General features: G+C 44.9%; 6 protein-coding genes across 14 annotated transcripts; 3 read left to right on the top strand and 3 right to left on the bottom strand.

Moving 5' to 3' along the window:
• The first annotated feature begins 3,370 nt into the window (after window positions 1–3,370).
• DENND2A (DENN domain containing 2A) lies at window positions 3,371–69,115 on the top strand. 5 transcript variants are annotated; one of them, XM_053405013.1, is made up of 20 exons: window positions 3,371–3,735; window positions 31,972–32,066; window positions 33,545–34,738; window positions 36,851–36,978; window positions 37,900–38,021; window positions 42,002–42,199; window positions 42,720–42,816; window positions 43,674–43,724; window positions 44,838–45,034; window positions 46,001–46,110; window positions 47,247–47,316; window positions 49,550–49,627; window positions 50,537–50,677; window positions 50,984–51,132; window positions 61,681–61,858; window positions 63,088–63,129; window positions 64,874–64,991; window positions 66,086–66,325; window positions 67,396–67,482; window positions 68,386–69,115. In XM_053405013.1, exons 2-20 carry the CDS (start codon window positions 31,981–31,983, stop codon window positions 68,415–68,417), a joined length of 3,318 nt encoding a protein of 1,105 aa, XP_053260988.1. In that variant the 5' UTR covers window positions 3,371–3,735; window positions 31,972–31,980; the 3' UTR covers window positions 68,418–69,115. The 5 variants fall into 5 exon arrangements, with proteins under 5 accessions (XP_053260988.1, XP_053260986.1, XP_053260987.1 ...); XM_053405011.1 differs by having other exon boundaries at window positions 31,972–32,067; window positions 33,540–34,738; XM_053405012.1 differs by having other exon boundaries at window positions 3,372–3,735; window positions 31,972–32,067; window positions 33,540–34,738; window positions 42,723–42,816.
• Window positions 69,116–71,939: 2,824 nt separating this feature from the next.
• Window positions 71,940–74,703, bottom strand: LOC128422209 (uncharacterized). The gene is made up of 3 exons (XM_053405922.1): window positions 74,176–74,703; window positions 73,505–73,631; window positions 71,940–72,028 (listed from the first exon to the last, which is right to left on the bottom strand). The coding sequence occupies exons 1-3, from the start codon at window positions 74,644–74,646 to the stop codon at window positions 71,997–71,999; spliced, it is 630 nt and encodes a 209-aa protein (XP_053261897.1). The 5' UTR covers window positions 74,647–74,703; the 3' UTR covers window positions 71,940–71,996.
• Window positions 74,704–76,443: 1,740 nt separating this feature from the next.
• On the bottom strand, window positions 76,444–102,797 carry LOC128422208 (uncharacterized). Of its 2 annotated transcripts, XM_053405920.1 has the most exons (19): window positions 101,948–102,793; window positions 100,760–100,899; window positions 99,056–99,170; window positions 97,420–97,594; window positions 96,745–96,856; window positions 94,529–94,635; window positions 93,151–93,277; window positions 92,078–92,198; window positions 91,605–91,690; window positions 91,228–91,358; window positions 89,164–89,223; window positions 86,563–86,629; window positions 85,683–85,777; window positions 84,124–84,252; window positions 82,105–82,219; window positions 81,191–81,328; window positions 80,043–80,209; window positions 77,420–77,511; window positions 76,444–76,836 (listed from the first exon to the last, which is right to left on the bottom strand). In XM_053405920.1, exons 2-19 carry the CDS (start codon window positions 100,842–100,844, stop codon window positions 76,641–76,643), a joined length of 2,118 nt encoding a protein of 705 aa, XP_053261895.1. In that variant the 5' UTR covers window positions 100,845–100,899; window positions 101,948–102,793; the 3' UTR covers window positions 76,444–76,640. The 2 variants fall into 2 exon arrangements, with proteins under 2 accessions (XP_053261895.1, XP_053261896.1); XM_053405921.1 differs by lacking the exon at window positions 99,056–99,170 and having other exon boundaries at window positions 101,948–102,797.
• A 3,132-nt stretch (window positions 102,798–105,929) lies between these two features.
• MKRN1 (makorin ring finger protein 1) lies at window positions 105,930–128,751 on the top strand. 4 transcript variants are annotated; one of them, XM_053407300.1, is made up of 8 exons: window positions 105,930–106,014; window positions 117,663–117,791; window positions 120,188–120,414; window positions 122,833–123,059; window positions 124,096–124,310; window positions 125,028–125,138; window positions 125,633–125,771; window positions 127,727–128,751. In XM_053407300.1, exons 2-8 carry the CDS (start codon window positions 117,670–117,672, stop codon window positions 127,937–127,939), a joined length of 1,254 nt encoding a protein of 417 aa, XP_053263275.1. In that variant the 5' UTR covers window positions 105,930–106,014; window positions 117,663–117,669; the 3' UTR covers window positions 127,940–128,751. The 4 variants fall into 4 exon arrangements, with proteins under 4 accessions (XP_053263275.1, XP_053263274.1, XP_053263273.1 ...); XM_053407296.1 differs by lacking the exon at window positions 105,930–106,014 and adding an exon at window positions 106,057–106,393; XM_053407299.1 differs by lacking the exons at window positions 105,930–106,014; window positions 117,663–117,791 and adding an exon at window positions 106,048–106,393.
• A 3,278-nt stretch (window positions 128,752–132,029) lies between these two features.
• Window positions 132,030–149,780, bottom strand: RAB19 (RAB19, member RAS oncogene family). Its single transcript, XM_053407301.1, is given in 5 exon segments — window positions 132,030–132,988; window positions 135,160–135,343; window positions 135,913–136,136; window positions 149,680–149,719; window positions 149,721–149,780. Coding segments are annotated over 5 exon segments (777 nt in total). The 3' UTR covers window positions 132,030–132,719.
• On the top strand, window positions 141,023–170,064 carry SLC37A3 (solute carrier family 37 member 3). Its single transcript, XM_053407295.1, has 15 exons — window positions 141,023–141,129; window positions 146,198–146,380; window positions 146,945–147,059; window positions 149,847–149,939; window positions 150,508–150,591; window positions 151,494–151,639; window positions 152,784–152,880; window positions 153,988–154,072; window positions 155,973–156,178; window positions 156,961–157,102; window positions 157,688–157,789; window positions 161,471–161,518; window positions 162,190–162,341; window positions 165,233–165,298; window positions 166,910–170,064. The coding sequence occupies exons 2-15, from the start codon at window positions 146,286–146,288 to the stop codon at window positions 167,000–167,002; spliced, it is 1,524 nt and encodes a 507-aa protein (XP_053263270.1). The 5' UTR covers window positions 141,023–141,129; window positions 146,198–146,285; the 3' UTR covers window positions 167,003–170,064.
• The last annotated feature ends 47,634 nt before the right edge of the window (window positions 170,065–217,698 follow it).

Raw genomic sequence — 217,698 nt, 5'->3', positions numbered from 1 at the left:
CTAAACCACAGAGCCTAGGGCTTGTCGTTCAGAAGGTTGGCAGTTGGACGGGGTGAGTTCCCGTTGCTCGGTCCCAGCTCCTGCCAACCTAGCAGTTCAAAAGTACACCAAGTGTAAGTAGATAAATAGGTAGATAAATAGGCTTCCGGCAGGAAGGTAAACGGCATTTCCATGCGCTGCTCTGGTTTGCCAGAAGCGGCTTAATCATGCTGGCCATATGACCCGGAAGCTGTACGCTGGCTCCCTCAGCCAGTAAAGCGAGATGAGCGCCGCAACCCCAGAGTCGTTCGCGACTAGACCTAACGGTCCGGGGTCCCTTTACCTTTACATAAAAACAAGTTGCAGAACTAATCAAATGCCAAAAAAATTAAGAAGTGTCTAAATTTGAGGCCCAGGATCCAAATTGCCCTTCTGCCATTGACCCTGCCCCCCCCCAACTGTTACACATTGTCATTGAAAGCTCTGTTCTGCCTTTCTTCTGTAATACTTCTGTCCTCCACTGATTGAAAAACCAGGAAGGTTTTCTTTTGAAGTATGCTAGAAAAGGAGAATAATCTTACCACTGGTTATCAATGGGGTAGAAAATACCCGGCAGCTGTGTTTACAATGGCATACTATGCATTGTGCAATGCCTATGTGCTTGTGTGTTTGGAGACAATATATATATATTCCTTCCCTACTCAGTTGCAATCCTGAACACATTTAACCAGGAATAATTTAGCCACGGCGAAGACAAATGCATAGGAGAGTGAGATCAAAACAGGCATGATGTTAAATCCCAAAGTATGCAGTGTCCAACATTCTTAAAACGAAATGCAGTCTTAGGCTGAAATCTTGTTCCCACTTACATTGTCTTAAATACTTCCAAGTCACTTCTGAGTAGACATGTATAGGATGGTGTTAGATTCTGCCAGATGCAAAGCCGATTTCAGGTTACACTGAGGTCTGGTGTTCCCCTATTTTTAAATCTGGACAGGGATGACGGGAGTGTGTTCAGCAACGACTGGAGGGTCAAAGGCTCCCCATAGCTGTGTAAGGGCGAAAAAGCCCATTAAACTACTTTAATAGCATAAGCCTAAAGTTCTATTATAAGCTAGAATCTCTCCTGCAGAAGAGTGATAGGCTGAAAGCACCCTGTACAGTATCCTGGAGTTGTGACTAGTTCCAGTAGATGGCGATCATAGAACCTTATGTAGGGTTTGATATGTTATTAAGCCCCAGCAGAAGTATAGTAACAGCATTGGTGCTTTATCTTCATTTTGTGAAGATCAGTTTAGGACAGAGACACTCCTAGCCAATTGTTTCCATACCAGAAGCCTTGATGTAGGGAAGGGAGGAATGCAGAAGAAATGCAGAAGAGCCCGATGCCTTTAACATTGCTAAAATTAGTTAATTGTTTAATTAATTCAATTTAATCAATGAGGCAGGAAACAGTACAATTCAAGCCACAGGTTTCAGAATTGAATTTACTGATAAGCTGTAATTTGGCATTTTCATATTGGAGTCTCCCTTTTTATTTTTTTGAAATAATTTTTATTAAAAGATTTTCATGAACTACAAAGAACGTGCCATCTCTCTCTCTCTCTCTCTCTCTCTCTCTCTTGGTCAGATTATAAAGTCTTTTGGTTACGTTCAATAAAAAATGTAAAACAATATGATATCCAACGGTAGGGGAAGAGGGCAGAGGGCAAAGGGCGGGTGGTCAACTTGCACACTATCTTGTCGTTTTGTCAGCTTGGTATATACAGTATGTGCGGGTTTTATGTCAGTGCCAATCCCTTTTGAAGTTCAGTTGTTCAGGTTGGCAACAGAGGGTGATTGGAGGTGAAAAAGTTACCCTATTGGTTCTTGAATAATTTCATATCCTGAAAAGTTGTGCCATAATAAATTTAAGACTTCAAGGTACTACAACACACTCCCCCCCCCCACTTTTTTACTGCAATAGGAACCTAGGAAGCTGTCATTGGCCCATTGAACTTAGTATTGTTGACACGGGCTGGCAGTGGTTGTTTCAAGCAGGAGTCTCTCTCAGCCCTACCTGCAGACACCTGGGACCTTTTGCATCTGCTCTATCCCCAGGTTAGGCCAAGATGGCTGCCCATTACAATGTTAGTTTTTATGACGTTGTACAGTTGCCTTAGGTAGGCTGTAACCCCAAAGGTGGCATGTAAATGATTTTATAGATGAATACCCTAGTGGAAATTACAATCAGAGAGATGGAGTATGCGAGAGAGGTGCTGTGTATTTAACCCCCCCCCCATCCTTAGAACTGTAGTTTATCCTGCACAGAGCTACTAGCTACAGTTGCCAGGATTCTTTGCGGGTTGGGTGGCAAATGTGTTTTAAATGCATGATGTCTGCGCCGCCAGAGACAGTGAGAGAACCACTTAACTCATTTTGTAACGGAACCACATTAATTGTAGCGTTTTCTAACTGCCTGTATTCACCTAATCAAAAATATGGGGATGCCGTCTCACTGCTTGGCAGGATATCACCACCAGCTTTCCAAATGGTTATATGTACCTTGTGATAAATTACAGCTTGGCAAATGGCAATCTGATATGTTTATCCAGGAAGGGACCTGGAATATATCAAGAGTGCACCGCTTTTAAGATCTCTTCCTAGTAAACCACCGGCGCAATTCCCCAATATCTCCAGGGCGAGGTGCCCCTCATCTCCCCACCCCCACCCCAAGAAATCTGGGCATGCTTCCATTTCTGTGGAGCCACAGTCCTTATGCCATACATAAACAGTTCCTGAAGAAATGAATTATTTCACTCCTCTTATGCTCGTGTGCGTATATATATACGGCTATATATGTGGCTACATCATTTTCAAGGCAAATAATCTGAGAATAAGTGTTCTCGTGCACGGATCTTTAGCAGGAGGAGAAACATTAATTTTGATAAAAGTCCTCTGAGCAACTTTGCAAAGCAACTTTGGCTTGGGATGCAATTGAAACGTGATGATAATAATAATAATAATAATAGTAAATTGTTTTTTTATGATTGTTTTTTTATGGCAGAAGTGGAGGAACTGAAACGGATAGCCCCCTTCCGTAGTTCCCCACCACACCCTCACCCCCAAATGTTGTCCCCAAGCAGGTCCTGTTTGCGGCCCTCCCCACCCCGTAAATCCTCGAGTATTTTGGGTTGCCATGGCAATGCGGCCTGCTCTTCAGCCAGCTGCAGATTAGCTCACTGGGAAAGAGTCAGGATGGGTCAGGCTAGGGAAGGGTGGGAAGAAAGACACAGGAGGAGGAGAAAAGAAAAGAGGGGGAGGGGGAAAAGAAAGGGGGTGGTATTAGGCTTTGGAGGGGGAAGGAAGAGAGAGAGCGCCATAAAGTCAGGAAAAGAAGCGGTCGGGATGGGGGGCGGGGAGAAAAGCAGCTGATGGGGTTTTTTTGTGGGGGGAGAGAATTGCAGCAGCGACAGCAAGAGGAGGGAAAGGGAAACTTGGGAAGATTTCGCCGTGGAAGAAGCTGATCCTTTCTAATGGAGCAGACGGGGTTGCAAAGAGAGAGGGAAATCCTTTGAAAATCCGTGAGGGGGCTCTGTTAACAAAAGGGAGGAACTACGGCGGGGGCGAGCAGAGCAGAGCAAAGGGAACTATGCAAGCAGAGGCTGCTTCGGTCGCTGCTGCTGTTGCTGCTGGAGTCGCCAGGCTGGAGTTTCCCAAGATGAGAACAGAAGGCAGATGGGGGGACAGGCCGGCTACTGCCATTGAGCAAGGTAGGTAGGCGAGGGGGGCCGGTTCATGCCTCTGCCGCGCTGGGGGTTTCTTATTTTTTTGGGGGGTGGTCTGGCTTCATGTGCCAAATCCTACAGCTTGTGGTGGGAGGGGGAGGTTGGGGAAGGCTCTGTCTTGGGATCCCTTCAAAGTTTGCGGGGGGGGGGAAGGGATCTGCTTGTGCAAAATGACCGGGTCGCTTTTGGCTGCGGTGGGGAGGTGACCAGCAGGAAGCCACTGTTCCCCACTCTCCGTAGCTGGGCTGGCGGACCGCATGGGGAACTACAGTACAGTACGTGAAGAAATGCATGTGAGCATCTGACGAACACCCCTTTTTGCGAATATTCTTAAAGCCAGAGTTTTGGGGGTTTTTTTTTAAGTAGTGCCTAACTGCACCGCTGCTGCCCGTAGTTGACTAATGGTCTCTCGGCTTTTGGCTTAGAAGAGGAGGATCGAAAAGGAGGAGAGCAGGTCGGGTTGCCCTATGGAAATCTGTGCGTGAATTCCTAGTGGCGGGATCGTCTGGAACTGATCTGCAGGGTTATCCATTGGGATTTCTGGAGATCTGGGGGTATTCTGACTCGCTTGAAGGCGGGAGACGTTTCCACAGTGGAGAAAGGGTGACTTATTGAGAAAAGCTGTGAATCGTCATGGAAATGGCTACCTCAAAAGCACGGGTTTCAAAATGCCACAGAATCTTGTTGGATTCCCACCCGCCATCAAAGAAGGGAAAGTCTGCTTACCAAATCCACAAGCTTGGCAAAGAGGAATTGTGTGGGTCACACCAGTGGGCGTGGGGAACCCTCCTCCCTTTTCGCCCACATTTTCGGTGCTCTTAGGAATGCAGATAAAACTTTCTGGCATAAAAGCTGCTGAGTTTGCCTTTCCGTTTTCAGGAGCAGCAGATAAAAGGGGTTCAGCCTAGCTGATTCCAGGTCTGTTCAATCTTACTGCAGTGTGCTTTAGTTTTATTAACTTTTAAACCCTATTTAGAGAACTGAGTCCAATTAGGTGTTTCATATCACACTGTTCTGTAAGATTTTTTTCTCTTTCGATGGAAGGTAAACTGAAGTGATGAGTAAATCCTTGCATGGAAATAATCCATCTTCTCTCCCTTCATCTTGCTAAAAAGAGAGAGGCTTGGCGAAGGTCTTCACAAGCCTGCTATAAAAATAGAGATAACTTCTTGTTTTTGAAAAAATTGTAAAAAAAATGGGGGCACCACAGGGAAAAAACCTCAAATGGAATTCACTAGGTTTTAAAAAATGGAATGGTTGTGTAATAACCCCCAAATTTCTCAATTCACTTGGAAAGCAAAGTTACACCCTGGGATTGATGTACAATGCCATTTTAACTTCCTTACGTAGGGCCCATCCATCCAATCTCTTCCCCCCCATTCCCCCCCCCAAATACACCCGTTTCTTCTCACAACGTCACCAGAACCTGCTGTAGTTCAGTGGACAGTGCTCTAATTTTACACAAATGGATTGTTTAGTCTCCAAGTTCATCCATGGCCATTCCTACCATTGGACAATGTGAGGTGACCTGCCTCAAGCAGGTTTTGTGCTGTATTGTTTTAAAGGGCAGCAAAACATCATGTTGTTAATTTTTTAAATAAATTATACAATTGCCACCATGGAGGTATACCTTGGATCTTCTGCCCCCAAGTGACTCGGTGTTTAGAGTAATCTCTGGCCTTTAGATCCAACCATAGTATGGGATCAATTGACTACCATGGAGGGGAGTGGGATTGTATGGCTGTAAAGTATTTTACCCACTCCAGAATTTAAAAAAAAATAAATACGCATGTATATAGTAGCAAATGGCACATTTCCATTGTCTAGAAAATTGCGACGGTGGTGCTTGCATCACAGCAGAGCTTCGTCTTGGATGTAGCTATGAAATGTTCCATATTTTTTTGAGAAGCTTTAAATTTCCAGCACCAGATTCCAAAGTGGAACAACTGAGACAGACACATTTTTTTCTGCCCAAATTATAGAGAGGGAAAGTAGTAATAATTTTGTTTTGGGGTGGGGCAGGGGGTCTCTCGGAGCTGAGGGCTGTAGTAGTGGCTGATTTTCATCCTTCTCATAGTATAAACTTCAATCCAAAGTCAACACAATATCATATTCCCTTAATCTTAACATACATGCTTGGTGCTTTTTGGCAAGCTGGAAATGAACATTGCTTCTCATTGGTGGCACTAGATAATTGATGGGTGTGACTGAACTTAGTTACTATTACTTTTTAAAATATCCATGTGCTGTACAAATTAAAGGAAAAAGCAGAAACTCCTCTGTGTGCGCGTTCTGAATAACCTGCAATAGTTGTTTCAACATGGGGTATATACTATGAAATACTTTCTGTGGCACTTGGAATTTGGTTGCAGCTGGTAAGCCCAATAACCTTCCCAGCTAATGGTGCCCTTTAAATGATGGCCATTAACTAGCTACCTTGCCCTTGCATTGGCTTGGGTGGATTAAGAACCCAGGAGAGTTGCTGTTGTCATGCTTTTGACACTGATGTGTTGGTCCACTATCAACTCCTTGCTTGTAACCCTGGTGAAACTGCCCACATATTAGTAGGCCTAGGGAAGACAGGTGCCAGGATAAAGTTGGGTGTGCTTCCAGCCATCGTTGAGCCTTTATTTTATGTGGTGCAATGGATAGTCAGAAACATTCTTTTATGTAGCATCACTAGTTTGCTGCAATGCTTTTGCAGCAGGAGGGTGGCCGCTATTACATTCTCCAGGTGTTGTGGGGCTGCAGCTCTCATGAATCTTGTCCTCTATATATTTCTACCTTTGGCCATGCTGGTTGGGGATGTTGGTAGTTGAAGTCCAACAGCATCTGGAAGACATCACATTGGCATTGCTTGTTTTAGAAACTCCATGGTGAGGAAGGACTGCCTCCTGTCTAGGCACTTACCAGGATAAAATCTGCTTTTCTTTAATGGCATCACAGACGCTTAAACCATTCCCTGTACTTTTTCTGTGGATATTAAGAGTTAAACAAGATACGACTGGGCAGAGCCATGCTCCTTTTATTAATATGTCTTTCCCATTCACATATAAACTGTGGAGGCATCTACAACAAAAGGAGCGAACTGATTATGGTAGCCGAACCCTCACCGCACCTTGCCTCCCTTGCAATCTGTTGCAGAAAGTGCGCCGTGGAAGCGATTGATTGAACAAACCTTCTGTGATGCTTCCTTGGTGGCTTAAGATCTGGCACTGTATTTTTCAGAGACCAAAGCTTTTATTCATGGTTGCCTGTTCCCTTGTTTGGCAAGGTCCGTTGAAGGAGCACACTGCCCTGGGCAAGACCCAGCCGCTTGCGGCGATGTAGCAATTCCTCTCTGCCAATTTGTGGGTGGCGTTTTGGCTTTTCCAGTGTGACATCTAGACCACTTTGCTAAGAAAAAATGGAGAGGGCAGTGATTTTTCCCAGTCAGTATTAGTGCAAAATACCTAACAAGTTTTTGTCTTGGTTCAATGTGTGATCTCTGTAAGTAAGAGAAAATTAACTTTAAAGCAAATGGCATTATACTTTCAGGATGCGCTCCAGCCAAGTCCCAAAGCATTTGCAGGTGCAGAGCAGGGCCAGCGGGTGGTCTGGCCTTCAGGCAGCCTGTAGAGATTCCCGAGGGTGAGATAGAGGCCTGGAAGCTGCATTTGGCCCCTGGGACTGAGATGCCTCACCCCTGATTTACAGGATGGAATGGTGGTGAATAGGTTTGCTAAGACATTGGAGAGAGAGAGAAAGAGAGAGTTTCCCTCCCCAGTAATCCTGGTTCTTATTTGGTGAGCATGCTGAAACTTTCTGTTAGAGATCAACAGAATTCCAGTTCCCAGGGTTCCCTTGGGAAACAGATTGACTCTTTGAACCAGTTTAAGCCTCTAGTGTGCTATAGATATACCTTGAAAGTTTCTGTGCCAGGGTGATAAACCACAAAAAAGTGCTACACTTTGGTACTGGCCAATGACAGGTTAACAAATCTTTGTTTATACTCCTGCGGTAAGTCCATGTGGCTCTTTTGCTGTGTGAGGGTTACTGAGTGTGCTTGGGACGGGTTTTGTTTTTATTGTCCTAGTAAAACTTTGTGGCTGCTTTCCTTGAACCGCCAAGGAATTTAGCAACTGATGGAGTAACACAATTGCAAGTTGGCGTGGAACCGGCTACTTTTTCAGGACCTGCCAATCCTTATTGCTTATTTATTATTTTGTGTTTATTACTTGAGCTTTTGTTTAAAACCTTTGGCTATTGATGACAAAAACACACAGAAGATGCATACATTGTATTCCATTTCTGTGCTGGTTTCAAAGGAAGGAAGATAGTTTTATTAGTTATAAAGACTTTAATAGATTCTACTTAGGTGACTGCAAAAGTATGCAATTTTCAGTTTCAAAGACTGCATTGTGAAATAGATGTAAGCTCCATCAAATACAATTAAGCTTACTTCTAAGGAAATACACATTGGATTGTGCTGTATAGGTCTGAAAGCTGGCATATTCCTGCACCTTTATTGGCACTCATTTATTCTATTTGTATCTCCTGGACGGAAGTTTTGTAGTGTGTTACATTACTTTGTGAGTTGTTCCCAAGTAAGTGTTCACAGGATTGCAGCCTTACAGCAGAATCTTGCGCATGTTTACTCAGAAGTAGGATTCTTTCTCATTGGTGGTTCCCCATTTGTTGCAGAGTTCCTTCCTCAATAACATTCATCTGGCACCTGTGCTGTTCTGTTGTCTTTGGGTGCCAAGCTTAGACATGTCGTGATTTTAAATGAAATGAATTTCTACCACTGAGTCATGGCCCTTCTATGTTCCTCCTTCTCTGGTGTAGTGGAGTACAGTTTTGTGCTTTGTAATAATAATATTATAATAATTTATCATTTGTACCCCGCCTATCTGGCTGGGCCTCCCCAGCCACTCTGGGCAGCTTCCAACAGAGATTAAAAATACATTAAAACATCATTCCTTAAAAACTTCCCTAAACAGGGCCGCCTTCAGATGTCTTCTAAAGGTCAGGTAGTTGTTTATCTCTTTAGATTTTCAAAAACAAGAAACAATATTACGATATCTTTATTGTCATTGTCCCATGCAGAACAATGAAATTGAAAAACCCCTAAAAACTCTGAAACCCCATTTTAAAATACACTATACTATAGAGACCCCCTTATGCTGCGTTTAGAACCAGAACTGCATTTGTGTAGAAACTGTTTCTCAGGCGGCTAGTCCTGGCCTTTATAACCCTATACCTTCTTCCAGAAGGCAGAAGCTAAAAGAGATTATTTCCGGGGTGCGTACTATCCTGTGCTATCTCTGCCACTTTCTTATGGCACCTGACAGCATAGATTTGATCTAAGGTGGGAAGAGTGCACCCAATTATTAGATAGCAGCCTTCCCCCATTTCAGCTTCAGACCAAGATACAGGTGTGAAGATCAATGTCATAGCAAGAAAAACTAGTATTTCCTGATTAAGTTCCCTGTGTATACTCACTTGAGTGAAAAACGTTCCATCTCCTATTGCCTGGATTTCCACTGACTGATCAGAATCTAAGAGGAGCAACTGGTTCCAAAGAGTGCTAAAGGTAGGAGGAAATTGTGTGTTAGACTATTACTCCTCTGAATGGAATTTTTCCTTGCACACGCTACATCTCTCCCCATCGATTTACTTTGAGAGCTGAGTTTCCGCCTCTCCGAAGCCTCACCCACCCAGCATGTGGGAGCTTGCCAAAATGCATGTAGACAACCACTTCAGCCGCTAGCAATGAAATTTTCCTATTGGGAAATGTGGTTGTGAACAAAGGCTAAGCAGAGGGAGACTGAGCGACTGATTAGTCACCTACAAACACTGATCTGGCTCCCACCCTCTTTCCCCTTTATTAGTTTCCATTGTAGAGTTACACCAGCAAGGTACTTACCTCAAAAAGGATATTGTAAGGTCAGAAAAGGGCAACACATGCAATCAAGGGGATGGAGCAATGAAAAAAGGTTACAGCGCTTGCGACTTTTTAGTTTAGAGAAAAGCTAAGTAAAAGAAGTGATAGAAGTTTACCAAATTTTGCATGGCATGGAGAAAGTGGGTAGAGAAAAGTTTTTCTCCATCTCTCATGGAACTCACGGGCATGCAGTGAAGCTGAATGTTGGAACAACCAGGACAGAAAAAACCAAGTCCAACCTCTTGCAGCACGTAGTTAAACTATGGAACTTGCTAAGAAAGTAAAATACCTGGGGGTTAATATGACTGCTAAGAATGTGAATTTATTTAAAGACAACTATGAAAAATGTTGGTCAGAGGTGAAAAAGGACTTAGAAATATGGTCAAACCTGAAGCTTTCCTTGCTAGGCCGTATTGCCGCTATAAAAATGAATGTATTGCCAAGAATGTTGTTTCTGTTTCAATCATTGCAAATTTTGGACAAAATGGACTGTTTCAAGAAGTGGCAGAGAGATATTTCTAGATTTGTCTGGCAGGGCAAGAAGCCCAGAATAAAATTTAAAATACTAACTGATGCAAAGGAAAGGGGTGGATTTGCCCTGCCAGACCTTAAGCTTTACTATGAGTCAGCCGCATTTTGCTGGCTGAAAGAATGGCTGCTTCTTGAGAACACAGACATTTTGGATCTAGAAGGTTTTAATAATGTATTTGGGTGGCATGCATATTTGTGGTACGATAAGGTCAAAGCACATAAAGCATTTAAAAACCATATTGTCAGGAAAGTGTTGTTTAATGTCTGGATAAGATATAAAGATCTACTTGAAAGTAAAACCCCAAGGTGGTTGTCACAGATGGAAGCAAAGGCTCAGAAAAAGCTCAATATGGAGGCCAAATGGCCGAAATATTGGGAGATTTTGGAACAAGAAGGAGATAAATTGAAATTGCAGAGCTTTGAGAAACTAAAAGATAAAGTGCGAGATTGGCTTCATTATTATCAAATAAGGGAGGCTTACAATCTAGATAAGAAAGTTGGCTTCCAGGTGGAAAAATCAAAATTGGAAACAGAACTGTTAGATCCCAAAACTAAGATACTATCAAGAATGTATAACTTGCTGTTGAAATGGAATACCCAGGATGAAATAGTGAAATCTGTTATGACAAAATGGGCACAAGATGTTGGACATAACATTATGTTCGCTGACTGGGAAAAGTTATGGACCACAGGTATGAAATTTACGGCATGTAATGCCTTAAGAGAGAATATTATGAAAATGATATACAGGTGGTACATGACACCAGTCAAGCTTGCAAAAATATACCATTTGCCCAATAATAAGTGTTGGAAATGTAAAGAAAATGAAGGTACATTCTTTCACCTTTGGTGGACGTGCCCAAGGATTAAGGCTTTCTGGGAGATGATCTATAATGAAATGAAAAAGGTACTTAAATATACATTCCTGAAGAAACCAGAGGCCTTTCTCCTGGGCATGGTCGGCCAATTGGTGCCAAAGAAGGATAGAACTTTATGTATGCAACAACAGCAGCAAGAATACTCATCGCAAAGTATTGGAAGACACAAGATCTACCCACCCGGGAAGAATGGCAGATGAAAGTGATGGACTACATGGAACTGGTGGAAATGACTGGCAGAATCCGAGACCAGGGAGAAGAGTCGGTAGAAGAAGATTGGAAGAAATTTAAAGACTATTTACAGAAACACTGCAAAATTAAGGAATGTTAGAGGGATGGTGGAATGAAGTTATGTGGTTTTAGCAATAATGTTATAAAGGGGTATGTAAAAATGGATTGATAACAGGTGAAAATGTAAAGTTATAATATATTAAGATAAAATATTAAGATAAAAGTAAAAAGGGTAAGGACTTGCTGAAACAACTATTAACTAGAATACAAAAAAGGGAGGTATGAGGAGGTCAAGGAAACAAGCAAATGAAAGATAAGACATGGAAAGACTGATTTGTTTTTAATTGTTTTTTATTGTTCTGTATTTTGTATTTTTTGTTTCTTTTTATTTGTTCTTTTTCTTTTTTCTATTTTTGTAATCTCTTTGAAACTTTAATAAAGATTATTCCAAAAAAAAAATGAAAACTATGGAACTTGCTCCTCCGTGAGGCAGTGATAACCCTCAACCTAAGAAGATGGCTTTAAAAGAGGGTTAGACAAATTTCTGGAGGAGAGGGCTATCAAAGGCTACTAGCCATGATGGCTGCTCCCTGCCTCCACAGTTGGAGGCAGTAATGCATCTGAATACCAGTTGCTGGAAACAGAGGAGAGAGTGTTCTTGTACAGCGGTACCTCAGGTTACATACGCTTCAGATTACAGACTCGGTTAACCCAGAAATAGTACCTCTGGTTAAGAACTTTGCTTCAGCATGAGAACAGAAATTGTGCTCCGGCGGCAGCAGGAGGCCCCATTAGCTAAAGTGGTGCTTCAGGTTAAGAACAGTTTCAGGTTAAGAACAGACCTCCGGAACGAATTAAGTACTTAACCCGAGGTACCACTGTACTCAGGTCCTGCTTGCAGGTTTCCCACAGGCAGCTGGTTGGCCACTCTGAGAACAGGGTGCTGAAAAGAACAGGGTTATGCCTTAACCATTACGACTATCCCATTGTCCTTGGCTCAGATAAGAAGGAACCAAGGAGAGCAAATAAATCAAAATAAACTCTCTTCTTCCTTTTGCTTGCTCATGCAAGTTTCATGCTAAAGCGAACTACGGTGAACTTAATTAAGTAAACTTAACTTAGGTGTCCCTGTCACTTGAAGTACGAACTCAAGTGGTTTTTTAGAAGCACTATTTCATAAATGATGCCGAGAGCTAGACCGCGGACGTTCATAGAATAAGCTTCAAAAAGCCTCTTGACGTAGCTCAAGACACAGGTTAGGTTATTCTCTCTCTGAAAAAGAGACAGCGATTGTGAATGTTCTTCAACACTTTTTTTAGAAAAGTGAAAAATAAGGAATGAAAATGACAACCTTTCCTCCATTTGTGCGCACGCGCGCGCGCACACACACACACACACACACACATACTGATAGCTCGGTTGCGGCTTAGAATTATAAGAGAGTGAAGTGTAGCCAGCTGCAGTTGACTCCTCTGCAAATGTATTTGTGAATTTAAGCGTTGGATTGATTTGGAGATATGTGTGGTGCTCAGTGCATAGGCTGTTTATTTTCTGTGGAAGAGCTTCTGGAGCGGGGAAGATGGTTCATGTGATATGTGTCCTGATAATGGTGAACAATATCATGCCAACGGAGATCTTCATAGACAATAGATGCAACTTTCTGATGGCAACTCCAGTGATTGCAGTCTTTCAGCCACTGCGATGGCACAGTCCCAGGAAATCCTGTTCAGCTGCAGTTGTATCAATGGGCGACTTGATTGACAAGTGACTGTTCTTCATGCAGCTTAGTCTTAGAATAAGGACAGTCAGGGTCGTAGTGTGGAAGATTCCTGGAAGGTGTGCAGATTCTGCTGAGGCCCAGTAAGGTGAAATGTGGCCACAGTGGAGCGTTGTGCCATCTCTACTTGTGGGTGCATAAGGCAGGAGTGGGGTTGATGTGAACAGATGCATGAGATTTGTGCGCCACTGTGGGGGAACGACTTGGGACTGATTGGATAGGCCTGAGAAAAGGAAGTGGTGATGCAGCGAACATGTTGCTTTGTTCACCAGACACTGAAGGGCTGAGCTCGCTGCTGCTTTGCTTGGAGCAAGAGATTTCCAGGCTATCCAAACAGCTGTAAAAGTTCTTGCTCTGCAGTAGTCTTGCAAGCTGGGGAGAGGGGAGGGGGTGACGTTTATGTGATGGAAAGGAGCAGAAAATTGCTTTTCCCGAATGATTTCTTCTCTCTTCTTGTGCATTGGCTACCGGCCAACCATGCTGGAAACTCTGCTCACATGACAGGAGGAGAGTGGGTGTGAGGAAAGAGGCCCACAACAAGAGAAAATGGGGATGAGGCGGTGGAAAAACAAAAAGCAAGTGAATATCTGGCCAGGCTGAGCTTTGAATCTGTACTGTAGTTCATGCTGGGAATGCTCTAGGTCCTAGAGCACTCAGACGTGGGTAATTCTAAGTGGGCTACTTTTGGAAGATGGAGCATTAATCCTTCCAAACCCAGAATCTAATTGAGGGAGCAGGAAACATATGCAGCTCCTATGACTGTGTTCATAAGTCATGATTCAGCCATGGTTTATTGCAATGGGAACAAGCCCAGCCAGCCTCAATTCCCCAGGCCTGCACATTTCCGCCCCCCTTCCACTTCCAGCATGGCTGAGAGGAGCAGTTCAAAAGGTTTGCTTCCTTTTTTGTTTGACTGCAGCTTCTCATATTTGTATGAGCTCCCCAAAATGTGGATAATGTTAACTATGGTTTGTTTGAAACAAGTCAACTTCAATATGTGATTGATGAAGCTGGCTTGTTTCAGCAAACAGTGGTTAGGATTTCATCACAGTTTAGGGCTCCGATGTATCACTAAACTGTGTTTAATCAAAATGGGAAGCAAAGGCTCCTGGTCACCTCATCACAGTCACACCAGAGGAGAAAAGAGGGGGAGGCTAGGCTAGTTCCCATCATGATGAATGGTTTATTTACTCTTCAAGTGATAAGCTATGACAGTGCCCGTTTTTTTGGTTAGACACATATACCATGGGTAGGCAAACTAAGGCCCAGGGGCTGGATCTGGCCCAATCGCCTTCTAAATCTGGCCCGTGGACGGCCCGGGAATCAGCATGTTTATACATGAGTAGAATGTATGCTTTTATTTAAAATGCATCTCTGTTTTATTTGTGGGGCATAGGAATTCATTCATTCCACCCCCCAGAAAAAATATAGTTCAGCCCCCCACAAGGTTTGAGGGACAGTGGACTGGCCCCCTGCTGAAAAAGTTTGCTGACCTCTGACATATACAGTCTTACCTTGGTTCTCGAACGCCTTGCGACTCGAACGTTTTGGCTCCTGAACACTGCAAACCTGGAAGTGAGTGTTCTGGTTTGTGAATGTTCTTTGGAACCCGAACGTCCAACATGGCTTTCACAGCTTCTGACTGAGTGCAGGAAGCTCCTGCAGCCAACCGGAAACTGCGCCTTGGTTTTCAAACATTTTCGGAAGTGGAATGGACTTCCGGAACGGATTCCATTTGACAACCAAGGTATGACTGTAATAGGAAAGCATAATTGCCTTTGCCTAACAGTTCACGGGTGGCGCTGTGGGTTAAACCACAGAGCCTAGGACTTGCCGATCAGAAGGTCGGTGGTTCGAATCCCCGTGACGGGGTGAGCTCCCGTTGCTCGGTCCCTGCTCCTGCCAACCTAGCAGTTTGAAAGCACGTCAAAGTGCAAGTAGATAAATAGGTACCGCTCCGGCGGGAAGGTAAACGGCGTTTCCGTGCGCTGCTCTGGTTCGCCAGAAGCGGCTTAGTCATGCTGGCCACATGACCCGGAAGCTGTACGCCGGCTCCCTTGGCCAGTAAAGTGAGATGAGCGCCGCAACCCCAGAGTCGGCCACGACTGGACCTAATGGTCAGGGGTCCCTTTACCTTTAACAGTTCAAGATGATCTTTGTTGCCATGTGAAATCGCAGGCTGTGCACTACATGGTGCCTTAGCATAGATGTGCATGTATCTGCAGGTATGCACACTAGGGATAAGGTGGATCTGGGTCCAAGATTTCTCTTCAGGAGCTGGACCTCTAAGGAATGATAAATCTAGCTCAACTAACAGAATTTTAACATGCCCCTCCAAAGGCAAAAATTGGGACAGATTTAGCAGGTACAAGATCCAGGATGTTGTGACTGCTTTTGGTAAATAGGGGCAACTGGAGCATACATGTCTGTGAATCAGCCCTCCATCTGTCAAAGATTTGGTGAGTTCCATGAGATCATTCTTTCCTGCAACTAATGCATGTCTGAAGCCAAGGTTAGTTAGGATTGATAGCACTGGGCCAGATGAAGTATTGGCCTGGCTTAGGCGTATATTCCTTATCTTCTCAGTTGTGTGCCTTTTTAATGAACTGCATTTACAAAGCCATGAAATCATCAGAGTTAACCTCCCCGTTTCCTTCCTACAATCTTGGCTGACAAACTGCATTACTGCAAGCAGCTCAGGCAAGAGCGATAATTGCGCTGCTCCTCTGCCAGGACTGAGGATGAATAGGCTTGCATATAGCAATGATTACATCAGCCTGATAGCATGTTGGAATAAGAGAGGGCTGGCAGGTCCATAGCACCTCTTTAGGAGGGAAGTTGCTCCTATTAGGGCTCATCCACTTCTGGTTTTGAGCAGCAGCATCCTCTTTTCTTTTTCTTTTTGGTGGTATCATCTAAAGTTATTGTTTAGCAAGCAGCAGCGGCATTGTGGATGTTGAAATTCCCAGCCAGTGCCTCCGTTTTGACCAGTGCAGGTGCACCCACCTGCGCACGTCTGTTTGAGCAGCCTATTGTAATTATTTATGTGCATCGTCCGCACAGGGCAAACACCACCTTGTCCTTTTTCAGGTGTCACTTGGCAGCTGTGGTCAGTAAGGACATGAATAGTGGCCTGTTCCTTACTCCCCTGGCCCTGGCTAGCAGTTGAGGGATGTTGCTGGGAGCTACAGGGTGCCTGTGCAGATGCAGCTGTTGGTTACACTCCCTAAGCAATAATGTTTGCAATTAGGACAAGCTTTGCAAAAATTGAGCTGCTAGATCAAAGCCCGGAGGCCTGGCGAGAGTTCAGGTGTTAGTTGTAACTGACTTGTTGAGTAGCCTTTGAACTCTGCAAGAGGCACCCAACTAACAATTAAGATTAAAATTTAAAGGGAAAAGAACACATCTCTTGAAAAGAAAACCATTTAAAATCTGCTGATTATCCTTAATGTATCACAATAACACACGTCTGTGATATTGTGGGTTTTTTTAAAAAAGAGAGAGATGCTTTTTTCATTTTCATCCAAGGTGTCTGTCTTTCCCTGATAGGCTTGATGTTGCCTGATGGGGCAAAAGTGCCATAAACTGTTTCAAACATTTGTAGTCTACATGCAAAGCCAGTCTGGAGTTTGGCTTAAGGGGAAATAATGAGTGCCAAGAGAGGTGGAAAGGGCACCAGTTGCGGTTTTGAGCTAGCTTGAAAGACATTTCTAAGGACCTAACAAAACATTTAACACACAAAGACATGTTGCATGCTTCTAACAAACCCCTGACAAAGACTGTTATTTTTGTTTAGAGTAAGCAGATGTCTAAAAACCCAGGGGGTGGGGGTTGGCAAGTAGGAGCATAATTTGGGGGTACAGAAACCAATGGGCAGTGAAAAGGATTAGACCCTGACGACCCACTTAAAGTGGTTTTCCTTTCCTTTCCCTTTCTTTATTTTCCTTTGGGGGGGGAGGGAGAGTAATCAGAATGTTGTGTTCATGTTTAGTAGTGTTTAGTGGGACACACAAAATAGGTAAGCTGTGATGTTATTATCCAAATGGTACCACCCAACTAAGAAAATCTAGTCCATTAATAAATCAGATTGGCACATGAATGCAATTTCTGACGAAGAAGTAAAATGCATAGGGCAGGAGGAATACTTAATACCATTAATATGTGATGATGGCGCTTTGCAAAGTTCCATGCCCTGAGCTGTATACCATTTCAAATTCAACATACAGGAGTCAACAGAGGATGGAGTAGGGTAAACAGAACGCTGGATTGAGGTGAGACAATGGAAGAGGAGGCTATTCTAGTCCAGGTGAGAGGCGATCAGGGTGTGAACTTGGTTTTTTGCCAAGAGTGTTCATATTTTTGTAAAGAGAGGGTAATATGACTTGGCAGCAGACTTGATATGGTGAGTGAGGAGTCAAAGTTGAAGACAAGTCTTTGTTACATGTTCAGCAGGGTGGATGAAGACTAAACACCCAGCCTTAATAAGTGAAATGGTTGCAATTACATTCTGATAACTTGAAAAGGCTTTCAGCTGGGCAGGAATTGTGGGTGGTGAGGATGAGCATAATAGGATGGTTGCGTAGGCCTAGGGTGTGGCTTCTGCGTTAGGGGGATACGAAGCTCGTACCAAGGTATAAGCGCTAAAGTTGTTCTGGAAGAGAAGAGGAGGGTAGACCCTCTCCTTTGCAGATGTTCAGCCGGTTTTTCGCCAAGCAATAGTTTTGTAGCAGCCAAGAGAGGAGTATGCAGTGCACGCCTCTGTGTATACACAATATAACAAAGCAGGAAGGGTGGAAGTCCTCTGGGCAATCAACCTTTTGGGATTCCTCCTCCTTTTTTTAAAAAAAGGGAACAAAATCCAGGTTGTTGTTTTTTCATTTATGGAGCAGAATGATGCAAACTTCATGGGACAATACCGGTGTTTCTTAGCAGGTACTTTAATAGCCAGCCTCAGCCAGACATTACTTTATAAGGTGCTAGAAAGCCCTAAACGGCCTCGGTCCTGTATACCTGAAGGAGCGTCTCCACCCCCATCGTTCAGCCTGGACACTGAGATCCAGCGCCGAGGGCCTTCTGGCGGTTCCCTCATTGCGAGAAGTGAAGTTACAGGGAACCAGGCAGAGGGCCTTCTCGGTAGTGGCACCTGCCCTGTGGAACGCCCTCCCAGAAGATGTCAAGGCAATAAACAACTATTTTACTTTTAAAAGACAACTGAAGGCAGCCCTCTTTAGGGAAGTTTTTAATGTCTAATGCTGTATTGTTTTTGATATTCAGTTGGAAGCTGCCCAGAGTGGCTGGGGAAACCCAGCCAGATGGGCGGGGTATAAATAATAAATAGTAATAATAAATTATTATTATTATTATTATTATTATTATTATTATTATTATTTATTATTATAGAAATGTTCCAGTTCCTAGCCAGAGGAATTCCTGGTCATTTGTTGGAATTTTCCTTTCTTTGGCGGGTGGGGTATCCTGAAAGGGAACCATCATCTTAAAATCGAGGTGAATCCACTCACATAGTCAATGATCATTATAAACCAATGAAAGCCTGCATCTTTCCCCCCTAAATGGAGAGGATGACTTAAATCGGGGGAAATAGCATGAGACTGATGGTGGACACACATATATAATACTTTTAAGCAAGAGTCCACATTTCCTCTTGGGTATAGGGCTGTGTGCTGATGGGACCTGTCACAGCCTCTTGGCAAAATGGCAGATCACCTCCTGAAATATCATTGAGATGTGGCCTTAGCTACCTATTTGGTTTTGTGGTTCAGGTGTTGAACTAAGGCCAGGGAGACCTGGACTTGGCCATGAAGCTTGCCAAGTGTTGTTGGGACAGTCACTGTCTCAACCTACCTTACCGCGCAGGGCTGTGTGAGGATAAAATTGGAGCAAGGGACTATGTGCACTAACTTGAATAGCTCCCTGGAGAAAAGGTTGGGCATAAATTTAGTAAAATGACTGAGTGAGTGAATGGATAAGTCTGTGTGCCTTAAGTATTATCTGACCTTTAATCTGTCCACGGATGGGGGCAGGGGGAATCACCAGTGAGGAAGAGAAAACCTTTGTTCTCTTTTCTATTCCCGAGCATATTCAGCTGGCTTGGTTGCTCATAAGATACTTGGGCTATTGAAATAAATTTGTTGATTTTATTTGTTTGCATTTTAAAACACTTTAGTAATGTTTTTTAAAAATAAAATAATAATAAAAATGTTGCATGTGATAGCAAAGCGGTTCATTTTTTGGTTTTCTTTCCTGGTTTCTATTTGTTTTCATGGATGTGTTTTTTTTCTGTATTATTGGCTGGAGGGAATGTTCTGCTTTGGAATGGGAGACCAGCAGCAGTTTCCTAAATAGATAGGTGTTAGTTATTCTCTCTGACATATGCTCAGTTCCATTTTTAAGTGTCTGTAGATATTTGGGGAAGTTAATATTTGTGGGATTCTAAATTCTTTACATTCCTGGATGTAGAGGCTCTGTTTTGCATATTGTGCTTAAAAAAATAACAGTCTAAATGCACCAACATATCGGACCACCCCAGGTGTTAAGATCAGCAGAGGGGACCCTCTTGGTAGTTCCACCTCCCTCAGAAGTTCAGCGGTGGTGGTGGAGGAATTCTCTGTGTCAGTCCCTAAGTTGTGGAATTCCCTCCCCATAGAGGGGTGTCTGGCTTCTTCAACATAGAGCTTTTGGCTCTTTACCATGGGCTTTGGCACCTGAGATATTGTGTTTTCAGGACCCACCCTAATCTCATGGATATAAAACATTAAAACTGTTTTTAATTCTGAATTTGAAATTGTTATAACTTGCCCTGATACCAGCTGGTGAAGGATGGATGATGACGAAATACTGTATTCATTGTATTGTATTGTATTGTATTGTCACTATAATATAACTATGACACCCATCGGCAAGTAATAATTCATTTAAAACAGATCGAAGAAAATTATTGGGAATAAAGCTTGCCAATAGTTCAGTTAATATCCCTAAGTAAAGCTAATGTCAATGGTTAACTAACAATGCACACACATCCTTTTATCTAAACTCAGAAGTGAAGAACTGCCTTGCAATTCTTCCATTGGCAATTCCCTTATGAAGCCTCCTGGAATTTGTTGGGTGGGGTATGGCAGATACAAGCAGCCATGCCCTAATGGCAAAACATTGGCCACGTTAATGACTTCACACTCATAGCAGTAAGCCAAAGAATGACTTGCTGGAGCCATGCAAATGTTCTACAGCTCCCAGAGAGGAGCTCACACACCCCTTTGTTCCTTCCCCATTCCTTTAAAGCACAGTGCAGCTTGGCTTCACTTGCTGTCCAAAGCTGCAATTGTGGTTAAGGTCTCCTCCTAAACTCTAATCTGTGGCCAAGGTTTGTCCTGTGGTTACAGATCCTTGTAAAGGAGGAGGGATGCTGTTAAATCGTGATTCCGGCTTCAAACATGATCCCAAGCCTCATCTTAGCAGCTGCGCCGCTCTGAGTGAAAAGGTCCAGGGAGGAGTAGAGTGGATGTGGACTCCTCTCTGGAAGCCAGCAGGCTTGTAAGCCATAGTTTGATAGATCCATGTCATGTGAAATAGACCTCAGTCCTGATCATCATGGGATGGTCAAAGCACTGCTGCGATGTCTTGGAAGTACAGAAATATCCCTGCAGTTCTGCAAAGGTGGAAAATAAGAGGCTTCTGAAAAATAGCATACCAGATGTAGGACCTTCCTGTTCCCCTCACTGTGGTGTTTTAAATACATTTCAGAGGCTTAAAGAAAACTAAAAACCTCTTTTCCTCCGGGCCATACCGTTCTTTGCTTCCAAAAGTTGCATTTGCAAATTTCAAGGGCTTTGCCTCTTCAGTTCCTTATATTGGTTTGGTTTTGGAGAATAGCACTGTGAATCTATCACCCTGTGTGCATATGCATGGGGGAGGCTAAAAGAGAGAGATGCGTGAAAGGAGGAGGAAAGACCTCTCTCGCTCTTGCTTTCCTCCTCTAGCACGCTCTTTTTAGGCTGCTGTGTTTTGCTTTTGTCTTATTGGCCATCAGTACAATGACCCAGTTAACTGCGGCATCACAGTGTGCTCCCTCCCCCACACTTCCTTTCCCCTGGCAGGACTCGGCACTCTCAAATTTCCCTCCCTAGTTCAGGAGGAATGGTGCTTCTCAGAGCTACATTCCTTTGGAAAAGCAAAGCGGGAACGTGCTCCCTTTGGCCGTAGTAGCAGATGGCCGACTGTGACTAGAGGCAGCTATAGCACAATGCCGACACACTCGGTATCTGAATGCATGCGCATGCACCAGTGCTGCTTCTCATTTTCCAAAGCGGCCTCGGTTCAGCTGTGATGTTGCAGGGGTGAACAAAAAAGGCAGACCTTTAAAAGTGCCCCTTTGCCTTCTGATAACGACGTTAGCTTTTTCGTTTTGTCTTAAAATCATGAGCTCTCTCACCTCTGTCTTCACGTTATAAAAAAGTGCAGCAAGAGATGGCAAACCTAGATCTAGCTTATTCCTGACTTTCTCCATTATCTTTTAGATATCTCTAGTAATGGAGTTTGAATTTATAATTGCAGGCTCTTACTATGCCAGCAGGTAGATTTCCCAGTTGGTTCTTGCTGTGTGACGGTTAAATTCTCAAACCATACTCTCAAATGTCTCTACATACCCACATAGGAATAAAGTTTTGTATGAAGTGCTCCTTTCTTACAGTTTTCTCCTTTGACCACACTGTCATATTGATTTGGGGTTTTTGTGTGTGAACATACAAAGCTACCGTATGCCGAATCTGACTATTGGTCTTAGCATGAAAGCATCTTCTAGGATGAGCAGGGCAGATTACAAATATCTCAGGCAGACGTCTTTTCCTAAACTGCTTTTTAAGTGAGGATGCTGGGGACTGAGCAGGAAACTCCCCATTTGCACAGGGGTTACGTTCCAAGGCACCACAAGTTTACGTACAATCTCGCATATTTGAAACACCATTGGAAAAGCCTGCAAACACCCTCTAAACCTCCTGAAACCCTTAAAAAAACCCTTTTAAAACCAGCAGCACTTACCAGATGCCAAACTCCACCACAGCCACTCCCTCCAAACCTCCTTGCTCAAACTCCCAATTCTCCACAGGCCTCAGTGGTCAGTACAAGGGCTCCTGGGATTGCATTTCCAAAGGCTTGTAGGATTGTTAGGTGCTGCTTTTGTGTCTTTTTTGCCCTTTCTGGACTCTCTTAGGGCTGTTTTTGCCATTTTTAAAGTCACTTCTAGTTTTGGCATGATCGCCGCATGCGCAGTCTTGCTTCAGTTGGACGCGTATCAATTGGTTGTTGCCTGTATATACAAATATGTGCTGTACAACAGAGTTATGGGCGCTGCATTTGTCTATCTAGTTCCATCAGTACATTGGTACCTTATAAGAGTAGCAAAAGACAACCCACTGCCCTGAGGATCTATCTTACAATCTAAATTTCAACAGAGAAAGAGAGGTTTGAGGAGGGGAAAGTAGGAAGGGGGGCAAGACCAGGTTAACAAAGCAGCAGAGAGTGGGCAAGAATGGACAAGATAACCAGGATTAGAGATTAATGTGCCGCAAATGCAGCTCTGTGCTTAGCTTTGTTTACCATGGGATGTGAACTAAGACCAAGTCAAAGACCTCATGGAAGAGGTGGGTTTCAGGGAGGCTGATGTTCCTACCTGAAAGAATTCTATGTTCGTGTTCTGGAGATTTTGCCTGGATTCAGGGAATTGGATGGCTTTCGAGTTCCCACTACACTGATTTATATGGTGCGATCCATTCTTCACTAGGCTTTGTATTTAGTTCATAAAGAAATGGGAGTCATATATGCACTGCATTCACATGTTGTACCCTTTTGAAATACAGTGGTACCTCGGGTTACATACGCTTCAGTTTACCTACGCTTCAGGTTACAGACTCTGCTAACCGAGAAATAGTACCTCAGGTTAAGAACTTTGCTTCAGGATGAGAACAGAAATCGTGCTCCGGCGGTGCAGCGGCAGCTGGAAGCCCCATTAGCTAAAGTGGTGCTTCAGGTTAAGAACAGTTTCAGGTTAAGAACAGACCTCCGGAACGAATTAAGTACTTAATCCGAGGTACCACTGTATTATATTTGACTGTGATATATGTCACTCACCCTTTACAGAGCATCACCTTAATAGAACTGGATAAATAAGGGTTTGGGTATTTCTCTCTCCTCCATATGTACAGTGGTACCTCAGGTTACATACGCTTCAGGTTACAGACTCCGCTAACCCAGAAATAATACCTCGGGTTAAGAACTTTGCTTCAGGATGAGAACAGAAATCGTGCTCCGGCAGCGGGAGGCCCCATTAGCTAAAGTGGTGCTTCAGGTTAAGAACAGTTTCAGGTTAAGAACGGACCTCCGGAACGAATTAAGTACTTAACCCGAGGTACCACTGTACTTGGCTATCCCTGCTGCCAACATGGTGCCCTCCAGATGCCACAGACTCCCAGCTCCCTTCATCTCTGACTATTGCCCATTCTTGTTGGGTCCGATGTGAATTGGAACCCAGAAACTTTGGGACTTTTATGTAGCACCTCATCAGCAAGTTCCGACCTTTACACACATACGTTAGTTGAACAGATGCTGTGTATTTTCTTTCGCCCCCAACCCTAAATCCTGCCACTAGTTTGCTAGAACATTATTTGCTTATTTGGGGAACTTCCTCTCCATCTTTTCTGATTCTATACAATGTAGGTCAAGCTTCTTTTTTGCTGAGATCCCGGAGGAAATGAATCTTTCTGACCTGTGTGGAAGAATGGGGGACCCAGCTTCTGCACACAGGCCATAGCAGGGCTTTTGTGTCCCTGCTTCCTTGTCACAGGAAATGCTGTAAATAGAGAAAAGGATGGGGTGGAAGGAGTTTAGGGCTACCAGATGAGAGCTGAGCACCACTCCTGGTTTTCCTGTTAGCGTTTTGTCTTCTGCACATCCGTCTTCTACATATAAACTTATTGTTGTCTCGAATGTCACTTTTTGTGTTTTGCGTAGTCTGATAACCTTGAAACTTTGTTTTGTTTTGCTTTGTTTAAATTCCCTCTAGGAATCCTAAACGGTGACACAGTGTGTCTTTCTTTAAGCATTTTGAAGTGGCTCAAACCTAAATAATGTATTATCTAAGCCCATGGCTGTGGTTAGATATCTAAACACACATCCACTTATGACTGAGGAAGAGGATGCCATTTTCTTAACAAGTGAGTGGCATCAATTTGATACTTAACAAGGAGTAAAACTAGGAATGATGCCATCTTTTTGAAGGTGTGTGGGGTCTTCTGTGTTGGCTTTTGAAAATTCCCAAATAAATGGCTCTAATGTAATCCAAAGGTGAATAAATTGGTTATATTTCACACAAAAGAGTTCTTGGAAGGTTTAATTGAGAGGCTGCATAGTGCAGCTGTAAAACAGGAAAAATTCAAACAAGGAATTGGGTAAGAGAATAAGGATAAACCTTAATGCCATTATACAATCTCTGTTGCATCATGGCTTTATCTAACATGCTAAGTATGGCTGTAGCTGCTCCCGCTCCATCCAAAAAATGCATGATTGTGGGGAGATACAGAAATAGTGGTTTGGAGCATTTATTTTTTGGGTGGGGGGGACAGCTGGGGAAATGGACATAGTTTTATAAAATGTTGCAGAGATAGCGCCTAATGGAAGGACATGATTCTACCATTAATGAAAACAAACTATTTCTAACCAAGACCTTAAAAAGGTAAAGGTACCCCTGCCCGTCCGGGCCAGTCTTGACAGACTCTAGGGTTGTGCGCTCATCTCACTCTAGAGGCCGGGAGCCAGCGCTGTCCGCAGACACTTCCGGGTCACGTGGCCAGCGTGACGAAGCAGCTCTGGTGAGCCAGAGCAGCACACGGAAACGCCGTTTACCTTCCCGCTAGTAAGCGGTCCCTATTTATCTACTTGCACTTTTGACGTGCTTTCGAACTGCTAGGTTGGCAGGCGCTGGGACCGAGCAACGGGAGCGCACCCCGCCGCGGGGATTCGAACCACCGACCATGTGATCGGCAAGTCCTAGGCGCTGAGGTTTTACCCACAGCGCCACCCGCGTCCCATCAACCAAGACCTTACCTGGATATTAATTTTAATGGCAATGCTTGAAAATAGTTAATGGTGCAGCGAAGGAACTGCTAGGAGGATGCTCTCTGTGAACACCAAGGCATGTCTACAATAGCATCCCTACACTGAATCAGGCCACCAATCTAACCGTTTTTACAAGAGCAATCAAACTGCAAAACAATCTTTTGCATATTTACTTAGAAGCAGGTCCTGCTGTGTTCAGTGGTTTTATTCCCAAGGAAAACATGCACACCTTTAACAGAGGTACTGAATGACACACACATGAATAGCAGAATGCTCCATTCATATAATTCACATTCAGTTTCAGTAACATTTTGGTTATACTTTGAAGATATGTACCCTAACATCTTGGTATTCTTACCTCTCTATTTGTTGAGTAAAACTATTTGCATTCCCAACTAACCGTCAGTGTGCTGTGCTGCTGTAACTATGACACCAGTAAAAACCTCTGTTTTGTAAGATGGGGAAAACTTAAAACCTGCAATCTTTGTTTCTCCAGGTGTCTTTACTACTATTTATCTAGTGACTCATTTCTTTCTTTAGCTCAGTCACACACTACTGGCTTGTCTAACTGATCATTTTTTATAAGGATTATTGTGTGTATGTGAAATGCATGACCACGTATGGAGAACAGTATTTATTAGTATAAATATAGAGGAGGAGAGGAAGATTTCTGCAGTGAATACTGTGTTGACCATTTAGATCAGACCATCTAGAATAAAAGAATAAGCTGCTGTAATTTGAGGTTGGAAGACGTGCAGCTTGTAAGAGTGTGGTTTCATTTCTGAAAATCTGCTTCATATTTGGACTTTTGCATATTATGCGGGTGTGTTACTTTCATTATGACTTTCTGCCCCTACTTCCCTGTCCTATTAACTTTGGGGTGGGGAATCCTTATATGAACTTAAGTTCAGAAAATGTAACTGCACTGGCTTGATTGAAAATTTAAGTGCAGAATCCATACAGAATTTTCTTTGAATTGTTGCCAGCGTTACTTTGGATTTGGATTACTTTGCACAAATAGAAGAAGAGAGAGCTGCTTCCCCCAGTATCGAGCCACATTTGATTTCTGAGAAACTTGGTGCAATTTGATGTACACAGATTCCTGCCTAATGAAGTGCAGGCATTCACTTGGCCTGTCCTGGTTCCCCAAAAGTCCAGTTGTCCATCTTGATAGCAACCTGTTGCAAGTGTTTCTGGTTCAGATCTAGCCTTGGAGTCTTAGAGCTTCTTTTTGACATAGCCTCCCGATTAGGGGAAAACCCTGTGTGGTTTGACTTTCTTTTTTCAGTGGCTCCTGTGGATTGCGGGGGTGGTGTGTGTGTGTGTTGCGTATGTCGGGATAGGAAGAAAGGAAGGAAGGGGGAACTGAAATTAGAAAAGGAGCCAAAGAGCGGCTGCTGGTGAAAGATGATTACAGCTCATTTCAAGGCCACTTCCTGCATGCCTATGATAGGACAGTAAACAAACGCCTCTTCGGAAGCACAGAAACGGGCAGGAACTAATGTGTGGAAGAGAAGGGTCACAGCAGGGTCTAACTTGGCCTGGCAAGAGGAAGCTCCAGATCACATGGCCCTGGGAATCTGTAGCCTTGTGTGCATGTGAGAGAGAGTTGAGCCGATTTTTTCTTCTTCATCCTTTCTACCATCCACCCTATAGATAAGCGATCTCATTTCTTCTCCTGCCCTCTTCCTCCCATCCCCTTCTGGACAGTTGTGTGACAGTATCAGATGGCTGCTTTGTCCCCTTCCACACCCCTCCCAAGAATGCTTTGGGCATTCCTAAGGTCATTGTAATGGTGAGGGGCCTCCAGCCGGGACTTGACATCCTGCCCTCTCCCATTGCCAATTTATGGCCCATGAAAGTTAACCACAAGGCCAAACTCCACTCCTGCTGTTTCTAGATCTCCCCAGGATGATGGGTGTCTCTGCCTTTCTCCTTCTGCCCTGGCCAGAGTTCTCCTTCTTTCCCCGCCCTGCCAAACCCTCAGTCTCCTTCGGAAGATTTGTTACTTGAAGGCCCTTGGTCTTGTTTCGGAGCTTATACTCTTTCCAAAAACACCAGATGCACATGCGCTCTCAAAATGGTGCTAGGTCCAGTGCTAAAGAGCTGGTGGAAATTATGCCTTGTGCATAGCAAATACCTTATCTCATTGGTTAAGGTTTTAGAGCTGCCTTCCCCAACCTGGTGCCCTCTGGATGCTTTGGACCACAATTCCCAGCCTGGCAGGTAGTTAAGGATGAGTGGTAGTCCAAAACATCTGGAGGACATCCTGTTGGAGAAGCTTGTTTTACAGATGGCAGAGATGGAGAAGTTAATGAAGAGTATCTAGTGGGGGAATGGGCAGTCACTCCCCATTACAATGATGGAACGTGAAGTCCCATCACACTTCATACTAACAAGAAACGTTTTCTCATAATTTTCCTTGCATTTCTAAAACGTAATGTTAAAACGCTCCATCCCATTGATGATCCCTTTTCACACATTGGAACAAAGCAGTTTGGGAGCTGCTACCCTGTAGTGTGCTCTCATACTGTTGGAGAGTATCCTGGCTTTCTCCCAGCTGACTGTCAACTGTTTGAAGATGGGTCAGATGGTGGTGGGGAGAGAACCATGTCATCGGTCCCTCAGGTGTAGTAGCTTCATTCTTATAGCCTCTCCAACTGGGTTCACTCCACAAGGAAGTGAATCATACACCACTTACATGCACAGAGGAGTTTCTGGGGCATCATGGCAGAAATTGAACAAAACTGAAAGCTTCCTCTTTCAGTTTGGAGATTGTGTGTCCCTGACGTGGTCATTCATTGTTTGCAGACTGCTCCATGGGTGTTGCTTTGTCCCAGGTGCTTGTTGTACCTTATGTAGAATCATAGAATTGTAGAGTTGGAATGTATCCCAAGAGCCATCTGGACCAGCCCCCTGCAATGCAGAAACTACAGCTGAAGAACCCCTGACGGATGGCCGTCCAACCTCTGTTTAAAAGCCTCCCATGAAGGAGAGTCCACCATCTTCCAAAGTAGTCTGTTCCATGGTCAAAGAGCTCTTACCGTCAGACAGTTCTTCCTCTCCTCTTCCCAACTTCCCTTTCTTTCAGTGCATCTAGGCAGCAGAGGTTCCAAGTAGACTGGGCCTTTGAATGGGTGAGAATAATCTGCTCTGATCCTCCTTTGCTTGATGGGGCTAATATGGTGGCCGGAGAAACTGAGCTGTAAATTAGGAAGTCCCTGATTCAGAGCTCATCTCTAGTGTGTGATCCCTAGGTGGCTTTAGGCATACCGTTCCCCTCTCAGCCTTAGCCACCTCCATTTGTTACACTGGGAGATAATAATATTAACTTGCCTTGCAGGGTTGTTGTAAAGATTACATCAAGACAACGCACGTGAAACATGCTGAATGCTTGAAAATACACCACACAAGTATTAAGTTATTGTTAAGTTGATCTGGTGCTCAGTGTCATAGCCCAGTGGTAGAGTACCTGCTTTGCATTGAGGAGTCCCAGATTCAATCCCTGGCCTTTCCAGGTAGGGTTGGGAATGTCTGCTGCGTGAAACCTAGAGAACTGCTGACAGTCAGTGTAAAGGTAAATGACCCCTGGACGGTTAAGTGCAGTCAAAGGCGACTATGGGGTTGCAGTGCTCAGTGGCGAAGCACTGGGAATGGTGTACATCCGGGGGCATGGCTGGCACACATCCCAAGGGGTGGGGCGTGCCACCTGCAGGGGGGGGCATGGCGCGTGTCAAGCGGCGAGCGTCCTGGGGTGTGAGTGGCGAGCGTCCCAGCGGCAAGTGTCCCAGGGCTACGCGGCGTGCACCAAGCGTCCCGGGGGCGGCCGTGATGTCACCCCCGGATGGCACCCAGGGTGGACCGCCCCCCCACCCCCACCTTCGTCTGCCAGTGGCAGTGCTCATCTCGCTTTCAGGCCAAGGGAGCCGGCGCTTGTCCACAGACAGCTTTCCGGGTCATGTGTCCAGCATGACTAAACTGCTTCTGGCGCAACGGAACACAATGATGAAACGTCATTTATCTTCCCGCCACAGCAGTACCTATTTATCTATTTGCACTGGTGTGCTTTCAAACTGCTAGGGTGGGCAGAAGCTGAGACAGAGCCAACAGGAGCTCACCCCGTTGCGGGGATTCGAACCACCAACCTTCTGATAGCTCAAGAGGCTCAGTGGTTTAGACCGCATAATCAACCAAGCTACATCCCATAAATTTCATTTTCTTCTTATCCTCTTCCCCAACCCCCATCCCAAATCTTGGACTCCCATAAATGAAGCTGCTATTTCTGTTGTATACACGTAAGTGAGAAGAACTGCTAACTATACTTCTTTTTTTCCTGCCAGGCTCTGTCCATGGCACGGTTGCTTCTAACAAATTTCCCAAGTGGACAGACTCTAGAGGCTTTGGGTTATTTTTTTCTTTCTTTCTCTTCTTCAACAAGTATTGTGTAAGAGACAATGCGCTCCCCCCCCCCCCCTGGAAAACTTTTTTTCTTTTTTCTTTAGTTCACTGGCTTTGTATAATGCTGCCTTCAGAAGTAATGAGAGAACAGGGGGTGGGAGAGAGGAGAGGGGCTTCTTAAAGGCCCAGAGCTACTTTTGAAAGCAAGTAAATTCTCCTTTCCCCACAATTGCATTGAATATAGTACAGAAGCACACTCACCTGAAGGACAGCCCCCCCCCTAAAAAAAAACCTTCTCTGAAATTGCTTTGGAAAGAAAAATGAACAGTGACCTGAGCAGCCCTTCATTAGAAGATCCTTCTTAGAGGCAATATTCATTCTTGGCCTGAACAGCCCTGTGAATGATGCTCTGTTGCCCTGGGAATGTGTTTGGCTCATTAGGAGCCTTTCTGCCTGATCAGTCTGCTGTGTGATTAAATGTGTGTTAATTCCTTCTAGTTGGCAGCAGGTCACCAGAGGGCTGTCCTCCCACTTGTGGTGCTGCACTTCCAAAGCACAATCTTTTTGTATACCTGGAGTGGGGTGGGGTAGAGAATTGGTTTGCTTCAGCTCTATGGAGTGGAGCGCATTTGCACCAAAGCCTTGAGCAACAAATGGTTACGGTTTGCGTTGCAATTAGAGGCAGGCAATGCTGCAGCTACCCCTGCTGTTTTCAGAGTTTTTAAATGTTACTTTCAATGGCTTGGGGGCCTGTGCCTTCCTCTTATGGTGTCCATATGAGCAAGTGTTGCATAATGGTTAGAGGGTTGCACCAGGATGGGAGAGACCCGGATTCAAAACCTTTGCCATTAAGCCCGCTATGTTGTTATCGGGCCAGCCACTCGCTCTCAGCCAAACCTCCCTTGCAGGGTTGTTGTGGCGATAAAGTGGGTGAGAGGAAGAGAACCATGTGTGTCATCTTGAGCGCCTTGGAGGAAAGACGAATAGAAATGTAACCAATTATTTCACAGTGGTACCTCTGGATGCGAACAGGATCCATTCCGGAGCCCCGTTTGCATCCAGAAGCGAACGCAACCCGTGTCCGCAGGTCGCGATTCGCCGCTTCCACGCATGCGCGTGACGTCGTTTTGACCGACTGTGCATGCGTGAGCGGCGAAACCCAAAAATAACGTGCTCCGTTACTTCTGGGTCGTCGCAGCACGCAACCCGAAAATACTTATCCCGAAGCTAATTCAACCCGAGGTATGACTGTACTTCTCCTGCTTATGATTTCTAAGTGGAAGCAAGCATCTGGACTTTTATTTTGCTTCCCTGGCCCTAATCCAACAGTGCTCATAGCATTTTGTATGAATTTTTAAAAAAAGGGCATTTTAAAAATTCGGTGGGTTTTTAAATCGGCGTGCTCACTCTCTGCACTACTTCCAATCAAAGAAAAACGTGGGGCAACCGACTAAAGTTAAATGTGAGCCCTGCAGCTTTTCCCATCCCCTCCTGACTCAGTCACTAAAATGCACTTGTGTCCCATTTTCAGCTATCAAAGCAGAAAGGCTTCAGGAGCTATATTTATGCTGAGAGCGACATTTGGATGTTGAAGGATGTCAAAGCATTGCTGTGGTTTGAATGCATACTACCTCTTGGACAGATAGTATTCCTTGAGTCTACGGTATTTTAATGGGTTTACTTGGCAAGGCAAGCTGTGCAAATGTTGGCAGCATGTGAAGAATATGTAGACTCCTCCGGGTAAGGAGTTCTGGATTTATCCCTGGAAGAATCGCATTGTTGCTTTAGTGCTACAACTACTTCTATCTTTTAAATTTAGCTTATTTTAAAGTTCTTCAACAAAAGCTTGTTCATTTAGTGGCTTTGTCTGGGATCATCATCTGGCTTTCCATTTACTGAAATATTTGCTTCCCTTTGTCCAAGCAAGCTAAAAGCACTGAAATAAAAAATAAAAGCTAAACCATTAATTGGCCACTTGTTCATTGCAGCCAGACTGACATTGCCCAAACACTGGAGAGACTTATAATGTGTGCTATTGGACTACAGGTGTGATATTTAGCTCTTGTGGAAATAGTGACCCAAAATGATATTTCTTCATGGTATTAAAAAAATCAAATAAATTTGTTTTGACTTGGCACTCAAGTATTTTTTATGTTAGCAATAAGGACCAGAGTAAGAACCCATTGTCCTATTATGCTGGAATTTGGAATGCATGGCGCTGTATTTTTTTTTTTAAACAAACACACACACACACACACACACACACACACACACACACACACACACAAAACTTTAGTGCGGTCCATAGACCCATTATGACTGTACTTGATGTGTTTTTCTGATTCCCCCCCCCCCAGGTAGACTGCAGTCATGCCATGTGCTGACACAATGACAGCGAACACAGTCGCCAGCGTGAGCATCAAGCCTAAGACCAGTGTTTGCAACGCTATTGAGAGGTGGGTAATTTTTAACGTCCCTTTCAAAGTGACTTCTAAGGAGTGTAAGGAAAGAAATGATGACGTCTCATTGGTCCTAAATTGCACCTTCTGAAATGAGAACAGTTTGAGTAGTTGCCCCTCACTTCCCATTTTCTGAACTAGAGGCAAGCACTGTGAGCCTAAATACATGTAGCTGGGAGTAAGACCTCTGCACTCTGTGTCCTGCCACAGAGCTTTGGCCCTTCTGGTTTGCTGCATCCCTCCTTCGTAGGTGTGCTAGATGTCAAATGTTTTGTTTTGGTTTTTTTAATTACATGCACTTTTCGGTGACATGTTCCGTTGACTTGACTTCTGTTTATAAAGTGGGTGGTGGTTAATTTTAGTATCTGTCAGTGATGGTAGCTGCTTCCCATGTTTATTGTCTTATTGCCACTGTAAATAGCCCTGGAGATACCACTATGGAGGTGAAAAGTTGGGTAGAAAGGTTTTTTATAATTAAAATACGTGGCAGGAATAGCTGGGAGAGAGGAAGCAGCTGGTTCATAATGTGTATATGGCCTGCTGTACCCCTTAAGCTAGGGACGCGGGTGGCGCTGTGGGTTAAACCACAGAGCCTAGGACTTGCCGATCAGAAGGTCAGTGGTTTGAATCCCCACAACGGGGTGAGCTCCTGTTGTTCAGTCCCAGCTCCTGCCAACCTAGCAGTTCGAAAGCACGTCAAAGTGCAAGTAGATAAATAGGTACTGTGCTGGCGGGAAGGTAAACGGCGTTTCTGTGCGCTGCTCTGGTTTGCCAGAAGCGGCTTAGTCATGCTGGCCACATGACCCGGAAGCTGTACGCCGGCTCCCTTGGCCAGTAAAGCGAGATGAGGGCCGCAACCTCAGAGTCGGCCACAACTGGACCTAATGGTCAGGGGTCCCTTTACCGTTACCCCTTAAGCTAGCTGCACACAGTGTACTGCTATAGCAATACCTTTTTTTTTAGCAAGCTTGTGGAAAGGTTTTGAACATGCGCTACACAAAATGGGATTCTGTTGATCTGAAGAACCCACTTAAAGTCTCAAAACACAGGCTCACATTAGTGCAGAGATAAGGGGAGGGAGATGCAGAATAAAATTGGATGATTAAGATCTTTAGATGAGTGAGGTAAAGATGCAGCTGGGTTTACTGCAGCCTGGCACTCTCCAGATGTTTTGTACTTTTGCAACCCTCATCAGCTTCAGGCAGCACAGCTGTGCTGGCTTGGGCTAATGGGAGTTGTTGTCCAAAACATTTGGAGGATGCCAGGTCGACAAAGGTTGTTTTAGTGAGGAAAGGGGGTGGGGACACAAGTACACCTCTTTCAAGGGAAAAGTAAAGGCAGGGGGAGGTGAGCAAACCTATGAAGATTTCAGGAAGTTTAAGAGTTATGCTATAAGCTCATGACCAAACAGAGAGCGAGGAATGTGGAGGTAAAGTTCCTCTGCCAATTTTTCTACCTTCATTTCATTGGAGCAGGTTTAAAAGTCTAAATAATACAACCACAAAGGCAGAACTTTGGTGCAGGCCTTCAAAGAGGAAGTGCTCAGAGACTGTTACCATCACGCCCAAACTGGTACAGAAAGCAGAGCCATCTCCTGTGGTAGAGAGCACACTGAAGGCACTGGAGAACTTGATGTTGGATCCGAGGATAGACTGCATTCAGCAGAACATGCTCAGTCCCAAGATGATCATTGGCGACCCTTCTGTAGAACTAAACATCCGAGAAAGCAGCAAGATTATAAGGAAGCAACTGGGAGGTGCTCCAAGCCTGCGGGCTGTTGGGAAAGCAAGTTTGAAAAGCAAGCCTTCGAGCATCAAGGACAAGATTTCGGAGTGGGAAGGCAAGAAGGAAGCTCTGTCTCCTGCGTTGGCGTGGAAGGAGGAAGAGCAAGGAGTTAAAGAGGAGCTCAGTTCGTTTTTGGGCGCGGTGGAGAAGATGACCAGGGAAAATGCAGCGGTGAGGGACGTGGACGCCAAGAGGCTTGTAAACTGGCAGCTGGAATGCAAAGGCGCGAGCAAAGAGAACGAGAGGAGAATCGGGGTGCTGAAATGTGTTGGAGAGAGGAAAGCAGACATGAAGCTGAAGGAAGATGAACCCGCATCCAACACTGGCAGGAGCACCGAGTTGAAGGAAGGGAAGAAAGAGGTCCAGAAGGAGAATGTGTCTGTCCTGAGTCAGGTCAAGAAGCTGGAGCAGGCCTTGAAGGGAGGAGCATCGGCAGAGCTGCAGCCCCAGTTGCCAGGTACTTACTATTCCCCGCACTGCCTGCAAGAGAAGGCGGACGAGGGGCAGAGTCCCTCTGAAGGCCAGGAAAGCCGGACGGAGCTTGGGAAACGGCTTCTCAGCTGGGACTCCGAAGCTGGTGAGCCTATCTTTGGGACTCTGGAAGAGGTGAAAGCGTCCCGTGCAAAATGCAAGCCCGGGAATGAGGAAAATGTCTACACAGAGCCAGGATTGCTTGATAAGAAGCCTTTTATCAATCCGCTGCCCAAGCCTCGGCGGACTTTCAAGCACGAGGGCGAAGAGGGATGGATTCCGCCAGTTAGGAATAAGCGAAATTTGCCCCCTCTGCCTTCTATTCCACCTCCTCCCCTCCCTTCTTCACCCCCTCCTTCGGCCGTCAGCAGAAGACTGAGGAATGGGAAGCATAAGGCGAACACAGATCACAGGTATCATTCCTACTTTTTGTTTTAAACTGCTGAATATGGAATTCTTCGTTTAACTCCTACATCCAATATGTGTTGATTCCTTTCAAACTGTTGGCCAGGTATGTGTGGATCGTGTTTTCCTGATTTGATAACGGCCAGCATTTTGATGTGGCTCGATGCAGCCAAAAAGCTTGGGGTTCAGTTCTGATCAGAATTGGCTTGCTATGTGCCAAGACTGATTTTCTGCTAGACTTCACTGTGTGCAAGAAAACTTACATGGGAGAGAGAGGGGGAGGGAAATAGAGCATAAATTGGAGAACCAGTTTATATGGTGAATCGCTAGTTTGCTTTGAGGGAGAGTTTGGCAAGGGACTGAGTGGCACACACTCTGCTTTTGTTTGTAAACTCATGGAAAGAGAGGACTCAGTGCGTTTTCCCCTCTTTGAAGTTTCATGCATATGAACTTCTCAAGCAGCAGTGGTTGATCTGTGACCCTCCAGATGTTGTTGGACTCCCAGCTTCCACCAGCCCCAATAGTCAGCAACAATAGGAGTTTCATTCCAACAAGATCTGGAGGGCAACAGGGTTAGTCCAATGCCCCCAAACCCAAGGTGACTATCTAGCCTGGCATTGTATATCTTGACTGGCAGAGCCTGCCCAAAGATTTAGGCCAGGTGTGGGAAACCTTTGCTCATCTAGAGGTTGCTGAGCTGCAGCTGTGATCTTCCCTGGCCCTTGGCCACGCTTGCTGGGGCTGATGGGAGCTGTAGTTCAGCAACATCTAGGACCAAAAGAATCCTACACCTGTCTTAGCAGAACTGTGCAGAGGCCTCTCTCTGCCTATCTGAGATCCAGCCTATATGTGAACTTAACCCCCTTAAGTGCTGGAGATGTGTTGCATAACCCTTCCTTTTCTAGCTGCTCCCTCCTTGCTCCCACCACCAAAACCCCAGATCTCAGTGTAACTTGCAGACACAGATCCTGCTGAAACCAGTTCATTGGGGGAGAGGGTGATTTCCAGCGTGAGATGGGAGAGGGAAGTTGGCAAGGGAAGGGCTATTTATAGTGGGTAACTCAGTCAGTCGAGCCTGAGACTTAATCTCAGGGCCCTGGATTTGAGCCCCACATTGGGCATTGCAAGGGGTTGAACTAGATGATCCTTGAGGTCCTTTCAAATTCTATGATTATATTCTATTACCTATTATGTGCAACAAAAGGGCTATAGTTAACATGATGGTCGATGTTGGAATCTGTAATTTTGCCTTCAGCCCAGAAGGGTTAAGGGCCTCTAAATTAGGCCACTCCCAGAAGTAAGGAACCATTTAACTCCATGGCTCTCCAACAGTTAAGCAGGTTTTTGTAAAGAGATGCAAGCTCCTCCCTGACCTTTCCTGATCCAGTATTGGCCTGCATCACGACTAAAGCACGGAGCAGACTCAAGTGCATCAAATTGACCTATGTTCATTTTATGTTAGCTTGCCCATCAACATACATGGTATTTCACTAAAGTACCAAGTGGATGGGTCCCTTCCCTGAGGAGTTAGCAGTCTAAATGTTGGCGCCTAGGAGGCAACAGAGAGGGAAGAAATGGAGGCAGAGTAAATAGACAAACCAAGTGGATGTATTTCAGTGAGTATGCAGACTAATGTACCAAAGGCTTCAAGGCACGTTTAGATTTGGGGAAGTGACTTGAAGGAATGGAAAGAGGTGGCATCATGCAGGTGTTCTGAGAGGCAGTTCCAAGTGCATAGAAGAGCAAGGGAGAAGGGGCAGAATCTTTTGGGTGAACAAGAGATCTTTGAGTGGTGGAGCTCAAGGAGGAAAGATGTGCCAGGATATAAGAATGGAGAGATGTGGGGATCATGGGTGGCTCATAATTATCAACCCACCCTTCATCCTAGGACAGGTTACAACAGTTAAAACACAATGTTGAAAACAGTTTATAACAATTTAAGATCACAGAAATGAGATCTACAGTATCTGGGGGGGGGGGAACCCTTTACAGTCGTGGTTTAACATGAGACAAATGTGTGAAGATGCAGTTCCTACCCTGCTGACTACACCTGTAAATAGTATTTCATATGTCAACTTATTAAAAGCTGTGCTTCTCTCTCTACCCCACAAATGCCACAGGAAGTCCTATGAGTTTGAAGATTTGTTGCAGTCCTCTTCCGAGAATGGCCGGGTAGATTGGTATGCCCAGACCAAGCTGGCCCTAACACGCACTTTATCAGAGGAAAATGTCTATGAAGATATTTTAGGTAGGCATTTGGGTAGCAGAGGAAGGTGATGGCCAACTTTGAGTGACGGGCAGCCTGATAGTTAAGACCTAAGTAGTTAAATCTCAGTTCATTTGATCTCCTAACTTTATGTTAAAGTCTATTTTAGAGCAGCCAGAATTTAGGGCACTGTTCTGTTAGAAGTAGTTGCTATGTGTGTTACGAGTGGGGGTGGGGGTTGGGGGGCAGGGGGACGAGATGGGGTTCCTGTTGATGCTCAGACTTGCCTTGCCAGCAGAAATAATGTACATTACAAGATTACGGGCACTATATTTCGACTACTAACAGAAAAGTAGTAAGAGCAGAAGAATATATACTGACAATTATAACATTGTGTGTACATAACATATCTAAAAGGGCACATGCACGCGCACACACGGCATAAATTAAGTTGGGTGTTTATGTTACTCCTCAGCTAAAAGATTATCCAAAAGTGATTCACTAGATCTGTTGGGGAATAGTTAATGGGGTTTGAGTGAACTGTTAATGTTTGTCTTGCATTTGAAGTACAGGTCACAATCCAAGGCAGAGGAGTGGAGATTAATAGACTTAAGCACACTTGACTCTGTGTGTTGGATTGTGGCCATAGTATATTGAAGCACTGGACTTCAGTGCTTCCAGGATATTTGTACAGTTGCTCAACATACACAAATTCAGCAGGTGAAGATTTTCCATGCATAGTGTTTAAGCAATGGCGGGGGAGAAGCTTCACATACTTTGCAACATGCTAAACCGTCCAATGATAAATCTTCCGGTTGCCCGTAGTGGGTGGGAAAAGACTAGCTGGACCTCGATCTTAAAACCGCTGATCTGGTAAAGGCAGCACCCAAGTTCTCCTTGAGCTGCTGAAAGGCTCACAGTGTTGTGTGCTGATTATCTGCTGCCTCTGACTTCCTATTCCAGATCCACCAGCAAAAGAGAACCCCTATGAAGATATTGAGACAAATAGCCGCTGCTTGGGGAAGAAATGTGTCCTGAACTTCCAAGCGTCTCCTTCATCTTCGGTCCCTGGCACACCCACAAAGGTATCCTGGTTTAACCAGTGTGACTTGAAAACCCAGTGCCCCAAAGTTATATGTTTTGGCTGGCATTGTGAAGGCAGAGTGGTGAGAAAATGGATGCCCTGCAGGGAACAAGATTACTGATTCACCCTCTGATGTGGTTTCCTGTCTTGGATTAACTCCATGGTGTAGTTTACTTCATGCCCAATGAGTTCTGTGATGTTAAGAGAGAGAGAATTCCATGTCTCTTGAATCCTGATGGGTTCTGGGATGGTGCATTCTGGATTCCATCTCACTGTGGGGTTTAATTGGCAGCCCTTAGCAGCCCACAGCCAAAGGCATGCAAGAACACTACAAGATCATATAAGAGACTGTGTTAATGTGGTTGGGAAGGAATGGTGCTAGGAAAATGGGACACAACACCCCTCCTTTTTTTAAACCTGTCGGCATTTCTCTTTGGCTACAAGCTGCCTAGCATCCATCTGAGATCTCTAGGCTTCTAAGCACTTTGTTACAAAGCTGTGGGTTGTTTGCTCCTTTTTTGTCCCTTTTGGTGGGTATCATCCTATTTCTGCATTCTAATTCTACTGCTGTCTCAATTCTTACTCCTGTGACATTGCCATCTTTAATTTTTCTACCCTGCTTCACCAACAGCCTGGGGTTGTTATTGGCGGTGGTTGCTTTCTCTCTCTTTTTTAACTATTGGCAAAATATTGTTGTTGTTTAGTCGTTTAGTCATGTCCGACTCTTCGTGACCCCATGGACCAGAGCACGCCAGGCACTCCTGTCTTCCACTGCCTCCCGCAGTTTGGTCAAACTCATGCTGGTAGCTTCGAGAACACTGTCCAACCATCTCGTCCTCTGTCGTCCCCTTCTCCTTGTGCCCTCAGTCTTTCCCAACATCAGGGTCTTTTCCAGGGAGTCTTCTCTTCTCATGAGGTGGCCAAAGTATTGGAGCCTCAGCTTCAGGATCTGTCCTTCCAGTGAGCACTCAGGGCTGATTTCCTTAAGAATGGAGAGGTTTGATCTTCTTGCAGTCCATGGGACTTTCAAGAGTCTCCTCCAGCACCGTAATTCAAAAGCATCAATTCTTCGGCGATCAGCCTTCTTTATGGTCCAGCTCTCACTTCCATACATCACTTCTGGGAAAACATCACTACTGGGGAAACAATTGGCAAAATAGTGGTGTCAGAGGCTCAGGAGCAGAAGAGCAGGGGAGAGAGCAAATAGAGAGCGGAGGAGAGGAATCAGAGGGGAGCGTAGGGGAATATAACAGTGGACCGAGAGATTCCATGAGCTTCTCCAGCGAATCAGAAGATTCCCAGGAGGGGGTGCCTATGGTAAGGGCGAGGCGAGTCCCAGGGGGGACGATCCATAAACAAGGAACCAGAGGGGAGTCCCAAAGGAGTAGCGGAGGATTAGGACCAGTTCCCCCACCAGAGCACAGTGGGGGGGAAGAGTCACGTGAGTCAGGACCAGCTTCTCCTCCATCGGGGAGTGGGGAAACGGAGGGAAGGCCAGGTCCAGCTAGCCTCCCCGAAAGGGGGAGCAGTGACACAAGTGTAACGGTCAGAAGGAAAGTGGGAGGCTGCGCGCGCGCGCCAAGTTCAAATGTGGAGGAGCGCGGGACAGCAGAAAACCCGGATTGGGAGCCAGGTCCTAAAGCCCGAAGGAGGGGGGGAGAAGAGTCGGCAGAATCAGCGTCAGAAGAATCTAGGAGGGCTGAGACTCCGACTAGCAGGAGGACCCAGAGAAAGAAGGAACAGAGGAAGAGGTGGAGTAAGGCTAGAATCTTAAGCTGGTGTCAGGGGGGAGGAGATTCAGATGGGACTTCTACGGTCTGATGCATAGACGTAGCGTTGCGCGCTGCGCGTCTGGAAATGAAACTGAACTTCAATAAAGACTTTTTAACTTGAGGAAGAAGCAGCGTTGGTCTTGTGTGAGCTGGGACCTTGGGCAGCGCTGACAAGTGGGCATAAAAGAGGAGTGGGCAGAAGGTGATTTGGGTTCTACTGGTAGATACCAGGGTGTGACTTACAGCAGATAAGCGAGAATTTCTGCAACCTCATTGTTTAACCATAGCAATGACACAAATTACCCCTTCCTTTATCATGCTGAAATACCAAAAGGGAGGGTCATCAGTTTTGTGTGGAAGGACTGTGAGCAAAGGTCACTTCTGGGACTCAGGGCAAATTCCCGAGCTCATAATTTCAAAATTTTATGCGCCTGTGTTTTGCTCCTGGCTCTGGTTGGCAGATCTCCGGCTTCTTATAAAAACAAAAGCAGAAGTAGTTTTCACAAAGCTGAAGCCTGGCCGCCCTTGCCATAAAGTAGTAAAATGAATGACCAACAGTAGAGCAAAAATGTGGGAAACTTTCCTTTGGTACAGACAGCATAAGGGCACTTGGGAGGTGCCCTTGAACTGTTAAGTAGCAAGAGAGTCATGCTCTGCTGCAGCTGTGCTATTGCACTGACTTTTCTGGGAGTCCAGGAAATATGGGCACACAGGACACACCTGGGTGGAGTGTCTTGGAGCACATCGTAATAAGTTGTTGTCATCTAGGGAGCAAACTCTGTGTTGGGACGTGTCCTAATTCCTACCTGTTCTGTGGGTGATATATAGGAGTTGAACAGGGAAATGCAGACCTTCCTAGCTGCATGAGGAGAGGCAATCTGTTTCTCTTTGGGAATAAGCTGGCAATCACAGTCTCTGGTTTTGTTAAGTCTGGAGAAGAGACTCTGTTGAGCTCACTGCCAATTGCAGGCTTGGGGTGGGGGGTGAGCTGCTGAGGAAACTGACCATGGCATCTAGCTCAGTGTCATTAACTCAAGGAGCTCCAGACCCCAGTCACATGGATCAGATTTAGAAACTGTACCCTGGATGAGTCAAAATAGAGAGGTGCGGGTTGCCGGATGCCTTGCAACATGACTGGACCTACTGGTCAGGGGTCCCTTTACCTTTGCTATATGGATATGCGTTTCAAATGAGTGGGAAGAGATGATTCTATACAAAAGGTTTTCGAAGAACTGCCTTTCTTTAGTCTGGAAATGTCACCCGCTGGATTGCAAAAAGGTATTGCTATTTCCCAAAAATGTTGAAAAAGTAGTCTATTTTTTGTTTGTTTGCATTAACAAAGAAACCAAACTAAGTACCCATCACATTCATTGAGGGTGTTTTCCAGTTTGACTGTCATCTTATAATAATTCTTCCCCGCTGCTGTTCCCCAGATTAAGATGAGGCTGGCTGTTCCCTCGGGGTTTGGGGTTTTGAGAATGGAAAGGAATAATTTCTGGAGCAGTTACCAGTACACAGAGAGCTTATTTATGCTCACACCAACCTTTCAACAGTTCCAAAGGTCGCTGAGTAAGTTTCATGGCTAAGCCAGGATTCCCATTTGGGTTTCCCATGTCGAAACCCAGGACTTGAACATCAGAAGCCCCACGAACAGGTGCCAGACCACTCTATTATTACTGGGTAGAATCAATCGCTAAATGACAGGGTTAGGGAATGTAGCAATCCCTAAATATGCAACTTCAGGGCTGCTTAAACTTTTCTCTGAAGCAATTGTTAAACGGCCACAGCCTGACAGACTACTGGCCCGTGTTACTTTTGGTCCAATGTGGTACAGTAGCTCTTTCATTCTCCCATACAAATGACTTTGGTTGCTTGGTTTTGCTGGCTTTTTTGTTGCTGCTGCTACAAGGCTTGCCAGTCTGCGTTGCACAAGCAAAAAGAGTTCTTTCTCCTATGAGGACGAGGCTCCGCTGTGAGTTTGTCACGATGCGGAATCAGAGTCTCTCCTATTATCTTGCTAGGCCTTCCTGTGAAAATCAAAGTAACTGCTGAAATTTATTAGGCCAGAGATAATCTGCCAAGAAGTATTGTAACTAACGTTTCTGCTTTGCCTGCTTGGGGTGGGAGTTACTTTTGCCGTGGAGAAATGCAACATCTCCGATTAAATGCTGCCGCCTGTTTTTCCCCTGTTCCTGTCTGGCCTCTGCAGCTGCTCTCCAAGCCCATCTTCTTTCGGCAGAATTCAGAACGGCGGAGTTTCAAGCTATTAGACATACGGAAATCAAACCGAGACGGGACATGTTCTCCTTCCAGAATCAGTCCCCCTTCCACCCCTAGTAGCCCTGACGATACTTTCTTCTCCTTGGGTGATACTCAAAATGGCAAGAGGAGGAGAAAAATTCCTAAGGTAACCCACACAGATATTCTCTCTCTCAGTTGTTGTTTTTTTAGGGGAGGGGCAGGCAGATAGTGAAGACTGAGAATAAGCATATGGATATGATGTCATCAATCTTAACGGGATATGCTGAAGGGCTTGGAATTTTAATTTCTGTTCACTCCGTACCGGCCCGGCCAAAAACTTTATGGATTATTGTGAGATGAAGTTGTAAATTTAAGTTGCCTGCTATTGAAATAACCACCTATTGTGGATGTAAAATGGATCACATGTTCCCCCTCCCCGCTTTGGGTTGAGCCAGTCTTGTGAAAGGATGTATGACTGATGTACCTAAGCCAGAAGGTGGAGAACTGGTGGCTCTCCAGATGTTGGTGGGCTCCAATTCATATCAACTCACCAAGAGAAAGAATACGTGGAGCAGAAGGATAGAAAGGGCCAAAGGAAAATAACTGCGAGGAAAGAAGCAGGGAGGATTTTCAGTTATCTTGACTTGTGGATGGAGAAAACGCTGACTTTTCTTCTCTATGTTAAGCAGCTGGTGTTAAAAATCAATGCCATCTATGAAGCGCGAAGAGGGAAGAAGCGAGTCAAGAGGTTGTCACAGTCCACAGAGAGCAGCTCAGGAAGAGGTAAAGAGGAAGTTTGTAGGGAAGGGACCTTTGGGGACCTTTGGGGTGTTTGCCTGAACTGTGTTTGGGGGTTCATAGTGGTTTTGTTCTTCTTCCCCGCCCACCCACCCACCCACCCACCCACCATCACACTTTCTAATATTAAATAGCTGAAAGGGCTGAACAAATCTGTCTTATTTCTCAAGGTGCATTCATGCACTGAGCCCGCCAACTCTGTATCTGTGGACGGGGGCAGCCTGCACATAAGTGCCCATGTGCATTGGGGATAAACAAAGGTCGTGAGTGCTCAAGGTGTTGGCATGTGTTCAAGTGAATGCAAGTGGAAGCTCCCTGCGGATCTTCTCTGCTCATCACTGGGATGATCGGGAACTAATAAGGGGTGTGATGCATGTGAGGGTGTTGGAGTGTCTCAGCCCTGCCCGCCTCCCCGCCCCCATCCACACTTTGAGTTTATGCCCGTTCTGGCAAACACTCAAACACACCTTCAGTTTCTCAGTTTTCTAATCATAACTTCAGGTCTGCACTTTTCTGCATCAGTTTTTGATTTATTTGTTTTAAGGAAGTCCTTCTCAATATATACATTTTTGTGTGCAATTACTGCCTAGCATACACCTTTTTTTGTGAGCCATTTCTCCTAATGTGCTTTTCTGTATGTTATTTTCACTTCTATGTGCATCTTTATGCACACTTTAATATTACACAGTTTTGTACACATTATTTGGTTGGAGGGCTGCACCACAAAATTCAGGGAAATGAGTGACTTGAAGGACATCTGCATTTTGATTTAGGAGGCAGTTACTATTTTTGTTTGTAAAGTGTAGAAGATCTTTATTCTCTTCCTCTCTATTTTCTGCTAGTTACAGATGAGAATAGCGAATCGGACAGCGACACTGAAGAGAAGCTTAAAGGTAAGAAAACAGGAGTGTGAACAAAAGAGAGAGAGATTTTTGAAATGGAAGTTATGGGTTTGAGGAATGATTTATACCCAAGACTCTTTCTTTCCCAAAGGCACCAAGATTTCTTTTTGTACTTGCAAAGACATTCAGATACTGTAAAAATGAACATGCTCTGAGAGCTACACAACTGATGCTGCTCTCCAGAATCACAGTTTGCAGAGAAGCTCATTATCTTTGCAACTCATGTGTAGTGCATCCCTGTGCAGGTCTACTGAGAAATAAGTTTTAGAATGATCCCTGGATTCTACTCCCTCCTGAGTGCATGCATTCAGGTTTACAACCTTGATAAGGTGGAAATAAGGTTCTACCTTAATATTTTGGATTTGGACTTAATTTTCTTTTCTGTGTGCACGCGCACATGTAATGAAGTGGGGGAGGGGCCTGCCAAAGGATCAGAGTGGGGGGAAATCACATTTGGGTAGGGGTGTTTAATATGCCTGTTTTATTTAATAATTTGTAGACTTAATGGGTTGGGTCAGGCTAAGTGACTTGCATGTAGCTCCCACTGAAATCAATGTGAAAAGTAAGTTGTAATTAAGGCCCATTGATTGCAATATTAACAACTAACTGCAAAGAACATAGTTTGGATCCAACCAATTTTTTAAAAAATTAATGGTACCATTAAACCAACACAGAAAATATTTCTAGCCTTTTATATTTTTCTTTTCAGAAAATGATATTGAATTATGCAGTTAAATATATACATGCTCAACTCCTGACATGCTTTGACTCATCTGACTGTATGTCACTTTGCGCTCTCTCTCTCTCTCTCTCTCTCTCTCTCTCTCTCTCTCTCTCTCTCTCTCCGTTGTACCACAAAGGTCATGGTACAATGACTTCTAATGTTACATTTCATCTTTGCCCGCCATATAATGTCGCTTTACAGTTCTGTGACATAGTTTGGACATTTTTGTGTCCTCATCATGGCATGAAGTAATACCAAACCCTTTAGATCATGGAGAATACATTGAGAAAAGGGGTGGAGGGGACTGCAAAGCATTATGGGAATACTAAGTATGCAAAACAGCGACACAAACCTGACTTCCTTTGCCTGTCTTTGTATAGCTCACAGCCAGCGCCTGGTTCATGTGAAGTCTCGCCTGAAACAAGCCCCCAGATACCAAACCTTGGAGCGGGATCTCATCGAGTACCAAGAAAGGCAACTCTTTGAGTACTTCGTAGTGGTCTCGTTGCACAAGAAGCAGGCTTGTGCCCCGTATGTCCCTGAAGTCACCCAGCAGTTTCCATTAAAGGTGGGCCATGTGAGTGAAGGTGCTCTTGCAGACTTTGGCCACCTCAAGTTGGTAGCTGGACAGAGAAACTAGAAGGATTTTCTTTTTCCTGGGGTGAGAAGTACTTGCTTCAGAGATATGGTTGGAAATATCCAAGGAGGGGATGATCCAATAGAGTCATACATATTTCGCATGTAAGGGGTCCTTGCAGGCCAAGCTATATAAGCTAAACAAGCTATACAGTAGCTTAGGGCCCCACTCTCTTGGGGCCCCCAAAAAAATTTAAAGGAAAGAAACTGGATGTACATTTCCAAAATAAAAGATTAATTCAGCAATTACTTTGATACAATACATATTTTGTTATGTGCAAATGGCTTTACATACCTATTACGTCCATAAATTACCATATAGCATATATTCGACACAAAAAAGTAGCAATTTGTTGTTGACAAAGGACACCTGAACATATAAAAGGCCTCATTACCTTCAGTAGCTTAGGGCCCCATCAAACCTAAATCCGGTCCTGGGTCCTTGTTTCAATCCTTTGTCTCCAGTTAAAGAGAACGAGGTAGCAGGTGATGGGAAAGTCCTCTGACTGAGGCCTTTAGAAAGCTGGTACTCCTTAGAGAAAACAGCACTGGACACAGAGGACCAACAGTCTTTACCTGGTGTAATGCAGGTCCCTCTGTTCTTAGATCACCAAGCACCCTAACTGAAGGTATGGCTTTTAAAATGTTAGCATTACCTCTGATGGTGTGGTAGGGATGGCGCCAAGGAACTTGATGCATTTTGAAGCTGACTGCATAAGCTTTGGTTGGCAGCTGGAGGGGAAAATACGCAAAGGTCAGGTACACTAGACAAGCAGCTGTCCAGGCAGAAGCTCAGTCTCTGCCATCACCTCTTTGTTTTATCTCAGAGCTGGGCAGAGAGGACAGTCCTTCAAGCTGTTTCACTCTCTTCTTCACTAATCTTAAACTAATCTCCTTTTTCCGCTAGCTTGAACGTTCCTTCAAATTCATGAGGGAAGCAGAGGACCAGCTAAAAGCCATCCCTCAGTTTTGCTTCCCTGATGCTAAAGACTGGACACCCGTCTGCCAGTTTAGCAGGCAAGTTGCATCATAGGTTTTTCTTTCTTCTGCTCTCTCTCTCTCTCTCTCTCTCTCTCTCTCACCCACCAATAGCACCTTCCCTTCATCCAAAATAGTGCTGCCCAGTGGGGAACAGTGAGGCTCAAACAGAAGATACCAGCTGGAGAAGCGAGCTCACTTCATGTAAGGCCAAGGAGAGAAAACCAAAACAATTGTCTTGTCCCAGATTGAGGTTAGAAGACCACCTAATCTAGCACAACCAAGTGGCCAAACTCTAGGAAGCTTGCAGGTGGGCGTGGTAGAGATGGCCAACCTGGAACCTTTATCCCCTGAGTTGTGTAGTGGTTAGAGCAGGGATGGGGAACCTGTGGCCCTCTAGATGTTGCCACCAGACCACAACTCCCATCATCTCTTGCTATTGGCCATGCTGGCTGGGGGTTGATGGGAGGTGGAGACCAATAACCTCTGGATGGCCATGAGTTCCCCATCTCAGAGTGACAGTTTCAGGCTTGGAGATCCAGACTAAAATCCCCCTGATGATTGCTGGGTGTCTATGAGCCAGTCTCGATCTTTCAGCCTCACCTACTTCATAGGGTTGTTGTGAAGATAAGCTGGGTCCCATTTATGTTGCTCTAACCAACTTGTAAGAAAGACAAGATCCCCAAGTACACTCCCTCTACCGACCTAGCATTCAAACATAGAGCTCCCTTCTTGCAATCTGAAGGGCAATTTCAGAAATTCCCATAACTCCCATCAGCCCCAGCAAGCAGGGCTAAGGACGATGGGAGTTGTAGTTTGGCAACATCTGGAGGGCCAAAGGTTTCCCAACTCTCCTACTAAAGTACAGTGGTACCTCGGGTTGAGTACTTAATTCGTTCCGGAGGTCCGTACTTAACCTGAAATTGTTCTTAACCTGAAGCACCACTTTAGCTAATGGGGCCTCCCGCTGCTGCCGCACTGCCGGAGCCCGATTTCTGTTCTCATCCTGAAGCAAAGTTCTTAACCTGAAGCACTATTTCTGGGTTAGCGGAGTCTGTAACTTGAAGCGTATGTAACCTGAAGCGTATGTAACCCGAGGTACCACTGTATGTGTAAAAGAAAGCCTTGTCAAGGCAGAAGTCATTTTTATCTTCTATTTATCTCTGTCCTTTCAGTGAGACTTTCTCATTTGTCTTGACTAGTGAAGATGGCAGTCGAAGGTTCGGATACTGCAGAAGGCTACTGGTAACTATCTTTAAGAATAATAAAAAGAAAACCCTTCTAAAAACAGCATGGTATCAAAAAAGGTAGCAACCCTTCTGTGCTGTCAACACTCACCTCTTTTCCAAAGTGAAAAAGGTAACTGAACAAATCTGCCCACAGAATGGCTGTGTTTAGATGTAAAAATAGGCCAAAGTTTATTTTGATGGGGACAAGCCCCACCTTCCCTCAGGTTAGCGCTAGGGACACAGGTGGCGCTGTGGTCTAAACCACTGAGCCTCTTGGGCTTGCCGATTAGAAGGTTGGAGGTTTGAATCTCCGTGATGGGCTGAGCTCCTGTTGCTCTGTCCTAGCTTCTGTCAACCTAGCAGTTTGAAAACACACCAGTGCAAGTAGATAAATAGATTCCGCTGCAGCGGGAAGGTAAACGGCGTTTCCGTGCACTCTGGCTTTTGTCATGGTGTTATGTTGCACCAGAAGCCGTTTAGTGATGCTGGCCACACTGGAAATCTGTCTGTGGACAAACGCCAGCTCCTTTGGCCTGAAGCGAGATGAGTGCCGCACCCCATAGTCGCCTTTGACTGGACTTTATCATCTAGGGGTCCTTTACCTTTTTACTTTATTCCCCCCGCCCTCTCCTTTTCTGGTGCAGCAAGGAGGAGTTGGGAAGCTCTTGTTTCTACTTTTGGTTAGCCACAGCTCATCATGGCATCCAAACCCAAACAAACCTGGCAGTGTTTAGTTTGAAACAAGCCAATGTTACTTCACTGACTGCATTTTCAAGGACTCTCAAGAGAAATCCTTCTGGATCACACAGAAGTTTACACCCAGTAACATCCTTTATTAAAATTACCATAGTTTAAAAAAAACTTTCTATAAGTTTACACTACTACCAAGTGTACCTGGAATCTGCCTCCTTTTTAATCTAAAATGAAATTGATCAGCTACATATTTTAGGGTGTAATCCTTTTTGAGAAAACAGAAACCATTTTTCCAGATCTATCAGGGGTGCATGGAATATAAGTTATTTTTTTATTTCTTGGAATCAGCTTCCAAGGTTCAATCCTCGCCTCAACCTCTGCCCAATGGCCTCAATGGAGCAGCAGGGCAACACTCGCACCCATGCCCCTGCCATGCACACCAGCCAGATTAGAAGGCAAGAGGAGGAAGCAGATTGCTGTACAGTGGTGCCTCGCAAGACGAAAAGAATCCGTTCTGTGAGTCTCTTCATCTAGCGGTTTTTTCGTCTTGCGAAGCAAGCCCATTGACGGATTAGCGGATTAGCGGCTTTTAGCGGCTTTTAGCGGCTTATCGGATAAGCGGCTTAGCGGCTTAGAAAAAGGGGGGGAGGGGAAAAGACCCGCAGGAACTCGCAAGACATTTTCGTCTTGCGAAGCAAGCCCATAGGAAATTCGTTTTGCGAAGCACCTCCAAAACGGAAAACTCTTTCGTCTAGCGAGTTTTCCGTCTTGCGAGGCATTCGTCTTGCGGGGCACCACTGTACCAGCCTTCAGTTGCTGCTGCTGCAGTCCAGCCCGACACAATCATATCACAGCTTCTCCCCACCCCCAGAACTGCTGTGAAACCTGATGCAAAAAGAGTTTGAATTGCACCCTAATTTTGGATTATTGGGGGGGGGGTGAGCAAAGCCATCAGATTCCTTGAACCTATTAAACACAGGGTCCTATTCATTGTTAGTCATACTCTTGAGTCCAGCCATTGGCACTAATAGACATGACTAATTTAGGTCCATTAAATTCAGTGAGTCAGCTCTTGAGAAGAACTTGGTTGGCTACAACCCATTGTAATTGTTCCGTCCTAGGTTAAGCTAGACACACTATGTTCCAGCCAAGTATCAAAACCACCAATTGCTCCTGCTGCTTGATACTGTGCTATAAATCTAGTGTTGGTGATGATAAGGAAATGTCCAGAACAAACTGTTCATCTCACACTTTTATTATTGTTATTATTATAGCTTTCAGTATTTCATCACAGTACCACAATTTCCTTTTTGCAACCAGACCCAAGTAACCACATATCTTTAAGATGCTATGAACTCTCAATATTGAGTATCATTTAGTTGGAGAAGTAACGAGATTTCTAGAAAACGTGAATGATGTTTCTTTCATACTTTCAAGCTTTCGGAAGGGGAATTAGTTTGGGGGAAGCTGACTTCTGTGCTGAACACCGGCTTGTTTCTCCTTGTTAACTACTGTGCATCTGTGTGGGTGTGTTTTTTTTCTGTCTCTCTTGAAAGCCCAGTGGGAAAGGGAAGAGACTTCCTGAAGTTTACTGCATTGTGAGCCGTCTTGGATGTTTCAACCTCTTTTCTAAGGTAGATTGAGAAGGAGATGGACGATGTGGGCTATACATAAAGGGGGCACTGGATGAAGACGATGGTTTATGCTTGTGGGACATCATTTAGAGCAGGGTGGAGAATAGAGACTTGCCCTCACCTGTGTTCTGATTCCATGAGAACGTTTATCTAGATTATCTCTCTTGATAGCCCAGTGGTCCTGGACTTCAATTCGCAAAGAAACAAGTACAGTGGTACCTTGGTTCTCAAACTTAATCCATTCCGGAAATCCGTTCCAAAACCAAGGCATTACTTTCCCATAGAAAGTAATGCAAAATGGATTAATCCGTTCCAGACTTTTAAAAACAACCCCTAAAATAAATAGCAAACACAGACAGACCTCAGTGTTGCACTCGGAAAGGAAGTGTGGCACTCAAATCCGAACTGTAACACTTCGGCTTCCGAAAAAAGTTTACAAACTGGAACACTTACTTCCAGGTTTGCAGCGTTTGGGTTCCAAGTTGTTCGACAACTAAGCCATTCGAGAACCAAGGTACCACTGTACGTCTGTTAAGTCTTATGTGGATAACCTTGCTGTAGTTATTAGCAGGTATGAAGTAAGGACTTTTCCCAAAGTTCTTAAGATCCACCAGCTTTTTTGTGGTTTAATTCTTAAGTATATCTAAGAGACAGCTCTTGAAATATGTTATGAATCCTCTCCCCTCTATTCCCCTTTAAAAAAACAAACAAAAAACAAACAAGAAATCATTGGATTAGAATCTCCCAAAGTTAGATTTTTTTTTAAAAAAAGAATGTCTTGTTGGATCCTAAAGAGAGAGGAAAAACTGGAAGAGAGGTGAGAACTCAGTAAGAGGAGAGGACAAACTTATGAAACGGACATGTCTTTTGTAGAAGATGTTATACTTACCAGCTTTTCTGCCTTTTTAGATCTTGGATGAGGTTGAGAAAAGGCGTGGGATTTCGCCTGCTTTGGTACAGCCCCTTATGAGAAGCGTGATGGAGGCTCCTTTTCCAGCTCTGGGCCGAACCATCAGCATCAAGAACTTCCTGCCTGGCTCCGGGACAGAAGTAAGCTCAAAACCAGAGTGAGGCAGCAAGTAGAGTGGTAGTCCAAAGAGAAGTCAATGTTAACAGGCAGAGATGGCTCCTTAAGTACCTCGGGTGAGATTTTAGGCACCAGACTTTTGCCATCATAGGAAGCTGCCTTTATACCAGGCCAGACCATTGGTCCACCAAAGCTCAGTGTGGTTTGCACTGATTGGCAGCAGACCTCCAGTGTTTCAGAGAGAGGACCTGGAGATGTTGGGGGTTGAACCTGGGACTATTTATGCACAAAACAGACTCTGCATTAGCTGCATTCTTTATCCTTTTCAGGTGATAGAGCTGCGCCGACCACTTGACTCGAGGCTCGAGCACGTTGACTTTGAGTCCCTGTTCTCCTCGCTCAGCATCCGGCACTTAAGCAAAGTCTTTGCTTCCCTGCTGCTAGAGAGGAGGGTGATATTTATAGCAGACAAACTCAGGTAACAGGCTTTTGCTGCTTTTTTCTGTGCCTCACATTGTATAGAAAATTTACTATCTGTTCTGCTTGGGTTCCCCCTTTCTGATGCCCATTCATTCATTCATTCATTCATTCTCACATCTCCGTTCTTGAACCCAGTATTCCAATGTGGCCTAGATATCAAGAGTGCCAGCTTACTCCCATCTTTCTGGACATAAGAGGGAGAAATGAAGCTGCAAAACAATACCTTTGCAGCTCAGATTTCCGGAGTGCATATTTCCTTTCTGTCGGCTCCAACTCAAGCTGGACTGCTCTCCACTACCAACCACTGCTTCCTTATTTCAGGCGGCCTTTCTGTACAACCAGATATTTCCACACCACCTCCACTAAGTGTGCTCATTGCAGGAGTAGGAAACCTCAGGATTGGGGGCCAGCTGGGGCCCTCTCCCTCCAGGCTCCACCTTTTATCAGCCTTTACCCCGCGCCTTTCTTTGAGTGCCTTTGCTTGTCAGGAATGTGTCCTTGAACTGTGATGCTGCCAATCGCTTGCCTGGTGTTATGGGCTGGTTGGATGCGGAGGAATGGTGGGAGGAACCGGCTGGGGAACCACCCGGAAAAGGCGGCTCAGAGGCAGGGGAGTGGTGGTAGGACAACAGTGAGTGGTCAGAAGGAGAAGACTGGGAAAAGGAGGTGTTGGAAGCTGGAGGGGCAGTGAGCTGGAAGAGTGTGTGTCAGAAAGAAGTCCAGAATCAGAGGCTGAAGCTGAAGCAGGAGGGAGGCCAAGAAGCAGAGATGAGTCAGGCTGGGGAAGAGTCACGGATGTCTCCCCCTCCTGCTGCAACAAGCTCCCCTCCCTGCTGATGTCCCAGAACCAGAAGAGGCATGAAAAGGAAGGAGGAGAGGGGGCACATGGATGCAGTCTCCGATTGCTTGGAGAAACCCCTGGAGAGGAGGAGACTTAGGCAGCTGTGGGGAGACGGGGACCTTCAGCCTCGGCAACTGCTTCTTGGAGGCAAGACGTACTGGGGATGAGCTGTTGTGTTCATGATTCTCAGCCACGTCTGTGCAGATACTGTTTTTGCTAATCACCTCAACTGGCCAGGCAAAAACGTTCCTCTTTAACCAGGCCTTTGGTTGACTGACATTCAGTGCCCTTTTAAAATGAGTGTGTGTGGAGGGGGTTATTGGGTTGTTCTTGTTTTTATTTTGATTATGTATTTTGCGATTTTATATTGTGGTTTTATCCTGTGAACTGCCCTGATACCTGCAGGTATAGGGCGGTATACAGTGGTACCTCTGGTTAAGAACTTAATTTGTTCTGGAGGTCCGTTCTTAACCTGAAACTGTTCCTAACCTGAGGTACCACTTTAGCTAATAGGGCCTCCCGCCACCACCACGCCTCCGGAGCACAATTACTGTTCTCATCCTGAAGCAAAGTTCTTAACCTGAGGTACTATTTCTGGGTTAGCGGAGTCTGTAACCTGAAGCATCTGTAACCCGAGATACCACTGTACAGTTGCTATTGTTGTTGTTAATAACTGGCACGGTGTCATTTACTGCCGGCTCGCTCCTAGAGAGAGATGTGTGTAGGAACCTGTAGCTTCTTGCGTGGCTGGAACATACCCTACCTTAGAAAGGTTAGGTGTTATAGCTGTTGCTCCGCCCACTTTAACCTCAGGTCCCACCCACCACGGATGTCCTCTCCATCCACCCCCACCCCGGTCGGTTGCCTATGAGGTAATGGAGACCTTAGGCAGAAAAAGGTTTCCACCCCCCGACTTACTGGTTTCTAGTCCATTTCAGGGACTATCTCAGGGATTTTGCTTTTCTGGTTGTTCAAAGGGCAATACGTTGCACAAATATTTTTCTTTTTTAATTGTTGGGAAGCCTTTCAGTTCACCCACAGCGGTGCATAACCTGCATGGGTGTGTGGGACATCTTGGCCGAGCTTTCTGTGGATGGGTGTGGAGCAAGATTGCTTTCTCCTTGCAGGCAGACACATCCCCAACCCTTATTTATCACTGAAATGTCATCTTAGTGGTGTCTGTACTGTATCATGGTTGAGAGATAATTGAGATTACACTGTCAGTGGTTATGTGTGAAGGCTTATGTGGCTTTAATTAAAATTAAATGTGTGGGGTTTTTTTTAAAGTATTAAGACAGATTTGAGGAGAATAGGAATGTCAGCAGCTATTCAACATAACAACTAACAGAAAATTTCATATTTTAAAAGTCTCCAGTGTAACACCCCTAAGTACCAGAACCTGGGGATATGTAGCATCTGATACTCACGCCTTTCACGCCATATTTGTGAGCTTTTCAAAGTTAGCCACTGCTTGAGAAGGTTCACTAAATTTGATGGACCTTCGTTTAATGTGGCAATGCAATTCTTAGCATTCTTACCACTAGCTTAGGTGGCTGTTAGTTTATTGTCCGCAAGCAATCCAAGCAAAACTTTTTCCACCCACACGTTACAGGGGGGAGAAAGGGGGGCCAGATTTCTTTAAGATTTTCTTCAGCTGGTGCTTGGCACACGGCCATTTCTTAAACACTTGAGGATGGAGGGAGTTGAGTTCTCTCTTCCAGCCAGCAAGGCAAAACTTAACAGATGAGTAATGACGCTTATAAGCTCAAGATCAGCTTTCAACAGCCTGTCTGTTTTCACAATTCCCAGAAAGTCCTGCTGCATCCATGGGGCTGAGAGAAGGAAGGGAAAAGCTGTAGAGGTCTCTGCCATAAGGGGAGCCAAAAATTCATTCATCCGTCAGGTTTGGGTGGGTTGTTTTTAAGGTGGACAAGAACAATATTCAGGCAAGCTATGGGAAAATAGAGCAGAGAATGAGAGAGTGCAGTGGTACCTCGGGTTACAGACAGTAAAATTATATATTATATAGGTAAACAATATTAACACAAGGATCAGAATAGGAAAAGAATATATGCAAGCATTAAACAAAATAAGTAGTAAAACTAATAGATCTCCTAAGACCATGGCTGAAAAAACAGATTTTCACCTGGTTGGAGCCAAAAAGGAAGCCAGGACATTGGCCTCTGAACCTCCCTGGGCAATGAATTCTAAATGCAAGGTGCCACCACTGAGAAGGCCCTTTTGTGGTCACCACCTACCTGCCTTACTTCCAGAGGCAGGAAGGCTTGAATAAAGTCCTAAGACTAGGAGTTTAATGACTAGGCAGCTTTCTGAGAGATGACGGCCAAGATAGCGAAGACTTTAAAAAGTTGAAATTGGCACTTTCAGTTATGCTCAGAAATTCACCAGAAACCATCTAGAGGTTATCCATTCACTCAATTTACTGTTGTATCATTGAACTACCTGACCCTCAGTCTAATTTCATGCAGGTGTGGAGAGTTTGGAGGGAGAGAAGTTGAGCAGGCTGGCAGCAGGGGTGTGGGGCACAGAAATGAAAACAATATAAAACAGAGTGATGGAAAGGAGGGGCAGAAAAAAATTCCAGGAGGCTTTTGCTCTGGGAAGCAGATGCTGTTTCCATGTTTTGTTTTACCTGAAGTTTGTCTTCATTGTGTTTTGCTTGACATTGTGGTATGACGATGTGAATTTAATTATTGCAAGCCACCTTGAGTGATGTGTTTGTATTAGAGGGACAGGGTATATTTATATATATACTCATATAAAATAAAGATATCAAGTAGTAAACCTGGCTTTGATTTGGGAGAATTAAAGACATAAAATGGAAGATAGTTAAAGCATTACAATGTAAGCTTCCCTGAAACAAGCTTCTAGCCTTGAGAGTCAGAGGGGAAACTTGCAAAGTTTTCTGTGTTGGCAGCATCTAGCAGGAACACTCAGGGCTGACAGGAGTGGGCTGGTTTTCATTTGAGGTCTTGCAGACTGGTGCAGTTCATTTTGAATTTAAAAGAGGAGCTTGAGGAGCTTCATGAACCACATTATGCAACAATGCAGATCATTGAAGTGGTGGACATCAGAATTAGTGTGGTCTAGTAGGGATGCGGGTGGCGCTGTGGGTTAAACCACAGAGCCTAGGACTTGCCGATCAGAAGGTCTGTGGTTCAAATCCCCGTGATGGGGTGAGCTCCCGTTGCTCGGTCCCTGCTCCTCCCAGTTCGAAAGCACGTCAAAGTGCAAGTAGATAAATAGGTACCACTCCGGTGGGAAGGTAAACGGCGTTTCCGTGTGCTGCTCTGGTTCGCCAGAAGCGGCTTAGTCATGCTGGCCACATGACCTGGAAGCTGTACGCTGGCTCCCTCGGCCAATAAAGCGAGATGAGCACCGCAACCCCAGAGTCGGTCATGACTGGACCTAATGGTCAGGGGTCCCTTTACCTTTACTTAGTAGGAAAGTGTCATCAGAGTCACCACTTTCTACAGCCAGAAGTACAATCTCATCTGAAATTTGTTTGCTCCCATAAGGAGAACATCACATCCTTTTCAGCCCTGCTGTTTTTCTACCAATGTAATGTATGTTTGTTCTGGAGTCAGGCTTGTAAGGTGTGAAATGATTCTTGATCATCCAAGGACCTTCTTCAAATATGCCCCACCATCTCAGGTGTGGTGATAGTGATTATTGGAGTCATTACGTATTTAGTAGTGGGACTCCAGCTTTGAAATGCTCTTCCCAGAGTGGAGGGGATGGACAGTCTTGTGGCTTGTTGTTGTTGTTGCAATAGTTTTATTATTATTTGTAAACACACACACCCCTCATCTGACTGGGTTGCCCCAGCCACTCTGGATGGCTTCCAAGAAATATAAAAGCATAATAAAACATCAAACATTAACAACTTCCCTATACAGGGCTGCCTTCAGGTGTCTTCCAAAGATGCCTTAAAGGCTAACATCTTTATTATGGAATAAGCTTCCACTGACTGCAGCCCACTTAATCTCAGTCGCTAGAAAGGTTTGACTGATTTCTGGCACCAGCCAAAATCAATGCCCCCCCCCATTAACTTTTTTTAAAGATGATCTATTTTATTCTGCCGTGTATATTAATTTTGTTTTTATAGATTTGCTGCATTCAGCTTATTTTTATGTACTTGTTTTATTGTGTTTAAAACTGTATAGTTTATTGAGGGCCCTGATAATTTGATAGAAGGATGGCACATAAGTAACAAATTCGCAGATAATGATGATTTGGGAAAGAGGGGATTGTTTTACATTTCTGAAGAAAGAAATTTAAGATCTCTGTGCAGCAAGTTTCTTGTTTTACTTTTCTCTCCGTCTCTCTCTCTTTAAGCTAAGGCAGCTGCTTGAAGTTGCTCAGAGGTTTGGAATGCTAGATGTAATTCAGCAGAGGTTATTTAATGAGCCTGTGCAGGTGAAGAAAGGCATATGATAGATCGTATTTATCACGCTCCTCCGCAGTTGATCATACAGATGCCCTCAGTGCGTGAATCATTTGTGTATCTGCACACATCTCATGTGTGGACAATGCAAAGGGGTGTGTGCGCTTGTGTGATTTGTTACATCTCTCCACTGCTGCAAAAATTGGCTGTCTGAGGGCCTCCTGCCAAACGCTGTTTTTCTTTCCCCCTTTTCTATCCTTTTCTGTAAAGATCTGTCACTCCAGAAACCTTGCCAGCAGAAAAGGAAAGAAAGTCTTGATCCTTTGCCCCTCCCCCCTCTCCCTTACCATAGTAACTATAGTAAACATCCCCTTTCAACTCGGGAAAATAACTTAATTTTGTAAAAAGCCAATTCAGTCTATTAAATTAATCTTTCTGTTAGACTTGCAAATGATGCACAAGCTCTGAGCAGGGAAAGATTCCAATAATTTGTGACTGAAATAAATTGTGGAGGCCAAGGTAGTTCTTTTTTTCTTTCTTCTCTTTGGCTGCAACCCTGTATCCACTTCCCTGGAAGTAAGCCCCACTGAATTCAGTGGGACTTCCTTCTTAGAAGACACGAATAGGATGGTGCAGATCACACAGCCAACAGGGGGGACCCTAATGGTCATCTAGTCCAACCCCCTGCAATGCAGGAATCTCAGCTCATGCATCCAGGAGAGATGGCTGTCCAACCTCTGCTTGAAAACCTCCAAGGAAGGAGAGCCCACAAGATGATATCAAATAATCAGTAAAGGCGTCAGAGTGGCAAGCGGGGCGATGTCCTCAGTGAATCTTACTTTGAGGCTGAAAGAAAAAGCCAAGTGAACCTGTTTGGTTTTAATTTAAAAAATTGTGTCCTGTTTCAGTGGTCAGCTCAGCTAACATCTTTGCAAAATACAGGGGATTATAAAAGTACAGTCGCACCTTGGAGCCTGAGTATCTTGCAAGTTGAATGTTTTGGCTCCCGAATGCCGCAAACACGGAAGTGACTATTTCGGTTTGCAAACATTCTTTGGAACCCAAACATCGGACACGGGTTCCACAGGTTCTGATTGGCTGCAGGAGCTTCTTTAATTTGCTGTACTTTTATTTATTTATTTTTTAAAGGTTTCAAATGCAACTGCTATGTTCAAACGTTTTTACTGCTTTGTTTTGTTTCCTTTTAACTTGGTCCGTACAGTGGGTTGTACCTGTCCCACTCATGTAACAGATTTCGGTTTGCACAGGGGGACCTTCCTCATCTCCCCTCCTGCCTCATGCAGCAACCAGAACATCCTCTGGAGCAGATCCTCAGGGGCTGGAGAGGAGAGGAAGGGAAAGTTATTCGGGATACAGGCCAATGCCTACTGCCAGACCCCCGGAAAAGGTTTCCTAGTGAGCAAGTGGGCACCTGCAAAAATAAAACGAAACGAAAGCCATTTGAGTGGAGAGAGTAAGCCTCTTCTTCTCCCTCCCCAATCCCTCCTTAATTGCCATGGTGGTTTGAAGAAAACTGGTTCTGCCTGGCCTCTCACTATCTCTGTAGGATTCAGTGGTGCAGAATGGTACTCAGAAGTGCCCTGAGGGACTCATTCTGTCAAAGCGCTATTTCTCCTTCATCCCCAAGGCTGAGTTTAGCAGCAAGTAGCCCAGACAACCATCAAGGGCAGGAGTGGAGAACCATGGACCAAATATGGCCCAAGAGACTCTTCAGTCCAGGCCACACTCTTCACAGTCTGTTCGGGTGTTTGCCTTATCTGGAATGTGTCCTCAAACTCTGATGAAATTTGCTGGCCTGGATTCAGGATAAGAGTAGGTTGCATGTGGGTGTGCCTACTGCAGAAAGAAACAATTTGCATTTATTGCTCCATCCAGCCCTTGGGGCCGGAAAGGATTTCCCACCTAGGGAAGCCAGGCTCAGGGGCGACAGGTCAAGCATTCCCTTACTGCTGTCTGTTTCCCTATGTGTAAAAAGGTAAAGGTAACCCTGCCCGTACGGGCCAGTCGTGTCCGACTCTAGGGTTGTGTGCCCATCTCACTTAAGAGGCCGGGAGCCAGCACTGTCTGGAGACACTTCCGGGTCACGTGGCCAGCGTGACGAAGCTGCTCTGGCGAGCCAGCACCAGCGCAGCACACGGAAACGCCGTTTACCTTCCCACTATAAAGCGGTACCTATTTATCTACTTGCACTTAGGGGTGCTTTCGAACTGCTAGTGGGCAGGAGCTGGGACCGAAGACGGGAGCTCACCCCGCCGCAGGGATTCGAACCGCCGACCATACGATCGGCAGGTCCTAGGCACTGAGGTTTTACCCACAGCACCACCCGCATCCCTTTCCCTATGTGTGGAGTACAAATTATGCCAGTGTGATTACAAAACCCTTGAGTGCCTGCAGTGTCTTCTCAACAATTTAATTTTCAGCCATGAGGACTAGAAACCTCCTTTAAAAAACAAAAGCAAGAGAACTTGAAAGATTCCTGGGAAGCCAGAATTTCTTGCAACTCAGCATGTGTACTAAATATAAACAGTCCTGTTTTGGTTTTTTTAAAATAAGTTCATACTCAGCAAGCATCCTTTCCATTTCCCTTGTAAAATTGCAGAAGCTGTTGCCAGGCCTGGGGTATTTTTACACACACACACACACACACACACACACACACTTCCACTTCTCCTTCTCCTCTTGCTCAGTGTATATTCCCTCATGGTGCTTAACTCAAGCCAGCTGTGAGTGGTTTCCTGGCCATATGATTCCTTCAGGCTGCACGGTCTCCCTCCCTCCCTCCCTCCCTCTCTCCCATTCAAGATTTGGCTCATAAAACTCAATGACGTGATGTGCATGGCTTAGTAACATACCAGCCCTCCCCCAGATGCTCAAAGGAGTTTGCAGTCCTACATAGCTGATGAGTTACCAGTGGCCTTTACCTGCCTCTGAGGGTGGTGTGTGCTGCTTGGCTTTTGTTTTCGTGTGAAAACAGCGTTGCTTGATTCTACTTAATGCCGCAGAAGTGAAAGCTCCGTGGCAGAATCTTCCTTGAAAATCTACATCTGCCAGCGAGGCATCCGTTTCTCGTTATTGGAAAGCAACATCGTCCTTTGCCCAAATTCCACGCATGCACACATACACATGCATTTACATCATTTTATTTTCCCTCCATTTCCCAATCGTTTGTTAGGAGCCGCCGGTATCTCCCTCTTGGTAGAAAGGCAAGAAGCGTGAGAGAGCCTGAAAGGGAGGGGGAGTGCAGTCCAAAGGGAAAGCGCACACATGTGGGCACATGCCCACACCGGCCCACATGGCTGAGTTTCGCCTAAGCCACGGGGAGATTGGTCACACATCTCCTGCAGTCTTGCCTAGTCAGGTGGCTGTCAGTTCTTCAGAGGCCTCTTTCAAAGCATTGGGCAAAATAGCACTCTGAAAAGGATGTCTGATGTCATTATGAAGAACTTTGTCTGGGTGTGGGGCGATGAGTCTGGCCCCCTGGCTTAGAGAACCACATTTTACCTACACTTGAGCTTCAGATCTCCAGGCCTGTGGCTCCTCACCCATGTTCTAGCTCATAGGACCACAGTGACATCTTTTCTTCCAGACTTGAGCTTCCCAAATGCCTGGGCATTCCAAGCCAATGAATGAAACAGCAAGCTCCCCCATGTTTGTTGCTCTCTAAGGCAGCCTTTCTCAACCTTGGGTTCCTACACGTTGTTGGGACTACAACTCCCATCATTCCTAGCAAGCATGGCCTATGCCTTAGGAATCATTGGGAGTTGTAGTTCAAGAACACCTGGGGAGCCAAGGTTGAGAAAGGCTGATCTAAGGGACGGGGGACCTGTGGTCCTCCAGAATTTTGTTGGACTCCAATTGGCCTGGCCAGCACAGCCAATGACCAGGGATGATGGGAGTTGTAGTCCAATAATATCTGGAGGGCCGCAAGTCCCCCAAGCCTGTTTTACCCCACAACTGCTGTAATGCCTGTGCTGATCCTGCTTTTCCATGTGAACTAGCGATTATCACTTGATGGGAGTGGCAGAGTCCTCATGTAGGTGCAGGTAATGGACTGATTGAATTTTCAGGTCCTTCACTCATAAAGGCATGAGGGTAGCTGAGAAGAGCCTGCTGTCTGACTATGCCCTGAGCCATATGTCTGCTCCTTGGTTTCCTCTCTCTTTTTGTTCCTTTCTGGTGCCGTCTTCCCATGCAGAGATGACCTCAGCAGAGGTATATGCTTGGCTTTTCTAGCAGATTGCTTAGCTAGCAGGAAAAAAGGAAGAATTCTGGGACTGTTCCACGCCTTCCCATATTTAAGAGACCACAGTGTGAAAAGAGAGACTCTCCATTAATCCCATGACTCCAGGAGTCCATTCGCTGGCTGTGCCTGTATGGAGGGAAGCATGTGCAAAAACTATGCGAGCCCCACAACACGCTTTTGAGAGAGAGCTCCAGGCTAAACTCTGGCCACTCAAACTGAAGGAAGCAGCTCACATTATATCTTTGACAGGGTTGGGGATGTTCCGTGTGGCAAACTGTACTGCAGATGCAATCTGCACAATCTAAAGAGAAGGGCAGTCTCTTGAGTTCAAAAGAAACCATGCGAGGTAAATTTGCATGCACAAAAATACTGGTTTACCAAAAATATTCCTGCAAATTTGTGTGCCTCCTGAAGTAAGGGGGAGAAGACCTGTGGGTGATGGAGGAGGAATCATCAGATCTAAAAACTTGGATGGAGATGGTAGGGGGGAGAAGAATGACCTCAACATTTAGTAGATGGTTGGCCTCCATCTGTCTCTGGAGACAGTGTAGGAGTGCACCTTTAGGGGTGAGGTCAAACTGTTGGAAGGTTTCAGCGCCAGCTGTGGCTGTAGAGACTGATGCAGGTGCGACATGTTTTGTTGCAGCTGGGGCAGAGGCAGGAGTCCCGTTGTGCTGTTGCAGATGTACCATGGCGTTTCTTCTGTCTGTGCTTCTCCCAGCAGTTATTCCTCCTCTGGTCACTGCTGTGGATACACAACCTGACTGACTGTCTCTAGGCACTTTGATTATCTGCAGGGGACAGATTCCAGTTCGCCTCTTTGCAGTTGTGAGGACTATTAATTTGATTTCTCCTTTTAACCTTAGGTTCTTGGAAGCCTGGCATGGTCCCAGGATAAAACCTGGCCAGGTGTCAATGTGTGCGGCCAGCTGTCTTCCCCACCCCCCAGTTACCATCTATTAATTTATGTCTCTTATCTCAAAGAGGCCCTGAGAGTTTCAGACTGACCCTTGCGTCTGTTTCCTCCTCCTAGCACCTTGTCGAAATGCTGCCATGCCATGGTGGCCCTTCTCTATCCCTTCACGTGGCAGCACACCTACATCCCTGTGCTTCCCCCTTCGATGATTGACATCGTGTGCTCGCCAACCCCCTTTCTGATCGGCCTGCTCTCCAGTTCGCTGTCCCGCCTCAAGGAGCTGCCCGTGGAAGAGGTGAGGCCAGTGTATGAGAAAGGGAGGGCGGCAGAATGGATATTGTTTGATACAACAGTGCTGGGTTCAAGAGAGCACCGTCCTCACAGGACACAGGTTTTGGGGGTGTGAGGAGGACAAGCTTTGGGGCCAGGATTTATTCATGGCAGATCCTGCTAGGCTGGAGAAAGAGGCAACTGGCTGTGATGTGAAACATTTGCTGGCATCTTTCCTCAGCAGTTGCTTATTAACAGCACATGGCATTGAGAGTGCCCCTGTGACTTCTGTTTTAATCATGGTACGTCCACCTGGAAGATGATCCGGGGCAGGTGGGCTTAGGGATGATATGATATCTAGAATTCATCACCTCTAACTTAGATGTAGAGAGCATCTGAGCTGGAGATTGGGTGTGTGGGACAGAAGAGAAGAGGCCCTATTCTCCTTCACCATCCCCATGGCTTTTGGTGATGGCAAACACAAGGACTGGATGGAGCAGCCCCCAGCAGCCAGTGGGAAGAGACTGGGGTGGGACACTTCAGCCACAGTATTGGGTTCAAGCCCCACATGGGCAGGGCAATAATGCTAACCTATACAAAGGCAGCCCTACAATGAGATCCACAAAGAAGAGTTGCCAGAATAAGACCAGGAATTCTGCAAACCCAGTAACACTTGGATCTATTTTGGCTTAATTGTCTCATCCTTAGCATTTGGGGTTGTTTCTTTACCTCCAAGCACCAAAATATCTTTGTTTTAAAGTCTAAGGGGTGCTCCTCCAGGCTATAAGTTGCCGGTACCATACTTGCATTGAATATCTCTTTTTTAAAACCTGCTAGATAAGAGCATGCTCCTATCTCTGTTTCCCCACCCAATTATTGCTTCTTCCCTGTTGTGTGGAATAACTTGTGTGGTTTAGGGAAAGGAGGGGAAAGTGTGTGTAAGAGACTCGAGAGGAACAGCTTCCCTATGTTTAAAGTTGTCATTCTGTGGTTTGTGGTAAAAGTCATAAAAACCACCCTGGGATTGGGCTGGTTTTCATATCTCTTTGAGGCTCGGTGGAATTGGGGTAGGGCAAGGCCTTTGGGAGCCTTTCTGGGCCGAAGAGAAGAGTAAAAACGCTTCAGATAAATAAGGCAGGGCCTTCCCCCCCAAAAAAGCTGTATACAAGGCCGCCATTTTCCCAAGGAGGCTGATGACCATTCCCAGTAATGTTCTTCTCCCCTTTTTCTTTCTGTGTATTTCTGTCCGAGCAGGTCCTTGTGGTTGACCTTGTGAATAACCGGTTTCTCAGGCAGGTAAGAACAACTTGCTTCCAGTCATGTCCATTTAATCTCTGGTGTGGGGGACCTTTGGCCCTCTAGATGTTGCTAAACTACGCTCCCATCAGCCCTAGCAAGCATGCTCATTGGCCTGAGTGCAACTTCTGGCGAGCCAAATGTTCCCCACACTGGTTCTGTCTGCGGGAGGGAGGAACAGGAAAGATTAAGAACAAGGAAGTCTGCTTTGTTTCGTTGCTGGATGCTCAGCAGTGCTTTTTTCAGCCATAACTCACCGGAACTCAGTTCTGGCACTGAGACGGGCGCCATTGCCATTATAAGAGAACAAGGGAGGCACTCATGGTGAGTTCCAGCACCTATTTTTCTAGAAAAGTAGTACTGAAGAGGGTGATGGCAAATGGAGCCTGAAGACAAATGGTCATTGAGAGAGTTGGAAATCATTTGCAAGAGGTTTTGATTTCCATGGTGTTTGTGCATATGTTTCTTCACGTCTTCCTCCATCCTCTAGTCAAAGGGTTCTGCAGGTTTTTGAAACTTCTAAAACCTGCCAGACTATTAACCAGGGGTCAAAGGAGGGTAAGTGGCTATATCATAAGCAGCAAAAAAAATGCATGAATGTATTAGTACAAAAGTGAAGATACAGGAAAGGTGACTGCGATGAGGGAATGCTGTGGATGAGGAGAACTCCAACTCTCTGCAAAACCGAAAGGAGATGGTGGTTGTGCCAGTGGGCATCCCACCTTGAATTCAGGCAAAACACACTTTTGCTTCCTAAGTCCAATGCTTTGGGACGTTCATGCCTACATCATTCTTTAGGGGTGGTACATACCTCAGAGGCGAAGAGCACGCTTTGCACGCATACCGTCTCTGTTTCAAAGACACACAGCAGCAAGATATGCTCAGCATGCAGACCATGAGCTATAGTTAATGCATTGAGTGCAAGAGCAGTCTCTTGCAAGGCCCAACATCTGCACTTTTTGGTGCCACTTTCTGTTGTCTCCCCGTGTGGAGGTGCTTCTCCTCCTTCCAGTATCTGTGGCTGCCAGGTGACCATCGCAAAAGGCTCACCTCAGTCATTGCTCCATGCCAAGACTGTACTGTGTGCTAGTTCTCTGCTCAGCTTTGGCCGATTTGACGGCACCATTGCAAAGTTTCTGCTACAGCCCTCTGAAGCAGCTGCCACACCGCTGCAAGGGTTTAAAAGTGGATCCTTTAGAGGGGTCTAGCCTTTTACCCTCCAGGTGCTGGTGTGCTACCTTGACTATTGGCCATGCTGTCTTGGGAGTTGAGGTCTAATAACATCTGGAGGGTCACCGGCTGGCCAAGCTTGCTTTTAGAGTGTTTATCCCAGAGTGTGGGAAGTGGGTTAAACCACAGAGTCTAGGGCTTGCCGATCAGAAGGTTGGTGGTTCGAATCTTCGCGACGGGGTGAGCCCCCGTTGCTCAGTTCCTGCTCCTGCCAACCTAGCAGTTTGAAAGCATGCCAGTGCGAGTAGATAAATAGGTACCACTCCGGTGGGAAGGTAAACGGTGTTTCCGTGCGCTGCTCTGGTTCATCAGAAGTGGCTTAGTCATGCTGGCCACATGACCCGGAAGCTGTATGCCGGCTCCGTTGGCCAGTAAAGCGAGATGAACGCCGCAACCCCAGAGTCGTCTGTGACTGGACCTAACAGTTAGGGGTCCCTTTACCTTTACCTTTTATCCCAGAGTGTGCAGTTTGGTCTCACCCTATGCCTAAGAACATGCCCTCTCTCTTTTTAAGATGGAAGATGAGGACTCTATTTTACCTCGGAAGTTGCAAGCAGCGCTCGAACACATCCTGGAGCAAAGGAACGAGCTGGCAAGTGACAAGGAAGAGGGCGCTCCCAACGGCAAGCAAGGTAAGGTTTAAAACCTCTCACCTTTTTATTTTTTGCTGGGGAAAATCGCACTGAGCTTTTATAAACCTCTACTGTGTCATTCCCTTCCAAAAATTAAAAAGGCAAAAAATTTAGCCTTTCCTTGGAGCAAAGGTGCTTCAGCACGTGAGTTGCCCTTTCCCAACTCTCAGTATCCTCCTTTTTTAAAAAAATAGCTTTTATTTAAGATTTTCTTGTGTTACAAAACAAACAAATAAACAAGGCATCTCCATATTTGATTCATAGTCATTTTCACAGTTTGTTTACATACTGTATGAGACATTATCGTCATTGACACCATGCAGTTGGGGGTAAAGAGAGAGGAGAGAGATGGGAGGGTAGCCTTCCTTTGTTCTATATTCTGCATAGTGTTTGTGTAGTGTATGGTGTCAGCATCACTTGGGTAGGTCCTTCATTTGTATATTTATTTATTTCTATTGTCATTGTGAGAGATTGGACGGATCAGAGCCTGGTATCCTTTTTTTATATGAGATGACTGGAATATACCAAATATTTCATGATGTCCACTTCATAGCCCCTGTGAGTGGGTGTGGAGATGCCACAAGGATGGGCTTAACCATGTGGCTGGACCTGTGTATGAAACCTTCCTTATGTCAAGTCGGAAAATTTGTTCACCTGGCTCAGTGTTGGGGAAGATCCACAGCTCTGGGAGAGCACCTGCCTTAGGTTCAATCCCCAGCAACTCTAGGTAGGGCTGGGAGAGGCCCTGTCCGGAATCCCAAAGAGGTGCTGCCAGTTGGGGTGGACAGTACTAATCTAGATGGAACAATGGTCTGACTCGAGATATAGCAGCTTCCAAGTGTCTGTGTCCACAACACTGGCTGCAACTTTGTAGGGTTCCAGGCTGAAGCCTTTCCCAAGCCTTCCTGGAGATGCCAGGAATTGAACTCGGGACTTTCTGTGTGCAGAGCAGGTGTTCTGCTACTGAGCTACGATCCTCCCATCCCAAATCTACACCCCGGCGAGTTCTAAGGATGAGACTGGAAGAGAACAGGATAAGGCCAGGTCTCCCGCTAACCAATGTTTTCCCTTCTCCTTTTGCCTCCCCCATCCAGAGTCCAGCCCCTTGAACGAAGTGGTGTCAGAAGCGTTTGTCCGCTTCTTTGTGGAGATTGTGGGGCACTACTCCCTCTTCCTGACTCCCTCCGAGAGGGAAGAGAGGACCCTGCAGCGGGAGGCCTTCCGAAAGTCGGTCTCTTCCAAGAGCCTCCGGCGTTTCTTGGAGGTCTTCATGGAGACGCAAATGTTTGGAGGCTTCATTCAGGAGCGAGAGTTGCGGAAACAGGGTGCTAAAGGTGAGAGAGCAGGAGGATGGTGAAAGGGGCATGCGATTAATTAAGCGTGTTTTTCATCAGGTGTTTTTCTACTTTGGCCCTTTCATCATGTAAGAGCTGTTCAGGTGGCATCTGTGGGAATGTTGAGGATAGTATAAAGGTAAAGGACCCCTGACTGTTAAGTCCAGTCGTGGCCGACTCTGGGGTTGTGGCGCTCATCTCGCTTTATTGACCGAGGGAGCCAGCGTACAGCTTCCGGATCACATGGCCAGCATGACCAAGCTGCTTCTGGCGAACCAGAGCAGCACACGGAAACGCCGTTTACCTTCCCACCGGAGTGGTACCTATTTATCCACTTGCACTTTGAGGTGCTTTTGAACTGCTAGGTTGGCAGGAGCAGGGACCGAGCAATGGGAGCTCACCCTGTCGCGGGGATTCGAACCGGAGAGGATATATTGATTAAATATTATCCTTCCTCACTCACGCTAGTGAGCTAGTAGCAACGCACATCCCTTGCATATAGCAGAAAGCTAGTTGATAGATTCGTTAGAACCATTTGAGTTAAGCAATCCAGTCTGGCTTGTCCAGATTGGATTGTTCCTGGCAAATCCCCTTTTGTTCCCTTTTAAAAACAACAATGACACAGCAGTCTTCTTTTAGAAAGTAATGATAAGGTTTACTTACATTCAGTTCACAGTAAGATCCTGAAGGCAGGCTTTACCTTTTAGTTACAGAGAAAAGTGTGGCTTCATCTTCTTGTGAGGGATGAGCCCATGTGCTGCTGGCTGAGAGCCAGCAGACAGCAAAAGAGAGTGGGATAGAGAAGAGGAAAATGGCTGCATGACTGGCCCCTTTATAGGGTCTGCCAGGGTCACGCCCATCTACCTGGTCACATACAGGGGGAGGATGCTCCAGACCAGGTGTGACAGAAAGTCCTCCTGGCTGGAGCAACATTCCTCTGTGTGTCCACTCTGAGCAAACAGGAAATGTTGTATTCGACTGCTTTTGTGATGTTACATCCCACAGCACCTGCAACTGGAACTCACCAGGTTTTTCTTCCTTTCTGCGTTCTGTTTTCCACCCCTTTGTAGGTTTGTTTGAGGTACGTGCCCAAGAGTACCTAGAAACCCTTCCCAGCGGAGAGCAGAGTGGAGTCAATAAATTCCTGAAAGGGTTAGGTAAGAGATCCTGGCTGCTGCTTTGGGTTGCAGTGTCCTTTTATATCCCATCGCGTGTCCTAAAGTCAAATCACAATGCGTGTGGGTTTATTTGCAATATAAGCACCATGACTGCTGTATTTATGTTATGCACAGTAATAAAAGAAAAAGGGCAGATCCTTAGCCCAAGGACACTGCATTCTAAATGTAATTTCTGATGGGTGAGGACAGGTTTACTGTGGATGGGAGTGATAACGGGGGATGAACGTGAGGAAATGTGTTTTGGGTATGTTTTAACTAAGAATGAGGGATTACAGGTATTAGATGTAAATCAGGGATGGCTATCCTTCCAGTTTGAAGGCTATTGCCTCTTTTATAGTTCTGTAGAAGAGGGGGCTGCTTCTTCTCATACGGCAGTGTTGCAAAGACTTGAAAGGGTCTCTTCCCGTGCCTGGCAAAATCTCCTTGTTTTGCAGGTATAATTGAGAGCTTCTTGTGTCAGGTATTGCTTCCATTGCTGGGAATATTGGGCTTTTTAAAGCAAAATCCCCAGCTGCTGGGGAAATGCAGTTAACTTGTAAGCAAAGCATGCTGCTACTTTTCGTATGTTTTACCATCTGCGTTGTGGCTCCATAAATGTCATCAGCCGTCTTTGGATGGGATTTATGTCATTGCTATGTTGTGTAAACTTTGCAACGTGCCATTTTGCAAACTTTATGGTGTGTATAGTGAGGAGCCTGGGTATTGCACTTGTTTATAAATACTGGGCCGTGTAGAATGCAGGTGGGGAAATGTGGTGAGGTTGGGTTTTATCTGTTTTCTGGAGATGGGGGGACTTTAACCCAATCCCATTGTGCCAAAATCACATGGTTTCTATATCTTTCTTTCTTTGTTTTTTGCCTCCCACCCATCAATCCCTTCCAGGTAGCAGAATGAAATTTCTCCACAAGAAATGAGACCTTAGAGTGCCACTGTTGCAGGGAGAAGTGATTTCTTTCACAGTTCAGCAGACGGAAAATGGACCCATTTTTCCCCCATTCCCATTTTGCCTGCTCCCAAGGAGGGGAAAGCCCAACCCAGGAAGCAGGGTGTCCGGGAGTTGTGCTTAGATGAAGAGCTGGCCTCTGGTCTCCTAGAATGGCGCTAAGGGGGACACAGCGAAGAGGCTGCTGGGGGGACGGGACTCTCAGCTTCGACCAAGAACATGCACTGGACAAAGCATTCTCGAGACTCTCTCCATTGGCGCTTTGCAGATTTCATGGTGGTTTGGGATTTGTTTTTTTCCCTATTTCTTAGCTATTAAACATTTTGAAATGTTGTTTTTTATTTATATTGAGGTTAAGAAGAGTATTAGCCAATGACACTTGCCCCGGGCTCCTCTCTCAAATGGCAGCAAGGAGGTTGCTGGATGGAAGCTGCATTAACCTGGACTCTCAGATACTGACGGGGACCATATGATGAAAAGGGGGCGAAGCAGGAGGCCGTTAGAGGGAAGGTGAGGCAGGGGAACCACTGAGTCTGCTGAGAATTTGATACCCACTCCAGCAACCACTATGGGATGGAAGATTTGCCGTCCCTCCTAGTGGGCATCCTTTCTCGGAGTAAGCTGAGAGGCTGATGCGATGTAATTAAAAGTGAGTGATGTTAAAGAAAATGTGTCAAGTCGTTCTTACCATTCACAAGTGGCTTTGACCTGACTTTGTTCTTTTCCTCTTTCGTTTCTCTCTGCTCCAAACAGTTTTGCATGAAAGGGAGAGCCTCCAGATGTCCTTTTCATTGTGCGTTCAGGACTATTTGGGCTTGTGATGGTACTTGGGGTTGTTTTACACAATCCTGCTTTCAGTTCAGTTTGCCCCTGCAAACGTTTCAGGACAGAGCTTGTTGTTGTTCTTATCTATTAAATATGCATACCGCCCTTTCTTTGCAGATCTCAGGACAGTTCCACAGAGCTCGTGTTCCATAGTTGCCTGCTGAAATGCAACTCTTCATATCACAAATGTTCTGCAGTTTTCTTTGTATGGCAAAAGTGGCCCCTCCAGGTGGAAATAATGTGGGAACAGTGAGGGAAGCATCATAAGTGAAGTGATGTGTAGACAGTTCTGTATAAAGCCATTAATGCATTATGATTACATCAATGGCAATGTTCTGCAACATCCATATATAAAAACAACAACAGCCCGGGCTGGTCCAAAGAGATAACGTTGGGAGCTGTTATCAGAATAATATTGATGATGTTGTTATGGGGTCTTAGGCCCCCTGGTGGCCAAAGAAGTGTAAATCAGTTGCTTTCTCATGTGGATCTTGCAACACAGGCTTACACATCACTGGGTTTCTCTAAGCTTGCCAATGCTTAGTGCAGAGCTTTCCAAACTGTGTGTCATGACACATTAGTGTGTCAGCTGCAGTGTGTAGGTGTGTCACATGAATGCTCCTTCTGGGGGGGCTGGAAAGGGGTTAGTTTAACCTCCATTTTGCTAGTAAAACTGAATTACCATGTCACGAAATGTTGCTTTCTAAAAAGTGTGACACCCGTATGAAAAGTTTGGAAAGCTCTGGCTTAGTGACTGCTGAGTGTGTGAAGCCACTCTGCTGAAAAGTACTGCATTTGTGGTGGCACAAAAATTGCATCGATGATTTGAAACCTGTGGTGATTTGTTCATGCACTAACCGAGCGATGAACCTTTTCCATTATGTCTTCTACTTTCATGGACAGCCCCAGTTAAGAGGCCCCTCCAGTTACTCTGTTGGGTGGAAGATGTCATGCTGAAAACTCATCAGTAGGCCAGAACCTTATATCACACCTGTGCTTAACAATGGGGATGGGGGAGTACTGGCCGTGGAAATAGTAATGGTACCCTAGGAGGGAAACCTGTAGCTCAGTTCCTTTGCCCACAGAGGGCTTCAGGTTCAATTCCTCCTGCATGGAGAGCTGCTACCAATCAATGTAGACCATACTGAGCTAGATGGACCAATGGTCCAACTTTATATAAAGCAGCTTTCTACAACAGTAAAATTTGGGACCTAAAATCTGACTCAAGGTGCTTGAGGAGCTACCTCTGCTGTTTTGTGTTGGCAGAGGTTTTGCCAAAAATTCAACGAAAGGCTCCATTTTTGTTAGCTTCCATTTTTACTTAAGACTCCTTCTCCCCACCCCACCTTATTCTTGTGTTTCTCACACAAATAAGATGTGGCGGAGGTTTGCTTCCTGACGTCTCCACCAGAGCACATCTCGACTTTGTATCAAAAGGAAGCTCCTATTTTATCCTCCTGCTCATGGCGGATTCAAAACGGAAGGTCGTGTTTCCCCCAGCCCTTCTGTCTGTTGTCAGTGCTGAGAATGAAAGTTGGCCATAGGAACACTGGGAGTTTGCCTTCTGCCAGGTCAGACTACTTGCCCATCTAGCCCTGTACTGTTTACTGTGACTGGCAGAAGCTCTCCATTATCTCAGCCAGCAAAAGGTCTCCCCTATTAAAGGTAAAGGTACCCCTGCCCGTACGGGCCAGTCTTGCCAGACTCTAGGGTTGTGCGCTCATCTCACTCTATAGGCCGGGAGCCAGCGCTGTCCGCAGACACTTCCGGGTCACGTGGCCAGCGTGACAAGCTGCATCTGGCGAGCCAGCGCAGCACACGGAACGCCGTTTACCTTCCCGCTGGTAAGCGGTCCCTATTTATCTACTTGCACCCGGGGGTGCTTTCGAACTGCTAGGTTGGCAGGCGCTGGGACCGAACGACGGGAGCGCACCCCGCCGCGGGGATTCGAATCGCCGACCTTTTTTTTAATCCTTTTAAGTAGATATACCAGGGAATGACTCTGGGACCTGCTGCATTCAGGTGACTCTTATCAGTGAGCGATGGTCCCTCCCTAGGGACACACCGTGTCAGTAGGGAAACCTGTATGTTTTGCAAGCTGTTTGTCTTCTCAGGGTCCATTCCCCAGGACTTTTTTAAAGCTTGCATAGGTCCATGCACACCTTGTGCCTTTTCCTTTTACACCTGGGCTCTGGGGCAGAGGCCAGTGCTAACTTACATGTTGTAGCCTAAACTTCGGATCCTGCACCCTGTTGCCAAAGTTTGAACATATCAAGGTTTTCTGCCCAGCTGCAAGATCACAACTGGTGCCCTTGTGCCAGAGTAGACCTGGACCCTGAGACAAGTTGCTGCTGCAGCAGCAGAAGCCGCAGCAGCAGCCATGGTTCTTGGGTTTATCCAGGAAATGAGAAGACAAAAAAGCTCCTATCTTTTTGCTCATTCATCTTCAAGCTGAGAAGGGATCCCTGTTGAAGGTACCTCCTCATAGGAGGTGCAGATGGGGTAACCGAAATCAAAACAGTCAAAATAAACTGAAAGTCCTTCTTTATTAAGAGATTGTATCAGTTTAGATAATGTGAGCAAACATAACTTGCAACGTTTGAACAGAATGCCACTTAAAATCAGGTTTTTTTAATTCTCTCTCTCCCTCCCCCAAATTGTACAGCTTTGTTGGGGTTTGTTGCCAGCTCCTTTTTTAAAAGTCTGACAGGAACTCAGTGTCTTTTTATCTGTTCTGGATATTCTGGAAGAAACCACCTGCGGGAAAGAGCAAACAGACAAATCATCAGGGGAACTCTCCTTGATGAGACGCCAACCTCAATATCTTCCTACAAGCAGACATCGATTATCTGAGGTATCCATTAAATAAAATATCCATTTATCAATGTACTACTACCTTATGGTTTTTTTAAAAAAGCACACACAGATGAGCCGAAAGGTTAGACCTGTTATCAAAGAGCACAGAGGACGTTTGGTAAGTGAGGTATCTGAATGCATTCAGTAGGAAATCACAACTGGCTTAATACTTGAATCTTGGTGGTGGAGATATTAAGTGCAATGACAGATCCAAAGTTTGCCTCCTTAAGATTCAGGTTACATCTGCATAGTAGGTAGCCAGCACAATCCATTTTGTAGCTGAGTGTGACTTGAGCGGAGTAACCTGTAAGGATTCTACTGCCCTACGTTCCAATACCTGTGCCCAGTGCTACCTTTCAGTATGGCTCAGTAATGCTACCTTGTCATTTCCCGTTTCATTCCTTTCTAGTATAACAGGGTCCGATGCCAGACCTTGTGGCAACAATGTCAATGCTGCGGTTTAAAAGGTTTGTGTGGCATGGAGGGAGATGTGCAGATTGTGGGTGGGAACACCCTAAATCTGTTCTTTCCTTATTTTGTGGCTGCAGTGCCTCCTGCTGGCTAACAGTGGATGATGCCACATGGTGTCCTTGTTTCAAAAACATCATTTGAGAACCGCATCTCTTCCTGTGACTGATAAGCTAGTTTCTAGACTCTTATCACCACAGGTAGGCTTAGATGCTGAAATGCTCCTCTGTATATTTAAAACATCTGTACCCTCTGCATATAAAGGTAAAGGGACCCCTGACCATTAGGTCCAGTCGTGACAGACTCTGGGGTTGCGGCGCTCATCTCGCTTTATTGGCTGAGGGAGCCGGCGTACAGCTTCCAGGTCATGTGGCCAGCATGACTAAGCCGCTTCTGGCAAACCAGAGCAGCGCACGGAAACGCCGTTTACCTTCCCGCCGGAGTGGTACCTATTTATCTACTTGCACTTTGACATGCTTTCAAACTGCTAGGTTGGCAGGAGCAGGGACCGAGCAATGGGAGCTCACCCCGTCGCGGGGATTCGAACCGCCAACCTTCTGATCAGCAAGCCCTAGGCTCTGTGGTTTAACCAACAGCGCCACCCGCATCCCCTCCGCATATAGAAAGCAACATTTTAAGGAGGCGAATGCTTGGCTAGAACCCTTCCCCCTGCTATTTAATTTTCTATTTTATTTTTGCAGGGAGGATTCAAAATATATGACACACTTCCCTTGCACACAGAAACACTTAAAGTGGTGCAGCCCCAGATACAGAATTAGCTCCACAATAAGAGCTTGACCTTTTATTGGGAACTTTCACACAAAGGAGATTTATTTCAGTATGTCCAACAGAAGCCAGCCCCTCCCTTTCACCTGTGTCTTAGGCTTTCTGCTGTGTTTTATGTATTACCTGTTTCACGGGAAACTGCTTTCAGGTCACACTTCCCTCTCGGCAGCTTGCAGGTGTAGAGGCCCAGACAGCCATCACAGTCTGAGGGTTTTCTGCAGGCCTTTGACTGAATCCCAGGGCAGGAATACTGAGAAGGAAAGGAAAGGAGAATATCTTTAGGCACCAGTGCTAAAGGCATTAAGAAGAGCTTGGCCTGCTGCATCCAGCACTATCTTCTCACATTGCAGCAGCACACCATCTGCCTGTGATTCCCAAAAATTTAGATACAGACTGTCTCTGATCCTGGAGATGTCTGTCTGTCTGTTTAAAAGTCTTTATGAACCACTTAATGGTTCAAAAGCCTCTGGGTGGTGCAGAGTGCAAAAACCAACAATATATTTATTCATTTATTATCTGCATATAGAAGGCCTCAAGTTCAGTCCCTGGCATCTCAAGACAGAACTGGAAACCACTTCCCGTCAGACGGACCCAGTGCTCTGATTTTGTTGAAGGCTGCTTTCTCTGTACCTCTAAGGCAGGGTTGGAGAACGTGTGGCTCTCTAGCTCTTGTTGGACTACAGTGCCCACCATCCCTGACCATCCACCATGCTTGCTTGCCCTGATGGAAGTTGTAGTTCAGCAACATCTGGAGGGCCCTAGCCCCCACTGCCATAAGGAGGGCTTTTACTCACCGTATCCGTGTTAAATTTCCCATGTCCTTTCAAGTAGTTCTGAAGTCCTGGGCTCATACTTCTCGGAGGGGACAGCTGGGGAACCTGCTTCTTGCCGCTGGCCTTCTGTTTGACATGTCCCGGTTGGGGTTTGCTTGCCGCTCTGCTGTGGGCTCTGCCACCTGCTCCAGCTCCTGCCTCCATCTTCCGCAACCTGGCAGAAGGCAGCCTTTGGGCTTCCGCCTCTCTGTCTCCTTCACGGGGTGTGTGGAGAGGCTTCTTGGCCCCTCCAGCCCCTGCTGGGTCCACCAGCCCTTTCCCAGCCCATTTCCCACGGACTTGAGCCAGGGTGCAAAACTGAACGGAAAGCACCGCAAAGGTAGCCACTGCAGAAACCCTCATCCTCTCTTCCTGCCTGGGTTTTCTCTCTGGGCAAAGGGCTGCTGTTGCCTTGGAGCTTGCCGGAGAGATTAAAACCAGCCACAGATGCATGTGGGTGATGTCTCTGCGTGAAGAGTGGGAGCCCTTTTATGCATCTGGATTCCCAGCTTAACCCCCACCCCACCCCCACCCCACTCCCTTTTTCCCCTTTTTGTGATACTGAAATTCTAGCTCGCGCCTCCTGCTTGGAAAATCCTCCCTCCCTCTTTCCTTTACGCCCCCACCCCTCAGCAGCAACACCCAACTCCTTTGTAAAATGCAAGCATGTCCTTCCCGCTCAATGCCACCTTTCCCCATTGTGGTCATGGAACAATTTGATTTTTATTATTTTAGCTAAGCAGGTGCTGCAAGGTACTGAGTGAGCTGTGCTGGTTAAAAAAAAAAGCTTTCCTAGGCTGGGCAAAAGTGTGTCACCTGTGTGCACAGATTAAAGCTGTCTGTGGACAAACTCCAGTTCCCTTGGCCTGAAAGTCGCCTTTGACTGGACTTAACCGTCCAGGGGTCCTTTACCTTTTTTACCCTTACCTTACAGATTAAAGGTACTTTCTTGCACTCAATGCCTTATTTTAGATGTATTGATCAGTCCTGTTTATCACCCCTCCTTGGCATTTTCAACTCGTTTTGTTCTACTGGATAGGAATGTCGGCTGTGAAGCATCTTCAGATTACAGGCACTACCCTAAACCGAGCTCTGATCTAAGCTTGGTGGCAGAAAGTGTTTCAGCCCCCCTGAAGGAGGCTGGCCTGGAGTTTTAGCCTACCACTGGGCCTGGTGCAATATCTTGGAGAGGAAAACCACAACTGCCCTTTTGTCAGACGTTTCCTTTGAGCCATCTTGTGTGCTGCTGAAGAAATCCTTCCCCCACCTGCAAGCATTGGAGCAGAGACACTACATGCCTATTGCTCTCTTGAGTCACCACCGTGACATGTAACTTGGGGCAATGCCCACACTAGGGTCCATTTTGCCACACTGCTGTTCCCATCAGCCTCTGTGACACTACAAGAGCTCCTAGTCCGGGAATGCATTTGGTTGGCACACCCCACCTTTGAGAAAATTGGTTCAAACCATCACTTGCAGAAAACAGCCTAAGGCAGGGGTGGCCAATGTGGTATGTTCCAAATGTTGTGGACTGCATCCCCCACCATCCTTGACTGATGGCCACACTGCCTAGGGCGGATGGGAGTCATAGGACAAAACAAAATGCTGCATATCTGTGATAAAGTACAGAGTTGGAGGGCAACCGATTAGGTCGCCACATTGGGTGCCGCACACCACAGGGGTCTCCACAACGATGCTGTAGAACGGAGCATGAGAGATGGGGGGATTTTGGCGTCACACAGGGCGCTGCTGAAATTTGGGAGCCCAAAGTCCACCACCGCTTAATTGAGTTAAAACACATTTGAGCCCACCTCCCACATACATAAATCAGAGTCACGTAACATGATAGAGGTAGCAGTGTCTCGACTGTGTAACCAGGCTAAATGCCGCCTTTTGGCTTGAAGGTAAAATTAAAATTAAAATAAAATTAAAATCGTTACATTCAGTTTCAAAATGAGCTTCTTGCATCTTCTACTACTAACATTGCACCATCTGTTAAATTTTTTTTTTTATTTCTAATAGTTCTTAATGGGGGACAGGTTGCATAATTCAACTTTTCTTGGTGCAGGGTTTCCATTTTTAAAATTTTTAGGTCATAGGCCTAGCCAGTGCTTTTTTTCTGGGGGTACACATACCCCTAAACATTTTGTGAATTTTTGTAGTTTTGTCCACATTATTTTTCCCAATTTGAACTATAAAATGGTGATTTTCTTGAGTCAAAATGAGAGTACCCCTAAACATATTTTAAGGGAAAAAAAGCACTGGGCCTAGCAATAAAGAATGGTGAAGGGGTAAAGGGAAGATGGCGAGACCCAGCCAGCCTCCCTTCCTCTTCTCCTGATGCAATCACGGAGCCCACCTGATTCAGTTCAAAAGCAGGCCCAGGTAGGAGAGAGAGATGTTGGTGCATCTGCCCATTTCAGGGTGCAGAAGGGGCTGCCCGACTCTTAAGTCAACTTCCAGCGCTTTGCCACAGGCCACTGCTGAGCCTTGAGCCTTGCCACATTCACGCTGATGGCACTGATGTCTGGAGAAACTGGCTCATAAGAACGGAGGGAGAAGCTGGCGGACAAGAGGCCCATCCGGACACAATCATCCATGTCTTCTCCAGCAAGGAGCCCAGCAAGGATTCCAGCCATTAAGCTGAAGAGAGAAGAGGCCAACTCAGCTTCCCAAAGGAAAAAGACTAAGCTCTTCAGCAACTGAATTTCACCGTTTATGGTGGTTTTATTTTAGTGTTCTCATCCTGCACCCCAGTATAAACCCCTTGTCCCTCTCCCAGACCCACATTTCCCTGGCATCAGAGGATGACTGTGGTGCTGGCACCACCATGAGTAGTTGATGGAGAACCTTTTGAGACCTCAAGGTCTTGAAGGCTCCCATTTCAGCAAAGCCCGGCTGCCCCACTAAGAGGCTCCAGGTGCTTTTTACAATTGCGGCGTCTGGAGGCACGTGGAGCAAAGATGTCAATGTCTTGTTGAGACTTAATTGCCTCCATTTCTCTCTCTTTCATATAAAGGCTCAGGAAAATGACAGCTCACAATAAACCTTCCCGTTTCTCTCACCACCTCTGGATAAATATTTGGACTAGCGATTCCTTAGCAATGCCGCGTACATGCAGGCACTGTTATGTTGTCACAGCAACCAGGGGGGCAGGGGCCAAGGAGAGGAAGGTGGAGGAGCCTGATGCTGTGGCAGGAACCTCTCTGGGCAGCTGGCAACATACCTGTCACCTGCTCCAGAGACATTGACTATCTCCTCCGCGGGGACAGGGATCGCTGGGTAGTGAACAGCACACAGCTCTTCTGCAGCAGTGGCCTGCAAGGTGAGATAGGAGAGAGAACGGGGGAGACACCCTGAACCTGGAGAAGTGTAAGACAAATGCCAGCTCCTTTTATACACTGTCAGGTGAATGCTAGAGGTAGAAAAGACCCTAGAGCTGGGGAGCCAGAGACCCAATTGAACTACGCATGGAGTTGGCACGAGAAGGGAACTTCTCATTCATTTCAGGAGAAGCCAGTGCGGGGAAGAGGTTAGCATGCGGGACCAGGACATGGAAGTCCAGGGTTCAAATCCCCACCTGGGTCACGAAGCTCACTGGCTGGCCTTGAGCCATTCATGGTTGCTCAGCCTATGCAACCTCACAGGGTTTTGATCATAGCTGTCAACCTTCCCTTCTTTTGCAGGAAATTCCCTTACTCCAGCGCCGTTTCCCACTGCTATCCCGGATTGTTAGATATTCTGTAGACTGTCCCCGGGACAGGTGAGGCTGCTGATCCCTTATTTTCAAATCTGAAAGTTGACAGCTATGGTTTTCATGGTAAAATGGAGATGAGAACTAAGTTCAGTCATACCTTGGTTTTCGAACAGCTTAGTTCTCGAAGTTTTGGCTCCTGAACGCCGCAAACCAGGAAGTGACTGTTCCGGTTTGTGAACCATTTTTGGAAGCCAAATGTCCGATGGGGCTTCCACGGCTTCCGATTGGCTGCAGGAAGCTCTTGCAGACAATCAGAAGCCGCGCTTTGGTTTCGGAACATTTTGGAAGTCGAAAGGATTTCCGGAACGGATTCCGTTCAGCTTCCAAGGTACAAATGTACACTTCCTAGAGCTACTTGGAATAAAGATGAGATAGAAATGTAACAGTGGTAGAGCGGGTAATAAGCTCTGCTTGATAAAGGGTTGTGTCATACTAGTAAGCAGTTATTACCCCAGGGATCAGGTCAGGAATACCTCCACAGGTGAAGCTGATTTCTATTTTAGGAGTGATAACCCAAGAAAATTCATTCTCAAATGCCATACTTGCAAATGGACATCCAGAAATCTATTTGCAAATATGGCTAAGTTCCGCCCCCCCCCCAACACATTTTGATGGTTACCACACAATAACAAAAGTTCTCCGGGGGTTTGCAAGTCAACAATTAAAACCATAAAACAAAGATTAAATCTTGTCCAGAATAAAATCATCAACTTGACAGCAGAGTCAGTACAACAGATCTAAAAAGTACGGAAATAACAAGATTGAAAAGTTCCCTTCACCAAATAGCTGAAAAGTGGGATTTCTGGATTTATTTGTTTTTTAAGGGGTATACACATGTACTCTGCTTCATGAATGCTTTCTTGGACTGAAACTGGTCCATAACAGCAATATTGACTACTCTGAAAATCTCAGGTTATCATTTTTTTCTGAGAAAAGTTACTGGTCCTCATGTTCGCAAAGGTTGAGTCCTGCCAGATCAGACCAATGGTCCTTCTAATCCAGAATCCTGTTCTCACAGCAACCAGGCAAGATGCCTGTGGGAAGACTGAGAGGAGGACCCAAGTCCAGCAGCGCTCTTTCCAACTTGTGACTCCCAGCAGCTGGCATTCAGAGGCATACTCTGACCAGCAGTGGAGGCACAGCATTGCGGTGGGTTGGTAGCTGGTGATAGCCTTTGTCTTATTCTCCTCCCTTAAAGCCATCCAAGTTGGTGGCCATCGTTGCCTTGTCTGGAAGCAAACTCCATAGATTTAACTATGCACTGTGGGAAGAAGTCCATTCTTTTATCCGTCCTGAATTTTCCCACATTCAGCTTCATGGGACGTCCATGAGTTCTAGTGTTATGAAAGACGGAGAAAAACTTCCCTTTGCCTACACAATCTACTGAAAACTCAAAAACCAAAGTGAGGATGGGACAACATTTTTAATAGCTTCCATTTTTCTGCAATATTTGAATTCTGTCTCCCAGGGTCAAATTTCTGCCTACACTGACATTATCCCCAGATAGATAGATAGATAGATAGATAGATAGATAGATAGATAGATAGATAGACAGACAGACAGACAGATAGATTTCTTATTAAATTTTCTCTGTTACAATTTAGAATACTCATTTAATCATCCTTAAAATATCAATGACTTCCCTTCTTCTCCTTCCATGGTTCATTTTGCCGATCATAAATCCCTGAATATTTTACATATACTAAACCATTCAGTACTCCATTATTACATCGCATCAAAACTTATTTACACTGCTGAATTTATCTTAATGCTGCCAACCCTTTCAAGTGTACACAATTTCCCCCCATATATTCAATAAACATTTTCCAATCTTCTCTAAACGTATGTTCTTCTTGTTCTCTTATTCTGTATATTAAATCTGCAAGCTAAACATCAGCTTAGGTTGCCACAATATCCCTAGATTTTTAATGCTTAACTGTCAAAGATTTCCTCCCAAGGAACTCTGGGAAATTGTGCTTGACGTAGAATTTTGCGTCAGACTTCCCTGCCTGTCAAGCACCTTTTACCTGTAGCTCACGCCTCCTGCCTTCACTGTTTTTATCCCTTCAAGTTTGCTGCCTCGTGCTCCTACCTTGTTGAAAGTTCCAGGGCGAAGAGAGAGCCTCCCATCCATGTTCCGGCCACAAACCAGGACACCATGTTGGCCAAGTGTCACAACTACGCAATGCAACTCTCCCAGCAAGGGCCGGGCCAGGGTCAGAGAGGTTTTGACAGCATCTTCCAATGTAGATGGCATATCTTTAAGAATGAAGGAAAATTACTCACAGAGCATCAGTGCCACCCATAGGGTTGGGACCCCTAGAGTCATCTAGTCCTGCAGTGCAGGAATCCTGCCCACAGCTATCCCTGGCTGGGCTCAAATCACCAACCTCCTGGTTAACAGCCAGACACGCTGAGCCATTGTGTCACAGAGTTTTGTTGTAAACAGCTTTGATATATTTTACGGAATGGCGGCAAACAAGTATTTTTATACATAAAATTGTCATTGTCTTGTCATTCTGGGCTACAAGTGGGGAACCTTTTTCCTAGGTGGGGTCATGGTAGGAAAAGTCAGCTGGAAGGGACTAATGGTGGTGGTGGACAGATGGTGATCCAGTGACAAATGTGTTTGTAAGACTGCATGGTTCTACATCAATAATGGGGAACCTGTGGCCCTCCAGGTGTTAAAGGTAAAGGGACCCCTGACCATTAGGTCCAGTCATGGCCGACTCGGGTTGCGGCGCTCATCTTGCTTTACTGGCCGAGGGAGCCGGTGTACAGCTTCCGGGTTGTGTGGCCAGCATGACTAAGCTGCTTCTGGCGAACCAGAGCAGTGCACGGAAACGCCGTTTACCTTCCCGCCAGAGTGGTACCTATTTATCTACTTGTACTTTGACATGCTTTCGAACAGCTAGGTTGGCAGGAGCAGGGACCGAGCAATTGTAGCTCATCCCGTCGCGGGGATTCGAACAGCCAACCTTCTGATCAGCAAGCCCTAGGCTCTGTGGTTTAACCCATAGTGCTACTGGACTACAATTCCCATCATCCCCAGCCAGCATGGCCAATGATCAGGGCTGATGGCAGGTGTGGCCTGGAGCACACAGGTTCCCAACCTGGGACAAACAATACTAAGATAGTTTGGCCACAGTCTGACTCAGTATATAAAGCAAATGCAGTATATTCCTAGCTTTGATGGAGGGGACAAAAGATTCCTAGCCTCCACTCTCAACAGTGCCTCACCTGCCGAAACAGGATGTCCCAGGGTCCGGTTGATTGCTCTTAGTTCCCGTAGATTGGGAGATATGCAAGCCAGGGCTCTCCAGCTTTCTGAAAGGAATGGCTTAGAAGCCTTGTCCACATCTGTCGGCTCGTAACACACTTCAGAAGAGCATCAAATGGGGTTACTCGATCTGACCCGACAAATGTGAATCATACATATTCAATGATGCATCTGTCTAGTTTACAAACATTGCCTTTCTATTAAAATGTCCAGGGCACTACCAATGCTATAAATCTGGTTGGCTGCTGAGAAAAGCACCAGGGCACACACAAAAAACCAGCTTGGACATGGAGCTTTAAAGTCCAGACCTGTGCCTAGAAACACAGCACAAAAGGACACCCAGATGAGCCCTCCACTGACATTCAAAGATGTCACTATTCAAATACAATGGTTAATTCCCTGTTCATAGTCACTTGAGATTTCATCACATTGCATTCTTAAAATGTTGATTTACTGTACAAGAGCTAAATGCAAAGAAAAAATATATATCCTTGTCATCAAGATTCTATTTATATGCCACCCTCTCTCAGAACACAGGGTGCTGAGCGTAATAGTTTTTCTGCGGTTTGGAAATAAGCAGCAAAATAAGCCAGAGTGAGATGATGCCGGGAACATTCCCTTACTAGGAGAAGGTGGAAAGGGATGTAGCTCAGTGACAGAGCAGCTGCTTTGCATGCAGAAGGTCACAGGTAATATCCATGATGTTGCCACATAGGGCTGAGAGAGGCCCCTGCTTGAAACTCGAGAGCACTGCCAGTCAGTGTGGACAATACTGAGGTAGATAGACAAAAGGTCTGATTCTGTATAAGGCCACTTCCTATGTTTTGTTAACACAATGCATTTTAGGCTGTGCTTTGTGAGTGTCCCTTCTTACCTGCTAGGTGACGTTCCCTGGCAATCTGACAGACATACTGAATAGTGGACACGGGCACATTCCCATCAATGCACACAAGTGGGGCTGAGCAGAGAGTCTCCTTGAACGTGGACACCTGAAGGAAATTGCATGAGAGACAGACAATATTGGCAATTGGAAATCCATGTTTATTCCAGGAATGAGATGTTCCTCTTTTCCTAAAGTAAAAGAAGGAAATTCTGTGGTTGGGCATATGCCACTTGGCCAGGGTCTTCTGGCTGCTCCCAGTGACATCACTCTGCTGCAGATCCACCATCAGCAACAGACCCAGGTCCCTTGCAGAAGCATGAAGCTCCAAGTGCACCAAACTCAAAGGAAAGTGAGTCCCACAAGTGAGTGTTGCCACGACTCAGCTTCAAATTCTGGTGGGATGGGTGGGACCAGCTGCTGAATCATCTCCATAGCTTTTGTCCTGGTCTCAAGAACCCTGATGTCATTCTTGAACTCTACAGCTGTGCCTTAAGATGATCTGTACCTGTAGCCTGAGTTATGCCATTGTAAGCCTTGAAAAAAAGCTTGCATTCTTACTCACACTGGGACTGGAGCTAGGACAAAAATGAACTTTTGTGGATAGGAAAGTGGTAGGGAAACACTATAAAAATGTGGGATGGTGATGAGACGGCATATAGCCAACCTGCAAACACATCAGGATGCTTAGTAAGGAGCAGATATTGAGCCATCTTTGCACAAGCAATTCAGGATGCTCCATGACCAGGTCATCTGGCAGAGCCTCAGAAGGAGGTCTCCAAGGTCTAGGCCAGGCTTCCTCAACCTCGGCCCTCCAGATGTTTTTGGCCTACAACTCCCATGATCCCTAGCTAGCAGGACCAGTGGTCAGGGATGATATGAACTGTAGTCTCAAAACATCTGGAGGGCCGAGGCTGAGGAAGCCTGGTCTAGGCAGATGCCTTCCCCACTGAAACCAAGGGGGCTTAGTTCTCAACAAACATGAACAGGATCCAACAAATCCAAGGCATTCACATTATTTTAAAACAAGCAGTAGAATCATATGGTTACTTAGAAGTAAGGCCTGTTGGTTTCAATGGGATATGCCCCCTGGTAAGTAGGCATAGGATTGCAGTCCCAACCCTGCTATACGAGTTAACTAGTGTAGACCTAGCCTAACGTTTTGCCCAGCATCCTAGTCAGGGGTGGGAAACCTCTGATCAAACAGAGGTTGCTGGACTGCCATTCCTATCATCCCTGGCCACACTGGCTCAGGCTGATGGGATTTGTAGTCCAGCAGGCTCCCCACTCCTGCTCCATCAGCCTCTTGCATTCACTGAAGGCGACATTGCAATCAGCATCCATCAACAGGTAGAAGCCGGGAGAAATTCTGAGGCGCTTTTGTTGCTGTGTTATTGTGTGGGAATCCAAGGGAATCATATATCGTTTAATAGCTGTGCCTCCTTTTTTCCTTCTTTTAATAATGAAATGGGGATCGGAAAAAGGTGGAGAGAGGGGGGGAACAATGACCACTTTTTTCTTTCCAGGAGCTAAGCTCCAGTCTTTTAAGGGTCTTGTTGATAAGTGGATTACTGGTAGGCATTCATACCTTCTTAACCAAACAGTATCAGCTGTTAAGTGCAGACTTGAGTTTTTTCCTCCAACAAGCTTTTTTTTATTAATGGGGGAAAGGGTGGGGTTGCACCTGAATCACTCCTAATCACCCCTTCCATTAAGTGTCCCAAAAATACGCCTCAGCCACCAAGGAGGCTGTGTTTATCTGTGTTTCTACAGCTCGGCACGTCCTAAAAACACAGAGTCTGGAAGGAGTTGTGGGTGGAGGCGGCAGTGGCAGAAAGGTGGCTTTCAGCACTCCATCACAGTGCCGCCTTCCAGAATTACCCAGTTCCGGATTTCCCCTTGTTTCCCTCCTAGGTACCCTGAGAAAATATCCTCTGCCCCTTAGGAAAGCAGAGGGCACCATAAGCAGAAAGGAGGCACTGAGATTTCACGCCGTACGCAGAAGGGTCTTACGTATTGCTCTGTGATCTGCTGGTGGATGTCCATGTCTCCCAAGCCCAGGGAGAGCTCTCCGCTGCCTGTGAACACGGAACAATAGGTGGCTGTGTTGTGCCCTTCCAGTCGCAAGACACCTCTCATGTCCTCAAGGTAAGGGGAGAAAGACAAATTTAGTGTTCTGTTCTCTGCAGCTCATTCAGAGCAAAATGCACCGGCGCCTGCCCAGCTAGTGAATGTGCTTCCTCATCTGCATGATGAATCTGGCCTCCAGTTCAAGGACACCTGGAATAACACCATGAAGCAAATGTTAATCCAGGAAGCGTCAGCAGACTGGGACAGGTAGGCACATCCCAGATGCACCTGGGTCTCACTGATATCCCTGGCCCTGGAGCATGCAGGCCTCTCAACTTTTCCCAGCTCATTTCTGCTGCCTTCTAAATCTGCTGCCTCAATTCCACATTCTCTTTAGCTTAAAAGAGGGGCGATAAATCATTCTAGGCCAGAGAGCCTCATTCCCTTCTGGACATCCTTCTGAGGGTCCCGTTCCAGTGGTGGGTGGAGACTGATACAACAGTGGGCAGAAAAAGGAATGTAAAATTTACACCTTTTGTACAGTAGGCTGCTTTCTGTGTACAAGCCCCTCTTGGTCCTCCGTCCAGACAAGGAAGAGCCATTATCAGAGTTCAAAGACACATTCCAGCCAGGCCTTGCTTACTCAGGGCTGTGACCTGGAGCGAGGCAGATGTAGTCTGGGGAGAGTTTGGAGGGTCAGGTGGATCTGAGATTCCCCTCCTCTAATTTCCCTGCTATGGAAAGGCTGTAGCTCAGTGGCAGAGCATCTGATTTGCCTGCAGAAGGTCCCTGCTTCAATCCCTGGCATCTCTAGTTATATAATAATAATAATAATAATAATAATAATAATAATTATTATTATTATTATTATTATTATTATTATTATTATTATTATTATTAATTCATACCCCGCCCATCTGGCTGAGTTTCCCCAGCCACTGGGCGGCTCCCAATCAAGTGTTAAAAACAATACAGCATTAAATATTAAAAACTTCCCTAAACAGGGCTGCCTTCAGATGTCTTTTAAAAATAAGATAGCTGCTTATTTCCTTGACATCTGATGGGAGGGCGTTCCACAGGGCGGGCGCCACCACCAAGAAGGCCCTCTGGGTGCCTGTAACTTTACTTCTCACAATGAGGGAACCGCCAGAAGGCCCTCGGTGCTGGATCTCAGTGTCCGGGCTGAACGATGGGGGTGGCAACGCCCCTTCAGGTATACAGGACCATGGCAATACTGAGCAGCACAGAGTGGCTATGGAAATCCAGCCAGATGGGTGGGGTATAATTAATAACATTATTATTATTATTATATATGGACCTCACCTCTGACTAGTTATGAGGCAGCTTCCTGTGTCCCTAAAATGAAGAGCTCCCACAAGGAATCTCATAGTAAGCAGAGAGTGGGTATCTGGGACTGGAATGATGAAATTTTGTGATCTGCAGTATGAAAAACAGCCACCCTGCTACAGATTAGTTTAGAATAACCATAAGCTGTGAGCTACCATATGCTTGCAGTAGCGTAGGACGGACTCTGAATGCTCATCCTTCCCCATGACAGAGATAAAGAACGGGGTCTTCCCAAGACGACTTAAGCAATCTGAAAATGAAAGAGAAATGGAACAAAGCTGGATTATCTGCCAACAACCCTAGAATCTGAAAGTCAAGGTAGAAGCATTCTGGGGTCATCAGTCAGTGAAATATCTACTGCACTCTTTTTAATTTATATAGGAAAGTGCCTTTTACCAGGCCAAACTATCCATCTAGCTCAGGATCAATAATCAGTCTTTTGAACAGCTAGGAAATACCTGAGAGATGCCCTTTCCCCACTCCTTACTGAGGATGATGCAATCTAGGTCTGCATGTGAGGAGAGGTTGCAGTTTGAGAGGGAGACTAAGAGAGACGTAACACTCTCAGAATCATGTTCTGGCAGGATTCAAGCGCATACTGACAAATTCAAGTTGCACAAATGTTGTTGGTTGGGAGGTCTTGCGCAACAAATCCACATCCCCAAAAGATTGGACCTTTTGCAATAAAGAACACATTGTCTAATCTCCCTGCAAACAAATGAGGACGAATGTTCAATAAACAGGTCATGTGGAAGTGCCAGAAGAGAGTGTTTTGGGGTGCTGGCTGTCTCCCTAGAGATCTGGGAGCAATGGACTGGCCCCACATTAGATCTCCAACTATGCTCAACCTGTCTATTTGTAAATAAAAAGCAAATATCGAAAAGCACCAAACAAGACCATCCAATGACCTCCTTCCCAACAAACCTGGGGAGAGCTGAGACCCTGGAACTTTCTAGCTCAGTGATGTGGGGGCAGAGCATAGCAATATGCTGGACCCAGTATCTCCCTGCAGAGAGCAAAATTAGAATGAATTACCTGCTAGATTTCTCCCCACACCACCAAACGACTGTCTCACTATTGATGGATTTGTCTGTCCTCCACCCTGCAAATGCAGAGAAATCAACAGAACAGGGCAAAAATGAGATATGCCTTGATTTTCTCAGATGGTACCGTAATGCTACTGATGTCAACACTGGCTCAAGTTAAACCCAAGTTCTCCGGAAACTATTCCATTTTATGTGATCTCATGGGACTGGAACACAGGAAGCTGCCAAGTTTAGACTATTGATCCATCTAGTTAGCATTGTCTACTCTGACTGGCAGCAGCTCTTAAGGATTTCGGAAAGGAGCTTTTTCCAGCCCGATAAGAAGAGACTAGGGATTGAGCTCAAAACTTCTGCATGCAAGGCAGGTGCTCTGACAATCACCTATGGTCCTTCCCCATCCAAAATGAGCTAGGCTACAGCCATTCCTTACACTAAACTTATTTCTGTCATCTGCTGAGGTTCCCATATTTCTTCTAGAAATGGAAAATCTATAAAATCCAATTGTCTACTAGGCCAACATTCATCATGGTTTGTACTTTTTTCTTCTCTGTCTTCAAGGATTAAGAAGTGTTTTCTTAGTTAATTGTTAATTAAACAACCATCACACTCTTCCATTTCTGTCTTCATCCACTTGTCAGCTAATCAGAAAAGTGGCCAGACATTTGGCTAGGGAACTCTGCTCACTTTTACCAAAGAGGTGTGTCGCATCACTTGGCATCAAATGTTCCACTAGATGACATAGGGCGAACAACTCTATTTATCAGCTTTAAACCCTCTTCTTTTTCCGCACTCCGCAGAGTTTTCATCACTTATTATGGAACGTTTTTATTTCTCTTAGCTCATGGGTCCATGTGTACAATAATGAAAACCATCATTTTTATCATAGCAACACCTGTGACCCATAAGAAGTGGCTGGGAGGCAAGTTGTACCACACCTAGGCACCATAAGGCAGTGTTAAGCTGCTGCTGCTGCTACCTGCCTATGGAAGAATGCTCCCTTCTTTTCTCCTGTAGGGCGCTGGCATCTCTGGCAGCAGGAAACAAGTAGCTTACTCTCTGCACCACTGTGGTAAATTGCCAGACAAACTACTGCATTACAGTGATACTGCTACATGTGGCCAAAGGGTGGTATTGCAGCTTAGCACAAATCAGGTGGGAAAAAGGGACCAATAGGCTTTTGCCTGATCCTGTAAACCTTTTGTTTCTGAACCAGTTTCTCAGTCTAATCCAGCCTTCACCAATCTGGTGCCCTCCAGATGTTTTGGACTACAATTCCCATCAGTCCTCACCAACATGGCCATGTAGTCCAAAACATCTGGAGGGCACCAGATTGGTGAAGGCTAGTCTAAGTAACGTTTCACTCAAGTACATATTCCCAAACACCAACTTATTAGGCATGTGTTCCAAAACTGCTGGTTTTACTTACCGTATTTTTCGCCCTATAGGACACACTTTTCCCCCTCCAAAAATGAAGGGGAAATGTGTGTGCGTCCTATGGGGCGAATGCAGGCTTTCGCTGAAGCCCGGAGAGCGAGAGGGGTCGGTGCTCACCGACCCCTCTCGCTCTCCAGGCTTCGCGGACCTCTCCGCAAGCTGCGGGAGCCCGGCGCTGGGCTCCCGTGGCTTGCAGAGAGTTGCCTGAATGCTGAAGCCTGCACGCCCTGAGCTCAGCGCGTCCAGGCTTCGCGGACCTCTCCGCAAGCAGCGGGAGCCCGGCGCTGGGCTCCCACGGCTTGCAGAGAGCTGCCTGTTTGGGGGCTGGGGTCGGGGGAAGCTCGGGCTTCCCCTGCCCCAGCCCCGCGCCTGGGGGGGGAAAATAATTCCCCCCCCCTTTATTTCCCCCCCCAAAAACTAGGTGCGCCTTATGGGACGGTGCGTCCTATAGGGCAAAAAATTTGGTATATTTCAATAAATCTTAGATCTACCTTTCTAAAGCTATATTTTAATGGTATGCTTCTTATGGATATTTCATATTGTTTTATGTAAACCACTTAGAGGTTTTTGTTGATTAGGTGGGTTATAAATCTTGTTAAATAAATGAATTATTGAGCTGCTCTCATGGGGCAGACAGACATACCTGGAAAAAGTAGTGAGCTAGGGCTTTTCTATTGCACCCTGAAGACTGCTTTCCCCCGCCTTCATTTCTCTGATGACACAAATTCAGCCTTCACATCAACATCATCAACATCTGTTTAAATCAGGCATAGGCAAACTCAGCCCTCCAGATGTTTTGGGACTACAACTCCCATCATCCCTAGCTAACGGGACCAGTGGTCAGGGATGATGGGAATTGTAGTCTCAAAACATCTGGAGGGCTGAGTTTGCCTATGCCTGGTATAAATCCTCAGATGGCCCATTTCTATCTGCCCAGATCAGCCCATTTCTAACCACCTATACACCTGTTTGCTTGCCTAACACCTTTTAGGCTTGGTTACCTGCCTGGGTAGTACCTGCCTGCCTCCAGACTGCCAGCCCTTATACTTCCTAATAGTCTGGAAAGATGACATGTGAGCTCCTTGCATCCGATGAGCTTTACAGCAACAGGTTAGGGTAAGGAAAATGCAGCTTAAATATTGCTAGGTGCAATTACCACTATTGTTGCATCTCTTGCCTTGGCTATGAAATCAACGTTGATGCCACCAATGACCACCTGAAAGGAAAACAAGAGGTGGGTGGGTGGGTGGGTGAGAGGAAGAAAGCCATCAGCAGAGCTTTCTTCCAGAGCCCTTCTTCCAAGACATGCCCACAAAGCCAAGGCTGAGGAACCTGCAACTGTCCAGACATCGTTGAACACCAGCTTCCATCAACTCTGACCTTTGGCCATGGGGATTGGTCCTTAGGGGTGCTGGGGTCTAGCACCATCTGGAGGGCCACAGTCTCCCCAGCCCTGCTCAAAGCAGAAGACAACCACAGTTTTTGCAGTGCCATCGAGGCAGTAGAAACAAAGGAGGGTTATTGAGTCCTTGGTGGGCTAATAATGATCAACACTTGGCTTGGTGGATCAGAAGTTTTGCAGAAGCTGATCTAGATACGCCCCTCATATTAATGAAAGCTTGGTGTGCAGTTATCAGACAAGAGAAGGAGGAGGCATGTTTCAAGCAATGCTTGAAAGTAGTAAATTCACAGCAAGGACAGGCAATGTGGTGGCATCTGTTGTATATATTGTGGACTACAACTTTCATCAGCCACAGCCAACATGACCAATGGTAAAGGTTGGTGGGAGTTGTAGTCCATAACATGGGGGCACCTTGTTATCTATATGTGCCTCACATTACGTTGCCTTTTCAAAGTCTTCCATAGGCCACCTTGAGATGGTTCCCTGAAAGGCAGTGGGAGCAAATAAATCAACTTTGTCCGCAGAAGAATGGTCAGTGCTTTTCAACCAAAAGGTTTTCCTTAGGAGCAGTAAAACCAAGTACATATTGAAAAAAAGTAAATAAATGCAAAGCCCTAATGCAAATTGTAAATAAACAACCTCCAGAGAGAAAGTACAAAATGATTGTCAAATTGCATTTTTAAAAACTCTCAAGATAGTCACTGTCCAACATTCATGCAACATTAGACAGCTGATAAACAACTCAACATGTTTGCTGGAGGTTATGTTTGAGTATCCATTTTTAAAAGGATGTGTTAGTTTGTGTTAGTGCCCCTGTGGATGGACTGTGGTTGAAAATGCATTAGGCATTCCTACCAAAATAAGTTACTGCTTTTAAAAGCACTTCCTTGAGGCATGCCTCCTTGCTCTTCTTCTTCGATGACTGCAACATTTGCATTTCCAAGCAAGCATCATTGTGACAAAAGAGACATTCTGTTTTCATACACGATTGGTATACATACATCATAAGCTGGCATCAGTGAGGAGTTTGACTAGATGACTTTTAAGATCTCTTCTAGTGATGTATGGAAGTGAGAGCTGGACCATAAAGAAGGCTGATCGCCAAAGAATTGATGCTTTTGAATTATGGTGCTGGAGGAGACTCTTGAGAGTCCCATGGACTGCAAGAAGATCAAACCTCTCCATTCTGAAGGAAATCAGCCCTGAGTGCTCACTGGAAGGACAGATCGTGAAGCTGAGGCTCCAATACTTTGGCCACCTCATGAGAAGAGAAGACTCCCTGGAAAAGACCCTCATGTTGGGAAAGATGGAGGGCACAAGGAGAAGGGGATGACAGAGGATGACATGGTTGGATGGTGTTCTTGAAGCTACCAGCATGAGTTTGATCAAACTGCGGGAGGCAGTGGAGGACAGAAGTGCCTGGCGTGCTCTGGTCCATGGGGTCACGAAGAGTCGGACACGACTAAACGACTAAACAACAACAACAAGATCTCTTCATTTCAGCTCCACGTTTGTGACTTTTTGTGTTGTTTTACCTACACTAAGATTATCTCCATTTGAGAAAAAATATTTTGCAGGGAAGCACTGCTAGTCTTAGAGAAGGCAAAAGTGGTGGCTGACCTTAAGACCCTCATTTAAACATAATCTAACCACCAGGTAAACTTTGGGCAAAGAAATCCGGATGAATGCTCAATCATCACATTGCCTGGAGGAGCCCGAGGCCAAGACCCCAAGGTTAAGGCGGTGTGCAAATGAGCTGCAGCAGCCAAGCTATTTCTCTCTGAGAGAGTGGCAACCCTTACGGAGCAGGCCACTCACCGGTCTTGGTACAGGAGATACTTTTTCACTTTGAGCCAAGTCGTCTCCCCAGCCCTGGGCTCTTTGGATCTTGTTCAGGGCCACAGCTATGCGGCTGCCCACCTTGGCGTTGTTCTTGATCAAGGCAATATCTGATAATGGGGAAGGGTATGATGAAAGGAAAATAAAAGCAGAAGAACCCAAGAACTAAAAGAAAAGTAGGTGTAAAAAATTGGTGCAAAGATCCCCCTCTATTTTAATTTCTCAGAATGCTGTCAATGTAATGTTGCGCTGGGGCAGTGTAAGATTCCCAAAAAGTATGGAGAACATGGGGGGGGATTATGCAATTGGATTTTGAGGAGGGGAAGTAAGAAGCGAGCATTTTCAGGAAAGGATACTGGATCTAAGTGACTCCCCACGAGATAACTTGTTTAGCTTCTGCAGTAAGAAGGGTGTAAGCTCCTTTCCTGTAATCCCTTTTTCCCTGCAAATGTAAGAAGAGCAATCTGGATGAGAACCAGCAATTTTATATTTGTATATGAGAAGAGCACAAATAAATCATCTTTCTATCCATAAAAAGGGGGAAATGCATCAGGTAGCCCTATCTATGCTACAAACTTAATAAATATATGCATTGATTATCCAAGGTGAGCTCAGCTCAGGCTATTAAGTGGAGGGACTTGATTGGAGAAAACCTGCCCCTAGAGGGCACCCACTGGCTGGAACTTGGGTGTCAGAGGCTGCAGGGATCTGTGGACAACTGCCTCCCCCCCTTTGGCTGGTGCTCTGGCAGGGCTATGGAAGACAAACCAAACAAACCCAGAACATTTGTGTTATGAAAAGCTACGGGATTTCAGCAGCAGCAGCTTACCGAGCCTCTCTCAAAGCCTGCTGGATTGCTTCTTCAATAAGCTGTCCTGAAGCAGCTTGATCCTCAGGGCAGGGCACTGCAATCAGCACTCCACTGCCCAGCTGCAAATTCAGGGACCTGGCTGAGGAAGAAAGGTCATTAACTGTGTTTCTCTGCTGAAACAGGTGGCAAAGGTGGCATCACAAATTTCATCGCTTATAGATGTATATGCATGTGCTTGCAATTTGTTTCTTCGTCCCAGTAGCCTCTGGTGTCAACTGCTTTGCACCCAATGAAGTTTAATGCAGCCGTCACTAACTTGCTGCCGTCCAGATGTTTTGGACTACAACTCCCATCAGCCCCAGTGAGTGCATAGATACGTGGGGGCAGCCACCCTTTTTTTCCTGTACCATTTCCCTGTAAACGGATGGCACGTTATGACATTCAGTCACTTCCTGGACCATTCTGAAAGAGATTTTACCAGCGTAGCATCCTGCTACTTAGCAGCTCCAAGTCACAACAGAATGTTTAAAAGAGAAATAATTATAAATAATAATTATTTCGCTTACGTTACATTCCAATCCACGCGCAGAGCCACGACAGTGAAACAGGCATATTCACTCTAAAGAGCAGGTTGAAACAAGGTGGCCACCCACCATTAACTTCAGTAGGTCCAGGCAGTGCTTTTTTTTCTGGAAGAAGAGGTGCAGGAACCCCCACCATTTTTGGACAGACAACCCTAAGTTGCTGAGCTTCTTTCAGCAGAAAAAAATCCCTGGGTTCGGGGGCTCTTGTCACTTGGGGTGTGAAAGGTTCCCAGGGCTGCTGCCCCTGTCAAGCCTCAACACCAGCCCTGCTGTTAAGAACAGGATACTGAAAACAAGAGAAGATATCCAAGGATGGAAAGGAGCACGTGGGACAGATTTGTCCTGATCCCATGTGCATTTCTTCAAAAGTAAACCCAACGGACTACAATGGGCTTTGTCCACCACTATGTGTGCAATGAATTGCCATCTCAGGGAAACTAAGAAGCTCATTGGTTGAAACTCAAACCCTCCATTCTCAAAAAGCACTTCGTTCCATGGACAGCTCACCAATCAGCTGTGCAGCATCCTCCTCGTTCTGCACATGATATGGGGCCTGGAAGCCGCTTTGATGGCAGAAGAAGGCTGGGAACTCTCTGGAGTCTCCAAAGGTGGCCACACAGACACCTTGAGTCTCCTGCAGAGGTGAAGAGCGGGGGCAAAATGAAAATACTATACGTGATATGAAAGCAAAAGCCGTCTTTGCTGGGTTATGGACCAAATCACTTACCACACTACAGAATCAAATGAAATTTCCATGATCCCAGGTCAGACCATTGGTCCAGCTAGCTCTTCACTGTCTGCTGCAATGGGCAGGTGTCTTTCTTAGATTGACTAGCTGAGGGCCCTGCTGCCTGGAGATGTCAGGACTTAGGGACTTTTGCACCCATGACACAAGCTGTATCACTGAGGTACAGCCCCTCCCCAAGCAGGGAACCCTTAGCACTCTCACACAAAAGGATAAAATACAACCCCTTTCTTCCAGCTCCATGGACTTGATAGAATCCGATCTCATGAACTAGATGCAGCAAGCCCAACAAATCTCTTTCTTGTTTTGTCTTTGAACTGTGTCTACAACCTCAAAATATATACATTTTAATTGCTATAATCTCTATAATGCATGTGGGCTGCCTGTGGCTCATGGATGTATTCATTGCAGCCCCCTGTGGGTGCACAAGCCACCCAACTACTTTTAAAATAAAATAGGTAAGAATGTTTCTGTGTTAGAAACTTAAGCCAGTTTCAAATCAATTTGATAAATACTTTGGTTGCATAGAAACATTCATAAAAACAGATAATTTGCCTCCTTCACCTCCACTACGCTCAAAAGAGGGATAGGCATATCTGTCAGGTTCAGTTTCTCCTTTTCCCAATGTTAAGTTCAGTTTTCCACATTTCCACATAAGTTTGCACTTTTTAAAGTTCTCATGAAAGTTACTAAGCATTTTAGTGCAAATTACATTCACATGCAATTTTGCCTAATATAGAATTTTTTGCAAAGCAAAAATTTTTGTAGGTTATTTTCACTAGCATATGTATACTTTGCCCCAGTATATGCTTTTTTGTACACATTACTTGGCCAGAGAACCGCATTGCAAAATTCAGAGAAGTGAAAATTCTGAAAGCTGGCTGTGTTTTGGTTTGCACATCGCTTTGGAAAGTACAAATTACAGAGGCTTGCCATTAAATGTGAACTTTATCAAATTCTCCACTATCCCTACTTTAGAATATCAGAGTTCTGAGTAGGACACCCATGACAGCACAACTATCCATTGAAATATGGGAGTAAATTCTACATGAAGCTGGAACGACAGAACTGAGAAAGGCCAGATTAACCAGCCTTCTTTCTCTTGTTCCTTCCCTCTGCACTGCATTTGTGGCTCCTTACCAGATATTCCAATGTCCTGCCAATATCCAGTATAGACTTCACACCTGCGGAAATCACGGCAACCGGAGTACGGCCTAATTCTGTCAGGTCTGCACTCACATCCAAAGCTGAAAAGGACAGGGAGAAAAGACTGAAAAGACAGTTGCCCTGCCAAATCTCATAGCCACCAAATGGGCAAACTGGTAGGGTGGGAACCATCATAATTCTGTATTAAAGTAACATATGAAGTTGCCTTATAATGAGTCAGACCATTGGCTCATCTTGCCAGTACCATCCACTCTAATTGGCTGTGGCTTTCTACAGTCTGAGGGTCAAACAAGATGCAACTTCAGCAGAAGAATCCAAGAGTGGTGCATTCCATGTTGCCACCAGAGATGAAACAGGAAAGTGCCACCCTGCCCTTTCGCCTCCACCGTCCCTGCTGAAGCCTCCCTTACCTGGGTTGTTTGGCAGTGTCAGATGGCTGCTGCGGTTGCTTGGGAGTAACCAGGCAGAACTCCAACCTATCTTTTACAGGCTTTATTTTGGTGCAAACTATTTACAGTGAAGAGCGTCATAAGTTCATGTCTGGCTCAATCACTAACAGAATCCGGGAGTGGTCTTTTTTTGTACCTCCCCCAACATAAAAGTTTAGTTACCCCCAACCGTCTCCACCCCTCTCTGCGCCTCAGACTACTGCGCAGGATGGGCGATGGCAAGGGCGTGCTTCCCTCCTGTCCGGCTTGCCCAGGAGCGGTGTTAAGGCTCCCACCAACATCCTCTGGTCCTTGCACCTCTTCCCCACTAGAGGTGGGGCTTTCCTCCTCCCCGGAAGAGGAACTGCTTCGCAAGATTTTCAGAGGCTCCCTGTAACACAACTGCCCTTCTGTTTCTCGCCTCTGAGCCGAAGGCAGTTCCCTGACAGGCAGCGTCCACAAAAAGGCAGTGGCGAGATATCATGGACCAAATGAGAATTCGTGAGATTTTGTGGTATTTCGGTGAGATCTTGGCACTGCTGCTTCTCCATCAGTGGCAGAGGGGTGGGGGTGGGGAGGGCAGCGTGCCTGCAGAGGCACTGCCTCATGGGCTTCTGCTGCCTGAGGCAGCTGCCTCAGACCACCACATAAGTCGGCCAGCCCTGGATTAATCCTATACATGGCTACTCCAAATTAAGTCGTGTTGGTTTCAGTGAAGTGTACCCAGTGCTTTTTTTTCTGCGGGGACGCAGGGGTACACATACCCCTAAACATTTTGTGAATCTTTGTACTTTTGTCCATTTACTGTATTTTTTTCCCCCGATTCGAACTATTAAATGGTGGTTTTCTTGAGTCAAACCATTTTCCCCCTAACCATTTTTCAGGGGGAAAAGCACTGAGTGTACCCCGTGGCAAGTGTATATAGGATTGTAGCCCTAAACGAGTGAATGCTTTTAACCCGGTGTGTTTCGAAGTAGCAACTGCAAGGTGTGTGGGATGGATCAATTTTGAGACTGTTCGGTATAGTGGTGCCTCGCAAGATGAAAAGAATCCGTTCCGCGAGTCTCTTCGTCTTGCGGTTTTTTCGTCTTGCGAAGCAAGCCCATTAGCGGCTTAGCAGATTAGCGCTATTAGCGGCTTAGCGGGCTTAGCGGATCAGCTGATAAGCGGCTTAGCGGATCAGCTGATAAGCGGCTTAGCGATCAGCTGTTAAGCGGCTTAGCGGCTTGGGAAAAAGGGGGGGGAGGGGGAAAAAACCCGCAGGAACTCGCAAGACATTTTCGTCTTGCGAAGCAAGCCCATAGGAAATTCGTTTTGCGAAGCACCTCCAAAACGGAAAACCCTTTCGTCTAGCGGGTTTTCCGTCTTGCGAGGCATTCGTCTTGCGGGACACCACTGTATATGAATTGGGGAGGGTGTCCTGGGTCTCACCTCTAGAACAGAGAGAAAGCAGGGTAGAGAGGGAAGAATGTGGAGAAATGCCATTAACTCAGATGTAGCCCATGTGGTGCCCTGCAGATGCTGCTGGACTATAACTCCCATAATCCTTGTAGGCTGAGTTTATGGGAATTAGCATGCAAAAGTATCTGAAAGGACCCAAGTTTCCCATTCCTAGAGGAGATCCATAAAATGGTAGGTGGTTATAGGCCTAGAATTCACATATATATATTAATATAAATAGCATTTAGCATTTAATCTCTGGTTATAAAATTAAAACAGCATTTGGAATTTAATTTCTAGTTATAAAATTAATTCTCTTACTCTTCTCTCCTCCGCGGTGAACCCCTCCAATTCCTCCTGTCACAAATACAGGGATCTTTGCTTTGTGTGCCACAATCATGGTTCCAGCCACAGTTGTACCACCAGACAAGCCCTGTGTGGAACAGCCAGTCATAATCTAGTTTGCACAAGACCCTCAGCGAGGAGTGCTTAGATTCCAACCCTCTCACATCGTTCCACCACTGGGCAAAATACAGCAATGTAAGCCAACCTGGGTGGCTCGAAAAGGAGACTAGGCAAATTAATGGAGACAAGGCTATCCATGGCTACTAGTCATAAGAACTGTAAACTACAGAGGTGAGGAACCTGGACCTAATTAAGCTTACTAGGTCACCCCATTTGGCCCGCAAGTAACTGCTTTGGTCACCCTGCATGATGACCTCCGCTGGGAGAGATTCAGGGGAAATATGTCTCTTAATTATCCTCGACCTCTCAGCAGCTTTCAAAACTATCAAGCACTGTATCCTTCTGGAGTGGCTGTCTGAGTTGGGGGTAGGTGGCACTGCTTTGCAGTGGTTCCAGTCCTACTGATCCAGCAGACTCTTCTCATGTTCTTATGTTATGTTCAGAGATTATGTGTGCTCTATAGAGATTTGAACCACGGGAACATAAAAGAAATCAAACCACCACCACCACCCCGAGAATTTAGTCCAATACCTGACTGAGAATGTAGGGAAGATCTCTCCGAGACACCTTTATTGCATTTTTGCTCTTGGCCAAGGACTCAAGCTGTTCATTCTGGAGGCCCACGTGGATGCGACCGCTTAAAATGCCGATAGTTGCTGGCACAGACCCATTTGCTCTTATTATTTCTTCTACCTCTCTGGCCATGCTGGTGCATTGCGAGCAACGCAAAAGAAAAAGAAGGCAAAATAAGTTGCCATGGTATTAAAAGCTGTACTCCATCACCCAATCCTTAACCACACCCTCATTTACATTTCATTTCCTTCCCCTGTGGCTCCTCTACATAATCTGATGCCTAACAAATCTTGGGTTAGTTTTGATGGCAATGAGGTTCTTGGGTATCCATTTATGGCCAGATTGTCAGCACAGGGATAAATCAGATATGGGGAACTCTTGGCCTTTCAGGTGTTGCTGTGAGTACAGTTTCCATCACCTCTGACCATTCTGCAATGCTGACTGAGGCTGATGGGAGTTGGAGTCCAACAACATCTAGAGTGCCAAAGGTTCCCCAATCCCTGCTCAAAAATATAGGTGGCAATTTGGGACCCCCACTGTCCTAATAGCCCTGCCTTTAGCCAACATAAAACCTATTCTCTAGTATGTCAAGGTTATTGACCTGTGCTATTTTTCTAGAAAAAGAGGTGCCGGAACTCACCATGACCCCCTCCCCTGTTCTCTTATAATGGCAATGGAGTCCACCTGAGAGGTGCCGGGCCTGAGTTCTGGTGAGCTCCGGCTGAAAAAAATGCCCTGGTTTTATCTATTCTGAATGGCAATCTGCACAGAGAGAAATCATTTGGTGTATCCTTCCTCAGATTCTACACATTCCCTGATGCACTGCTTTTCTAATTGCAATGAACTTTTTCCACCCAAAGCAGTGTTCAAGCATGCAATTCCCTCACTTGCAATCTGCAGTGGTACCTTATTCCTAAAGAGACTGTGCCATCTGTTCATTTGCTGTGCAAAGACTGCCCCAGATAGGCTCATCAAGCTTCACTACCATCAAAAATGTGTGGTTATAGGAATACGAAACAGGCTTAAGTGGATCCTACCCTGCATGTATGTTTATTACTTGGTGACTGCAACTTCAGGCAATAGCTAGAACTTTTGAAGCAACCATTGAAGGTCAAATGTAATTGACAGAGCTGTCATTTTTCCTGATGACCTCAGCATTGTTATGGGGTGGCTGGGGGAGGAGGGCTCTTGTGGTGGGTCCCATATTTTCTGCCACTTCCATTTTCTTAAATTTCCCCCCAAAAGCCACTCACCCAGTGGCTGGGTACAATGCAAAATGCACTACTGGTGAAGACGCCTGCCACTCAGCCAGCACCACAACTTCTCAGGACTGTCTACATAAATTAGCATATGCAAATTATATGTAGATTTGTGTCAGGGGCCTTTACCCCGAGTCCTTTAAATACCCAGCAATGCCCCTGACCCGGTGATCCCAGAAATAGTCCTTTTCAATGAAGGCAGTTCGTGAGTTCAGTTTAGCTGCAGATCAACAAGCAATGAGATGTCAGCAGAGGTGTGTGCATGTGTGCATCAGTCTCTGGCCTAGTCCAGCTTGCAGCTTTCGCTGTGCAAGAAAATTACAGTCTCTGCCTACCTCAGATTCTGGGGATATGGCATGCCGTGTGTAATGATGGTGCTCTCCAAGGCAACGACAGGCCTCCTGCTGTCCAGGGCCTCCCTCACCAAAGGATGGATGCAGAAGTCGCTGCCTAGAACAAAATATAAACACTGTCAATATCTAATGGGAAAGTGTGACAATCAGAGCAGGATCTTTGGGGCAGGAGTCCAGGGCCTCAAAGAGCAGAAGGGCTCCAGACACAGCAGGGCTTTGCTTGCATTTTGAAATGTAAGTGAAGTGACACACATGATCATTTAAAGAGGGAGCCCCTGTAAGGCCATTAAGGGTGCAAACCAAACTCTGGTGAACAGCAGCTGGGCTTAATGGAATGTGGGAACCACTGCCACATCTGTAGCCCCCACTGCTTGCGCCGTCCATAACAGAAGGCAAGATGGGGGTGGAGTGGGAAATTTTGTACTTTTAGTACACCTGCTCAAGACAGAAAACTCTAGATTGGGGCCATTGCTACAACATGCCAATAGCTTGGGATCCAGTGGGTCCTTGGCTAGCTGAGATCCACCCCCTGCCCTCCTCCCACTCCTGAAATGTCCCATGGGGGGGACACATGTACCAGCTACCACCTGTGGAAAACCTCAGTGGCAGCTGCTGTCAATGTGTTGTTTTTGTCAGGAGTTCAGCCTACACTGGAGTAGGACCCTGGCAGAGACACACACCTGACTGGCATGTTCCCTCCCTCCTGGTCGATCGTTCGGGAGCTTCATAAGCTTTCTTCAGCCCAAACATCACAGCGACCGATGCCAACAGACATCAGCACAATTAGGGATCTGCAGAGTCTTCGCAGCTTTGCGTAACAGACATCAGCAACTCAGCATTTTGGCTAATCTACTTTATTTACATATAAACACACACAGAGCACTGCAACATGGCTCCCTCTCTCTCTAGCATCAGACAGCCAAGAGAAAAAGAACAAAGGACAATAGTCCCACTTCACAGAACACAGTAACACAAACATCCTGTCTCCATCACTTCCCACTCTGTGGAGTCAAAACATATACCGTCATGTGAAAGACAACAATCCTATGACTGCAATCATAGATCAGGAATTCTAACAGTTTTGTACAGGTGCAGTTGGGGCTTCTGAGGCAGCAGAGCTACTCCACTGGCAGAGCCCAGCACAGCCAAACAGAGGGGGACAGAGGGACACTGTGGCCTCATCCAAACCACCTCCAGTGCAGTAGATTTAAAAATACTTAACTGTACAACTGCTCATGATGTGTATTCTGAACTACATAAAGCCTGGGTTTGTTTTGTTTTGAAAGCAGATTTGTTGCATTAGGACAGTGGCAGACTTTGGACTCTCAAATTCAAGTAGCACCCTGTGCAACACTAAAATTTGGTGTGTGCTTCCCCTTCTCGTGCTCCATTCTGCAGCACTGTTGTGGCGCCCCCTGCAGTGCGGTGCTCCATGCGGCCAAACTAGTCGCGCTACCCTAACACTGCCTCTGAGCTAGGGTGACAGAGAGCATCAATCCACTACTAATGCACAAATTAAATGCTACGGTGTGCACTTGAATCCACCCTGCAAACTAATGGCAGTCTGAAGGAACCCTGACTGATAATGAGCTATCAGGTGATGTACATGTATGCATGAACCAGCCTTAATACCGCACACAAGGGTGGCATAAAAAAGAGAGTGCAATCTCTTCAAGAAACACTCACTGTTCAAGTATCTTCTTATTTGGAGAACACGACAAGCCACAGAAGCCACACGGCCTCCCGAGGTAAAGGCAGGTTTCAAAATCATTCTTTGATTGAAGAAAAGGCCAATTCATGAAGACCAACGCTGTCAAAAAGTGTGTCTGAAAGGAGCAAAGTTTGTGTCTGTTCTCAGACTTTCATTGACTTGCAAGCTGGTCCCTTACTTATCATTTATTTAGGCATTTATTTCGTTGTATCATCACATGATGCCCCTCAAAAGTGGTTTCCAATGTGTAGTCAAAGACCACAAATCAACCCATCAGTTTATAAAACTGCATAATATTCATGATAAAAGGGAAACTAAGGGAGAATGGAAATGAAACAGAGAACCTCAGATTAAACCTCACATTTTCCTTTACAAAGTTTTCCAACCCAAATGGAAGCTCACGGGAAGAGCATTTGCTTGGCATGCAGAAGGTCTCTGGTCCAACTCTCAGCATCTCATAGGAGGGCTGGGAGAGGTTCCTACCTAGAATCCTCAAGAGCTGCTGCCAGTCGGTGGTCTGATGAGTATAAGGCAGCTTCCTACATTTCTAACTATAATAGAATTACAAAAGGCACCAGCTAAATAGTCAGGTAACTAGTCCAGGACCAACTACACAATTTAAGTGCTCTCGGCCTTGCATTACAGGATCACTATAATTAGAGCTCCTAGAGCAATTTATCCAAAATTAGAGTGATTTCTCCATCTGAGTTAAGGACTGAGTTACATGGTGAGGTTTATACTGCTCAGCTTAGTTAGCTCAGAACCAAGTATACTATTTACGTATATTGTTTTAAAGGCATACAAATTGTTGCTGGCATTGCACACAGGAAATTTTGAGTGCTAGCCACCCTGATGCGAAATACAAAAAACTAAATATCAGCTAAGTTTACCTTTCAGGCAAACGCAGTTTGGTTTCACTATGAGTCCTTTTTAAAACTGTCTACACTTTGTTGAAACTAAGCAAGAGTCACCAATGTATTTTTAAAATTATCTTATGTTACTCTCCTGAGCAAACCCTGCATTCTTAATGATAGGACCCTCATTTTTATTTCAGGTTTCGCCCAGCTGCACTTTTGATTCTTCCCACCCTCTTAGCAATCTGGTATTTAACTAGCATTGGCCTTTGACAGCAGAAGAAGGTGGCAATGTGTCTGGTTCCTTACCTCTACAAGCGCTCCTTGTTTCCACCATATGCTGGCTGAACTTTCCATATGACCAGCGCTGCAAGAAGATGAGCCTGTTGGGAATTGCAACAGACTGATCTTGGCTCCAGCTGTCCTGCATTCCAGCCATGGACTCCACGCCAAGCAAGTCCATTTATCATTAACAGGATAAAGCAGCTGGCATTCTGGAACTACTCTCTGCCTTGGGGAAAGGGAAGGCTGTTGTCAAATTGGAGAAAACATCTGTGATCTCCATGACTTTTGGTGCTTTTCCATGCTCAGCACCGTTGATTTCATGTATCTCTCCGGAGAAGTCAAAGCCAGTTTTGGATAATATTTCAGAGTTCCTACGGTGCTTTTAGGCAAGAGCACAAAACATGCAATACAGCAGGAAAATAGTGGTTTTGCCATTTGCCACCCCAAATCAGGTAAATTTGACAAAAGGGGAGGGGGTGGAATCTGAGATTAACACAGGCTGCACTCTTTGAAACTGCCATAGCTATCAGCTGTACTAGCTCTGATTGAAATGAGCCCCTTTCCCCTAAACATTGCTCAGCTGCTGAGCTGTTATGCAATGTTTATGAACTCCTCAGTTTAGTTTCATGAAAAAACAAACAAACTGTGCATGCCTAAGTCTCAGGGACAGATGGGGCTGTGTTGTGTTCAAGGGTCGCAATTCAGAATAGGTAGAAAGCTGTGCCATCAAAGCACTGTTCAGTTGTTAGGCTGTGTGTATGTGTTAAATGGTGAGAGTAACCTGTGAATTAACTTTTGTATGCAAATAGATGTACGTATATGGATGTGAATGAATAAGTGTGACAGTGGAGGGAGTGGATTGAGAGAAGCCATTTTACACACAATTCACATCTGCAAATGTTTGTAGGTCTCCAGTTATAGTCTCCTGTTGTTATACTTCTCTTCCTAGCTGTGCAACTTTAAAAAGGTGGGGTACGTTTTAACATTAATCAGCCACGCTGGATTGCTGCCCTCCATTGTCAATACATTCTGTATTACAACAGAAAATTAAGACTCCAATGTTACAATAACAGTTCCTTGGATTGAACCAGGCCGCAGATTGCCCAGTTTTGATTGTGATAGAGCCTGATAAGTGAAATACTAACAAATGATGACAACACATGGAGGAGCCATGGAGTGAATGATGAATCTCCTCACACATTAAGCACACCTAAACATGTAAAGAGTTACTGAAATGAACATGTATTTGAAAACATATGTAAGGATCACTCACCTGTGTTTTGTTTTTGTTATGCTGTTCCCCTCACTCATTACTGTGTTTCTTATACAGCAGGTCGGTGTGAGAAAGAATAAGTGGGCACAAATATATTAAAAAATGGCAACATTCAGAAACCAGGGACAGAACATTGTGGTACCCCAGGACACTCTGCTGCTGAACTGAAAGTTGCCATTTTTCAACAAAGAGACTTCAAAGAAATTACTGACTTGTGATCATTACTGCTGCGAATCTTTTATTTATTTATTTTTGCAACTTGGCTTAGTTATTAGTATGAATTATCTGTTTACAGTGGTACCTTGGGTTACATACGTTTCAGGTTACATACGCTTCAGGTTACAGACTCCGCTCACCCAGAAATATTACCTCGGGTTAAGAACTTTGCTTCAGGATGAGAACAGAAATGGTGCTCCGGCAGCGCGGCAGCAGCAGGAGTTCCCATTAGCTAAAGTGGTGCTTCAGGTTAAGAACAGTTTCAAGTTAAGAACGGACCTCTGGAACGAATTAAGTACTTAACCCGAGGTACCACTGTATTGATGTCTTTTTAGATCTTGGGATTTTTTTAATTAGTGATGTGCATTGCCTAGAGGCCTATACACCTTATTAGAAGAAGAAAAATAAAACAGAGAAATAAGAGAAATACCACAAAAGGCTCTTCTTTCTATTTTCAATGGAAATGGGGAAGAAAAGTTACATAAATATTTCTTGAGATTCTTCTTGGAAGCTGCCCACCAAACCATTGCAAGACACTAGAAAAATCTGGTGTCAACATGATGGAATAGTGCTACCTGCAAAAGTATTAAAAATAAAACAAAACAAATAAATACCATTACATAATCCATGTTCTAAGAATGCATTAAAACAACTTGGTTTTGCCTTATTAAACATATAACATATAATGAAAATGTATTGTGTCCTCCAAACATGCATGGCCTCTAATGGGATGATGCTTTAGGTTAATTTTCTATACTACCAGGAAACTTCTTTAATGAAAATAAAAGAACCGTTTTTACTGAAAATATGACCAAACAATGTACTGCTTACATAATCTTGACCTAGCTTTTGTTTTGTATCTGACCTCTTACTGTAAATAAGTTTGCTATAGTGGTGGTGTATATTTTATGTTTGAAAACAAAAAAGTAAAATTATATTTTTAAAATTAAAAAAAAAGCAAGCAAGAATTTTACTAAGAAGTTTGAGTCTATCAATTTGGCATTAAATGTGAAAATGCTTTCTTCTCCCACTATAGATGTTCAGTTGTATAGTAAAGCTAGGTTGGTTGTTTAATCTTCCATTATCACTGATGTGAATGGTGATTGTGCGTTATTCTGTGCACATTAAAACTTTACACAGAAAGACTCTGTCCCCCCAAACCTTCTCTATATACTTGCATGTAAATCAGCTTCTAACCCTGTTAACATATAATATCTCTGGTCAGAGTTCTGCATTGGCTGCTGATTTGCTACCAGGCCAAGTTCTAGGCATTACTATTGTGAAGAAATGATGTGAAACTGTGTAGCTTGCAATCTGAGCAAGGCCACAGGCGGACATGTGGAATGCCTAATGTTTATGCGACCTGATAGTTGCGAGGATGGGAAGGGAGGCTTGAAGATAAGCAGGAGGAGCTGCTCTCAAGGCCATGGAACAGAGTCTACTTCAAAGGAACCCTTGATAGACTAGGAATGTAGCTGCTGATAAGTGTACATGAGCAATGTATGAAAACGGCAACAAACTGTAACGAAATAGCTTGAAGTTCTTTCTTTGAGGAAGTTCAGTATACATTGCCAGGGCAATTCTTGCCTCCATCTTTCTTGGCCATCAGATCACCCTCCCAGGGACTTTTGCATTTAGATTTGGTCTCCATTTGTATAGTCCCACTTGGATAACACACACTGTGTTAGGATGTGAGATTTCCCACAACACTATTAGTATGCAAAGCCCGTAACAGTTTGGGACCAGATTACTTGCAATATCTTCTTACCCGCTGACTGCTTCAGTCTGAGGAAACAGCATTGTTAAAGAATGCCACCTTTGTTCCATACTTTGGAACTTGCTGTCTATAGGTGTCAGGGAGGTGCCTTCACCGTACAATTTCAGGTGCCTGCTCAAAACACCTATGTTTAGACAAGCGTATCCAGACAATGTCAACATGCATTGCAATCCGATTTTTAGCGCTGATTTTTAAAATTTCTTTTAATGTTTTATATAGTGGTTCCTAAGCTTTTTTCCAATAATTTATTGTTTTGTGTAAACCGCTTTGAGATTTTATTACAATCAAGCAAGCGTATAAATCTGAAATAAATAAATGTAAATCAAGAAATGTATTGTGATAGTAACAATTGGAAGCTGAAGAGAACGCTTTAGGCCTCTAACTGAAGTGGGTTTTTCTTTTGCCAAATTAAATTATGTTCGTCTTTAGGATGCCACAAAAAAACTCGTCCATGTTCCCGGTGTGTATTTGGGCTTTGAGACCCCAAAGCTTCTCCTCCGTAACCGAGCGAGCTCCCCATGGAGCCGCGACAGAGAAAAGGCACCCATAACTCCAGAGCCCTGTGTCCCCAACCGCCGGTCGCGCGAAGTGAAGCCCAAAGCCCGTTTGCAGGTGGTTCCCCCGCCCAAGCCCCGCCTCCGCATCTGGCGTCACAACTCCCCCACGTCCGTCTAACTCAGTGGGCGCGGCTTCACGAACGGCTACGCCAATCAGAACCTTCGCTCCCGACCTCGTGCTTCCCCCCTCCCACCCCATTCTCTCCCTTTCTCTGTCGGCCCGCTTGTCCTCTTCTCCCAAAGCGAAGCGGGGTAGGGAGGGGGTAAGGTAAGCCACGCCCATCCCTCTTCCTTTCTCCTCCCTCCCCCTCCTCCTCCCCCGTCCATCAGCTTTTGCCCCGCCCTCCTGTCCAGCAGACCGGAAGGATGAGCTCCCGGAAGTTCCGGCGGGGCCGTCGCTGTGTGGGGTAAACAGTAATGGCGGAGGCTGCGGTGGCCCCCGGTGGTGGCGGAGCAGCGGCAGCGACAGCCGCGGCAGCTGGAGCAGCGGCTGTCGCGGCCCCCAGCCCCTCCGCCGCCGCCGGCGCCGCCGGCGCCACCATCTCCACCGCCACGGCCCCCAGCCTCCCCACAGCCGAGCCTCAGCCGCCGCCGGCCGGAGCCGGAGGGGGAAGCAGCGGCGGTTGGACTAAGCAAGTCGCCTGCAGGTAACGTGCAGAGGCGCTGGCGGGTGATGGCGCCCGTGCCTCCCCCTCCCTCCCGTCCCTAACCGCCCTCGGAGCCCCACTCGTGCTCCTCGGACCTTCGAGCCCCCCTGCCTCCCTCGGGTCCTTTATCCTCCACTGGCAGAACAAGCGCCCCCCGATCCTGGCCAGGGTCCTTCCTTCTTCCGAAGCAGAAACAGGGGTCGGGGTGGTGGTGGTGGTGGTGGTGTGTGTGTCGGTATGTCACCATTGTTGCCCACTGCCCCCGTCTGTCTCTTACCTTCTTTTTTTAGAAGCCGGGTAGGTTTTCTTGTCACGTGTCCTCCGAGATGTTTTGGTTTTGGGGGTTTTTCCGGCTCCTCCGCCGCTAGTCCTCCATGCGCCCTTTGTAAAATGCTGCCTGGATCCTTTGTTTACTACTCGCTCCACATCCATCCTAAGTACTATTAGTTTTCATTTTCCTAGACGCAGATCTCTTTCTCTCTCGCCCCCACCCACCCCAGTATGGTGACAGCAATGTATTCCTCCGTGTGCTTCCCAATTAACACCCAACGCAACCCTTTCTGCTCACCGGGTTCACTTCACTTGCTTGTTCCCCTTGGTGATGCTCGCCTGTGACTAAAGGTGGCACTGATCTGTATGTACACATAAGCCTTCCGAGTCCTGCTTAACTGCAGACTGATAACATAAGATGTGTATGGGGGAGCAAAATGAAAAGGATTCTCTGGCAGCAGTGTTTGAAGTCCTAGGCTGAAACAAACTTAGATTGCAGTCCTTTACTAGGGAGTTGCTTTGAAGTAAACTTAATTAGGGCTACACTGCATGTATTCTGGTTTGATCTACTGTAATTCTTTGCTAGATTAGTTTACTTAATTCCTCAGCAGTGGTCTGGGATGGAAGTGTATTTCGTTGCATAGGCCCTGAGCCCCTTTTACAGGGGCTGAGACATTAGAACAGCCTTCCCCAACACCAGACCTTTCAGAGGTTGTTTGATTGCAACTCCCTTCAACCCAAGCCAGCATAATTAATATTCAGGGATGATGCTAATTGTAGCCCCACAATTTGTGTAGGCACCTTGTTGGGATAGCAAGTTTTAAAATAAATATAGGGCATTGTAAATAAGTAGGAAGCACACACGTTTGGGCAAACATGGGGCCTTGTATACAAACCCCATGTGTTTTATTAGTATAGATATTTTTCTTGTTCATATGGTTTGGAAACAGTTTTCTTATGAGTGAAGCTGGATAAAAATTTCCCAGGATGGGATTCAAGTTGACCATCTCTGATCAGATCAAGTAAGTGAGATCACTGTTTTAATTCTTAATGCTATGTTCTGTGCCAGATGCTGTAGTGAACACATAGAAGTGGCATAGTTCTTGTCCAGAGGTCTTCGTTTTGTTTCTGGTCACTTTACAGATCCTAACAGAAATAATTCTCAAAACAATGAATATTTCTTTTGTGAGTTTTGAACTTGAGTGGCTTCTGTAAATTTGTAGAACTTGAATTTTAGCATTATTCTCAGTTCTGTTCCAAGGTAATGTTGAGTGCTTTCTGAGTTCCAGCTCTTCCTTTACCTTGAAACTACTCTATCCTGGTCTGTTCTCTTTTGCAAATGGAAGAGTACTGTAGTTATAATAGTGATAGCTGTAGTTATAATTATTTAAGTGGCATGCTTAGAAATAAATGTGTGGGACAGTAGAAATAGCTTCAGTACTTTCAGTCCTTGAATTAAGTCTAGCATTTAGATTTGGTTATCTGAAGAGGTATCAGTGTAATCTTGGACACGCCTGATTGATTGATTGTTTGTGTGTGTGTTGCTGCACATTGCACCTTTATAGAGTTGTGTAGGCAATTGAAATAGGTCTTTGTTTCCCAAGGATTATACAATCGAAAATAGAGGGGGAAAGCAGTGGGGAAATGTGGACAGATACCATTAATCCATCTGTATAAACAAAGAGGTACCCTAAGAGGTACATGGAGCTTGTAAAACACATTGACATCTTTGGGTAATGAGCATTGTGGATGATGTAGTGAAATGTGTGACAGGACAACGCTGATGGCTTCCAAGTTTTCAAGGGCTAGATAAAAAAAATCGATTATAGCCAGCGTGGTGTAGTGGTTAAGAGCGATAGACTCATAATCTGGGGAACTGGGTTCGCGTCTCCGCTCCTCCACATGCAGCTGCTGGGTGACCTTGGGCCAGTCACACTTCTCTGAAGTCTCTCAGCCTCACTCACCTCACAGAGTGTTTGTGGTGGGGGGGAGGAAGGGAAAGGAGAATGTTAGCCGCTTTGAGACTCCTTCGGGTAGTGATGAAGCGGGATATTAAATCCAAACTCTACTTCTTCTTCCTGGCTAGAGTACAAAGAAAAACAACAAATACTGAGCCTGTCGTGTTTCCCTTAATTATTTGCAATTGAATCATAATATTTTGTTGTTGGAGATGTATCATAACACCATACCTATATCTTAAATTATTTTCATGCAGTGCAAGTTCCTGAGGTTCACAGTTGTCCTCAAGTTATCTAAGAAAATGCCCACAGGTGCACAGGAGGCATGAATGTAGTTGCCATCTCCCAAAGTGGGTGTATTTAGTACCCACTGCACCATCTTCCAGTCAGTGAACTATGAGATCTCATCTTTTGTTCCCTATATAAGGAAACAAGATTGAGTCCTCATTATTTGAAAATGGCTTTATTTCCCTGGGTCCTTTCAATTGTAGTCCTTTAGATCATTCTTGGACCAATGTAACTTGGACTTCCTTCTTGCCTGCCTATCGGTCAGATTGTTCTCAGTCAAACCTAAGAATTACCCAGTTATTGTTTTCCTTGCTATATTGGGGCTTATTGGAAGTTTTTACGATTATTTTCTTGTTGCAGGAAATCTAGGACAGTTTGAGAGATGTAACCTGTAGCTTCTGAGAACATAAGGGAACAGAGACAAGAGATTGCCTGGGAAGTGCAGAACTTTGGAGAGCAGGGTAGAAAAGTGGAAAGGAAACAATTTCTAGCTAATACAGTGGTACCTCGGGTTACAGACGCTTCAGGTTACAGACTCCGCTAACCGAGAAGTAGTACCTCGGGTTAAGAACTTTGCTTCAGGATGAGAACAGAAATCGTGCAGCAGCGGCGCGGCAGCAGCAGGAGGCCCCATTAGCTAAAGTGGTGCTTCAGGTTAAAAACAATTTCAGATTAAGACCGGACCTCCAGAACCAATTAAATACTTAACCCGAGGTACCACTGTATACGTTCTTGCTACATATTTATGTAAGTTAGAGGATGTCAGCCTATCCATTAATATAATTATGCTTTTGAACTGCTGCTCTGGTGGTTTACGTCCACAACTAGTGAATAACAACAATCAGTGTGCTTTTGTCCATCCAGAGGACTTGGTTGCATGGGTGGTATATACATATTTAAAATAAAATAATTATGATAGGAAGGCCATCTGGAAATTAGCATCCATGTAAGATGATGATATGGAATGAACACAACAGTGTCTCCTTAATTTGAAATAATAGTAAACAGTATTATGATTGTATGCAGACTGTCACAGAAGATGCAAGGCTTTAATTGATCTTGTACCTGTTCCAAACACCTTTCACCAGTGATGCATAGAAATAAAAGATAATCCTGCTGCTGAAATATGTAGTTCAGAAAACTTCATAGCCCTCTCTTCTATTTATGCATTTTCATGCAATTTGTGCATACCACGTACCTATGCCAAGTAAAAAGCCTGTATAATCAGTGATGATTTGTTCAGTACTGTGTCACAACAAAACTTTCAATGCTTATCAAGGTTTCATATTGTTCTTTGGAATGTAAGAGACAACAGATGCTTCACATGTATCCTTCTTAGTTTGAGGTGTGGGGCATGCACAGAAGAGTAATATCTGGTTTTTTCAGTGCTATGTGCAGCTAGAAAGCCATTTCCAATTCATAGGAACATACACTAACTTATAGGAGCTTGGGCAGCCAGGCAAAGCATTAAGAATTTCCTCATTCCAGCTTTTATGTAAACTACATTTTTAAAATGTCAAGCTGAGAAATAAAAGTTGACTATTTTGGAAAATAGCAAGCACCATAGCAAACTAGCAAACTAATTGAATCTAATAAAAGAGGTGATACTAAGCTCCTTCAGTGGCATGTTTGTCCTCACCCTCGGTCGTGATTTAGGGACTTCTCCTGCATGCAAAGACAACCTCTGGCAGTTTGAGTGGACAAGACGAATAGTGGGTCCAATGGTCAAGAAGGTGGTTTCTGCATGTGCTGTAGAGGAAAGTGAGAGGTAGATGGAGTTGTCAGCTTGGGAAGGTAGTCCATCTAGGAAAACTCTGATTCTAAACCTCCACTGCCTTTTGGGATATCTGTGGGAGGCTGAGGAGTAAACCCTACACAAATCCTATGACTGTTGGATAGCATCTTGTACACCTCCCTCTGGCAACTCCTGCAGCCAGGCTGGTGTGGAACATTTTGCTCTGCTTTCCTTTGGACCATATCAGCGACGGTGAGGGGGGGGGTCTAGTCATCTGGGCAGCCCAGGACCTCCATACTCACTGCCTAGGCTTGCGCCCCAGGGAGGTCACTTCGGTGCTGCTGATTCAGCGGTTTGACTTCACCCCTGGAGGCGCACTCCTTTGTCTCTTGAGATAGACAGATGCTAATAAAATTTCCTGGAAATGGGCACCTCCAGGTTTATGCCTGCCCAGTTCATTCTGAAGGAACATTATAGTTTCCCCTGTTATGAGTAACCCTTGTCTGGCATGATAGATTAATTATCTCCCCTCCATACTGCTGGATCACATAAGAACGAAGCCATGGTGTGCCCACCAGGTAGCAATAATCTTCTAACCTCTGAAGCTTATTCTCCCTGTTGTATTGATTCCTCACAAGTTGTCCTCAGGTGCTTGCTAGTAGTTTGTTGAAATTGAATGATTTCATCTGAGTTGGAGTGTGAATCTGTAACAGAATGTAGCAGAAAAGTCATGAGGTTTCACATAAAGTTTCACATATGACCCTTGAACAAAAGCCCATAGTGTTCTTTGTTGCAGAGCAAATGGGGCACAGTTCTTTAGAGTAGGTAACAATGCAGTCTTTCCTCTTCTGGGGCCTCACAGCAAAGATATTCTCAGTCATTTGTGCTTTTCTTAATTCTGAAGAGTGAACAGTTGAGTGACAGTCATGTTATCTAAAATAGCAACAGCTAATTAAAGGGTGTGGGTACTGTAGAATCCACTTGATATCACTCGTAAACTCTTCTAACCTGCCAATTTTAAAAAGAGAATGTCAGGCAGAATGTGTGCTATTTATTTACTTTGGAAAAACGACTTCACATAATGAACAGAATGGGTTAAGCAAATACAGAGAGGATGAGAGACAGGTTAATTAGGGTATACAGCCTTAGGCTGAGGATGTTCTAAACTATGAAATTGCTAAAAACTTCAGGCTTGGCTATATTATGGGTTCATTCCAGGTTATTACTAAATTGAATTGGATTTACCCAGCTGGCTGAAAGCATCTTTTCTGAATACATTATCAAATTTTGCGTGGGGGTGTTGAAGTGAAAATCGTGCAGATTATATGGTATTGCATAGTTTCAAGAGATTCAATAATGAATTTGATAGTGATATTGTTGACCTAGGTGGTCGGTCTTTGTGTTGTTTATTCCTGATATAAATTGGTGCCAAATTGCAGTACAGGCAACTCCCCACTTACACAGGGGTTACGTTCTGGGCCCCTGTATGCATAAGTGAAATGCACATAAGTGAGGAGCACCCTGGAGAGTCCTTGTGGCTTGTAAGGAGACCCTCCTCAGAGCCTGAAGAGGACATTCTTCAGGGAGGGTCTACTTGCAAGCCGGAGGTACAACAGGGCATTGTTGAGGCTGCTCAATCTCCCTGCCGAACAGCTGACATGCAGGGTAGCGCAGCAGCAGCAGCAGCCGCTACCACTGCTGCTTTCCCGCATGTCAGCTGAACAGCCTGTGGCTCACAAGGAGACCCTTCCCGCAGCCCGAAGAGGATGTCCTTGTGAGCTACCCACTGGGTTCCTAGTGCTGCGCTCAAGTGAGGAGTTGTTTGTACTGTGCTTAATAGGATACCAGGGTACTCCAGTATATATGGAGGTGGTATTGAAGTACCTAAATTTAGAAAAAGCTATAGAGGTATTTTAATATTGAGTTGCATACTGTATTGGTGTTTCTCACACCTGCTACTTCAAGCACTAATACATTTCTTACTGGTGCCAAAATTACTCTTAAGTAAGGCATCTGGCTGTATGAGTTTAGGTCTCCAGTTTACCTTCTAGAATGTGAGATGGATCCAGGTGCTCTATAAAAGAATGACGACTACGGCTCCAGCTCCATTGTGAAACAAATGATGCCTTTTTATATTTGGGAAACGAGATGCTGTCCAATTGACAAACAGTTATAAGTGATTAACCCTCCTTGCAGTACCGTACAATGCGCTTCCATGGCTCTTTTAAGACCATAAGAAGTGCCTGTTGGATCAGGCCAATGACCCATCTAGTCCAGCATCCTGTTCTTTTGGTGGCCAGTCAGGTGCCTGTGGGAATCTCACCAGCCGGACCCAAGAAGAAGAGCATGCTCCCTTGATGCAGTTTCCAGAAATTGGTGTTCAGAAGCATACAGCTTCCAACTGTGGAGTTAGAGCATAGCCATTGTGACTATTAGCCATTGATAGCCTTATCTTCCATGCATTAGTCTAATTGTCTTTTAAAGGCATGCCGAATGGTGGCAATTACTGTGTCTGTGGAAGTGAATTCAGTTCTTAACTATGTACCGAGTGAAGAAGAACTTTCTTTCTTCTGACCTGAATGTTGCAGCATTCTGCTTCATGGGATGTCCCTGAGTTCTAGTTTTATGGGACAAGGAGAAAACCTTTTCTCTTTCCACTTTCTATGTGCCATTCGTGATTCTATACACTTCTATCTTATTGTCTCTTATTCACATTTTCTCTAAACTTCAAAGCCCCAAATACTGCAGCCTGTCTTCACTGGGAAGTTCTCCATCTCCTTGATCATTTATTTTGCTTGAGCTTTTTGAACCTTTCCAACTTAACAATATGTTTTTGTGAGATGAGGTGGCCGGAATTGTACACAGTATGTATTCCAAATGTGGTTGCACCATAAATTTGTACAATGGCATCAGTTTTAATGAACCCTAGCATGGAATTTCCTTATTCACAACTCCCACGCAATGGGTCAGCATCTTCACCCCAAGCTCTGATTCTTTGTCAGACACTCCACTAGTTCAGACCACATGAGCATTCATGTTAAATTAAGATATATATTTTTTGCCCTTTATCCATTGCTATGCACTTGTTACACTGAACTGCATTTCATGGTCAGGTCTGTTCTGCTCCCCCCCCCCCTTTCTCTACATAAACTGAACTTGCATCTGTATTCTAGTGGGGTGGTGGCGGCAGTTCTGTCGCACGTGTGTGTGTGTGTGTGTGTGTGTGCACGTTAGAAGCTTACTAAATTTAGGACTGCATTTCCAAATTTGAAAGTAGCAGTTTGGGCATGTGTAAGGACGAGCTTCCAAAAGAGATTCCTACAGAAAAATATTTTGTCTTGAGTACATGTGAGATACATTCACCCCTGGACTAAAGCGGTCTGGTTCTTTTTCTCTCTGTGTGTGAACAGCTCTTTTCCACACAAAAAGGAAGGTGTAGGTCATATGCTGCTAGATCAGCATTTGCCGACCTTGTGCCCTCCACATGTTTTGGATGACAAATCCTATCAGTCCTATTCCAATGGGAGTTGTCTTTTAAACATCTGGAGGGCACTGGGTTGGCAAATGCTATTTTTAAAATGGATTTATTTGATTTTCCACTATCACAGTAGGTATTTGTGGGGCACCCCTGCTGCTTTTGGCACCATTAATGGTGATGTAGTTCAAACTTGGAAGGCTTAGGGTTGTATCTAGTATTAGGCGTACTCAGTCATGTCCATTAATGGATCTACTGTAACTTAAGTACATTAATTTCAGTCTGTCTACTCTGAGTAGAAAGTCTATGTAACCATTATAGTCTAAGGCTGGCCAAGCTGACTGATGCTTCCAATTCAGTTGAACTGATATCTAAACCCAGTCTAGGGCACATAGGAGACGTCAAGTTCATTTTTCAAGTTTATCACATAGCAGCATTCCTCATGCTCTATTGAGAGCCAGATTAATAGTGTAAAATAAAACCAGGTGGTGCAACAGGGATAAAGGTCTAGGAATTGTAACATTGGGGCATTGGGTGTATTTGAAGAAATGTTTGTATTTTTACAGACTAATTTACTTTGATTCTAAAATTACTAGAAGATGTCTGAGGAATATTCAGCATGTCAGACTCTGCTCTTAAGATCGTATGATGACAGACAGGCTTTAATTCATGAAACGCTTACTGGCTGAAATGAGCAAATCTTCTGTTTTTCTTCTATTTTTAGAGGGATAAAGCTTTTGGGGTCATTGGGTGCCGATAGCATGATTTTCATTAGGAGAACATTATTTTCCTTTCCTTTAATGATTGGTATCATTTTTATTTTATTTTATTTTTTGCTTCAGGCTAGACTTCTTCTGACAAAGAACTCACTCTTGTACTTGAAGCTTTCATTCTAGTGTTACAGTAGTAGTGTTTTTAGTTAAATTGTTTTTCATCCAGTGGCAATGGATTTGAGTTTAAGAAAACGCACTGCAAAAAAACAACAACATGGGTATGAAATGCTAAAAGCAGTTGAAGGCACAACTTAGCATTTAATAAACAAAAGCTGTTAATTCATTTTAGCTGGAAAACACAACTTCAACATCTTTTTTTGTTTCCTGTTACAATAATATGCTGGAATCAAAATGGCTTCAATAGTAAGCAAATTTGTTCTTAATTTATAGCCCCAAATTAAAATGTGGTGCCACCATTAATCAACTAAAGCTGCCTTCACCAACTTGGTGCTCTTCAGATGTTTTAGGCTAAAGCTCTTTTCATCTCTGAACATTGGCCATGCTGTGACTGGAGCTGATGGGAGCTGGAGTCTAACAGCTTTTGGGGGAGGGCACCAGGTTGGAGAAGGGGGCAGCTAAAGCTTTAGGTAGATTAATCATTCAGTAAACCAATCAAAGCTTGCAGCCCTGATTAAAACACGAGTCCTGTTTCATTTCCACAGAACTTCCCTTTAAGTCAACATGCTTAGAATGCCACCGCCCCTTTAAGTGCTGCTGCTTCTTCTTTTTTGCTATTTTTTTAAAAATTAAACCTTCTTTATAAAATAAACTCAATGCAGCTTGCAGAAATGTTTATAAACAACAACAGATGACTAAAATCAGTTTCATGCAGTAAAATCAAGAGAATGATAAAACAGATCAGCATAAAAGTAGGGTTCCAGAACCTACCCAAAAGCTTGGGCAGAATTAAAAGGCATTGTAGGAGTATGATCAGCGAAGCAGGCTCCAGAAATTAGTCTGGTTGCCACATTTTGCACAAGCTAAATTTGCAAACATTTTGCAGAGAAGCATGTTACAGTGATTTGTCTGGATGTGGCCAGGACTTGTGGTACTGTGACCAGGGGCTCAGCTATACAGCTGCAAATAAAACACTTTGAATGTGTTGTAAAGTGCAGTATACAATTGAGACACAATTGTGAGCTTCAGCAAATTCAATGCATTTTTCAAAACGATTTTTCAAAAAAGCATTTTCACAACGTTTTTAGCATGTGTGTAGATTACACCTCTGTCTGCTTTATTCCAGGGAATTACCCGAAGTTGTACAAAACACTCCTTCACAGGCACCACCACAGCATCCAGGAACATTTCCAAGTTGCAAACTTGGTCTTTCAAGGGGAGTGCAACCCTGTCCAGAACAGGACTTTTCAGTACTCCAGGTTCTGTTCTCCTGCTGACTGATGGCACATTTGTCTTGTCTGGATTAAATTTCATCTTATTAGCCCACGTAAAAAAAATATGCTATTGCGCTCAAACACTGGTCCAAAACTTCCACTGCTTCCTTGGCATCAAGACAATAAACTGAAAGCCGCTAAGAGGCACACCAGAACCAACAGCTCCCCCTCTAGTTCCTGGTGTAGGTCATCCACGAAGGCAGTTTTGGTTGCAAACTGGGACTGTATGCGTTTGCGTTTGCGATTGGGATAGTAAGTGAATTAGTGCTCCAGTTGCACCCTTTGCTTAAATAGTCCAGGTTGTTCTTCCCAGCACTGTGTAGCAGTACAAAAAAAGAGAACAGATAACACCCTGTTTGCATCCTCTTTCACATTTTTTTTTGTCTGAAGAAAACTGGGATCTCTGCACCTAACTGGCAAAGAAAATTAAAATGTTAAAAGTGGCCTTTTCCAGAGATGAATAAGATGTTAAAATAAGAATATAAGATGAGCCCTGCCAGGTCAGACCAACAACCTATATAGTTCAGCTTCTTGTTTCCAACAGTAGCCAACTAGATGCTTCCAGGAAGTCCATATTCAGGTCATAAAGGCAACAGTTTCCCTCCACAGTTGCCCCCAAGCTACTGGTTAGGAATTCATTGAACACAGAGACTTTTAGGTTGCCATAGCCAGTAGTTGCTGGTGGGTCTGTTATTCTCCATTAATTTGTCTAATCTCATTTCAAGACCGTCTGTGTCAGCGGCTATTACAAAATCTTGTGGCAATGAATTCTATAAATAGTGCTTGATCTACGGCTCATCAATTTTGTTGAATGGTCTCGAGTTCTAGAATTATGGAAGAGGGAGAAAGGTATCTCTCCTTACACAGTAGAGAAACTGCATAATTTAATATTTGCAGGGACTGCCCATTTGCCATGATGGCTGGTGCTCATTGGTGTTGCGGCTTGATCGTTTTGATCGTCCTTCTCTGCCATCTTTTCCATGTCTGGTATCTTAATGTGTTAACTGTTTTTTTATTTTACTTTACAAAGTTGGGGGAGGAAATTATCCAGTGAAATTTAAAAGCAGCAGGTTCAGGATAGAAAAAAGAAAATACTTATTCACATGATGTGCATTTGTGGAATTTGCAGTCACAAAATGTAGTGATGGTCATTGGTTTAGATGGATTTAAAATAGGATTATATAAATTGATGGAAGAAAAGGACGAGTTTATTAATGGCTATTAGTACTAGTATTAGTATGATGCTTTAGAACTTTTAAGAGGATTATTCAGCATTGGTTTATTATTTATTTGCATCAAGCAGAATGAAATGCCTTTAGAACTCTTACAGGATGTTGATGTTTCTGCTTGAGCCATATTTGCAATGCTCTGTCTTTCAGGTATTTCATGCATGGCGTTTGCAAGGAGGGAGACAACTGCCGTTACTCCCATGATCTCTACACTAGTCAGTCTGCCATGGTGTGCAGGTATTTTCAGCGAGGATGCTGTGCTTACGGAGATCGTTGCAGGTATAGAAATGCTGCTGAATGTTTTAGCCTTGAACTAACAGCCAATTCCATTTCTTCGTGACCATTACCCTCAGTGACTTCCCTCCCTGTCTCTTATATGATTGGGGAGGTCTCAATCCAATGGATGTGAACATCCGTGGGGCACTCGCATCTTGGACACTCTCCTTTCTACAGTTGTCAAACACCATTGTGGATGTAATAATCACCGTGCTCATGGCTCAGCATTAATAAGTTTATCACTCCCTCTTTGATCCTCCTTCAGGAGGAGCAACAAGCCACAATCCTTAGCTTAGCATTACGTCGGAACTGGAAATTGTGGTGTGGCTTCAGGTCATAGTTTGGGACAAAACATACCATGATCTTCAGTTCAGATGTAACACTAAGCCAAGGATTGTGGTTTGTTGCTCAGACTACAGCAGCAATATACTTGTTCATGGCAAACTATGAGCCACTTGTGTATATGAGCTAATTGGTCTATATGTGAAAGGTGTGGGGAGGGGATCATACAAAATATTATGTTCTGTAAGGTGAATGAAATCCATACATATTGGGGCACATGTAGGTTAAAAAAAATAGGACTCTGATGCATGGAAGGTACCGTATTTTTTGCTCTATAAGACGCACTTTTCCCCTCCTAAAAAGTAAGGGGAAATGTGTGTACGTCTTATGGAGCGAATGCAGGTGGGAGGCTCTGCTCAGCGCTCCCTTTAAAGAGCCTCCTCCTAGAGGAGGGAGAGGCTGCGCACGGCTATCCCAGAAACCAGATCCATCTTGCTGTTCTGGCTTCTGGGATTCAGAATATTTTTTTTCTTGTTTTCCTCCTCCAAAAACTAAGTGCGTCTTATGGTCTGGTGCGTCTTATAGAGCAAAAAAATACGGTGGTTTCCTCTTCATGATTTTTATCCATTGAGGTGTCATTCAAGTTGTAGAAATACTGTGGATTGCCTAAAGAGGTGGATAGGGCTGAGACATCTTTCTTACATAGCTCATAGCTCTCTATGGTCTAGGAACATGAATTGGCTCAAATTATCAGGAAAAGGGCAATTTTCAGGAAAAATGGTAATGGCTGATGTGCAGAGCCAATTTATGAGGGGTTTTATAGGGAATAGTGATGTAGGGAAATGGGAATGTGTGACTGAGGCTATTGTTTAAGTTCATATAAGAATTTATATGGAGCATGATCATCAGCCAAACCCCTCCACTTCAATCTTGTAACCTGTAAATGAGCTTATTCTGCCAGCATAGTCATTCCTGATTTTTTTTCACCCTAAAAACAAATCTGCCTTTTAAGAATTTAAATACCTTAATGCATAGGGTGTGTTCTTGAACAGAAGTCTTGACATTAAAGCACAGTAACGTGTACAGGGTAGATCTGATGTTAGGGAGATGTACTGTAGTGACTGGAAGGCCAATCCTGGTACAGGGAGACCCTGGTTCATGGCTCAGGCTACAAAACTCCCTGGCTGGCCTTGGACCACTCTCAGTTGCTCAGCCTAATTTACCTCACAGGATTGTGAGGATAAAATGGGCAGGGAGTCATGGTCACTGCCTTTAACTCCTCAAAAGAAAGACAAGGTGTAAATGTAACAAATTGTGTATATCAAGTGTAAGTTTTATCATGCGGTTAATTCTAAAAATCTACACGGGAAAATAACCTCAACCACCTTATGAGAACTAGCTGCATTCCTGTTCTGCATGATGTTGGATTTCCTGCACTAAAGAACTTGAGCCGTAGTGTGTGGGATTTTAGACCAACTAGACGACAGCTATATCCTCCAGTTGACTTTGAATGCCTCGGATTGAATATTATTTTAGTGAGATTAGAGTACCGGTGTGGTGTAGCAAATAGAATGTTAGCCTTGGGCTAGGAAGACTTTGGTTCAAAAACTCCGCCCAGACCACCTATGAAGCTGGCAGGCTGCTGTGGGCAAGTTGTGAGGATAAAATGTGATGATCCCATGTTTGCCACCCTGTGCTCTTTGGCTGAACGATGGGATACACGTGTGAAAGGTGAGTTGGTCGTCAGCCATTTGATAATGAGTTACATTTGTAAGTGTGCTTAAAATGAAGCTATTGGGAACAGGGAAGCAGACAGACTTTCTGCTACCTTGTTTTTTTTTGAAAGGGACCTTGGATCTCATGCTTGTGCCAGAGGTACAAAATACTTAGCCTTCTCAAGCTTAACAGATAGCCACACACTTGACAAAGATGCTGTGGGCTCTGCATGGCAAAAATTTTCAACCACAAATTCCTCATGTATAGGAATCGCTTTCCATTCCATATCGCACTCCTGTTGCCAGCAGTTTCTTAGGAAAAGGTCCACATCTAGTGCAATGTCTATGTATGTCATTATTCTTCCTCAAGGAGGAAAGTAAAATTCTGACTTTCCTTACCAGATACGAACATACCAAGCCATTGAAAAGGGAAGAAGTGACTACTGTGAGTCCAGCTATAAAAACCTACCCTTCAGCTTCCACAGATGTGAGCCCGTCCCCTGGAACACTTGAAGTGAGCACTGGTGAAACTGAAGTTGAAGACAAAGACCTGGCAGCCGCCGGAGCTAGGGCTGAAGATTGGGTGAATGCTGTGGAGTTTGTCCCTGGGCAGCCATACTGTGGCCGTGGTAAGTGGACTTACTACAATAGTGATAAACGTCAGTCGTCAGCACTAACGCTTCATGTTCTTATTGTCTCATTAAGAGTAGTGTTTCAGTAAAGAACTATATTGATGTGAACATTGTTCTTTTATGCTAGGAACATAGGAGACTGCCTTATAGTGAGTGGAGAAGAGCCATAGTTTAGCAGTAGAGCATCTTCCTTGCTTGCAGGAGGTCTGGGTTCAATCCCTGGCATCTACAGGCAGGGCTGGAAATGTCCCCCGTCTGAAACCCTGGAGAGGCACAGCTAGTCACCTGGGAGCAGGGTCCACTGAAATTGAGGCTTACTTCCAAGTAAACATGCGTGCAACCAGGCTGAGGAAGTGTGTGATCACGCTGTAGGGAATTTATCTGGCAAAATACTAGCTGCAAGCCTCTAGTAGCTATCCAGTATCTATAAAATGGGATCATCTCAACTTCCAGGTCCATCTGGAAGACCTATGAGCCCAGTGTATTGATTTATGTGGCTGTGTTTTTCCTAAGCATTCTGCAAATAACAGAGAGCTTGACAACTTCCATTGTGCTGCTACACTTTTTGCAGCAACTATCAAAGTTCTTAGCTAGGACTTTCTTTCCATCATTTGCCCTTCACTTGGTTTCTCTCCTCTTTTCTTCTCTAAGGGAAATGGAGCAAAGGGGGGGGGGTTAGAGACAAATAGATACAAAAAGGACACAGAACAATCTTTCTGTCTGGATAAGTAATTTGCTGGTTTGCATTGAAAAGTTATTTTTAAATGTCCCTGGAGATGGAAATGAAAACTGCCCATGAGTATCAGTGGGGAAATTCAAAAAATTAACATATGTGGGATTGGGCAGCACTGTGTCAACTCCACCTCTGAGAGAAGAACCCCCAAGGCAGCAGCAAAGATAAGAGTTTTTCTAATTCAGGACTTGTTTAATTTAAAACATTTTAAAAATAGTCCTCCTAATGCAGGATCCAAAGCAAATGCAGTTTATTGTCCTCGTTTGGCAGGCTGGAGGGAACTGTGGCCAGGAGAGAGTGGTTTATGATGGTTCTCAGAGTTTACAACAACTCTTTAGTATTGTCCACAGGAATTGAACCCATTGCAGTCAGTTTGAGGGTTGCGTTGAAGCTAATATTGCTGCATGCAACTGCCCTGTAAAGCTCTCCAAAGCTGTTACTGCCACATTTCAGGTTGGGCTGAAAGGGTAATATACAACAGCCCAGATGTGCAGACTCATTTTCCTTGCCACTGGTCTGCAGATCTTGTTGAATGCCCTTTGCTCGAGTGACTCCAATCCCCATTCCATCCAAGTGCTTGATTAGTAACTGCCACTCTGTTCCCAAGTACATGATTTCCTTCTAAGAGAGTTCTGATGAAGTTAACATGTAACATGATTTTTTAAAGGGTACAGCCAGCCAGATGTGCCTAACCCAGTAAATGAAATTACCGTTCACAGTACTAAACTCCTGTGCATGACTGTCTAGCTAAACATGAGTGTGGCCTGCACTATAGACCTGATGTGAGCCAGCAGCCATTTCTGTGCTTGTAGCTGCAGAAAGTGTTGTTGTGCAGCCCTGTTCATGCTGACCTGTTCTCACATGGCCATGGATCAACAGCCACAATCATGTGACAGAATCAGCATAGTGAAACAGCCCTTATTTTTCTAGGGATCATTGTGATCGAGGTGCCGCACGTCAGCATTTGATGGCTGGGAAGAGGTGGCTGCAACGTCTAGAATGAGCTTTGTCGGCCGGTCCACCAGTACCTGATTCTGAGTTCTGAAGATGGCCTTGCAGTGGCAGTCCCCATATTCTGTAGAAGCCACCAAAATGCGCCTAGCCATGGCAGTGCTCCATGTGTCAGGTGTAACTTGGCATGCCAGCTTGTGTTCATGCAACATTTGTGGCCACATGCTGGCAGACGTGGTGAGTTCCCTTACAAGGGTTTCACCTGTTGCATAGAGCAACAAAATGAGTTGTAACAAAATAAATATAGTGGTACCTTGGCTTTCGAACGTGTCAGTTGACGAATGTTTCGAAACTCAAAACGCCTTAAACCCGGAAGCAAATGCTTTGGTTTTTCAGAGCGCCTTGGAAGTCGAAACAGAAATGTGGTTTCCATATTGAGATTTCTGTTTTGAGGCTTCCATTTTGAGTTTTTGGTTTTTGAACGTTTCGGAACTCATTCTTCTAGAACGGATTATGTTTGAAAACAGAGGTGTACTTGGTTTGTGGTGGCCTTCATAGTTTTGAGTTAAGTATTTTCTGGTGCAAAATAATGGCAAGATGGTAGCAGTTTTATGTTGGGGACAAGCAGCATCAAGGCAACAGTCTTAACCACCTGCAATTGTTTTCCTTAGTTGCGCAGATGATTACATGCAAACTTTAAGAGTAGCATTCTGCATTCTGATGTTTTCCAGCTGCTCCATCCTGCACTGAAACTCCCATGCAGAGAATGGTAATTGAAGAGGAATATGAAAAACAGCACACCAACCTGGAGATGAAGAAACAATTATGTCCCTATGCCGCAGTGGGAGAATGCCGCTATGGAGAAAACTGTGTATATATCCATGGAGATGTGTGTGACATGTGTGGCTTGCAGGTCCTCCATCCCGCTGATGCCGCACAGAGATCTTTGCACATAAAGGTAAGGTGGGAAAAATGGGCAAAATAACTAGCTGACCCAACAAAAAGAGCGAACTTTTAAGCCCTTGCAAGCTTGCTTGACTCCACAAGTCCTTCAAACAAGTTGTTACAGGTCCAGACTGTTGGCTGATGGCCTGGGTGTGCTACTATATGGACCTTGTTCAGAACAGCCAAGTGGTAACAGACTTTGCCCAAGAGAATGGCTAAAATGTGCAGTTTTCAGAAACAATATATAAAGTTTAAAAAATAAATGTAGCAGAATGTACCATAATGTTAGATTAGGCTTCCTTCTGTCTTTGGGTTCTTTGTGAGTCTCCCCAAGGCAAGAAGGCAACCATTCAATCCTCCCATGGTTTCTAGACACCTTGGCAGTTCTTACCTTCCAGCCAAGATGGAAAGTAGATCAAGGAGCATGATGTGAGTGAGGGGAGATGCATGGAACCATGGCAAGTTTTAAAGCAGGGATGGGAAGCTTGTAACCCTCCCAGTGTAGGACTGCAACTCCCGCTGTCCGTGACTGTTCGCCTTGTACATAGTTGGGACTCCCACTATATCTGGAGGGCACCAGGTTCCCCATCCTTGCTTTAAGGTTCCAGTACTAGGGGCACCATTCTCTCTCCAACAGTGGAGGGAAAACTTAGCCACCAATAGCCTGTACCTTCCATGAATTTGTCTGAACCTGCTTCAAAGCCATCAGGGTTGGTGGTAGTTACAACATCTTGCAGTAGCATATTCCAGAGTTTAACTGTGTGTTGCAGGAAGAAGTAATTTTGTCTATCCTGAATCTTCCCATTTTTCGCTTCATTGAGTAGCCCTGGTTTCTAGTATTATAAGAGGGAGAAAAACTTATCTCCCATAACTTTCACACCTTGCTTAACCCCTGGAAGATCATGTATATATTATATTTTCGAGTTTTCAAGCAGAAGAGTTTGTTGCATTGAGTTCCCATTGACGGGAACAAGGCAAGGTTGGTCCTCCAAAGTTAACCTTGTATTTGGAAGACATTGTCTGTCATTTTCTTCCTCTTTCCCTTGCAGTCTTGCATCGAGGCTCATGAGAAGGACATGGAGCTCTCCTTTGCCGTCCAGCGTAGCAAAGACATGGTGTGTGGCATCTGCATGGAGGTGGTGTATGAAAAAGCCAACCCCAGCGAGCGTCGCTTTGGGATCCTCTCCAACTGCAATCACACTTACTGTCTCAAGTGCATCCGCAAGTGGAGGAGCGCTAAACAATTTGAGAGCAAGATCATAAAGTGAGGCACTTCCCCATGTCCGTTGTGCTTTGTTTCTTGGGAAGATGTTAGTATGTTGTGTGAACTTGCAACATCGCCCCTCTTTCGTCCTAAGACTGCGTTTAATACATAAGTAACGTTATTCAGAATTGAGGGTTTTATTGGATATTCTTCTGACCTTGGTACTCGTGACTGGTCAGCAAGATCCATTTAGTTTGAATGTTAAGTCATAACTTCTTTTTGTTGAATGGTAGCAACATGCTGTCCTATTGGTTACCATACAAAATCATTTGGGTTCAGATGGTGAAAAGAGACCGATCAGTTCCAAATGTGTGTTTCCTAAACCTTCGCTCTTCTAGTTCATTACTGAGCCAGTGACCCATCCCTCTTTAAAGTCTGCTTGGAAAAATCAAACCCAAACCAATATGGACATCCAAGAAAGCAAAGTTACAAAAATAAATTTATTTATATCTAAAGAAAAATGAGTCTGTGTGTGAAATGTTTTTTTTTTTACCCCCCATTGCGCTTAAGAAACGGACAAGCTGCAAAATTAAGAACCTCAGGAAATGGGGTTTGGGGGGTGGGGAGAGCTTTTAGATGGTGAAAGAACCGCGGTGCAAAGATTCTGAGGTGCGATAGACTGCTTTTAAAATGTGGGCATATACCATGGTATGTCTGTAGCTGGAGATAGCGCCCCTGTCATGTGGAATTTTGCAGTGCAGTCTGTTCGTTCCCCAGGTCCTGCCCAGAATGTCGGATCACATCTAACTTTGTCATTCCAAGTGAGTACTGGGTGGAGGAGAAGGAAGAGAAGCAGAAACTCATTCAGAAATACAAGGAGGCAATGAGGTATGAGCCCTGCAGCCTCGGGCCAAGTTTGACTGCAGACATTAAGGGCGTACACGGAGAAAAGCACGGTGTTACCTAAAGCCCTCATACCTCCTTCCTACCCCTTTCTGTGTGTGAAATGCATCTTTATCTAACCACTGGTAGATGCATGCAGACCACACAAGCTACTTGGTCACTCTTTTGCGCCAGACAACCTCACGTGCTCTTCCCTTGTCTACCCAACCACAACCTTGCCTTAAAATGACAGCACAGGCTAATACAGATGTTCTCCTCTGCATGCACCTACCCATGCGCACACCCTTTGAGTATGCACATCGATGTAATCCATTGTGTACATGTGTTAATTGGTTTTAAATGGCTTTGGCGGCAAGCAATACCTCTTCTTCTTTTGTTTAAAGAAAAGAAAACAAAATCACCTGGATTATAAAGCAAATGCAGTACTGAATTCTGATTGGCTATGCTGTGAGTAAGGGTTGCGATATTTTCCTTTCCAGCAACAAGCCATGCAGGTATTTTGATGAAGGCCGTGGGAGCTGCCCATTTGGAGGGAACTGTTTTTACAAACACGCATATCCCGATGGCCGCCGAGAGGAGCCCCAGAGGCAGAAAGTGGGAACTTCGAGTAGATACAGAGTAAGTCCCACAGCTTTTGATGATTCATTTTTTTAAAAAGATGTTGGAGGATGTGTGTTAAGGTGTTCAGCAAAAGTGCAGGAAAATTAGAGCAGCGCCTTTTCACTCACAAAATGTTGGGGATCAAAAGGGCAAGGTTGGGGGAGGCAAGATCAAATATATGCATATGAACCTACCTGGTCCCTGAGATCATCTTCTGAGGCCCTCCTTTGTGTGCTTCCTCCTCGAGAGGTCCGGAGGGTGGCAACACGAGAATGGGCCTCCTCTGCAGTGGCTCCCCATCTGTGGAATGCTCTCCCCAGGGAAATTCGCCTGGTGCCTTCATTATACACATTTAGGTGCCAGGCAAAAAGATTCCTTTTTAACCAGGCCTTTGATCTGATAGACATCCAACACCCTTTTAGAATGTGGCTTTGGGTGGGGGGTGTTATTGGGTTACTGCTTTTTGTTTGATTTTATATGTTGTGGTCTTGTTGTCAACCACCCTGAGGCCTCTAGGTATAGGGCGATGTATAAGTTGAAATAATAATAATAATAATTAATAAATGTGTGCGCGCGCACAAATGCACACTAATGGGTGCTGCTTTTTCCAATCTGCAACTTGGGTGCTATTTTTTAAAATTGGACTTCTTCCTGACATGATCCCAGCCAATCAGGCATCATTTAGACCACATAATGGCATCACATAGCCAATCAGACTTGGCTATTTGATAGCCCAAAGCCAAATTGGAATAAGGGCCAATGCTTCCTGCCTTTGCTCTAAATGAGCATCCATGAAAAATTGTAAAATGGGGTGGCGACGAGAGTTGATGCAGTTTGCAGGGAGAGAGGTTTTTTGTGCAACTTCCTACTGCAATCTCCTTTTTAACCCTAACCAAAATACTATTTCAGATTTCCTATGCCCAGGGAGCAGCTTCAACTGAGTTATTTTAAAGCAGCGGAAAGAAAATAATGCAAAACTCCATCTGATTTGGGAAGAGAAGGAGTGTGTTGACATGGTAGTCCTACTGCCTTGAACATAATCACACTTGTATATGGATAGAGCACATCCTTCCTTCCTGAGTTGGAAATGCTGAGTTGGTTCCTCCATCAGAAATACATTATGCAGATCTGAACTACTGGTGATCCATCAAGCCAAACTGCAGCCAACCTGCTGTGTATCGTTCACTGTTTTATTGCTGCCTTTGGAGTGATGATAACATCATCATCACCATTATTATTATTATTATTATTATTATTATTATTATTATTATTAGTGTCTTCTGCTTGGTGGATCACAGGTTTTGCAGGCCTGTTGCAACTGGTGGCATTCCTGCGAGTACTTTGTCTAACTGTCCACAGTACTTAAACAATTTGATGTTGAAGAGGCGCAAGGAATATTGTAAAGTGCCCTTTAATCCTCAGGTGTATAGAATTTTAATGATCAATAATAATAACATCCAATAAGAAAAGATGGTACAAAGCTGCTCAGTCAAGCTGCCTCACACTGAGCCGGATTGTGGGTCTATCTAACTCCATTATTCTCAACACCGACTGCCAGCGTCTCTCCCATGTTTTGTGCAGGCGTCTTTCCGAGCCATATCTGGAGATGCCAGGGACTGAACTTGGGAGCATTTGCAAATAAAGCATGCACTCTGCCACCGAGCTATTGCCTTCCCCATTTCCCTCAGACTGCCATTGTGTGCTGGCTGGGATCAGCACAACAGTCTGCCTCTGCGGCTTGCGGGATCAGTAGCGCTCAGCCAGCATACCAGGCACCCAAAATCTCTCTGCCTAGAGGTGCCCTGAATGTTACCAGTTTTGCCCAGTGTTTGGTAGAGGAACATGGAACATGAGAGAGAGAGAGAGAGAGAGAGAGAGAGAGAGAGAGAGAGATGTGCCTTTGCGCTGCCTTACAAGATAGAGTATGGGAAATGTGAGACACCTGAGGGCAATCTCTTATGCTTTCCTTGCAGGCCCAACGGAGAAACCGGTTTTGGGAGTTCATTGAGGACAGGGAGGGCAGTGATCCCTTTGAGAACGACGAGGACGAGGTGGTGACCTTTGAGCTGGGCGAGATGCTTCTCATGCTGTTGGCAGCAGGAGGCGACGATGACCTGACAGACTCAGAGGACGAATGGGACTTGTTTCATGATGAGCTGGAAGACTATTACGACTTGGCTCTATAGCACCTCTTTGTGGAGTTTTGGACTGCCTGCTCCAGTTTTCAGGCAGTAGCTCTTTTTCCTGTGGTGTTGTGGCAGTGCCTGTGTTTTTTTCTCCTCCTAGGCAGGCCTATCCATTCCAGGTGCTGCTGTTGTAATAACTTTTTACCCAGGGTCTGTCTCCTCCTCTCCCTGAACCCCACCCCGCCCTCCTTTCTCCTGGCCTCAAAGCTCCCCCAACCCCAGGAGTGTGTGTTTTTTTCTTCTCTGTTAAACAAATGACATGTAATAAACCTTTAAAACGTTAGGGTTTTTTTTTTGTAAAAAAAAAAAGGAATTTAACTGTCAGACAGTTAGACTTGTTGCTTCATATCTGTGTTCCTGTCGGGGATTCACCCAGTTCCAAGGTTCAAGTGTTTACAGGACTTCCACACTCATCTTGAAGAGCCCAGAGACAAATGTGAGAGCGGCGGTTGTGCGGCAGGGGCAGGGATGGGCAGGAGTTGGCCAATGGCCTCTTTCCATTACGGACTTCGGAAACATTTATTTTTTACTACTTCAGATTTCGGGCCAGCGGTGTCGTCTGTTCGTTCTTTTCCCTTGGCCGGCTTCAGTTCCATTCCAGACCCGACTCCCACCCCATGTACACGTGTTCATTTGTGGTTTTGGTCACTTGTTTACTTGCACATTACTATTTACTACTGTGTAACCAGAACCAGGCGCGAATGTTCCGGGTTTTTACTGTTCGGCATGAGAGGGAAATGTGGTTTTTTTGTGTGTGAAAGGAGAACTTTCTATGTATGTATATACAAATAAAATGCAGAGTTGTATCCCAAGGGCTGGGCAACTTAGTATATGTGTGTATTAAACCCTTTCGCTTCTCTCTTCTTTTCTCTTTCACCATCACCCACTTTAGACCCCACCACCACCCCTTTACTTGGCGCATGAAGTCTGAAGTCCCTGCGAGCTTTGAAGCAGTCATGGTCTCAACCAAGTTTTTTTTGGGAAGTGGTCTTGAAACCAGCTCATTTAACTTGGTGATAGGCATCTCCTTAATGACACCAGCACTCTTATATCTTCCCAGCCACCTTTACACTCTTTTTGGGCTGCACAGGCACAGGGATATGGTTAGCCAAAGAGGGTTCTGACCAGCCTAATACCCAGTTAGGGCACCAGCATCTTAGAATCCCTGCATTTCCTTCCTCTTAGACATGTTTGAGATCATCATTAGCAATCACCGAAGAGTTTTATCCAGGAAAACACTTCTCTCTCTCTCTCTCTCTCTCTCTCTCTCTCTCTCTCTCTCTCTCTCTCTGTTTAAAAGAACCCACATTACCTCTTGGCTGTTCCCATCAAACAAGCAGCCACACAATCAGGCTCCAGTTCTGCCAAGAAAAAACTCCAGGTGCCCCCAGCCCCTCTACCCTTTTTCTCCCTCTTCCCACTGTCTCTTTAATGGAATTTTAACTTCCCATTTACATTTAATGCTGCTGGATTGTCCTCAAAACTGTTCTGCTGCTTATGTCCTTTGGATTGCGTCTCCTTTCACTTTTAAATGGAATCGGAAACTGTTGCTGAAGTCTGTGTTACTTTGCAGCTGCCTTTTGTAAGAAGCACTTTTCCCAAATGATAATAAAAAAACAACCGAAAAGCAAATTCGTTTTCAACTTTTGGAAATCCTATATTTTAGTTACGTTCCCATGTGCTCTCGATTTTGTCGTAATAGCGGTTTTCTCAAATGTGGGCTGCAAAAAACCTGCAAAATTTAGGATGAAAATGTGTTTCCTGACCTCTGCATCCAGTTTTGAGTCACCAGTAGCAATTGGTCATCTGGATATTTCCATCCCCCTCATGCTTAATAGCAGCATATAGATTCAACTAATTGCAATGTTATAGAGAAGAGAGAAGCTTTGTATGAGAGAGACAAAAAAATTTTTTTTTTTTTAGTAATGGCATGAGACCTATGCTTTAATCCTTGTCACTGAATTGGGAGTAAAACGTGTAGCATCAGGTTGTCACTTTGTAGCCAATGAGACCTAACTGCTTTAAATCAGAAAATGCTGACCTAATCTGTGTTTCAAAGGCAGGTGCTACTATCAAAATGAATGAGATTCATGAAGATGTCGGGTAAAATGTTTTCCCTAGGTTGAGGCATGTGTTCAGACACACAAGTATTCAGAGATAAATATGGTGGTATAAACTACTGAAATTAGTACAGTGCTATCTGTTGACATGCTGTATCCCTTTTCATAGGCATTTTGTGCCTCAGTACACCTTTCAGATTATGTGGTCATCTGTAGTAGCTGCATGAGAGTGCCTTGGAAGGATGAGAGAAACAGCCTTATTTCAGGCGTTAACCCCAAAAACACTCCCAGAACAGCATACAGGTTGCTAAAAAAAGACTCGCTCTACCCTCAGGCTGAAAACAGTTAAAGTGGTTGCAATTCAGTTCACATGTATGCACAAACTGGGTCATGAGAAGTGGTGGTGGGGTGAACGTTTATTTCTTTTCTCTCTCCCCCCCCACCCCGCCATTGTTGGCAGCACTTTTTACAACTTAATTATCAGCAACAGTAAAAATTAATTTTTTGGGCCAATTCACAGATTTTTATATCCACTGTAGCCCAAGCATTATGCACGTGCATAAACTATAGAGGCAGAAGCATGAGCTAGCTATCCTGTTTATTTGGGGACTTTGCTAATGTGGAAATAATTAGGTGAATACAAGTGGCTGTCACTGTTGCTGGCTAAGAGGGCCTTGAGCTACTCCAGCAATTCTGTGGGGCTCCCTTCATGTGTGGGATAACCAGTCTCATTCTTATTTAACCAACATGCTTAAGTCTTAAGTAATGCATGAAGGGGTTAAGACCATAGAGCAAGATGTCCTGTCAGGCTGTTCCCCTTCACCTAGGGAGAAAGTCTACCTGAGAAGCTCAAGGTGTGAGGTCCAAGCTTATTTCTCCAGTTCAGACCGCATGGCTCTCTCAAGCCACTCTTGAGTTCCTAAACCAATAATTATTACCAATAATAACTTTCACCACCTTGGAACTAAACTAAGTTTTACTGCCTGTGCAGCCTTTCTGACTGATGTATGCAAAAGCATGTGAATCTGACCTTTGGAGAGTCTGTAAGCAAACCATTTTTAACGTACTAAAGAGGCAGCTATTTTGGAACTTACATAGAAAGACATATTTTAAAAGTCTAACAGCCTATATTTCCATGCCTTATGTTGCTGCATTGCTTTGTGGTTTTAAATCTCTGCTGGGGTTCTCTCACCAATGAGCCCCAAACTTGGATCTTGCAATCCAGGAATTCTCCTTTCTATATACTTATTTATTCCTGAGCCAACATCATGCACTGATAACGGACAGAGATTTCCGTCCCTCATAAGAAGAGACCTCAAGGTCACAGCATGAAGTTGAGACTCCATTGCTTCCGGACAGACAGAAAGAAATAAAGGGAAGTACTATTTAACACATCACTGTATAGAATCCACTGCCTCAGGATGTGGTTGTGGCTCCTGTCTTAGATTTTATCCTCCTACATTACTGCATGCAGATGCTCAGTGCATAAGGAGGGCAATGGCTGCTGTATTTCAGGCCCTATGGGCAAACTTGCTTGAGGCAACTGCCTGGCAAGAGAATGTTAGACTACATCACAGGTCACCAATGTGGCTTCTGTGGAACCCACAAAGCCCTCCCCCCTTAGTTATGAGAGGCTTAGGGTGATTACCATTTTCTCCCTTAGTAAGTGCATAGGAGGAAGTTGGAAGAGTCGTGTTCTTTGCCACTTCCTCTTTCAGATCTATGGGCTTTCCATGACTCAAATTCTACTGAATCCAACTTTCACCCACATCCCACGAAAAGTGAATTGTGTGCAGATGTGCTCTCTTCCACTGGCTCTTTGTGCGGGGGTGGGGTGGAGGGAGAGAGAAACGACACCCACCGCACTCCCTAAAAACTCCAAATGTGCCACAAGGCCTAAAAAGAGGCCTATGGACCAGATGCCCCCTTAGGCTAAAACCAGGGATTTCTTTGATAAAACTTGTAGTAGATGTAAAACAATATTACACATAGTTGGAAAACTCTGGTGTAACAACTTCAGTCGATTCAAATTTCCAAAAGGGAACATCATATAAACGCTTTTTACTTTGAATTGTTTGCCATCAGTTGGAGTGAGTAAAGGAAACAGGCACACAAAAATCCCCCCTTAAAACATCTTCATAAAGGCTAGCCATTGATGGCAAGGAGAGGTGGGGAGAATCCTAAGAAAACTGACAAAAAGACCAGTCAACTGCCCTCGATTAATCAAGTTTCTGAGATTGCTACAAAAGCACTGGGCCGCTTGGTAAAGGAGTCTTCTGGGATGCAACCATTCAAAGCCATTCTTTTTAACATTTCACTACACGGGCTGCCAATGGTTGTCAATGGCACCACCAATTAGAAGCTAACATATACAAGAAGAGATTGTAGTGACTGGCAAGTAAACTCACCATTATTTTCCACAGCCATTGGTAGAAACAAACAGACACCTGACTGGGCAAAAAATAGTTAACTGTCCACTTAAGCAAATGGTTTCCAATAGACCTTCCTTCTCTTCAGCTGAAAGGTAGCACTGCCAGTCTCAGCCACTGCAACCCGTCAGAACAAAGGGTGGCCTCCGCTTCTGAAGAACGACAGGAAGTCGAAGTTGCCTGGCTGAAATGTTATCAGGGTGGCAAAATGAGGCTAGCAGAGGGATTCTCATAACAAAAGCAGGCCCCAGGAACCACCCCTGGTTGCTTCTTCTCCTTGAAATCACCTCATCAACATGAGCAGTTGGACTTCTCATCATCCCAATTAGAAACCACTGGCCTGCTGTCCAGATGGATGGTATCTGAATAGGCAGCCTCGCCATGCAGCTGCAAGGTATTCCTGGCCATCAGCTCTTTAGCCATGAGGATGAAGACTTCGTCAACATTCTGGGCCTCTTTGGCGGATGTCTCCAATACAGCAAGGATGCCGTGCTTCTCCGCTAGAGTGCAAGCATCTTCAAACAGGACTTGGCGCTTCTCTGCTTCATCTGACTTGTTCCCTTTGAAATGGATTAAGAAGGTTTCAGTGACATTTTGGATACATACATCAAGCAGCGTGGGTCATGGTTTATTTATGTACTTCAGTATGTTTCCGAGCACAATTCAAAGTGTTGGTGTTGACCTTTAAAGCCCTAAACGGCCTCGGCCCAGTATACCTGAAGGAATGTCTCCACCCCCATCATTCTGTCCGGACACTGAGGTCCAGTGCCGAGGGTCTTCTGGCGGTTCCCTCATTGCGAGAAGCAAAGCTACAGGGAACCAGGGCCTTCTCGGTAGTGGCGCCTGCCCTGTGGAATGCCCTCCCATCAGATGTCAAAGAGATAAACAACTACCTGACATTCAGAAGACATCTGAAGGCAGCCCTGTTCAGGGAAGTTTTTAATGTGTGACATCTTAGTGTATTTTTGGTCTTTGTGGAAGCTGCCCAGAGTGGCTTGGGAAATCCAGCCAGATGGGCGGGGTACAAATAATAAATTATTATTATTTTTAATTATTATTATTATTATTATTATTATTATTATTATTATTCAACCATTTGCGTGCCACTCAACCACAGCTGTCTCTAAGCAGCGTAAAGGAGACATGCTGCAACAAGATTAAAACTGAGTTGTTTGTAGGTTTGCAAGAGGCTCTGTGAAAATAATATCAGAAATATTGTAAAAAAAGGAATAAGAGGGAGGAGGTTTTTAATAAAAGGCAATATTAGATTAAGAAATGCGGAAGAAGGACTAAAACGGAAGATTTGCAGAAGAGCTGAGGGAACTCCAAAAAATGTATTTGTGAAAAATTGTGTTGTGTGTTTTTATATTTTTGTATTGTAAAATGAATAAAAAATAATTCAAAAAAAACCCTGAGTTACGACTATCAAATCAAAGTCAGTCCCCCATGATATCCTTGTGAGGAAGCTGGTAAAATGTGAGTTGAACGAGGTAACTGTTAGGTGGATTTGTAGTGGTTTGAACCCAAATAGGACTCATTAATGATTTCTTGTCATCCTGGGAAAAAGTGACAAGTGGGGAGCTGCTGCAGGGTTCCCATTTACCTACTTGCAAGTATTATCTCCTAACTTATAACTGGATCCTTAAAGCAGTCAGTTGAGTCTATTCTGACAAATGGGGAAGCCAGAAGTGATCACCGGGGCCAAATATCTCTGGTCATAAAAGCTCTACATTGGCTGCCAGTACATTTTTGAGCACAGTGATTGTGCTGACCTTTAAAGCCCTAAATGGCCTCAGCCCTGTATACCTGAAAGAGCGTCTCCACCCTCAGCGTTTAGCCCAGACACGGAGGTCCAGCTCTGAGGGCCTTCTGGTGGTTCCCTCACTGCAAGAAGTAAGGTCATAGGGAACCAGGCAGAGGGCCTTTTTTGTAGTTGTGCCTGTCCTATGGAATGCCCACCCATCAGATATCAAACAAATTAACAACTACACAACTTTCCGAAGACATCAAAAGGCAGTCCTGTATTGGGAAGTTTTTAATGTTTGACGTTTTGCTGTGTTTTTATTATGTTGGAAGTCACCCAGAGTGGCTGGGGCAACCCAGCTAGATGGGTGGGGTATAAGTAATAAATAAATAAGTAATGGGTGGGGTATAAGTAATAAATTAGTAGTAGGTAAAGGTAAAGGACCCCTGGACAGTTAAGTCCAGTCCAAGGCAACTATGGTGTTGCGGCACTCATCTCACTTTCAGGCTGAGGGATCTGGTTTTTGTACACAGAGAGCTTTCCAGGTCATGTGGCCAGCATGACAATAAACCACTTCTGGTGCAACGGGACACCATGACGGAAACCAGAGCGCATGGAAACACCATTTACCTTTCCGCTGCAGTGGTACCTGTTAATCTACTTGCACTGGTGTGCTTTCAAACCTCTAGGTTGCCAGAAGCTGGGACAGAGCAATGGGAGCTCACCCCATCACGGGGATTCGAACCACCAACCTTCCAATCAGCAAGCCCAAGAAACTCAGTGGTTTAGACCACCGTGCCACCCATGTCCCTTAGTAGTAGTAGTATCTTTCTGAGCTCATCCATTTCTCTTGGTTCTCTCTTCCTAGTTCAGAAAAAAGGACTATGCATGCTTGCTTCAGCTTTAAAAATAAATTTCAAAATTAAAGACCAAGAAAAAGCAGATGAGTTTAAACTCATGCTATTGGTGGTAGAATTTATCACCTACCAATCAACATCAGGACCAGGTTGGCAGCACCATATTTTTCAATCTCATGAATCCAGTGAGGAATTGACTCAAAAGTAGACCTCCTGGTCATATCGTAGGCAAGAATAGCCCCATGGGCACTGCGATAATAACTCTGGGTTATAGTCTGGAAGCGTTCTTGACCTGCTGTGTCCCACACCTGTATCTGAAAGGTAGAGTGGGGGTTGGGGGGAGAGATACAATGAAATAAAATTAACTTTCTCCCAGAGACTGATCCTTCAAGTCAACCTAAATTTATTGAACAGAAAGAAGAGTGAGTTGAAATATAGTCTCCAGACTGCAGTCGTATTTATCCACAAACACATTTAGCCCACAGTCAATTTGCAACTATCCCAGGCATTGCCATCCAAATCTCCAGTTGATCACCTTCTTAATCTATTTACAGTGCAATCCTGTGGGTCTAATCAGAAGTAAGGCCCATGTGTGCTCAGAAGGACTTGCTCTCAAGTAAGTAGGTAGTCTAGGGTTATAGCCTAAATGATGTTTATGTTGATCAACATGAATGTCATTATTTCCAGGACTTCCATTTATTTCAGCCTCCTTGGGAAATGAAGATGCCATTTAAGATGCAACAATCAGCTACCGCTGGGGACCTCTGGTCCACGAGTCTATTAAGACCCACCAGGCCTCCTGTTTGGCTTGTGAGGCTGTTTTGGGCAAGCCATGCCCACCTGCCCACGCCCACCAGTGGAGAAAGGAGACTGTGCCACTCACCTTTACTTTCTTGCCGTCAATCTCCAGCGAACGTACCGTGAAGTCCACTCCAATAGTGTTCTGCTGCTTTGCGTGGTATTGCCCAGACTTGAAGCGATGGACCACACACGTCTTCCCCACATTAGAGTCTCCAATCAGAATGATCTTGAACAAGTAGTCAAAAGCCTCGTCCATGTCAGAACCGGAGAAAGCCATGATCTTCTGCAGCCCTGAGCGACTTGGCCCTAGAACAGTGTGAGCAAGAATGAGTGCAAAGAACAGCCAGACTTCTAATACAATTTAATTAGTAGGAGCTTACGTTCTTCCTGATCATATTGTACCATTCAGAAGATACTGGGCCCAAAGCATGTCAGTCTGCTGGCAGAAATACTTTGTACTGCAACATTTCATCGTTGCACTCCCTCTTCCTACTGTTTGTTTGTCTGTTTATGTATTTATATGCTGCACTTTCATTAAAAAATAATTAAATATCAAGCGAGTATGCAGCATATGAAAATAAAAACAACAGAAAGCATCCATAAAAACATGAACAAATACCAATCAGTTGAAAAGGGAAAATTCATATTGCAAAGTCCTTTTGAAGTAATACATTATTCAAAAGACATCTGCAAAAAGGGAGCGACGGTTGCTGCCAAACCTCCAGTGGCAGGGAGTCCCACAGGGCATGCCACACTAAAGGCTCGGTCAACCAAACCAGAGGAGCGTGAGGAAGCACCTGGAGTGCTTCAACAGAGAGCTCACTGGTCAAGATGGAGCATAAAGGAGACAGCCCTTAAGGTACTTTGGTCCCTAGTTGTTATTGTTATTTGCAGCTACTCTTAAAGACAATGGAAAAATTCGCCTAACTACTGAGTGGCAAAGGAGTGTGTGGAGTTTGCTAGAGGGCTTTCATTCTACCTCCAGCAGGTCAGGTTTTCATAATGACAGGGTTTCAAGTGGCAGCCTGGCTCTGTCCGGTTCAGCCCCATCTTGTTTAGTAATAAACTTGTATAGGCCACTGCAGCAGCGTAACAGGGAAATCATACCTTTTTAGGTTTAAAGCTGAAGCTGGCAATGTAACCTGCAATCCTATCAGGGCTGGCCCTGCCATTAGGCAGAGGGAGGCAATCATCTCAGGCAGTAAATGCTGATGGACAGCAGAAGGCAGCCTGCCCCGCTAGCTTCATTCTGAGCCCCTCAGCCATTCCTCTTTGTCAAAATCAGAAAAAAACTTGCTTTCTCCATTGTTTCTCATTCAGACATCTTTCCATCCATGGCTGAATACCTTAATTTCCCTAGCTCCCATGTCCACCTCTAACCCTTAATTAATTACGCTCAACTTTTCAGCATTTCCTACTCACTTACTGAACAAAAAGCAAAACACCAGCATAACACTGGACTACACTTCAGGGTTGCCGTATACTACTCTAACTCCCCCCTGCCCTGCAGCGAAGTGGGAGTAGCAGCATTGGGCAACCCACTCTCTCCATTTAAAGCCCATTCAACACACATGGCTTTCCCAAAAACTACACTCCCCAAGATGCTTTGGGGGAATCCATACAGTTGATATGTGTGTTGAATGGGCTTTGAAGGGATGGTGTGCATTTGCTGTCGGCCCACAGCTCCAATATGGGTATAATAACAACAACAGACATCATCTGCATTGGCAGGGTAGACTTTAATCCTGCTGCCTGTTATCTTTTGAACTGGAGGTGTTGGGTGTTCTGCATGATGTGCCTACATAAATCTGGGGCCAAGACAAAACAGAGTGATATGCAGTAGATTTGAAAGGGTTTCTGTCTCCCAGTTGTTTAGTAATGGCAATCAAAGGTCTAAAATGCCGTGTCTTTTTTTCTTTTCTTTTATATGCAGGTCATTCTAGCACATTTAAAAATGCAGCTAGTTTTCAAATTATTGGGTTGGGGTGGGAAGATGGGGGTCCCACTCTCTTAGGTACTGTGTACAAGCGGGGAATTGGGCAGAAGTTGTGGTGATCAGGGTTGAGGCTTGTGGATTTCATAAAGGCCCCTCTACTTCTCCCCACCCCCCCAAATAATTTGAGCATTGGATGCACTTGGTAGGTAGCTCATCCCCCTAAATCACCACTTTATACCTAGTTGCCCCAGCCAACCCCAAACCGCCATTTTGCACCCTCACAGTTGCTTCTCCTCAGGGTTTTTTTATAGCAAAAACTAACAAAGATCACACAAGCCTGAGATCTACTTCTACCTATGCTGGATGAATCACCCGATAGCATGAAGCAACCTCTTTATCATGACACTCTTGAGAAAGCACAATTCATATAATCCACAGTATTAAGAGAGAGGTCAGCTTTTGCTGGGAGAAAAATTAGAACAAGTAGGCACTGTCTTGTCAGCACTGCTGTCACAAAGAAGCTATTCTCTCATGGTGAGCCGATATCTTTTTACACCCAAGGACAACAGGTAGAAAGTGTGCATTTATAAGTCATTAGGACCGGTATGAGCGGCAGAGAGAAAGAGCAGTTTTTCCAGCCCACACACTCCTGTATTTTCCCTTCGTAGGTTTATCAGTAACAAAGAGAAACCTTTCTTTCCAGCGCCTGCCCCCTTGCAGAACTGCTTCCTCGTTATCACAGCGAGCGTAACATCAAAGCCACCATCAGTTCCCCTTTCCACAATTCCTCCTTCCAACTCTTGCTCCAGCAAAAATTTTCCTTCCTCAGACCACAGAAGGGACAGTCATTGCTCAATGCAGTAAAACATTAAAACCCTCTGCAATATCTTAAAGCAGTAGTAAACCTCGACACCAACTTTTGTTCACCTGTTGTTCACCCTTTTCTCTTACCTGCACGGCCAGGTATAGCTCTCTTTGTATTCCCCTCCCTCCTTTCCTGGGCTTGCTTGCAGCCTGATGGGAAATGTAGTCCTACAAGTTCAACGTCTTCAGGCTATTCTGTTTATAAAATGAATCTTACCCAACTCAATCCTTGAGCTTTTCTTTAACTACTCAGTTGGAGCACCAACCCCCAGAGAGGCACTCGTATACAGCCGTATATGAAAGCCACTTCCTAGCTCAGTGCAAAGGAAGTGTTGTATTTCTCTGAATAACATGAATGCTGAAAAGTGAATCATTGTCAGGCAGTCATAAAGAAACCAACAGCAACATTCTGTGCTTGGCCACTAAGAGGTAAGTGCCACTGTTTTTCAAGGGATGGGAGAGCTTACCCCTAGGTAAGTGGATCCAATACAGTGGTACCTCGGGTTACATACGCTTCAGGTTACATACGCTTCAGGTTACAGACTCTGCTAACCCAGAAATAGTGCTTCAGGTTAAGAAGTTTGCTTCAGGATGAGAACAGAAATCGTGCTCTGGAGGCATGGCGGCAGCAGGAGGCCACATTAGCTAAAGTGGTGCTTCAGGTTAAGAACAGTTTCAGGTTAAATACGGACCTCTGGAACGAATTAAGTACTTAACCCGAGGTACCACTGTATCGGACTGCAGCCTTGGGCATTTGCAGGATTGCACTACACAAAGAGTTTAAGTCTGCACAACTTTCTCAAACAGGATCAAAAGTGAGAAGCCACTTGTGTTGAAAGTACAGAGAAGTAAAGCACAGGCCTGATATCCTAAAAGAAAAAACTTAACTTCCTCGTTAATTTACCAGTCCAATCCTATACATGTTGAGTCAGAATTGCTATTATAGTCAGTAGCATGTGCTTTCAGGTCCATAGAGCCTTGCTTTGGTAACGATGCTGCTTGCATTATTAAGCCTAATTTACTACTAACATCAAATATGCATCTGGTTTGGCTATAGATTTAAGAATAACAATATTCCCCCTGCAAACTGCACTGAGAATTTTTCTCACACAGCAGTCAAGTAACTGATACAGGTCTCCAGACTCCAAGAGAGAAGCAAGCTGTCAAATAATTAATAAGTTATCCAGATGAGAACCATTGTTCAAATCTAGCAACAGAAAGAAACTATGATATCCACCTTTTCTTCCTGCTCTGCACATTCTGTGGGTTTTTCCTCATGCCAGCACATACACCTATGGGCGATGCCTACTGAGGTTCTCACTATCTAAAAATGGACTGAAGCTCTGTCAGGTGGAGGCTGGAGCCATTCCTTTTGCTGCATGTCCATGTCAGGAAAAAGCTGTGCCAGTTGAAATTCTGCCTTTCATATATCACTGTTAGGAGCACAGAAGCCTTCCAGGGGTGGGGGAATGGGACTGTGGTATCCCCCTAGGATGAGCTGTTTAATCTCAAAAGGTAAAATCCCTTCTAGCACAATAACTGCAGAAACCGGTAAGAGGTGTGTGTGTGTGTGTGTGTGTGTGTGTTTAACAGTCCATTCACTAGCTCCATTTTCACTCCTATTGGTAAAGATTTCTGTGCAACTGGAAAGTTTGCACCTCTCAGAGATGCATAGCAGAAGGCAGGCATCCCACAGGTAGAGATGCAGAGATGGAGACAACTTACTTTAAATGTTGTGAGGATCCTATGCTCTTAAATTGGGGGGGGGGTTATTGGGTTGTTGTTTTTATTTTAATTATGTATTTTGTGGTTTTATATTTTTATCGTATTTTGTGAACCGCCCTGAATGAAACCTCCGGGTATAGGGCGGTATATAAATTCAATAAATAATAACAATAACAACTTGGTGGATTTCTAAGTGATAGGCAGCTGTTGAAAAGCACAGTTTTTAAAAGTTTGTTGGAAATATATCTCTTGTTAAATGCCTATTCTTACTCCCGGGTAAATGAGCAAGATTTGGAGAGGCGCCCTCGCCCTCCCAGCTTCTGGACAGTGGCAAAATGACGGCCCGATCCTATGCACGTTTACTCTGAAGTCACTCCCCTTCAGTTCAACGGGGTTTGAGATGGTGGTGGTTGTTTTGTAGTTAATCGCTGCTTTGCTCCCCGAAGGAAACAGGCAAAGGCTTTTCCAGCCTCGCAGGGGCGCTGCTCGGCCCGATCCCACGACGCTACAACGCAGCCCATCGAAAGCAACGTGAAGAGCTGCCGGCTCCGGCGGCCGCAGCCTCACCGTCGCCCTCGCGAGCTGAAGAAGCGCGGGGCAGCAGGGAGGAGGAGGAGGAGGACTACGACTCCCAGAGTGCACCGCGAGGGCGAGGTGGGCGGGGCCGCGGCCCGAGCTGGCGAGGGAGCGGGAGAGGTGGCGCGCGAGCGGCGCCGGCTCGGAAGAGGAGGTTCTCACGTGACTTCCTGGAAGTTGCCTTGGAAATGCGGGCAGGTGAGCGGTGTTTACGTGGAGGCTCCCGGGGGCTGCGAGGAGGGAAGGGAAGGAACCCCGGCGTGGTCGGGGGACGAGGGCTGGGGGAGGCGAGGGAGGCAGGGGCGGCTCCACTGGCGCTCAAGCCCACGCTCACGGCCGGGTTTGTGAGGTTTCTTGAGTCATTGTCCTTGAATGTGATTTTTAAAAATTATTATTATTCGAAAGCAAGGAGAAAAGACTCCGGCTTTCGGGTCAGGCCGGATTCAGACGTGCCCTGGGACACGCGGGTCCGCCTTCCCGTGGCTTCAGCGGGAAATGGCCCGAAGCTGCTGCTGCTTGTTGTGCTGGCCCTGGGTGCCTTTTAACAGCAGCCTGCTGCCACGTAGCTGTTTGAGCAGGTGGAGTCCTATTTCCTTGTCGGGACAAGGTTTGCAAGGCATGTTGTTAAGGTTAAGGAGGGAATGCTGCTCTGGAGGCATGTGAGTTAAAAGCCGGAGGGATTTCTGTATTTATTCTCGAATTAAACAGACAAAAGGGGGGTTTTAGCCTAAGCCTGGTCAGGTTGTAATCCCGCCAGCCAAGAATGTTTCTTACAAGTGTTTCGGTTGGTGTTGGGCATTTATTTCAAGGGAATGTTTTCTGTTATTTGGGGTGGCGAGGAAGCAAGAGTACCTCAAGACTTTCCTGGCAAAAAGGGGCAGCTAATTCTTGGGGTGTTTTAAGACATGTCCAGTCAGTCTTATCAATCTGATCTTTGTTCCCAGATGGGACCAGGAACATTTTGGGGGATATTAGCTACTTGCTTGCACAAATCTGGTTCAAGTAATAGTACGGAGATTGGAGTTGCACCACAGGCCTTTGTGGTTCCTTCCTGCTGCTAACTTCCCTCTTTTGTATGAATTCCTGCCTCCCTTCTTCGGCTTACTGTAACCATAGTTTTGTTCTTTTGTTATTTTTCCATGCACAGACACCCCTTGTCTTGTGTAGTATTTTATCTGATGAAGAACATGGCACCTTTTTTTAAAAAACAACAACAACTTTTTGGTAGTTTCCAATAAAGGTAATGCCACACTGTGGATTTAATAGTTAAGTTCTGCATTGGGGGCTAACTGCAGTGAAGACAACCTGAGACATTGGTTTGCAAGCTGGTACCAAACCATTATTTTACTGAATGGATTGGAAACAATCCTGTTAGCTTTAACCTCAGTTAACCTTGATGCGGCCATAACATGGAAATATGGTTACAGCAAGCTCTGGAAGGGAGGAGGAAAAATGAGTTGCAGGGGAGCATCTACTGGATAAATATTTGATGTCTTAATCAAGTTAATAAGGCAGTGTGTGATGAGATGGAAGGCAAAACCTTCAAGCTCTTATGAACCCTTCTCAATTTTAATGGGCTGTGGAGCAACATGCTGTAGTGGAGTCGTGCAAATGTGAATCTGTGTTTGATAATGTTTGGTGCCGTACAATTCTCAGAAAAGTATATAGTAGCTTTCCATATAAGTAATGAAGGGGATATTCTTCAGCTGTTGGTTCCTGGCAGAATTTTTGCCTCCTGCAAGCTTTGTGTGCTTGAGAAAATCCAAGCCTAACCCAGTAAGTGCTTTGTGATCGCCAGAGCTGCTGAGGCCTTCTGCGTCTTGACTGCTCTTAGCTGGTTGTTTCCAAATGCTCCTGTGTCAAATCTAGCTAATTCCCGCAGCGTCCTGCTGCCAAAGTGAGTAGGAAGCAAAATGGAACTCCTTTAATCAGTCCTACCTAACTCCTTGGTATTCTTTGCTTTTACAGTTTTTCTGTCAATGTTACTGGAGTAGAACTGATTTCAGCAAGGTTCCTCTGTTGACTAGCAAGAGAAGGAACACAGGAAGCTATCGAACTCAATCAGACCATTGGCCCATCTAGCTCAGTATTGTCTACACAAACTGGCAGCAGCTCTCAGGCAGGGGTCTCTCCCAGCCCTACCTGGTGATGCCAAGAACTGAACCTGAGACCTTCTGTATGTTAGGAATATGCTTTACCACTGAGCCATAGCTCCTCTTCTAAGGACCACCCCCATCTTTCAGAGTGAAGCCAACCTTCACGTTATAATTAGTGGTGACTATCTAGCCCATGCTTCAGAAGCTGAGCCTTCTTTCTCCACCCCGATCTGTTGAGGCTCTTTCTCTCTCCTTTATGGCCCTTGGCTCAGAAGAAGGGAAGCTTAGAAGCTCTGGATTTGTCCCATGATAGCCCTAAAGAGTAGCTCAGACCTGAACAGCAAATGTCACCTCAGTAATCCTTAAGAATATTGGGCAAGATGGTGAATCTTTAACAAGAGCTCTGTAAGGTAGGATGATTGTGTTATTTCCGGATTAATGATTTGAGGGGGCACACTGAGGTTGAGAGAACAGTAGCTTGCCTAAGGCAGAGGTGGCTGACCTTTGGCCTTCCAGATGTTGCTGGACTACAACCCCCATCATCTCTGACCATTAAGGGTGATGTAATCCAACATCTGGAGGGCCACAGATCTAGGGGCAGTCTGGCTTATCTCCTCCAAGATCTCTTCCTAGCAGCTCATTTTCCTTCTCCCCCTCCCAACTTCTAGGAAAAAATAGCCAACTAAAGGACAGATAAGATAAGCCTAGACAAATAACAGTTGCCTCCTCCAGCTTTCTCCCTGTCTGTGTCTCTCTAGGAGACTCCAGCCATAGCGCAGGGGGTGGTTTTGAAGCTGCTGCGTCTCAAGCAGTGAATGTAATCTGTAGTCAGAGACACAGATGTATTCCAATTTGGGAGTTCTGTTTCTGTGTACAGTACAACATACATGCAAAAGAGAGAGTGGGGACAAGGGTGGATAAAAATCAATGATTTTTTTTAAAAAAATAATAATAAATGGTGTTTTTTTTATTTAAATCGGATTTTTTTGATTTAAATCGGATTTTTAAAATAAAATGTTTTTGGAGGAAAAATATTTCTAAAGATAGTTTTCTATTTAAGTTATATTATAGTCCAAAGCCTATTCATCAGGAAATAAGGATTTGATTTAAGTTTTTCATGTGTTCTAAAACTCAGTCTAAGTTTTGTTTTTTTAAGTTTAACCATATCAGTTAACAAACATGGATACATGTGCTATAATGTTATTGTTTTAGTTAAATTGTTATTAAAGAAATGATTATTTTTCTCCTTCCAATAAAGTACAGCAGAAAAGTTCTCCAAATATAAAAAGTTAACTTATTAAACCTCACAATAATTTCATAATTATCTATGTATTTCTAATAGTATAACCAAAATTATCTCTGAAAATTTATTATGCCAAAAATGAAACCTTCATCTGGTTGTAAATATTAAGATTATACCAGCAAGAATGAATCTTTCTGTTAAAAAAAAATGATTTAAATCAAGTCTTACTGACTAGTGATTTAAATCGTGATTTAAATTTAAATCAAATCCACCCTGCTCTGTTGTCCTCAAGATTATGGAAGGTGTTTCTGATCGGGGGAGCCTCCTATACTCAGGGGGATTCCCTGCATGATTTAGAGCCCTGCCTGTCCGGAGCCTCCTTGAGTTCTTGAATCTTCCCGCTTCAAACCTTCAGCCTCTAAGAATTGGAATGTAATGGGGATGGCAGTGGGACAGCGCACTCATCCTTATCTGGGTTATACATTCAAGCAGAATGCCTGGACGGGCTAGTTGCATCTGCTTGCTTTTGGAAACAGAATACAGCATGTGGGCCAGTGCTCCTGTGTGCTCTGCTTCGGTATTGTGGCTGCATTTATTTCAGAGTTTTTATACTCTGTTCTTCCTATAATCAGTAATATAAACTATAAAGCAGAAGAAATTCACTCATCCAGTACAAAAAACAGCAGTACAAAGCCTTTAGTCTAACCAGCCTCAACGTCGGATTTCAAAGGCAAATAAGTTTTCATCTCTTGTGTAGAAATCGCTAGTATCTCAAGGAGCTCCATAAACAGAGCACAGCTACCAACCATGCCTTGTCTCATATCGCCATCCTGCACTAGGACTTTGGGGCAGATCTTGAGGCTCGGGGTGGCAGGTCTTGGGAAAGACATATTACTAATGAGTCCATTGCTTTCACACAGATATACATAAATGTATTTGGCCTCTTACAGTGGTGGGACAGGATCCTAAGTTCATTAATCTTTCAGCGTGCCTCACCCTATATGAAACTACCCAGATTTTTAAATCTTCATTTGAGGCTGTCCTCCAGGTTCCTTTAGTTGAGATTCCTGCATTGCAGGAGATTGGACTACATGACACTTGGGGTCCCTTCCAGCTCTACAGTTCTATGGTTCCAAGGGTTGCAGCAAGAGACAGGGCCTTTACAGTGGTGTTTCCCTGCTTGTGGAATGCTCTCCCTTGTGAGATCCATGTAGCACCATCAGTTAACATTCTCTTGGTGCCAGATGAAAACTTCTTCCAGCCATTTGATGGCTTATGATGATTTTGCTGTCTATTGCTGTTATTTTCTCTGCTATTCAATTTTATTGCATCTGTTTTATGCATGATTTTTATTGTATTCTCCGGTTTTTCATTATGCTTTATGCACTTAAAGTTTTGTAAGTTATTTGGACACACTCCTGTGTGCAAAGGGACTCATCAATGGGAAAAAAAATAATAATTTTCTAAGCCAGTTTTCTCATAAGTAAATTCCACTGAGTTCTATGAAACTTTTTAATTTTATTCATAAAACAGTTTATATGACACTGCATCATAAAAAAAATCTCACATTGATTTACAGCAAAATGGAAACATAAAACCAGACAATAAAAGCATAAAAAGTTAAAAGCAAGTTAAGTGCAAAAAGAAATTGGAAACAAACAGAGATAGACCATTGTGGGAAATGTATTCTTAATTGCCTGCAAAGGCCTGGCAGAACAGAAAAGTTTTCAGTATAAATTGGCACAAAAGGTGCCCGTTGAATATCTACTGGCAGAATGGGCCGATGACACTAAAGGTTTGATTTCTCGTTGTCAAACAAACCAGACCATCCAACTTGGGGAATGTCCAAAGACTTTGAGGATTGCAATAATAAAATGCTTTTGATTATGTTGCCTCTGCTTACTTTTTCCTCTTTTTTGTTATTAAGGGAGAAGAGAAATGACCTAATCTACGTTCTACCCTGAAAGGGTGAAAGGGGGTTGGGGAGGGGAGTTGGGGAAACCAGAAGGAGAGCTATGCCTGGGGTTCGGAGGAGGCCGCCTGCAAACAGGACCCTCACGTCGCAGTGCACACACCATCATGTCGCCGTGTTCCTGCTCACGTTCTTCAGGTAGGTAGTTGCAACTGAGTCTGTACGATAGCCATTTGTGGGGTTTGTGCACAGTTGAGCAAGTTGAAGGTGGGGAGACAGTTAAGAAGCTGATTCTGGATGGAGATGCTTGCTTGATATTTGCTTGGATGTTCTTATTCTAGAACAGGTGTTCTCCTCCTTGCCTTTGGTGAGAAACTAGTGGCGCTCTAGAAGTTGCTGGGCTACAACTCCAGTCATTCTTGACCACTGACTATGCTGGCTGGGGCCAATGGGAGTAGTACTCTTAACAACAGCAGGGGGGCTACAGGTTCCCAATCCCTGCCCCAATTCATCTTCTATTCATTTTAGTTTCTGGTTTGGCTTTTGGGAGGTTCTGTTCTTCTACAGTGTGATGCAAAAAGCGGTTTTCCCGAGTTTTTAAAATCCTTCCCCACTCTAACCAATATTGCACTTGCCACTGACAAGGGCAGCACCTCTCAGGAAACCAGATAGCAATTCTTGTAGGTATGAGAAAATAATCTGTGTGTGATATTCCTTCTTTTTCTCTCTCTCCCCTCTTCCCCACCCCCTTAAATTTCCCAGCTACTCTTTGCTCCATGCCTCCCGGAAGACGTTTAGCAATGTCAAGGTCAGCATATCCAACCAGTGGACCCCCTTTCCCCATAACAACACCTCCCCCAGCCTCCAGCCAAATGAGGTAAGTTAGTCATATCCATTCATTTCAATGGGTTTAGTTTGAATAGGGCTAACCTATGATATAAAATTCATATTACAGGCCTGCAGGTTGCCCCCAAAAGGGATGCTTTTCTGTCCACCAGGGAAGGGTGGGCTATTACTTGTGAAGTGGTAGGTCATCTCACAAAGTTGGTCACCTGGAAGGGGAAGCTCCCTTCTCCATTGTGGGAGCCAAAACAAATCATCTGTGCTTTCTTTGGGTAACGTCCAAGCACTACATCCTGTTGTCGCAGGAGAGTGATCCATTGGAGAAAGCTTCCATGGGGCTGATTTCACTGCATTGTGTCTCACGTGACATCTGTATAGAAGCAGTGATGTGAAAGAATGGCTCAGGGGGGGCACACCTTGCTCTCCTGCTTGTGCGAGTCCAGCCTGGTTTCTCAATAAGCAGAATGCACAAGATTTCTGACGTAGGTAATCTTGACTCCATTAAATATTGACTTTGGCCACTGTTGGATGTATTCATCCAAACTGTCAAAAGCAAGGGAAAGGGAGACTCTGCGACGTTCTCTGCGACGTTCTCTTTTTCAGCACTGTAGGCTTTCTAAGATTTCTCCCAGCTCTGTAGCGTCTGGAATTTTCCTTTCATGGAAGCAAGAGAGGTAAATGACTATTGTCCTTAGCTGCAGCAGCAAAGGCTCTAAGGCAGCGGTTCTCAACCTGTGGGTCCCCAGATGTTGTTGGACTACAACTCCCATCATCCCTGAGCTCTGGCCTTGCTAGCTAGGGATGATGGGAGTTGTAGTCCAACAACATCTGGGGACCCACAGGTTGAGAACCGCTGCTCTAAGGAAGATCCTATAGAAATGGGGGGGGGGGCTTGCCTCCAGATAAACCTGAATAGGATAACACTATATATATATTTTGTGCCAGCTTCTGTATTCTTGGGTTGCTCCCTTTCCCCCAGACTGTGGGTGAGACAGTGGCAGATGTGTATTTTGCCACCCAAATGGACTCTTCTCAGAAGCGGACAAGTACTGTCTGCCAATCATGGTGTTGGAGCTGTGGAGAACAAGTGCTCAGGAATAGCTGTGGTGCCACATAACAAAATCTATAAAAGGAGGATTAACATAGTGGAATCGCTCCCTTGCTTACAAGGTGGAGGGAGACATTTTTCTCTTCCATGCACATGAAATGGTGGGGGAACATTTTTAGCATGCTTATAATAGAAGTGAGTCGGGCTGCCAAGAACCAGATCAAATTGCTCTGGGGGCCTAGATTTTACTTACGGACCAACAGTTGGCCATACCTAACTCGACATAAAACTAAAGTTGGCTGTCTGCAAGTTGCCATAAGGCTGCGATCCTTTGCATTCTTACTCTGGAGTAAGGCAATTGCATTCAGTGATTCTTGAGTAGAAGAAGAAGAGTTTGGATTTGATATCCCACTTTATCACTACCCGAAAGAGTCTCAAAGCGGCTAACAATCTCCTTTTCCCTTCCTCCCCCACAACAAACATTCTGTGAGGTGAGTGGGGCTAATAGACTTCAGAGAAGTGTGAGTAGCCCAAGGTCACCCAGCAGCTGCATGTGGAGGAGCGGAGATGCGAACCCGGTTCCCCAGATTATGAATCTACTGCTCTTAACCACTACACCACAGTGGCATGCAGTAGCTCAGGTTGCCTCCCTTTCTGATTCGGGGCAAGTACACACAGCTCCACACTTAACGTATACCCTTGTCCCTTAGTCCTTTCAAAAGGCTGTGTGTGTTTGTGTGTGGTAACAATACAATCATCAGCACTCTTGATTTATGCCTTCAGGTAGTGTCAGAAGACTAATGTATCCCTCGCTTTTAGAGATTTGTGCTCCAGATAACCATATGGAAAATGGCTTGGCTGTTTGCAAGTTGTCACTTGGAAGCAGCAATATAATCTGTCATTGCACATTGTTCTGTTTGTAATGGCACAGCAAGGGCCACAAACATGGTGCCTCTGGGCAGAGATGTGCCCACAGAGAGCTTCCTTTGTGCCTTAAAAGCCCCTTCCTCTTTCCCTGCTTAAGTTCATCTTGAAAGAAGTGCTTCCCCCGAAGCCTAATGGTTGCAGTGTGTATGTATGTCTTCCTACAGATTGCAGGTGGGGAGAAAGGCTGATCTTTCCAGTGGGACCTCCCAGCCCACATAGTAGGCCTAGGGGGGACCCCAACCCCCCCCCCATTTTAATTACTGTTATGGAGGGGGGAAGAGAGTGTGCATTGTATTGTGTACATGTTTTGCATGCATAGTGTCTGCAATAGCTTCTCCAGTTTATATATGTGCCCCATGCCCCCAAAGAGTTGATGGTTACATTCAGAAAGTTGTGTTCAAAGTAAAAAGTTGCTTAACATCGTGACATGGCGCAGATCTGGGGTATGCCAACCAGTTGACACTCAGTGGAGAACTGCACCAGAATCATGGTGTCAACGTCCCCTGCCCCAACAAAAAAAAAGTTAGGAGTCAGTGTCAAATGTGAAGCAGCCCTTTCTGGGTAATTCCAGGTGGGGTGTATTTGTACTTTGAAAAGTAAGACAGTATAGGACCTCTTCAGTAGAGCCCTTAGGAATAAAAACATTAACATCTTTATCTAAAGTGCAAAAGGGACTGACCTCTAGTGGTTGGAGTGAGTGTTACAGTACTGATATTGCTTCCGTGCTTCTGATGAAGGCTGGGGCATTGAAGATGCGTCGTGCTGGTTATCCCTGGTCATTTTTAAGTTATCCCATCAGCACATTTGAGATCCCTATTTGGGGGTGATTTTTGCTTCTCTCTGCAGCTCTGGAACAATAGCCATATATTTCCCGATACTAGGAAAGCCACACTCTTCCTTGGAACTTTGGACACCATCTTCCTGTTCTCGTATGCTGTGGTGAGTGAAACCTTTTCCCCATCAAACTCTAAAAGCCTGTCAAGAGAGAGAGAGGGAAGATCACAACCCCCTCAGGTCTGGTGTGGGGTGTGTGTACATTTGTAGGATCTTAAGAACCTAGCCTTACCCCGAGTGACATCTTTGGTCCATCTGACTCAGTATTGCCTACATGGACTGACAGTAGACTGCCATGGTTTCAGACAGGAGTCCACCTGCCCTTCCTCAAGATGCCGGGGTTGATGCTGGGACATTCTGTGGATAAGGCTGATGCTCCACCACCCATCTACAATCCTTCCCAGTGAATTAAGCTCTGGATCCACCAAATACTTGTGTGGCTTTGCAGAAGCCAAGCCATGGAGGGATTCCTGCCTTCCCTAACTTGGTGCCCTTCAGAGGTTTGAACTCTTCTAGAATACAATATAGAAATCTAGAATACAAGATAGCCTCTTCTAGAATACAAACCACAAAGAATAGTGCGGTACCTTAAAGCCTACTGTGTTGAAAGCATTCATAGTTCAAAGACTACATCATATTGTTAAATGGTAACATTTTCCTCTCTTTTTTTAAGGGTCTTTTTATCAGCGGTATTGTTGGGGATCGCCTGAATATGCGCTGGGTCCTGTCATTCGGCATGTGTTCCTCTGCAGTAGTGGTAAGCTGGGAAATCTCAGCTCAAGTTGGGAAGAGATGTGCAGTTCCTACAATACTTGGTTTTTGACATGGAAAATTTCATTGTAGTCAGACTTATTCCTGAGGCAATGAGGAGTCTAGGATTTTCAGCATCTTTTGATTTTGTGTATGGTAAATTTGTATCCTCTGGCCAAGGGGAGCTGTTAGATTCATGAAAAAATCCTCAATACTGCACATGTTCAGATACTGCAAGGCTTTGGCTGGTTAAGCACAACCAAGCTAGTAAAGAAAAGACATGAAACCTGACTGCAGTGCATATTGTTCATGCAGGCTTTTGCAAACCCACTCTGCAGTGAGATCTTTTTTGGCCTTGCCAAATTAAGCTGGTTCAACTGGGATCTCAGTTCCATTGCTTGCACATGTCTGTATGCTTCAGGTCTTAGTTGGTAATTCAGTCAAGAGATTGGGAAGCATTGGGTTATTACAGCATCCGGAAATAATTGGCTGGAATTATTTGTTTTCAGCCTTGGTAATTAGGTTTACATTCCTTCTGAATGCAGCCTAGATTGATATTGACCTACTAGGTCTGTGTGGCTCACCTGTGTGGTTCTCTTTGTCCTTGACAGTCCTCCTTCCTTTTAAACTGGTTCATTTCTTCCACCTTCCATTGTCTTTTAGCAGCCCCAAAACGTCTATTCTCTTAACCCACAGTCTTGTAAATTAGTGCCATCTTTGCTTTGTCTCCTGTAGTGAGCAAGGATCAGTTCCAGGTGATCCTAATCAGGGAAATATTTTACAGAAGTGTTGCTACTTCTTTTCTTTTAGGTCACAAGTGATTAACACAGCAGGCCAGTGAGTTTTGTAGGCTTATTTGCAAGGCTGCTTTCACCTTGCCGTTAACCGCGTCACCTCCTTTCCTCCCAGGTATTTGTTTTTGGCACTGTCACTGAATGGCTGCATTTCTACAACAAGTGGTTCTATTGCTTCCTGTGGATTGTGAACGGCTTGCTGCAGTCGACTGGCTGGCCCTGTGTCGTAGCTGTCATGGGAAACTGGTTTGGCAAAGCTGGGTATGTTTGTTCCTCCTCAGTCACTTCCTATTCATTTGTGCCTTGTCTCTCCTCTGTGTGTGCATTTTGCAATGTACCTGTGGTGCTCTCAGATGTTGCTGGACTACAGTTCCCATCATCCTCAGCCATTGGCCATGCTGGCAAGGGCTCATGGGAGTTTGAGTCCAATAACTTGGGGGGGAGGCACAGGTTCCCCAACCCTGTGATATGCACTGGAGTAGATCTTCAAACTTAACAAAAACACTAATGAATAAATACACATATATGCCAGGACTGGTCGTTGTCCTCTTCAGATCACCACACAAACGCTTCTTGTTCTTTTATAACTTTTTATTGTGTATTAACAAAATAATCTTATAAACAGTTCTTAACTATTATTCCTCAGAGTCACTTATTTCAGATACCTTCTGAGCTCTGCTTCTCCGTGACCAGCCACTCTCAAAATGGCGAAGGCGCCTTTCCCTTCGTTTTCCCGCTCTTTTTTCTAACCTCCTGGCTAGAGCTGGCTTGTATCTCCCCTCCTCCGAATCTGAGCTAGAACTTAGCCCTTGCCTTTCCTGTGAACAGCCGGTCCCTCCCTGTTGTTCCTCTTGCTCCGTTCTATTAGGTTCACTGCTCTCCTTCCCCCCTTGGGGAATGCTTTCTCCCTCTGATAAACTGAAAACTTCTAACTCCTCCCTGACAATATACATAGATAAATAATATGTGTTTGCATGAGCTGCAGTCCTGAGGTAATTTCTGAATCTTCCTCAAGTTTCTGTGTAAACAGAATCATTTGTTTTGTCAGAAGCTCTTGGTCTGCCTTAGTTTTCATTGTAAGAAGAGACAAGGGTTAAATGGCAGCATTATCTCTGGTGTGCAACATTGGATGAAGTGCCCAGTTCACTGAAAACAGACCTCTTGGGTCAGTATTTCTAGGAAGCCTGGAATCCAAGAATGATTGGGTGACACACACAGAGCATCTCTCTGCTAGCAATGTTGGTATTCCCAATGAAGTAGACAGACCTGTGAAGGCTTAACCATGCATGCAAGTTCTGTTAAGGGAGTGTGGAGAGGAGCATTTCACTGTGTGTGCCTCATAAATTGGACTCTGTCTTCATTTTCAGCAGTTAACCAATTTTTTCTTTCTTTCTTGGACACTTAGGAGGGGGCTTGTGTTTGGTCTCTGGAGTGCTTGTGCCTCGGTGGGCAACATCTTTGGAGCTTTCCTTGCCTCTTCAGTTCTGCAGTATGGCTACGAAGTGAGTGGAGCTGCTTGCTGTTTGCCTTCCCCATGGACTAGAGCTAGTCTTGATATGCAAGACTGAAAACCATGGGTTCCCCTACTGGAGCTCATTTTCGAGGGAGATGCTGTCTCCAGCGTTGTCTTAATATTTACATGAAATCACTGGTTGGGTTGTTCATGGTGGGCAGCTGTGGCTCTGGTGATGGGAATGTCTGTTTGTCCCCTCCAACCCAAAGAGAATGTTCTTAACATAGGGCTATTCCTGGGTCTGGACCTTCTCCTGGATGCCCAGATTGGAGCTGTGGCCAAGAAGGAAGTTCTGTCGGTTTTGGCTGATTCTTTAATCAATATCTTCCTGGAAAAGAAGCACCTAATATCAGGGTGCAAAATCTGGAGTACTACAATTCAGTCTACATGGGGCTCCCGTTGAAAGCTGTCAGTAAACCACCTGCACCAAAACATGGCAACTAGACTAGTATTTGGCATTAGCTAAGCCACTGTTCTCTGTTAACTTCAGCTGCTGCAGATTTGTTCCTGATCTATCTTCATACTGCTACCACTTGCTTCTAAACCCTTAATTGTCTAGGTCAAGGATATTTGAGTTCCTTCTTCCATAGGAACCTTCCTGATCACTAAGAGATGGGTATAAGTACCTTCTTGTGATCCTACAGACAGAATGGGCCTTTTTTGTGATGGCCCCTAAGCTTCAAAATCATCTTAAGAATTAGGTTTTTTGGTTGTTTTTCTATTTTACTTCATGTCTCTACTTGTAATTTAAGTTGTATTGTTTAAAACTTGGTAACTGTGAACCTGATAGGATTGAAAAGCGGGCTGAAAGACAGTCTAAATAAATACATAAACACAAAACTCCATTTATTTTGTTTGTCTTTTTTTTTTTTTTGGCCACACCAAACTAAGTAGTTCTGTTAAAGTTTTTCCATTGTGTTTATTTGTGCCATTTTTCATGTTCTGTACATCTCTTATGTTTTGCTGTTTTTAAGGAACTTGTAAATCTGTTTTACTGGCATGAAGTGTTGAAAAAGGAGGTGCTGTTTACTTAATTTAAGACGAAGAGACTAAAAATACATGTGTAAGAGCTCGGCATTTGTTTCCCCTCTTTCAGTATGCCTTCCTGGTGACAGCTTCAGTCCAGTTTGCTGGAGGAATCATTGTCTTCTTTGGCCTGGTGATTTCCCCCAAGGAAGTAGGTGAGTAGCAGTGAGGTGACCACATCCTCTGACTTTCCTACTTGCAGCCTAATTTCCTTTTATTGCATTAAGTGTATAGCTTGTGGATGATAGTGGTTCAGTTCACATTCCACCAACTCTGTATTGGTTACACAGCTGCCTATTCATTTCCAGATCCTACTCAAAACGCTTTTTGGCCTTTAAAGCCCTAAAAAAAAAAAAGAGGCCAGGTTATCTCAGGGACAGAGTGTTAAGATCAGCCTCAGAGGCCCTGCTCTGCCCTGCAGGTAAGGACTGCAAGGTTTGCATCAGGAAAAGGCCTTTTCAGTGCTTGCCCCACACCTTTGGAACTCTAGCCCTGGAGAAGTCCACCTGGCTTCATTTCTGCTGCTTTTTAAATGAAACTTGAAGACACTTTTTTAAAGCTGTCCTTGCACTTGGAAAAAGTTTTAGTTGCTGCTGTTTTGTTTTTGTTTAACGGATAGCTTTGATGTAATTTGTTGCATTTATTGTTTTTTGTTTCATGACGGTGTCATGTGCACTAAACCGTTTGTGAACCATCATGTGAAACCATAGGGCCCGAAAAGGTGGGTTAGACATTCCTCTAATATGTTGCTAAAACTCCAAAACTTTTTCTGCATGTGCTCAGCTCCTGCTATTATTATAAGCTGCATCTTAGGCAGTGGCACTGAGAACCAGTGGGGTGCAGGAGCTGTTTATTTAAACCATTTACATACCCCATTTCTCACAAAGTCGAGTCAATTGGACAGGCAAAAACGGGCCAGTAGAGAGAGATGAAAACACAAATATGCAACAGAACACTAGCAGCAAAACTGTGTGAGCACAGAGGCAGGAGGCAGGTGGAGAGCTACTTTTGAGTAAGTAGCAATGGTTCAATACAAGCAGGAGGCAAGACCTGTTTTGTTTTGATTTTTCCCTTTTTTATTTTTGTTTCCAATCAAACATCTGTTTGCAAAGAGTGTCTAGAACAGGGTTTCCCAAACTCTGATCCCCAGCTGTTTATGGACTACAGTTTCCCATCATCCCTGACCACTGGCTCCTGCTAGTCCAAAAATAGACCCAAGTTTTGGAAACCCTGACCTAGGACAACTGTATGGCCCTCTGTCATGGATGCATATTTGTTGAGATTCCTGCATTGCAGGGGTAGAAACTGGTGACTCTGCAGAACACCCATCTTAGAAGAGTTTCTAAGCCAAAGCGTTGTAACCAGATAGAATGGCTGCTGATGGAGAAATATGAGTGAGGCTATTCTTACATTCTCCCAACATTCTTCTTCCCTGAAGCTGCTAAGCCTTTCCAAGGTTAGGAGTTTCCAAGTTCAATGATGAGATTGGGGTTGGGTGCCCATGTATGCACACGTATATGTCTGCGAAGGGCAGAGGAAGTTGTAGAAGCAGGGCAGATTTGGAGACAGGTTAACATTGGATGTGTGGCAAACTAACTCAAGTAGCTCCTTAGCAAGCCTACAGCACAGAGTCTTCCTCCCTGTTCCTCCGCTAGAACTGCTGCTGAGAGACTTAAAGTATCTCCTGCTTTTTGAGTACCAGCAGCACCGTCAGCAATGCAGAACTTGCACTTTGGGGACATTCAGCCGCAGCCATATAGGGAATGCACTAATTTGTTGTGTCTTCCAACTAATGGCCAGACACTCAAAGCAGAGAGAGCCGACGCCAGGATCAGACAGGATACTTTCGAGTGCTCTAGAAGACCAGGGGTAGAAACTGGCGACTCTGCAGAACACCATCTAGAAGAGTTTCTAAGCCAAAGGAGGAGGACTGAGGTATGGGAGAGCAAGCGAGCCAATCAGAAGGGAGGAGAAAATGACCCAAAAAAGTGATCGCTGGGAGAGGGGATGGTGTTGTCCTTTCTTTTTAATTTGCGGCCCCTTCTGCTCTTCTAGGCCTCCCCGACGTTGGCGAAGAGGGCGATAGTTCTGCTGAAGAAGATGTCAGTGAGCCATTGATTGGTAGCAATGACGACGACGACGATGATCAGAATTACTCCATTCAGGCAGCTGATCTGAGCAACAGTGGCGGCGGCAGCAACACACGCCAGCCCAAGGCTATTGGATTTTTTCAGGCTTGTTGTCTACCTGGGGTTATATTGGTAAGGGCTCCTGATGTTGTTAGGAATATGTGGCACCCTGGTCTGTGTACTCCATAAGGATCTCTGTAGCTTTCCCTGACTTGGTGCCCTCCAGATGTTGTCAAGACTCCAACCCCCATGGGCCTCGGGCCAAGGATGCAAGGCAACAACATCTGGAAGAAACCTTCTTGGAGGACAATCATTTAGTGAGGGCAACCAGCATCTTTCAATCTGGGGTCTCTGAGACTTCAAAAATTCCTTATTTATTTATTTATTTATTTATACATACATACATACATACATACATACATACATACATACATACCCCATCCATCTGGCTGGGTTTCCCCAGCCACTCTGGGCGGCTCCCAACAGAATATTAAAAGCACAATCAAACATTTAAAACTTCCCTAAACAGGTCTGCCTTCAGATGTCTTGTAAAAATCCGCTTTCTTGAGGCTTCCCTTTTTGTATTCACAATAGCAAAGCCAGTTGGGCAGAGAGATGCACGACACAAGGTAGCTCAGCTGATTAGAGCATGGTGCTGATAACACCAAGGTTGCAGGTTCAGTCCCCGTAAGGAACAGCTGCATATTCCTGCATTGCAGGGGATTGAGACTGGGTGGTCGTCAGGGTCCCTTCCAACTCTGTGATTCTTTAAGACTTTACCTAAAGCCCACCCAGTGAACCTTGTGGCAGAGCTGGGCATTTGAACCCAGGCCTCCTTCCTCCATTACGGTGTGCTTGCTATGCTCGCGTTGCTTCAGTTCTAACAGCTTTCCATTGGGTTGTGTTTCTTTCAGTATTCCTTGGCCTATGCCTGCTTGAAGCTAGTGAACTACTCCTTTTTCTTCTGGCTGCCTTTGTACCTCTACGACAATTTTGGATGGAAGGAGGCGGAAGCTGATGAGCTGTCGATCTGGTATGATGTCGGAGGGATTATAGGTATGCAGAACAACATGAAATTGCTGCCTCCCCCCATTTTTCCTTCCTTGAGTATAGATTTGGGTGGGAGGGGAAAAGCAGGCACCATTTTTGCACTGGCTCAGTGGTTTAAATTGCTTTCCATTTGCCTGTTATTCATGATATGTTTTGCTGCATTTAGGGTATATTTATTAAGACCTAGTATGATAGTGAGCTCAGGAGGCAGAGGTCTGGGATGGGATGAGAGACTGGAATGGAGAAGCTTTGGCCCCCCACAAGATGTTGGGTTACATCTCTCATTGACACTGCTAGCTAGGACTGGGGGGAGTTGGAGTTCAGCAACATCTGTGGGGTGACGTGTTCTTCCACATCTGGAATCTGGGCATGAATTCAGAGTCACGAGGAGACCCATGAAGCTGTACAGGATGGTCAGGCCTCAATGTCTAGGCCACATTGCTTTTAAAGAGTGACAGCCAATCCTCCGTTTGTTTTGTATTTTGCTTGTAGTAAATTATAGCCTGCTATTGCAGTTACCATTGAAGGCACATCAGTGAGTGTCTTCTGCACTTCTACCCAGAAGGCCCCATGTCACTTTTATTTCTGCAGGTGGCACCATCCAAGGCTTCATCTCTGACAAGCTGCAAAAGAGAGCCCCGGTGTTAGCCGTTAGCCTCATCTTGGCTATTGCATCTCTCTTGGGATACAGCCGTGAGTACTTCTCTGCTTGGTATGGGGTTTAATAGTGTGGGGTCATGTGTAACTTGCACGTTGTCTTCTCTAGTTCAACACATGGTGTGGCTTCAATGATACGTAATCAAGGAGAGAGTTGAAATGTGTTATGACTGCTTCATGTCTAATAAGGCAAGGGTTTGGGCTCGCCTTGAGTTCAGATGAAGTGAATCAGAAGAGCTTGCTGGATGATCAGACCCAGGGGTCCAAACAGTGGTCAGCCAAGTGCTTTGGGGAAGCCCCCAAAGAAAAGTTTGGGTGAGTGAGAAAAAGGGCATACAGGGTGGCCTGCATGGATGAAACACCATTGTGTGTTGCGTCTGTACACAGGCATATCTGCATCCATTTGTGCATTCCATGTATCACATCAACCTCCTTTAAAGTGGGGTAGGTGAGAGCTTTGTAGCCATCAGAAGTAGTTTCCACCATTGGCTCAGTGAGCAAGCCAGACTTGGAGACTTTTTTGTAGGGATTCAGGTACTGTTACCACTCTGGCTTACTGAGCTTTTCTTGCTGCGTTGTTGGATCTCCCTGTAAGTTTTTCATCTGGCCAGAAAGGATTGATGCTATGTACAAACAGAATTCCCACCCCCACTGATAATAATTTTTATTAGTTTTCAGTTACAATAATCCAATAATAGCCTCATTATAACCATTCCAAATTATAATACAATTACTAATACCAATCATTCAGATGCCAAATTATATAATTTAGATGGCACTCCATGTGCTAGAATTGATGGTTTGATGATTTACTTTATTTCTGCATTCCAAACTCTTATTAATTTCAATTGCACTCCAGTCAACCGTAACAATCCCTTATGCAACAACTGCAATATTAACGACTACCATTCGTATTGACGCATTAAATGATTAATAAATCTACAGGTGAAGCGTTCAAACCACATCCTTGTTCTTCCTGTGTGCTGCAATTATTTTGTCTGTGGTGTTTCTTCCTGTCCTTGTAAAATACCATGTTTATCTTTTCCCGGTTGTTGCTGTTCTCCATCAGTCCTTGGGTGGAGCTAATATCCCATAGCTGTTTCAGAAGTTCTCCATTGCTCCTTCCCCTGCCTCATTGTTTTGCAACTTTTAACAGCAGCTGCAGAAACCACACAGATAGAATCTTCATCCTGACCCCACTCCTTTAGGATCTAGCTCAAGGACCATCTGTTGCATCCCACAAATTGCAAGACAAACTGTTTAAAATGTCTTTCGCTGCATGCAGATATTGCAGGCATAGGATTATGCAGTCTGCTCTTGTGAGTCACACCAAACTCTTTAATGGGCAGAATTCTGCACCTTAAGAGTGTTGTGTAACTGGCCATCTTCTTCTGGCAAGAGAAAGATCAGCTTTCCTCTTTCTTGCATGTTTCTCAAGTGAATGCCATGGTACCAATAAGAGCAGGTGGTGATGCATTTCAAATTTTACGCCAGCTAGATGGCAGTGAAAAGTAGCAGTATTGCTCCTGCTTACTGTGCTGAGGCAGGTCTTGTGGAGCGGCTTCCTGGATTTGGGAATAATTGCTCCAGGCATGCAATGGGTGATTGTGGAAAATCTTCCATTCTCAGCCTGAGAAACTGTAATGCATAAATTAGCAGTGGGAAACCTCCAGCCCCAGGGTTTGCAAACTTGGGTCTCCAACTTGTTGTTGCACTACAACTCCCATCATTCCTAGCTAGCAGGACCAGTGGGTCAGGGATTATGGGAACCGTCCTCCAAAAACAGCTGGAGACCCCAGTTTGGGAAACCCTGCTCTAGCCTATTAGTCCTGCAAAGGCTGTTTTAGGAGTAAAAGCCCTTCTGAATCAAGACAAAGAACCATCTAGTCCTGCATCCTGTTCTTACATGGCAAACCAGATGCCTGTGGGAAGTACAGAATTGTGTATTACGGCACTCTCTTCACCAGGGATTCCTGCAAAGTAGCATTGAGAGGGACGCGGGAGTAGCATTAACGGGACGCGGGTGGCGCTGTGGGTAAAAGCCTCAGCGCCTAGGGCTTGCCGATCGAAAGGTCAGCGGTTTGAATCCCCGTGGCGGGGTGCGCTCCCGCTGCTCGGTCCCAGCGCCTGCCAACCTAGCAGTTCGAAAGCACCCCCAGGTGCATGTAGATAAATAGGGACCGCTTACTGGCAGGAAGGTAAACGGCGTTTCCGTGTGCTGCGCTGGCTCGCCAGATGGAGCTTTGTCACGCTGGCCACGTGACCCGGAAGTGTCTCCGGACAGCGCTGGCCCCCAGCCTCTTGAGTGAGATGGGCGCACAACCCCAGAGTCTGTCAAGACTGGCCCGTACGGGCAGGGGTACCTTTACCTTTACCTTTAGCATTGAGAGGCACGCTGCCTCAAGACAGTGCAGGTAGAGACTAGTAGCAGTCAGTGTTTCGTTGGAGTGAATTCCCTGGTTTAACTATGTGCTGTGTGGGAAAAGTGCTTGTTGTCCTGTATGTTCCCAGATTCAGCTTCCTTAGAGTTCTAGTATTACGAGAAAGGGAAGAAAGCTTACCTGCGATCCCTTTCTCCACAATATGCATAATTGCATGCATCTCTGTCATGCCCTCATTTACTTGTCATTTTTTCCTCCAAACTGAAAAGCCCCAGTTTTTCTTATCCCTTGATCATTTTGGTTCCCCTTTTTGTGTAGCCTTTTCCGCTCTACAGTATCCTTACTGAGATGAGGAGGCCAGAACTGTGCATAGTATTCAGAGTGCAGGTGCCCCATAGATTTTTATAACACTGCTATGATACTGATTGTTTTGATTTCAATTCCTTCTCTTAAAAAAATAATAATTTTTTTGCTTGTTTTCTAAATAGGCTGTGAAAAAGTAAATAAACTTACAAGATGCCAAAACATTTGTATCCTTAGAGTTATCCAAAAGAATTAAACAAAAGAAAACAGAAACATGTGCTTGTTTCAGAGTCCTTCCTAATGGTTCTGTTCTTCAGAATTCATCCAAAACAGCCAGTCGTTTGAAGTGTTTTGGGGACCCAAGTTTGCTATGGATCATTCCATATATCTGCATATCATTTTCAATCCCTTTCCTAATGATCAAAAGAACTGATGTGATTCCAGCAGTTCACTGGCCCATACAGTGGTAGCTTGGTTCTCGAACTTAATCTGTTCTGGGAGTCCGTTTGACTCCCAAAACCAAGGCGCGGCTTCCGATTGGCTGCAGGACCTTCCTGCACTCAGGCGGAAGCTGCGGAAGCTGTGTTGGACATTCAGCTTCTGAAAAACGTTTGCAAACTGGAACACTTACTTCCGGGTTTGCGGCGTTTGGGAGCCGATTTGTTTGACAACTAAGCCGTACAGGAACCACAGTGCTACTGTACTAGCCTTGTATTCAATGTAGTGTCCCATCGCCTTGGCCAGGTTGAGTTTTTGGTTGGTCATGAGGACATAAGAGCGCTGCTGGATCAAGCTAGTTTCCCAGATAGCCTTGGTGAAGCAGCTTTAATGATCAGCTTCTCATTCCTTCCTGATCTTTTCAGACTCGTGCCAAAGGGGTAGTTACAAACTTGAAGCATTTATTTCTGCTCTTAATCTCAGAGTCCCATGTTGGGCAAGAGATCCCTGCATTGCAGGAGGTTGGCCCAGATGATCCTCGTGGTCCCTTCCAACTCTACAATTCAGTGATTCTATGATTCCTTTCTTTTTATAGGTTCACCAAATGACAAACTTATCAATGCGGTTCTCATGGCAATAACAGGTAAGGGGAAAGGAGTGTGGCTGGACACAAGGCAGATTTCATCCTGCCATCCGTATTGGAGTAAAAGTGTGATTTGTTAGGTTTCTAGGGCACTGCAATTCTCACCTGGCCATAGCTAGAAGGGGATGGTGCATATTCTCTTCTCCTTTCCTCTCATGGAGATGGACCAGATGGGCTGGAGCAGGGATAGCCAACACGGCATTCTCCAGATGTTGCTGCATCACAGCTCTTCATCCTTGACCACTGGCCAGGCTGGAGGACGTCACATAGGGAGACATTACATTGGCTTACCTGTAAGCCAGCCTTTCCTGGCTGATTTGTGCATACACAAACCTGCCAGCGTGGGATAAAGGTTCATGCCTGCAGTGAAGGAGACTTTAATCCACGAGAGTTTATGCCGTAATAAATGCTTCATTCTTTAAGGTGCTGCAAGGTTCTTTGATTTGTGAAGGAGCCATAAAAAATAACACACAATTTTTGCATAATCTTGGAACTCCCTGCTTTTCAATTGAGTCATTTCGATTAAAGGTGCCTTCTTGGGTATTTGTAGGGTATATGGCAGGGTTAACGAGTTCAGATGAAAAACATTTTGGCTTCCTAACAGAGACTGTTAGGCCCATCCTTTGCAGTAGTCTCAATTCTTTTCTTTAATCTCTTTCGATGGTCCTTAGGCTTTTTCATCGGAGGCCCTTCCAATATGATCAGTTCCGCCATTTCTGCAGACCTGGGGCGTCAGGAGATGGTGAAAGGAAGCAGCGAGGCTCTGGCGACTGTGACAGGGATTGTGGATGGCACTGGGAGCATTGGAGCAGCTGTGGGCCAGGTGAGATTCAGAAGGGTTCAGAAGCACCTGTTGAAATTTTACCTGAGAAGGATCAAAGAGCAGAAGGCTCTGATATTCCACATTTTTAAAGGGTGAAATAAACTGCCAGAGGGTTTTAAGATTTAGCCACCATGAAGATCTTCCTTCCGGTAACATTTCACTGCATCGATCCTGATAAAAAATATTGTACGGCTAGAAAAGCGCAGCCAAAAGGTTCAAGGGACTGGAGCTATTCCACCTACAAGGAAAAGTTACAAAGTTAGGAGGGGTTTTTTTAGTATAGGACAAATAGGTGAGTGAAAGGTGGATGTATGAGAGATGTATAAAATTATCCATGGAGAAAGTGGTTAGGGAGAATCATCGTATCGTAGCATTGGGAGGGATCCTGAGAGTCAGGAAGGTTCTAATGGTGTTGCCCTCCTGAGAGACTCCATTCAATTATGTAGAAACCAGAGGCACTTGGATGTGCCTGTGATGGTGTTACTAACGCCCTGCGTAACAGGAACAGAGAAGTGCAAGCCAAAGAGAACACAGGGCAAGCTGGGGAAGCGTCCGTATGGCATGAGACTGCAGCTAACGTTCTGGGTAAGGTAACCATTACGGTTTCCGTAATGGAGTGCCAAGGAGCCCGCTGGGGCCGGAGTTCACGTCTTTGTTTGTAAGTAGGTTTTGAATTGGCCCCAGGGAGCATTCCAGCAACTTATCAGTAGCGCTGATCTGTGGGAGGGGGAAGGAAATTCCCTCTTGGCTTTGCGCTGTCTCTGGAGTGCCTTTCCCTTCAGAAGCGGACGCCTCTCCTCTCCGATCAAGGCAGCGTGAGGATTCTCAGATGATTCTCTTGCCTGAAGATCACAATGGCAAGCATCCTCTTTAGAATTCCAGTTCTTTAACCCCACCGCTCTTCACTTTTTGAACTTGAACCCGTTCCTGAAGGAACCGGGGGGGGGGGGCGATTGCTTTTTGTGTCTGATGAATCGCATTCTCCGCTTCTTTCTCTACCTGAGGTTGCCGTTATCTCTTGACAATGCATCTCCATAGCAACCAGCTGAGATTCCGCAAGCGGGGCTGTCTTCCATAGTGGGAAGCTAACAGCAGGAGTATGTCAAACATCTTGGAAAAGAGAGAGGCTTAATGGCTGCATGTGAGGCGCATGACCTTTCCCACCCGCCCACCCCAGTGCGCGCATCCCGGCGAACGTGTCAGGGAGCACGACGATGTAAAAGACATACAGTGGTACTTCGGGTTACATACGCTTCAGGTTACAGACTCCACTAACCCAGAAATAGTACCTCAGGTTAAGAACTTTGCTTCAGGATGAGAACAGAAATCGTGCTCCAACGGCAGCAGGAGGCCCCATTAGCTAAAGTGGTACTTCAGGTTAAGAACAGTTTCAGGTTAAGACCTCTGGAATGAATTAAGTACTTAACCCGAGGTACCACTGTACTTTGGGGCAGAATCTCAGTATAAGCACTTGGTTTCATTTCTGAAGAGGGATGAAGCTGCTCTACTCTGCTTCTAGGCCAAGGAAAAATGTTCTGCCTGCCTAAAACAGGAGTGAGGAACCTTTTTCAGCCTGAGGACCACATTGCCTTCCAGGGGGGCCACATGACGGTGGTGGCTGAGGCCAGAGGCAAAAGGAAGCAAAGCAACAATAGCAAATGTTGTTTTTGCAGAGTGGACGTGTCTCCACACACACTCACACCCTCTCTCCCCACTGTCCAGGCATTGCCAGTGTTGAAGGACACATTCCAGTGGGACGAGTGAGGGGTGTGACCTGGGTAGAGAAGGTGGGCCTGGAGAGGGTCCCAAGAGTCAGAAAGATACAGTGGTACCTCGGGTTACAGACGCTTCAGGTTACATTCCGCTAACCCAGAAATAGTACCTTGGGTTAAGAACTTTGCTTCAGGATGAGAACAGAAATCACGTGGTGGCGGCGGCAACGGGAGGCCCCATTACCTAAAGTGGTACCTCAGGTTAAGAACAGTTTCAGGTGAAGACAAATTAAGTTCTTAACCCGAGGTACCACAGTAGGCCTTGGATAGGGTGCATTTGGGCCCTGAGCCAGACACTCCTGCCCCTGCCCCGCTGTTAGCCCCTCTGAGTTCCCTTTAAGAGAAAAGCTGGATAGAAAATGTTCGAGATGAATGAATAAATATTATATCCTTACTAAATGGAGACTCAATCTCAGGGTTGTGGGTTCAAGCTCCACGTTGGGGAAAAGATTCCTGCATTGCCGGGGATTGGTTCCCTCCCAATTCTATGATCCTAAATGAAGATGTATCTGTTTGTACCACGTCAACTTTTCTGCCAGTTCTGTTAGTTGTATGTCTTTTATTATGCTGAGAATAGGGAAGGAAAGAGTCCCTCGGTTCTTCAGGAGTTCTTCTTCCCATTTGCTACAGCCTCTAGTTAACCCTGGATTGTGGCAGTAACTCAGAGGTTAGAGCAAATTTGAAAGGTTATATTTAGGCATTATCATGTTTAAGAATTGATACCTGTTTTTGCTTGTTTTTCCTTCCACCCCCCTTCCGCACAGCAAATTTGAAAGGTTCCTGGCACATTTCCACCCCTCTACATCTTGTCTGTTAGATTTTGAACCTGGAGACTGTGCTGTTTTTTAAATCTCTCTACAGCACCTACAAAATTGTAGGCACTGTATAAATGATTGATAAATAATAATGTCAACAGGCCTTTGGGGGATAGCAGCAGAGTTCGTAAGATGAAACCTGACAGCTTTGGAAGCAAGGAGTAGCCACATGAGGAGGTGCTGGGTTGTGTTTTGAATAAGGAAAAGCAAGAGGGACATAACATATGGGGGGGAGGAGAGACTCTCTTTGTGTTCTCCACCCCTTGACAGCCTTAATAGCTCTCATATTTTCTTCCCTTTTCAGTCACTGGTATCTTTGATTCACGATAAATTGGAATGGATGTCGGTTTTCTATTTCTTCAGCCTGATGGTAAGAGCCCTGGTTGTTGTTTTTTGTTTTTAATTGAAAACTGATGCAACGTGGGATTTTTAGATTAAAGATACTAAACATTTGTATTGCGCTTTCAAGCGTTCAGATACGCTTCACGTAACACTTCATGTGTTTTCTCTGCTTCACGTACAAACTGCTATCAATTTACAGCAACCAAATGAAGCAGGTGAGCATCAGTATGAGAACAATGCATGTGGAGGCTGACAGTGTTTGGGTGGGATGGGGAAAAGGGGGCAGGTATGATGGATTGCCCCACCTGTTCTTTTTTTTCATCCCCCTTCATTGCTTTCCACAAAGCCATTGGAAAAATGCAAATTTGCTTAAGACAAGTTGCTATACGTCAGGAAACAACAAGCAGAGAGTCTTATGCTCATCTAGAGAAGTTAGGCATGGTGGAAGAGATTCCCACAGTCGCTGTTTCAAGACTGTTCTACCAAACCACACAGTCGCCTTGCCTTAACTGATTCGCACAGGACCCTGGCAGTTAATTCTGACACATAATTTTTGCCATAATGCAGTTCTCTCACATGGATTGATTCGCCTCCATTTCACACGTGGAGTCATTTCTGTGAATGAGCCCCCAAGGTGAGCAGAAATGGCAACTTTACTACATTGGCATTTAAGCCCCTCAGCTCTCAAAATGTGGTCATGGCTGGAATGTGGTTTGTTGGTTGTTGTTGTTGTTTTGCTTTTGTTGTTTTTAAGGGATGGCATCCAATTTCGTTGCACTTGTGCAATGTTGCACGTGTGTAATGACAATAAAGAATCTATCTATCTATCTATCTATCTATCTATCTATCTATCATTGGTCAGGTTTCTTCCACCGCCTCCTGCCCACATGGCACATGTTGTTTCATCCTAAACATTCCTCATGTGAAATTGGGATGCTACCCTTTTGTGTTTGAGTTGTATCCTGTGCAGCAGTAATGTGAAAATTTGTCCCTCAGAAAATTGGTTGACTAGAAACCTTGGCCTGTAATCGATCTACCGCTGCCGCTATTATTTATTGCATTCGTTGGTAGTTTTCTATGCCCCCCCCAAAAAAAATATCTAAGTGACATAGCACAATAAAATACAGAGAATGTGTTTGAAGGCCTTGCTGCATGCTCAGGCTGAAATCCTCTACAGGTTTACAAGCCTCATTGAACATTGTGGAGCTAGTGTCTGAGTCCATGCACACAAAATTGTGCTGTACAAACATTTTAAGGTGTCTGGGGAAAAAGAGGGAAGTGGTTGAAATGCAGGTGTGACAAATGCACACACCATACAAGCACACTCTCCATGGAACCATGCCTATATGAGTGTTTCTCTTATGGGGAATGGCTCAGTGGCAAAGTATATTCTTCATCTGCAAAAGTCTCAGGTCCATCCCTGGCGTTGCCAGTTCAAAGGGATCACATACGCGATAGGGAAAGTCTTTGCCGAAGATCTGCTGTCAGTCCAGAATGGCCAGCACTGGGTTTCGACAGATCTGGTACAAGGCAGCTCCCTTGTTTTCACCGCTGTGTGTGAAATGGGGAGCAGATTCCACGATGGCGTTGAACCAGTGTGCAGCCATGCTAACATCCTTAACCCCTTTTCTTCTCGCAGATCGGTTTAACGGTGCTCTTCATCACGCCTTTAATAGTAAATGAAATAAAGATGCTGCGGGCAGAGAGGCGTTTGCGCAGGTTGGCTGGCTGACCTCCCCCTTCTCTGCGCCACTCAATGGAACTGTCCAAGGAAGGACCACTAAGCAGAAGGGAGTTTCAGGACATCAAGCAGCTCATGTTTACTTTGTCACTTACATCCGCGGTTGATGGCCACAAAAGAATTTGCTGCTGCGAATTTTGGGTCTGAATGCCCTAATACCATCTGAAGATACGATGCAGCCACCTGCAACCTGGAGGTGTCTGTATGTTTATAGTGGGCTTGCAGAACTGGCCAGAGAGACATTCTCCCCACCCCCCAGTTCTTGGAGCCAGTTTTGGCAATCACCAGGATCAAATCTTAAAACTCATCTCCCACTCCCCTGCTCGGACTACAACATTTTGGGCTGCAGGTGGGTGATTTCAGCTTTGAATACGCCCTCCACAAAATAAATCTTGCGGGTAGAAAATGAGCAAATCCAAGAGAGGAGTTCAAATCTGCTGTCTTCCTATTATGCTAATTGTCTCAGTGGAGGGAATTTTATCGGCGGAGGTAGGAATCATATAAATGTGCAAAACCCCACCACCACCTGCAGCCTGAGATGGAACAATCTGGGGCATGCCTCGCCACTTGATGCTGATAACTTTATAAACTGGCTCTTGCCAGTCGCTTGTAAATTGCATCTGGACACCTGACAGCAGCCAGATAGCTACAACTGACACCCCCTTTTTGCAGCTTTTTTAATAGCAAAGTCAGGGGAAAGCTGTTTCATTACTTGACACTATAAATCAGGCTTGGGCCAGTCCAGCGCAGGGTTTTGGTGTGTGTGTGTGTGTATGTGTGTGTTGTAAACGCGTTGTGCCAAGCACCTGCCTCCTGGTTTCTACCTGGCCCTGTATTTACAAAATACACAGCAGGAACCTTTGGAAGCAGCCCAGATCCTTAGCCCGCTCTTGTATAAAGAATGGTTGTTGTGTTTTTATTTTGATTTACGAATGTTTGTCCTGTCCAGGTTGCCTGTGTTAATTTAACCTGTCCGTGTCTTAACAGTGCAGTTGCATTCCATACTTGATTTATTCTTCTCTTAACTGCCTGATGTGTGAGAATGAGGCTGCGTCTCTGGGAGAGGTGCAGAGCCAAATATTTCACAGAGGTGGGTGATAATCAAAGGTTTTACCAGAGTCCTTAAAATTTAGGATGTTAGGAGTTTGAATGGGCTTATGAGCAATCAAAAGGGAAGGGGTAATCATCTGATATTGTCCTTGTCCAATCAGCTGGGGTGATTTATACTTTTCAGTATCCTGCGAGAGAAGTAAAGACCTAATTTCTCATTAGGGAGTCATCCAAGTCACAACCCTGACGGAGTGATCTGAGTGATCCTTGGGCCTGCCCCAAAGGCATTACAAGGACACAAAAGAGTGCAGACTTTCTATGTTGAGGTCTTCCCTTCTCCATAATCTCTAGTTCAACTAGGTTAGCATCCTGATGTTGTCACACTAAGCCTTGCTAGCAGCAACCAACACCCTGGAATGAGAGCAGGGAAGTGCTCAGTTTAGCGGTGCCAGGGCTCGAGGCAAATTGATCTAGATGTTACAGCAGGGAAGAGGAGAGCTCAGCTGGTTTTGGCATGTTCTTTTGCTTAAGGTCTAGGTCTGCCCTGGAAGTTCATGGCATGGGAGTAGAAGGCCACTAGGCTCTGGATGATACCTGTCGCCAAATCCGGTGCTGCGTCTGCCTTGTTATCTGACATCAACCCAGGGCATCTGCATGTAAAAGTCAATGTACATAGGCTCGTTTCAAGCAGCGACTTCCCCAGGTTTTGTTTAGCAAAGCAGTGTGCTGTCCATTCCCATGTGTCTTAAGACTTTTGCCCAAATAAGCTCTGTTCATTATGCCCATGGGATAGTGGGCACCTATGGGATAGATCTGTGGGCTTATCTGGTTTGATCCAGCGCACTGCTTGCTACCTTACCTGTTCTTTGATTGGATTTGGTGGCAGGGAAACGGGTCAGCCTAGATTGCAAAAAGGAGATATTATTTATTTAAATTGGATCTAAAAAATGCACCACAAAATTCTTTGGGTCACTGGGGACTGTCCAACCCTCAGCCCACCTCAGAAAACCTTACTTACTCCGTGTTGCTGACTTGCATGTCTCCTTGCCAATGAATTTCCACCCCAGTTTTCTTTGTGTGCTGCTGAGACCGAAGGGGAAGAAACACTTAATTGTTGAGGCATGAATTTGGGGAAAGGGTTTTTTTCTGTTCTTTTTCTAGTAATGCCTTTATAGAAACTTAATGTACAGTGATACCTTTTTTTAAAAAGAAAAAAAATGTTTTTATTTATGAATGTCATTGTTGAATCATGTTACAGCTACCTTAAAGGCCTCTCCTTGACTTGTGTCGCTCAACTGCTCTGTACGCCTTCCCAGCAGTGTGTTGCTCAGTTCCACCATCTTCAGTATGTGGTGGCTTGATTCCTAGGTGTCTCCTTAAAAAAAAGAAAAGACTTCTTTCCTCCCATCTCCCACATTTTAAAACATTATTTCCCCTTTGCCATCCTATCCATCAGAGCAGCTTTCTTCAGCCTGGTGACAGCCACACGTGTAGAAAAGATTTTATATGCCCTGAAGAGAAACCAGAGTGTACCTCCAAATGCCTAGGACTACCGATCCCATCAGCCCCTGCCAGCACTGTGGTGGCTGGGACTGAAGGGGGTTGTAGTCCAAAACATCTGGGTAGCTTCACGTTGGCAAAGGCTGTGTGAGAGGTAGGAAGGCCTTGCTCCTTCCCCCTCGGCTGCAGCATCGAGGCAGTCTGTGGTACTTCATGCTTCCACTTTTGCTTTTATCCCTGAGGTACTTTTTAGAAGACGCTGACGTGGCCTGATAGGAAAGCCACAAGCTCCAATGTTTGAGCCAACATGGCGCCCTGCAGACACTGCTGGATGGTGTCTGTCAGCATCATTGTCCCTTGGCCGTGCCGGCTGGAGCCGAAGGGAGTCTAGCAACATCTGCAGGGCACCGTGTTGGCGCAACCTCCATTTTTTAATTTTACCTTTTCCAAGTTTCAGGATGTACCACACACACTGCTATTCTCTTCTTCCCCCCCCCCCCAAAGATATTCGGTAGCTTGATTGAGGAGATCCACAAAGAGCAGGGTCTTTGATGTAGGTCCAGTACTTCAGCGGTTCTCACTTATGGGTCCCCAGATGTTGTTGGACTACAACTCCCATCATCCCTGAGCTCTGGCCTTGCTAGCTAGGGGTGATGGGAGTTGTAGTTCAACAACATCTGGGGACCCACAGGTTGAGAAAGGCTGCAGTACTTTGTTCTGCTCCCTGCTTTGCACAGTGTGGCTAGGGGGAAAAGGTTGTTTGAGAACTGCCTCAGAAATTCAAGATGGTCGCCCACATGGTTTCAGCTTACTAGGGGTGAAGACAGACAGCAGCGCTAACCTGTGGGGAAAGCGATTTTGACACAGGCCCTTACTTGATCCCTGTCATGTGATGGAGAAATGGGGGTGGTGCTCCTTGGCCACACTGCCTCCAGCCCCTCACTGTTGCCCCTCCCATACCTTTGCGCGTGGTGAAGGCTGAATATCTCTGTCAGGGAGACTGACGTGCGTATGCCAGATCCCCGCACAATTTGGAAACCCCGGAAGAGTAGAAAGGGCTCTCCTCTTCGAAAGATGCTCCTTCCAACTTGGGGAGTGCGGCAGGGTGGGTAAGGGTTGAGATAGCATGCTTGTCCTTGCACCCCTGGCTAAGGCTATATTCCAAGGAAGTAAGTGTGCCCCACCCACTTCTGCCACACTGCGAAGGTCTGCCTTGAGCCCAAATAGCTGTAAGCTTCAGCACAAGCAGTTGGGCTCCACTCTTGCAAGGCAGTGCTTTCCAAAGACTTGATGCCTGGCTGTTCCAGGAGTGCTTCGAAACACACTGCCCTTGCTTAACTGACAACCAGTTAGACACTTTACCTCTCCCCGCCCGCCCCCCGGCCCCAGTATTACTGTTCGTTACACTCTTGCTTTGTGTCAATTGGGGAAACGCTGTCAACTTTCCAAATCGGTTTTCACATGAATAAATTATTTTTTGGCAAATTGGAAGAAATCTGTTTGTTTACATTCTGTTTAGATTGCACCAAATTATGCAACCGTTTCAGAGGTCGGTGTTGTGACAGAATGCGATGAAGACTGTGAAGTACAGCATGTTTTTGCAGCAATCAGTTGTCCTGTACAGACTTTGTTTCTTCCTTTCACAGTGGGGAATTACATGTGAGCCTCCTCTCTCTGTGCACCTGATGTCAAGTTGGCTATCATATTTGTAGGATTTGACTGTTGGGCTAGGACCTGGGGTAGGTGACCTTGGATCAGTCACAGTCCCTCAGCCTAACCTGCCACACAGGCTTGCAATGATAACAGGGGAAGTAGGAGAGAACCATGTACATTGCCTTGAGATCTTTGGAAGAGAAAGTAGCATATAAATGTAATATAGCCCATACAAATAGCTTTATGTATGTATCAACCAGCCTTTTAAAAAAGTCCAAAGGAATTAATAAATGCAGTATATATATATATTGGAATAAAAGAAAAGAATGACAGCTATCAACCAAAGTTGTAACTAAAATGACTACCAGTCACAAAGGTGTTCTTAAAAGGTATAGGGCTAATTACATTTTATGGTGCACAGATGATGCTGTTTTGGATGTGTGTCTGTCTGCATCTACATGTGTACCAGAACGGGTTACTTCCGGGTTTTGGCACTCGCGCACCAAATTGCAACCCATGCAGACGTGGCGCTGCAGGTTGCGAACACTGCAGGTTGCGAACGTGCCTCCCACACGGATCACATTCGCAGCCCGAGCATCCACTGTACAGCTACAAATAAAGCTCACTACCCTATTAAAATACAGATATATATTTACAATTGGGTGGATCGAGGTAGATGCCAAGAGAGTGGGTATCTAAAGGCATTGTGGTAGTTATGCCACACTGGTCACTGAATTCCAGGATAGTTGCTGCAAAATTGTGGATGGGCAACAATATGCAATCCTTTGCTAAGGCATGATATTTTTGCCATTGCTCAGCCTATAAAGTAGGAACTTGCAAAAGAGCTAAAGACCTCAGGCAAAGTGTGAGCTGTGCATCTATATTTCTGTTGCCCCCATAAAACAAACTGCACCGAGGAGAACTGGATTTTAGCCCTCATCCTCACCAGATGTTTGATCAGTGTGTCTGCGGGGTTTTTTGTTTCTTTTAACAAGAGTGGCCCACTTGTCCTTGGTTCGGGAACTTTTGTCTTTTTGCCTTGATGGGAGTTGCTGCCAAGGCAAAGGTTTCTGTAGAGTTTGGCTCGGATCCAAAGAGCTCTGCAGTGAGTTAGCACATTGCACCCAGGGGGACAAAGTTTCACACTTTCCTGGATAGCAATCCTTATGTGCCAAAGGGCAGAGAGCTGCTGAAATGCAGGACACTTTGGGGAGGATGTGTGTTGCAGAAGGGAGGATTCTAGAGGTCATTCTTGGGAAGGCTGAACTGCATTCTAGATTGAGATAGCCAATATGGTTCCCTCCACAAATGGTTGGACTACAGTGTGGTGTAGTGATCAGAGTGTTAGACTAGGAACTGGGAGGTAAGGTAAAGGTAAAGGGACCCCTGACCATTAGGTCCAGTCGTGGCCAACTCTGGGGTTGCGGCGCTCATCTCGCTTTATTGGCTGAGGGAGCCGGCGTACAGCTTCCAGGTCATGTGGCCAGCATGACTAAGCCGCTTCTGGCGAACCAGAGCAGCGCATGGAAACACCGTTTACCTTCCCGCCAGAGCGGTACCTATTTATCTACTTGCACTTTGACGTGCTTTCGAACTGCTAGGTTGGCAGGAGCAGGAACCGAACAACAGGAGCTCACCCCGTCATGGGGATTCAAACTACCGACCTTCTGATTGGCAAGTCCTAGGCTCTGTGATTTAACCCATAGCGCCAGCCGTGTCCTAGGAACTGGGAGACTAGGGTTCAAATCCCCACTCAGCCTAACCTACTTTGCTGAGTTGTTATGAGAACAAAATGTAGAGGGGGAAGTGTGTTTGTCAGCTTGGAAACCCATGCTGGCTGAGGCTGAGGGGAGCTGGTGTCCAATATCTGGAGGGCATTCCCTTTCCTAGATCATGTTCAGAATAGCCCCTTTTAAAAACAAGCACATGGAACCATCCCTCCTTTTATTGCTGTGTGCTAGATACTGCACTGTTAGCCTTTGTATTGGAACTTGCGGGATTACGGAGCACATTTTTAACTGATCATCTAGATAAGCCTTCACCTTTTCTGTTTCCCTCCCCCGTTCTCAGAGTCCGGTAGCCTTGCAACCTAGTCATTATCTTGCCGCTTGTTGATCTGGCAGATTTCCTGCTCTGTTTCATAAGTTTGCTTTACCTAAGGAACAGAGGCCGTTGTGATTAATGGTTTCTGATAAGGCAGCCAAAACACATTTGATACTCTTGCCCCGGCCCCCATGTTTATCTGAGCTTGCAAATCGCTCCACTTCTGTTTCTTCATTTGTTAAGCTATTCCTCCATGCATCCTCCAAGCATACGCCTTGGTCTCAGAAATGCGTTGCTGGAGAGCTTGCTCATCACTCTATCTATCTATGTATCTATCTATCTATGTTTAGAATGGGAGAGAAGATTGCCTTAATTTTTTTAGAGGCAGTTAATTCATGCCCACGTGTGCTCCATTACTTAGTAAAGAAAGCTCGCCTCTCCGGTAATTCCTCTTCTCAGAAAGTAGGCATGATATATTACATCTCTTGGGGCTTGCACAGAAGCCAGAACAGCTTAGCACAGTGAACTTTCTAACATATCATTCAGGCTGTATTTACTCTTTTGTTGACAAGGCGGTGTGTTGTAGCCATGAGCATGGCTGAGGAGACCCAGGTTCAAATCTCCGCTAAGCCATGACATTCGTTGGGTAACTTAAGGGCAGGCATTGCCTCTTAGCTTAAGCTACTCTACGGGGTGGGGGTGGGGGTTATGAGAATAAGATGTAAGGGAGCCACTTAGGTATAATACCTGTCCATAATGGCATTTGTGTTGAAAGTATTCATTTTATTTACATGATGCCTGAAGTTGCCCGCTTTTTGTCTGTTTGACTTCATTTGTGTATTCACAGTGTACCTTTTTTGCATGCTTTGAAAATGATTAGCATAAAGAAAAAAAATAGAATGACAGTACTTGGCGGGTGAAAAAGTTTGCAGCAGTGCCTGCAGCCCTGCCTGAGCACCGAAGTTTTATCTCTTGGCAAAGCACGCAGTTCCCCTGCTTCTACGGAGCAGCAATGAAAGGAAGAATCGCAGGGGCTGCATCTGATCGCTTGGATTGCTTCCACACAGTAGCAACCTGGGTGGGCCAGCGTATGCTCCCAGTGCATCAGAAGACTTATTCAGAATCATTTCTATAGACACGGAAATAAAACCCTCCATCAAGGGAAGTTAAAAATGCTGGTGGCGTGGAGTACTTCCTGTGGTTGCTTTTAATGTTCTTGTGTGTGTGTTGCCTTGAAAAGATCGTATCCCTGGGTATATGCAAAAGTAGCTTTGAGAGGGGGTGGGCATTCTCTTTAGTAGAGAGAGGCCCTTTACCCAGAAGTCTTGTAACTGGCTTTTTCTGCCTCCTGCTGCCAGCCACAGGGTCAGTACATGAGGAGGGCTGCCGAAACTGGTCTTGTGTCCTCCCACTCTCCATAGATCAGCACTCACAGTCCACGGACAGCACCTGACACACTTTGCAGCTGGTCTGGGCACAAGCGAGAATGAGGTTGCTGGGCCCCAAAGACTGCTGGGCTGACTCAGCCGAGAAAAAGGAAAGGAAAAAAGAAACGATTGAGGTCAAACTTCCAACTCCCATCAGCCTCAGCAAGCATGGCAAATGCCCAGGCCTGATGGGACTTGGAGTCTACTGTTATAAGAAAAGTACTGCTCCTTTTCCCTTATGGCGTATCCAAGAGTCTGCATAGAGTCATTAAGTAGGTCCCCTGTCAAAAGGATGAAATAACAGAGGCCAACCAGAGAATACTGAGAAGCAAGGCAGCTAGTAAGCCTGATCTTTATTAACTGTTGCAACAGGGTGCTCACAACCACACGCAGGAGGCAGGAGGGACCCAGAACAACGGTGCGCAAGCCCTTATACAGTGGTACTTCTAGTTACGTTCCGCTCTTGTTATGGACTTTCAGCTTACGAACGCGGCAAACCCGGAAGTGTTTACTTCTGGGTTCGCCATGTGTGCATGCACAGAAGTGATTTGTGCGCTTTGCACATGCGCAAAAGCGATCTGCATGCTTCGCACATGTGCAGAAGCACTCAATCTAGCCGCGCACATGCGTGGAAGAGGCACTCTAGTTGCAGACTTTTCGGGGTGCGAACAGCACCCCAAAACGGATTAAGTCCACAACTAGATGTACCACTGTATAGACTTTTGAAGTTGCCCACCCTGTAGCCAGAGACCACCCCCAATACATCATACATACATCACAGAAAGAGGCAGTCTACAGCAGAAATCCTATCTGCCAGGATACCTAATAATGGTCACTGATGGCATTACCCGGACAGCCCGGCCATTCTTTTGTTGATGGTAAATACTTTAATTCCTGAATCCACGTCACAGGCTCACCCTATTCATATACACATACGTCCTTATGACAGGTAAGAAAAAGACAATGGAGAGGCTTTCCCATTTCCTTCCTCTTTGCAGAGAAATATTTGAGGTCAGTTTGGGAGAATCAAAATGGTTTCAGGATTGCTGTCCTGTACTATTTCAGACACGTGATTTATATACTTATGTATGTGTTTGCCTTGTAAATTTATGAATATTATATATATATATATATATATATATATATATATATATATATATATGAATGAGAGACCTTAGAATTCCTATAACACTACCAATCTCTGGAGTTTCCTGGGGAGAGGGATTGATTGCAAAACCACTCTGGAAATCATAGCTCTGTGAGGAAAATGGGATCTCCTAAAAGCTCCCAGCAACCTTAACAAGCAACAGATCCCAGGATTCCTTAGAGGAAACCATGACTGTTTAAAGTGGTATTGTCGTGTTTTAAATGTATGGTGTGGATACAGTGGTGCCCCGCAAGACGAATGCCTCGCAAGACGGAAAACTCGCAAGACGAAAGGGTTTTCCGTTTTTGAGTTGCTTCGCAAGACGATTTCCCCTATGGGCTTGCTTCGCAAGAAGGAAACGTCTTGCAAGTTTGTTTCCTTTTTCTTAAAACCGTTAATACAGTTGCGACTTGACTTCGAGGAGCAACTCATAGCATGCGGTGTGCGTCTCTGTAGGGGCAAGAACGCGTGAAGGCGGGTTCTGAGGAAGAGGGAGCTTTGTCTCAGCGAAAAATAGCAAGGCGCGCACACTTCCCTCCCCACAACTCCCAGTTAGGGAGGCCAGGCTCCAGGGCTCTTCGGACGGGGCTCCTTCCTTCTCCCCCCCCCCCAGTGCCCCGGCGGTGACAAGAGCACCTGCCCAGGCCCTCCGGCGCTCGCCCTGCGAGGGGCGCCCCCTACCTGCATCTCCGCGCTTTCCAACCCCGCGACGTCGACGGCTGCGGCAAGTTTGCCTCTCGGTGTGTATGCGCGCGAGTGTGTGTTCTCCTCGCCCCGCTCGAGTTAGTCCCGGCGCAGCGCAGGCAGCAGGTGAGTCTCCCTTTGGCAGCGCGGAAGGCGCCGGGCCAGGCAAGGTCAGCTTGGGAGCCACCGGGGACGTGCCCCCGCACTCCTCTCCAACGGGCTGGATGCGCCCCTCTCCGCTCGCGTGCTTTTGGCTGGCTGGCCGGCTGCAGCAGCAACAGGGGCAATAGGCATCCACCGTCGCTGACGCTCCCTCCCTCCCTCCTGCCCATGGTGGGCAGACAACTTTTAGGCCGGTAGGAGTTTTGACTACCGACACCGTGCTTCGCAAGACGAAAAAAATCGCAAGACGAAAAAACTCGCGGAACGAATTAATTTCGTCTTGCGAGGCACCACTGTATAGCCTGAGACTTTCCTCTTGATCTGAGCACATGGACGAAACTCATTTAGGCTGCAATCCTAACACTTGCCCATGAGTAAGCCCTCTTGAATGTCATAGTACTTACTTTCAGATGAAAACATCCATAGGGTTGTGCTGGCAGGAACTGGAGAGTGGAGTGTAATTTAACTTGGGAAATTAACATAGAATGAAATATTATCTGTAGAGCTAATCCCTAACTAGCATTTTAACCTTTGTTCCAGCTCTTACAAATGGCTGGATATCTCTCGCGGCAAGCCAAGGATGCAGTAATTCAACCTCGACCCAATGGCAAGCTTTAACTTCCAAAATTCTGTAACTACCGTATTTTTCGCCCCATAGGACGCACTTTTCCCCCTCCAAAAATGAAGGGGAAATGTGTGTGCGTCCTATGGGGTGAATGCAGGCTTTCGCTGAAGCCTGGAGAGTGAGAGGGGTCGGTGCGCACCGATGCCTCTAGCTCTCCAGACTTCAGGAAGCTCTCCGCAAGCCTTGCAAGCCCGGTGGGAGGTCCCGCGGGCTCACAAGGCTTGCGGGCAGCAGCCCGAAGCATGCAGCCCGGAGGGCGCCCCCTGCTTTGGGCGGGTGTCTGCAAGCCTTGCGTGCCCGGCGGGAGGTCCCGCCCGGCACGCGAGGCTTGGGGCGGCAGCCTGCAGCCCGAAGCACGGGGAGCCCTCCGGAGGGCTCCCCGTGCTTTGGGCGGGTGTCCGCAAGCCTTGTTTCGGGCAGGTGTGCGCAAGGCTTGGAGCTGCAGCTGCGGCTGGGGGGGAAATATTTTTTTTTATTATTCATTTCCCCCCCAATAAACGAGGTGCGTCCTATGGGCCGGTGCGCCCTATAGGACGAAAAATACGGTAATAGACCCTGTGCACGGTCACTGATCGTTTGCTCATGCCATATGGTTGAGGAAGGAGTTTTCGCAAACAGGTGTTTGCAGGTGTAATAAATCTTGTGGTCACATTGACGTTACACCCTCAAATTAATTAAGGAGTCGTTCCCTTGCCTCCAGGGGAACCTGGGATCTAGTTATGAAAAGGGTGTGTGGAGTAACACCTGGACTCCACCTGCACAATACATTTAAAGCAATATTTAAACATTTGTGGCTTCCACTACATAATCCCAGGAACTATAGTCAGAGCATCAGTAGTAGCCATTGATAGCCTTCTCCTCCAGGATTTGTCTCATTCTCTTTTCAAGCCATCTTAAGTTGCTGGCCATCACTGCCTCATGTGGGAGTGAGTTCCACAGTTTAATTAAGCGCTGTGTGAAGGACTGCTTACACCCAGTATCAGAAGCAGCATGGCTCTGGATGCTATTTGCTGGGGAACACAAGTGGTCATGTTATGCTCATGGTCTTCATGGAGATATCTGGTTAGCTACAGGATGTGAGAGTAGATAGGTCTTTGGTTTGATCCAGCACTGCCGGCTCATCATATGCTATTACCTCAACTTGCTCCACTTAACCTTCATTTGCTTCTTTCTCTAGATCCTGGCCTTTCTTAATAATGCACCTGTTAGCCAGTTTCTTCTCATCTCTACTACTCTTAACTTAAAGAAAACAAAAAAGAGTGTTGTGGACTTTAGGAAATGTAAATTGAATATTCAGCCACTTATTATTGAGGGGAAGTATGTGTGGGAACAGGTCTCGGTGTTTTGATTTCTGGGAATGGAGTTGAGAGATGACCTAACCTGGGGAGAAAACAGCAAAGATCTGATGAAGAGAGCACAGCAGAGGTTATATTTCTGAGAATCCTCTGGAAAAATAATCCCTCGTAAGGCCTGTTGATGGCATTTTACCATTGTACTGTTGAGAGTGTACAGTGGTACCTCGGGTTAAGTACTTAATTCGTTCTGGAGGTCTATTCTTAACCTGAAACTGTTCTTAACCTGAAGCACCACTTTAGCTAATGGGGCCTCCTGCTGCCGCCACGCCACCGGAGCATGATTTCTGTTATCATCCTGAAGCAAAGTTCTTAACCTGAGGTACTATTTCAGGGTTAGCGGAGTCTGTAACCTGAAGCGTATGTAACCCGAGGTACCACTGTATTAACTTATGGTCTCTGTGTGTGATTTGGGAGCTGCACCATCAGAGAAAAACAATGCTGTCCAGGGTTGTAAAGACTGTGGAGAGAATAATTGGGTGCACTCTTCCCACCTTGGATCAAATCTATGCTTCCAGATGTCATAAGAAAGCTGCAGAGATAGTGCAGGATATGATCTCTTTCAGCTTCTGCCTTCTGGAAGAAGGTACAGGACTAGCCACCTGAAAAACAGTTTCTATCCAAATGCGATTTTGGTTTTAAATGCAGTGTAAGGTAGTCTCTGTGGGAGTATATTGTATTCAATTATGGGGTATCAGAGTTTTTAGGGGGTTAACCAGGCTGGGATAGCTGAGATAGCAGGCTTGTGGGTTTTTGAATGTCTGGTGTCGATTTTTTCAATTTCGTTGTTCTGTATGGGACAATGACAATAAAGATTATCGTATTGTACCTTAACCTAATTGCATTGCTTCTAAATGCCACTGAAATCGATGCCAATTGTTGTCGGGCAAGAACGGCCCACTCTGTTTCCATACAGGGTGATTTTGTCACAAATCATTTTGTGTTCCTAGTGTGTTGAATTTGCAGACTTTGCAGGGGGCCACGTTGTCTGGAAAGGGGGTGGGGTTTGATTCCCCTCATCACTGCTGCCATTACCAAGTGTGGTTGACATATTTGCTGTGCGCTTGACTAAAGCACGGGCGTCAGATGGTTTGGCTGTGTCAGCGTGACCCGGGTTGCCATGGCGCCAGGAGAAACCACCCATCCTTGCCTGTTGTTGTTTGTGCCAAGGCCCTAGAGAATGCCTTAAAATGCCCAACTGCAATGCTGGGTTTTAGGGGAGGCTACAGCTGCCAAAACACCAAAAGGAGTTTGTAGGTGGCAGAGAAAAATATATTACATCGGACTATGCAGTGTTTTTAATTGTTGTGAAATAGAATTTGGAATCTGAAAGGTAGTTCTTCAAGCACGTTGCTCATGGGGCTTCAGGGGTGAGGTGGGCATGCAAAAACTGCTCTCTGGCAGGCGTGCCGACTTATCGGGAAGCCGCAGCAGAGCTGGGTGGCTGGGGAATGGCCATTTAAATCTTCCACAATGCCACAGGAGCATTATGGGAAATTAAAATGGTAGCTAGATCCAGTCATATGGTGCTGCTCAGTGTGTCAGACAGGTCTGTGAAGAAGTAAAATTAAAGGAGGGCCCACAGCAGGCCTCAATGGTTGGCCCTCTCAAGGTACCTACCTGGGGGCCCTGGCAGCTGTTCAGGGATGCCACGTGCTGATGCCAGCCCTCAGCATTCGAAGCCATAGTGCAGTTGGGTCAATGGGGAGTCATCCCTACAGTCCCAGGTTAAGTTGTGGGTCTCCACGTGGTCTGAGGCTAGTAAGAATCAGGTCCTTATTTTTAAGAGAGCTGAAAATTCAGTTGAGGCTTCACAGCCTTTAATGTAGAATATAAGTAAGGATGGGGGAGAAATCCAATTCACTTCTCATTTAAAGGCAGACTTACCTAATTTTCCTTTTGCGAAACACAGGCATCGTTCAAAATTCACACTTTCAGAATTTGGCCGTGCAGTTCTCACGCCAAGTAACGTTTAGAAAAATGCATACACTGGGATAAAGTGCCCATAAGTGTGTGTGTGTGTGTGTGTGTGTGTGTGTGTGTGTGTGTAAGGTCCCTGGTTTAATCCTGGAGAGCCTCTGCCAGTCAATGTAGACAGTACAAAGCTAGATGCACCAATTGTGAGACTTTAGCAGCTTCCTGTGTTCAGTGCTAAGACAAAGAATCAGGGAGCAGCCCTAGCCAGTGGTGAGCACAGCCCATCCCTGCTTCCCCAACTCGCTGCTCCCTTCTTTTTGAAATCTTGTTCTGACTAGCTCCTCTTGGTACAGCGCCAGCGTAAGCCAAGCAAGCAATGGCATTTGATTAAGCTATTTATGCACTGTAGATACACAACCAAATATTTTATTTAGCAATGCTTTTGATTCTCTGCCAGAGCAAACGAGGAAATAAACCCTGTATGCAAATGTGGGTGTGGATTAGCAAGATAAGAAGGGAAAGGGGTGGAGGAGCTCCTTTCAGTGACTGGGAGTGTGATCATCAAAGGGCCAAATGCTTCGTCCCAAAAAGAAAGGAATAAATCTAATCCCACAAACTCTTCGGTTACTAGGGCAGATCCCAAAAGAGTAAACAACATACTATACAGTGGTACCTCGGGTTACAGACGCTTCAGGTTACAGACTCCACTAACCCAGAAATAGTACCTTGGGTTAAGAACTTTGCTTCAGGATGAGAATAGAAATCGCGTCACGGCGGCACAGTGGCAGCAGGAGGCCCCATTAGCTAAAGTGGTACCTCAGGTTAAGAACAGTTTCAGGTTAAAAACGGACCTCCAGAACGAATTAAGTTCTTAACCCAAGGTACCACTGCACTGTGGTTCTAAATCGATTTATATGGGAGCAAACTCAGTTGGTGATGTCAATTTACTTGCAAAGGATTGTGAAGCTCACCGGGTGACCTCGGGCCACTCACTCTCTTTCAGTCTGATCCTACCACACAGGGTTGTTGTGAAGGAAATGTATCTCACCCTGCTCTGTATGAATTGTCTTTTGTTGTGACACAAGAAAACCAAACCAAATGGGAGCATTTACGCAAAGAAGAAATGCAAGACAAAGGAGGAAGCAGGTTTGCATATCATTTCACGTCTACTAATTTATATGTATGGATGCAAATATGTGAATAGGATCTAGAAAAGTAGAATCACAGAATTGCAGAGTTGGAAGAGACCCCGAGGGTCATCTAGTCCAACCCCCTGCAATGCAGGAATCTCAGCTAAAGCATCCATGACAGATGGCCATCTAACCTCTGCTTAAAAACCTCCAAGGAAGGAGATTCTATGATTCTGTAAAATGCAGCAGGTGGGGTGAGACTGGAGACCCAATCTGAAGGCTTTGCTTCCACCATCGCTGAATTGGGAAGCACCCACGACATTAGCCACACTCTGGACTTGGCTACATTGGCAAAGAAAAAGCGCTTTATAGGCGTTGTATGTGCATTATAACACTGGGGCACCAGATGGCGCTGTGGAGTTTCATTTTTCACAACCCAATTTCTCATGCAAAGCTTATGACGTGTTTAAGTGAATCGCTTATTTGATGTGTCTAGATGCAGCCAGTGTATTTATCCCATCACTTCTTCTGAAACGCTGCCCTTCCCTCCAAACCAGCTTCGATCCGAATTGAGGGGAAAAGAACAACCAGTGTTTTAAGCCAGCAGTGTGTCCACAGCCTAAGTGACTTCCCTAATGCCAATCTGCATTACGAGAGTAAATTCAATTGCTGCTGGCTCTGCGCGCAGGCCATAAAAACGTTTGGCCTCTTTGCAAATTGTGTTATGCGGGATCTGTAATTGGGGGTACAGGAAAGGGGGTGGGGGAGATGGCCAATTATGAGGGCGAACCCAGCAGCATCTAACTGAAGCACGCATGTCTGCAACTGTAGGCAGCCGTTGTGTCGTTTTTTTAGGTAGACCATCAGAGAGGACATAAATGGGGATTAAACATTTATTTAGGCGCTTGGAAGGAGGTGAGGGAACAGGGCCTAATCTCCTCCATTAAAGTGGAGGCAGCTTTGGGGCAGCTCACCTTAACAGGGCCTTTGATGTCTGAAAAATACCTTTCTAGCTCCCAGGTTGGTTTCTGTCACTTCCCTATAAACCTGCCTCTTGAGGAGCCCTGGCTGAGGGGGGAGTGAGGGGTGGTTGGGGGGAGCCACTGATGCCAAGCAGACTGTTTTTATAAAGTAGGTGATAAATGTTGTCTGCTGGTCTTGGGTTTGTTTAACTTTGGGGCTTACACAAGAAGAGACAATGACAGGAAGGTTGTTTGTCTGTGGCCAGATTAGAGGCTTGGACACTGACCCCAGACCAGTCTGAAATGATAAAGACGTTTGGTGGCGTTTCATAAAAAAGATCTAGAGTTATGGGTGAGCAGTGAGCTGGTCAAGTTTTCTGACGATACTCATTTTTTCAGGGTGGTGAAAACAAATAGATATTCAGAAGGGCTCCAAAAACACCTCCCCAAACTGAGTGAATGGGTGGTAAAATACCAAATGCAATTCAATGTAGGCAAGTGTAAAGTGAGGCATGCTGGCGCAAAAAAATTAATAATCTTAATTTCACATGTGTGCTCAGGGAGTCTGAACTGGCACTGATTGACCAGGAATGAGTTATTTGGGTTGTAGCTGCATGAATAGGTCAGGGGTCAGCAACCTTTTTCAGCTGTGGGCCGGTCCACCGTCCCTCAAACCATGTGGTGGGCCAGACTATATTTTTTTGGGGGGGGATGAACGAATTCCTATGCCCCACAAATAACCCAGAGATGCATTTTAAATAAAAGCACACATTCTACTCATGTAAAAACACCAGGCAGGCCCCACAAATAACCCAGAGATGCATTTTAAATATGTCTATAAAGGTAAAGGGACCCCTGACCATTAGGTCCAGTCGTGACCGACTCTGGGGTTGCGGCGCTCATTTCACTTTATTGGCTGAGGGAGCCAGCGTATTGCTTCCAGGTCATGTGGCCAGCATGACTAAGCCGCTTCTGGCAAACCAGAGCAGCACATGGAAACACCGTTTACCTTCCTGCCGGAGAGATACCTATTTATCTACTTGCACTTTGAGGTGCTTTCGAACTGCTAGGTTGGCAGGAGCAGGAACGGGAGCCTACCCCGTTGCGGGGATTCGAACCGCCGACCTTCTGATCGGCAAGTCCTAGGCTCTGTGGTTTAACCCACAGCGCCACCCGTGTCCCTAGTAAATATGTCTATAATTTTTATTACATTTTCAAGTTTTACATTCCAAATTAAACATCTTTTATTATACCAAACATTCATTGACTTCTCTCCCTCCCCTTCCAAGGTTCATTTAACTTATCCAGCATTCCTGCATATTTTAATAAATCCATCTAATTCAATTTACCTTTCTTACATCACTTCACAATATGCTGTACTGTTGAATTACTTCAATACTACCAGCGTTTTTAACTGTGCACAATTATTTTCAATGTACTCAACAAAGATTTTCCACTCCTCTTTAAATACATGTTCTTTTTGTTCTCTTATTCTCTGCATATCTTAAATTGCTAACTCTGCATATCTTAAATTGCCAGTCCTACTTACTAGAGACCTCTCTCACTTTCCATTTTTGGGTAAACAAAATTTGAGCTGCTGTTGTTGCATACATAAATATTTTTTCCTGACTACTGAGAACCTCTGCCTGAACAATTTCTAACAGAAATGCCTCTGGTTGTTTTGTTTTTTGGGTGGGGAGTTATTTTAAACTTTTTTTATCTCATTATATATCATTTCCAAATATTCTTTTAACTTTTTTGCATGTCCACCACATATGTAAAAGGTTCCCTTTACTTCTCTACATTTCCAACATAAGTTTGATTCCACATTATATATCTTAGCCAGTCTCCTCGGGGTTAAATACCATCTATGAATCATTTTCATGTAATTCTCTTTCAGTGTGTAGCATGCAGTGAATTTCAAATCATTCTTCCAAAGTTTCTCCCAGAGGTTTAATTCTATATTGTATCCTACATCTATTTCCCAGTGAATCATTGATGCTTTAACCAACTCATATTTTGTTTCCCATTCCAATAATAATTTGTATATTTTAGACAAGCATTTTTTCCTTATTCAGCAGTAGCTCTTTTTTTCAAATTGCAAGCTTTGGTCCAAAACCCCCCAAAACTTACTTTTACTTATTGGGCATTTGTCTGAGAGATTGTTCTTTACTAATATATTTGCAAATAGTTCAGTATAAATTGCTTTAATTCCTGCTAGGAAAGAGTCACCAATCTCCATCCTCTCTAGGACCTTATTATGAAAGGCTTTCTCAGCATCTAAAAAAATTTATGCTGCTTGTTTTTCATTTCTTACTTCCAGATAGTCAATCAAATTAATTACATTCCTTATGTTATTTTTCAATTGACGTCCTGGAAGGAAACCTGTTTGGTCTCTGTGGATACATTTGCTTAAAACTCTTTTCAGCCCATTGCTTTTTTCCTGGGGGACACACAGGGGCACGCATACCCCTAAACATTTTGTGAATCTTTGTACTTTTGTCCATTTACTGTATTTATTTTTCCTGATTTGAACTATAAAATGGTGATTTTCTTGAGTAAAAATTAGAGTACCCCTAACCATTTTAAAGAAAAAAAAGCACTGAGTGTACCCCATGGCAAGTGTGTATAGGATTGTAGTCCTAAATAAGTGAATGCATTTAACCCAATGTGTTTCAAAGTAGCAACTGCACTGTTTCAATCTATTATCTAAAATTGCAGCAAATACCTATAGTTTATAGTCACAATTACGTAAAGAAATCAGTCTATAGTTCTTAGTCCTCATTAAATCACAGTCTTGTTTCAGAATCAGGGTGATAAATGCATTTTTCCATGATTCAGGCACCTCTCCTGTCACCAAAATTCTATTCATAGTGCCCTTAAGTGGTTCAATTAATGCATTTTGATTTTTTTAATATATAATAAAGTGCAGAAATTCCATCTGGATCAGATGCATGACCTGTTTTCATTCGGCTAAATTTCCAACTGCAGTTCCAACATTGATATGGGTGCATTTAAAGTCTTAAACTCTTCCTTAGCAACTTTGGATATATTGCAATTATTCAAATAAGTTTCCATTTTCTCTGGTTCTTCCTTCTCACGCCAATATAATGCTGTGTAGAATTTTACAAAGGCTTTTCCTATCTCTTTCAAATTTGTTGAACGTTTCCCTTTGTCAATAACCTTGTTTATGATCTTGTCCTGCCTTTCAACTGCTGATATCATGGTGCCATTTTGCAAATCTGTGGTGCAACCACATTAGGAATACTGTGTGTACAGTTCTGGTTGCCTCACCTCAGAAAGGACATTGCAGAGTTGGAAAAGCTTCAAAAAAGGGCAAGCAAAATGATTTAAGGGGATGGAGCAACTCACCTATTGTGGGATGTGACACACAAGTAGCAGTCAGGTACAACATTCCTTGTTTGCCTAGAGTGAACATGCAAAGGGGATGTTTGTTCCAGCCAGTCGAAAACTTCCTGTTTCCTCCTGGCCTGGAACATCCTTCCTTTTGCATGTGACTGGAGGTGGGTGTGACTTTACCTTTCCAGGTAACAACTTCTTTGACTTCCTCTCTTCGTTGGAGCAGTTTTTAGCTAGAGGTGCCTTTGCTTGGACCAAGGACTCACAGCTTATATTTAAGAACTTGGTAGCAGACCATCATTTGCGTGAGCATACCATTAAAAACAAAACAGTCTTTTAGCTAGCTAAAGACTGTCTCCATATGAGATAGACTTGCATATGTATATCTATAACTGAGTCTGCCTTTGGGGATCCAACTGTGAACTGATGATGCTGTGAGTAAACTACTTTTATATATCTTAAATAATATTGTGGTGTGTTTATTCTTTTAAGAGGGAAAACAAGGGATCTTACCAGGAATCTAGTAATTACCAGGAATTCGCAATATAGAGAAGCTTAAACAAGCTTGCAACCAGCTACCCGCTGGGCATTTAAAGGGGAATGTTTAAAACTCTGCTAAGTTATAGAACTTGCTAGCGCAAGTTAGGAAGAATATTAATAAACAATATATCCTCTCCTGCCTCCCTGAACATTCCCACGCCTGTGAGGAAAGGTGGAAGCATTTGGGACTCTTTAGTTTAAAGAAAAGGCGTGTCAGAGGCGACATAATAGAAGTGAATAAAGGAAATTCTCCCCGCTCTTTCATAACACTAGAGCTCATTGACATCCCATGAGGCTGATCATTTGAGAATCCAGGAAGTGCTTCACACAGCGCCTAGTAAGATAAAAAAAGCACTGGCACATCAAAAAGCCCTAGGAAAATAAAAGAAGTATTCCCCTGATAACAAGGTTGTTGCCAGATAAGCTTCTTTGGAGAGGGAATTCCATCTTTCTATACATTTTGAGATGTATGGAAGTGAGAGCTGGACCATAAAGAAGGCTGATCGCCGAAGAATTGATGCTTTTGAATTATGGTGTTGGGGGAGACTCTTGAGAGTCCCATGGACTGCAAGAAAGTCAAACCGATCCATTCTGAAGGAAATCAGCCCTGAGTGCTCACTGGAAGGACAGATCCTGAAGCTGAGGCTCCAATACTTTGGCCACCTCATGAGAAGAGAGGACTCCCTGGAAAAGACCCTGATGTTGGGGAAGATGGAGGGCACAAGAAGAAGGGGACGACAGAGGACGAGATGGTTGGACAGTGTTCTCAAAGCTACCAGCATGAGTTTGACCAAACTGCGGGAGGCAGTAGAAGACAGGAGTGCCTGGCGTGCTCTGGTCCATGGGTCATGAAGAGTCGGACATGACTAAACGACTAAACAACAACAACAACCCCATCGAGGAGCTAACATTGCCAGGGATCTCTGGGAAGAGGGATTGCAGCTGAGAATTGTATCTCTGTGAGGGGAATTGGAGTTTCCTAGCAATTCTCAGGCCCCTTAGAGAACTACAGCTCCCAGAATTCCTTGGGGAAGCCAGGCCCATAGTGCTTTAAATGTGTGGTGCTAATGTGGCCCTTAGGACCTGTGTGCCTGCTCAGTCTTCTGTCTAGGTGTTAAGCACTGATGGGCAACTTGGACCAGACAGCCAGACCTTGAAGCAGAGCTGGTGTGCAGAACCTTTAGCCCTCCTGAGGCTGCTGAACTACAGCTCCCATCATCCCTGGCCATTGCTCATACTTGAAGGGACAGATGGGAGCTGGAGTTCTACAACATCTGGAGGACCAAATTTCCCCCCACACCTGAAAGAGAGGATGCCTTGAAATAGGGGGCTGTTTTCTGTGCCTCCTTAGTTGCAGTCTGGCATTTTTAATGCTATGCCGTACTGGATCTCAAAATGTATGTTGTTGTTTAGTCGTTTAGTCGTGTCCGACTCTTCGTGACCCCATGGACCAGAGCACGCCAGGCACTCCTGTCTTCCACTGCCTCCCGCAGTTTGGTCAAACTCATGCTGGTAGCTTTGAGAGCCTCAGCTTCAGGATCTGTCCTTCCAGTGAGCACTCAGGGCTGATTTCCCTCAGAATGGATAGGTTTGATCTTCTTGCAGTCCATGGGACTCTCAAGAGCACCATAATTCAAAAGCATCAATTCTTCGGCGATCAGCCTACTTTATGGTCCAGCTCTCACTTCCATACATCACTACTGGGAAAACTATGGCTTTAACTATATGGACCTTTGTTGGCAAGGTGATGTCTCTGCTTTTTAAGATACTGTCTAGGTTTGTCATTCCTTTTCTCCCAAGAAGCAGGCGTCTTTTAATTTCGTGACTGCTGTCACCATCTGCAGTGATCATGGAGCCCAAGAAAGTAAAATCTCGCACTGCCTCCATTTCTTCCCCTTCTATTTGCCAGGAGGTTAGGGGTCTCTAAAACAGCTCTCAGCACCCTTAACCAGGGAAAGCTCCCAGAATTCTTCGGGAGAAGCCATGACTGCCTAAATGGCATCATTGTCCCTTAAAAGCATGTTGTGAATGTGACCCTGGTCGCCGTCTTCTCCACTGTGGCAATATATATTTCTATCCAGATTACAGTCATTATTCTAAATTTGCACGTGTGCATCGATTTAGCATATGCAAACTGTTGTCCTCTTTTGGGTGATATCTTTCCTTTGTTGTTGTTGTTGATGATGATGTATAAAGTGACTGCCTTTGAGAAGGACCCTGTATACTGCCTTGAGGAAAGGTAGGATATGAATGTAATAAATAGAGACAGAGATTCCGGTTCACCCCTCCCCCTCGCGTTTTAAGACAGCTGCGAAAAGTACAGATTGCCTCCAGCTCTCTTTTACAGAGCAGGAGAGTGCCAGGCTTACATCCTCAGAGGATTTCTCCTTCTTTCTTTCCAGAGAGATAGTTCACGGCCTTGCTTTCATACCACAGTAAGGTCTTCGCTTCCCTGAATGCTCTGTTTTTGAAGTGAGGCAACCTGTCTTAACTCAGGCAGTCTTCTTCATCATGCAGACAGATCCACCTGAGTAAAAAGAAAGAAAGAGCAAAGAGGAGTGGATGTGGCAGAATGCCTTTCTTGGCAATAAAAGCATGAGGGAGTAATACAACGCAAAGATTCCAACCTGTCCTACCTTCATTACTATCTATCTCCCTTTTTCAAAATAGTCATTACTCGCCGTCTGGCAGAGAACTTAACGGCCCCTGCAGTGAGACAAGGCCTGGGAGTTACAGACAAGGCACAAACCCAAGGCGAGAGACCATTTATCTTCTGAAGTTCTGCTAAATGGATCAGGCAGACAAAGCCAAGGGAATGAAGGCCGTTACCTGTCCAATATGGGAGCAAAGCTGTACTTTAACCAACACTGAGCATTCGCTCCAGCTGTTGAATCAAGGACCCTGGTTGAGAGGGGAAGGAAGGGGCTAAAGGTCACACACACATCCCAGAATGCCCAGGTGTAGCCGAATTCCCTCCAAGATAACCAGACATACACACACGGTGTTATGTACTGAGTTGAATAGGATCCAAAATGCAGCAGTCTGGTCCTAGAACAATAGGATTCAGAATGCAGCAGTCTGATTGGTCCTAGAACAATAGGATTCAGAATGCAGCAGTCTGATTGGTCCCAGAACAATAGGATCCAGAATGCAGTAGTCTGATTGGTCCTAGAACAATAGGATTCAGAATGCAGCAGTCTGATTGGTCCGTAGGAGCCACCCAATCCAACTCCAAGTGGAAGTGAATCCGCAACCTGATTGGTCTACAGGAGAATCCCGGAATTAGCCAATCACGTGGGGCCCATTGTGTAAATAATGTATATAAAGCAGACATTTCGGGGGAACTGGCATTCCTCACTACTATGAGCTGAATAAAGAGCATGAAATCCACACTCGACTCCGAGTATATTTCACTGGCGACGAGGTTGAGATTCCGCTGAGCTGACCGCCACACACAGCACCGCAGCAAAAAAAACCCTACTGTTTTGGTCAAGGAAAATTGATAAAGAAGAGGAAGAGGTGCAGCCAGTTTTCTAGGACCTGCCAACTAACTGTGGTGCTTCGCTATGGAGAGCGAGGCGAGCTGAGAGCTGATGTTTGGAGAAAGGAGGGAGACAGAGTTGAGGTTGAGAGGGAAGCGGCCAAGCCCTGCTTGGTGAGCTTTGCGTTCATTCACCATTCTATAATATTCATGAAGTTGTGCATTTTCAGTGCTATCTCCAGGTAGGCGTTTCATAGAATTGTAGAACTGGAAGAGACTTTGTCCCACCACGGGGCTCAAACCCATGAACCTGAGATTAAGAGCTGGCTTACCAGCTGAGCCATCCAGGTTGTTGGTGAACCGACTGGTGAAGTGTCCTGTCCTGTCCTGAACCCTGGCAAGTCACTGCCAGTTGACAAGGCAATCCTGAACTGTGACGGGTCCATGTTCCGACTCAGGATGGAGCACTTCCTACCTTCAGAGATTCTTATCTCTATGTGGGAAAAATGTAACCAGCGAAGCAGCAAGTAGCCTCAGGATGTTTGCTTTTCCAGGTCACTGGTGGGGACAGCAACCTCTTGCTGACTCTCTTTTAAAGGCCTGGAGTGTTTAATGATCAAATTAGCGGTCTCGTTTGTCTGACACATACCGGGGCTGGTACCTTGGAGGCGTTTACTTTGTAACATGACCTGTGGCTTTGCCATTCAGAACTGTCACCCAACCCTAATCGTACACGGAAACACCCCAGGGGACACGGTTCAGCTCTCAGCAGCTTCAGTTGAAAAACAGTCAAAAGCAACTCCCATGCATACATCTTAACACACACACACACACACACACACACACACACTCATACATGTAAATTGAGCATCCTGCATTTTCAGACTTGAGCCCTCAGAATGCTGATACCCCAAGGACAGATTCACACCAAACATTTAAGGGACACCCAATGCACTTTTAAAGCATTTGCATACTGCTATTCATAAAAAGAAATATTGACATAGTTTACAGCAAACGTACCTTGACATGAAGGGCAGGATCACTGTTTGCTGTTCTGCCCCTGGACCTAGATCAGGGTTTCCCAAACGTGGGTCCCCAGCTGTTGTTGGACTACAAGTCCCATTGTTATAAGAATTTTAAGGTCATATATAAAAAAATTAAATGTTCATAACTGTATATATAAACCACATGTCTGAAACCCCACAGATTAGGTCCTGAACAAATTGACCTCAAATATTTCTCTGCAAGGTCAAAGTGGAAAACCTCCCCATTGTCTCTTTCCTCACAAATCCTGTCTTAAGGGCACATTCAAGATATGAACAGGGTGTGAGCCTGTGACCTAGATTCAGGAATTAAGTAGTTCTAATAACAAAAGAGTGGCCAAAATCCAGATAAGGCAATCAGGTAACTTGCCAGTTCAAGAATTAAGTAGTTATAATTACAAAAGAGTGGCCAAAATCCAGATAATGCAATCAGGCAACTTGCCAGACAGGAGATAAAAAATGCACTCAGATTTCTATTGTAGACCACCTTTTCTGTGATATACGTATGATGTATCTGGGGGGTGGTCTTGGGCTACACCCCTTCTGTGATGTATGTCTGATGCTTCTGGGGGTGGTCTTGGACTCCAGGGTGGGCAATTTGAAATGTCTATATAGGGGCTTGCACTGGGTTCCTCCTCCCTCCTCTGTGTGGTGAGTGAGGACCCTGTTGCAACAGATCAATAAAGATCAGGCTTACTAGCTGCTTTGCTTCTCAATATTCTCTGGTTGGTCTCCATTATTTTCTCCTACCGATAGAGAACCTACAGAAGGACTCTATATGGGCTCTTCGGTACCCCATAAGGGAAAAGGAGCAGGTTTTTTTTACTTATATCACCATCATCCCTAGCTAGCAGGAGCAGTTGTCAGGGAAGATGGGAGCTGTAGTCCCATAGCAGCTGGAGACCCAAGTTTGGCAAACCCTGGTCTAGAGCAACCTTCTCTAACCTAGTGCCCTCCTTATTGAGCTTCTTGGTGCTCGAGATCTGCTCTGCTCCTGTAGTAGGTATTGCTCATGGACACAAATGTCAGCTGGGCACTGGACTAAGCATTGCAATGACACAATGACCTGTGATAACCCTATTCCCAGAGGGACCAGGCTCTCTGTACAAGCACAGACATAAGCAAATTCCATTTATTAATTCTGCGGTCCCTAATAAACCAAGTACAAGCAGCTCTATCTATCTCTAATATCTATCTATATATTTATCTATCTAGTTAATTTTTTGTGAAGTCAGGTCTGCTAGAGGCAACTATAAATCCCTTAATCTTTCACTAGGCCTTGATCTCCCCCATTCTCTTTATAAGTGCCACGCAAATCCGTATCTATTCAAGTCTGCTGTAGGCCAGACAAGGGGGAGAAATGCAACATGCAAAGCTAATGAAGTGCGACTGCATTTTTGTCAACAGGTCCCGGCAGATTTTAGATATCTTCATTATTTACAGGGGAGTACAGTTTCATGCTTGAAACCACAGCCGCTTCATCAATGAAATGCTTAGAAGGAGACGCAGCTGAGTTTCTATTTAACTGCTGAGTGATTCCCTCTCAGGGACGCGGGGGGCGCTCTGGGTTAAACCACAGAGCCTAGGGCTTGCCGATCAGAAGGTTGGTGCTTCAAATCCCCACGACAGGGTGAGCTCCCGTTGTTCGGTCCCTGCGCCTGCCCACCTAGCAGTTTGAAAGCACATCAAAGTCAAGTATATAAATAGGTACCACTCTGGCGGGAAGGTAAACGGCATTTCCGTGTGCTGGTCTGGTTCTCCAGAAGCAGCTTAATCATGCTGGCCACATGAGCCGGAAGCTGTACGCTGGCTCCCTTGGCCAGTAAAGCGAGATGAGCGCCACAACCCCAGAGTCGTCCGCGACTGGACCTAATGGTCAGGGGTCCCTTTACCTTTTTAATTCCCTCTCACAAAAGAGAAATGAAACATATTGGGAACTATTCGTTAAAGTATGAGGGTTGTACCCCACTGGCCTTCCTGTTGCATTTTCCCTGATGCCTCCCCAAGTTGACAAGCCCCATTTGCCCCTCACTTCCCTCTCTACAGAATGTGCAGAAACCGCCTTCTTGTCCTTTGGACCCACTATTGGTCTTGTCCACTCAGTCTGCTGGAGTTGTCTGTGTTTTATTTTGAATTATGGTGTTGGAGGAGACTCTTGAGAGTCCCATGGACTGCAAGAAGATCAAACCGATCCATTCTGAAGGAAATCAGCCCTGAGTGCTCACTGGAAGGACAGATCCTGAAGCTGAGGCTCCAATACTTTGGCCACCTCATGAGAAGAGAAGACTCCCTGGAAAAGACCCTGATGTTGGGAAAGATGGAGGGCACAAGGAGAAGGGGATGACAGAGGACAAGATGGTTGGACAGTGTTATTGAAGCTACCAGCATGAGTTTGACCAAACTGCGGGAGGCAGTGGAAGACAGGAATGCCTGGCGTGCTCTGGTCCATGGGGTCACGAAGAGTCGGACATGACTAAACGACTAAACAACAACAACAAGATACATATGCATGTTGGGTAATGTGTGAACACGGATTAAAAACACCTTGCAGGAAATGCACAGGAACATGAACACAGCCTTCATGCAGGCAGTCCTAGATGGATCTCTGACTTGGTATTAGACAAGTTCCTAGTTAGCCATAGAATTATATCATTTAGAGTTTTTCTCTTGCAATTGAAAGTGGAAAAAAACCAAACCTCTATGGATTAAGTGTCCCCTGGGCTTTAAAGCTGTTGTTGTTGTTGCCCGCCTAATTGCAGGCTGGATAACTGGTGCATCGTGTGAAATATTACTACAATTGTAGTCCTTAGTGGGCTTAAAGTCAACAAAGCTAGGGGTATTGCAAGGGCTTGATTGAACTGAATTCCAGTTTCTTGCAAATATTGGATTACAAGCCAAGTTATAGTGCCTTAGCCAGTGCATTAGGAATAATTAAGAATAATGCAAGCAGCATGCATCCTCCGACCTCTCCTTTTTGGTCAGGCAGACATTTAAAGAGTGGCTGTTTTCTTTGGTCACTACAAGAAATGCAATCATATTAAATTTGCTACTGGCTAAATGTAAGCTGAATTACTGCATTTGAAGATGGTTCTTCATATACAGTGGTACCTCAGGTTATGGATGCTTCAGGTTACGGACGCTTCAGGTTACAGACTCCGCTAACCCAGAAATAGTACCTCAGGTTAAGAACTTTACCTCAGGATGAGAACAGAAATCATGCGGTGGCGGCACGGCAGCAGCGGGTGGCCCCATTAGCTAAAGTGGTACTTCAGGTTAAGAACAGTTTCAGGTTAAGAACGGACCTCCGGAACGAATTAAGTTCTTAACCCGAGGTACCACTGTACACACTTTGATTAAGGATACTGGAGTTCTTTTTTTTAGTGAGAAATCTAGAAATATTAAAGTGTGAATGTGACAAACAGGCATTCAGCAGTGAGTATATCCTATAGGTATACAGCTATGCCTGTCAGGGAACTGGTGCTTGTGGGTCCAACTGGGCATGCTCCATCTAAGTGGGAAACCTGGGTGAATTGCTGCACTATGTGAGAGATTGCTTTCTAGGAAGTAGGAAGTAAAATGTCTTGTTCGACACTCCTAAAGCTAGTATGCATGAGGAGCTAATGAACTAGCCCAGGGCGGGAAATGTTGTGCAGAGGGGGGTACCGGTAATATGTGTATATGGTTGCACAACACCAGTAGCCAGTCTTTAGAGAACTGTCTGTGTATTCAGTGAATGCATGAGGGGAGAAAAGGACTCCATGCGCTAGTCATGTGTCTGTCATGTAGCCACCAGGGAGCCAGCAGGTGTGTGAGCAATGGGGGAAAGATGGTTACCAGACACAATCTCACTTTCCCCGCACTCGCACATTTGTCGACCACATGTACACCATACATTTAAAACACTATGATACCACTATAAACAGCCTTGGCTTCCCTCAGAGAATTCTGGGAGCTGCAGTTTGTTAAGGATGCTGAGAGTCCTTAGGAGACTTTAGGGGAGCTAAAATTCCCTGTGAAGGAGCGTGGATTGTTAACTACCTTGGGAACGACAGCTGTATCTCCTTGGGCCAGTCACTGGCTCTCAGCCTACCTCGCAGTGTTGTTGAGAGGAGAAAAAGCTACCCGGACCTCCTCAGAGGAAAGGTAAATATAAAGGCAACAATAAATAAAATCATCACCATTTTATAAAATTTTAAACGTATGATCAGCACTTGCCAGTAATCCCAGTGCCTTTGTATTTGTTGGCCAGAAGGTGGGAAGGCAGTAGCGATGCCAGTTTGACTTAGCCATTGGATAGAACAGGTGTAATCAACATGATTCCCTCCAGATGTTGCTGGACTCCAACTCCCATCATTCCTGGCCACCTGGCCATGCTGGCTGGGATGATGGGACTTAGAGTCCTCCAACATCTGGAGAACACCATCTTGGATACCTGTTGGGATTGAATGTGGTCTGTACATGTTGCTTTATATCTCTGAATAAAAGATTAAAAGGCTATATAAATAGAAAGGGCATAGAATATTCCTGTTCCCCCTGTGGCTACAGACTGGCAAGCAAAAGTGTCAACTCCTAGGGGCCCAGCTCTTTAGGGGGCCCCAATAATTTGGGGGGGGACTGGCACCCCCAATGTTAAAGACTCCTTCTCCTCCTCCTGTCACAGAAAGGAAGGAGAAGGAAGCAGTCCCTAGCCATTGGCGGTGGCAGGAGAAGGAGGCCGAACACCAGAGAGGAGGAGCCATCAGCCATTGAAGTCACGCTGCCGCCGCGGTCGGCTTCGCCCCCTGGTTCCTCCTGACATCGCATTGTGATGTCACACACGCATCATTGCCCCCCCCATCTTCCTCGCAAGTTGGTGCCTCTGCTGGTAAGGAGGTCTGCTACCAACCATGAAAGGAAACTGGGCCAATCTCTTTGCCCACGATAGTCATAACAAAAAGATCTGTGCTCACCAGCTTAGACACTTGGAATCTGCTGAGCAGCATGAGGACATTAATTTTTAAAGTGACATAATTCATGGTGGGGGAAAATAGGCCACTGTATGCAACAGCGCGCCTGACGCAGTGGCAACTTCCAGGCACAAAGGAAACGCTGTGCTTCCTGTCTTGACAAATCCACTCCTCTCATTCAGAAAGCCAAGCAGAGCTGACTTTTAGACAGAATGTCTCCTGCTGAAATCATAGACTGCTCCAGGCTTTAAAGGCACAAAAGCTGTTTTGTTGAGCGAGAGAAAAGAGATTCACTGATTCCTGAGCTGGATACACTTGTCAATGTAAATGACTCTCGTAGCACCCAGGCGGAAGCTGGTTCCATTTGAGAGGAGATGGGAAGTCGGCGAGAGATCAATTTACAGCACAGATAGAGGAGACGGTAAATCAAAGGTGTCCGCAGGGATCAGATTTTTCCCAGAAAATATTTCTTCTTTATTGATGAGTGTTTGACCCGTGCGATGCACACTGATAGCCTTTGCAACCCTGGCTTGGGATACTTCCGTTTGCGATTACGTTTCATGTGAACAAGCCTGTTGCATTAGCATTTTTCTTGCAAACCACTAGAGCTGCTGAAAGGATCCTCTGGGCCTAGTGTATACCATTTGTATTCAGATCCCTCTGGCTGTCTGGGTAATCTTCGACCATATCAGAGCCCATGGGCTTGGAAGTTACCCCTTCCCCTTAGTGCCTCTTCTGTTATCTCAAAAACAATGGGAATTGCAGAATACGTAGGCTTGGATCCCAACTATATTATCAGTGGGATTAAGGGACTTAAGGAATGATGACTTATATTGTGCACTTGTTCTTGCTGTAGGTCAGCCCAGATAGCTCAATTGGTTAGAGCATGGTGCTGATAACGCCAAGGTTGCAGGTTCGATCCCCATATAGGACAGCTACATATTCCTGCACTGTCGGGGGATGGACTAGATCAGTGTTTCCCAACGTCCCCAAGCTAGCAGTACCAGTTGCCAGGGATGATGGGAATTGTAGTCCAAAAACTGCTGGAGACTTAAGTTCAGAAAACACCGGAGTAGATGATTCTGAGGGTCCCTGCCAACTCTATGATTCTGTGAGTTCGATTAACTTTCAGTCTATGGAATCAAGCCAGAGCTTTTTGGCTGTGTCCAGAACTGGACCAGCACAGAATGATTAAATGCAGTGGTACCTCTTATTCAGAAGCATCAGCTGGTGCCTGATGCAGAAAGAGCTTCTTCTGGTTGCATGTTGAAAGGAGCTTCATCATGGCTTTCCTGTTATCATTCCTGTTTCTACTGAAAAGAGGCTGCATTTTAATGTTGTACTTTAATCTTCTTTTTAAGTTGTATTTTAATCAATTGTTTTTATACTTGGTGTTAGCTGCCCTGAGCCCGGTCTTGGCTAGGGAGGGGGGAGTATGTATAAATAAATAAATAAATAAATAAATAAATAAATAAATAAATAAAATTATCATCATCTTAAAAGTGAAAAGGGGACGCAGGTGGCGCTGTGGGTTAAACCAAAGAGCCTAGGACTTGCCGATCAGAAGGTCGGTGGTTTGAATCCCTGCGACGGGGTGAGCTCCTGTTGTTTGGTCCCTGCTCCTGCCAACCTAGCAGTTCGAAAGCATGTCAAAGTGCAAGTAGATAAATAGGTACCGCTCTGGCGGGAAGGTAAACGGCGTTTCCGTGCGCTGCTCTGGTCCACCAGAAGTTTCTTAGCCATGCTGGCCACATGACCCGGAAGCGATACGCCGGCTCCCTTAGCCAATAAAGCGAGATGAGCGTCCCAACCCCAGAGTCGGTCACTACTGGACCTAATGGTCAGGGGTCCTTTTACCTTTACCTTAAAAGTGAACAAAGGTCTGAAGGCCTGAAGGAAACAGTGTCTGTAGCAACAGAACTTGTTAAGCAGTTCACTTATCGCAAAGAGGGGACACTTGCGCCCCTCCAAATGTTGTTGGACTCCATCTCCGATTAGCCCCAACCAGCAGGACCTATAGCCACGGATGATGGGAGCTGTAGTCACAGTCTAACAAGAAAGAAGGCCACGGTTTCTTTCAGTGAGCACTAGACCATTCCCCATCCATTTCCTTTACATTAATACTGCTCCCTCCATGAAAACCATCTGCTGACCAGGATTGTACACCTGATAGTTATTCAGAACACCGGCCCTTGATAAACTGTTCTGTGTAACTTGAAAACTTGCCAAAGCATTGCCAGTAAAAAACCAACCCAAAACCTTAGCATATTTTGTGTACAATGCAACTATTGTCCCCTCTGCCTAGATCAAGCCATGAACCTACTGTCTTAAATGGGATAGTTTGATAATGACATTTAAGCAAGTTTTAAATTGGTGTAGTGCCTGTTTTCCTTTAAGGAATCTGTTGCCAGCCTGCACTGTTTACCTGGAAATAGTTCTAGCTGCTTGCTGCACAAAGGCAGGTTGTGGGTTACAAACCAGTGGATTCTAAAATTAACAGAGGTTTCTTGTTTGTTTGTTTTTGCAGAACAGCATTCAAGTACCTTAAAAACATCAAGAGCATTTGCATCTTAAAAACGCCAATATAGAGGCTATCTAATTAAAAAGAGTCCATGTGTGCTTCATGCATATTTAAAAGATTTACTGGAAAATACTGGTAGCCTTTTCGTTTCCTTTTTTGTTAATGAAATGTTTCCAACAGTTTCCACAGCCTTGCTGTGTGATCCTATCTTTCTATTGCTTCCTTTGATGACCTGTAATATAGTAAAGCCAGTCAGTTCATACAGGACATTAATCTCTGTTACAAAAGGCCCGCAACTGGCGCCCCATCAAAGCCCCTCTAACTTCCTGTGCACCAGAGTTTTAAGTACACACAGGCCAGGTACTCCTTCATGTTCACTCCACTTCCTGAACAGAAGCATTTCCTTTGGAGACTGACAGCCTCTTCCATTCATCAGCTTTCCCCCATTAATTTAAGTCCAAGTTCCTACAGCTTCCCGGCCGCTTCAGACTCAACAGGGTGATTCACATGGGTCTCAAGGAACTGGAATTCAGACTAAAAAGATCTGCTTCATGGGTGGCCTTCAAAATCTACATAAGGTACCTTATCCACTAACCCCTTCCTGTTCTGGGGTCTGTCCCCATGGACAAGCACACGGGGGCAGTTGCCTCTTCTTACCCTGATGAACCATAAGCCCTGGCTTTCCTTTAAACACATATGGTAAGTTTACTAGAACCTGATCTATATGGCAAAATAACGCTCTGTCAGCACCAGATCTCTCAGAAAAGGTAGACCTGTTCTCTGATGCCAATGTCTGCCTGTCTGCCTGTTTGTTTACTTTGCCCCACCTAACCCCCATGGAAAAATCCCTGCAGATACTCTCCTGTCTGCATTCCACCATCACTTATTGGGTGCTCCGCTACAAATTACAGGCAGGCTGCCCAGCCCCTGCTCCTGTTTGTGAGTCTTGCGTACACACCTTCAGTTCTGGGTGAGACCAGCAAGGAAAGCAAGCTAAGGGGTATCTGGCTAGTCTCAGTTTTACTCCCAGTAGCACACTTCTAAATAAAGTTTGTTCCTTCTAACCCAGTCTCTGTGGATCATTTATAAACTTGCAAACACTTCCCACGATGGACCCTAGTTTAAAACTTGCCACTGTCATTAGCTCAGTAGTTGGTCTTCTATAATAAGTTGTTCTCTCTCTTCCTCAGCCCCTCACTGCACTACAGAGATAATAAGGGAGGCCTCCTGCCCAGTGGCGTAACATGGGTTGCCGGTACCCAGGGCCGCACAGAAGTGGGAGAGGGAGGGAGTACGCATGCACATTCAACAGCCTAACTGTGTCTACATCACCTAGGGGATCACAGCCACAGAGATAAGAAAAGAAGAGTCGTTCTGTCTTCTGGAGAGGTTGCTTCATGGTTCCCATGGAAAAACAGTTTTCAGTGGAGCCCAGCAATGGACGCACACAGCTGTATTGAGGCAGCATGGGGTGTTGATATTTTGCACCCCCCCCCCACAATTTGGTACTTGGAGCAACTGCCCTGTGCCCCCCCATGCTACACCACTGCTCCCTCCTAAAGGAACTTCTCTTTTTCAACATTTAACAAAGGCATTCCTTGTGAGAAAGGCAGTATACACACACTCACTCTCTTCCTTGTTTCTCTTTTCCAGCTGACAGCCAATGTTCTGCCTCTGTCAAACATGCTCAGTCCGCATTGGGCTGTGTGGTGTTGATGGCATTACCCCTTAGAATTTAAAAAGAAAGGGGTTTTTGTATTTTTGCAAATATTAGGGTTCCCTTGACTATGATGGTACATCTCTTAGTGGCTCTGTTATGCCACCATTTCTCTCACGATTTACCACCTGAGGGTTTTTTCAATAGAGGAAATAATACTGGCCTTCCTTATAGAACTGTTGTTAGGTTTACTGAATTAATGTGTGGGAACTGCTTTGAACACTCAAGAGCCCTTTTTTGATGCTATGCAGTTTTATTAATAGTGATAATGTTTGGTATTGGTATAGGGCTCTAGTGTGTTCAGAGAGTCTTGTTACTTTATCATTATACAGCGTTAAAACAATATAGATTATACCAGTATGTTGAGAGTCAGAACTGCTCTCCTTTTGAAGTTCTCCTCAGACTATGTTCTTTGGTTTATGGCTGGAAGGTTCTCTATAACAACATGATTTGATCATTGTCAGAAATGCCAAAATAAAAATAAACCTTGTGAATTCTTTTTAAAGCACCATAACGGAAAGAGGTGTGAAAACAAGCCAACGCTATTTTGACCCCCTTTTGTTTTTGAACATGATCCTTTTTCGTGTGAACAAAATATTTAATAAAGCTAAAATTCATTATGTTTAAATTTCAATAAATGCTTGATGGCGGGGGAGTTGTGCAAAGAAGCCCTCTTTTCCGTCTTGTTCTAAAAACCCTTCTCGCAGCCGCTTTGCCACAGTCTTAATATGGCAGCACAAAAGAATTAAAACAATATAATAATAGGAATCAGGGAGGATTCTTCAAACGCCTTGCAGCAAATGTAGGAGCATTTGACTTCTCCCCTCCTCCTTCCCTGCCTGGCAGTTTGCTAGTCGGTGGCCCCTTCCCCTCTGTGCTTTGTTCCCGCTGCCTTTCCACAGGGCTGAAAAAGAGATGCAAAACCTACATGACAAAAAAACTTCCCTTGAACCATCCTGCATTGGCAATAAAGTGTGCGAGCTGTCAAGTTACATACATAGATCACAGCCGAGCAGATATTAGCAAGGAACAAGGAGAGAGAATTGTGCTGTTTTTAGCAGCTGTGTTTTTAGAAAGGGCCCCAGCCGGTCATAAAAACATTTGACTTGATTTGCCCCACCTCCCTGTATTTGGGGTGGGCTGTTGGAACAACAACACAAATGACAATAGCTAATGTCTGCCTCTGGATCTGGGATGCTATCGCTTTTCTTGGTCTATCAAAGCAATTTGCACCTTGGCCCAGGGTGTGCCTGAACTTCTTGTCTGATAGAGATGTCTAGGTTTCCACGGCAATAAGAGAAGAAACCTGCCAATCACTGTGCGGCACAATTTACTATTATTATTATTTGGGGCAATGAATTCCCTGTTTCACAGTTCTCTGGAAAGATGTTGAGGTGGGAAGACAAGGGTTTCAAGTGCAAAAGCAATTTGCTTCCCTTGTACCAAAAGTCACAAGGTACACTTTTTGCATTTTAATCTTTTTTTCTTAAGAAAAAGAAAAAAATACAACCTAAATCATTTTTCTCTTGGGGTTTGTTTGTTGGCTTTCTATTGTGATAGGAATTTTATGGTCTTAGATATATGGCAATGTTCATAACCGCACATACATAGATCAACACAGGAAGGCCAACCTGGAACCATTTTGATTCCTAAACTGACCAAATGTTTTCTCTGCAAGGTCAAACTGGAAAAGTCTCCCCATTGTCTCTTTCCTCACAAATCCTGTCTTAAGGACACATTTAAGATATGAATAAGGTGTGAGCCTGTGACCTGGCCCAGGAAATAAGTATTTTACCACTACAAAAGAATGGCCAGGCTCCCCAGGAAATCCAATCAAGTAACCTGCCAGACAGGAGATAAACAAGGACAAGAGAAAAACAACATTTAAATTTCTGTGATGTAGGTGGGATGTATCTGAGGGGTGGTCTTAGGTTACACCCCTTCTGTGATGTATGCATAATGTTTCTGGGGGTGGTCTTGATCTACAGGATGGGAATTTCAAAAAGTCTTTATAAGCCCTTGCACAGCAATTTTGGGGGTCCTCTTCCTCTCCTGCGTGTAAGGGGAGTACCCTGTTGCAACAGATCAATAAAGATCAAGCTTACTAGCTGCTTTGCTTCTCAATATTCTCTGGTTGACCTCTGTTATTTTCTCCTACCAATAGGGAACCTATGTAAGGACTCTAAATGGGCTCTTGGATACCCCATAAGGGAAAAGGGCATATTTTTATTTACAACAGATGGCGACCACGCACGAAGGGATTTTTGGTTACCCGGATTCTGGGAGCAAGGAAGGACTGGTGGTCCAGCGCGCACCAGGCAGTTTGCCAGGAGGAATAACCAGTCCTCCATCGATCCCAGGGTCTGGAAATAACTGGAGGTTCAGCGGGGTTAACCAGAGGAAGCAACGCTTGATCAGGCCGGGCTTAAACAACCAGTCAAGAGATCGTGGGATCACCAGGAACAGCGCATGCGGAAGTGAGTATTAAGTAGGAAACACGGGTAGTGGGTTGGGTTCTCTAAACCACAGTAACCAAAATTCTTTAATTCTTCCTTTTCCCTTCAAATCTAAAATTTCTACTTTTTTCCTCATCTAAAAATTGCCTTCTCCTCCTTTCTGTCCCCTCAATCTCAACACCAGCCCTAGCCCTTCGGAGTATGCCCAGGCAAAAGTTGTGTGTGACTTCTTTCATTTCCCTTCTACAGTCTATATGCCAACCTATTCCTTCGGAGTTTTGCCCAGAAAAAGGTCGTGCTTTTCCTTCCTTACTGAAAACTATAACTCCCAGGTGCAGCCGCACCTCTGCCATGGCGATCTTTGTTAGAGATGACCTGTGAGCAGAGAATGCAAGGGCACCTGATTCCTTTCCTTCTTTGTTCATTTCTGAGTCCCAATCTGGCACTGCGCTACACCAGCGTCCAGTAGGGAACTCTCAGGTTAGATTGTAAGAGGCAGGAGGTTGCTGTGGGCTCCCTGGCTGAGAAATGGCCATGGGGGGGTTTGAGATCGCTGACTGCACTGTTAGCTTAGTAGCCAGGAAAGGCCAACAGCTGTACCAGCCTAATAAGTCAGGCCAGACGAACGGCGGTGTGTCACAGTACTAATTCTCGGAGTTGTCCAAATTGAGTCTACTGTGGGTTATTTATTGTGTTTCCTGAAAAGTGGGGATAAAACCCCGACTGCAGTATAAAAGTAAAAGCTAGCGCTATTAAAATTCTTAAAATGGGTGCACCTCAATCAAAAGAAATGAACCCGCAGACTCCTGATGGGAAAGAAGCCCAGTTGGTGCTTACTTCCCGCCTGGACTCTGACAGTCCCCTTCAATTTGTGTTTAAGAAACGTTTTTCCTGTGTTTAAATTGTACTTAGGTAACATCCAGCAGCTGCTTATCTTAAATGTGCCATCTAAAATAAAAATGCAAGCTTGCTCCAAATTCTAAATCTAAAGAAAGCCATGTTGGGCCTTATCAATCTTAAACAAGACAAAAATGAGAATGAAGTGTGCAAATGTTTGTTATTTGAGAGAGGCTCAAGAGAGTCTTCCTCCTTGTATGTACTTCATTAAGCATATGCCTATGAAAGTATGGTCTTCCTTCTAAGAAAAATATCTGAGTCCAGTTTTAACTTAGATTTGGTTGGACAGAAGAGTTATTGTAAGGCTCCTGATATCAGTCTCTATAAGACTTCCTGGCCTCTTTTCTTAGAAAATGCCCCCCTTGTTTCATTCTGTCTCTTTCAGGGGGTTTTTCTTCTTACTTCTGTGCCAGGTAAATTTACTCCTGAGTAAGCTTCCTTAAAGGAAACTGCAAAGGGGGGGGGGCATAGATTAGGCTTACTATTCCTCTGCAAGTTCAGGAAAAATTGTCACTTTTGTATTCCTTTTAAATCAAATCTATGGCTGTTTTAACTATGCTTTATAAGAGATGCTCTCCCTATCTTAGGAAAAATGTTCACTTCAATCTTCCTTTAAAGATAATTTCTCTAGGAACTTGCACTCTTTAGTCTAAGGAAGTAAACTCACTCAAACTAGCTTCAAGATCTGCTAAAAGGGTTCTGTATAAAGTTGGGTACTTTTATTTTCCTCTTCCTTAGTACATGATAGGCGCATGGCTTGTGATAGGCGCATGGCTTGTGGTCTCTTCCCCATATGTGTCAGTGTACATAAGTATGTGTGTGTTTCTGGTAGTACAAATCTTGCTATGAACCCTGTATTTTAGGGTTGGACTAGATGACCCCAGGTCCCTTTCAACTTTCCCAATTTGTGGCTGATGAGTTGAAATTCAGCCCAGATTTGCTCTTTGTTTTTAAAAGGTGAGAGGTGAAAGCCTTGATGTTTTGAAGCAGAACTGGTGATATCAGGCATTTGAGTGATTACAGTGTTTATCATTTTGTCTGTTTACAAAAATCAGACTTAAAAGTCTACTCAAAGTTTAAGCACATACAAATTCACATAATCAAGTAGAATGAGCCTTGACATATAATTGAGTAGCCTTGACTATCCTGTAAGTAAAGGGCAGGAAAATTTTGTCTGCAAATGGTAAGGCTGAAATGACTGAGAATGTTAAAAATCTTATGAATTCTGACTCTCTGGCCATTTTTTCCCATATATAAGGGCGTGGCAGATTGTTCCGCGAATGGCCAGAGGGATATTAGTCCTTTCCTGTACATAAAGGAAGCAGTCCCTTTGCTTGGGCTGCAATTGCTAGCTTTGGTTGGTGAATACTTGAATTGCTGAGTTTCTCTTTTTTGTTTTAAAAATCTAACCCTATTTTTAAAATCTACTCCTTACCCTTCCCTTCCCTTATTCAAATTCTAATTTAGCCAAAAGATGCAACATTTTCAATAGTATAAAAGGTTTGCTGAGACATGAACTCTGCACATGCACAGAGGCTAGATCAGCTAAAAAAAAGAGAGAGGAAGGAGGGGGGAGAGGAGGTTTGGAGAGCGTGTGCTGCAAGGAGGAACCTATCCAAATTTCCTTATGTAAAACTTGGAACCATTGAGGGAAATCACCCTTAATGTGTCTTTTGCTCCAAGGGCTACTTAAGACAAAAGGGTTAAGTACTGGATCATCAAAAGTCAAGAGGTTGCCAAATTTCAAATCTAACATGCCAAATTCTTTTCACAGGTAAATATCAAAGCACTCCCACTGTGAGTTCCTCTCTTGAGTAGTTTGCCTCCCCAATGGGATTTAAATTTTATAACAGTTTTTTTTGTTTGTGTATATGCCTATGCATTTTAGGAACAGCATTTCCTGACAGACTTCTCACATGAAATAATTTTCCCTTTTAACAGGATATGTGAACCCCATTAACAAAGTGTTTGTCCCTTCTTTTCTCCCACAGCACAAATGATAATGAGGGGATGCAAACAGTGATTTAAATACTCTATAAAAAGTAATTGCATTTGTATTTCTTTTCGTCTTTCTTCCCTTAAAGCCAAACAGTCACTTTCTTTCTGTTCAGCAAAACAAGTCTGAATCCCTGCTATATTAGTTTATTTCCCTCTATCTCTTTGTGGCTTTGACACTTTTTTAGGTTACAAATAATCTGTTCATTTATTAAACAGTTTTTCATTGGGTTGTTAGAATGCCAAAACAGGTTACTTCAGGTGTGTCTTAGCATTTATTTATTTTTGGTTCCTCATAGGTCATTGTGTGTGTGTGTGTTTTACTTTGGGGACATGTCCATCACATGTTGAAAGTCATTTTCATCAAGTTCTACTTATCAGATAGCACATGCTGAATTTGAAGCCTTTTTCCATTGTTTTCCCTTTTTTTTTAGTCCAGTAGTAATCTGTGGTTTTGATAATATCTTTGTATTATTTAATAATAATTCTTTTTTGAATCTGATGTCTTTGTGTCAAGTTCGTTTTCATCTGAATGGTAATCTAATTTTTTGCTTTCTTTTTATTTTTTAAACTTTCTTGTATTTTTTTACAGTTCTCTTTCTCTACACATGGAGTAATTTTTTATTTAATAATATGTTTCTCTACACGTGGAGTAATTTTTTATTTAATAATATGGAGAGAAAAACTAAATGAAGGAAAGCAAACAAACTTAGCAGAAAATAACAGTAATTATATGGAAATGTGATAATAATATTAAAATGAGTAAAATGCTTAACATGCAAAGATTTTATTATTTGCAACTAATAACTCAAGGAGATTTTCTTGGGGAGGGGGCTTTTGCTCCTTCCTTTTTCTAACTCTGTCTTTTAAGTCCCCTAAAAACCCTGCCCCCTTACAGGATGCCACTTCTACAGATGTGTTACTACAGACCTATGATGAAAAAGCTTCGCCACCACCTGCAGCAACAGACACCAAAGTTTTCAAAGTGCCCACAGCTATCTCTTTCAAAGGATATAGACTGACAGGGGAGTGGGGCTGACAAAGGGGGGAGGAGTTGAATTGCAAGGACATTTTCTCACTTTTGAACCTTAAGGCTGTGCTCCAGGATTGAGAAGATCACAATTGTCTCAAGATATGCAACTGATATTTAATTAGTTTGTTTTGTATTATGTGTTATTACGTAGGAATGTTGAAATGTGTCTGACAAAGGGGGGGGGGCTATTTTTGTGTGTAATTGTTTTTATGTTTAATGTCTTATTCCTTACACCCCAGTGGAGGATTCTCATACATTTTATGCGTTCTAATAGACCAGGCTACTGTATTGTGTAGCCCAATGTTTAGATTGTCCCACCTGGCACTATGCCAACCTTCCCTACCCATTTTAAAAAATGTGCTAAAACTCGCTTTACCAAGGAGAAGCTTCCAAGATACATGAAGGTGGATATGCTTTGGTTTAGCAGGAATGATCCCTTATAGAGTTAAATTGACTTATTTGGACAAGTGCCCTTTTTAAGAATGGTTTTCTTTTAACAGTTTGTTTTGATAAGTTGAGAACCATGGGCATATATAAATTATAATTGGACTCAGTTTGAATTGGGCAAGTGTATCCAGGCTGCAATTAGCTTTTTGGTCCTTTAAGTGCAAGTGAGCAACTTCCCATGAGTGCAAGACCACAGCCTATAATAAAATCCCGTAGAAAGGCCAAGGCAAAGACACCTCTCTCATGAGATGTCCAAACCTGTGCCAGCTATGGTGAATGCCAGGCGACATGGTTAAATGAAAGCCCCAAGGGGATTCAACAGGATGTGTTGCTGCAGCACTATGCCGGTGTGAGACCACAGAAGAGCTAGCTTGACACCTGAGAAACACAAAAATGACGAAGGACAAAACACCAACTGCATTTTTCAGTCAGTAGTGGACCTTCCTGATAAATATAAAGCATAGCCACTATTGAGAAAATGGTCTCTCCCAAAGTGTTAGAATGCCACAAGTAATTTAGTAACAAAACGCAACATGTGTTATTTTTATATGCTATATTTATACAAAGGCATCCATTTACAACATACAATGTTATTATTTGTGGGGCAAAAATTTTTAAGAAAAATTCTAGCCCCAAAGGGGGGATACTGTGATAGGAATTTTATGGTCTTAGATATATGGCAATGTTCATAACCGCACATACATAGATCAACACAGGAAGGCCAACCTGGAACCATTTTGATTCCTAAACTGACCAAATGTTTTCTCTGCAAGGTCGAACTGGAAAAGTCTCCCCATTGTCTCTTTCCTCACAAATCCTGTCTTAAGGACACATTTAAGATATGAATAAGGTGTGAGCCTGTGACCTGGCCCAGGAAATAAGTATTTTACCACTACAAAAGAATGGCCAGGCTCCCCAGGAAATCCAATCAAGTAACCTGCCAGACAGGAGATAAACAAGGACAAGAGAAAAACAACATTTAAATTTCTGTGATGTAGGTGGGATGTATCTGAGGGGTGGTCTTAGGTTACACCCCTTCTGTGATGTATACATAATGTTTCTGGGGGTGGTCTTGATCTACAGGATGGGAATTTCAAAAAGTCTTTATAAGCCCTTGCACAGCAATTTTGGGGGTCCTCTTCCTCTCCTGCGTGTGAGGGGAGTACCCTGTTGCAACAGATCAATAAAGATCAAGCTTACTAGCTGCTTTGCTTCTCAATATTCTCTGGTTGACCTCTGTTATTTTCTCCTACCGATCGGGAACCTATGTAAGGACTCTATATGGGCTCTTTGATACCCCATAAGGGAAAAGGGCATATTTTTATTTACAACACTATGCTCCCCTCAGGCTTCAGTTGCCTTTTCCTATACTAATTGTGAAAACCAAAAAGAGAACTGAAATTCTAGATTGTGAAATAAAACTGCAAATATTTTGGGACACTTTGGAGAAGAAGTACCAAGGCAAACAAGAAGCCTTAACAAGCTTCGGGTCAGGATATCTGAAAGAGAGCCTCTTCCCTGTCAATCTGCCAGTATATTGAGATTATATTCTTGGGACTGCCAGGGGCATATTTGGTTTTTTGAGAGAGTGCCATGAACGCCACCCCATCCGGTCACTTAGGTAATATTAATCTGAGCCTTGGGAAGTACAGAGTTGAAAGAGGAAGTGGGAAAGAGTGTCACTTTTCCAACTTCCTCCTTCAGCTCCATGTCATGACCAAGAGGGTATGAGGCAGGGTTCAGAGGCTTTGTGGGCACAGGCACCACAAGGACAAACTCTGTCATATTCCAAGTTGTTATTGTCTGTCCTACCACCAAAATAAGTTTGGTTGGTGGTAATGCAGGACAGGGCCTTTTCTGTGGTAGTGCCCTGAAATGGAATTCCCCGCCCTTCATTACTTCTCAGCAGGCACCAAAAGCATTTATATTTTGCCTGGCTTTTATTTGCTTTTAATGTAACATTCAACGTTCTTGCATTGCTTTTTGGGGTGTGTGCATCACAATTTTAATTCTGTTACTGTATTTACATTTCTGCTTATATTTTATTTTCTATTTTTGTAAAAAAAACCACTTGGGCACCTTCGTTAGGTCTGAAAGGCAATATTAAAGCAAATAAAAATCTTACGGTCGAAATTTATTTTTGGAGGCAAATAAGAATGCCGACCGTAAAATGCTTCCTGGCAGATGGTTTTGAGAAAGAGGGATCTTTGGCTGTTCACTACATTGTTCTCTGCTCTGTTGTGTCTCTTTGCCCACTACACCCTGTTATTTGTAGGCCCAGAGGGAATTGCTGGCGTTTGGAAACAAATCTGCTCTTTGATGAAGCAAGTAATGGTCTAGGATTAAAAAAAACTGACGCTGCAGTACACCTGATGGCCTGTAAGCTTGAGAACATAAGGCCCACTTAAGGTAAAGGGACCCCTGACCATTAGGTCCAGTCGTGGCCGACTCTGGGGTTGCGGCACTCATCTCGCTTTATTGGCCAAGGGAGCCGGCATACAGCTTCCGGGTCATGTGGCCAGCATGACTAAGCCGCTTCTGGCGAACCAGAGCAGCGCACGGAAATGTCGTTTACATTCCTGCTGGAGCGGTACCTATTTATCTACTTGCACTTTGACGTGCTTTCAAACTGCTAGGTTGGCAGGAGCAGGGACCGAGCAACGGGAGCTCACCCCGTCGCGGGGATTCGAACCGCCGACCTTCTGATCGGCAAGTTCTAGGCTCTGTGGTTTAACCCACAGCGCCACCCAAGGCCCACTTAAATCCTATTAAATTCAAGAGAAACCAAGGGAGTGGCAACACTTTGCGGAGTGCCCTGGCTCCCTCCAAGTTTGGCGAAAGCCAAGGTGTGGCAACGGCGCCAAAAGTGGGGCTCAGCGGCAGGGAGGGCAGGAGGTCGCCATTCTTGTTTTGCCTCAGGTGGTGAAACAAGATGGTTCACACCTGGGTGGTGGAATAGAATGGCATGGCTGCAGTTCAGAACAGGTAGCATTATATATTGCAACTCCCCACCCACCCACTGCAGTTCCCATTTGGACTTCATTATTATAGCAATGTAGAAGCAGCCACCCACTGATGATTGATTGCCAGAAGGGATATGTCATGCACAACACAGGGCCATTTAACTGTTTGTTACAATCACTTCTCTGTTGTTGGAATTAGACCCGCTGAAATCGGTGAGGTCCTATAGATTTCAGGGGGGTCTCCTTTAAGTATAACTAAAACCACGAGATAAGGACAACTGTGACTTCAAAGAAGAACGGGAACTTTTCACAAATTACTTAAAAAGACAACAAAATGAATTGGACTCCTTGGCAGGTTTTGAATAAACAAACACAAATTTATTGATTGACAGCATAGTAGATAGATAATGTAAGGATTCGTATAATTTTATAACATGCGGAGAATAATATGTGCTGAGAAATCAGAGAGAGGAGCTGAGGGAAGTCTCTGGGGGAGGGGAGGGAGGGTTTGAGGGGGTGGGGGGAAACGGGGGGGAAATAATGAAATTATATGTTATGCTGTTATGTTGAAAGTGCTAATAAAAACATTTATATAAAAAAAGAATACTGGTAACTAAAACCGCAGTCCTAACTCCACTTATATGGGAGTAAGCTCCATCAAAGTCAATGTGCTTTACTTCTGAGTAGACAGCATTTAGGACTGCACTGTAGGTTTGGATCCAATCCTCAATGTATGGAAGCAGTTGGAGGCGGGGATGGGGGGAGCCAGAAATGTCAGTGTTCCAGAAGAACCATACTTGAAAGTGCTTCATTGTTTTAAAAGCTGAATTAAATTGGGTGTGTACCATGGGTGAGTTGTTCTGCAGTGCTGCTGCAGCCTTTGGCATTTGACAATTGCATAATGTGGCCACGCTGCAAGCACAAATTACTTAGCTACAACTTCCGGGCCACTAAAAGTAAGGGCAAGCCACTTACGTGCAGCAGAGTTTACGCATTAATCTTTCAGTAAGCGCCTGCTATTATTAGCAGAAAACGATTTATTCTGGCTATCGAGCTACCATAAGAAGAAACCTACACTGCACTTGATAAGGTAATGTTAATTAATGGGATGTTACAGCCAGAGAGAGGACAGGGGAGAAGGGAAGCAGCTATTTCCCTGCTTCCTTACAAATTCATCTGTCAGTTCTTGGCATGTTCACAAACATTCAGTGCTCAAGTTACAGGGGTGAGGCAGAGGGCCCCTGGCCTCCTCATCTTTTGGGATAGCTTTCTAGCTACTGTTCTGAGAAGGCTACGAGGAGAATGCTTGAGGTAAAAATGGGAAAAGTAAGGGATGGGGCTCATTCAGGGCCTCCTTATTCCCCCCCCCCCATGCACACACATTTGCACTGGTAGTTTACAATGTAGGTAATGCAACAGAAAAGGGAAAGGGAGGATCATGCAAATTCAGGTACATAATATTGCAGGATGAGGTTATAAAGTAATGGAGGTGCAGAAGGTGGTTGCAAGAGGGAAGGGAGTATCAGCTGAGCCAACAAAGGGGACTTTCGGCTGTCTCCTTTTTCTCCTTAAGGCAGCCACGCGGCTGCAGATGGGGAAAAACCTGGAAAGTGAGGAACAAAAAGGCACTCGGGTTCCCAGCAAAGCCGATGGAGGAGTCTTGTGATCTCGCATCTCCATCTAATGTAGCCAGGTGGAAAGCCACGGCTTACTCTCTTAGCAGTGTGGAGTGGAAGGCCCAGTGTGGAAGCACCGGCGTAGGGTGAAAATAATGGACCAGTCCCTGAAGAGACATCTCAGGGGTCAAAGGATAGAATGCTCCTCCCAGCGTGGTATAGTGGTTAAGAGTGGTGGACTCGTAATCTGGTGAACCGGGTTCGCTTCCCCGCTCCTCTACATGCAGCTGCTGGGTGACCTTGGGCTAGTCACACTTCTCTGAAGTCTCTCAGCCTCACTCACCTCAGAGTGTTTGTTGAGGGGGAGGAAGGGAAAGGAGATTGTTAGCCACTTTGAGACTCCTTAAGGGGAGTGAAAGGCGGGATATCAAGTCCAAACTCCTCCTCCTCCTCCTCTTCTTCTTCTCAGCCCTTATAATGCGAACCACATTCGCAAACCTCTGTGTTGTGGGCACTGGACATCCCTCGCCCCTGCTGCTTTGCGTGACAGCAAAATGGGGCAATCTGGGAAAGTTTTTGGACCGGCTGAATATAAAGCCCTCTTGTTCCCCTCAATAGCCCCCACCCCCAACAGGAGGCATAATACAACCAGCCCCATATGCTTATTTTCCCTCCCGCTGAGATGACTTGAAAGGAAAAATCCAAAACAACTTGGCTAGGTGAGGTGGAAAAGCAGAAAAAGAATGCCTCCAGCACTATCTTTTCCCCTGCTAGTATGTGAGCCCAGCGGGATTCTGAATTTGGCAGTTCCCCCAACTTGGATTCCTCCTTCCTGCCCCACACCCCTGCGTTGGTAGAAATGTTCTGCCAGGCTTCAGTGATAATTTTGGGGGTTTTCATTCTGGGTTTGCACCAATGTATTCTGCTGCAGACACACTATACATTCAAAGCACATTTTACTAGAAAATCCTGGGAACTGCAGTTTGCTAAACATGCTGGGAATTTTAGCTTTGTGAGAGAGGTAAACTACCATTTCCAGGATTCGGCAGGTCAGGTGTGTGTGTGTTTCGATGCTGCCTCTCATAGATTAAGATATTGGAAGTTTTGCTCTAACTTAAGTTTTCAAATTGGGCCTCCCATTTCTTTTACAAATATGACCTCTTCTTCCTTTTAGTAAAAATGATTCTTCTTTTCTCCCCCCCGCTTGCCATTTCAATTTCTCGTGCGTAATCAAAACGTTGCACTCAATGAGATGAAGTCACCGTATTTTCAAGAATGTCTCTGTGGAGGCTGCGTGTGGGAAGATAATTTCTTTCTGTACACCGAGTATTTGCTAACTGTTTGTGCAGCAAGGGGGCACAAATGTGAGGCTTACACTTTCTTCCAACGTTGTGTGGGTGAATCTTGAATCACTTCAGCTTTTTATTTTCGTAAGGGTTGTGTGGGAGGACAAGCATGAGTCAGTATTTTTCTCTATGATGTAAAGACTGCGTGGCCAGTTTTGGAAAGGCTTCTTGCTGCAATCTAAAGAATCCTTTCATCCATAGCTTTCCCTTCTTGGCACAGCGAAGCCTCCAGCTTTGGAACAGAAAATGGAATGTGCAAACACCTACATATTTACTAATAATTTCCCAAATGGCTGTAATGTCTCATTCTAAAGATGTGCGGAGTTAGTTCCAATCTGAGTTCCAATTCGATGCTGGTGGTATTATTATTACTGTTACATCACTGTATTTATTTGTCACTACAAAAATGTCTCAAAACGACAATTATAAAAGCATACATGATACAAAATTTAAAATGCATCAAAAAGATAAAAGAACGTTAACCGACTAAAAGTGCCCATTCTGCAATAACTTAAACAGATGGACACCAACACAGATTTGGGTATCATCATACGCTATCAGACCCTCCAAGTGTCCCTATTTTCCAGGGACATTCCTAATTTAAGGAAGCTGTCCCAGTTTCCGATTGTCCCGCTTTTCCTTAGGATGCCCCTATTTTCACTGGAGAAATGTTGGAGGGTATGCCCTATGACCCCAACTAAGAGCCAGGAATGTCTTTGCCTGGCACCTAAACGTTGATAATGGTGATGCCAGGCACATCTCTTCGGCAAAATCAATACGTAATCAATGAGCCACTCCTGAAAAGACCCGTTCTAGTGTTGTTACCTTCCACACTTCCTTTAGAAGGGCACAAGATGATTATTGGATGATCAATGCAGGGTCCAGGTAGGTTCATGAAGGGAGAGGCAGTCCCTTAAGGTATTGGGGCCTTATGAAGCTTTTTAGGTCAAAACTGGTTGCATAGATATGATGAGATTGTTTATTTTTGGTTGCATTCTGTAATTTACTGGGGTTTTCTGCCCACCACTTGCTTGCACTTGTGAAACCTCTGGGTAATGGCTTTTGAAAGCGCAGCTAAAATTACCCATTACAGGGAGATGTGCTGACATCACTGACTTGTATCTCCCCATCTAAAGGCTATTAATCTCAGGATCGTGGGTTTGATCCCCGTGTCGGGCGAAAAGATTATTGCATTGCAGGGGGCTGGTGACCCCCAGGGTCCCTTCCAACTCTGCAATTCTATGATCTATCTGCTTCTCTTTCGTATCATGGAGTTGAAAATGAGGGTATCCACTTACACATCACCAAATAAGAGGGCATGCAGCTTCAGCAGCAGCAACAAAGAAGAAAGGGGACACAGATTTGCATATGCTAATTTATATATAAAAAGGTAAAGGGACCCCTAACCATTAGGTCCACTCGTGACCAACTCTGGGGTTGGGACGCTCATCTCGCTTTATTGGCCAAGGGAGCCGGTGTACAGCTTCCGGGTCATGTGGCCAGCATAACTAAGCCGCTTCTGGCAAACCAGAGCAGCGCACGGAAACGCCGTTTACCTTCCCACTGGAGTGGTACCTATTTATCTACTTGCACTTTGACATGCTTTTGAACTGCTATATTGGCAGGAGCAGGGACCGAGCAACGGGAACTCAGCCCGTCGCGGGGATTCGAACAGCTGACCTTCTGATCGGCAAGTCCTAGGCTCTGTGGTTTAACCCATAGCGCCACCCGTGTCTCATAATTTATATATACCTAGGTGCAAATTCATAAATAAAAATAATGACCGTGTTTTAAATAGAAATGCATCTCACCATAGTGACCAGGTGTTCTGAGTGTGTTTGCAATGCTACTGCTTTTCCTCTGCAAAGTAAGACACATGACCACCCTTTTCAAAATATCATTAGTATTTCCCCAACTACAACCACTCTGCTTCAATGGTCTACCTATGATGTGGGAGGTGATTCCTTTTCAAAGTGTAGTTTGGGTCTAAGCAAGGTTAGGCTGCCATCCTAAACACACTTACTTGGGAGTAAGCCACGCTGAACTCAATACTTCCGAGTAGGAGTGGGAGAGAAATTCAATTCCATTTGCATTTATGGGTGAACCTAACTAATTTGCCCTTTCCAAAACAATACACAAACAATCATAACACAGCTACCCCTCCGAACTCAAACGTCTCTGAATTTCTGTAGCCAAGCAATGTGCACAAAAATGCTTATACTGGGGTAAATTGTCTATTAACATTCATAGGTGAATGAAACTAGCGTTAAAAGACCAATTACATAAAGTGCCTTTGAAAAATGTGTATATTGGGCAAAATTGTTTGCCATAATAATGTGCGTACTACTCTAGGAAAAGTTCGCACTAAAATGCTGCTGAATTTTCACGAGAACTTTAAAACAAAAATCACAAAACTGATGTGGAAAAGTGGAGAACTTAAGATTGGGAAACTAAGAAGCTGGAATTTACACGTTTGCACACCCCTGCTTCTAAGTAAATATGCCTAGGATTGTGCTGTAAAACAGCTTGAGATAGCATGGATTGTTGTTTTTCCTCCCATTCAAGGAAGTAAAGCCAAAAAATGCCAGCTGAGTGCATATCTTTGGATACTAGCCAATATGTTTAAGACCTAGAAAAGAGCCACATGACAATGAATTAAATGTGTGCAAAATATACAGTGTGAAACCCTCAACCCCACCAGCATTAATCCCTGTTCGCTAAATGCCAAATGCCAGCCCACACAGGAAATTTTTTACAATGCTTCCTGGAGATGTTCAGTCTCTATGGAAAAGGAGCTCTAGGGTTGCAGTGTAGCCAGGAATGCTTCTCTAGGCGTGCACAGTGTTGGAGCTAGAATGAGGGCAACTGCTTTCTGAAACATTATGCTGCAAAAGCAGTATTAAGGTTTTCTGAACCACCCTGGTATTACTCAGATGAATATATAAAATGAATATATGCTCAGGCGAATATGTGTGTGTGTGTGTGTAGAAATATTGTTAAATAGCTATAGCACTTTGCAATACAGTCTTACCTCGGCTCCCGAATGCCTTGGGAGTTGAACGTTCTGGCTCCCAAATGACTGAAAACTGGAAGTGAGTGTTCCGGTTTTTGAATGTTCTTTTGGAAGCTGAACGTCCGACGGGGCTTCTGCAGCTTCCGATTGGCTGCAGGAGCTTCCTGCAGCCAATCAGAAGCTGCGCTTTGGAAGTAAAACGTTTCGGAAGTCGAACGGACTTCTGGAACAGATTCTGTTCGACTTCCGAGATACGACTGTAGTATGTAAAGGAAGAGGCTTTTATGTAGCATTCTTTGAATAATGGATTTGTATTTGAGAAAGTGGTACGTATGATACACTATGAGAGAGAAGGTGATAGATCTTTGTTTACTGGTTTTGTACACAAAGCAAACAGCATGGTACACTAAAAGACTGGCCATAGCAACAGATCACAGGAATACATTCTCGCTTAAGTGTGAGAAGGAGCCAATGTCCCAGTGTGACCTTGGCAGCAGTCTTGGAAGTGGAAGATTCGAGGAAGCAGATGCCATTTCCTAATAATTAGGGGTTGAATTTTGAATTTTTCCTGCAAAGCTGTATCAGCTTGCAAAAATATTTTGCTGCCAAGAAGAGTTTCCTATGAGTAATCAATGCATTTAAGGACTGGAATATCAGATTTTATTATTATTAATTAAATTTATAAATTACTAAGTTGATATACTGCCCTTTATCTAAAAATCATGGGGCAGTTTACAACATAACAATACAAAATGAAAACACAAAATACATAACATATATATCCATAACTAATTAGCAGCCTTGTATCTGGCATTGCTCAGGAATTCTAACCCTCTGCCCCTGCAAAATCAGTGTTTTGAAAGGTTAAATTCACCATCTTGATTCAAAATGGCATCCAATTGTATCCCAACATAGATAAAACCAGCTCCTTGAATTGAGAAACCACCATGCAAAATTTGGTTACCCTGTTGCAGTATCATAAGGAGTGTCCAATTTCAGAGCCAAGGGACAACTTTCCAAAATATATAGTAGAAGAAAGAATAGGTTCCAGTTTATGTCCGATGCTGTTAACTGAAGCGAAAGTAGGTGTGGACCTACCTTAAGGGGTAAGTTTTAGTTTTTACGTTCAAGCTGGCTGCTCAAAGACTCATGCAAGACAATGATGAAGGCAGTCATCTGAGGACACAAGGATCAGGCAAGGGCTACTAAGCAGAGTCAGAAGCAAGATGAGGAAGAAAATACAGTGTGTCAGTGGGGAAGACCACATTTGTTTTGTTCTAAATTCTAAGACTGAAGGACCATACATAGGTGCCAATCCTATGTACACACAGCAAGTGGTAAGGCCCACTGAATTTAGTGGAATTCTCTTCCGAGTAAACGTGCACAGGACCAGGCTCTTTCAAAACAAGGTGAAATCCAGAAAAGTGGGGAACTACCGGTATAGCAGCTGTTACGGTAAAAATCTGGGTGCGAGGCTGCTCTGCCACCCAGCTCGTCGGACTAAGTCCGCGGGTCCCTGCGGAGGAAAATGAGCTCAGCCGGAGACAGGAGCAAGCTGCAGAAGATCCACGTTTATTGCGCAACAGGTTCAAGGCGAGATTGAACAGCGAGAAAGGGGTGACATAAACTTTTGAAACTTCCCTCCATGCCCCAGAATACAG

Source organism: Podarcis raffonei, chromosome 10, assembly GCF_027172205.1.
Source record: "Podarcis raffonei isolate rPodRaf1 chromosome 10, rPodRaf1.pri, whole genome shotgun sequence".
Taxonomy (NCBI): Eukaryota; Metazoa; Chordata; class Lepidosauria; order Squamata; family Lacertidae; genus Podarcis; species Podarcis raffonei.
The sequence above is the reverse complement of the archived record's forward strand: the minus strand, read 5'-3'. Positions and strand labels throughout refer to the sequence as shown.

Bases quoted from the DNA above. Each gene is read 5' to 3' on its own strand.
- DENND2A (XM_053405011.1), top strand. From the start codon at position 31,981: ATGCCATGTGCTGACACAATGACAGCGAACACAGTCGCCAGCGTGAGC. The intron at 51,133-61,680 runs GTAACAGGCTTT...TCCTCCTCCTAG, and splicing joins TTTATAGCAGACAAACTCAG to CACCTTGTCGAAATGCTGCC. The intron at 64,992-66,085 runs GTAAGGTTTAAA...TCCCCCATCCAG, and splicing joins CGCTCCCAACGGCAAGCAAG to AGTCCAGCCCCTTGAACGAA.
- MKRN1 (XM_053407296.1), top strand. From the start codon at position 106,164: ATGGCGGAGGCTGCGGTGGCCCCCGGTGGTGGCGGAGCAGCGGCAGCG. The intron at 106,394-117,662 runs GTAACGTGCAGA...TCTGTCTTTCAG, and splicing joins ACTAAGCAAGTCGCCTGCAG to GTATTTCATGCATGGCGTTT. The intron at 120,415-122,832 runs GTAAGTGGACTT...GATGTTTTCCAG, and splicing joins GCAGCCATACTGTGGCCGTG to CTGCTCCATCCTGCACTGAA.
- LOC128422208 (XM_053405920.1), bottom strand. From the start codon at position 100,844: ATGATTTTGAAACCTGCCTTTACCTCGGGAGGCCGTGTGGCTTCTGTG. The intron at 93,278-94,528 runs GTAAGGAGCCAC...TCACCTCTGCAG, and splicing joins GCAGGACATTGGAATATCTG to GAGACTCAAGGTGTCTGTGT. The intron at 84,253-85,682 runs GTAGCTCACAGC...CCTTACCTTGAG, and splicing joins TACGCTACTGCAAGCATATG to GACATGAGAGGTGTCTTGCG.
- SLC37A3 (XM_053407295.1), top strand. From the start codon at position 146,286: ATGCCTGGGGTTCGGAGGAGGCCGCCTGCAAACAGGACCCTCACGTCG. The intron at 151,640-152,783 runs GTATGTTTGTTC...TTGGACACTTAG, and splicing joins AACTGGTTTGGCAAAGCTGG to GAGGGGGCTTGTGTTTGGTC. The intron at 165,299-166,909 runs GTAAGAGCCCTG...TTCTTCTCGCAG, and splicing joins TCTATTTCTTCAGCCTGATG to ATCGGTTTAACGGTGCTCTT.
- LOC128422209 (XM_053405922.1), bottom strand. From the start codon at position 74,646: ATGCATCTGTGGCTGGTTTTAATCTCTCCGGCAAGCTCCAAGGCAACA. The intron at 73,632-74,175 runs GTGAGTAAAAGC...TTTCCTTCTCAG, and splicing joins GGAAATTTAACACGGATACG to TATTCCTGCCCTGGGATTCA. The intron at 72,029-73,504 runs GTAATACATAAA...TCTTTCCCGCAG, and splicing joins AGCAGTTTCCCGTGAAACAG to GTGGTTTCTTCCAGAATATC.